The following is a 288,358-nucleotide window of genomic DNA, read 5'->3' on the forward strand; positions in this document are numbered from 1 at the left end:
TTAGTTTTTACATACATACTATAGGGGAAGTATGCTTTTTAAGCAGCTAGATGAGATACTAATACTACCAGCTGTATTTGCCATGGAGTGTATGTGTGTGGGAAACTATGTTCTGTCTGAAATGAAGAGGAACTTTGTATTGTCTTCATTATAGCAAGGGTTCCATTGGCCTCTTCAATCAGCAGGTGCATATTGCTTAACATATGCACACAGGAGATTCACAGTATCACAGAAACACAACAAAAGCCACAAATATCTGCTTTTGTATGAGCCAGCTTGTGGTGATAATCGCACTGCTCTTCTCTGTGTTCACATTTCAATGGCACTCATAGCACTTCTTGTGCCACATGCCAGGGATCTAATCCAGGTTACAGTAACAGGTCAGCAGATATACATGGACACTCAATTTCTTTCAAAGTATTTAACATTTGGGAAGACATACAAAAGATGTGCCCTCTTCCAATTTCACAGTGAAATTTTAAAAAAACAACTAGTTAAAATAAATGCTTCATTTTTTCAATAAAAGTCTGCATAGTCATAAGGTAAAAAGTTTCATTCTCAAATAAGTGACAAAACAGGAGAAGTTTATGTTGATTGTTCATAGGAACAGGGGGATCCAACTATGATCTGTACACAAAAAGGTGCAACTATGCATAGTTATTACTCCATAACCATTTTGAAACTGGAAAAATTAAAATATTCATAAGGCTAAATAGTAAAAAAATATATCAGTGTAATACATTCATTCCTGAGTTTCAAAATAAATAAAATCAAAAACTAAAACTTTAGTTCTTTGCTCTATTATTGACACAATAATGAAAACATAACCCAAAAACAGTCTAACGCTTTGCTCTATTTTGGCTTATGTTTTCATTATTGTGTCAATTCTTTAACAGCATGAAGCCTCATTGTGAAACTAAAAAAAAAAAAAAATTTCCACAGCAAGTAAATGAGCATAGTGCCTCTGTACTGAGAAAAAGGAGGTCTAGCTGGTTAAATGGAAGCACACAAAAGGGGAAATAAAAAAGGCAAGCTAGCTCAGCACAGAACACTGGTGATTATAGAATCACAGAATACCCAGTAATTTTTTAATATACTGTAGTACTGAGAATAATGATAGACCATTGGGGAACAGATTTTGCAAAACCGAGACAGGTGTCAGTCATGGTGCACTGAAAATATTCAACAGACGTGGTGTTACATTCCTTTAACAAAAAGATTTGCATTAAGGTGACCAACAGCACAAACCTATGCATGTGTACTTTGAATTAAGTCCCACTGTGTTCAGTGGGACTTAGTCTGAGGTAAATATGTATAGGAGTGCAGCCTAACTCAATAATTCCAGGAAGTACTGAATTAATTACTAATAAAAGGCACTAACACTTTAAAAGCTGAACAAAAGTCTGTCTGTAAAAAATAGCATCCTTTAATGTGAAGCATAAGCAGGACTCCATAGCCTGGTGGGAGAGCCGTTTTCTCTGTGCGATGACATAGAATTGAAAGAAGTTGCAGATGGAGGAGAAAACCCTATACCTATCAACAAAAAGCAGAAAGTATTATATAGAACAGTAACATTATATAAATACAATAACGTATATAAGTCTACAATATAAAAGAGATTACATGTGGATTTGGTGTACAGCTCTTACTGGGCTTGAGAACTTCTTAAGAGTTCCACCATAGACATGCAGAAAAACAAGCATGATTGCAGTCAGCTATGGAACACCCTACTATATTAAGGTACCTGGAAAAAGCAGGAAATGAAGACTGCAGATAGAATTCTGGCCCAGCACAAATGACAAGCTGGGAGCAGCCACTGCTGATGTAATCTTGGCTGGAGGCGAGGAGCAAAGCCTCAAAGCAGGGGACAGCTCTGCCCATTTCCCATGTGTGAGGCAAGGAAAGAAAATGGTACAAGCCCATCAGCTGATGGCCATGGAGGATGACTTTTTAGGGAATTATTGGGGTGTAGCTTAGCATTGCGCAATGGTGTGTTCTGGCAATCAGAGTGGTCCCCCCATGCCCCAATGAAGATAATCTAAAATTATCCAGTCGGGGGGGATGGGTAGGGGTGGGGTGGGGGGGTGGAGAAACAAACAAATGGGTTTGTTGTGTTCCTCATCCAATTGGCAGAGGGGAGGGGAGGTTTTTGGGCAAGTATTATAAAGTCAATTTCAAAGATTGGGGAGAACCCTGGAAGCCACAACGTCCTTGAACTGCTGCTAGGGGTTGGAATAAATAAACTTGGATTGTCAGGGGATGACTGGAGACCAGGCAAGGCATATGACTGAACTGAAAGTAACATTTAAACCGTTAAACCAAAGAGACTATTCAAAATTTGGATAAGGTCCAAGCTAGAAGGAAATATCCCAGATAACTTACTTTTTAAAATGTAGCCTAAAGACTCTAGATCCTTTTAAATAAAGAGGGAGATAAGGTAACCACAGCTGCTCCAACCTCCCCAGGTCCTTTCATTCCCTCTGCCCCCCTGACACTACAGCAGAGCATAATAAAAACTGAACCTGTGGAGTCTGCAAGGCATGAAGAAAGACAGACAAAAGGGCCAAGGCAAGAGTAGCATTACTACCCCACCTCCCACTTTATCAGTATGCTTTCTCAGTTGCAACCTGGCAACTCTAGCCAGAAGACAAATTTAAATGAATATAGTTTAGAAAAAATACCAGCATTATGAAGTGACGAACAACAGATGGTGGTGGATGATATGGGACTGACACAAGCAGGCCTATGTCTAGTTTGACCCATTAGCTCCACTGAAGTCAAAGGAACCGTAGTTAAATCACAGAGTAGTACATGATGCATTAGAGCCAATATTGCTGAGTTGAAGTATCCTGCTAGGTAGTGCTGTGCTGCTTAGCAAAGCACCCTCTTTAGATCCAGTACTATAAGGTAAACTGAGTTGCTTACTGTTCTGCCTGTGCTGGGGACTTGTCCTTGGAATAAATGCTGGGTGTGTTTTCTGTTCTTTTGGTGAGAAAACAGCATAGTGAACTGAAAGGCATTGAAAAACTAATGTCAGCATTAAAAGCATTAAAAAAAACACAATTAGAAATGATGAAAAAGTGCAGGAGACTTTTATACCACTCAAGTCTCTTACCTATGATCATAACAGCCATCCCTGCCAGCAGTGCAAATAGAGTGAAAAACATAACTTGATAGGAATCAAGGAAGTGTTGGAATAAGCTGGCTCCATCTGTGGAATGATTGAAGAGAAGAGATATTGATACCAGTACCTTCCCAATCAGTGGTGAATGCCACAGGAATCATATCCCCACATTTTGCTGTTTTTGGTTGTGAATGTTTATTTGTGCTATCAACAGAACTAATCACTTGGATGGGTTAGATCAGTGATTTTCAACCTTTTTCATCTCATGGCACACTGACAAGGCCACTAAAATTGTCAAGGCACACCATCAGGTTTTTTACAATTGACAAGGCACACCATGCTGCCAGTGGAGGGCTCACATCCCCATTGGCCCTACTAATAAATGACCTTCCCCTAAATTCCACTGGCACACCTGTGGACCACTTGTGGCACACCAGTGTGCCATGGCATAGTGGTTGAAAATGGCTGGGTTAGATTATGGAAGTCATGTTCAGCAGTGTATTCTGAATGTGCTTATCAGTGATAGCTCAAAAATATATTGAAATGGCAACACAAATTGTTTGCAAAGCCCCCAAACACTAACCAGTCTTGAAAATTCTAAGCCATAAGCCCAAATAAAATATAGCTGTGAAGTACTGTTGATGAAAACTGTAGTGTTTCCTACAGTACCTCTGGTGGGTGAGCAGCCATTTTTTGAGACAAGGCCCAGAACCTACTCTCATGTGTGCACCTAGCATATCCATGCCATGGTGCTGTTATAATTTATCCTTACAAGTATGGGTTGCTTGTATATTTGATGACATTCTGGAGGCTCTCCAACTTTTGGAAGAGCTTCTCATGCAGTGCAGGGGGCTACATGGGGCACATAGATTGACACTGATTCTATGAACTGTCACAAATGGACAGGTTAGAAAAATCATTGTGCAAAGATGTCAGTGGTGTGATACATATTTAAATACTACATGCAGTTTTGCAGATGAAGCTTATCCCAGCCCTAAACATGTCAAAGTCGAGAGAGAGAGACTTACGTCTCACTGACACAGTTCTGTCAGACACATATATCATTGTCACTGGGATAGTGATAGACTGGTCAGTCACTCTGCTTGATATAGTAAGTGTGGTAGATAAAGACCCTTTGCTTGCCAGCCTTGGATCTGATAAACTGACAGTGTAGGTGACATAGCTGGGCAAGCCGTATGATCTTTCCTTCTCGAAGGCCACTATCATAGGTGAGCCAGATTTCACCTGCAAAATAAGAGATACATTTTAAGGAAACAATCTAGTAGTCTCTTTTCTTGAACATACAACTAGAACTTGGCAATTGTCTCATTTTATTTGATCTTTCCAATAAGGGGAACATCTTGTACTGAAATAAGGCAGAACCCATCATTCTTATGGAAAAATTCTGATTGTTTAGGAACCTGCAAGCTCATCCCTTTTGAGTTTTCAGCGCATATCTTTGAATAGGTGATGATAAAGGACAGTTTTGATTGCTGGAGAAAACCAAGGAGTCTTCTTTTTTTTTTTTGTCCATGTCCATTTTGCTTTCACTGATCTCTCCTAAGTGGAACAATATGACCATGTCCACTATTTCTGTACAACTTGTGAAACCAATCTGACTGTGAAAGAGGGAAGCCTACCAAGGGTCTCATTCCTCCTTTGACTTGTTTTTGAGCTGTAGCATCTGCTGTCTGACACCTGATGAGATAACCGAGACAGATCTATATGCTTGTTCCAGTGTAATGACCTACTTTGTCATTCCCACATGTGTGTTTCATTATTATAGTTCTTTTTAACCACTATTTGTTCAAGCTCATTGCCAATAAAAATATACATTCAAAATTGGGATATGCATGTTATCATTGATCGATTCATCAGTTTGTTTCCATTGATTTTCAAGAGAACGATCTTCTCTTCTCTTACTCATACCTATAATTTTACAGCCAATCCATGTGAACTGTCTGGAACTTTCTCCTGTATGCACTTAGGACCAGTCTTCACCTGTTAAGTTATGCCACTGTACAGCTGTTACTGAAGCCTGTACAGCTTCTCTTTAGGCATTTGGTGACAACATGATTGCTGAGCATTCTGCATTCACCTCCATGCAGTCACCATAAGGGCTCTGGGCATTCCCAGTAAAAATTAGGGGACTAAAAATTTTTTAGGACATCTTCCATGTTATTGGGATGTTGGGGGGGGGGATTAAAAACTTATTTCACATGTGACCCGATCCTATCTGAGATTGGGCCTGCGCATGCAGGGGTTACAAAAAATGGCTTCTGGTGGCCATTTGAGTATGCTGCTGCAGTTGGTGGCAGAGGAGGAGGACCACCGCCAGGCTGGCACAGGTAGGTGCAATGGCAGCAGGGTGGGGAGGGGAGGAATGGGGCTGCTCCAGGTGAGGCAAAGAGGGAAGCATCCCAGGGTGTTAATGGCAGCACTCATGTATGCTGATATCATAACCTCATCCTTTTCCTTTACCATCGCAGTTATATGCCTTGGAAGTATGCCTATGAAATAGGCATCGATTCGAGGAGATCCATGGCAGTGATAGAGGCCTTCCACAGGGTGAGTAAACAAAAGCTCACTTATCCCGAGACATTTCTAACTGCCCCCCTCTCGCAGATACAGTGTGCACTCCATTGGCACGGCTGCATGAGCAGGGAGTTTAGGCAGGACTGAGCTTCCCATTTTTCAGTTGTTGAAATGTTGCTGTTGCAAACGGTTAGGTTAGCATGACAAGTTATATACTACATTTTACGCTGGATTTTACCGGTTCCTTCCATTTTGTTTTATTCATTGTAACTTTTAATAATTGTTCTATTTTATTCTGATTTTATTACTTGAAAATTGTTGTTAGTTGCCTTGGTTAATTTTAGGAAGCCAAGATATACATTTTTAAAAGAAAGAAATAACTTCTCAGTCATCTGAGGTACTCTAAGGCAGATATTCTTAACCAGTAAGGGAACAAATGTTCCTCTACCTGGAGGAGGCCTCCGTGACTGCACCCCCACTGCAGGATACAGTGTGCACCCTGTTCTCATGGCTGCATTGGAGCTGGAAAGTTGGATAGGATTGAGCCCACAGCCTCACTGCTATCTAAACTAATGGTACATAGAAATAAAACTGGAACAGTATGATGCTGAACAAATAAAATGCTTCAGAACAATAAGCAGAGACAGGAAACGTACCTCACAAAATAGTGCCCTAATTCCTAATATTTTGGGGGAAAAGATGGGAGTGAGTGAACACATTTTGGGGACCAATGATTTCAGATGAATTGTTCTAGCTAAAAGGCAACCTGTCATAAACACAAGCCCCAAATATGTTGCAAAAGACTATCAACCCAATCCTCTGCTCTCTCCGCCCTCCACCCCAGCCGATGCAGCCACAGCAAAATGGCTCATGCTGCATACTGCTTGGCAGTTCCAGTGGTGGTGAAGGATCAGTACTAGAAAGGATTTCACACAAAAAGTCCTGGCAGGAACCAAGCCCCCAACCCCAATTCTCATCCCAAATAATCCAAACAAATGCAGTCTCACAAACTCAGTATAATATCGGACAGAATAAAATTAATTTAAAAAAATAAAATGCTCTGGCTACAGATAAATCAAATCCCAAACATGCGCTGTGGAAATTAAAATAGGAAACAGAGCTTAAATAGTGATTTTTTTTTTTTGTACAAAGTATAGCTAAAATATGGATGGTAATTTTTTTTGCTAGGTTTAATAATACAATCTCACTATGTGTTTCTTATAATTGCTTGAATTCTATTTCACACCCCTAGGTATATTCACTTAAATTAATTAATTAGTGTTCTAATTTTATTAGCTTGCTAATAAAAACCAATTGAAGGCAAATTTACACTAGGTGGCCTAAAATCACATTCATCCAGTTATATGATATTAAAACAGGAACTCTGCAAAATATATATAGAATTTTGTAGTATGTGCATGAAAGGCTGAATGCATCCCAGTTAATACTTGCTTTGACCTAGACACTCTCATGAATATAATGACTCTCAAAGTGCAGGCAAGTTAAACATTATGTTCAAAAAGTGACACTGTGATTTTAGACTTAAAATTTCTGTTGCCTGAACTTCAACTTGCTCTAATTTTTCATTATTTCAGCTCAAATTTACCATTTGAAAACCTGGACATAGGAAGCTGCTTTAAATTGAGTCAGACATTAGTCCATTGACCTCCATACTGTCTGTTCTGTGTGACTAAGGGTCTCAGGCAGGAGTTTTTTTCCCCATTCATCTGCTATCTGATCCCTTTTTACTGGAGATGCAGGACCTTTAAATAATAATAATAACCTGGGATTTTTTGTACACAAAAAATGTGCTGTATTATGGAAGTATCACTTCTTTGTGAGACTAGTTGCACAGTATCTCTATTTGCTAATAACAGCTCCAAATAAGTATTTATCATAACTCACCTCAAGGTTTTCAAGAATGTCAGTGGTTCCAAAGATTTTCACATCAGAACTTGCGTAATGATTACTTAAAATAATTTCAGTCTGATTAGCATGAAATCCTGGATTAAATGGCACTTCTGCACCGATCTGCTCCACAAAGACATGGCTGCTCTGCAGTGAAGCTGTTACCACAACAGCAGTTTTGCTCAAGCTCAGCTGCTTTAGCTGCCGGTCAGCAAGTCTATGCATTGTGACGGAACAAATATAATGTCCTAAAAAACAAGAACCGTTTGGATGTTAATATTTTATTTTATTTTTGTTTGTTTATGACTGAGGATTCTGCATCTTGATCTTAATGTTTACCCAGAAGCAAGTACTATTAAGGTCAAGGCAGCCTTAGTTTGGAAAGATCACAACCAATACTGCATGCAGAGTTGTCAGATACCATCTGGGATGATGATCTTTGCTTTCAGATTTAAATTGCCTTGAGGGAAGAATTTTGCCAGGTGCAACTTTTTCCAAAATTTGAGAAAGTGTGACATGAGGAAGCTGGCCAGTATCACCACCTACTGTACTGCCTTCATTTAGTACTATTATTCTAGCTAGCCAATCAACATTGAGTTTGTTTGGCTCCATCAAATCTTTATATCTCCATGTTGGTAAACAGTTGGTAAACAAAGTAAACAGCTTTGTGAACTTTTTTGGTGACAAACAGTATATAAATACTCATAGTAATAATATTACTTTACTACTTATATCCCAGACCAGGGGTCTCCAAACTGCGGCCTAGGGGCCAGATGTGGCCCGCGGCCAGCCTCTATCCGGCCCGCGGCCAGCCTCTTATCCTCTGAAAGCCTCTGCCCCACTCAACTGAACACGACCATAACTGTGCTCTGGTTGTGTCTGGAGGGTGGTTCTGAGGTCCAGAGCGGTTGAATGAATGAACCCATTCGGTCATTTATTCACTCATTTAAGTTCCGTCTCTAATTTATTTATTTAAATTTTATGTTTAAATTTTTTTCTGGTCCTCAACACCACACCAGATATTTGATGCGGCCCTCTGGCCAAAAAGTTTGGAGACCCCTGTCCTAAACTATTATTTTCACTCTCTCATCACTTAGTATTATATTAATAGGATAAATCAGCATTTCCCAAACTGTGGATCACAACCTATAAGTGGGGTCACATTCCAATTTTTGGTGAGTTGAGGGCCTGCTGAGGTCAGGAAGCTGCAAGGGAAAATGGCAGATGACCTGGAAGTTGCTTTCAGGTTGCGTATGTGCACTCCCCACATTATTGGCTGCGTCATGGTGTTTTCCCAATGTGTATACCACACTAGTGCATTTTGACACACATGATGAGAAATGAGGCATGATGCAGCCAAAGACACAAGATGCGTGGACACACAACCCAGAGGCGACCTCTGGATCATCCACCATTTTACCTTGCAGCATCCTGGCCTCAGTGGGCCCTGGATCTACTACGGTTGACACAATGGGTCACCAAGATAAGGAGTTTGGGAACCCCTGAGATAAATATATACAGATTGGAGCATGTGCTGAAGAGGAGAGAAATTAGAGAGGGTCTTGGGAGTTTTTAGGTTTCTACTATTTTCCAGTTTCATGTATCTCTAAACCTCCCCCCCAACTCAAATCCAACCATCTCAAAACAAATAAGCATTCAGATGGATCTCAATGGAAAGTTTCTATACAAGTTTATGGGAGGATTTTGAACCTGAGCATAAAATTGAAATATGTTGGGTAGGTATCTTATCTAGATATGGACATAGTATAATTTATAATGCCTTTAATGTAGGCAGAGTGAGAAACAGAGCTACCATAAAGGGAAACGAAGGACAGTTAATAAAATGGACAAATCTCACATTGAAGCTGTCTCCTTACAGCTTTTTCAAACACTGAAACTTGCACTGTCACTGTCTTCTCACCATCTTCATGAAGAGGGTGATTAGAGAAGAGTATCATCAAAATACAAAAACTTACGGTCAACCAGTGCAACTGATTGACAACAGATTCAGATTGAATGTAAAGAAGTTCTATGTCAGAACTTTTATATAAGAGATTTTTGATTTATTCTGTTATGGCCCAATCCTAACTAACAGTACAATCCTATCCAGAATTGGGCTGAACTGTACTGTACTACAGTTACAATGGTACTTCCACTGTTGTAACTGGCTGAAGACTGTGCAGAGTGTTCCATTGGCAGCCTTTATTAGAGTGCTGCCACAACAGGTCGCAGTGTTCCACCTCTGCCGCTGAACCCAACTGCACGCACTGGAGAAGATAAGAAAGTGGTAGGGATGGGGAGGGAGGAATGGGGTTGATCCAGAGGTGATGGAGCGTGCGATATCCTATTTCCTGTTTTGCAAACCTCCCTGCCCATTTTGTCTCCTTGCATTTGTGCCAGCTACAGAGCTGGCACAGGTCTGAGGAGACCTATTGCAGAGCAGGTGGCTTATGGAGGGGCAAGGGGAAATGATTCCCCTTTTGTCTCTAAAGCCACCCAACCCACCCACCCCCTCCACTTATTTCTGGCTTAGCTGTATTGAGGGAGAAGGATAGGATTGAACTCTAAGCCTTACAGAAGCAGAACAGAGGTTCCACTATTGTAAATGGTCAAGGTGGTGTGCACAGTGCAGTGCCTGTGGCAATTTTGCACTGCTGGTGCAAATAGCAGTGATGTCAGTAGCCCACTGCCACAGCCAGCTACACACAGTACTGCATTTACACCAGTGTGGGGAGGAATGTGGAGGGGTGGGGAGGAACAAGGGAATGTCTGGGTAGGGAGGAGGGTAGGAGGCAGAATGGAAGACGGAGGGGGTCAATACTAGTGGCAGTATCCTAGCCCATTCCTTCCCATTCCCTTACTCTCCTTAGACCTATACCAGCAAGATAACTGGCACAGATTCAAGGAAACCCACTGGGGTAGTGAAAATTTGCCTCAAAGTAAAGGAACAAATGTTCCCCTGCGGAAGACGCTTGCTACTGCCCCTGCACCACTGCACTGTATGTTTAATTAGGATTGGGCTGATATTAAAATCTTGTGATGGTATCAAAATTTAAGTGGAGGTGAGGTGTGGTTTGGGAAAACTCCCCTGATTAACACCACCATACAATTTAATCAGTTCATATCACCAACAATTATGAGGCAAGCCTGAAAGTTTTCCAGGTTCAGGTCTGGCTCACAACTGGCTGAGAGTGATCACCTCACCACTGGGCTCCCTTTTCAAAAATGTATTCTTGCAAAAGAGGATGATGACCAGCTTACAATACAGTAGCCAACTATAGCCAAGAGGCAGTGCAATCCTAACTTGCTTCCCCTTACCCAGGGGAGAGCTACTGCAGTCTCAATGGGGCTACTTAGATCTGCGCCACCTGAAGAGGTGGCACAGATCTGAGCAGCTCGGAGTGGGCCTGTGCTGCCCGGGAATGGAGTCAGAATCCAGCATAATTGCTGGGTCCTAGCCCCACCCTCTGATCTGCCCATGGGCTCACCCACCCATTGGCCTGCCACCGCCTGTCCTGGAACACCTCCTCTCCGCCCCCCAGACACCTATGCCAGCCGAGCTCAGCTGGTGTGGACTCACTTCCCTCCACTGCTGCGGTCTCTGGATCGAGCCTCCATGGGCCAGTGCACTTCCATGTGCAGGCGCAGCTGTTTTCTGAGAGGCGCAAATGTGCTTTATGGCACATTTGCAGCCCTCCTGGACTGGTGCAAGGGACTTGTGCTGGCCCAGTGCAATCTTAGGATTGCACTCTGTATTGCACTTTACTGTACAGTACACTGCAATGCAACTGAACTGTACACTACTGTATTGTACAGTAGCAAATTGTTGCCAAACACCATCCCTGACCTAGAGAGGTGATGGAAAACAACATGCTCACCATAATAATGGAGTTCTGAAAGATGTTAAGGAGAGTCCATCATCTTAAGAATGAGGCACTAATAGAGCATCTTGACCTCAAAATGATACCTCTGACTCTGCTGGTTCCTTCTACGTAAGGGTAAAGGAAAGGGGGAGAGGACTGTAGGATCGGCTGCCAGAGAATTCTCTTGGGCTCATATTATGAAACTGAAGAAAATATAAAATCCCTAAAAGCTCCAGAAGACTGATCAAATTCTGAGTTGAAATGAGGGGATAGGATTTTGCCCCTAACTAACTGAAACCCATGCAGAGCCTTTGGGATATTAGTCTAATCTAATGCAATAAATTACCTCAGTTCAAATTATATGTTCTACTCCATGCAAAATATACTAACGTGCACAATATTACATATTTTTATGCAATGCCAGAAACAATACATTTTGCAGAGTAACGAGACAGACTGATTGACCCCTATCCTGAGAAACTTGTAGTCTGAATCTGGCAACAGAGGGAAGGGAAGTCAATGGAAGCCATAGTGAATGTATGTTCAGTTCAGTCTATATGTATTTATGTTTAGTTTTAATAAGAGATGAGAACTATGAAGTTATTTGAAAGTTTTCATTGAAATGGTGGGTTTGAAAAGGGTATATGTAATTAGACCTGCATGTACTGTACTTCATTATAAGTAAATGTTAATTATTATATATGTAAATTATATTGCCTATTTTTACACCTACAAACACTAGGTCCTAGTGACTAGGAACAATATCTTATCAATTGTAGGGAAAACACTGACATTCCTTCATAGTTTAATTCAGGATTTTCTTCCATATGTAACACAACTTCAGCTTATTTGGTTTCTCCATCTTACCTGAAGCCACATCAAACCCAGGTTCAGCAGTAAGAATTTCAGAGACTGGAAAATCAAATACATCATTGCTGAAACGAAGTTGGCAACCAATACCAGACTGAGGTGTCATTTTCTCAATTGCTTCAATCTGGGCAGGTGAACATTCGCCTAAAAAATATTGCATAGAGTTGAAATATAGAAGGCAACAAAAAATCTGTCCCAGAATTAGCTATGCTAAGAAGCTGTGTGTCTCAATGGTATTTTTGTTTAAATGCTTAAAAATGTAACAAGAGCTGTTGATTAGAGCAAAAAGACTTATACAGCTGCCTTTTCTCATGTTGTGATCTTCCTCCTCTCATCAAAGAGGGGCAGGCACGACTAGTAGAACATCAAAGCACTTAACACCAAAAGCTTTACTACAACAATTATTGAAAGTGAATGAGGTATAAATGGTTGTCAGGTGACAGGTCATATTGAGCCACAGGTAATTTCACTTCATTTAAACTTTGGATCAAGGCCTTGTAACCCTGTAAATCTGGCATACTATGGAAGACTCACTAATGTGTTTTCCAGAGGTTGTCAAGAAGATAAATTGTGTCATTTATTACTAGACTGAAATGGAGCATTAGTTTCCCTGGAAATGTATTCAGTACATCAGAAACTGCTGAGTACTATGCACTGCATTGTTAATACACTTACTTATTAATCATTAAAAATGTGTTAAGTGACGCTAAAAACTATTATTCATGGTGTAGAATCTGCCACAAATTGAAACATTCTTGATGATAATTTTAACTTAAGTTCTCAAACAAAACAATCATGAATTAACACATCTTTGAAAAGGATGAAATACTTTGAGTGATGACACGTTCGGCAAACTGTGGGCCAGTTCACACACGCTGCCAAAAAATGCTCTCTGAAGGAGTAGGTAATGTTCCTCACCACTGAGGGTATAAATTGCATCACTGAGGCAACCACATAAGCTGACCCGACCCACACAAGCTGACATGTGTGGTTCTTGTGATCTTCCTCCTGTTATCAGTGAGACAACTCACACAATGTCAAAGGGCCAAACTACATTGATGCTACTTTAGGCAAGTGCCATGCAGGAGCATGCTTCTTTTTAATTTGTTAAATAGCATATGCAGAGACCCCCAATCTGGATTAGGATTGCAGCCAAGGGACTTAGAGCCCAATCCTGTGGTCCGCACCGTGCCTCCGTGGCGCGGACCATGGTTGCAAATGTGCCATAAGGCACGTTTGCGGGGCTTACTGCCGGGCTCCTGCCGGAGCTGGCTCAGTTCCAGCTGGTGCTGAGCGCCCGCATTCCACAGCTCGGCGGTGCCTGTGACTGCCGGGCTGCAGAACAGCAAATGGGGGCAGGGAGGCTGGTATGACGCAGGGAGGGGGCGTGCCGGAGGAGGATCTGCAGAGTTCTGCTCCACAGGATCCTAGGCGCTCATGAAGGCTGCGTGCCTTATACCAGTGCCTTTACTTTAAAAGAGAGTAGCCCTATTGCAGAGCTGCCTCCCTTACCCAGGGAAAGGGGACAATAGTCCCCTACTCCCAAGGTGCCTCCCGTGGTAGCGCGGGAAGCGCTGGATTTGGCGACAGCTTTCACGGTGCCGCCGAGTTGGGGCACCCTGGGCAGCCCAGCATTGGGCTGCCCGTTAGGATTGGGCTGTTAACCCTTTGCCCAACAGCTGTTCCCAATCTGAATCTTGATGTTAATTGGAGCCAAATGCTGGCATCAATGGGAGCTTTCCTTCTTGGTGAAATAACAGTCCTTTGGGTGGGGTAGACCTGGATTGGAGGTGTGCAGAAGCAAAGGGTTAAGTCCTCCTTTGTCTGACATAGTTCCAACCCAGATCCCTCCCTCCAAGTTTTATTTAACTAACAGCCCACTCCTATTGGACTGCCCTGCTGGAGAAAGCCCCCCTGACATAGGTAGGATGGTGGGGAAGACAGGACAGGATGGGGGGCGGCAGGTTGGGGTGGGGGAGATATAGGGGAGAGTGGAATGGGGAGGGGATAGGGTAGACAGATTGGGTTTGGGAAGAGGGTTGGTTTGGTGGCCACTGAATCCTAGCCTCCTTCCTGTGCCCGATCAACCTTAATGGGTCAACGTGGACTTGTGCCAGCAATATCACTGGTGCAAGTCTGTGTTGACCCACCAGGCCAGCAGTGGCTTACCCTGGGGGAAGTTGACAAATGCTGTCTTCCACCAAGGAGGCCTCCTGAGGCCAAAATTCTCCTGCTTGATTCAGTGGGTGCCATGTTGGCACTGCTGCATTGCTGTGTGGGGAGTTAAGTAGGATTGGGCTGAAAGAAAAACAAACATGAAGTTGCATAGTATGTGCTTAGTGTAATTTGGCCCTTATAAATATGATGGGGACCAGGTTCCTCTGCAGCAGAGTGATAGTTCTCACCCAGAAGGCTGTGTAAATCAGGCTATCACCATCCTGATTAATTGATTGACTAATGAAGGCCCCAATTCTATTCCCTACCAGTTTACATGATGCAATGGTGTTGATGGAATGAAAACTGTATCCTATGGTGGTGGGGTGACCAGATGGACCAGGAGAGCTGCCTAACCACCAAGGGGTTCCTTCAGACATACATGAGCTATTTAGCTGGCGTACATCCAAGGACTCTCAAAGGACAAGTTCAGGTTGGTAAAGGGGGATTGGATCTCAGTGTGCGTTGCTGCCACTGGGATTCACCCCTTCCTGCCCCTAACTGCACTCCCACACTACTCAATCTTCCACTAAACCACCCATGACCTGTCCCTGCCATCACCTTACTTGCTCCAGCACAAAAGCAGTGGCAATTATGGTGGCAGATCAGGAGATCCATTGCTGTTAGTACCCAATAGGATTGGGCTGCCCAACTGACAAACTAAAGTTACATCCTGCTTTTCAACAAAATATCCAAAGTGGAAAACATCATTTAATGATTCTGAGTCATTACAGAACAGGCGGAATACAGGCTAGACAAATTGTATAGCACTGGTCTTCCTTTATAAAAAAAGGTGCATTATGCTAAAACCTATTCAGTTTCATCAATGTAGCTAACTGATCAATAACGTACAAAGTATTTCTTCAGAGTACTTCCTGTAAGAAAATAAGCTGTACAAAAGAACTACTCATTATATATCTGGTATAGTACTGACATAGTAATAAATGTTATATATAGAAAGCAGACTGATGATTGTGCAAAGTCTGGGCTAAATGAGCAAAGAAAGAAGATCAATAAGGACAGTGTACCTTTCAAATTTTTGTTCCCATGTCCAATATTAACTATTATTTTTGAAGTTGAGATGTCCTGTAAGCTTGTTTTCATTCCACTGACATGAGTAGTCATAATTATTTGAGGTACATTAATCAACATCTTAAGGGAAAAAGAAGAGATCACAGTGTTACTAGACTGAGGATTGCTAAATAGATGCCAATTCATTCAGAAAGATTTTAGTTGCAATCCTATACATACTTATGCAGATGTTGTCCCACTCAGGTGAGTGAAACTTCCATCCATGCATAGGACTGGTTAAATAGCAATTGCAAGGAGAGTATTTTTCCTTAGACTAAATGAATAATGGCTGTCTTGGAAAATATTTTGCATTTCTCTCAGTTTAGAATGCTGATTAACACAATGGAATGCAAAATTTCAAGTGTTACTTTTGCAATGCCAGTGGGACTACCAATTTTCGATCTTGGAACATTTGGCCACTCATCCCTCTCAATGACATCTCAGAAAATTTTTTGGAAACTACCAGAATTTTCAAAAGAGGTTCATTGCAAGATGTGTGTTTCTGGGGGAAACAGCTGTTTCAAAAACACAAGTTCCTGCTGGATGCAATTTTCTCTGGACTGTGCTACAATCTATAAATTCTAAAGATAAAACACTCCTCCATACAAGAGCAGCTAGTCTTGATTTTTTTTTTTTAAAGTACATTTGTGGAAAAAAGGGCCAAAGGAAGAAAACGTAAAACAAATGCAAGTAAATACAAGTCAAAAATAATAACAAAATAAAACTGAATAAAACAAAATATATTTTTCATTAATAACACTGAACACTAAATAAATTCAATACTCAATAAATTACACTAAATAAATTCAATTGCAGAGTAAAATTGTGATTATAGCTTAATTTTGTCAGCATTTAATTTAAACATGCTGTTTCATCCAGAAGAGAATATTATTTAGCTCAAAGCTATTTAGAATTGGGAAACAATATAGACATGCAAGCAAATGAAGTTTGTCACATGAGATCAAAGAATTAATCTATTGGGGTAATGTGTTTGATTTCAGCATAGATGATAGCTGTAATCCAGAAGGTGAAGTATATCCTGGCATTTTTATGGGTGCTCTCCCTCTCAGCAGCTGCATCCACATTTAAAATGCAGTTGGGTTTTGTATATAAAACCATTATAAAAAAAAGAGAAATGCATCCCTTTAAATAGCCCTTCCCCATTTTTGGAGGAAGGAAGACTATTCAAAGTAGTGTAGGGTATGAGGAGAAAGACCAGCTATATTCACAGCAGCACAGATGAAATGCAGAAGTGCCTTACCTCCTGGTATGTCTTGAGCAGCCCAGGAATCTCATAAAATATTGTAACAGTTCCAGAATTCCTTGCTATTGCTACGCCTGTCTTTGGATCAATCTGAAGAACACTGTTTAAAGAAGAACTCCAGATTCCTGACAAAGCTGTGAAAAAAGACTACTTGTAAACTAACTGCATTATTTGACAACATACTTCATTATGCATTGACCACCTATTGCATACACACAACCAGGAAAACTGAAATCATTATTTTAAATTAGCATTATGAACAGTGTGTGTGCACACATACAATATTGTGAGATGCAAAACTACTCTGCAATATCACTGTTTTGTAAACAGAGGCAGAACTTGTTCAGGAAGGTACAATGAATTCTGAGAAGGATAGGAAGTCCTGCTCATGTCCATTGGCATGCATTTTTAACAACTGCAGCTCCTGCTTTGATGATTATCTGTTGGGAAGAAAACACAGCATCAAAGGAAGTGCTACAGCCTCCAAAAAGCTTCATTTTCTCGATGAGATTTCTGTTTTTTTCTTATACCTTGCACAAAGCTGCAACATTCAGTGCAGTGACAACAGCTACAGTATTTTAACAAAATCCACAACATGGTCAATGCCAGCTGTAAAGCCCTTGCTGTTATTAGGACTGTTAGTCAGGAAGGAGATCTCAGACCAGAGTGTGGTGAAGAACTCCTTCAAGGTAGTTCTGAGACTGGTCCACTCATTACACACTTTGACATGGATACTGCTGATCTAACAGCCCAATCCCAACCAACTTTCCAGTGCTAATGCAACTGCAGTGTAGCCCTGAGATAAGGGAACAAACTTTCCCTTGCCTTAAGGAAGCTTCCGTGACTGCCTCCCCACCACAGAATGCAGTGCTCATCCTGTTGGCATGGCTACACAGGCACTGGAAAGTTGGTTAAGATTGGGCTGTTAGTTCGCACATCAACATGGGCAGGTTTCATGTGAACCTCCTTATGGTCACGGTGCCTTTCTTCAAGCCAGTGCAAACAGCAGAGAAAAAAGGTTTATTCTCAAATATAGAAAAACATCCCAACTGGGTGGTGAGCCACTCCTTGGAGCGTACACACAATGAGCAATTTTGATGAGTTCCACAAAGCAGGTGAATTGTTTGGGCAAGCACGCAGGAAAGGAGAAACACAAGGGCTCAGGTAGTTCAGAGTAAAAGACAGAACTTGTTCTCCCATTATCTGACTTGCGCTACTATCTACCAGGTGCAGGAACACCTGCATACAGTGCCTTTCAGGCCAGCATCTGGGAAGGCCTTACTACTGCCACCAGTATAACAGCTTTAACTAAAGAGTGCAATCCAGCACTAGCCATCACAAAAGTGCCAAAAAGCACGTTTGCAATGACTTGAGCAGCACTGGTCGGGAGGCCTGTGCCAGCCCTCCATTCAGACCCTTGGTCACTGGCAGAGGTAAGTGCAGCACACAGCGGTGCAGGAACTGGGGAGGGGAGGGTGGAATGGAGGCAGTGAGGGGGCATATCTGGGTGGGGTAAGCAGAATGGAAGTGGGACAGGCTCAGTTGCTGGTGGGATCGGTGGAGAAGGCCTCCGCTGGAGGAGGAGGAGCCAACAGTGGATGAACAGACATGTCTCCAGGGGCTCCTGAGAGACAGTCTGTTTCCCCCCCCCCCCAAAAAAAACTGCAGGATCAGGAGAGATAAGATCTTTCCACAGTGCAGGTACCAGAGATTTTGAAAGCCCGACCGGCGGGGGGGGGGGAGTTTTCTTCTCGGAAACCTAATTGTCAGGGACAGTATTGGGGGAGGTGCAGTTTCTGCAATCAAGCTGCTGGCTCCATGTTACGATACCATATGGAAGAAAAAGCATGAAGCGTTAAGTTTAAGTTGGAAATTTAAGATAAGTATGTGTTAATATTGCCCCCCCCCGGCTTTGATTGACTGATTTGGCTAAAAGCCCTGGATACACTGAAGGTATTACTGAGAAACTTTTTAAGGATGTTGAAAGTGCTCTTTATCTTTGTAGTGGAATAAATCGGCTGTGGATTATAATTATGAATATAATTTGGTGTGTGGACTAAAATCCAGAATTATTTGTGGACATAATTTTCATTAGACTTGAAAGAATTTTGTCTTCTTGAGACTGTTTCTTTCGTTTTGTTTTTCTCCATTAATCGCACTATCTGTAAGAAAAATTTGAAGAATGCCTGACTGAAAAAACATGTGATGGAAGTAAGGAGAATAATACGCTGTGGATTAGATAATAATACGCTGTGGATAATCTTGTGGACTAGAGAGAAATTGCAAGATGGAGCCTGTTCCAGATATTTGGACTCAAATGATCCTCAAAAATTTGGAAAAATTGCTCACAATGAGAAGACAGCAGTTGAATTGGTCCTTGCAGATTCAAGTCAGTTTAAAGACTCTCTCTCAACAGATAGATATGGGCAAGGAGCAACTGGAAGATGTGAAAAAAACAGAAGATAAACAGAAGGAGAAAGCGGAAAAGATGATGGTAAGGGATGAAATCATCATCAGAAGAGTGGATACAGAAATTAGAAGAGTGGAAAATTAACAGGATCTAGAGGGGACGCTGATGGAGACTGAAACAGAGAAGATGGACAGAGTAACATGGGTGCACAAAAAACAAAATTTGTTGGAGCAAGAAGAAAACAGATCCCAGTTAATTGGAAGAATGAATATACCTTATACAAGAAAGTGTGGGCTTGCTGGATTCTGTTATGGAGATAAACTATTAAAGATATTACAGGAGAAAAGATGGAAAGAAAAGGAAACCTGAGGGTTAAAGAAAACTGGAGGATTTTATTTAGTTAATAACTGGTTTAAATTTACTTAAAAAATAAATATATATGAAATTGATATATATGAATTAGAAAAAATAGCTGGAAATGTTAGCATGTGGATGAATTGTTTTATAGGTGGTTATTATGTTAAAGAAAAAAATGTAATCAGATTGGAGAATTAGACTGGAGAATGCTAAAGAACATATTATAAGGGATTGTTGGTTTTATTATAATTTGGAAATTAGATTACTCATTAATATCAAATAATAATAATTGAACTAGTTGAGATGATAAAAAGTGAATATTTAGGAAAGATATTATAGGGAATTAGGAAAAATCTATTATATTTGATATAAGAAATATATAAATGAGTAGAAGAGTTAGAAGTAGATGGAAGAATTGTTTTATATGTCATACTTTGGTAATTAGATTATTTTGTTTTAATATTAATGAGTAACTGAAGTAAGTTTATGTTTGATAGAAAGTGAAAATTTAGAAAATATAGTATAGGGCATTAGGGAAAATTTAGTATATATTATATAAATAAATGGATAAACCAATAAGAGGCAGAAGTAGATGAGTAGTAGATTAGGAGATATAGTATGATTAATGACTAATGGTATATGGTATTTAGCATTTTTAGCACTCCTAAATGTATGTTATATGTTTGTATGTCTGTGTGTGTTAATTAAAAATATAAAAAAAGAGAAGGCCTCCACCATATCCTAACCTGTTCCAGGCCTGAAAGCTCTACATGGGGCTCCTCGGACATGCACCAGCAAATTAGCTGGGATAGATCCAAGTAGCCGCATTGAGAACAAATGTTCCCTTACCCCAAGGAAGCCTCCAGCCTGCACCTAACCTGGATAGGTTGCCCCACTGAGAACAAAAGTTCTAGCCTGCTCTTAATCTATGCTGGATATGGCATAGGCCACTTGGCGCCGCTGTGCCAGATTGGGATGCCTCTCTCTCTAACCAGTACATCCAGTATATTGAATTGATTTAATTAAAGACAGAGGAGCTGATTAAATATCTGTTTATCTCATTAATAGGGGCTGACACTGAATAGCAAGCATACATAATGAATACTGTACTTGGCAATTTTGAAGATGTGCTACACATACAACCATACAAAGTTTCCATAGCAGTCTAATGTTGCTAGAGACTAGCTCTCTAACTCTCACTTAATGACAATTATTATTCAGTTATTTCTTACCTTCTTGGTTTACAACTGAGGAAGTTAAGCAGATGACATCACCTATGACAATATCTCTGAGCTCTGGATAGATGGCATGTTGCACAGGAAGGGGCACATAATCTGCAACACTGCTGTGCTCCACATCCCAAACCAAAAGCAGACTTAGCCCTACGTTCATTGTTCGGATTATCAATGTGTTGTTAGAGACTCCTTTCCCAATCTGTATCAGGTCATCTCTATAGAAGAAACAACTAATTAATAAAAGTATGGGGTAGCCAAGGGGATAAAGAAGTTTATTACATCCCTGAATGCCTTAGGTTCCAAGTAGAAAGGCAGCAGGACAAAATACTGACTGAATGACTCACACATGTATAAAACATAATACAGAAAGATGTGTGGTGGAAAGCTCTCCCCTACAGAGGTGCAAAGTGCAGAGATGAAGACCATCAGATATAGATTTGTCGAGACCCCTTTTAGATTCTTTGCTTTGACTAGCTTTCTTGTCACATACTGCTAAGTCTGTTTTAATGTATTTTTAGGTACTGCATTTTGTCTTTTTAACTATTGTAAGCCACTTTGAGAAGTTTTTAACTGAAGGATGAAGTAAAAATATAACAAATTCACACATAAATAAAATATGTCAGCAACACACATATTTAGGATAATCCTTTAGCTTTGATCTATAGTTCTTTATGCAACTGAATTAAATAAATAGCAGCCCAATCCTACCCTTCTCCTACTGAGGAAGCAATGCCAAAAAGGCACTTCTGCATCCTTTGGGAGTTGGGCTGTCCCAGACGTCTCTTCCAGTTAAGGGAACAGATGTTCCTTTACCCAGGGGTAAGTCTCCGCAGTTCAGATGGCTCTACCCAGATCTAAGCCAGCAAAATCACTGGTGCAGGACTGTGTGAACTCCTGCTGTGGGACTGGGTCAGGGAAGGGAGTTAGGATTCAGCAGCTATTGCCAAACCTGCCCCCTTCCCAGACCCAATCTACTTCCATCACCACTCTTGTTGCCTCCCTGCTCTGCCAGCCCTACCCTGCCCTGGTCCTAGCTGCTCCACTGGCCTACCTTCATCAGCAGGCCCATGATGATCTGCTGGCATGAGAGGCCAACTCCAGCCTCTCCATTAGCACTTCTTGCAGCACATGAATTTGCACACTGCCAGACTATTTTATGATGGTGCCTGGTCAGAATAAACTGGTCCATAGGGCCATTTTATATAGACCCTGCTATTGACAATTACCTATTGGTTGCAAAGCCAAGTACTGAATTTTGTGAGTGGAAAGTGTCTCCAGAGTTATCATGGAAGTGAACAGTCAAGGTTAAAGTGATACCCAATGGTAATGCAAACAATGCTTCATTATTTTGTTTGGTGAAAATAGGGTCCATGGAGATTCTCAGGTATGAAACAGGAGCCACCTGTATCAACAGAAAGCAGATTATGAAATTATTTTTCCTTTGCCTGAGACACATATATGAAACAAAAGTAAGTTAATTCATAGGTAAAGTCCTTTAGCATGATATCCTTCCATGTTTTACTTTGATCTTCTGCTGGACCACTGATAAATACATTTTGCATTTTGAATAGTTTCCAAGCATTCCCCCATATCTGTTGGGGTTCAGCTCTGGAACCCCCTGTGGTTAAGTGAAACCACAGATAGGGGTGAATGCCCCCACTGAAAGTTGAGGAGGTGACTGGATGCAACCAGAAGTGGCTTCTGGTCATGTCCTAGAGGTCTTCCGAGGAGGCAGTGAGGCCTGTGGAGTGGGCCATGGGCCCAGCACAGCCTTCAGAGGAGCTGGTGTGTCCCTAATGTGAATAATCGCGGTGCAGTGACCCTGCCCACACAGGCTCCAGTATCCACAGATTTCAGTATCTGTGGGTAGTTCTGGAATGGATCTTCTGAAGATACTGAGGGCCCACTATATGTAGCTGCTAACTATCATTTGAAGGGCTTAAGTTATGTCAGCATGCAAGGTAATTAGCTAACCTGAAACAGGTGAGAGAGAAAACAGCTACATGCCTTATCAACTGTCTATACATAAGTAAAAAATGAACAGGACTGAAAAAACAAATGGTGTTAGAAAGATAGTCCGCCCATTTTAGGTACAATAAAGTAGGGCTGCATTAATTCCTTTCGTAAATAACTTCTACAGAAAACATAGAGGTGTACATCAAAATACCTGTCCCAACCATCCACAATTTGGGATGCACCAAATTGGGGGGGGGGGGGAAGCACACACAAGACACCAATAAGGAGGTTGCCTATATAATTTATTGTCTCAACTGGTACACTTTTGAGAATGGGGTGCAAAATATCAACTAATCATCAATGAATCAAATTATATAATTTTTTGAAATATTTATTCACTAACAAATATTTTTAGTTGTTTGTATTGATTATCTGAACATTAAAAAATGACATAAGCAGAATAACTCTTCTTGGTATATATTCATGTACTTTAAACTAATTTAAATAACTATTGGGAAGCCCTTACAACAGTCTAAAACAGACAAGCTTAATCAACGTAGTATTTTAGAGGAACAACAAAATACAGGTCCAACCTGTACATGGATTTTTTTAATACACAGATTTGACTCAACACGAATGGCCACTGCAAATGAGAAGGAATGTGCTGATCCCTGGAGAAGGGGAAAATGCACCCCTTTAAAATGCTTTTTTTTTTTTTTACTGTTGTAGAGATTTTTATTTCAACATGATGAGAAGAGCCCTTTAAATTAAAGAAAAACAGTCCTTTCCAATAGTACAGGCCAACACACATTTGCTTCCTTAAACATTACACCAATTCCTGGGTATATTTGGGGTGCCGATTCAAAAAAATGGCATCCATTTTGCCCTATCAAGCCTAGTTTTGGAGACACGACATAGCCTCTTTAGTGGCTGCACCATGGCTTCCTCATGAGGAAGTTGCTTGAACCATTCACTAATGAGGCTATACTATATTTCCAAAACTAGATGTGATAGGGCAAAACAGATGCCATTTTTTTAATTGGCACCCCAGATTTATATCAAACCACCATAAAGTTTGGGAAAAACTTTTCTGACCCTCAGTTTTGTAGGCCTGTGTAGTCAGAGCCAGCTGACAATCCATCAATCAATTCTGTCTCCAAGCAACCCCCTCCCTTCCCCCTGAACACAGAAAGAAAGATAAGCCTTTCTAAGTGCCTGGAGAGAGACTGATTGTTGGATTGTCCTCTTAATGACTCTGTCTTAACATCACAAACGACAGTAAGGCTGTTTTTAAATCACCAGAGCAAGGGAACTTTGTTTTATAAATTGATTTGCTATAGTTCCAGATTTTTGCCATCCACCTGAGTTCTGGGAATAATGAGACTCAATAATGAGACTCAATGAGCACGAATAATGAGACTAAGCCTGTAAATTGCATTTCTGAAGCAGCAGAAAGCAACATACCAAATATCATTGTGACATGACAAACAAGAGGAGAGATCAGACTGAGGATGCAATAGAAAAGGAGAAATAGAATTAAGAAAAAGGGAGAATAGCCCTTATGACGAGGCAGACAGCAAAATATTTGTGTTACACGATAACAAACTAAGAGGGGAGAACAACCAAAGATATAAAACACAGAAAAAGAGGTTATAAACTGCAAAAAGTGAAAGGAAACTGCAAATGTCCCCCCTTTAAAAAGTGGGGAGGGGGGGGACTAACCCAATAAGAAAACAGAACTGTGAACTGCTAATATAAAGACGCACAGATACTGGAGGAATATAAAAATTAAATGAAATGAAAAAGAGAGGAGGGGAACGAACTGCAAAAAATGAAAGAAACTGCAATCTCTCCCCCTTCAAGAAAGGGAATGAAGAAAACCATGCCACTTCAACTGGAGATAGCTGGGAATGGTAGCAAAAATGAAGCCTCTGCTGAAACTGTCAAAAATAATGCACTGGCAAACTTCAGACACTGGAAAAGCTGGCTGAAAGCTGCAAGGAAACGCTACGGCACTGGGTTAAAACAGGGTTCTTCCTCTTTAAACAGGCACCAATCAGGTGCAACACCTGGCACCTTGGGCTCAATTCCTGGGCAAAAGAGAAACCAAAGGCAATGCCAGGGCAACATACAGAATATGGGACTGTCCTGGTTTCATCTGGCCACCCTATCAATAAGCCTGTGGTCTTTGCTGCCTGTCCACAACTGCAAAGACAAGTGAGTTGTTAAGCAACTTGGAGACCCCGCCTATTGAGGGTGGGCTTCATTTGGTTCGGTGGGTTGCAAGCTGTACTGGCCTTGTCTATCTGTTTCATGCTTCCATATTTAATTTATTTAGTGCTGACTTGTCCAGTGGCAACCTTGGCTTCTTATGGGATTCTCCTTTCCTTGTTAACAAGGGCAAACCTGATTGACTGATTCAGGTTAACTATCAAAAATGGAGAGGAGAAAAAAAAAATTCTTTGTTTCTGCTTTGAAAAATAAATGAAGGAAAGGATATAAAAGGAAAAAAATCTAGACTTTTCAGATTAAGAAGAGAGTGTGGTCACTCCCCATATTCCCCACTAGTCTACTTGCAACAAGGCTCTTTTCTTTTTCCGTCCTAAGAGGGTCTGACAAAGCTTTTATGTTTTATTGCAAAACGTACATGTCAAGACTCTAAGAGGAATAGATGGATTTGTCCTGAAGCTAGCATATTTAGAGACTAGAAAACAGAGAAAAAATATTGCATACAGCTCTCTTTTCCACTAGTCAATATTACAAGCCCAACTAGTAGTATACATCTCCATTTTACTAGATAGTTAATAAAATGCCCTTTTCAAAAGCATTTTCAAATTTACTTAAATGGAAAACTGAGCAAAACTATAAATAAGATATTGCTGTTTATTTTTATAAACATCAGATTCTGGATCATTTGGGGCAGAGTGGCTTTTCTTAGTTTGCTGGATCTGGCCTGCGGGTCTTACTTTGGAGGCCCAGAGCATCTGTTCTAGGGTTGGGGGGGAGGGGATTTTTATTGGGACCATGATACAAGGGACAGCATTAAATCATCCTCCCTATGTGCCATGGTCCTGATCCGAACAGTCTCCCCACCTCATAGCTGCTATTTAGCTTTAGGGGAAAAAATTTAAAAGAAGCCTGAGGATACATTTAGCATCACGTCTGTCCACTTTGTTATTTCTTTGGGTAAGGCCTAAAACAGAGTGGCTTACTTTTCGTATGGTCTGTGATATGGTCATGTATTTGAGAGTTCATGCATACAAGCGACAATGCAGAATGGAGAGTCAGCATGGCTTCTGTAAGGGTAAGTCTTGCCTCACGAACCTTATAGAACTCTTTGAAAAGGTCAACAGGCATGTGGATGCGGGAGAACCCGTGGACATTATATATCTGGACTTTCAGAAGGCGTTTGACACGGTCCCTCACCAAAGGCTACTGAAAAAACTCCACAGTCAGGGAATTAGAGGACAGGTCCTCTCGTGGATTGAGAACTGGTTGGAGGCCAGGAAGCAGAGAGTGGGTGTCAATGGGCAATTTTCACAATGGAGAGAGGTGAAAAGCGGTGTGCCCCAAGGATCTGTCCTGGGACCGGTGCTTTTCAACCTCTTCATAAATGACCTGGAGACAGGGTTGAGCAGTGAAGTGGCTAAATTTGCAGACGACACCAAACTTTTCCGAGTGGTAAAGACCAGAAGTGATTGTGAGGAGCTCCAGAAGGATCTCTCCAGACTGGCAGAATGGGCAGCAAAATGGCAGATGCGCTTCAATGTCAGTAAGTGTAAAGTCATGCACATTGGGGCAAAAAATCAAAACTTTAGATATAGGCTGATGGGTTCTGAGCTGTCTGTGACAGATCAGGAGAGAGATCTTGGGGTGGTGGTGGACAGGTCGATGAAAGTGTCGACCCAATGTGCGGCGGCAGTGAAGAAGGCCAATTCTATGCTTGGGATCATTAGGAAGGGTATTGAGAACAAAACGGCTAATATTATAATGCCGTTGTACAAATCGATGGTAAGGCCACACCTGGAGTATTGTGTCCAGTTCTGGTCGCCGCATCTCAAAAAAGACATAGTGGAAATGGAAAAGGTGCAAAAGAGAGCGACTAAGCTAATTACGGGGCTGGGGCACCTTCCTTATGAGGAAAGGCTACGGCGTTTGGGCCTCTTCAGCCTAGAAAAGAGACGCTTGAGGGGGGACATGATTGAGACATACAAAATTATGCAGGGGATGGACAGAGTGGATAGGGAGATGCTCTTTACACTCTCACATAATACCAGAACCAGGGGACATCCACTAAAATTGAGTGTTGGGCGGGTTAGGACAGACAAAAGAAAATATTTCTTTACTCAGCGTGTGGTCGGTCTGTGGAACTCCTTGCCACAGGATGTGGTGCTGGCATCTAGCCTAGACGCCTTTAAAAGGGGATTGGACGAGTTTCTGGAGGAAAAATCCATTATGGGGTACAAGCCATGATGTGTATGCGCAACCTCCTGATTTTAGGAATGGGTTAAGTCAGAATGCCAGATGTAGGGGAGGGCACCAGGATGAGGTCTCTTGTTATCTGGTGTGCTCCCTGGGGCATTTGGTGGGCCACTGTGAGATACAGGAAGCTGGACTAGATGGGCCTATGGCCTGATCCAGTGGGGCTGTTCTTATGTTCTTATGTTCTTAATGTTTTAGATCTTTGATAAGGGCAGGAGGTCTGGTCTAGAGGGTTGAGCCTCCATTTGCCTGAAGATAACATCTGAAGGTCGCCAGTTCGAGGCTACCAGCACTGGGCGACCTTGAAGCAGCTGACAAGCTGAGCTGAGTTATTCCATCTGCTCTGAGCGTGGGAGGATGGAGGCCAGAATGTGCGACCAGATCAAAGAAAGAAACATCTGAATGTTGTGGTTTCTTGAAAGACAGAACCTTTCAAATTGTAAAAATCCCTACGGGGATTTAAATTTGCCTGCCTATGTAAACCGCCTTGAATAAAGTCCGAGGAGAAATCCGAGGACCAAGAAAGGCGGTATACAAATACCTGTATTATGTATTATTATTATAAGGATGGCAAATACCTATGCTGCCTCACTAGCTGTGCAAGAGTCAGGGTGTCAGGCAAATGCCTTCTCAAGTCTCTTGTGACAGTTGAGGATAAAATGTGGAGAGGAGAGGTGGGATGTGCTACTATGCAGAGAACACTCTCAGAACACAGTTGCAAGTAAGCAACACGATGCATGTTTGACTCCTAAAGGTGGGACATCTCCCTTACCTGTAGATGGGTGGGGAATGCTCACACTAAAAAGATAAAAACATCTGTGAACCATTGATTTTCTGACAGCTGTGTCCAGTCTCACCTGTTTCTCAAGAACATACATTATTCAAAAACAATGGGAATGCTGACTGGGCTTGTGGAGATAAGAAACAAGACAGCTTTGCAGCTTCACCGTACACATCTCCTGTGTTTAGAACACATTTTAACATTCCCTACACCAGGGGTGTCCAAACATTTTGGCAGGAGGGCCACATCATCTCTCTGACACTGTGTCGGGGGCCGGGGAAAAAATAATTAATTTAAATTTAAAATTTGAATAAATTTACATAAATGAATTTATTAGAAATGGAACTTATATGAATGAATGAAGGCCTTGCAGTTGTTCAAGGCCTATAAAAGGCCTTACACAAAGCAAGGCCAGCCTTTCCTTCGTTGCCACTGCTGCATCACAGACATGAAACAGCAAGTAGTGGAGGGAGCCCTTGTCCCACAGCTCAGGTGAATAGTCGTCCTCATGCTGAGAGCAGTTGCATTGGGCCAGCATGGGCTCCATCAAGTCTCAGGAGGGCCAGAGACTCATTGGAGACTGGACGCTCCCCAAGGGCCTGATTGGGAGCCCCTGAGGGCCAAAAGTGGCCCCCGGGCTGGGGTTTGGGCACCCCTGCCCTACACTAATACCAGGACATCCTCCATTGAATAGTTGCAGCATCTTTTGTATCCTTCCAATGCTGGGCACAAGGTACTCTCACCTTGTCAAGAGCTGTAGTGAGGACTAGGAAGATGCCAGGGTTTGGGGCAAAGCTGATCGGAGCTCCCTAACATTAGCTGGCTGCATAGCCTGCTTCAGATGTTTTGCCTCTTTTTATCTTCTTAAGAAGACAGAGTTCAGAGAGGAAGTGGGAGATATTTCACACCTTTCTTCAAAAGAACATGTACCCTAGTGGACAGACAGAAAAATCACCCTGGACCACTGGTGAATGGGAACAGCTAGATTTAAAAAATAATGCTTAAGCACATTTATTTTGATGGTTAGTATGGTTTTATTTTTCATGTCTATGCCCTGCCCCTTCTACCCATAAAATTATTTGTACGGTTAACAGGAGTTTCAAACACCAATAAGACTCTGCTGGCTTCCAGTGGTGGAATGCACATTCTGCCAGCAGAAGTAACAGGACACAGGTAGAAGTGCCTGGATCCTGGCATGTGTTGTGGGATGATGTTTTGCTCGCTGGTGACACTGGCAAGTGCAACAAGGCCACCGGCGCAGTTGCTGGTGGCAAGGCCTCTGTCCACCAGCACAAGGTGAGTCAGCAGTGGGGATGTGTGGTCAGGGGCATTTCTGGGTGAGAAGGGGTGAGGAACCAGTGGTAGGGAGGGGGTGGATCCAGCAGCAATGGTGCACACTAGATCTTATTCCCTCCTTTTCAAACCTCCCTGCTACTTTCCACTCCTCAGACACATGCCACCAAAAGAGGAGATGTATATCCAAGGAGATACCACTGTATTTTGGTACTTACCTCCTGCAGGCTCTTTAATTGCCCAATAGAATGTAGTATGTGCCTTTTTGGTGTGTGTGCATCAGCAGGGTTTGTTTTTTTTTTTAATAGGATTGGGGCCTTAAATAATGTATGCATCAATATGCTCTTAATTTTTGTCACCAATGTTACCACTGAAATATTTAAATGTTAATGGCCCAAACCTATCCTATACTTTCCAGCACTGATGCAACAGCAATGCAGCCCCAAGGTAAAGGAATAAATGTTCTCTTACCTTGAGGAGGCCTAAGTTGACTACTCCCACCACCACTGGATGCAGTGCAGGTGCCATTGGCATGGCTGCATCAATGTTAAAAAACTGGATAGGATTGGGCTGAAATTTTTGTCACAGAATTAAACCAGTGCTTTGTAGTCCTGTAAACCAAGAATGTATGGCTATTCTGCTCCCTTTATGCTTTCCAAAACTGGTGCCAACTGTCCACTGGAATTATGAGAAATTAATCCTTTTAAATGAGTAAATGCTATTCATCCTGATGAGAAGCTGAAAAATACTACCTTGACAGCAACAATAAGGGTCTGGTTCATTCCAAATGGCTCTTGTGAAATTACTTCTATCGTTGACAGTCCTATCAGGGATCCAGAATTAAGGAGGCCTCTCTCATCAATCTGTACCACGGGAACTCTGCCTTCAACATCTAGTACATGGTAACTTAGAGAAGAAACTCTGTCCCTTGGTAAAAGAAAAAAGGAAAAAACACACAAAAGAAATGTCTAAAAATGCAACCACCACTTACAGCCATCATTCTATATAAACTGCACTGCCAATTGCTGGAGCATTTCTACCCAGCTGCTATGCCCCCAAAAACATTTTTTCAAGAGTTCAGATTTTGATTCAAGCCTCCTTGTAGAAGGTCTTATCTGTGCTTATGCATATATTACAGTCTACTTGCTGTCTTCTGCGCTGCAGTATCATCATTCACTGATGTAAACTTGATTCAGAATACTAATGGACAACAGTACAGGGTGCTGCCTTCATAGCATTTTGCTATAAAGAGTCCTCAGAGCAAGATTAGACTGCCAGGGTCAGTGGTGGTATTAAAGACACAGACAGGGACATGAATAAGCAGATCTCAGCCGCTTCCTGGAAATTGTTTGTACACAAGATTGATTTTCAAAATAATGTCTCTCAGAGGCATTGCTGTATTAATAAAGACACAAAACATAAATAGCAGTAACATAAGCTGCTCATATTCAACAAGCACACTGTGGTACTAGCTTTTTCATTCAGTGTGAAATACTGATTTTTCTTATGAATGTAAGTTAAATAACTACTGGTCAGTATGCATATTCCTTTCTTTAAGGCTGTACAAAGGGTGAAAGGATCAAACTGAACAAAAGAAAAAGCTGAGCTTTTTGCTCAGTATGTGCTGCTCTAGAAAACAGTTCCCTTTCAGTGGAACTGGTTGTCAGTATTGTGCATATACCGAAGAAATGCAGAGCATCAAAATGTTCTTCCCTATCAGTTCAAGCCTGATTTTGTAAAAGCAACAAAGATAAGTCAGTCACAGATGGCACAATCAGGTCATGTTAGAGGATTTGTTGTTCTGTTTATGAACTGAAATTGCAAAGCCCACATACAGAGGCAGCACAAATCTTTGGAGATGATGGGCAGTAGTGCCCCTCAGCACAGAAGGGGCATGTATGCAGCAGCGCAGAAGCACCAGCTTGATTTTCATAGTAACCACTTGGCCAGATGGATTACCTGGAATCATGCCATGATTACCACCTCCCTATTAGACACACACCAAATGGAATCTTTTCTACCGGTGATGTTGCTTGACTTCAGCGGCATCAATTCTGAAGAAGATGTTTTCATCTATTATTTTCTTTATTTCATATACAAGAATTAAAGAAAAGACTAAAGTGGAAACTTTGTCTAGAGGGCACCAGATTGCCACCTCCCAACATGTGATGGTGCCTTTGTTGTTGCTAGTACTAGAGTAAATTTGGCGATATGTTTAGTCTTAAACACTTGCATAGTCTAATTCTGCTGCATCCCTTAGGGCAGTGGTTCTCAAACTGGTGGGTCGCAACCCACCAGCTTGTGAAATGTTTCCCCTGTCCCTTTAAGGGGTGAAGGAAGGGGGAAGCAGTGACGCGATGCCCAGGATTGTGTTGCTAAGGGCGGTGAAAGGGGGGTGCTTTCACTCACAGATGGCCAGCACGAAGTCCAGGAGGTGCAGGAAGCCCCAATGGTTAGAACATTCAAACAGAGTGATCGAAAAGCACTTCCGGTTTCCAGGTGTTGCTTTTCGATCACTCCGTTTGAATGTTCTAAACACTGGGGGGCCCTGCAGAGGGCTGTACAGGGCTCGCAGCTGCTTCTGGACCTCTCGCTGGCCATTTGTGAGTAAAAGCACCGCTCTTTGCTGCCCTTGCCCTTCTCTCAGAAAGACTTACTTAGCGAGTAAATCTCCCTAAAAGTTTGAAAATCACTGCCTTAGGGAATATATACTGTAAATGGTGTAGTCAAAAAATTCCTCTCTGAAATCTTGTTCCACAAAGTACATGTAACTTGAATTCATCCCTACGACTGTATTGCTTGCTAATGATCCAAAGATGACATTTGCTTTTCATTTTGTAGAAGACTTATCAGTTACACCATCCTCAATGCAGTAATTCATTTCCAAAACTCTTTCAGAATTTTGCATTTGAAATAAACAGTCCATAATTGTTTTGATCATTATTTTAGAAGTATTACTATTCATCATGTTCTCAATGCACTAAAAAAATCAAAATGATCTTGTTCAACTTTAACTAGCTAATCCAGCACAGAACAGTGCAAAATATAATGATTTTAGGCTGCAATTCTACACACACTTACCTGAACATAAGTGCCATTGCACTCAATGGAACTTGCTTCTGTTGTTGTTGTTGTTGTTGTTAGTATTATTCATTATTATTATTATTATTAACAGTATTTTAGAAACATGCATAGGATTGTGCTGTAGGTCATGTGTTCAAAGTATGTATTCAGATACATTAATTCATTATTTATTAAATTTTAAAACTAAATGGCTTACAAAACAAATATAGAAGAGAACTTAAAACTAAGAATCTCAAAATAAAATATCCAATTTAGATACACAGTATAAAAAACAGTCATACCAATCAGTAGTTGAAAATACATGTAAGAAAAAATGTCAGCAGAAGGTAGTAAAAATATGTCTCTATGGACCAGGCATTTCATAAGGTGGGGACCATCACATAAAAATCCTGTACTGTGTCCCTTTTGATCTCACATCAGAAAATGGAGGAATACAGACTCAAGGCCCAATCCTATCCATTTTTCAGCGCTGGTGCAATTGTACCAATGGAGTGTGTGCTGCATCCTGTGGTGGAAGGGCAGTCACTGAGGTCTCCTTAAGGTGTGGGAACATGTGTTCCTTGACCTTGGGGCTGTATTGCGGCTGTACTGGTGCTGGAAAGTTGGACAGGATTGAGTCCATAGGTAGCATATATTTTTAGTGATCCTGTCCTTTACCTCTATGACCAGAGGTCTAGCAGCCATGTTTATTGCTGGTGTTGCAGTGGATTAAGAGCCGAATCCTATCTTTTCCCCCGCCATAGCATGCAGTCATGCCAAAATGGGCTGCGTTGCATGCTAAGGTGAGGGAGGCAGATCAGGAGGCTTGGAAGGGAAAGGGGATTCCCCCCCCTTACCTCTCTGTAAACCTCTGCTCTTTAGCAAGTGTGAGTCTGAGAAAAGAAAGGGGTAGTGTTGGCTGCTTCTGAAGGGGGTAGCAACCAGCACAAGTTACCCATGTCAGGTAGCAGCCCACTTGCCTCTAACAGCCTTCCACCCTCCCCACTGACATAGCTGAGTCAGCAGGCCTTCCTTCCAATGTGAGTTCCTGCAACAGTAAAGCCCAAGAGGACTGGGCTGTAAGAGGCTTATGTTAACTTAAAGACTAATAAAGTTGCTGTGTCATAAGCTTTTATGGATTAAAGGATCCTTTATCAAATGCTTCTCAGAAGGTGGGCTCTAGTCCATGAAAGCGTCTGCCACACTACATTTTAATGTGCCAAAAGACACTATTTCTTCCTCTATCATTAATTTTGATTTTGCTATTTGTAACTATTAACAGAAGTACAGACCATTTGGAATAATGTGCTATAAAATTACAATGTGAAAAACATGCCAAAGTCTTACCTGTTTGTCTGAACTTTAAAAAAAGAGTTTGGTGACATTAAAATCTGTTCTGTTTCTATTCCCAGAATAACCAATTTCTCAAACACCTAGAAAATGAAACAAACTCAGCCTATATCATCAAAATTAATACTTGCATATTTCAACAACAAAATAAATTTTATAAACAAAAATAAAAGACGACATTTATTTAAGAAAGAAAAGCCTACCAATCTTCACTATGAAGTTTCAGTTAGAAGGGATATTAAAGAACCAAGGAATTTTCTCAACCTAACATATGCAAGCTTTTCACCATTAGGGGACTGTTTCTTTAAATGCACACAGAACTTTGCAGGAAAAATACATCATAAACAGTGTACTAGGGAAAAAAGAAATCCGCCATAATTGCATGGTAATTCTTCATACTTATCTTCAGCTTACACCCTTAGCAGAGAAAGTTCCCATAGGACTTCCTTCTAAGTGCTTTGGATCACAGGCTAAAGTTGCAATTTTTATTTAGGTATATTGTGAGAAATAGCGTTGATTCAATGAGCACTGATTTAATTAGCTTTTTTTTTTTTTAACCTGTTAGAATAATTTAGGGCAGTATTTCCCATCTTTTGGTCATGGCACAATAGTGCTGAGCCATCAAAAGCTGAATGTTTGACCTACGTATGTTTCAACTTAACATACAGTTCCCTGGAACCTAATCTGTCCTGTAGGGGACTCATGGCCCAATTCTATGAGCCCGCTGCATCACTAACTTGATTCTGATGATGTTTTATAGCCATCACAAAATGCAACTCACCACAGAATGCTGTTTAGCTGCAGGCTCTGCAGAGAATGAGTGGCAGTGGACAAGTATCAGCAGCCTCCACAGGAGCCCTGACACTGGTAAGTTGGCAAAGGGGGTGTGCAGTGGGTGTAGTGGAGTAGGGGACTGGGGCAGGGATGGGGGGGTGTCGAGGGCAGAAAGGGGGTGATTAATGGTGACAGCAGCTCCACTGATATCCTATTCCCCTTTCTGCCCTTGATTCACCTACCCAGGTCCACTCTGACTGGCACCAGCAAAACTGCGGGTGCAGGTCTGAATAGACACCTTATTCCTTTACCTTGGGGAGACCACCATGACTGCCCCTCCTAGAGGATGCGGCAGGCCTTTCAGTGAAACAGCTGTACCAGTGGTGGGAAGGTGGGTAGGATGGAACTGTCAGTGAATTCTAAGGGCCTCCTGATATTTGGAGGGTCTCCTTCCACCTCTTAATGTATATAAGAAAACTGAAAGCTCCAAATAGCAAGCCACTTTACAGCATCAAATCTCAAGCTATGTTCAACTTATTCTTAAGTCAATGTAACTGCTTGCTCAAGGTGAGTACTCGCCATGGTAAAAAGAATATGAAAAGGCGTTTCATGTAGCACCTTGAATAACAATTCATATTGATGATTATATCCATTTTGGGGGGGAAATACTTAAACCTTTGTGCAGTCAGCTATTCTTTCAGTATTCTTTCAAGAATTTAACTTTGGGGGAATTTACGATTCCATTCAACTGCTTTGCAATGCTAAGATCCTGAAACAGAGTATCTGCTGTTTGAGCACTGCCAATATAGAATACTAAATAGCAACGGATGATGTTAGAACTAGGACCGACTTGTGAAGTTTCCAGCTCTATTGCCATTATTCACTGAAAGGAGAGTTCTAACTAAAAACTACCAGCAGAGTGACCCAAAAATGCCATTTCAAAACAGGCTGTTATTAAATATCAGTGGCTTAATGTAATCACCTGTGATTCTAATATTGCATATGATAGCATATATATAAAATCTAAAGGCATCTTGAAACCTCATTAACCCATTGGGCAAATTACAAATTGACATGTTAAAGTACAGAGGACCTTAGGTTGCAAAGCTTAACACACTTGCAACAAAAGAATTCTGACTGAATGTAAATGCTTGTCTGCAATTACTTTTCAGGAAGGCATTATGGTGCTCCAAAAGCAAAATGCAAAGCAGGTTTTTTTTTGGTGACTCTTCATTCCACATATACTTTTGCCTCCTACTGTTTCTATGATGGGCTTCTGGACACCTTGGTTGTCCTAGAGCAGTGTTTCTCAAACTGTGGGTCGGGAACCATTAGGTGGGTTGTGAGCCAATTTCATGTGGGTCCCCATTCATTTTAATATTTTATTTTTAATATATTTTGATGTTACCATGGCAAGTGACTGCATTTGGGGAAATGTTACAAGTCTGCACGTTTAATAGGGTACTATGTATATGCTTTTAACAATGATAGTAAATGAGACTTACTCCAGGGTAAGTGTGGGTAGGATTGCAGCCAGAATTGTTAAAAATTTTCCTGCTTGAAGATGTCACTTCTGTTTACGACATCATTTCTGATGGGTCCTGACAGGTTCTCATTCTAAAAAGTGGATCCTGGTGCTAAAAGTTTTAGAATCACTGTCCTAGTGTCTATTTTGTCCTAAAGTCTATCTGGAAAAGCAAGCAAAACTGCTGGATAGAGGTAAAAGGAAACAGATGTCCAGGACTCCCTGATGCTTCCTCCATAACAAAGAGGTATTCTACATATAGTATGATTCTTTGCAGTTGTCCTTCACCACGCAACTTGCAGATGAGGGTTTGCATTTATATATGTAAGACTGCAATCAAATGACTTCTACTTTGGGGTTTTGCACACATGCATATTAAAGGAACATCAACCTGTACTTCTTTCAAAGCAAATATGCACAACCTTGCAAGTTAAATATGTACTCAAGGAAAGCCCCAAGATATCTGAATACAACACTTTTACAAAATTCATAACTAATGCTGATGTACCTATGTTTGCCTTTATATGGACAGATCCATTGCATCTACACCTTATTGCTTACTTTGATTATAAAATGTATTTGTCTCTGTGAAAACACTATTCCACTGTGATCCTAAGCACACCTCCTTCAAAATAATAGCCAATGAAATTCATGCGAATTGCACTGTAGAAATTCACCTTGGTTGAACTGAGGTGCCAGACTCACTGTTGTTATCTCAACAATAGAGTAGCTCTTGCTAAATGCCAGACTGATATATAACAAAATTACAGAGAGAGTTTCTAACAACCCTGTAAATACAGTATCTGTACACTGGTGCAAACAGGGTCCCAGGTCTTTTAAAATATACATTTTTATTAAAAAATTTTTTATAAATTCAAAATATGAAAATACATTTAGAGTTTAATTATAAGCCATTGAAAGCCCTAACAGAGATCTTTCCATGTCAAAAACATATGACAGCCAGTATATACTGTGTTTTATAAACAATTCTTACAATTATTTTTAAAGCACTTCATGTAACAAATCCCCTAGCAAGTACTTCCTGCTTTACATTTTCTTAGGGATTGTTCTATTCTGATAAAGAAGGGTGGCTACGCCTGAGGATTCTCTTAACTCTCTTCCCTTTCCAAATCATGAATAGCCTGTCACTTTATACATTAGCATTCTCTGCCAAATCCCTCTCCCTTACTGCTCAATAGCTGGAAGAAGTTGTAGTTTCCAATTCTCTCCTATTAGGATGGTGGCTGCAATAAGCATATCACCTAATCACTTATTATTTTTCCCCTCAAGACATAGTACATCTCCAAGTTTTCCCAGTAAGACAACCAAGGATTCCACTGGAAGTCCAACTGCAGTTATTTCTGTTACATATACTTTTAACTGTTTCCAATATTCCCATACTTTGTCACAAAACCAAACATCTCCAAAGTTAAATTAAAAAAGCTCAGATTTATACGTATGATGACAAATTATGTGACCAATGCAACTTTACATTCCTGTGCTTTTGTTAAACTGTGGAATACACACAACCCTCATGACACTGTACTGCTCCAAATACTAAAAACTTGCACAACAGAATGAATGTCCTGCAAGGATTAGCAATATAATACCTGTATTTGGATTTCATCTGATAATTCTTTCGCCATCTGGTAAAATTGTTCAGCTGAAGGATCAAGGGCTTTCACAACAACCTTCAACCCTGTTCTTCCTTTACCTCTGCTATAAACATCCATAGCAAAGTTATACTGGGCAGAAAATTGAAAGGAGGCCTAAAAGAGAAACCATTAGTCTACAAGGAAGGAATTTCACTGAACATCTTTGCTGCTTATAACTAATTCTCAACTCTCTGGCTCTTGATTCTGTTAGCTTGGACAAAAGAATATACTGTCAACTCCGTAAACTCACAGAAATATTACATCCTGCACATTTCCTTGCAAAATCGTGAAACATACAGCACAATCCTACCTAGAACTATGCTGCCCTTTAAAACAGTGGAACATAGTTGCTGTTATAAACGGTCATATGCCTGTGCCTCCAGCAGTGATTTTGGGCCCACTGCTACAACTTGCTATGTCTGGCACAGAATGTAAGCCAGCGGCAAGGGTGGGAAGAATGGGTCAGGAAGAGGAAGAAATGGGGGAGTTTCTAGGTGAGGAGGGGGCAGAAAAGAAAGTAGAATGAGGTGGATCCTGGCAGCAAGCATCAGATCCTAACCCTATTCCCTCTCCTTTATTCTCTTTAGACTTGTACCAGCAAAACAGCTGGCACAGATCTGAGATGACCAACTGGGGCAGTGGAGGCTTGCCAAGGAGTAAGGGCAGGTGTTCCCCGAAGTGTGCATCTTGACACCTTAGAGCAGGGGTGTCCAAAGTTTTTGGCAGGAGGGCCACATCAACTCTCTGACACTGTGTCGGGGGCCGGGGGAAAAAAGAATTTACATTTCAAATTTGAATAAATTTACATAAGTTTACATATATGACTATATTAAAGATGAACTTATATGAATGAATGAAGGTCTTGCAATAGCTCAAGGCCTATAAAAGGCCTTGCACAAAGCAAGGCCAGCCTTTCCTTCACTGCCACTGCTGCATCACACACGTGAAACAGCAAGCAGTGGACGGAACCCTCATCCCACAGCTCACGCGAAAGGTCAAACAGTCACCCTCATGCTGAGAGCCGTTGTGTCGGGCCAGTGCAGGCTCCAACAAATCTCCAGAAGGGCCAGAGGCTCATTGGAGACTGGGGGCTCCCTGAGGGCCGCATTGGGAGTCCTCGAGGGACGCAGGTGGCCCCAGGGCCGGTGTTGGGCACCCCTGCCTTAGGGCACTGCAGCATACTCACAGGGGTGCCATGGGATGCCCCAGGTGGCCCGTCTTACCTATTCCCCCCTGGGTGCCAGCATCTTCGATCTCACAAGATCCAAGATGGTGATACATAAATCTCATAGAATTTTGGTGCTGCCATCTTGGATCTCAGAAAATCTCATGAGATTAGGGTGCCAACATAATGGATCCTGCAAGATTTCATTAGATCCAAGATGGTGCCCAGCTGAGCCAGCAAGAAGAGGTTGTGGGTCATCATGATCCAGGTATGTTTGGAAACCAATGGATAAAAGAATAAAAGTTCTATTATTGTGAGGATGCTTCTGCTCCCCACAGGATATAGTGCATGCTTCATTGGTCTGACTGAATCAGCCGAGGGTGGATTTAGTTGCCACAGGTAATGGCGATACCTGTCGGAAGTCCCTGAGAGCCACCAAAGACTGAATTCCTATGCTCACAGCAGCACTTAAAGACACCTGTCCAAGTCCACAGTATGTATACTGGACCCTTTCTGCCATCACTGCCAATTGAGTCCTTCCTGAAGAGAAAGATCGCATGGGATTTCCCGAACTGTGCTCCACTGGGATACTTCCAGGTAGGAAAACTATAAATCTCATGACACTCCATGATTGTGCTGAAGCACCAAGAACCTTCAGCTTGTATGGCATGGAATATCTCCATTAAAGAGGCATTTGGCAAAGACAGGGCAACAGAGACAATCTTTTTCACAGCCTGCAAAGAGATCTCTAGATACCATCTCTGAAGGAATGAGTGGGTAGGTGACTCCTGCCATAGGATTCCTCTGGAGGGTATCCCTATCTAAATACTGCACAGTGATATAGGGACATGTAGTATGCCTACATGGAAGAGCCTGTCATATAGGAAGCGGAAGATGTACATTAGATCCATTCTTAGACAACAGATGTGGCCACAGGAAGCAGACTACAACAGAATTGGTTATGGCAGTTGTACTTGGTAAGGGATGTTTACAACTCCTAAAGCTAATCTTCTGCCAACAGGAGGGTATGACAATCAAAAGGCTCTGCAATAAAACCTTCAAGGAAGAAGATATGATCAATAAACACAACTGCTTTTGCAGCTTGAAACATAGGCACTTGGATGATTACAGTAGTGGCTATATAGTTAGATAAAAAACAAACTTCACATTGAGGTAAAAACATAGTTGGATGATGGGAAGTGCAATCCTAACTTGCCAGCAGGCCTGCACTGTATCCAGAGCAATTTGAGGCCTACTGTGGCTCAGCCAGGGACAAGTAGAAATTTTTCCCCTTACTCCAGGGAGAGTTGCAGCAGCCACAATAGGTCTACTAGGATCTGTGCCACCTGATAAGGTGGCGCAGATCCGAGAAGAACGGAGCAGCCAGGAGCTACTCTGTGCTGCTCGGGACTGGGGACTAGGATCCAGCATAACTGCTGGGTCCTGGCTCCACCTCCCGCTCCCTGCTTGCCCGCCCTCGGGTTCACCCGCCACCCACCCTCCCCGCCCCAAAAGTCTCCTCCCCACCTCCTCCTTGCCCTTCACCCACCCCCTGTGCTGGCTGAGCTCAGCTGGCATGGACCTACTGTCTCCTGCTGCTGCAGAGGCTGGATTTGGCCTCCACGGGTTGGTGCACCTCTGTGCACCAGCATGGTTTACTTCCCCGGAGGTGCAAACGTGCTTTATAGCACGTTTACAACCCTCCCAGGTCAGCGCAAGGGACTTCTGTGGGCCCAGGGTGCAGTTAGGACTGCACCCTCAGACACTGTCTTAAAATTAAAAAAATAAGCCACAATAAGGAAATTATGAGTTACCTCACTAAATCTTGCCTTGACATCTAGGATATCCCTCTTAGTGACAGACCAATGAAATACTAATCCTGGTACACAATTGCCAAACGAAAAAGGAGTTTGATTACTGGTGATGCCCATCACATACACTGGCATCTGGAAAAAGAGAAAGAAAGAGTTAATTTTTTAAAAAAAATAACAAACATCACAATAAAACCCAGAGCATCTTTTTCAAGTAAACATCATTAGCACAACAGAAGTTAACATATGCCCAGTGAACCACTGTGTGAACTACTCCTGTTGAAAAGCAGCATACAAGCAGTCGTTATCATCATCATCATCAAATTACTATATCAAGAATCCAATTATAGTATACCACCAAGTTTCTATTTTATTTTACCATCCAAACATTCAGTTCAACTAACCTGAGTGCCAGTTTTCATTCGTGTAATGGGTGCATGTATTCTAACAGCCTTAAGATGAATTACCTCAACTTCAACTTTAGCCTAAAAGGAAAGACCCAAATTTCAGTATCAATACAATGCTAAACAAAATGCACATTTTCATTACCTTCTTTATAGGGTTTCTTTTTATTTAAAAAAGAAAAGAAAACTGCAAATCTCCATAGAATGATCTAGGGCACCAGGATACAGGTCTCTTGTTGTCTTGTGTGCTCCCTGGGGATTTGGTGGACCACTGTGAGATACAGGAAGCTGGACTAGATGGGCCTATGGCCTGATCCAGCAGGGTTGTTCTTATGTTCTTATGATCTATATGCAGGTACTTCCTTTAGGCCGAGAGAAGTCACATATTGGCTAAAGACCAACTGGGACCAAATCTGAAGTTCAACTTTAGATGTCTAAAGTATATTCTATTATATTTATAGATATACAGGTCCAACCTTGTTATACACGGATTTGACTCAACACGAATGGCCACTGCAAATGAAAAGGAAAGTGCTGATCCCCGGAGAAGGGGAAAAATGCACCCCTTTAAAATGCTATTCTTACTGTCTTAGAGATTTTTATCTACATGATAAGGAGGGCCCATTAAATTAAAGGAAAACTGTCCTTTACAATAGTCAGAGAGAGGGCAGCCAGCTGACAATCCATCAATCATTCTTTCTCCAAGGGACCCCCTCCCTTCCCCTTGAACACAGAAAGAAAGATAAGCCTTTCTAAGTGCCTGGAGAGAGACTGATTGTTGGATTGTCCTCTTAATGACTCTACACAAAGGACAGTAAGGCTGTTTTTAAATCACCAGAGCAACGGAACTTTGTTTTTTAAATTGATTTGCTATAATTCCAGATTTTTGCCATCCACCTGAGTTCTGGGAATAATGAGACTCAATAATGAGACTAAACCTGTAAATTGCATTTCTGAAGCAGCAGAAAGCAACATACCAAATATCAGTGTGACATGACAAACAAGAGGGGAAATCAGACTGAGGATGCAATAGAAAAGGAGAAATAGAATTAAGAAAAAGGGAGGATAGCCCTTATGACAAAGCAGACAGCAAATTATTAGTATTACAAGACAAACAACCAAGAGGGGAGAACAACCAAACTAAAGACACAAAACACAGAAGAAGAGGTTATAAACTGCAAAAAGTGAAAGAAAACTGCAGATGTCCCCCCTTTAAAGAATGGGAAGGGGGGGACTAACCCAATAAGAAAACAGAACTGGGAACTGCTAATAAAGAGACGCACAGATACTGGAGGAATATAAAAATTATTTTATAATTTGGAGAGAGAGAGAGAGAGAGAGAGAGAGAGAGAGAGAGAGAGAGAGAGACTGATTGTTGGATTGTCCTCTTAATGACTCTGTCTTAACATCACAAAGGACAGCAAGGCTGTTTTTAAATCACCTGAGCAAAGGCACTTTGTTTTTTAAACTGATTTGCTATAGTGCGATTTTTGCCATCCATGTGAATTCTGGGAACAGAACCCACGCGAATAATGAGACTCAACCTGTACCATAAAAAGTAGCGTTCCTTTTTTGCTTAATACAGTAAGTGGTGCTTACACAGAGTTTTAAACAAGATTTTTAAAAAAGATCAAAACTCTAGAACAGGCTCATAAGAGAGGCATATCAAAAAATTACCTGGGATACAACCAAAACTTTGCCGGTCTCTGCATCCACAGCTTGAACCATCCCTGTTACAGTACCATTGCCAATGGAGATGCCTGTTATAAGGCCACTGCTGTTCACAGAAGCAATTCTAGTATCACTGATGGAGAAGATTATGTTGGATTGAGGCTGCGGACCTCCCTCAGAGGTTACCTGTAATTAGGTATTTTAAAGTAATTAAATTTTCTACAACAATCAGTGCCACAACACACATTCTAGTTACCCATCTCCTTAGGGTTTTTCACTCTTTTTGGTTGTTTTTTTGCAAATACCACTTTTCAACTACCATTGCAACCACAGATGGGTGCTGTGCAAGAAGTAGGTGGCTCACCCCAACAGTTGTCCCTGCAGTAAGGAAGAGGCTTCTCTAGTTGCTGCTCCTTTCTTATTTCCTGTTTGCTCTGCACCTTCTTTGCTTCACCCATGCCCCCTTTGAAGGGCAGTCTGCTTCACAGCCACATCACAGCTGGTACATTACCAAGTCATTTTCAGTGCAGTCAGATCAGGGAAAACACTGTCATGTGATCCCCGTGGCAGTAGGACCCAACTACTACCTTTCATACTCTGAAATTCTAGTACCACTGGCTAAATAGTATTAACTTAAAGTTTAAGATGACCAAAGAATAAAATTCAAGTAACAGGTCCCTGTGAGCAACTAGTGCATACCATACCCCCCCAAAGCATCTGCTCATCCATATTCAATTGGTCAGTGTTATACAAAGTGCTTGTTAGCACTTCGTTCTAAAAAGCTTAAAACATGTGGATTACCAAGCATATGCACCTAATCCTTCTGTGTCTTTACTATACACGTACTTACCCTTACTTTTATTTATTCCCATTTTTCATACATCTTAACCTTGAAGATTCAATGAAGCTTACAAAACTGAAAGTTTTACAAAACTGAAAGCTTGGATCCTAGACGATACTATCAAGAGGCTGCTCTCCAATGACTGTAGAGTTCATGGCCATGAGTAGTTTGTGCACAAAACCATTCAGTTGTCCAGAAGTAAGATTACAGGTGTTCTTTTAAATATATAAAAAACATTGCTTAGGCAAGTAGTAGTTCAGCACAATAGTAAAAATAACTCACTTGAATTACTGCACCTATCAACAAGGTGACTTTTCTTGGAATCAGTTTAAAAGGAGGGAAGACCTAGAAATGAAAGGACAAGCCTGATCACAGAATTCAACATCTCAGGGACTGCACATACCTTTTCACCTCAATGCCTGTTTTTGTTCTACTTGTGCAAATTCTCTTTCTTCAGTGTTTTCCTTACATGTATTCTTTCCTTCTGTCCTATCTGCAATATCCACAATGTCTGAACATGCCATTCATACTGCCCTGAATTTCTATATTCTCCATCTTCAGGCACTTGTTTACTCCTTGCAGTCACGCTTCTTTCATCATTTCCTATGCTTAGGGAGATGGTGGTTTGCATCTACTTTTTCTGATGCCCTCCTATTTTCCTTCTTTGAAGTACAATTCTATATGTTCCTCACTTCTTTGTAGTGGAGCTCTGCCTGCCTTCCCTCACTAGTACCATATTCTTAATAACTTTGCAGCTTCAGCAATTTCCATGAAGTTATCTTGGAATCTTCCCTTTCTTTCTGTAACTATTCTTTGTAACATCAATCAGATATTCTGTCTTTCTATTGTCCTTCCCCATTCTTGTTATTTTATCTATCACGCCTTGTCTCATCATTTATTTTTGTGCCTCTGTCTGTCTTTTAAAAAAATTACCCACATCATTGTACAGGGATTCTGTTACCTCTTTGCTATACATCACATTCAGGATGCTATTGCTATGGAACGATTAAGAATACATTTCCTGGTTTCAACAAGCACAGTTACTATGCCTGTACTTTTGCTTAATGAAGTTTGAATTTGGTACATTAAAAAAAAAACCTCTTTTCTGATATTCTAATCTTAGAGAAATTAATTCCTGTATGATACAAACCAGCAGTATCATAACACATAACTGAGAAATGCAATGAAAATGTTTACTTCAATCTGCTGTGGAGCTGACTTGATTCTTTCTCCATCTTTGTCAGTGACCACTGCTGTAAGGCTGGTTTGACCTATGGCCATGCCGTGAACTGAAAAAGCAGCAGTGTATTCATCAGAAGCGTCACTGAGTGGTCTGCAGTATGAAAATACATTAATTAGACCGGATGCTTTATGTACAAAGGAAAAAGTAAGGACTTTCTATAATAGGGGTCTAGTCTTGGATCTTAGCTTTTGCTAATGAGGATGCCCTAAGTAGAATAATATACAACAGACTCAGTTTAAAAGTGAAAAGGCACAGAAAGGGACTGAAACTTAAGAAGATTTTCTCAAGGACAAAGCACTGGTATCACATTATATAACACTGTCAGTCCAACACGCTCAATGGTTGGGTTATAAAACCCAACTATCTACTACCCAACCATGTATCTACTCAGAACAGCAATTGCGCAAAAACCTTTTTTCATCATAAGGTGAAGAGAAACTTTAAAGAGTATGACAATTTCATACTATTTTCAAATATGGCAGGATTATTTTTACTGGATTGCACTGATCCTAATGTCAAGTCCCTTCAGTTATTTCTACTCTTCATTATTTAAATCAGTCAGGACCGAAGCCCTAATTGACCAGTTTTTCCTAGGACTCTAGTAAATCGTTTCACTAATCAAGAGGTTTGCCAAATACAGTCAATTCTTGTTATCTGCTGGGGTTAGGTTCTGGGAAACCCCAGTGGATACTGAATCAAGCGATACTGAATCACTGATCCTATGATATCGATGGAATTGGTGGAGGGGTACCTAACCTGGTAAGGACTACCAGCAGCGGACAGCTTCAGAATGGCACAGGTAGCCTCTGAAGGGAGTAGATAGAATGGCTGCAGATGCTTAAAAATGGCTTTAGGTGCTTCAAAATAGATGCTTAGGTGCTTCAGAATGGCTGCTGTGAATAGATTTGGGATGGCTGCAGAGAGTTTTAGAATGGCCATGGATGCAGCAACTACCTTTAGAATGGCTATCAACGCAGTATATAACGTTAGAATGGCCATGGATAGTTTCAAAATGGTTGCTGTGAATGGCTTCAGGATGGCTGTCGAGAGCTTTAGAAAGGCTGTGGATGTAGCAAATAGCCACAGATAGATCAGAGAACAGACAGATGACTTACAGGGCGCATGCTGGAGGATTTATGGAGACCTGCCGCAGCAGATTACCCTGTGCAGGGGGTGAAACAGGGAGGAGCAGTGCAGGCGGAATGGGGGAGGGTGTGGGTGGGACGGGAGGACATGGAGACAAGGAGGAGGAACATAAGAACAGCCCCACTGGATAGCCCCATAGGCCCATCTAGTCTGGCTTCCTGTATCTCACAGCTGCCCACCAAATGTCCCAGGGAGCACACCAGATAACAAGAGACCTCATCCTGGTGCCCTCCCTTGCATCTGACATAGCCCATTTCTAGAATCAGGAGGTTGCACATACACATCATGGCTTTTAACCCGTAATGGATTTTTCCTCCAGAAACTTATCCAATCCCTTTTTAAAGGCGTCCAGGCCAGTCGCCATCACCACATCCTGTGGCAAGGAGCTCCACAGACCAACCACATGCTGAGTAAAGAAATATTTTCTTTTGTCTGTTCTAACTCTCCCAACATTCAATTTTAGTGGATGTCCCCTGGTTCTGGTATTATGTGAGAGTGTAAAGAGCATCTCTCTATCCACTCTGTCCATCCCCTGCATAATTTTGTATGTCTCAATCATGTCCCCCCTCAGGTGCCTCTTTTCTAGGCTGTAGCCCAGAAGAGGCCCAAACGCCGTAGCCTTTCCTCATAAGGAAGGTGCCCCAGCCCCGTAATCATCTTAGTCACTCTCTTTTGCATCTTTTCCATTTCCATTATGTCGTTTTTGAGATGCGGTGAACAGAACTGGACACAATACTCCAGGTGTGGCCTTACCATCGATTTGTACAACGGCATTATAATATTATAATATGACCACAGAGACAGTGGTCTCCTCACGAGCAGAAGGCAGTGCCGGTGCCATACAGGTGGGAGAGGATGAGATTCCTGTACAGTCTATGGCTGAAGGAGGAAGGGGTTGTGGTAATTTGTGTACAGGCAATTGTACTCATTTTTAAGAAAGCTGTCTGGATTGGGTCAATTTCCACATCAAACAGGCATTAGTTTGTGGAGAATAGTCGCACATTTCTGTCCACTTCCAGACTTGCTCCACCATTTGTGGCACCATCTCAGGAACTCCAGTTGAATCTCCACAATCCTGGCAACGATGAGAAGTCTCGGAAAAGATATCTAAAGGCAGCTCTGGGGCTGGGGCAAGCAAGAGAGGTGGAGGAAAAGGAAGGGTGAAACAACTTCCTGTCCATTGCTGAATTATGAGGCCTCATTGTTGGGCCAGCAGGCTTCAACAAGTTGAGGGATATCCAGCAAAGAGGAGGAAGCATCAGGTGTTGGAGATGCTGATGAGCCCTCACTATCACCCAGCCCCATCGACTTCAAAGTAAGATTCAGGCTCACAAAGTTCATAGAGTGTATGGTGAAGAGGGTCCACAGAACATAACCCTATTTTTCCCATAGGCTCCATGATTCAGTATCTGCTAATTCGGGATCCACTAGGTTTTCCAGGAACCTCACCCTAGTGGATAATGAGAACTGACTGTAGTTAAATAGGATTGGGCTGTGGGTAGGTGACAGACAGCAATACATTTTTTAACTCTAGTGTTATGCTGCCTTTGTTACTAGTGTTTTGGTCATTCATTAATTCTTTATTGTCTTAATGTTTGTCATTGTATGAGATATTGGTTTTAGCTGTTTGCAAGTCACCTTGACTATTTTTAGTGCAAAGGCAGCACATAAGTATATAATTACATTTTACTGAAGGCCATCTTATTTTGGACCTGTAAATTAAAAACCAGGTAGTGACTTTAAATTAAAATCTTTCAAACTTTTCATAATATACTTTCCCTCTTTTGAATGTACACTACTGTAATCTTTCTGTAAATAAATTACAATATTTATTTTGTCTTTTGCCTCTAAAAAAAACAAAGAAAAATAGAACTTACTTCAAAGAAACAATCTGAGATGCTGCCTTTAGGTTTAAGTTCATGAACGGGAAGAACTTCGCCAGAAAGTACTTCTTGGAGGCATCCAGAACTCTGACATAAGCTTTAACTACTTTGCCAATTTCCACCTGCAATGCATTTGTTTAGAAGCATTCACATTTTCTCTAAAAACAAAACTCTCTCTGTATCAACAATTCTGAACTACACCTGTAGTTCTCAAACTATGAATGAGGGGCCAGATTTAGAGTTATGCAAACAATAAAGGAGAATCCACTCTCATTCCTCTTCACAGACATGGCTATCTTATTTGCCCCATAGCAGTTTAATGCCTCTTTTAGTTTAGGCTCAAATCTTAACCAACATTCCATCACTGGCAAAGCTCTGCCAATGGGACGCGTGCTGCATCTTGCAGTTGGGTGGTACTCAAGGAGGCCTCCTCAAAGTAAGGAAATGTTTGTTCCCTTATCTTAGAGGTGTGTTGCCCTTATGTCCTAACCCTTATGGAAAGTGGGTTAGGATTGTACCCTTAGTTACTTTTTTCCCACTCTCATAAAATTATGTGATGTACTAGGTCATCGCTAGAGACTTTAAACAACAAAGCAGTATTTCTTTAGTACTGGAGTTCACAGCCACAATTTGAAGCAGGAATTTAGGGGGAATTTTTAAACTGCTTTCTGTCTTACTAGGCTTATGTGTAACAACAATTTTGGGGAAGAAGTTGACACTTCTTAGAGACTTCCCTACCCTGCACCCTTTCCTTAGCCAAGTTGGTCCAGATTTGAGTCTCAAATATAATATATGCATGTGTGTAGATACAGTCACTTTTGGCCCAATCCTAACAGGGCCTTTCGTTGTTGGAACTCGTGCTCTGGCAGCATAAAGTCCTTTATGGCTGTTGCAAAGTGTGACACGCTATACAGTGTGGCCTGGCATTTGTCATGACGGGTGAGTGGCCAGGTCTGCGTGCCAGCAGTTTGTCCACACTCTCTGGCACCAGTAAGTCAGTTTGGGGGATGGGACTGAAGCAAGGGTTTTGTGGAACAAGCTTGCCTCAGTGGCAGCACCACCACCAATACCCTGTTCACCTTCTGGTGCTGGTAGGTCAGTAAAGGAGTGGGCGTAATGGGGAGGGGGACAGATCAAAGCTGGGAACAGGATGGTATTGGCAGCAGTGCCATTGCTGATAGCTGACATGTGCTTTTCTCTGGTCTCAATTTGTCTTCCTAGGTCCACTTGGATTTGCCACAGCTAAGCAGAGCTCCCCTCACCTCTAGAGTGAGGAGTGTTCCCTGCTATCCACGGTTTCACTTAACCACAGGGGGTTCTGGAATGGAACCCCCATGGATACTGAGGCATGCCTGTATATTGTTTGGATATGTTAATCAGATTAAGTATGCGAGTGTAGAGGGGTACGTATGTTTTTGCTTGCCTGCTTTACTTCTTATCCTTATTTTTATTTGTTGGGTAATCTTTTGTGTATTGCTGAGGTCTTATTTAATAATGAATCAATATTTTTTAAAAAGGATATAAATATAGTAAGTTAGAAATAAATACTAACCTTGTCAACAACCCCAACATATACTTCCTGTATATCAGACACATACACTTCTGTTTTAGCAAGCGTAGTAGATGGCAGGCACAAGTCATGGATCATTACAGACAGTGACCCTGGAAGCAATGGACGTACCTAAATCCCAGAAGAAGAAAAAATAGTGTACAAAAATGATATTCTTAATTTGAATATATTTTATTTAAAACTAAAATTGTTTTTAGAGACATCAACAGATATGACTATTAAAAGACAATTGCAGTAAGATTTAGAAGGGGGATTTTTCTATTACAGGGGAAGTTGTCCCTTCCAACTAAACCTGTAAAATATATTTAAGAAGTCTCATATCATTGAGTCAGTGTAAAAAGCCTGAAGACAGCAGTTGCATTAATGGACCTTAATGCAGCAGGTAGCCTCTGGTCCTGTATTGTCCGCACTGGCATCATTGAGATCATAATAAAACACAAATCATCAAGAGAACAGATTCTCTTATGAAAAGACAGTGCAGACAAAACTTGAGGAAAAATGATGCATCTGTACTGTTGAGTATTTCAGGTTAGAGCATCAAAGTTATTCATCTGTGAAGGCAGGACTACAATTATTTCAATCCGTATGACTCCTGAACAGACAATATCACACTTCAATGAAAAACAATTCAACATTTGAACAAATACCGAACAAATACGTTAACCACAATAATATTTTTGTTATATTTCTGCAAGTTACAATTTTCTGTATTGTCATCATTCCTTTTCCTCTTCCTTGCACTTCCTAGATACTCCACTGATGGGTTGAAGTTTCTTACTTTTGACCCCAAATACCCAAGGTCTAATCTCATAGTGATATGCCACACTGGACATTAGTAATATTTCTCAGAGAAATTGAAAGAAGCAGAGAGCATTGTACATGTGCTTGTCATTGGAATTAAATACTTATGGAAGAACTTAGGCAAAACTATGAACAATTTAGTTACACCAGTAATTTCACTGGAAATTTTAATTCCACCGAAAGTAATTTAAGAATTCCTTCAATCTGCTTATAAATACCACTCTTTAAACGACTTTTTAAAAAATTGTGGTACTTACCACTGCAACACCTTGAGCTTCTTCGTAGGTCACTTTTACTACATTAACGACACTGGTATTAATGTGAAAATATCCAGAACCTTCCTTAATGAATAGTTCAGTCTGTAAAAAAATTTTTAAATTATATGTTAAATAATTTATATTTGCACATATATCACTTTTCTTCCCCTCTCTATTTTTTAAAAAAATGCAAAAGCAGTCCCTTACCTTGATAGCTGGGTGATTATAGATTGTCACTTTTTCAGGAGTCACTTTTACATCTTCCACAAGTATCAGATCAATAGCTGCAGACACAGGCATGAGAGGTTCAAACTGCAAGGAACAAACATTTATAGGAATTATATGGGAATTCACTCTGGTACCCAGCTATTTATATAGATGGTCCATTCGCCTACGGCAGTGGTTCTTACACATTTAGCACTGGGACCCACTTTTTTACAATGAAAATCTGTCAGGACCCACTAGAAGTGATGTCATGACCAGAAGCGACATCATCAAGAAGGAAAATTTTTAACAATCCTAGGCTGCAATCCTACCCACACTTACCCAGGAGTAAGTCTCACTTACTATCATTGTTAAAAGAATAAACATAACAGCTTGTTAAAAGTACAGGTCTGTAACATTTCCCCAAATGCAGTCACATACCTTTGTACCATCAAGTGCAATATATTAAAAATAAAATATTGAAATGAATTGGGAACCACCTGAAATTTGCTCGCTACCCATAGTTTTAGAAACACTGGCCTATGGAATAGGAACTTGTGTGTTTTTTTTTCCAAGATATAAGAACAGTATAAATATTAAAGTAATAGAAGTGTGAATGTTTTGAATTATAGTTTTTCTAGTGAGATAACAAAACCTGACAGGCAGCACAAACGTATCCCTGGTGGAGCTGCCAGGTGCAGTGGCGCAAAAATGGCGACTGCTATATCCTATGGACCTGTGGAGACCAGTGGAGGTCTCCTCAGGGGAAGGGGACATTTTTTTCCTTCCCCCCAGTAAGGGCAAAGGCCCTGAAATGGGGCTTGTCGAGTCTGTGCCAGCTTTTTAGCCAGTAGAGACTGGAGAACCTCCATGCAGGATCCGGCACAGCAGGGCTCCACCGGTTGCACCCCACTTCCAATCACTCCCCCTAGCATGCCCATTACACCCTCTGCCCCACCCCACCTTCCCCAGAATGCCTCCCCCCACCCCAAAAACCCACATCGCCACCTGGTGATGCAACTTACCTTCGGACATTCCCACTGAGGCCCAGCGCTGACTGGCGCTGGTGGTCCCTCCTCCCTGGGTGCTGCAGGTGTGCCTTATGGCACATTTGTGACATAGCTCTTTATAGCTCAGTGACTTTACAATTGGGCCCCTAACCTCCATCCTTCCTTGCTGCCCATTGGTACAAACATTTCCTTGCTACCCATCGGTATCTTCACTCACCATTCCTGAATTTCTTCACAAAACGAGCATGTACACCAAAGTACGTCAAATATGCCCTAGCATAATAAATCTGCTGCAGCCCATGCTGGAACGATGCAACTTTCATCCCATCTGATTGTGTCTTCTACTTGAGTTGTAAAGGAACTGTACCTTTCATTAATTCCTTACATTAATTCTGCATTCATCTTAATTGGACTGCCTATCAGGGATGGAAACTCGAGTCAAGTGACTTGATCCTGAGTTGCAAAAATTAGCATTTTTGCTGACTCAAGTCACCTGTGGCGATGACTCAGGCATTGAATTGAGTCTGAGGCCACTGACTTGGCACTCGGTCCCCACACATGCAGACTCGGGTCTGTCTGTGTCTAGGTGTGCTTGCTTACTTTTTTCATGGTGTGAAAGACTTCATGGAGTCATCATTCAGGCCTGGTAAGCAGCACTGAACTTCTAGCCAGGAGACAGGGAAAGGTTAATGCTTTGCTTTTGCATTGAGCAGAGGGAAGGGTCAGGAACAGGCTCTCTTTTCCTTCAGTGATCATTGGATGAAGGATGGGCAGTCTGATTTTTTTCTTTGGATGAGGTAGGGCAGAAGGAGGAGCCCAAGGGGGTTCTTGCCTTAGAATTGTCTGGAGAAGCGCAGTGAGGGGGAAGAGGTGGTTCGTAGGATCATGCTTTCCAACCACATGGCTGGCTCCTGTGGGTTCTAGTAGCATAGTGAGAGGGGGTACAAAGCACTAAGTTTTGCAGGGGGACTCAGTGCAGCTTGCAAAGCATTACATGTTGCACAGAGCCTCACTGCAGGCGTGCAAGTGGCCCACTACTCTTCAGAGCAGGGGCATGAAGTGCAGGGGCAACAAGTGAGGCAGAGCTGCCCGTTGCTGTCTCTGGAAAAACACCACAGCTGCCCCACCTACTTACATCCAAGGAGGCTCTCTATACATCCTCTCTCTCAGATGTAAGGAGAGCCTCCTTGAGTATAAGCAGGATAGCTGTGGTGTTTTTCCACGGACAATGACCAGGCAGCTCTACCTCCCCTGCACTGCACATCCCTGTTCTGAAGGAGAGGGAGCCGCCTGCAGTGAGGTTCTGTGCAACATGTAGCGCTTTGCAAGCCAAGTGAGGTTCCCTGCAAAATTTAGTGCTTTGCACCCCCCTCTAGCTATGCTACTGGTGGGCTCCACTGTTACTTGGGAGGAGGAAGCCTCATTGAATGACCGACGCAAATGGGACTGCTTCTTAGTAGAGCTATAAAGAATTGGGTAATTCTCGCAGCTGCTGCACTTGACCCCCATGCTTCTACTGTCCCTGATCTCACGCAGTCCCTCCCACCCCCTCCTGCCTTGTTTACAGATGGGATGGGGACATCAGGGGAGTGTTTAAAGAAAACTCTGACATATACACGCATGCTGGCACCAGCTACTTTTTTTCCACAGCTGGGTTTTGAAAGGGAATGACTTGAAACTCGAGTCTTTTTGAGTTGCAAAAACGCCCTGGGCGACTCAGAAAGTTGGCCCATTAGGACTCATTTTCAAGTCGAGTCATGGGGCGGAGACTTGTGGTTCAGCTCAAGTCAAGTCACGCTGGGTTTGCGCATCCCTGCTTCCTACCTCCTTACCTTCCTTTCCATTCTCTAGAAACTTAAGATCATATGCTTTCCAGGTAGGGACCTACATGGGCAGGGTGATAATGTACTCAATTAAAGCAGCATATAAGTTAATGGCACTATTTTTTTTTTTATTGTTCCCTTGGTCAAGAACAAGACCCACAGAGTGTAATCCTGCCAGTAGTTACACATGGGTAAATCTCATTGAATTTCAGTGAGACATATGCTTGAACCCTAATGAGCCGAAGTCATTATGAAGAACTTGTGGGCTCTGTATGAAGGCAGGATCAGTTATCAAGTCAGGTAAATGAATGCAGAAGTCACATTGGGAACGCCTGATTGTGTTTACTGACTAAACAATTAGCACGTTTGGGACAATTAGGTATGCTCAGTAATATACTCATTCTTTTGAATACTCCTGCAGTGGCAGAAATAGTCAATTAAACTTTCTAATTTAATTAACAACAGTATGTGGTAAATCCTTATTTTGGCAAATACAGGATTTCCCCAGTTTTAAAAATGACCACACCAAATGAGTTATAGAAAACCTCATCATCATTCATATAGACTGGCTTCTGTGCAAACCTGTATTCAGAGATTTAGTACCAAAAGGGAGAAAAAATCCAACTTTGTGTGCTAGAAAAATATATTTAAAGAGGGTATGTCTTCTTTGGGGGAAAAAGGCTTGTAAAAGATTTCATTATGGTGAAATCTATCAAACTATACTAAGCAAATGGCAAGAGCAAATACCCCTCATTAAGGAAAAGATGGAAGAAATAAACGCATTACCTGTTTATTCACTTGAGCAGCACTGAGATGAGAATGCAGATACCCAATCGCAGTCACAGATAGAGTCACTGTTCCTGCTTTGTGATGAACTAAAACAGTTTGCAAACCTAAGAAAAAGTGACAGAAAAAATTGGAAAAAGATACGTATTTGATGGTACATCAACATACAGGAACATGGCTTCTTAGGACCAAAATAAATAATCTAACTCTGCCCCACACCCCTCTTTTCCAAAGAAACTCTTCAAAGAGCAATTTTTTACTTGCCACATATAGCAAAAATAGTGACTGCATCCAAACAATATGTAATTTAATAGAATTGTACCATGCATTTTCTTCTGTCCACTTCCATGATCTTTCGGAGATAGCTCCATTGGCAGGTTGGCATCTATGCTGGCTAATGAATATTTTGTGGATTCCCAGATAAAGTTAAGAGAGGTAAAATTATCAAATTTATGCCCCTGTTGGTCATAAACCTCCAAAATCAATTCTGGGTTGCGATAATTAGAGACAGGAACCTAGAATATAAATAACATGGTTTATAAACAGAACACTGGTCCTTAGAAGAATACAGGAGTAAGCCACTTTACGACGGGATACGTTCTCCAATCCCTGTCATTATGCGATTAGGTCATTAAGTGAACATTCAGTCCAATCTGTTACCTTTGTTGTGTAAATAGACACTCCCTGCCAGACACTAGCTGGCTGCACAGGCTACTGGAGATAGATTGCCTCTTATTTGCATTAAGAGCCTCTCTGCTGTGTAAACAGACCCCCTTGCTGCAAGCTTTGGGAGACATGATTGCCTCATTAAGAGCATCTTTATTGTGCTTTGACCACTGTCATATATGCAGTCCACTGTTAAGCAAATGGTTGTTAAGCAGCGCAGGTCTGTATTTATGGGCAATGCCAAAGGCATTATGTTGCAATCCAAAAGTCTTTTCTATTTCTCAACAAAATCTAGTGAATATTTCCCTCAAAAACAGAAAGAAATAGTCACCCAAGTAGGAAACGATGTGGGAATAATCAGCAAAACTGGGTCACATCACATGTCACTATGCTTTAAAACCGTTCGGAACAACGTGGGATGCAGAAAAGCTCGAATGCATTTCATGTTCTTAAATGTCACAGGTGGGTGTTCTGCCAATCAATGCTTACCCCTTGCTTGTTTTGATGAAGTAAAGGACAAGACAGACCTAGCTGAGGATTCGCATATACTGGCGCCAAAGTTAATCGAGAAGGAGTGGCACAGATCAGCTTCACAGAACCAGGTTCAACAGCTGGGAAGGGATTAGTGACTGTGGGCTTGTTGCCAATTGTTAACAAGATTACCTATATAAAAAGGAGAGCAAATAAATAGAAAAGGAATGCTGTGCTTAGTGAAAAAGTGAAAAAACACTTTTTTTCTGCCTAGACCAAACTAGAAGCATCAAGCCAACATGACTGTATGCTCCAGCAATAACCTGCACTGCTGACAAAGATGCATCATTTTGACACTTATTTTCAGAAACAGTTCCAGTTCATTATCAAAACACAAACAGCAAATTGTTCATCATTATTTTGCCCAACTTAACGTGGCAAAACAAAAATTAAGGTTTCAAAATTCTGAAACAGATGGCAGAGTTCTTTTTTTTCCTTCCAAGAAAAAGAGTCAGTAACAGCCTATTCCTAACCAACTTTCCAGTGCAGATGCAGCTAAAATGCAGCCCAGAAGTAAAGAAACTTTTGTTTCCTTGCCATGAGGAGGCCTCTGTGACTGCCCCATCCCACTGCAGGATGCAGCACATACCCTTTAGGCACAGCTGCATCAGTGCTGGAAAGTTAGTTAGGATTGGTCTGTAAGGCAATTACTATAATGTAGGTAGATTCATGGTCGCTTTTAGAGTAATTACTGTAGATACTCGTCTATAGGGCGATAAATTTGTCCCAACCGATAGCTCCTGAATCTACCCTTCGCCTTATCTGTGGGGCCACTCGGGGTCAGGGCTGTTTCAGGCACACTGCGAAGCAGCTGTGGTGCTGCTGGGGAGGGTGACGCGCCACCTGCTCCCCCACCACGCTCAGGGATCCTGACGGAGCTGCTCCACTCGCCTGCTGCTCCCTCCTTCCCGCCTTGAGCGGGGAGCCTGACGGAGCTGCTCCGCTCGCCTGCTTCGCTCCCTCCTCGCCTGCCTCCCTCCTCGTTGCTGCTCCTGGGCATTGCAGTCCTGCCCACTCAGGCTCCCCAGCCTGGTCTCCTCGCCTCTGACTTCCTCCTCCACTCCGTTAGTCTTCGCAAGGACAGGAAAGGGGAGCAGGAGCCTGGATCGCGCCCCATGCGTGCTGTCAGTGGGGCTTACTCCCAGAAGAGTGCGCATAGGATGGCAGCCTTTGAGCCCAAGCCTGTGCATGCCTACTCAGAAGTAAACTCCATTGTCAATGGGGCTTACTCCCAGGAAAAGATTGTAGCTTGAAGATGGGGAAACGGGAGGGCTGCTTCTTCATGCAGTCTACAGCTCTGCATCTGCTTCTTCGGAGCAAGAGGGAGGAGGGGAGCCCCACACACAATCTCCCACTCCTGCACTGCCTGCTTCTCTCTGCCCTTCAGCCCCAGCCCCTCTCTTCCCTCCACCAGCCTTCACTCTAATGCATTGTTTTCTCCTCCTTCTCTTCTCCCTTCCCCACTGTCCCTCTTTCTCTGCCCCCTATTTACAAGCCATGCAATCAGGGAAACTGACCAGGAAACCCCCTGACAGCCTTGATCCTGCTGTAAATCAAGAGGAGGAAACAGCCCTCAGACCAGGCGAGGGTGGGCTTGTTGCAGCTGCAGGATGCACCTCCCCTGAAAGTGGAAACACTCCCATCAAATGTCTCACAAACTACAATTCAGAGCACCATTACTTAGGAATAACACCCAGGGAAAGCAATGGGTCTGCTTCTGAGTAAATAGGGTTTCAGCTATGTGCAGCTGCACTTGGTCGCAGCCATTTGCTGTTGCTTGTCTCTGCTGTGAATTGAACTGCACACTCCCAGTTGTGTTCTAAGTTGGATGTTATATGTAGAGCTTCTGGCTTAAGAGCAGAAGACTCTGCCATTGCACTGTTTTGCATCAGAAGTATCCTGAGAAATTCTGAGTGATAGATCACTTTTTTATGTTTTAATTTTTTTCCTGTGCTGGTCTTCAATCACTGGTTCATACATGAATTGATCACCAAAAATTAGCTATTGGTGGGGCTTTCACAGTCAACTAGCTACCTCCCTTCCTGCCTTGCTGGGCCTGCAAGGCATTCTGGAGCACTGCCATTATTCCATGCTCTTTCAAGTACCCCTAAAGGTCCTGTTGAGTGCCCCTGGGGGTACATGAACCCCAGGTTGGGAACCACTGTTCTATTAGTATGTTGTTTACAGTGCAGTTACTCTTTGATAGTGTTTACAAAAAGATGGTGAAGACCAGAATTTAAAAGTTTATGATTAAAAATGAATTTTATGATCTTTTACTTTATTTTTAATAAGTTAGAGACTGTCAGTTCTTTGGTAATAATTACTGGTAGGTTTTTTTTCAGGATCTGGCCTAGGTTAAAATCAGACAAAACTATAATCAGACACCCCCCCCCCCCCAGGTTTATGACCTGATTCTATGATTCTTGCCTCAAAATTCTATGCCTAAAATTGCCTAAAATTCTATGATTCTTGCCTCAAAACCTTTCCTCAACTTATCTGTGAGATCGACTTATAGGTGAGTATCTACGGTGAATCATTTTTTTATCCTTAAGCCCTTTTGTTTTCTTCCATAACAAGAAAAAAGTGATATTCTTACACAATATCATCTCAATGTACATTGCAAATCACTCATTATATGAACACAATAGCTCTATTCATTTCAACAGGTCTTGCACAGGAGATGTATGCAGAACTCACTGGAATGAGTTTTTAGTGGATACTGATTGAGATCAGATTTAGGCCATCTTCATAAAAAGGTATCTAGTACTGAGTCAGCTCACTGATTCATCAAGTTCAATATTGCCTTCTCTGGCTGGCAGTGGCCCTCTAGAGCAGTGATTTTCAACCTTTTTCATCTCATGGCACACTGACAAAGTACTAAAATTGTCAAGGCACACCATCAGTATTTTGAACACTGACAAGGCACACCATGCTGTTGGTGGGGGGCTCACATCCCCCAATGGCCCTACTAATAAATGACCCTTACCCAAACTCCCACACAGCACACCTGGTGACCATTCACGGCACACCAGTGTGCCACGGTACAGTGGTTGAAAATGGCTGCTCTAGAGTTTTAGACAAGGGTTTTTCTCAACTGACATTACTGTTCCAGGGAGTAGTTCTATGTTAAAGGAGTTCAACCCAAGTATGCAGTCAGAGTTGGTGATATGTTGTTAACAAAGCTTACTTTGTGAAACTCTCTTGTGAAGCAGCATAACCCTAAGATGATCAAAACATGTGCAAGTTCAGTGCTCCCTGAGACTAAGCAACAATCTTGTACTAAGAAAATACACTGAACTGTTAAAGCCTTTAGCACCTTTCATGACATAAGAGTACTGTGAAAATGCACTTATAATGATAGCATAATTTAGGAATGCTTAATTCTAAAGAAGATATAATCGAATTCAGAATGTGTAAAGTGAGGTAACTAATTTAGGTGTTCAAATTTCATATTAGGTTATTACTACATGTTACTTAACCCTTGGAAGTCTTACGGTGCAATCCAATCTTGTGCTGGAACAGGCAGCCCAGGAGGCAAGGGGAAACTCTTCTCCTTACCCCCAGGTAAGCCACCACAGCCCCAATGGGTCTCCTTGGACTCACATCACCTCCAGAGGTGGCATAAGTCTGCGGAGAGTGGAGAGGCTTCCAGCTGCTCTGTGGTGCTCAGGGAATGTCCTCCTGCCCTCCGCTTGCCCTGGGACCACCCTCCCCCCCCACGCCAGAACGCCTCCCTCCCGCCTCCTCCCCAGACTCTTACGTTGGCCCAGGGGTGCCCAAACCCTGGCCTTGGGGCCACTTGCAGCCCTCGAGGCCTCTCAATGCAGCCCTCAGGGAGCCCCCAGTCTCCAATGAGCCTCTGGCCCTTCGGAGATTTGTTGGAGCCCACACTGGCCTGACACAGGTGCTCTCAGTGTGAGAGCGACTGTTTGACCTCTCGCGTGAGCTGTGGGATGAGGGCTTCTTGTTTCACGTCTGTTTCACGTCTGTGATGCAGTAACGGCAGCAAAGGAAAGGCCAGCCTTGCTTTGTGCAAGGCCTTTAATAGGCCTTGAGCTATTGCAAGACCTTCATTCATTCATCTAAGTTCCAGCTCTAGTATATTAATTTATGTAAACTTATGTAAATTTATTCAAATTTAAAATGTAAATTAATTTTTTTTCCCCCGGCCCCCGACACAGTGTCAGAGAGACGATGTGGTCCTCCTGCCAAAAACTTTGGACACCCCTGCATTGGCCGACACAACCCTCCCTGCCCAAGTTGGCATGGAGTCTGCATTCAACCTGCACAGGCTGGTGCGCATCCCTGTGCCAGCACAGCCAACTCTCCAGGAGGCGCAAATGTGCTTTACGGCATGGTTGAGACCCTCCTGGGCTGGCACAAGGCACCTGTGCCGGCCCAAGGTGCAGTCAGGATTGCCCCCCTTATTTCCTTAGTAGCCAACTAAAATTGCCGCTCTGTGGCCCCACAGTTCAATAGCGTGTATTGTATCCATCTCGCTTCACTCACTTGTTCTCCAAGGGCTTTGCATGATGCTCGAACCCAGTGGTGGAAGGGATTCCTGGTTGTAGGTGGCCCCAATAACGATAAACCAAAAATCTCTGGATTGTCAGCACTGATGTTCCTGAAGAACTTAGACGGTTCTTGAACCCATGGTCTGGGTCCTCCTTCAAACAATACATCTTTGGAGGAGCCCAAAGTTACCAAGGCAAAAGAAATAGGATCAACAGCCTAGGAAAAGAAAATATAATACTGATTAAAACACTGGTTGGCAACCTTCAGTCTCGAAAGACTATGGTATAAGCCTATAGCACCCGATATTCCCAGGCGGTCTCCCATCCAAGTACTAACCAGGCCTGACTGTGCTTAGCTTCCAAGATCAGACAAGATCAGGCATGTGCAGGTAAAACACTGTAAACCATAGAAAGTACTAACAACAATTTCATCATAAAATTATATCAAATATATCATTTTAGCCTTTAAATTTAAGCATTGATATATGTATAATCAGTTTAGAATTCTTCAAATTAGGCAGGACATGTCTCTCTCTCTCTCTCTCTCTCTCTCTCTCTCTCTCACACACACACACACACACACACACACCCCATGGCTAAAATTATTGCAATGTAATTAAACAGCAATTCCCAGTTCTGGTATAACTGACCCAACTTACGTATTCAGTAGTCAGAAACAAGCCAAGCCCAGTCATGTTGCCAGTACAAGGATTTCCAGCATTTTAACGCAGAGATCCCCACTGTGGTGCCTATGAAATGTATGCAACTTTGGAGGTCTCTGAAGGCACTCACTTGCCTATCCATCAACTTGCTACTACTGCTTCCACAACTTAGTCTCTGCCCTGCGGACACAGATTAGGTGACAGAGGAAGTACGGAGTTCACTTCCTTCTCCTGTTGTCTACATTTCCTCTTCCACTTCTCCCCTGAAATGATATGTGTGCAAGCCAAGCACAGCATCATGGTCAAGTAAGACAGGTGGGGCAGTGGAAAGACGGTGGCAGTGCTGGTGGACATGGAAGATGACAGGATGGCTGGCTGGTGTGTTTATGTGCCCGGATGCATGGGTGATTGGAAGTTGCATGCATTTGCATATACAATGTCCATTCAGACAGATGACAGCTGGTTCTCTGGAAGCTAGTTTAATTGTGAGTGAAAACCTCTCTCTGCCTCAATATCTTTAAGACGTTTCAACTCAATTCAGCAGTTCTCCTTCATCAGAACTTTACTTAAGAATCCAAATGAGTTTCAGAAAAATCAACTATGAAGGAAAAGTGCAGACTTACATTTAGTGGCAGGTAGGCAGCTATGGTGATACTGGCAGTCAGGTGAATACGTCCATGTGTATAACTAACAACAAGGGCTGTATATCCTTGGGCTTCAGCTTTTACCCTGACACCGCTGCAGTAATCAGGAGTTGCCTTCAGTTTCCCTGCCAAGAAAAGCAAACACGAACAAAACATAAAATGTTCATCTGAATTAAGATTCTAAAGATGCTTTTTAAAAAAAACAAAAAACAGTAATATTGTTGTGTAAGAGTTCTCAAACACTAGTTTCATTCTATAATGAAGTGGGCAAGTCTGGCCACAAACTATCTCTGCAAGGTTTATTGGTTCATTACTTCTAGTTTCATTTTAACAAAAAACCTATCCCCATGGTTGCAGAGATGTAAACATGTGATAACAAAAACGCTATAACTATCAGAAATAACAAAAAAGCCACTGAAATGTGGTCATAAAGCTCAAGCATGAAGAACTAATAATAGCCTTTATAATTAGAAGAGAATACTGAATGAACTACATGCATGAACTAGTGTATTTAGCTTGCCACTTGGATGTTTCCTAGGCCTAATTGATACTCACCCAGGTGAGCACACAGGAGGCCAATTATGAAGCTCATCTGTATATACACAATTTTTTTGTTCCTAATTAGTCATTTGCATAAAACAAAGCTTAACATGTCAGTCAGTTGAAAACATGTTTGTCTCCCCACTTGCCCTAACAACTGAAATGCATGCATAGAATTCATTTTAACTCACCCTGAAATGGACTGAACACACCATGATTTTCAACTTCAACAACTAAATCAAAATGTGAACAGTCACTCAGAGTAACCACCTGACTGGTTTCCACATTCATTAGGCCATTAATCCTCAGAGGTAGCTCCAGTATCTGACCCACACGTGCCTCCACTTGACATGGTGTGAACTCCATGCCACTAGGTTCTGTCACATATACCTAGGAGAAAATAATGAGGTAAGACACTGCATCCAGGACAGAAATAATGATCAAAGATGAACTGGAAAATTAAAAATTCCAAAAGTAAGTTCCCTATCTCTAGCAGATCTTAATTATCCAAAGGTATCACTTTTTACATTCAACTTTTTTTCTTGTGATTTTGAAAATGTGTGACTGAGCACATGCAACTTTGTTACAGTCAAAGGCAATTATGGCACAAATGTTTTGCAATGTGTCTGTTTTGCAACGCATAGCCTCTGTTACAAAGATGAGAATTAGACTATTTTCTGGATACTTGCCTATACACGCAAATAAAACCTAATAAGAAGCTCAAAACTAAATAAGGGTATAACACTCATCAGTATTGTTTGCAGATAACCAAACAAGGAGATTGAGTAGACTATAGAAAACAGTTCCTTGGAAAGGCACATTTTACCTGGCCTTTTCCAGGTAAGGGTTCCAGTTATTTATTTCTTGATTGGGCTGTAGGGAAGAAGACATCGACCTGTCTTTTCACCTCTGTAATAAGTCCATCAGTATAACAGTATACATAAGTCCATCAGTATACAAAATACACTGGGATGATGAAGGTAAAGTCACAGCCTCCCCCCCCCCAACCCAATGGAAATTTCCACTGGAAGGGAGGGCTTTACCCTACCAAAGCCTTTGGGTGAGGTAGGAAGAAACCATTTGCTTTGGGATCTTCTCCCTATCCAAACTTGGATATTTCGGTCAAAGTTCCAACAAATGATCCCAGCTCACAATCTAAGAATCACAGTATTAGTTATCTACTTTAAAGGGAGCACAGCAGAAGTGAAAGAATAAGAGCTCTTGGGCTGGCACCTCCCTTGCGCCATAAGACACTTCTGCGCCACACACACATTGGTGTGCTGGCCTCCACGGTGTTGGCCCAAGGTATGTTTGCGCCAAAGGTGGGTCGCTCGGGTGGGGATCTGGGGAGGACAGGGTGAGGAAGTTTCAGGGGTGTTCCAGGGCAGGGGGAGGGCAGGCCAGTGGGAGGACCAGGCCCAGGAGGAGGGCAGAACCAGGATCTGGCACTTAGGCCAGATCCTAACCCCTCTCCCAAGTGGCCTTACACTGAGCTGTCTGGATCTGCACCGCCAATTTATGTGGTGCAGCTGCCACATGACATGGGGTAAGAGGAATGATTCCCCTTACTTGGAGTTGTGCTGCAACCTGGCCCAGCCCTGCTCTGGATGCAGCTCAGGTGAGCTGGCCTGCCCGCTCCAGGGCATGTTAGGATTGGGCTGCCTAACCCATAAAATTCACTGGGGCTGAGAATACGTACAGGTGCTAAATTCCTGTTGCAATAAACTGAACTAACATATAGAAACGTGGGCATGACCATGGTCAAAGTACACAGTCCTGAGAAACACAAAAGCTCCAATATCTGCATGGTGCTCATTTGCACAAGGTCTTTTTCCAAAGGAGGGGGAAAACTTCATACAAATAAGAGAAATATCCAGGGCTGTTGTCTTCATTTTACTGAACAAAGTAGCCTGCATGCACATCTGTGTGTGCGTGCAACAGCTTGAGACAGATTATGAAGGAGAGTGACACCCTCTAACTAATTTTCTAGAACACAGAACATGTAAAAATGCCATCATAAACATGGAAATAATCAGATGCTTGAATTATATGTTTATATTTTTATTCCCATCACAGATGGATCTCGTAACAACTGCTTGATCATAAGAACAGCCCCACTGGATCAGGCCATAGGCCCATCTAGTCCAGCTTCCTGTATCTCACAGCGGCCCACCAAATGCCCCAGGGAGCACACCAGACAACAAGAGACCTCATCCTGGTGCCCTCCCTTGCATCTGACATAGCCCATTTCTAGAATCAGGAGGTTGCACATACACATCATGGCTTGTAACCCATAATGGATTTTTCCTCCAGAAATTTGTCCCATCCCCTTTTAAGGGCATCCAGGCCAGATGCCATCACCACATCCTGTGGCAAGGAGTTCCACACGCTGAATAAAGAAATAATTTCTTTTGTCTGTCCTAACCCTCCCTACACTCAATTTTAGTGGATGTCCCCTGCTTCTGGTGTTATGTGAGAGTGTAAAGAGCATCTCTATCCACTTTATCCTTCCCATGCATAATTTTGTATGTCTCAATCACGTCCCCCCTCAGGCATCTCTTTTCTAGGCTGAAAAGGCCCAAATGCCTTTCCTCATAAGGAAGGTGCCCCAGCCCAGTAATCATCTTAGTCGCTCTCTTTTGCACCTTTTCATTTGCCGTGTCTAACTTTAAGCCATCTGTCTACTGCTTCAGGTTAAATTGCTGGACCATATGGTGGGGTGTAAAAATTGTAATCCACATGGAACTTATAGACTACTTGCATAACCTGATAAATCAAGGTCAGCAGGCAGATGCTTACTTCAAACACAAAATGAAAAGCTTGAGCAGACTGTCCATATCTTTAAATTGAAGACACTTGTTTCATTTAATACTTGTTTCTGCAATGCTCAAACAGGATGAAGTGCACTCCTATTGCTATGTTCTCTGAATCATGACTCTGAACATGAAGTTTTAGTTAAACACATCATTTCTGAGTCTCCTACAGGCAACTATCATTTACTGAAAATAGACTTCTTTGGGACACAGATACTGCATGGCCCACACACTAGTGAGACCGTAAACTAAACCCCATTTTGTTTTAAAAGTGGTTTAACAAGAGGAGAACATTGCAGATTAATATTTAACAACTATGTTTAATTTCCATTCAAACTACATTTGTGAGGACAGATATACTACTTAAAATAGATTGAGAGCATGCTGTTACAGGCTTCAAAGATATTGCACACGATGAGCAAGACTTGCTTAGAAAGGTATTTCCTGAAACACAGAGTACCTTTATACCAAAAACGGTCGCTTAATGATTGGCTTTTCATGATAGAACAGACATGATAGCCCAGCAAGTACACTCTAGCAAAAGGACTTTTAAAAAAACAATACAGACATTGCAGGATTCTCCTAGGACTTGAACATAATTACAGGCAAAGGCTTTGTAAACACATTATATCACATCAGCTGCTGTATTATTTCAACCATGCATCCTGGAAGGCAGGTATACAGTTGGTCCTTGGTAGGCACAACCTGTTTGAAATAACTAAACAAACATCCCAATCCTATCCTTTCCCCTGCCATAGCATGCAGCTGTGCCAAAACAGGCTGCACTGCATGCTATGGTGGGGAGGGGATTGATCAGGAGGCCTGGGAAATATTTCCCCTAACCCCCCCCCATGTTCCATGATCACCAGTGGGTCTTCTTGATCCTGCACCAGCTCTTCAGCAGGTGAAAGAGCAAGAAGACCAAAGGAGCATGTTGGCTGGCTCCAGGGGGGATAGCATCCGGCATGAGTCACTCCTGTTGGGTGCCAGCACCTCCTGCCTCTGATACACTCTCGGCCCTGTCCCTGATCCCTCCCACTCCCTGTTCTATTCTGCTCACCCAGTCAACTTAACCAATTCAGCAGAGCGCCTGTTCACCACCACGGCATTCAGGGTCTTCCCCACTGTCTGCAGAGGTGGCCCAGAAGCACACGGCGCCTTGTGCTTCTGGAATAGTGTTCACAATTCCATAAAATGCACTCCATTGCTGGAATGTTAGTTCTAGCAGCGTCTGTGACAAATAGAACTGGGCCATAAGTCCACAATCTCTTTCTTTGCCTTTACGTACACAAACATGTTATGGACTTGAAACCGAATCCTGAGCTCATCAGTGCCAGTGATACAAGCATACCGCTGGCACTGGGTAACACAAAAATGCCATAAAGCACACCCATGACACCTACCACTGAGTCAGTGCTGGTGCTGGCCCAGCACCAGTTGTGCTGAGCCCAGTACCAGCTGTATGCTGCCTGGAGCAAGAGAAGAGTTCCAGGCAATGGTAAGATTTATCGGGGTGGGGGGAGGCATTCTGGAAGGATAAGGCACAGGGACGGAGGAGGAACCAGGGTGGGAGAGGGGTGGGATTGGTGGAGCTTGATCCAGAACTGTGTGTTGGGCCTTTCACCCCAAAGTCTCTCAGCTCTGTGCCAGCAAAATAGTAGGCGCAGACTTGAGAAGCCCCATTGTGGGGTCTGGGCTTTTCCCGAGGGGAAAGGGACTTTCGTCCTTCCTCCAAAGAGACCTCCAGCTGTTTCCCGATGCCTGCTGGATACAGCAGTAGCCATTTTGGCACTGCTGCTCCAGCGGGTGCCAGGAAGCAGTGGCAGACCTTGGGGGCAAAAGCCCCAGGCCCCATGCCTTTGGGTTTTGTGGAGACAGCACCACTGCTGCCTGCCACGCCACTACCACTGCTGCCTCTGAATGCCTCACTGCCTTTGCCTATTCTGGGGGCAGGCACAGCCCCACACAGTATCCTGGACCTTTCCAAAAGCCTTCTAAGGCTTTCAACATGGTCTTACAACATGGTCTTAAGCAGTACTTTCAAGAAACTGGGAGTACCTCATTGGAAGCCTCAGAAGGTTTTCAGAATGGTCCCAAGTGCCACGTGGGATTTCATGTGGCTAGGTAAGTATCCCGGGAGAGAGGGGCATGATGTATGGGACAGCATTGAGGACCTGTGTTCTTAGGTGCCACAGGGGCCAGGTCTGTAACTGCCGTGAAATTTAGGATTGGGCTGTAGAGGCTCTAAATCAGTGTTTCTCAAACTGTGGGTCGGGACCCACTAGGTGGGTCATGGGCCAACTTCAGGTGGGTCCCCATTCATTTCAATATTTTATTTTTAATATATTAGATTTGATGCTACCATGTGCCATGGTATGTGACTGCATTTGGGGAAATGTTATAGACCTGTACTTTTAACAAGCAGCTATTTATATTCTTTTAACAATGATAGTAAATGGGACTTACTCCTGGGTAAGCGTGGGTAGGATTGCAGCCTAGGATTGTTAAAAATTCTCCTGCTTGATGATGTCACTTCTGAATTGATAGAACTTCAGTTCTAAAAAGTGGGCCCCAGTGCTAAATGTGTGAGAATCACTGCTCTAAATGATAATGTCAACCACATATACTTACTGTTGCTCCCAACAACTACCTTTGCTTAGGTTATCAGAGACAACTTTCTCCACCTCTTCCAGATTTCTTTGAATGCTTTGAATTTTGTCACAAGACAATTTTATTTTGTTTTAAAGACTTGCAGTTAATCCACATGAAAACATCAGGGACTGAAATTCTTGGGGAATTAATGAGAACTAAATTTGACAATAGAATGCAGAGTAGTTAAACCCCTGCTGTAATCTATCTAGAATCTGCATTACTAAAGGCAACATTTCTCAATAATTTAAATGTGGTGAAAAGCACTACTGTTTTATTACAGAAAGTACCAGTCACTTTGCAGATACATGCTAGATCTGTAGAACTCTGCAAAGAGTTCCACATATTCATTAAAGTTTCTGGGGGGCCCACATGCAGATATATTATCTGCTCAATCCAGTAAGCCACTTCTTAAACCCAAGGGAATGCAAAGAATGAATTCCAATTCATTGCCCAGGGAGTCATGATTAGAAGAAAAATTCTCCTAGACATCCTAGTGTGTGAAACATGTTCCAAAGGGACTCCCAGTTCCCAGTCACTGAAGTTGACAGGAACTACTGGTCTAGTACGCTAGTCCATTTGCTTTCATGAGTGCTTTTATGTGTTCATGATCCCCTCAATGAATTTGATCTCATTCTGCAAAAAGACTCTGGACTGGTTCCAGGGAAGCACAAGGCAAAGTTCCATTTATTCACTGTGGCTTTCCTTCTCCCTAATACACCCTCTTATATCACCTATAAATCCATGCTTGAGAGTTTGGGGGAACATCACGGAATGTGATGTGGTGGGCTGCAGTAGGAGGGGAGATTTGGCAGAAATTGGGGATCCTATTTTTAACAAGTGAAAGTACCTCACACCCTCATGCTAAGCCTCTTTGGATCGAAAACTCTGTGTAAACTACACCTTCTCTCGCCTCCCTACATTTTCAGCACCAGGCTCTATGAACGTGATGATTCTTGCTAAACTGGGCCTGCATATGTCTCAGGCTCTTTGGTGTGGTAAACTCTGACGGTGTCAATCTCCTCTTTAGAAAATTAGGGATGGGACTGAATCCAGGACCACAATAGATTAAACATCCACTTGGCAGGTGAGTGTGCAGAAATCCTCATGCACAGCACCACAGATCAGTCATTATATATAACAGAGGTGGCCAAACTTGCTTAAGAGCCACATATGATAAACTTCAGATGTTTGAAAGATGCAATATTTAAGCAGCATTAAAATTTTAAAACATATTTACACACCACGAAAATTAAATGTACATTTTAATCTAGTGGACTCTCAGTTTATACCCAGTAGATACTTATGGAGACTGAAAATTTGTTATTAATATTAACATATTAATTGTGGTGCAAAAAGGAGCTCAGCCAACATGTTTCCAAGAGCCACACATTATATGTCAAAGAGCTGCTTGTGGCTCCCAAGTTGCAGTTTGGCCACCCCTGATATATAACTATAGCTAAGAATTGAAAAACCTGGTTCCACAGAAGCTTTAAAAATGTACAAATTCAGTACCAAAGGAAATAGAAACCAGATCATTTGGAAGGACTATTGAGAAACCTGCTTCCTCCATGTCTTGCAAGAGAATGTTTCCAATAAGTGGAAATGGATTATGTGAGCCTGCACTTTGCCAATTTGCAAGGAGTATAGAATGTAAATGGAAGTTTCAGTAGCCCTCCTCAAGCTTTCTGTGCCTCTCAGCTTCTAGAAAGGGACAGCTGATATTTAAACAGATACTAACACATCAATCATAATGAAGTATCTGCCCCATGGATGAAACACAACATTGTGTTTTCGAGACCTTTGAGATCTAACTTCAAAATGGAACTTCTCTTATAATTTTGGTGACATCCAGCCTCCTTAAATTCTACTCTGCATCTTCAGGTGTACAGGATTGTATATGCCAACCTGCTTCTGAAATATTGTTAGACCCAAATGTGCTCAGCTCAGGCTGTGCCTGTTTAACCAACATAAATAATTCGTCTAGGAAAGCACTCTCCTGTGAGAGGAGAAATATGTCCAGCATTTCCTGCCTGTTCTGAAGCTCACAAGTAGAAGTCCCCAGGCACAGAAAGGGTCATGACCTCAAAATGCTTCTGCTTCTTGACTGATAGCATAGCATGCCATTTCTACAGCTCCTGATAAAGACTTCTTGAAAGAAGATGCACAGTAAATATTGCTTACCTTCATTTCTCCGTAGTGTAACGGATTCTGAACATCATTGGCACGTATAACACTGACACCGATTTCATTTCCAGTTGTCATTACTCCCTTGACAGTTACTGTAGCGACATTTTGGTTAGAGGAAGACCATGTGAAATTGCCACTACCACCATGAGCCTAGACCATAAACAAAACACAATATTTGATAATACTGAGGTACCTAGGTTATCGTGTAAACTCAATTATTCATTATTCATTACTGAAATTACACAAGCAAATTACATGCAAGCAATATTCTAGCATGGAATTGCTGGGCAAGAAATTCAAAGAAGGAAATACCCTCCTATTACATTGAAAGAAACATAAGGCAATTGATACACCACTGTATTTAATCTTTCCCTTTCCTTACAAATACATGTCTTTTTTGTCCATTGTTTTAATGGCCACAGATAAAAGTCTTTTCCTGTAGTTGTCCCTTTCCTGAAAATTTTTTTGACACTCAGAGATATCTCAGTGATGAATGGCGCTTGTAGTCAGCATGTCATTTCACAAGTCAGCACACAAGAGGCCCAACTTATAGGATTTGTGCATTTTTTAGAACTCAGATTAATCTCCTTTTATTGAAAGCCAGAGATACTCAACAGAATCATTTTAGTCTCAGTGCAGCTAACCTGTGTACTGCTAAAAGCGTTTTCTACCAATGGGAATTGTTGGAAAGTATAAATGGCAAAAGGGGGCAGAGAAAAGGGAGAAAATTGATTTCTTACTGTCATCATGTCTTTATTTTTAGCCTTAAGGGGAGGTTAGCTGCATACACTCGTGGCTTCCAAAATTCATCAGAAGTCTGTGACTGACAACAGTGAAGAGTCCCTGTATTTACTATAAGCCTCACAGGGGTTGGAATGATTGTGCACATTACATCTTTAGTCAGCCTCTCTTAGGACTCAGTATCTATAAAATCTGATTTAGGTTTTTAGGCTTTTTTCAGGCTTTTCCTGAAAAACAAAGCAGTACAGGCTATAGTATGTGTTCTGTTTCCGACAAAAACAAAAACACTTATTTTTGAATGCTTTTTAATACATGCTTAAACATCCAATAAAATAGTGTAACACCCCAGTTTAGAATATGATAAGATGTTACATTTCTGAAGATTTTCTTAAATTTAACCTTTGTGTTTTTTTAAATAGCCTGTGACTGTAAAAATGAATAATGACCAAACACATAAAGCAGCAGGATAACTCTATATGTTATAGATATCAAAGATGTATACCATCTGTTTCAGCTTGATAGTTGCATAAAAATACAGTGGTACAAAATTTCTCCATCATCAAAAGAAGCATATCATTGCCAAACTGATCTATGTAATTATGCTGAAGACAAAAATACTAGCATCACAATCCAGTACAGCAGAACATTCTCTTCTTCCCTTGTACTACTTCTACATCTGGAACTCCATCCTGTTGACCCCCACCATGCGTCTCCATGGAAGCTTCCTTCCTGTGTGCTGCACAAGTAGGACTACTACACACAAAAAGCATGCACTGGACTGTACCATAAGTTTGCAAAAACGTCTCTAATGTATAGGCCTGATCTGACCAAATGATCATATACATATAAAACACAATGATGGCAATCATACTAATATCATACTACATCCGTGAGCAGCTTAAATTATGCATTTTTCAGATTTTGTGACAGCAAGTTTATGTAGCATAATGTTCCTACATTAGCATTATAGCTTCAATAAAAAAAGAGCAAAACAAAACTCAAATACAGTTATCACTGTGTGGGAAGATATAATTGAAGAAGGACTGAAAAGTAGTTTACAGCAACAACAACCAGGCTTTCACAAAGTTAAATAATACAAAAAGCGACTGTTTTGGATCATTACTTAAGTGAAGAACTAGACCCTTTCTGAATTTCTGACATGGATTGAGGACTGAGACAGATTTGGTCACTCTGGTGGAAACCTATACCAGGCACTGGACAGAGGGATGGTGCCTGCTAGTTGTTCTGAAATTCTTACTGTCTAATCCTATAGCCAACTGAGGATGCGATGCTGGGGGGGGGGGGGAAGGGAACTGGACAGTCTCATTAAAGGCATCAACATTATTTTTCTTTTCAATCTTTTAAACTGGTTGGTTTGACCAGATTAAGGGCATTTTATTTGCAGCATGTATGTTTCATGAAGATGCCTCTTTCGAAGGGAAACATTCTACAGATGGAGGCTGACCAAAATATCACACCATTTTGACACACACACACGTTACCTGAAAAAAAAAAATGCTTGCATAATAGCATTTGTTTTTCCCAAACAAGTTCTGTCAAAAGATGACTCTGGTTAACCTCAGTTTTTGGAAGTGACTGAAGTATGAAAAACAGTCATATTTGAAGAGTCTATCTATAAATTAAGCCATGGCCTTTGCCTTCCAATAGCATTACTGCCACAGTGAATGAAACCGAGGAAGTGAAGTATGTCAGTGCCAGAACTTTAGAGAGATGCTTATTCTTCTCCAGATACCCCCTTGGCAGTCAATTCAGCTGTTGATGTATGGAGCCTACTTGCACTAAACCACAAGCATTTTTATTTGTTTTCCTTTTGTCACTTTCTACTACCACAGGTTACATTCTACAATCATATTTCGTTTAAAGGAAGACCACTTAATCATAAGAGCGTGCCATAAAACAAAATGCAGCTTTTAAAATAGCAGGTGCCAATTGCCACAAAATGGTAATGAAATTCTACTTTCGAATAGAAATAGGGTTACAGCCTCAACTGCTGATAAGAAACACTAGAATCACAAAGTAGCTGGTAGCTGAGCTGATTGTTTTCTGCATTTAGATAGCTTTCAACATTTACCTTTATTGTGTACTGATAGGCTCCTGTCTTTGGCTGCCATGGAAACGTCAAAATGCTTGGTGAAAGAGCAATAGGAGGGTAAATGTCTATTTCTTGCTGGTTTAGTATTGGAACAGGTAATGTATGAACACCTCCATCCTATAAAAAAAATAGGATACAAGAAATAATTATTGCACTTATTCAAAAGCAAATTCTGTCCTCATTGGAAAATAAAAATTTCACAAGAAACTTCAGGCTGCTTCGCAAATTATGTTTTCTGACACTTAAATGAATCTCTGTATCCAAAAATACCATGTGTTTTAGGAATTTCTATCTTGACTTCCAGTCATCAAAATGACACTTCCAAATTAGAACTAGTGGGACAGGCATTTGGACTGAGAACTTAACACGTCATGGCCTTCTATCTGTGTCAGAAAACACATTTGTGGCAACATTCATATACACTAGAAAAGTGTTTTCTAATAGAAAAATGCTATTATCAAGATGTAACAGCCCAGTCCTAAGTTGGTCAGCTCACAAGTAAGTCATGCTCAGTAAAAAATCAGTAAGTAAAAAATGCTCAAAGTAGCTCAGACATTCCATAATAGGGCAGGAGCATTTGCTTTCCATATAACAAGATCCAGGGTAGCTCGCCCAGAGGTCCTCTCTGCTGCCAACAGTCTCCTGCCACTACAGCAGCCCCTTATTCCTCAGCAGGTCTTGTGCATGGAAGCCACACACCAAACTCCAGTGTCTCCAGCAGTCTCTGCTCCAGTAGTCTGCTCCAAAGACCATCAGCAGTTCCATAGTTCCAGTTGTCCTCAGAAGTCCATCAGTTTCTCAGTCCTCCAGTCTCCTTCCTAAAGCTTTCCTCCTTCTACTGACCACCCCAAACTCTCCCTTCATCAGGTGCTTTTATGCCTGAAAACCCCATTGCCTTCAAGTGGCTGCAGCTGTGCAGCACACCCTCAACTGAAAGCCCAGGGTGCCCTTACCCTTACCCTTAAAGGGGCCACTGCTGACACCACACCCTACCTCCTTGCCAGATCTTCTGAGATTCTAATACAATGAGTCACCTTTCAGAAAACACCAAATGTGCCCCAGGGCATCATCTCACAGCCATGGTCCCTTAGAATCCCAAAATCTTCAGTAAAAAAACCCTGCTGGATCAGGCCAAAGGGCCATCTTGTCCAGCAATCTATTTCAAACAGTGGTCCACCAGGTGCCTCCAGGAAGATCACAAGCAAGTGAGAAAGGCATACTTGTCTTATACCTTTGCTCCCCTGAAACCAGAATTCAGCAGCATACTGTCACTGAACCTGGAGGTAATAATAATAATAATAATAAATAATAATAATAATAACAGGTATTTATATACCGCCTTTCTTGGTCTTTGTTCAAGACTTTATTCAAGGCAATTTACATAGGCAGGCTTTATTTAAATCCCTTATTAAATAGGGATTTTTACAATTTGAAAGAAGGTTCTTTCTTTCAAGAACCACTACATTCAAGGTGTTTCATTCCGATCTGGCTTCACATTCTGGCCTCCATCCTCCCACGCTCAGAGCAGATGGAATAGCTCGGCTTCAGCTTGTCAGCTGCTTCAAGGTCGCACGGTGCCGGTGGCCTTGAACTGGCGACCTTGTGGATGTTATCTTTAGGCAGATGGAGGCTCTACCCTCTAGACCAGACCTCCTGCCCATAGCCAGCATGACTAGCAGCCACTGATAGACCTGTCCTCTATGAATTGGTCCAAACTCATTTTAAAGTTATCCAAACTAGTGACCATCACTACATCTGGTGGCAACAAATTGCACAGACTGATTATGGGCTGTGTGAAGTACCACTTCCTTTTGTCCATTCTAAATATCCCACCAGTCAGTTTCATTGGATGACCCCTATTTCTAGTATTGTGAGAGAGAAACTCTGTATACACTTTCTCCCCATTGAATATTGTATATTAGATTACAATAAGGTTCAATGATTCAACTTGAAACAAAGGCAAGGGAAATATTTCTCTTTAAGCAGACATACCTGATCTACAATAGATGTTAAAGTTCCAACAATAATGGTTTGCCCCTCCTTTATTGCTTGCACATGATGATATGACCCATTCAGAGAAGACTTCAGAACCTTGAAGTATTCTTTAGGCAAGTACACATCAATTCGGAGATTCTGAAATTTTAAAAATGAATACATTGTTATTATTAACAGTATTTATATACCGCTTTTCAACTGAAAGTTCACAAAGTGGTTTACGAAGTGGCATTACTGAATACATAAGATGATTCTCTGAACAGACAAAATCAGAAGTAACATACAGTATTTCTGATTAAGAGCACAGAAAAAACGGAAGGTGCTGTCCTTTCCACAAAAAACACTACATTTTACAATTGTTTACAAGTAACAATCCTAATTTGGGCACAATCCTACCTGGCACTTGGGCTGATACAAGAACTTTGCGCCGGTCCAGGAGTGTCGCAAAAGTGCCATAAAGCACTTTTGTGCCACTCTAAGGAGACACAGTTCGGCACATGGATGTATGCCAGCCTCCCCATGCTGATGCAGACCCTGGGGAGAAGATGGTTTGTGACAGCTGAGTAAGGGTTTCAGGGCGGGGAGGTGGGCATTCCTAGGGGCGAGCAGGGAATGGGAGGTGGGGTCAGACTCCGGTAGTTTTGTCGGATCCTAGCCCTGTTCCCGGGCGGTGCAGAGCTGCCCCAGGCTGCTCCATTCTGCTCGCATCTGTGCCACCTCATCAGGTGGCACAGATGCAAGTAGAACCATTGGGGCCGCTACAGCATGACATGGGGTAAAGGGAAAGGTTTCCCTTTGCCTCAGGCTGCTCTGCTTTTGGCCCGAAACTTGCCCTGTACGAAGTGCAGGCCCACTAGTATGCCTGTTTCCAGTGCAAGTTAGGACTGCACCCTTTGTCAGTCTCGAGTCACATGTTAATATTCTTGCTGATGTATGTATAAGGCAAGCACAAATATATATCTCGGATTTTAAACAGCCACAACATTGCTGAGAGCATGAACAGTAGCAATTGAGCCAAATAATACCTGGGGAGCCCCTTCCAATGATACTAAGTGGGAGAAATGGCACAGAATTAGCAAAAGAAGTATTCTCCCTCTGCAAGGTATCCATCACCATCATTCCCATGGTGCTAATATGCCCATGATCCCCACAACCTATTCCTTTAGAGGACACAGATGAATGAGAATGAAACGTTTTGGAGCTGCCACCAACCCAGAGTGTCCATTGTCACACTCATGCAGCACAGCCCTTCCCCATTAAAGCTGCCCTGTTCAGATGCTACTATTCTGTATCTGAAAAGAAATTTCCAACCAGTGCTGCTCTCCTGCCTATGTTCAAGTCTTATGCTATACTAGGGGTGTCCAAACTTTTTTGGTAGGAGGGCCACATCATCTCTCTGACATTAAGTTGGGGGCCGGGGAAAAAAAGAATTAATTTACCTTTCAAATTTCAATAAATTTACATAAATGAGTATATTGGAGATGGAACTTATATGAATGAATGAAGGTCTTGTAATAGTTCAAGGCCTATAAAAGGCCTTGCACAAAGCAAGTCGGCCTTTCCTTTGCTGCCACTGCTGTATCACAGATGTGAAACAGCAAGCAGTGGCGGGAGCCCTCATCCCACAGCTCACGTGAGAGGCCAAACTGTTGGCCATCATGCTGAGAGCAGTTGTGTCTGGCCAGCATGGGCTCCAGCAAGTCTCCGGAGGTCCAGAGACTCACTGAAGACTGGGGTCTCCCCGCAGGCCATATTGGGAGTCCTCAAGGGCCACAAGTGGCCCCAGGGCCAGGGGTTTGGGCACCCCTGTGCTATACTGATACTCAGCATATTTTTGGCTAAAACATGAACCACAGAGCTAAACCGATCCAATTTACAAACAATTTTTGACATTTTTATTACACACACACACACACACACACACACACAGACAAACATTTATAAGAAAATATATACCTGTATTTCACTTACATCAGATAAAAACACCTTATTACTTGATTTATCATATACTTCAACAGTAATTTCATAGAGTCTTTCTGTTTCCAAGACCCACCTGTCACCTGGATGAACTGAAAATCCTACAAAGCACAAAAGCAAACTATATAGGCATGCATATTTGATAAAATACTAGTTTTCTATTAAATACCAGTTTTCTTTTTAAAGGCTTCCAATATGACAGCACACTATGAAAATTCAGCAAATTATTAAATTCTGTGACCAATGAAATTATGCAAATCATTGACATTTGATATTTCTAATTAAATGGCTGCAAGAATTTATCTGAGTAGTGAAGTTTTTGGTGAGGCTTTCCTGGAGAAGTGATAAGGGGAGGGCATGTAAATTGAAGGACTGTGAACCCAGGAATGTACAGAAAGGGACATGTAGCTCGCACATATTCAAATACAGTGGTGCCTCGCAAGACAAAATTAATTCGTTCCGCGAGTCGTTTCGTATTGCGAAATTTTCATCTTGCGAAGCACGATTTAAAACAAACCAAAACAAAAAAAATGCAAAAAAGTTCATCTTGCGAATCACCAAAAAAATCACAAAACACTTTCGTCTTGCGAGTTTTTTGTTGCGCGAGGCATTCGTCTTGCGAGGCATCACTGTATATAAAATTCTTTAGATAAGAGGCATTTTAAAGCAGGGTCCCCAACATGGTGCTTGCAGGAACACATATGCCCACGGGAATGGGTAATGGAGCATGCCTGCCCACCTAACTACTGACATCTCTAGTCTTCATTCTGTCTGTTCCATGAACTTGTACTGTGAAACAGGAAGTGTGGAAAGCAGTCTCCCTCTTCTCTCACCCAGACCTCCTCTTCCATTCTTTCCCTTTCAAACCAACTAGAACTTCAAAGAGCAGCACATTGAGGGTGAAAGGTGTTTGTTCGTGTATAGAAGGGTGAAAGATGTGTGCACATTTGTTTGCGGATGGACAAGTGTTTGAAATGTGCAAGAAATATCATTTCATACCTCCCCCTACTCTGTGGCAGCCATCTTGTGTCTGGCTTTACCCAGCTTTTGCTGATGGCCAGTTGGCAGTAGTGCCTGCCATTCCATCTCAGAATATCTGTGGTGTCCGCAGGCTCAACCCAGCCGGGAGTCCTGTTCTAGAGCATGAACTTCAGGAATGTACTTATGTCTATGCAAATTAAGTCACTAATTGACAGTTATAGTATGAATTCTATAATTACAGGCACTATATATACAGGCACCAAGACAGTATCTGGGATCTACATTTGTTTATGGAGCCATTTCATTATTATTTCTAGACATATACACTTATTTTCTTTGGAAAATATTTATTTTCTCCAAGGTAAACAAGAAAAATTGACAGATTCGTACTGAATATCCAATACTTACCCAAGTATCCAGGATCCACAACATAAATGGTACCATTTGGTAACTTGGAAGCACCTTGCATACTAATGCTTGAAAATTAGTCAAGAATAAAAACTTTGATAAAGTTATCACCACAAAAAGTATCATTTTCAAGCTGTTTGTTATTTAATGCCAGCGGCTTTTTAGGTGGTTGAACCTGCATGGGAGCTTTCGGGGAATTAAAAGTGTCAAAAAAATATAGAAATATAAGCAAAAAATTAGTGGAAGAAACAGGGCATTCATCACAATATGTATTTATACAAACAAAATATTACTTGGGAGTAGATAACAATTGATAGTATGATGGTAAGGCAGAAGGGCTCTGTGGGTCAAGGGAAGAGGTTGCAGCTCAATGGTAGACCATGCACTTTGCATACAGAAAGTCGCAGGTTCAAGGTAGAGCAGAGAAAAATTCCTAACTGAAACCTTGAAGTTCAGCCAGTTATTGTTAGCAATGACCGAGCTACGTAGATGGACCAAGTGACTCAGAATAAGGCAATGCCATACATTCTTACCAAATGTCTCATTTTTCTGAAGTCCAGGAAAAATGTTGCTGTGTGGACTCCCTGTGACTACAGCAGCAGCTTTCATGACTGATAGCTTACAGCAGGGTGTGCATCACAGCACTTTAGGGCAATGCTTCCCAAATTCCCACAAGGGAGTTGGGAGCACTGTAAGTTGTTGTGGGGGAGGGGGGAAAGCAACAAAGGGAACCCCAGGATCATGCTGCTGCTGGGGACAGGAGGGGTTTTTTCTACTTGCCTGCTGCCAATGCTGTAGACCTAAGGGTCCGGGAGGGTGCAGGGAGCCTTTCGCAAGGCTCCCTTTACCTGCAAAAGTGTAAAAAAGGTTTTAAAATGAGCACTTCCTGTTTCATTGCAAAGGTCTCCTAGGCCCTAGGATCCAGTCAAAATAAGGAAATGCCACAACCAATAATTTTTCTCTTTGTATGAAGAAACCAGGTGCTAGTAGTCAGTGAGTTAGTGAACATTAGTAATGGATTTAAGAAGGTTGGATAGGACTTTCTGCAAGTGTTCATAGCTATTTGCTTTGGGCAGCTGCTGCTACAGTCACCTAGAAGCTTCTGAATACATGTGAACCAGTTCTTTGTGAACCAGAACATTTTATCCATGTGCTGGATTATACGCGCAAAATCTGTAGACCTGAAAACACCACACACAAAGGATATTTTTGTGGCCAAGTACAACATTTGTCTGTCCCCGCTGCAATGCAGTAACTGTGGATGTTGCCTGATCCAACTTGGCAACTGGCCAAGCTAGATCTCCCTCAGGGCCCAGTGTGTTGTTCTGAAGCTGCAGTTCATACTGATCAGAAGGCATCATTAATTCTGTAAATAAAGCAAAGATGCACAAGAAGCAATAAAAGCAAAAAGGTGTCATTAGTTAGATCCTGTCAACACAAATTATACATTTGTGAGTAGCACACATTTAGTTAATGTTTTTTAACCATTTAATAGAAACATTCATATGTCAAGCTAGAAAATGTTATATTTAAGAAAAAGATTAAACAAGGTAAAAATTAATGAAAAATTCCAACTGTACCTAAAAGACATTGACAGGAGAACAGTTTACAAAACAGTGATAATGGAAATCTGTCACAAGGGTAATCAAAATTTCTACTGCCTAATCTAATTCAAAAGTTTTTAGGAATTGCTAAAACTAAATGGTTTTATGTCAAATTTTGGTTTTTTATTTCTAAGCTTCCAACATTAAGAGGTCTGTGTCCTCCAATTTTGTTTATGGATCTGCTGGAACCAAGTTTTGAAAAATAGGTTACAGCTAATTTAAAATATCAAGTTTTCTTGTATGACTATCTGCCCACTTCATTGAAAGAGGTCGGCCCTCTGTGTCCCTTTTACCAAGGTTTTTTTGGAACACTCACTCATGACTGGGCCTTTTTGGTTGCAGTCCTCAGGTTACAGAATTCCACCCTTCTTAAGGCCCATTTGGCCCCCTCATTGTCAGTTATTTAGTGCCTGGTTAAAATTTTTCTGTTCAGGCAGGCATTTCAGTTAAATTAATGCCTCACTATTGTAATAATAAATAATAATAACAGGTATTTATATACCGCCTTTCTTGGTCTTTATTCGAGACTTTATTCAAGGCGGTTTACATAGGCAGACTTTTTATTTAAATCCCTTATTAAATAGGGATTTTTACAATTTGAAAGAAGGTTCTTTCTTTCAAGAACCACTACATTCAAGGTGTTTCATTCCGATCTGGCTTTACATTCTGGCCTCCATCCTCCCACACTCAGAGCAGATGGAAATAGCCCGATTTCAGCTTGTCAGCTGCTTCAAGGTCGCACGGTGCTGGAGGCCTCGAACTGGCGACCTTGTGGATGTTATCTTCAGGCAGACGGAGGCTCTACCCTCTAGACCAGACCTCCTGCCTGGTCTATATATATATACCTGGTCTAGTATATATATACTGTATATTTGTGGGGCATTGTTTCCTTCTGTGCTCTCACACCTGGGTTGATTTTCTGATTTATTACCGATTTTTAAATATATTATTTTATTGTTTTGTTTATTTTTGATAATAATAAAAATGTTTCAGTATAAGGTAAACCACCATCCAGGTCCCTTCAAAAGCAGGAAGGCAGCATAAACATCTATGGAAAAATAAAAAGTTTTCAGCAGTAGGTACATCTTTACTGTCCATTTAAAAGCAGGCACTGTAGTGGCCAACCAAACATGATTGAGAGAGGGAATTCCATAACTGGAGAGCCACCATAGGTTGGTTCTGCATCCCTACCAACCACATTGCAGTAGATGATGGAATGCGGAGCACAGCCTCCGATGACACGCATGACACCCATGGTGTTTGAGAAGCTCACGTGGGAGATCAATTTTTACAGAATCAATCTATGAAAAATGTTGCTTCCCCAGCATGCTAAATAATATCCTCCTAAATGACCAGCATGCCAGCATGTTAAATGACCTCCTCCTCTGCAATGAGTCTCCTCAGACCTGCGCCAGCTCTGTAGCTGGTAAAAGTTCGAGGACAGAAAGGGGGAGAGGTGACTGTTTATGGAGGGAATAGGATTCGGCACATGCCTTTGCAACCAGATCCACAGCCTCCCTGGCTTCACACTCCTTCCCTCTGCGCAGTTTTGCCCCCTCCCCACCCCACCAGTACCCTAACTGCTCTGGTAGACATGGTGCAGTCCAGTAATGGATGGGGAGCAGTGCCACCTCTTGCGGCAGCACTCCTAAAATGGTTGCCAACCAAGCACTCTGCATGCTGATAGCGGCACTTATAACAGCAGAACTCTGTTTCAGTGTCACAAAGCGCTTTGGTTGGTAGCCCAGTCCTACAGAGGTTTGGGCTGTTAGTAAGATGGTAGCAGCAAAGAGTTCTTCTGCTAAGATGCATCATACTATAGTACACTGGTTCCCAACCTGCAGACAGGGACCACAGGTGGTCTGCAAGACCCTGAGAAGTGGTCCAAGAGGTCTTAGGAAAAATTGCTTTTGATCACTTCCAGCATCTCTCAGAGCTAGTAGATTCCCATGGACCACCAGAAAGAGTGGAGAACAGACTGGCAGCAGCTGGAAGCAAAAGCAGTAAACCACAAATCTCTATAAATAATAAATCTTTTTCTAATTACAGGCAGCCCACTTTCAGTACTTGCGGATTTCCTCATCTGTGGGTCCCCGAAACTGTGGCATGGGCCAAAGTGGAGTGTGCCAAGGTGAGGGGACTCTGCTCCTCTCGCTTCTGGAGGCTCTGCTGAAGCCTGCAGAAACCATGCGCGCACACCTGCGGCCTTTGTGGGCTTCAGAAAAGCCTCCAGATTGACTGGAGCTCGGCTCTGGTCAGGTTTGAGATGTGTGTGTGTGTGTGTGTGTGTGTGTGTGTGTGTGTGTGTGTGAAAACCACAGGTTTCAAATATCTGCCGTTTTCCTTATCTGTTATCTATGGATAACGAGGACTGCCTGCATTACAAATTTAAATGTATTTTTTGTGTGCGGGGGTGGGAGGTTACCCAACAATTCCAATTTTGGCGTCAGTGGTCCGCAGTCACCTAAAGGTTGGGAACCACTGCTATAGTATAACTGGCTTCTGATAGCCATTGTTTCATATAGCAAGACTAGCACTTCCTGTCCAATGTAGTTACACCTATGACAAAAGTAGCATAAACTCCTGTCTTAATACACCATGTCATGCATGCACTCATCAATAAGCTTTCAGCTGCACAGTAAGATTTTTAAGACACAGCACAGGTTAGTAATTTTAAAGTGCTCCTTTTGTATAAACACATCCATACACACCTCGTGTACACCTGTCAAGAGAAGTATTTATAGGTATTTATTCAGGTCAACACAACACCATCCAATTCAAGCATTCCTTCCACTCATGTGAGTTGGTAAAAAATCTTCCAGACTGAAGGACATCTTTAAACTGAGTCTACGTCAGTGTAACAGGTTTGCGAAAACCCATAACAGTCAACTTATTTTCTTCTAAGGTGGTGATGTGTTTAGACTGAAAATAAAATAGCAAAGTTGGAGAAAAGACAAACCTGTAATCTTCCCTTGCCTTATTTTCTGAACCTTATACTGCACAGACATTCCCACCAAGAGGTAGATATCAGAAGCTGGATTCAGAAGAATGTTTTCCAAAATAAACAACCTCACTTCAGCAGCAGGCACATTCTGTTGATTAAAAGCAAAAGGACTTTAATATTAAAGTAACCCTCGCAAAAAAACACATGTATTTAAAATAAATAAAGGTTCATAAACCTTAAGTGATAAATATTTATGTAAAAGAAAAACATCTATAAGAATGTAAAGCAAAAAGCTTTAATGTTGTTTTGGATTAATATCCAGATCTCATAACCCTTTCACCAATGGATACACGTGCATAGCAAATGAGGAAAGTCAAAACTCCACATGGCTTTCTCCTTGCACCAATTGGCCAGTTTTAGTTTCTATAATGGTGAAACAAAAGTTTGCATTTATTAGCATAAGTCTAAACATAGTACTTTCTCTTGAACAAATCTAGGTGCCATCTGCTTGTATTGTTTACAACAGTGTACCATTTTTTTTTTCCTCTGAAACACACCATGTCTGGTCAGAAAAGTATGAGAGAGTCATTACCCTTCCACAGGTAACAAAAAGTGTACAATAATTTAAAGTATGTGTTGAAACTTATTTTTGTTTTCAAAATTTGTAAATATATGGTTTTTGCCAACAGGTACAAACTGTTCCCAGCATACTGTTATCCAGCGCTACGGTTGAAAAATTCCCCTGGCGAAATTTGAGTCTGTGGCTTTTAGAGCAAGTGTACATTATTAAATTCTATGGTTATAATTACATTTTCTTGAAAGCAGGAAGTTCAGTGCTTTGGGGAAAGAAATGGATGTCAGCTTGTCAAAGAAAATTGAAGATGGCAAGTTAACTTAAGCAGTAGCATTCTGTACTGCCATGTGGGTATTCTATGCTGTTATGTGAGTGAATCAAGTATAGTTTTCAATTTTTTTCTGAGCTTGCACTAAGGTTATGAAGAACGTAGTGAAATGGGACTCCTTAAAATCTCCAAAGAAGTTGTTTTTTCCCCCCTCACTAAACCTTTTGGTTGCAGTCAGGAAAAAAACTGATGGAGAGGAATCAGTGAAAGTTCTGAAGGAAAAATAAGAAGAGAAAAATGAAATCATTATGCTTAATCTGAAAATGGTAATGGACCACTTCTGCTACCTTCCTCAATGAAATAAAAATGCAAAATTGCATTACATTCATTCATTGAAATGTATACCAGTTTGCAAGGAAAGCGCCCTACAGGTAGACCACAGCTGCAATACAAGGACATCTGCAAGAGGGATCTGAAGGCCTTAGGGATGGACCTCAACAAGTGGGAAACCCTGGCCTCTGAGCGGCCCGCTTGGAGGCAGGCTGTGCAGCATGGCCTTTCCCAGTTTGAAGAGACACTTGGCCAACAGTCTGAGGCTAAGAGGCAAAGAAGGAAGGCCCATAGCCAGGGAGACAGACCAGGGACAGACTGCACATGCTCCCAGCGTGGAAGGGATTATCACTCCTGGATTGGCCTTTTCAACCACACTAGACGCTGTGCCAGAACCACCTTTCAGAGCGCGATGCCATAGTCTTTCGAGACTGAAGGTTGCCAATATATATACAATATACATACCAGTTTTAAAACTGTCCCTTTCTATAGCTTTGAAGCTGAATTTAAGAAAATGATGGGGTTTCTACATCTTAGATGTGGCTTTGCCCATGGAACATGAGCTAGGAGACAGCAGCAATTCAGTGTTGCAAATGTTACTGCCTACTACCTTCACCTTGGTTACTGCTGGTGTAATGACAAACCAGCACTTGAACTGCATGAAACGGAGCGTGGGAAGGGATGGATAATAAAGTGTCCTGAAAAAATAACCAGCAGACACAGGCACTCATTCTCATGAACACAGAGAGGGGCTGCAGCGTGGGATAACAAATTGTTACTGTCTGCAAGTTCAATATTATAACTTCCCATTTCTCCCTCTTGCATAAAGCTCCTTCCCTTCCACAGACTCCAGTACAAATAAGTTGTGTGGTTGATAAGAGTAGGTAGTACCTGTTGCCACTATTTGCTGTGTTAGCTTTTGTTTCTACAGCTACTGACATAGGGTTGACACTGCTGTGGTTGAGAATAGAATTTTGAACACAGGATATCCATGTTACTCCTGGCCCAGAAGTGGGAAAACTGGAATTATGCTGCCCAGATGCAATCCTATGCACCCTTCTTAGAAATAAGAACTACTGAAAATGGACTTGCTTCTGAATAAGCATGTAAAGGACCAGCCTGTAAAAATATGAATTTACACATACAAAACTGTTTTATCTAAGTGAAAAACTCTTTAAAGGCAAATTAAAATGCTGAAATACTCATTTCTTTACACTGACACCCCCCAAAGAAGCACACAAGACATAGGCTTGGAATGATTTAATTAAAAAACAACAAACATGCAACAGGGAAAAACCTATCTAAAGTCCCCCAGTGTGCTGGCATCCGGCCATTTAACTCATCCTAACAATCAGGTGCCACATCCTGATTCAAGGTTTCACTCAATCAAGGATTGAATAAGCCTATCCTGGCCAACCCTGAGGGGTCAAGGCAGCCGGCCAGCGCAGATTCACACAGGAAAACCTTGTGTGAGTCTTTGCTCGAACCAGCAAGGGGATCACCAGCCAGCCTTATTAACCCAGGCAAGTGCTGTCAGAGTGGTTCTGGCTTATCCCTTGGCCTTGCTAACCTCAGCATGTATGCAGGCCTTGCTCCTGGCTACTCAGCCAGCATGCCACCTGCTAATCCAAACATACTGGCAAAAAACTCCCAGTTCAACCATATCCAAATGCCAGTCTAGGGTAGGTGAAAAAAACTACTAACAAATAGCCAATCAGGTTAGCAGCAAAATATTCCTATGCAACCCCTTAAAAGGTGACCAGCTAATCTCAGACTCAATTCAGGGTGGGTAGGTGGGTGGGCGGGGCTTGCCAGATCAGTGCAGACTGAAGCTGGGCAGCCTGCCGGTCCCAGCAACAGCCGCAACACGCCACTCAGCTCCAAGAGGTAGCCAATTCTTCTTCTTCTTTAGCATTTGTCCCATGTGGTGGTGCAGTCCGCTATTTTGGATTGGAGTTGCCATTTCTCTTGGTTGCAGGCTTGGTCCAGGTGCAGGTGGGCGATTTTCATGTCACCATGCAGCATGTCAAGCCAGTGCTGCTTTGATTGGCCCTTTGGTCATTTGCCACTGACCTCCACTGAGGCTCTCCAACTGGCCCTTCTGCGCCAGTGTATCGCTCTTGGCACACAGAACGTGGCCGTACCACTGAAGCCAGGCTTCTCTCAACTTGTCAGCGACTGGAGCAATGCTGTACCGCTGCTGGATGTTGTCACTGCGGATGTGGTCAAGACGAGTGATACCATGATCCAACGCAGCATCTTTGTCTCCATGACACCGAGGCAATGTTCGGCTTCTCTTGTCGCCAGCCAGCTTTCAGCCTCGCAGGTTGCAACCAGCTGGATGACTGTCTGGTAGATCTTTGACTTGAGACGGTTGTTGATCTTCCTGTCACAAAGGACACCAGTCATTGTGCACCACTTTGTCCAGGCTGCGTTTACTCTCGCAGTGGTCTCGTGACTCAGGCTGCTGTCAGCCGTGATCGTCAAACTGAGGTATCAGAACGTCTCAGCACGTGGCAGGTCGATGCCATTTATGCGGATTGTCCCGAGCTCATTGGGGTCCATCGTCATGTACTCTGTCTTCTTGATGTTGATGCAGTGGCCTAACAATGCAAGACGGTCACGCCAAGCTTGTACTTGCTGCTCAAGGTCCGCCTGGTTGTCGGACGCGAGAAGAACACCATCTGCTTAGAGAAGTGTCCACGGCGCCAGCTTTTGCAGATTGTGGGTGATGACATCCATCACGGTGATAAATAGCAGCAGAGAGTGCCGAGCCTTGGTGGACACCGACAGTAATGCAGAAATCTTTCGTCATTCCAGCAATGGCCTGCACACAACCCTTTGGGTCCTTGTACAAGAGCTTCACCCATCAAACAAGTTCTTCTGGCACTCCTTGGCTTTGTAGCGTGTACCAGATGACATCATACGGCACATGATTGAACGCCGTTTCAAGGTCAAGAAAGGCAGCATGCAGTGGCTTTTGCTTCTCTCAGTGCTTCTCGAGCAGGAGGCGGGCAGCATGCACTGCATCTGTTGTTCCATAGCCACAGACAAAGCCTGTTTGGTTCGTTGTGAGTTGGATGATGTCGCGGATGCGGGATGACAACCCTCTTGAAGATCTTCACTGTGTGAGAGAGGAGGCGTATCGGCTGGGGGTTTGCACAGTCAGCACAGTTGCCTTTCTTCTTCCAGATCAGGACGGTCATACTTTGTTGCCAGTTGGCAGGTATCTTTTGCCCGGCAATGATCTGGTTGAAGAAACTCATGAGCCAATCGATCAGGTTCCAGGAGGGCGATTTCCAGAGCTCAGTGGCAACATCATCAGGACCCATTCCCTTGCCAAGCTTCATTTGTTTCAGTGCCTCTGACTTCTTCAGGCCCGACTGACTGCACGGGTCCATGAGTGGCGGCTGTTTGTGGGATCAGTGGGTGGGGGAATTCTTCTGTGGAGATCTGCTCAAAGTGCATATGCTGGCGTTCAGTTGCCTGCCTCCAATTGCTGATCAGCTGCCCTCTCTCGTTTATGCTGCAGAACTTCTCAATACCCTTGGTTTGGCGATGCCGCAACTTGGTGAACCAGTAGACATTGCACTCACCCTCACATGTGTCAAGCTTCTTGTAGATGTCGCCATAGCGTGTGGCTTTCGTGAAGGCAACGGCTTTCTTTGCTTCCCAACGAGCATCTCAGTACTTCTGCCAGTTGGCAGGCATCTTGTTGTTGAGGAAGACGTGTTAGAGTCACTTTTTGTCTCTTACCTTTGCCTTGACGTCATCGATCCAGAGCCTGATGTCTTGGTCAATTTGGCATCTGCTGGGCTTCCTCACACCAAATGTTGCACGTGCAGCCTCACTAATGGCATGTGTCGCCTTCTGCCACGTTTCTTTAATGGTCGTTATGGTGGGCAGTTGGATGCATGCAACGAGTTCGGTATCTTTCTCTCGCATACACCACCACTTGATGCATGTGATTCCGGTGTGCTGTTCGTGTTGCTGTTTTGACCGCTTGATGCATAGCTTAGCAACAAGCGGGCAATGTTGAGTTGTGACCGTTTCAAAGGGAATTGCTTTGACATTGAGGACCTTCTGCAGGATCGTGCTGACACATGAGGATGAAGTTAATCTGCGATGACATGCCATCACTGTAGCAGGTCACAAGGTGTAAAGGCCTCTTCTGGAACCTGTTGTTGGCGACAACGAGGTTCTGGGCATCAGTGAAGTCGAGCAATTTTTCACCATCGCTGTTATGGATGCCAAATCCGTGGCCGCTGTGGCTACTGTAGCTGTCTGCTGCTTTGCCGACAGGGCCTTTAAGGTTGCCAGCAATGACGGTGTAGTCTGTGGGGTGAGCCTTTTTGACTTTCTTGTCAAGCAGCTGCCAGAAGGCATCCTTGGCACTGTTAGTGCAGCCAGTCTGGGGCGTGTAGGTGGAGAAGTAGTGAACACGCTGCTTTGCCATGACAAGTACGATCTTCATGAGGTGAATGTAAAAGTATCCAACCTCTGTGACTGTGTCACAAAGTCGCCTTGAGGTGCTGCTGCTGACATCATTGCACATCTTTGGGCTGCCATGGTAGCTGACCTTGTAGCCATCGCCGATAGACTGGGACTTCGAGCCACTCCAGCGGGTCTCTTAGAGCACGCAGATGTCAATGTGGTGTTGCTTGGGCGCTCTGGCAAGTTCAGTTGATCGCCCAGTGAGTGAGCCAACATTGAGCGTGGTGTTGCAAATGTTCTTCGTGGCATCATGCTTTTGGTTTTGGACTAGTCTGCTTGCGCCCTTGCGCCGTACTTGCGCCATTAATTCTTGACCATTTTTCGGACAGGTTGGCCCTTGCCTGAACACATAGTTTGTGGAGGACGCCCTAGCTTTTCTTCTAGAGCACATGCTCATCCAATCCGTGTTTGATGTGACATTGGAAAACTGGCTGGTCCGTCGCAGGGGCCTATCACCAGTATTGGTCCATGCTCAGCTTGTCCCGTCGAAGATGGGGAGTTTCCAGTGGCACCACTAGGAGGAGTGGACCATCACCACGTCTAATTTTTCCAAATACAATCCCAATTACAAATTGCCTGCCTGTTTTTCCCACTTCTGCCTCATGTGCAGGAGTGGGGGGTAGTGTAAATGGTGGCAGGGCTGCAAGTGCCCCACCAGAAAAGCAAGATCTTATGTATCACATTGCAATAAAGATCTTTGATCTAATAATGTATGCACAAGATGCTTATTCTTTTTAAAATACTTTACACAGCAACTAAATATAAAAACATAGTGCTCAAGAGAAGTCAGAACACCATTCAAGCAGTATGCCCTTTGTATGAACAGTCACACTATATAGTTGCATGTATTGTCCTATATAAATCTGAATAATTTCCCATTTAATTTTCCAAGTACTGAAAATGTATTTGTGTGCATTCAAGCAACCCGTGGATAAGGTTAATTCAGTGTGAACAAGCAAATAATTCACACTATATTTTTTCTGCCAGAATTCTTATTGCGATTTCAAAACATATCCCCTGGAAAATAAACATGAAGACAAGGCCAACAAAGCATTTGTTTGGACAGTTAAGAAAAACTATCCAGTGAAGTGAAAAGCAAAAGAGGAAAGTGGTTTTTGTTCTATCACCTGAGCACTCCTTTTTCTCTGAAGATTTATGAAGCTAGTATCCTCACAGATCTCAGAATAAAGGTACTTTATAAGATTTCCTCCAGCTTTTATCCATGACACTTTTAAAAATACAACACTCAAACCAGTTTTTGCACCCTGCTGGTTGAAGTGTTTGGCACTTTAGCATTCACATGGGTGCCATAAAATGTGTCAATAAATGAAGAAGAAAAGAAGAGTGGAGGTGGATTGTAACTACTACTGGGGAATGTTCTTGTTCCTTTCTCCCTACAATAGCCAATGTGCCAACACCCAAATTTGGATAATTTCTATGTCATCTTGGAAGGCCCCTGGGCTCCACCCCATCTCAGGAGAGGTTTTTGGGAGGCTGCTCTAAGGGAAGGGAAGTCACCTTTCAGTAGCTTTCTTCATGTGCAGAACTTGAATGAGTAAGCTAGAAAACTTCTGGGGAAAATGGTTTTCCTATTGTGGAGAAGCAGGATTAGCACTTTGAACATTCTTTTTTAGCTCCCTTGCCATTTTTTATATATACACTCTTGTATTACATACTATGCTTGCAAACATACACTGTGTTCAATTATTACTAAATAGTTGATTAATTAGCAATATTAATTAAATATTCTCATACTAAGAAAATGGAGGGGGCACTGGATTATAAGAAGGTACTCAAATAGCTACAGTGCCAGTTTAATAGAGATATGCAAAGCTATTGTTCCATGATATAAAAAACGTCAATAACATTGCAAATAATAAAAACAATATAAACACCACAGCACAGTAGACTTTATGATAAATGACCATATGCAGGTTTTATACTGAAATTATTCTTTTTTTTGTGCAAAGTTTATTTATTTATTACAGATACAGGTAAGGAAAATGGGTTAAACTTAGGGCTGGGACTACATAGGTTACATATGAGGATATTGGCCATAGATTACAACATGTCTTAATCCAAAAAAGAAATCAACAACGACTGAAAAAAAAATCATTAATACAAAAATTATCCTATTTATCATTATACTAATTAATGATTTAACTAAACAATCACTATTGTTTAACTAAAATTATTTATCCAATCATAAAAAGGCTTCAAGTTTTGCACATAAAATATTCTTGCTGCTATACTGATATGTACAATAAAATGTTTCTTATATTGGTCTTCAATTTCTGATATCACATTTAAAAGGAATATTTCCAGTTTGAATGGTACTACACATTTCAATATCTCTTGTAACAATATATATCATTTTCCAATATTTCTTTACTTTCCACATAACCACCACATATAATAAAGAATTCCCTCATTCTCTTTGCATATCTAACAATTATTTGATGATCCGGGGTACATTTTTGCTACTTCCTCTGGCATTAAATATCATCTATAAAACAATTTATATAAATTCTGTTTAGAAGATACCGCTTTAATTATCTTAATACCACTTTAACTATCTTAATATTTGTATTCCAACTTCGTTTTCATTTACATCTACTTGATTTGACATAATTAATGGAATACTCCTCACTTCTGAGGAGAATTCAATCCATTAATATCTACAAAAAAATTCCACTTGTTATTCAGCCATTTTCCCTCCCTGTCTTAGTATTTTCTTTGTTCTCTGTCTTGTTGATATTTTCCTTCTTGCTCCTTTCACTCCTTCTTCTTCCTCTTAACTCCCTTATATTTCTTGATCCCTCTCTTTTCTTCTTCTTTCTCCATTTTATTCTTTTTGAATTTAATCCAAAGATTCTTCTTCTTCTTGAAAGGACACACTCTCTTTCTCTGAGAGTTCCCTCTTTTTTCTTCCTGAAAATTCTAATAATAAATGCTGCTTTTTCCATCTCCTGCCTCATTCTTTAAAATCTCCAATTCTTTAGTTTCATCTGACATTTGGTTCATTCTTTTTTCCATCCCCTCCATACTTTTCTTTGTCTGTTTGTCAGGGAGGAGTTTATTTGCCTCATTTTTTCAGATAGTTTTCCAACCTCTTGCTTCAGTTCATTTCTGAATTCTCGCAACATCTCCATTAATGAGGCCTGGATTTCACTAACATCCTTTAAATTTTTTGATATTCTTAACAGTATCAAATCAAGCCGATTCCCACAGTCATCCAATTCTTATTGTCTTGTATCCCTTCTTGTCAAAGATAGTCTTAAGTTTTTATATCCAAAAGAGGTGGGTCAGTAATCCAATTCAAGTTAATAACACCGTCAAATTAAGTTAGTATACCTTTAATTGTTCAGGCCTGAGGCAAGCCTTTTGCGGCAAAAACGAAAGTGAAAATTGTTCCATACTTTAAAGATTAATTGTTAATTTCTTTTCCATGCATACCATTCCAACAGGGTGATCCTTTATCTCTTTTCTTCCAATCATCCTTGTTACAAATAATAATAAGAAGAAAAACTTCTCCAGCAGGGGCTTTTTAAATCCACATTCGCTCTTTTTCCCCTCTGGGTGGCTGCAAGCCAATGTAAATAATCTTAAAGTTGTCTTTCCCTCCTTCCAACCTCTTGATTGCAATTCTTTTTATAGCCTTTTAAGGAACTGGTTACTCACAGTTAAAGGCTTTGTTCGCTTTCATGTTTTATCTAGGCCGTGGGGGGGGGAGTCCTCAGTTGTCCGAATCGTCTCTGAAGATGGTGTCCGGGATACGATGTGATTCAGCACAGAGCAATCAGGGAAATAGCTCTGAAACCACCATTTCAAGAGACTGCCCCATTCAAGCTCTCAGCCTTCGTTCCTTCTTCTTGGCAATGAAGAGTACCTCATTGTTGAGGTCCTTAGAAAACACATCTATTTAGCAGTTCCCCTCGGAGCCCTCCAAGGTTCCATGCTACTTCACTGAGTGTTAACTCTGCCCCCCCCCTGAAATTATTCTTGCCCATCCACAAAACTCGTGTGCCCCACTACATCTGAAGTACTGTCAGCAAAAACACCTGAGAGGAGTTTCTCTATTGCCAAGCCTAGGCTGGAACTAGGGAGATCCACTCATTTTGACTTTCTGCAACCTTTATATTTCAAGAGGCCTTCGGCCTGACTGATACCCAGTATTTTTTTCCCTCTCACTCTTTGGGACTTGTGACTGATACTTCATTGTATTATATTTTTGAAGCAAGCTGCCTTGTATGTTTCTATTGCAACAGAATGGCAGCATTTTAAAAAATAATCCGACAAGCCTAGGTTATTTCCAAATAGCGGCATGATCACTAACCCCGGAAAACTGTCTGGTGTACCAATAGAGATCAATGGAAAGGAGCCAGGCAACACAAGTTTCCACCTGCCACTTGTTTCCATGACTGCTAAGAAACTAGGAGTATCTAAACTGGTTCTTCTAATTACAGATCACATTGGCCCACTGATGTCTTCTTCTCACACTATTCTTTTGACATATGAGCCCCTGTTCTGTGGCTCTATCCAATACTCCTTGGGTTGCATAAGGAGGCCCTGAGCTGCATTGGAGAAACCAATATTGCTCCTCCCCAAACTAGCTTTGCCTCAGTTTCTCTCCCATGTGGTCAGGAGGTATCAATGCCAGGATCTGAAATGATCGTTTGATCCTCGTTGGTTTTATCTAACTGTGGTTTGATCTAAATCACATTTTCTCAAATTCATACATTATGTAGAACTGAAATTCCATTCAAACTGCAAGTGGTAACTTTAAACTATCTTCCTCTTGAGCATGGAAGAGGAAAAAGGAATGCATACATCTGCAGTTCTCCCAGGGTCATTCGCGTAGTGAGAAACAATCATTTTCCCATTATTATTAAATCTGGCTTCTATGTTTATTTCCTTTCAACCAACTTTCAGCAGAAAAATTCTAATACTTAGCATTTGTATAGCACTTTCTGAATGTTCAAAGTGCTTCACATGTATAATCTTGATGCTGTCCTAACAACCATGTAAGGCAAATAATATTGTCCTCAGTATGCAGCCAAGAAGCTGAGGCTGGGAGAAAATGGTTTGCCTACAGCTACCTAGCATGTTTGTGACAGTTGAGATTCAAATTGAGAAAGTCTCAAATCACAGCTCAATCTGTCAGCCTCTGTGCTGTACCACCAGAAAACTCAGTAAACATCTTTTGTTTAAGAAAACTTACTTTCAAATTAGGATAAGAATAGTCAAGTGTTTTGTTTCTAGAATTCATCCCCCAGTACAAAAATCTGTCAAAGTGATATGTGTTACGGGTTTTCATTAAATTAACTATTTGTTTTCACTTCTTGAAACTTTTCCCCCCTGCTGAAGCCTTAAGATAATTTGCTGCAGATTTCAATCTACAAATACCCCAAACACATACAATTCTGCTGATAACGTTCAACCGGATCAGAATCCTGCTGACTGGCCACAGTAGTGTTGGTGCTGCAAAATTCAGTCTTGTTATGGATACATATTTTTATCTGTCAGGCACTTGAATACCCAGAGGGACTGTAATGTGCTGAAAACAATGCATCATTTTGCAATTTTTAATCCCAGAAAACACAAGCCTGGGAAGTCCCATTATGTACTTGTTTAAAGTTCTACTTATAACACTCTTTACTGGGAAAAATCAATGATGATGCATTGACAACATCTCAAGAAAAGTGTCTGGAGGAAAACAGCTGCAGTAGGCTTGCTGGTGTGTTAATCTCGACTTCTGGAGACTCTAGCAACAGAACACTATAATGAGTATGGGGAAAGTAGTCTCAAAGGTTTATGTGCAAACGTATCTGAAGCATCAAAAAGATGAGTGGTCAAAAACAAAAGGAGGGCAGAGAATGGGAAAGAGGAACAAAGTAACTCAAGGCAACTGAGTTTTTGAATCACAGTTCAAAACTTGGGTGAATGTTGATGCTGACATGAATTCTTATAACCCCTGATGAATTTTGTGAATGCATATATTTTCCTGCTTCCAGAACATATGAAGTGAATGTTGAAAATCACACTCAGTGACTGTCAACATTTAATAGTATATCATCTTTCAATATCGCTTTGTAAAAACAATTTTTTTCATAGTATATGTATATGTATACTATTCTTCATAGTATATATACACTTATATAGCTCACCTTTACAGTCTGTTCTATGCATTTTGCCTCCAAAATGCTCCTGCCATGATTAATTTGTCACCCTTGAAATGCCTACAGGACTCTTGCTGAATTGAACTTGGTGTACAATGCTAAATATGTTCCACACATCAATGTCACTTCACGTCTGTCATTGGGTAATTGTTCCAACAGGGGAAAACAATTATCCTCTTGGGATACTGCAATACAAAATGGACCATATAAAATACAAATGTCATACCTTATAAACAGCTTCTTGTATTCTTGCTTTCAATTTTGAACTCCCTGTTTTCATGCCAGATACCAAAACAATGTCTCCTTGTTTGGCAACTTTTTCCATCTCCAGTATATAGGAAAGTGGTATATAGGCTGATTCCGAGAACTTCAGGAAACTGTAAAAATTGTTGATACTTTAGGTAATAACAAATGTGAATTAAGTTCTAATAAAACAGTAAAAAGTGCAACAGAAGTCTTTGTTTCTTAAACATGTGAAGTGGTCTTGATAATCCTAAACCTAAAGTAACTCCTGATCCCACAAATGCTGGAGAAGTTGTGGGAGGGAAATAATCTAGAAATATAACAAGCTACCTTATACAGAGGGACTATCTAGCCTGGGATCATTGACACTGATGAGCAGCAATCCTAGACCGGAAGTGGAAATTTCTGCTTGCAAAGTACCTATGCATGCAAAGAACCGAAGGGGATATTTGCTCTAAACTGATAGCCCAATCCTATGCTGGGGCAGTGCTAGTGGCCCACGCACTGCCCCAGCAATAGCTGCTGCAAACATGCCCTAACGCATGTTGTGGCTGCCAGGAGGGCAGAGGCACCAGCTGAGAGTCCAGTGCCAGCTGACACTAGGCCTTCATGCTGGCAGGAGGACCTGCTGGAGCACTTAGTGGTAAGTATCCTGCCAAGCGGTGGGAAGATGTATCTGGGTGGGAGCAGGGGGAACACTGGGAGGGGGCAAAAATGGGCAGGGGGAGGTTGGCCGGGGGGGGGGCAGTTCAGGGCTCAGAGCCTGACATGGATCTCTGTAGAACCATTGAGGCTGCCAGGATAAGGCAATCAAAGTCACCTTACCTCGCGGAGACCTTAGGCTGTGTCCCCAGCCCTTCAGGATACAGCGGCAGCTGTTTCAGCACTACTGTACCACAACCAGGGATAGGATTGGACCCTGAGTTGCACTCTTCATTAAGTAGTCTGCAGAAGCTATTGGTCTTGCTTGCGGATGCTAATATGCACCTGTGGTTTTGAGTGTTTTCTATCTCTTTGGCAGCCCTTCCTAGTTAACTATCAAGTTGGTAGTTATCAATGCCTTGCTCCAGGCCAAATTATTGCAATGATTTACTCAAGGGGTTTCCTATGAGTAGGAAACTCATAGTTTGAAAATGTTAACAGTGTAGAAACATGGTGGCCATAACAATAATCAGTACTCACTATGCTGAACAAAGCTTACCAATGTGTTCAGATCTCCACTGGTCACCAGTGGAGCATTTTCAATGCTCAGTTCAAAGTACTGTAGTTTGTTTTTTTTTTAAACTTAATTGGTCCAATACCAAAATTTCTGAAGGACTGCCTTACTCTCATATCAACCTGCCTGTATGACAAAATCTTCAGTAAAGGCCCTGCTCTGAGTATCCCTGCTTTCAAAAATTTAGTACAAGTCTTTAAGGAACAGGTTATTTTCTCTGTTGCCGCCCCAACTACTGAATATTCTCCTCAAGTATAATCTTCTAGGTAACTACTTTACACTATTTTAGGTACCAGCTAATTTTTTTTCCTCCCAAGCCTTTGGTGACATATAATGTGTATGCCCTTGCATTTATTATTGTATATGTTGCTGTTTTACTGAGCTACAGTTGTTTTGATTTATAATTTTTATTAGTAAAAGATTAATTTTATAAACTTGTTTATAAGCTGCTTTAAAGACCAAAGTTAGTTTTAAATAATATGATTTCCTATATTCCTGTGGTTCTCAAACTTCCCGGGACATTTACTCCCGGGGTAAGTCTTTGTGGGGGCAGCGAAGCAAACCAAAGGATCATGCCCCGGAGGGGGAAGGGGGGCTATTTGTAAACTAAACATATGTGATCTCAGGGTCTGGGGAGCCCTGCAGAGCGCTTGCAGGACTCCCCTTTTAAATAGTGAAAGTTGCAGCTTTTAAATAGTGAAAGCTGCAAGTACGACAAAACTGGAAATTCCACTTCCAGTTTAATAGCGCTTGCAACTTTAACTATTTAGCGATCCTGGGGATTGCTTCACTGCTTTCCCTATGCCCCCGCCCCTTAAAGGGAACAGGGCATCATTACACAAGCTGGTAGGTCATGATCCGCCAGTCTGAGTACCACTGCTATATTCTATAAGAATACAAATAGATAAATGATGAAGCTGAGTATATTTCACAAGTGTGCAGCACATGTTCAACCTTCCTACCAAAAGCGATGGAACTTAAAATGTGCTTTACCTCAGTTGTATCTTGTTCATTTTTTAATAAATGGGCACCTGGGAGCAGACTTTATATTTACTGTACCTTTACTCCCTGATTAAGAGCATCAGTTTAATGTTCTGCTTGATTCTAATCTGTGAAAACTGCCTATATGAGGAAAATTTGATTTAGTGTTCTGTGTACTACTTGGATGTGGTCAGAAACAGCAAAATACACTGCAAAAGTATTTAGAGGCTCCATGGAAATTAAGCAAATGGAATGCCTATTGTTTGATTTATGATGATGGATACTAAGCAAACTGGGATACACAAAGAGATTCAGCTTCACTGAAGAACTATTTTCAAAAAGTCAGTATCGATAACAGAGCAACAGCAGGACATGTGGAGCCTGAAATGAAAAATATCCGAAGAGACAGTGCTCCTGGATAGCTTTTAAAGCTGATAGATTTTAACCAAGATGGAAACTGAAACAAAGAAAATCTGCCTGAAAGCAATGAAGTGTGACTCCTGCTAGAGGTGATATAAACACTGAGGCGGGGAACAGAAAATGCAGGTGAGTCATACTTTTGCTTTCCATAGTTCTGCACAGTGGGCAGTCATGGAATTCAGCCATGGTAAAATCTATGAGCTGCAAAGGTCAGCTACATTCCATAGATTTTAACCTAAACAGGTTTTGTAAAAAAAAAAAATAACAACAGTTATTGAGAGTTCTACAGCAGATACAGCCCCATATCCTCCAACAGAATGAGAAGACATTAAGAAGAAGACACTCTATCCCTTCCTTTGACTTTTCAATCAGTTGGTCATCAATATGTGGTGATTTTATAAAAAATAAACTTCTAGGAAAAGGACATCAATTTCCACCAATTGTGAAAAGCAATGTCTAGAAGCAGAGCTCTAAAGGAGCTTGAAAAAATTATATTGTTTGGGCCCTAGATGCCTTAGCAGTTACATCTCTCCTTTGCTACAGTTATGGTCTCAAACATCAATCAAGTACATCCTCTTGGTTATACCATCTTTTGACAAGTTCAAAAACATGGACATTCCTAAAGGTTGCTTTTCACCAGAGGTATTCCCTCCCCATTGATATTTGCCTAAGCAAAAACTGAAAATCTTTGAAACATTCAAAGCTTGATTTTATTTTCATTTTATATGCGGAGTGGCACAAAACTTTTGGGTAAAATATAGTGGTAAAGCCCAATATTAGAACAGAAGGTTTTTGCATGCAAGCTATAAAAAACAGGAAAAAGGATCACTGGTAATATTTATTTTCTGTCTCTCAATGGATATGGCAGCATAAAAGAAGGGGAAGGGAAACAATATCCTGCTCCTTGATATTATTATTATTGTTATTAATAGTATTAAAGCCATGGAACAGTATTAAAGCTCTCTAAAGCCATGGAAGAAAATAATTATCTTTACTACTCTCTGAGATTTACAGCCCGATCCTATCCTTTCCCCCTGCTGGTGCAGTCACACCAAAAATGAGTGCATGGTATCCGGGAGGGGGGGCTGGATTGGGAGTCTTCAGAGGCAAAAGGAGATTTAAAACCCCTTACACCTCCATAAGAACAGATCTGAATAGAGAAAAGAGAAAGGGGTTGGGGAGGCTGCAGAAAAGGGAGCTAGGAATTGGTGCTTGTCATAGCCTCTGAATCTACCCTTCCCGCAGCCTCTCCATTCCCTAGTCCTCCCACTTCCTACCCAATGTGCCTCTTCCCTGCCCCATTCCACCTTAAAAGGCAATAAAAATAGCAACCACAAAGACAATTTGGATTCCCAATGATACTGCTTAACCCATTGCCACCCAGCCCACAGGTGTACACATTTGATCCCTGTTGCATAGATGCAATGTTAGGTAGAAATGGTTTTAACACTAGAAAATAAAAGTGTAATAGTATGCACACCTGAAAGAAGAATATGTCTTACATACATAGAACTTCTAGTCTTGTAGCTATATTGGTCTGCAATTTTCACTGTACTGCAACAGGGCAAAGTCTGTTTACATTCCAGAACTGATTGTTTTCCCTTGAACTATCCAAGTTAGTCCAGTGGATAAGAAGGATAGTAGAATCCTTAGTCTACTGCTGTTTTGTGGATGAAAGCCATGGCCCTTGTATTATTGAACTATTTTAATTATGGTTAATTTTTGATGGCATACAAGTGTGCTAAGTGTACCAAATGGAACACAGAACTACTATAAATCTGTGTTAATTAACTCATATTCAGCACTAGGTAATTTCAATTGTTAACCATAAATCAGCAAGATAAGAGCCTATTTATAGATAAAAGGCTACATATAATCATAATACATGATTAGCAGTCTAATAGCAGAATGCCACCTACTAGTCAAGTACTACAGATCACCAGAGACTTAATTAACCTCCTATTTTTGCTGCTTCCACAGCAAGGGGTGAGAGGAGATGAACCCCTTACAATGACAAAATACATGGCTAGTGAACCACATGTGGCTTGGCCTGCTGTGCTAGTCACGCCTGTGCTAGGCAGCTTGTGAGTTCATGAAAGATGCATGCCACCTGGTTCACTTTGTATGACATCAGAGGCCCTGCTCTGAGTGCCTCCACCAAATGAAGTACATGGCTGTTAGGAGCAGGGCATTTTCAGTAGTGGTGTCAGTTTTGTGGAATAACCTCCCTAGGGAAGCCCATCAGGACCAATCACAATATGCATTCAGTCACTAACATCTGGCTTTCCCATTAGAATGGTTCTTGCTGTTTTATGACTCTGCTTGATAGCTGCTGGTAATGGTGTATTTTTTATGGTATGTTCCTTGAGGCTAAAAACTTGGTTTAGTTGCCGCTAAAGCCTAAATTAACAAACTGCCCCCTCAGATGTCCATTTCCTCTCTAGGCACTGCAGTAGAGAACAAAGCAAGGTGTCAGTGTATTGAGGTCTGAGTACTCTTATGACATCAACAGGTAGACCAATTCCTTCTAGTAAAGTTCTACCTGAGAAACAGATCCTATTTGTTCCATGCTGGTGATTCAAAAGGTTGCCTAGAACTCAATGCACCCTCATTTTACTCAAGTTGCAGCACCATTGGCAAAGGCAAAGATTGCCATGCATAACAGGCTTGATAATGAATAATTAAGAATGTAAACATATACTCGTAATAAGGAATTATCAACACAGCTGCCTGAACATACAAATGCATAATAGCTCAGGATATGCAGAAGTAGGGCACTTTCCACATGGTTTTGGCAAAATGGCAATTACTTTTTAAGGTTTCTGCTTGTTAGACAAACACACTCTCACCTAGACACAGATCACATGACAACCTCAATAAGAACATATACAGAAACATGGTAACACCAATAGGCTAGAGCTGGATGGAACTGGAAGAGCAGCTGGCAGGAGTGTGACAAGGCGGCAGCAAGTGGAGGGAAAGAAAAGGAGCAAATAGGTAGTTAGAAAGTAAGATGGTAGGAACCACAAGAACAGACACTGCAGCAGAACAGCTAGAAAAGAAAGTAAAAACAGGCCCTGTTGGAAAGAACAATCAAGCAAGCAAGCAAACTAGGGGAAGCAGAAACAAGGACAAGTAATGAAAGGGCAGTGTCAAGAGACAGGGCATCCAGAAATTTTATTTGTCCACCCATCCAGGTATTGCCTTTCTTGTATACGCATAACAGCAGATATGCCAAAACAATGAAAGGACTACTAGAATTAACATAAAATGATGCTTACCGCAGTGCATTGTGAGAATCTGAGAATCCATCTGCTTCTGGGTCTTTCATGATCGTCCACTCAAAAGCAAGCCCTGCCAAAGTGCTGAAAGTGTTTCCTTTAAATGATTCAAGAAACTAAGTATCAAAAGTCAGACAGCAATAGATTCTTATTATAGCTAGGAAATTATTCATGCAAACTTGTTAAACGTGCATGAAAATTACAATTTGCAGGGAAAAAGACACTTAATGAAAAGGAGCTGGAAAGATTCATAACCACACATACACACAAGATGGAAAGAACAATACCCATGACAGAATTAAATTCAACAATAAAATTATACATTAAATGTGTCTGGGAAAAGAGTAGTTGGAGTCAGAGCATCACTCACTCATCAAACAGCAAGAGTTTGGTATAAAACGTTCTCTGATGTAACATCAATTAAGATGGGATTACATACAATCTAACCTAGATCCAACTCTTGTGAAGTTAAATATAAATACATTTTTCTTAAAATTAGAAAGAACAGACATGGCAACTGTGGGAAATTCAAAGCCTGATTTCAATTCAAAGGCTAAATCTTCACTAGTGTCATCTGTGCATAATAAAACCTAGGAGATAACATTTAATTATTTAATCTTTCAGAAGCACAATTTCTTTTTATTTTACACCATTTGCCAAAAGTTACAGTTTGACTATAAGACACTCCACAATCTACAGAAGTTTAATGCTCACCATATAGATGACATTTAAAAACCTGATCCTAGTACTGATGTGGGCAGTAAGTCAGTAGGGGCATAATCTTATCCCCTGGCAGCTGCAGCAGAGCAGCTGCACCATAAAGGCAGCTGGTGGTGGCAGATAACCTAAGGGTTTACAGGAGGTAAGTATAAATGTTTTTTATATGTGTCTCCTCAGACATACGCCTCCACATTTGATGGCACAGGACCATGAAGAAGAAAGGAATGGGGGGCACTGGAATGGGAGAGACAGGGTTCACCCCCTCTTGCCTCCTCCCTGCCCCTGGTTCCTCCCCCAACCCACCCATTAGTCTACAAGCTCCTTTTCCCTCCTCAGCTCCTTTCCCTCCATCAGCTTCAGCAGGCATGGTACAGTCTGGTGACGGACCTGTAATTCTGCTGCCTCTTGCAGCACTGCACGCAGAATAGTCATCACCAATGGGTTGCACGTGCAAATGGCAGGTGTTTTTACAACAGCAGAAGTCACTTTTGCTATCTTAACTCACCCTGCCCAGCAGCCCAATGCTGGATAAGATTGGCCTTCAGGTAAATATTTCCTAGCCTATAAATGAAACAAAATTTCATTTGGAAAACTTTGAGTTTTGTGAAACAAAGCTTTTACTTTGCAGTATCTGAACATGCTTTCTCAACGTTAACTGTTCATGCTAGTGAACTATTTGCATAAGCTGTGTATTTCTGCAAAAGGAGCCAATGGATATAACTGGCTCACATACTACTTACTGATCAGATACCTGTGCTGTTAAGCATATGAAATCTCAAGAGCTGCTACTGCATATACATTCATTACAAGTGATTACATCAATTTTCATGAGTTCAGTGAAAAAGGATTTAAAATTATTATTCAAGGCCAGCTCTTCATTCATGAATCGTTCTTCATTGGCACCTGGTGTCAATTCAAAGGCATCATTTTAATAACAAATGGAGTTTGCTTATCTGTAATGAAGTTTTTTTTTTTTAGCTTACTGCGAATTCAACCATGCTACCAGAACCAGGTCAATGCAAAACAATGGAAATGGCCTATAAGACTTAATTAAAATAGCCTGTATTGAGAAAACTTTATGTATACTTTGAGAAAAGTATATATAATATACTGTATAAGTAAACATTCACAAAGCACTTGTAGATAGCCCTTTATATCTCTACATTCTTGGGCTTTAACAATAGTTTCTATGTAACCCTGATACATCACATAACTGTGCTGCTAATCATATGAAATCTCAAGAGCTACTACTTCATATGCATTCATTAAAAGTGATTACACCAATTTTCTTGCTTCCCTTACTTATACAGCTGATTTATAATATACATTCAAAAATGTGATTTTTTTTCTCCCATGATCTGATAAAGCTAAGACTTGACTTATCACTTCTCTGTCTTCTAACTGTGCTTGAGCTTTTCACATTAATCCACTCTGATTAATTAAAAAAATTTTCTTGCTTTTGCATTAGGTCTTAAAGCACAGTAAATACCGCATGACATTTTAATTATGTGAATTTGGCAGTGAAACTGAAACTATTTAAAACACAGACACAATTTAACATCTGATTAGTCCTACTTAAGCACACTCAAACCTTCTCTAATATGGGCACCATAGATTGTGCACATACACCTTTGAATTTTAGGTCACTAGCTGCCCAATACAATCCCCCACAACTTACTAGTGCCTGTGGAGTCTCCTAGAGTTGCACCTCTTGCCATTTGTGGCAGCGGTCTGTTAGTGTGCAACAGTGGCCTGGCTTTCACACCTTCATAAAGACCTTGCGCTGCTGAAACACCAGGCAGCACAAGGCCCTAGCAGAACTGGGGCTTAAAACAGAGAACTCTTTAAGTGCTGTGTGCTGCCCTTTTATTCTAAATTCTATTTTAAAACACAATCTACCACAGAGGTTTTGTGCCAGTAAGTACTGTACACAAGATTTACAATCATAATTGGTTGCTTTCCTAATACATGATTTAACATTCCAAAATTAAGATAAATTCTCCCTCAATACCGTTGAAATGTAATGTAGAAACAATTCAAATAGATTTGTATTGAAGTGCAAGAAATTAAGACAGTGCTGATGCTGCAAGTCTACAGCAGATATTCTGAAGAACTTAAGTTCCTGCTGTGACCCTAGCCACAGTGCCTCCACAGTACTTGTCTTACAAGTCCAATATGTCCAAGAGGAGACAGCTTGACTCGCCTGGAAATCGAAGCAACATTCTCATTTATTTAAACTGATACCTGTATTTGCCCATTAGTTCAACTTATGAGAAGGAATCTCTGCTTTCCAACGTACACAAATATTGATGTTATTGATCAACTGTGGAAATGCTCTAACATTCTTACATCTCCTTTTTCCACCTCTCCTTACGATAGAACTTCTAAACGTAATCCTATCAGGTAATGATCTATTTTTAAATCCTATTCATAAATGTTCAGCTAAGAAAGAAAACTCAGCATGGTCAATTTTTAAATGTAAAAGCTCTGTCACACAAGGAACAATACGTAGCCACATATGTTTGAAATACAGCAAGGTCTACCTACATCACAATAGGACAGGGCTATTAGGACACAGCTTGCAGGCGAGGAAGCCCAGTCACTGCCCACTTAAGGGACAAGACAACATTGACAGTGGTGCCAGCACTCTTGCAATTGTGATGGTGCCACCTCCTTCCCTCCCCCACAAATACAAGGTCCCAAACTCTCCTGGAGAGTTTGGGAGCTTCTGCAATAATATGAGATCCTTGCATGGATAAAAGCATTATGCCCAATCAGTAATAATGCAACAGAAAGACCCTTACCTTCAGAATCTAACGCTTGAATTTTCAGCTGAAGGGGTGAATCCTCTAGATACAGTTCTTTTGTGGTGGACACAATGTGAAGATCATGAATGAGATCAGTGATAGCATCACAACGAAGTACTTGGCCAGTCACTTGATAAGAGACAAAAAATGCCAAGTTATTTCATTTTTCCAGCCCCTAAACCTCAGTACATTTTAGTGAAATATCTCACTACATTTAAGTTGGACTACAAGCTATTTTCTCACAAGTAATGGGGGTGAATGCTTTTGTTAGGCATAGAACAGTTGCAATGGATTGGACAATAGTAAAAATAAGGGCATCAATTGTATTGGCAACCTTCAGTCTCGAAAGACTATGGTATCGCGCTCTGAAAGGTGGTTCTGGCACAGCGTCTAGTGTGGCTGAAAAGGCCAATCCGGGAGTGACAATCCCTTCCACACCGGGAGCAAGTGCAGTCTGTCCCTGGTCTGTCTCCCTGGCTATGGGCCTTCCTTCTTTGCCTCTTAGCCTCAGACTGTTGGCAAAGTGTCTCTTCAAACTGGGAAAGGCCATGCTGCACAGCCTGCCTCCAAGCGGGCCGCTCAGAGGCCACGGTTTCCCACTTGTTGAGGTCCATCCCTAAGGCCTTCAGATCCCTCTTGCAGATGTCCTTGTATCGCAGCTGTGGTCTACCTGTAGGGCGCTTTCCTTGCACGAGTTCTCCATAGAGGAGATCCTTTGGGATCCGGCCATCATCCATTCTCACGACATGACCAAGCCAACGCAGGCGTCTCTGTTTCAGCAGTGAATACATGCTAGGGATTCCAGCACGTTCCAGGACTGTGTTGTTTGGAACTTTGTCCTGCCAGGTGATGCCGAGGATGCGTCGGAGGCAGCGCATGTGGAAAGCGCTCAATTTCCTCTCCTGTTGTGAGCGAAGAGTCCATGACTCGCTGCAGTACAGAAGTGTACTCAGGACGCAAGCTCTGTAGACCTGGATCTTGGTATGTTCCGTCAGCTTCTTGTTGGACCAGACTCTCTTTGTGAGTCTGGAAAGCGTGGTAGCTGCTTTACCGATGCGCTTGTTTAGCTCGGTATCGAGAGAATGAGTGTCGGAGATCGTTGAGCCAAGGTACACAAAGTCATGGACAACCTCCAGTTCATGCTCAGAGATTGTAATGCAGGGAGGTGAGTCCACATCCTGAACCATGACCTGTGTTTTCTTCAGGCTGATTGTCAGTCCAAATTCTTGGCAGGCCTTGCTAAAACGATCCATGAGCTGCTGGAGATCTTTGGCAGAGTGGGTAGTGACAGCTGCATCGTCGGCAAAGAGGAAGTCACGCAGACATTTCAGCTGGACTTTGGATTTTGCTCTCAGTCTGGAGAGGTTGAAGAGCTTTCCGTCTGATCTGGTCCGGAGATAGATGCCTTCTGTTGCAGTTCCAAAGGCCTGCTTCAGCAGGACAGCGAAGAAAATCCCAAACAAGGTTGGTGCAAGAACACAGCCCTGCTTCACTCCGCTTCGGATGTCAAAAGGGTCTGATGTGGAGCCATCGAAGACAACAGTGCCCTTCATGTCCTTGTGGAAAGATCTGATGATGCTGAGGAGCCTGGGTGGACATCCAATCTTGGGGAGAATCTTGAAGAGGCCGTCTCTGCTGACCAGGTCGAAAGCCTTTGTGAGATCTATGAAGGCTATGAAGAGTGGCTGTCGTTGTTCCCTGCATTTCTCCTGCAGTTGTCTAAGGGAGAATACCATATCAGTGGTGGACCTGTTGGCTCGGAATCCACACTGCGATTCTGGATAGACGCTCTCTGCAAGTACCTGGAGCCTCTTTAGTACAACTCGGGCAAACAGCTTTCCTACAACGCTAAGGAGAGAGATGCCGCGGTAGTTGTTGCAGTCACCCCTGTCACCTTTGTTCTTGTACAGCGTGATGATGTTTGCATCCCTCATGTCTTGAGGTACTCCACCTTCTCTCCAGCAGAGACAGAGGATTTCATGCAGCTCAGTGACGATGATCTCTTTGCAGCATTTTAGGACTTCAGCAGGGATGCTGTCTTTTCCAGGTGCCTTGCCAAAGGCAAGGGAGTCCAGGGCCACGTGAAGTTCTTCTAGGGTTGGTTCACTGTCAAGCTCTTCCAGCACAGGCAGGCACTCAATGTTGTTCAGTGCTTCTTCGGTGACTACATTTTCTCTGGAATATAGCTCAGAGCAGTGCTGCACCCAGCGTTCCATCTGCTGCGCCCGATCCATAGTTTTCAACATTTATCTGACAAAAAGGCATCCCTGTTTTTGCCCTTAGTAGCCTATGTACTGCATACTCAGTATACATGTCTTACTTAGCAGTAATTAATATCTAGAAAAGAAGCCGATGGTGCTGGTGTTCCTTCTGCATCTTTTTAGCTTGTGAACCCTTTTGGGACAGGAAACCATTTGGTTATTTGATTTTCTCTGTAAACTGCTTTCTGAACTTTTTTGTTTAAAAGGAGTACGTAAATATTCTTAATAATTCATTGTTTGGAATCAATACTCTGATTTATAAGCCCCCTCCCCCATCACTATTGTGTGTGCGAATCATCTCTATTTCATAATGAGGGAAATGAACTTTGAGCCTTTCACGAATGTTTTTGTTTATTCTTATTTCATATATTCTAGATTTCAGTTTTGACAATGAAAACCAATGCTGGGAAGGACCCTGGAATAAACTGAGGGTCCCATTCTGTTGCCGGGCAGCACCAGTCTCCTGTGCGTTGCCCTGGCAACAGCCATCACAAACATGCCATAAGGCACATCGTGGCACCCGGGAAAGGAAAGGTGCAGCGGGGAGGCCAGCACCAGTTGGCGCTGGGCCTCTGCACCAGTCTGATGACTGCAGGGAGCCATCCGCAGTAAGTTTCCCACTGAGTGATGGGGAGGCATTCTAGAGAGGAGGGAAGGCAGGGAGGCGGTGAAACGGGGCAGGGTGGCCTAGTGGTGGTTCAGGTTCAGAAGGGGGCAGGGATGGCAGCAGAGACTACTGCTGCATCCTATGTCCCCTCCTGGTCCTTGGAGCCCTACATGGGTCTCCTTGGTTCTGCACCAGCTAAATAGCTGGAGCAATCCAAATAGACCCATAGGGACTTACCTCCAACATGAGGTAAGGGAACTGATGTTCTCTTACCTCAAGACCACCAGCTGCCTCCTTGGCCCTATGAGATAAAGCGGTGGCCATTTTGGCACTGCTGTACTACAGGGTGGCAGTCTGCATAGGATTGTGCTGCGAGTCTTTTTTACTTACAAAACATCAGGACATGCTATAAAAAGTTCTGTGTTTCTTATGAATAAGTAAAATACTGGGATGCAGTTACTGCAAAGTTACTAAGAGGGGCCATAGTGCTCATGTGTATGTATTCAGTTCAGGAAAACCCAGGCTGAAGGCCCAATTCTATCCAATTTGCCAGTGCCAGTGCAGCCATGCCAAAGGAGCATGCACTGCATCCTGTGATGAGGCAGAGCCTCCTCAAGGTATGGGAACATTTGTTCCCTTACTTTGGAGCTGCACTGCAGTTGCATCGGTGCTGGAAAGTTGGATAGGACTGGGCCCTCAATCTCCAGATCTTAGACAGAGGCCATAAAAGTTCTCTGCACAAGGTCTTAAACAATTGCTGTAGACAAGACAAGATCTGACTTAGTATGACAACTCCATACTTTTATGCACAAGATACATTCCTATATACATTCCTCAATATGTATTAGCTTGCAAAACCTTATAGTTTTGATAGGTGTGTATGTAGACATATAAGGAAACAATCTCCTACTCTAAACATTTTCATATGTTAGAATTCAATCCTATGCACATTTACCTCAGAGTAAGCACCATTAGGGTGCAATCCTAATCAACTTTCTAGCACCGAGGTAAGGGCAATGCAACTCTGAGGTAAGGGAACAAACATTGCTTTAGCCTGAGAAGGCCTTCATGATTGACCCCCAAATGCAGGATGCAGCACAGGCCCCACTGGCACAGCTATACCAGTACTGGAAAGTTGGTTAGGATTGTGCCCTAAAAGTCACAGTCCAATCTAGTGCAAATTCCTCCATGTCAACACAGCAGCACAAGCGCAGCTCGCACTGCATCATGTAGGGGATTTAGCAGGTTGGAGTTCTCCCTGGGGTAAGTGCCAGTCACTGCTATGGAGCAACATGGACTTGTGTAAGTTCACTCGTTTGTGCAAGTTCGCATTGCCCCATGTTACTGAATCAGGCTTGGGAAGGGGAATAGGATGCAGCGCACCCCCTGGGCCTAATTTGCCTACCCCCACCCCAATCACCACTCTCCTCCTGCCCTTTTCCTCCTCCAAGCACTTAAATCAATCTTCCTCTACCTTTCCATCTTCATAGGATGCCTATGTTTGTAGCCACAAACAATGTCTATCAAATGGTACAAAAGCCTGAGATAGGTTCAGATGACTCTTTTCAAATAATCTCCAAATAAATCAGTCAGTGTTGGTGGTGGCTGCTAGGAAAAGTGATTGGAAAACAGATGAACAAAGTTCAAGTTTCAATTCTAATCAGTAGTTTTAGGACTCTCCCTTTTCCTTGCTTGTTTCAAATCTGACAGGCACAAATAGGAGAGCATACTCTGAGGGAGATATACCCACAAATTCTACAATACTATTGATTACAGTCATAATAAAATGGTCTAGAAATTAAAACACAAATTATTGTACTTACTAACATCTTCAGCCAAAATAATACTTGTAAGACGTGTTGGTTGTGATGACTGTGCCTGAACAACAGCCTTCTGTGAACACTGATCATTGTTGTGCACAATAGCTTCTATACTGGCAACTTCTGGTCTGGTAGAAGACCTATTAAAACAGACAAACCTATTTTAAAATGACTGGGTTCAGCCTTTTTCTTCTCACAGCACACTGACAAGGCACTAAAATTGTCAAGGCACACCATCAGTTTTTTTGACAATTGACAAGGCACACTGCAGTGACTGAAGGGGCTCGCATCCCCCAGTGGTCCTACTAACAAATGATTCTCCCCCAAGCTCACAGCACACCTACAGACCGTTTGTGGCACACCAGTGTGCCATGGCACAGTGGTTGAAAATGGCTGGCCTAGAATGTCACAAATGTGCTGTAAAGCATGTTGTGACACATGGCAAATAAGCAGTGCTGACAGGAAGGGGGTGTAATGGGGTGTGGAATGGCGGAGAGGGCAGACTGGCAGTGCTGCACATGCTGAATCCTATTCCCACTTCCTGGCCTGAAAGTCCAACACAGGACTCTTGGACTTGCGCCAGTGCAGATTCAAGTAGCCCCATTGAGCTGGCTGGGCTTTATGTCCCAAATGCCCCCTTACCCCAAGAGACCTCCCGTCTGCACTGTCCCAATACTGGACACAGGTGGGTCGAATGGCCCCACTGTACCAATGCTGGTTAGGATTGGGCTGCCTGACTCACCTGGAAGGTGTTTTTAAAACACAGTACTCAGTTTACTCTTTTTCAGTCCACTTAAAATTCTGACCTACACATCACTTTATTTTTTATTTGCAGAATGTATAGGTTCTAAAACATATCCCCCAACTGGATGCAAATACACACTTTTCCCTCCGTGTCATCATTTTAGCACTTAAATAACTCCATGTGGTCTTGTAAGCTAGGAATTTGAAGCTGACACAGATAATTCATATAATCCTGTATATACCCACATATTTAGATATATGCCCAAAGTTTCTGAGAAAGTAATTGTGTCATTCTCTGCAGTTATTACAAATATTTATGGAACTTAAGCACTGAGAAACCATCTTCTCCGGGTCTGAGAAAAATCCTTTGTTTAATATTCAGTACTTTACATATTATTCATATCAGCTAATTGTCTACCATAGATATGGAAAATATTTTAAATGAACTGAACACCTGTGGGGACATATTTATTCTCTTGCATATTTAATATAACGTAAAAGGCATTCTTTTTAGTAAAAACAGTTTCAAATAAAAAATTAACCTTGACATTTTTCAGATCCATTTTTTTTAAGCTAATACAGATGCATCCTGTATTCACTGGGGCTATGTTCCTGCTGCTACTGTGGATACCCGAAACCATGGATGGCAGTGAACCGTACTAAAATTCCTCCCTGTTACAATCATGACTCAACTCTGTTCCCTTGCAAATGCTTTTTTCTACCTTTCACTTTGGAACAGGAAGCAGAGGGCGAGAATCTAGGCTCATGGCTGTGAGAGGAATGTTAACAGGAAGTCCTTTGCTGTCCACTTCCTGTTTGCGGTCATGCAATCACCTTCTGTTGCATTCTTCTAGCACAGGGGTGCCCAAATCCTGGCTCTGGGGCCACTTGCGGCCCTTGAGAACTCCCAATCTGGCCCTCAGGGAGACCTCAGTCTCCAATGAGCCTCTGGAGACTTGCTGGAGCCTGCGCTGGCCTGATGCAACTGCTCTCAGTGTGACGGCCAACTGTTCGACCTTTTGTGCAAGCTGTGAGACAAGGGTTCCCTCCTCTGCTTGCTGTTTCACGTCTGTGAAGTAGCAGCGGCAGCAAAGGAAAGGCTGGCCTTGCTTTGTGCAAGGCCTTTTATAGGCCTTTTATAGGCCTATTCATTCATTCATTCATATAAGTTCCACCTCTAATATATTCATTTATGTAAATTTATTCAAATTTGAAATGTAAATTAATTCTTTTTTCCCCCCAGCCCTCGACACAGTGTCAGTGAGATGATGTGGCCCACCTGCCAAAAAGTTTGGACACCCCTGCTCTGGCAGCTATACATCTAGGTTCTTGCTGTTGCTTCCTGTTCCAAAAGGACAGAAAAATCCTCTTTTTGCAAATGAAGAGAAGTGAGCCGTGAGAGTGAGAGGGAATTTGAGAACTGCAGATAAGTGAAATTGTGGATATGGGACCTGTAGATATTGAGGTCACCTGTACATCTACTACTTAGGACAAATACTGTGATATCATGTTGAATATTGTAATACTTCAATTAGCTAAAATGACAAGTAAAAAATAGATCTATGTGGTTGTTTTTTTTAACTACAGCAAATAATTCTCTGACCCACTAAAGCATTCCATTGCACAAAATCAGTCTTAGTACAGAAACAATTCATTAAAGATGTTTAGCGATGGTAGTATTCGTATGTAAAGTAAATGAGGGTTCAAGACATGTCAAAAATCTTACAACTTGTCCCTGGTCTAAATGACAGTACTTACAATTTGGGACTTTAAGATTTAATTAATAGAAAAATAATCAATTAAAACTTTAATCAAAGAATAAAATGTTTATATCAATTAATTACTGGTTTGTGTTGTTTTTAAGCAGAGACACTTGATTCCTAAGGATTCTCTGACCTGACACATATGCACCCACTTCCCTCTTATACATCCCACCACCAGGGGAGGTTTGACTGCTGATGATGTAGGAGAGGTCCTTCTCTGTGGTGGCACTCCATGTGTGGAATTTCCTACCTTTAGAGATCAGGGTGCCTGTGCCAGCATTCAAGCAACACCTAAAAGCCTACTTGTTCTCTCAAATGGAGTTTACTTTTATTCTGTTCTCTTGTGGCTGCTTTTCTGTCCCTCTTGATGGCTTTATGTTTTTTTTGCAATGTGATATGGTTAAATTGATTGTTGTTTTACATGTTATTTTGTAGCAAGCTATATTAGGTGCCTCTGCTTGGATGAGAAAAGCTGGGACAAAGATAATTTTAACAGTTTACCTTTACATCCAAATAAACTGCAATTTGCACTTGATGCCCAAACTAGAAGTAGAAACCATGCTCAAATTGTTGCTATCAATTTGGAGGACAAGGGTAAATCATAGTGTGTGGATTGGGATGCAATAACAAACTATGGTTAGATAGCACCCAGGAGGAGCAAGCCAGAAGGTTGTACAGGCATCTAAACCATAGTTTGGCTGTGTTATGTGAAATGACACATAGTGAAAAAGGATATTGCTTTCCAAATATTATTTCATCCACATTCCTCCATCTTTTTCACTGTGCAATCTTGTCTCTTGTATAACTGAAGGCATATTGTTTTTACTGTTTATTATTTTGACAGTGTTTTATGATGTTAGCTGCTTTGGGACCCCCGTTTTACACAGAAAAAGAAAAGTAGAAATGTCCATATAACTAAAATAAATATACATTACAGATTTAAACTCGGTAGTGATGATGCCATCTCTTTAGATAACTGCAGAAACTATCATTCTGTGAGAAAAAGGAGCTAGAGATTTCTAGTGAAGAATTCTCCACACTTCACAGTTTTCATGGGCATCTTTGTGAGAAGCCAAGTCTGTTTAACTGAAATAAAATACAGTAGACAATCTGTGGTGTAGATATGGTCAGAGTTTTTGTGCAGGCCTTTAACAGGTGCTTCGCTCATGTGCCAGCTTAATTTGTATAACCACCATAACCAGCTTGATTTTATCTATGTTTTGTCCAAATTCCAAGACAGAAAATGTAGACTGGCAAATTGACTAATCACAGAGTGCACCACTTCCTCCACCTATTCTCATTTTTAAAAAAAATGCAGAACATCAGTCACACATCCTGCCTTCAGAGGGCAAACTTAATGCAGAAAGAAAATATGCTTCTGATCTGTTCCTCTGATGTGGGGAACCATCCAAATGGTTCAAATCGCATCTTTTTTTTATTCTTGTGGCCAGAGGACTTTGCCAGGTTGCAAAAATATCACATTTTATTCATTGCAATGCACAAGCAAGCAAAAAGTATTAATTGGGTGTTCAATCTAATTTAAAGTTAAATCTCCACAAATAAGATGCCAACTTTTGGAGCTAAACTGATTGTAAGAGTTGCAGGGAGCAACAGTGGCAACAAATTATTCAAGTCACAGGCTCAAAGTTGTGTTGTTGATTGGTTCAGTCAAATTAATGCTCTTTTTCTAGTGAATGACCAACAATACAATGCACAATTTTGTTCAAGTGACTGATATAGATCTCAAAATACTGCCTTCCAATCCTTAAACCAAGATGGTGTGCACAGTGAGGAAGTTGGATCACCCATTCCCCTGTTATCTCAGCCTTAGTTCCATCCTGCCTAACTATCTCTGGGTCTATGTGAGTCCAATATGTGTAGGCTCAATTTGGCTACAACACTTACTCCTCCAATGGAGGAACAAAAGATCATATGGTAAGTTCAGTGTAGGATGTACATCTCGAGAGTTGAGCAAGCAGATGTAATTCTCTTATCCCAATGTGCACACCCTCTATAGCAGTAATTCCTGAACTGTGGGTCAAGACGCCAGGATGCAGGTTGTGTCTTGTTGTCTTGTATGCTCCCTGAAGCACTTGGTGGGCCACTGTGAGATACAGGAAGCTGGATTGGATGTACCTTTGACCTGATCCAAGGAGGCTCTTCTTATGTATTTGTGGGTCATGACCTAATTTTTGATGGATCCACAAAGGGTGATGGAAAGATCAGATAACTAATTACCTCAAGCCCTAAAGCTATTCAAAAATCAGATACTGTAGCTGCTAATTACCCTGCAAAGAGCTCAGTTCCTGCAGTTTGCAAGACTGCTTCTAATTGCCCTGCAAGGAGCTGAATTCCTGCAGTTTGCAAGCATTTGTACATGTAGGGAGATAAATGTTCAAGGATCTTTTATTACAAATAAATATTTTTTTTCTAGATAGCTTTTTAAAGTTTGGTAAACCTAGGTGAGTCCCAATAGAGCATTGTTTTAAGAAGTGGGTCCTGGTAGTAAAAAGTTTGATAATCACTGCTCTACATGGCTGAGTCTGTTGCAAGACTCCAGGCAGCATGGAAATTCCTGAAGTATATTTTCACTGTCTTAAAAGCACCAGATGAAATGGTGAACTAACGTACATAGATGTTTTAATTTAAAAAAGGCACATTCAAAATCACACTTCTGTTTTTTTTCCCTACACAGAGAATATAAGATTAAACACACTTTTGATGCAACACTACTTCCTGTTTTTTTCTGTGCAGCAAGAACACATACCACCCACCCCCTTTTAAGCAAATTCTTACAAGCAAAATACCAAACTAAAAACAATGAACATTAAGACAAAATGAGTGTACAGAGATTCAACTAGCAACTGTATACATTTACAAAAAACATTAACAAAAAACTAGACACAAATGTAAACTTGTATACTGAATGTCTGTCAAGTACTGTACATAGTTACACACCCAAGGGGCCTAATCTACTGTACACAGACAGGATTCAAAATGCAGAACCTTTACAGAGCTGGATTTTTTAGGCAGAATTTGAATTTCTCATCCATGACTATACCAAATGAGAAAGATTTCGATACCAAATGAGAAAGATTCTCAAAGGTACTTTGAGAATATTTATAACAGGTTTGAATGAATAGTAACATTTGTTCACATTTCCGCAGTCTGAACTAAGGCTGCAAACCACTGCATAGTTACTTGGGAGTAAACTCCATTGCACTTCTCTGCAGACACTCATAGGATAGTTGTAACAATGATTTCTGTATTCATCAAAGCATGATTCACCATATAAAGTTGAAGGTGAAATACAGTCCGTGCTTTAACTCTGTTAACCATTGAAATGAATGGGACTCACAATGGACAGAATCAGCTCTTGTGTCTATATTTAAATGCAGTCATGGTGCCTCACAAGATTTGATATTTAGCATCAATCTCACATAATCAAAATTATATAAATATTCTAGACTTGAAAAAATAAATAATTTCACCAATTTACATAGGTTTCTTTAAATGATAACTTAAAGCAAGTGCTATTGTGTGGTCTTTCCTTGAGAAATGGTCCTATCACAGAATTGTGCAGATTTTGTGAAGTCTATGTAATCAGAAAGAACAGCACAAAGCCAGCAGCCACCGATCTGCACATAGTACAGAGACACCAGAAACAGGAGGTACATTTGCTCTCGAACACATGTCAAAAGCTGATTGTCCAGCAGCGTCAACAGGGAAGCTCTGAACACAGGGATAATTGTTAACATCTCATGAGCATTACTGCTGTGGGTAAATCTAATTATGTTAGTCAGTCATGGTTAATTAAAAGTTTAAACATGCAGGTGGTATTAGATTAGCCCCACACCTGTTCAGGCAGTAAATTTATTTATTTGGATATTTTCCTCCATCTGATCTTGTGTATCAGTAACTGCTTTAATTTTGTTTAATATTTGTATTAACTATTTTGATGTAAGCTACCCTGCAAGTTCGGTTGGTGGGACAGAAATGCAATAAGTAAATTTAGAAACCAAAATAATAAAATAAACTCTAATCATTGTATCCAAAATTGTCCTCCTGCTCATGTATCAGGACACATGAAGGTAATAGTATAAGGTGTACGGTCCTCATGTGCAGAAATCCAAATGAAATCTTGATTTGGTTTTCTGCTTATGAAACATGCTATGCAGGATGTCACACATAAAATTTTAGTACCTCACTGCTGTGCAATTTCTTCCAGTTCAGAACAATGCAAAATGCCACAACATTTCTACAAGTGCTTCTCTGGCTACAACCCTCTGATATTAATATACAGGTGCAGCCTATTTATCCACAGATTTTTTTATCTGAGGATTTGTCTCAATGCGAATGGGGTGGGGAACCGAAAATCACACACACCTTTGCCTCCTTTGCCCTGCACTAGTGTCTTGCTCCATTTCCAGGCAGCCCAAAACACTCCAAAAGGGCTCTGCCTTGCCCTGGCAGGGAAATAGCCCTGGAAAAGGTTCCCCTTGCAAAAGAACAGTAACACTCCTGGAGCCCCTGAGCCAGCAAAGAGGCCGAAGAGGGGAAGGGGCCCCAAAAATCTTTGTAGCCAGAACACGTGCAGCAAGGAGGAGCTCACTCTCACTCTCTCACACAGGGGCAGGTGTGGTAGCAACAGAGGGGATTGCTTTAAAAAACCCAGGGAGTGTTTGCCAAATCCCTCCCCATTGAGATGGTGCAGGCAATCACCAACACAAGCAACCCTCCCCCCATGGTGCAGGCTATCACCGACACAAGCAAGCCTTCCCACCAAGCAAAGCATGAGATATAGCCTACTATCCTTTCCACACTTTCCTGGGAGTAAGCCCCATTGACTGGAATGGGGCTTACTTCTGAGTAGAAGTGCATAGGGCTGGACTGTTAAAAAATCAGCATCCCATGTGAAAGAAGCCGGGCAGCTGGCAACAGGGAAGGCTGAGGAGGGGATTGATAACAGCTGCCTTAGTTTCCTTCTAGCTAGAAGCGTCAGGCTGCAGTGTATTAGCGTAACTCTAGGGAATTTAGCACAACACATTTTTTGTTAATCGTGCCGGGTCACAGAGCGGAACTAACGTGGATAAATAGGCTCCACCTGCAATTGCTTTAAAAAATAAAATTGAAATCCCAGTTAAATATACTGCATCATACCAGTTTCATCATTCATAAAGAACAGTGGATTTAATGCTTTGTGGATTGACTAAATTTGAGCAGGCACTAATTTTTTTTTTGTAGGGCAAAAGTATGCATTTGCCAGTCACATCGTGCTGGTTTAAGGGTGTAATCCTAACCAACTTTCCAGCACTGGCATAGCTGTGCCAATGGGGCATGTGCTGCATCCTGCAGTTGGGGGGGGGGCAGTCACAGAGACCTCCTCAAAGTAAGGGAATGTTTGTTCCCTTACCTCAGAGCTGCATTGCCCTTAAGTCAGTGCTGGAAATTTGGTTAGGATTGCAACCTAAGGTACATAATCAGTCCAATCAGATCAGCTTTGCAAGACTGCCCACAAAAGTTAACAGCCCACAAGTATTTTTAGTAACTTGTTCATTCACACATATGTAAATCAAAAATATGAGCAGCCTGAAAGAAAGAAAGAAAGAAAGAAAGAAAGAAAGAAAGAAAGAAAGAAAGAAAGACCAGTTCCTTTCCAGTTTACAGAAACTTATCAGTAAGTTCAAAAGAGACAATTCTTACTTGCTACATGTAACTAGATAGGTGGCTAACAAGCTTGTTGTTACACTATGGGCGCAATCCTATCCAGCACTTATGCCAGCATAGGAGCCTCCGTGGGAGGAAACTGCATTGGCGCATCTAGATGCACCGATGCACAGAAGCTGGCAGACGCCTCCATGGCGGCTTCCTCCCTGCTGCTTGTGCCAGCGCACCTACTGCGACACAAGCAGCAAAGGTAGGCATGGGGGGGCGAGGAGGAGGCAGGAGGGGGGCATTTCTGGGCGGGGGGAGGGCAGGTGATGGGCGGCCCCAGGGGCAGGTGTGCGGGGAGCCAGGGGTGGGACTGGGACCCGGCGGTTATGCCGGATCCCAACCCGTCCCCAGGGAGAATGGAGCGCCTTCAGCTGCTCCGCTTTACTTGGATTTGCGCCACCTCCAGAGGTTGCGGAGGTCTGAGGCGACCCATTGGGGCCAGCAGCCCTTACCCAGGGGTAAGGGGAAGAGCTTCCCCTTGCCTCTGGCTGAGCTGCTGCTGGCCAGAAACCCTCCTGGCTCGTCTGCTCCAGTGCGGGTTTGGACTGTACCCTATGCCTCTTAATTGATAGCTTTTATTCATAGTGCATGCAGCAGACCACATGTACAGAGTGCTGTATTGATGTCAGGAGAGCAGCACCCACACCAGTAATGTGGTTCCAGGACTGACAGAAAGAGAATTCAGATCCACAGATCACATAACACCAGAACCACAGGACATCCACTAAAATTGAGTGTTGGGAGGGTTAGGACAGACAAAAGAAAATATTTCTTTACTCAGTGTGTGGTCAGTCTGTGGAACTCCTTGCTGCAGGATGTGGTTACGGCATCTGGCCTGGATGCCTTTAAAAGGGGATTGGACAAGTTTCTGGAGGAAAAATCCATTATGGGTTACAAGCCATGATGTCTATGTGCAAGTTCCTGATTTTAGAAATGGGCTATGTCAGAATGCCAGATGCAAGGGAGGGAACCAGGATGCAGGTCTCTTGTTATCTGGTGTGCTCCCTGGGGCATTTGGTGGGCCACTGTGAGATACAGGAAGTTGGACTAGATGGGCCTATGGCCTGATCCAGTGGGGTTGCTCTTATGTTCTTATGTTCACAGACCAAGAAGGCCACATTTCTGATTCATCAGAACAATCACCCAATCTTCTCCCTATTAAAGACAGTTCTACCTGCTCCAAAATTCTAACAAACCAATGGCATATTGCTGATTTACAAGTTTGCAAAAATCCATCTCTTAGGAGCTTCCTGATCCTGGAAAATAATCTGTTTGCAAAGCTAAACAAGGATCTCTAACGTCTGTTGTCCTAAGTACAGTGTGAACAAATATTCTTTTTCTAGGGCATATCCTCTTTTTTGCCTCATCCTCTGCATATGAACTTAAATGTCCTGCTTTTCTCTGTGAGCCCTCTTCCCCTGCTTCTCACCCTCAAGTGAATACAGACTACAGTACAGGTGTACATTCTCCCACCCCATTGTTATGTGATTAGGTCATTAAATGAACATTCAGCCCAATCTAGTGCCTTTGTTGTGTAAACAGACACTCCCTGCCAGATACTAGCTGGCTGCACAGGCTACTGGAGATAGATTGCCTCTTCTTTGCATTAAGAGCCTCTTTGTTGTGTAAACAGACACACTGCTGCAGGGTATGGGAGACACAATTGCCTCATTAAGAGCATCTTTATTGTGCTTTGACCATCATCATATATGCATCTGTCTTTAAGAGGCCTATACTGCCTAATCCACAAGATTAGCTTTGAAGCTACCTTCTGCTTTTATACCCCACTTTGATTGAGGGTCTTGGGGCCCAACCCTATTGGCCAGAGCACCAACAGTATGCACAGTACGTATTTTTCATCATCTCCATCTCATGTGCAGTCAAACTGACAACATGCTTTGAACCTTCTAAGTATATACTGGTGCCTGAACATACATAAACATTTTCATTTGTTTGTCTATAATTACAATTTCTGAAGATTTCACAACCAACAGGTGCATGTCAGCTATGACATTTTAAAGAAAGTTTTGTATTTCCTAGTAGAAATCAATTGGGCAAGTGGAATTTCATGTATATTTACTGTGAACTCAGTTCCACAGGTAAACACACACACTCCTACACACACTTACTTGAGAATAAGTTCCACTGCACACAGTGGAACCTACTTCTGAGTAAACACATACAAGACTGCACTGGAAGTTACCCTATACCATTGATCTATCTACAGCAGTGTTTCTCAAACTGTGGGTCATGAGCCAATTTCAGGTAGGACTCCATTCATTTCAATATTTTATTTTTAATATATTAGACTTGATGCTACCATGGTATATGACTAACATTTCCCCAAATAAACAGACCTGTACTTTTAACAAGCTATTATGTATATTCTTTTAACAATGATAGTAAATGGGACTTACTCCTGGGTAAGTGTGGGTAGGATTGCAGCCTAGGATTGTTAAAAATTTTCCTGATGATGTCACTTCCGGTCATGACATCACTTCTGGTGGGTCCTGACAGATTCTCATTCTAAAAAGTGGGTCCCCAGTGCTAAATGTGTGACAACCACTGATCTACAGTATAGACGCTCTATATACAAAACATGAGATCAACCACTGATCAATAACCACTTCCTGGGTTCAACAGAACCAGCCTGGCCCATCTGTATAGCCAACTGAAGTAGACTGCAGTAGAGGCAGATTGCGAGGGGTCCATGGGGAGGGTGTCTTTCATCCAAAGCCTGCCATTTCCTCCCTAAAACCTACTGTCAATGTCCTCAAAGTTCTGATTCCCATGCATTTGAGCAACAGGTAGATAATTCCCCTCTGCTGTGCTCCTTGGGTGCTATCATCATCCCCAAAGTGCGGAACTTCCAGTTTTATTTGCTGGGACAGCATACACATTCATGCACTTCCTGGTTTGATGACAGAACTTTTCCAGAAGTCCTGCACTTCCAGGTTTGATGACATCACTCAAGGAGCATGGTAAAGGGTTGGATTTTTTTATTTGGTAGCGAAAAGACAGTGGATCCACAACAGTATCAGCCAGCTTTCTGGGTCAGCTTTCTGAGTTCCCTTGAACGGAACTCAAATCAAACATTGTTTCTCCTAATCTTTAAATCTGGTTGATTAGTGAATTAACACTGCATGGATGATTTGCATAGTCCTGTAATTCAACCTTTTTTCAACAACTGCTTATTTCTTCTTACCCATTGACAAATTGAATAAGAAATACTGAGAAAAGCTGTGTAAGGTGGGATCAACCATTTTGGAGTTTCAGTTATACCACAGTTCGCTTGAAAGGCCTCTCACCATCACCTTCTCTCATGCCTATACATGAGCACATGTACTGTCGCTGCCACTTTCCCTGTCATTGCACTGCCATGCTGGGCAAAACATTTTATATCCATCCAAACAGGCAGAAGAGGAAAAGGTGGCAGAAGAAAATGCAGAGATAGTCATAAAATGAAGCTTTCCCTATCTCCCTGCTTCGGCACAGAAGGCCTACCAGAAAGAAAGGTGACAACTCTACCAAGTCAGCAACAATCATGTTCCTTTTGTTCACAGACTCTCATTTCTGCTGATACTTGAAAGAAATAAAACACACACTACTTGCTTCCTGTTGCACTGCACTCCAAGGACTGTGGGGATGGGTCAACAATTCTTTGTAAATTGTAAAAAAACTTTTACATTTGTGCTGTTGGGCTTTTGTTTCTTGTTCAATGTACACACACCACACAAAGTTTCTATTGCCATTCTGGAGCTGGCTGGGTTTTTGTCACTATTGCCATCTGGGTCTGGTGCAATTAATGCCTGTAGCTGGTGATGGGAAGGTCAGTGGAAAACTTAACTCCAAGAATTCTTGGGTGGAGCAGGGACATGCAGTGGGTGGGGAGGCAGGTGAGGCAGAGCCTCCGCACTGGAGTCCTTCAGAAAATGCCACCGCCATGTGCAGCACCCAAGCACTCACAACCCACATGCTCTGTGCTCTTCATGCTCTCCACACTGTGCATGGTTGTGAGTGCTTGCGTGCCTCACATGACGGTGGCGCTTCTTGAAGGACTCCGTTGGGGAGGCCCTGCCTCCCCACCCACTGCGTGTCCCTGTGACCACCTGGGTTTGGTGCAATGAAAGCCTGTGGTGGGAAGGTCAGCAGAAACCAGAATTCTTGGGTGGAGATGGAGTTTCGACTCTGTGCAGTCAGTCAGAGGCCCTTCACTCTGCACAGCACAGAGGGGGATGATGACTTGCACGTTTCCTGCGGGCTTGGTGAATGGGAGTACTGGTAGGGCCTGCAACAAGGGTGGAGCAAGCGCACTGGGGGAGCAAAGGTCCCAATGCTCGACCCTCAGCCCCCCTGCTGGAGGCTTGTTCAGTTCCAGCGCCCTCTCTCTGTGCCACGTGCTGCTGCTGCTGCTGCAACCACCGCACCTGTGCCCGGACCCCCGCGCGCTGCAGCCGCCTCGCCTGCCCTCTGCCTGTCACTCACCAGCGGTAGCAGCCCTCGCTCGCTTCCAGGGTGAAGTTGATCCTGGTGCTCCGCGCGAAGGGCAGCAGCACTTTGGGGATGTTCAGCCGGGAAGGCGCCACGGCACAGGGCAGGAGAAGGAGCCACAGCAACAGCGCCCCAGGCGCAGGGGCTGCTGCTGCTGGCGCCATGCTGCCTGGGGGGCGGCTTCAGGTCCGACTGCAGCCCGATGCCAAGAAGCGCGTGCCCCGCCGCTGACCCTGCAGCAGCGCCGGCCCGCAGGAATCGCCCGCCTCGAGCTGCTATTCGAGGGACGTCACAGCGCGGGCTACCCAAGGCGGCGAGGGCTGGGCTGGGCTGGGCTGGGCTGCAGGCGAGGGGAAGGAGCTTCGCCTCGGGTGACGGAAGTCAGGCCCCTAGCCGCAGGCGTGGAGAGGAGCAGCAGCAGTGCCAGGCTGATGTCACATGGTAGCCTCCGGGGACTCTGCAGGTTCCTGGCCAGCCCACTGGGGAGGCAACACTTTGCACACACTGCTGCTGGAGGCCCCTCCAGGGGGGCTTCAGGATCAACACTGCCCCGGGCTTTGCTTTGGCTCCTTCCACTTTATTGTGGGGGAGCTCATATTGTGGGGTTGCACTTGGTAGGGGATGCTGAAGAGCCACCACAGATCACTTCATTAATAGCCCGATCCTCTCCACGCTTTCCTGGGAGCCAGCCCCACCCACTCTAATGAGACTTACTTCCGAGTAGACGCGCATAGGCTGGGGCTAGAAGCCGTTTCTGCCCAACGTTGCATATACGCAACAGGGTCCAAATGTGCACAGCTGTGGGCCGAGCAAGAAGGATCAACAAAAAAAGACGTTTGAACCATTTACTTGATTGTTGCAACAATGGCAACATTTTGCCAGGAGCAATTTGCCAGTAATAACTTTAAAAGCATAACAGTTTTCTCTTTTTTTGCCAGGTTTCATGCAGTCACCTGATCAAAAAACTACACTGCTTCCCCCTCCACTTTGGGTCTACATCCCAGAAGACTTAATTGCAATGCGTATTATTAATCTTCAGACATAACAGCTCTGAAGTGGTGTCAAGAAAACTGCAAAACCAATATTAAAACCTGAAATTATCTACTACATCTAGAACATGGCATATGTGTGTTTTTATATGCATTTTTTAATTTTTACATGTAATCTATAAGGAAAGCCCACCCACTAGAGGCAGCTATTGAATGGGATTGAAAATGCTGAATGGAACCTGATGCTGACTGAATAATATTATCGCCAACTTCCTTTTCTTCTGCAAGTGACCCAGACCAGTAGATGCTATCAGCTATTATACTCTAATACTGTACAAAAACATGCCCTACTCTGCCATTCATATAAGCAAGGAAGAAAAATACTGGGAATTATTTCCAAGGCATTTAATTTAGCCAGCAAAGCTTAGGGTCCTATCCTACCCAACTTTCTGGCACTGATGCAGCTGTGACAATGGGGCATGGGCTGCATCCTACAGAGGGGGCGGACTTCAGTCTCAGAGACCTCCTCATGTAAGGAAACATTCCCTGACTTCCGGGCTGCATTGCTGCTGCATCAGTACTGGAAAGCCTTACTTCTTACTAGGAGTAAGGCTGCAATCCTATACACACTTTCCTTGGATTAGGCCCCATGGAACACTGTAGGACTTACTTCTGAGTAGACATGCCTAGAATTGTGTTGTGAGTGCCCAATCCTGAGCTCTTCACGCAGGTATTGCAGAAGTGCCATAAAGCACGCCCACAACACTCAGCACCAGTCTGTGCTGAGCCCAGCGTTAGCTGCAGACCAGCTACACTACCCAGAGCAAAGGACAAGCTCTGGGCAGTGGAGAGGTATGTCAGGGCAGGGGAGAGGTGTGGCGGGGAGGAGGCAGAGCGAGAGGGGGGCAGGAGTGGTGGTGGGCCTTTGCTGGCACAGACTTGAGAAGCCCCATTGCAGGCCTTGGGCTTTTCCCCAGGGAAAGGGGATGAAAGTCCCCTTCTCCCAGGAGACTTCTGGCTGCCTCAACAGTTCTACCGGATGCAGCAGTTGCCACTGTGGTGCTACTGCACCAGGCAATGCCACTGCCTTTAGGAGTGGGCTGTTAGTTCCCTGAACACAATGGGATCCTGACAAAGCATGTGTTGGATTGCACTATTAGTCTGGTGCTGTCACCACAATTCTGAATCAGAGAAGTAAGCCTTGCTGTTTTCATTGATGTTTACAGGTAAATATGCATAGGGCTTAGCATGTGTCATATGCTGCAGTGTTTTTTAGATGATAGAAAACAACGCTCATACGTTGAGTGGGAAAGGACCAATTTAGACATTAGTCATAAACACTTGTATTAAACCCTGATCTCTGCTTGCGGCAAAGAGGAGTTTTTGTGTGGAAACTTACGTCAGCATATGCACTTGACGTGAATGAACCCCAGAGGCTTTCTTGAAGCCTGAGCATTTCCTAGCCTAACTAGTACCCTCTCTTCCATCCCACACTTTTGCTTTGTGTGTTTCTCAGGGAGGAGGAGGTCTGGCAGAGAGGATCCTTTCCAGGCTGAGACAGGGGTATGCTTCGGTATGGCATCAGATAGTCCTCTATAAAATTCCTATAGATCCCTGAAGCCTGTACCCTTCTTGGTCAGTGGAAGAAAGCTTAGAAGTCTTGCTGGCACATAACTTAGAGCACAATCCTTACCATCTTTCCAGCTCCCAGGTAAGGGCAATGCAGCTCCAAGGTAAGGGAACAAACATTCTCTTAACTTGAGGAGGCCTCTGTGACTGCTACCCAACTGTAGGATGCAGCACATGCCCCATTGGACAGCTGTATCTGTGGGAAAAGTGGTTAGGATTTGGGCCTTATTCATTTTTTTAAAAGGCTACTTTGGAGTGTTCAAGATGAAAAATCAGGCACTAATATACAGTATTAGGAATTCTACATGGAGGGATCTTCTCCATCAAGCTGTTTCATTCCAAGATAAGGGACAAAGATGGACAAAGATAATACCTGTTAAAAGAGTGATGCAATGTTAGCTATTCATTGTCAGATGAGTTTCAGGGGATGGTTTTGCCTACACAGCAGTGAACCTAGTGCTGGGTAAATACCCCAGGCACTGAGGCTGTGCGACTCTAGCACCACGCAGGATGCCTTACTGAGGCTCCTGACAGGGTAGGAAACTGTACTTCCAGTTTTCCAAAAGTACAGTTTAAGATTGCAGGGAAGCCTCAGAACACTACCCCAGTCAGTCTTAAAGTTGCACAAGTCTCCATCACGCTTTGAAGGTGGGGGACAGTATAACGCACAGGGGGTGGCATTGTGGACCTTTTCCCCAGGAGCAGTGAGGGGTAGGTCCACCACTGAGGGGTAGGTCCACCACTACAATGCTGAACATGCACACTGATCCTATGCTTATTTACTTGGACATAAGCGCCACTGGAAATTGCTCCCAAATATGTGTACATAGGATTACTGCCATAGAATTGATTCACACAATGGGAACTGCAATGGGCTGAGTGAAGGAGGTTATTTTTTCCTTATTACTACAGGTTGAGCCTATTCATCCGCTGATTTTCTGTTCATGGATCTGACTCAACAAAGTTCTCCCAGACCTGCGTTGAACTGGACTTGGCCCAACATGAACCCTCCGAAGGTGACCAGAGTGGGTTGCCTCCATAGGATTTTCTGAAGCCCGCAAAGGATGCGTGTCCACCCATGGCCACTGCAGAGTTTAGGATGACCCCAGAGGGCCAAAAAAAGGGCTTCCATTTTCTCATAGGAAACCAGGATTTGTGCTTTTTCCTCTCGGGCTTTTCTGAAGCCTACAGAGGCCATGCACATCTGCTAATAGCCTCTGAGGGCTTCAGAAAATCTCCCAAAGGTGACTGGGCCTTCAGAGGGTTTAAAGGTATCAAAACTGCAAATTTCATTATCTGTGGTTTTCAGTATCCACCAGGGGTCCAAGAATAGATTCCTTGCAGATATCAAGGCATCACATGTAATTGCTATTCAAGCCGGCCCTGGTTAAGACCAGTTCCAACAGAAAGTATTCCACTGAGAGCTTTAGTGTCAAAACAATCATGCTAATTAAATAGGCATAGAATCAGGTTTTGCCTTTTCCATTTTCTTTTTTATATACAGGGCCGCCCTCATTATCCATGGAGGTTCTGTTCCAGGATCCACCACAGATAAGGAAACCTGTGGATAATGAATTATGTGGGGTTCGGGGCTCTGTCAGGGGAGACAGGTGGGTCCAATCTGCACACACTGGAATCCATGGGTTTATGAATAACGCAGGCCCACCTGTACTCCTAAAATTAATCTAAAGATTTAAGTATCCGCATAATATAATTGATTATGATAGAGACTAGCATTACATGACTGGTGTACTGCAAGTTAGTGAAGACTTTCAAGGATTCTAAGGGCCTAATCCTATCCAACTTTCCAGGGCTGATGCAGGCCTCCTCAAGGTAAACATTTGTTCCCTTACCTCAGGGCTACAAGGAAGCTGCCTCAGTGCAGAATTATTGGATAGGATTGGGCCCCTAAATCTTTAAAAATATTCCCAGGAAACAAATATTGAAAAGGCAATTAAGTAACCAAATATGATCAGGAGAGTGGAAAACAAATCATGGGGGGCAGCGATGTCATCACTCCAACAATGGTACTGTATTACTTTTTCTAGGGATGAAAGTGCAAAAGATAATATTGGAAAATAATCTTAATGTTTGTAGGAGTTGTACATTTATTTAAGAGTACTTAGGAGACAACCAAAACACTTTACCCTTTTCTTTCATGGTCACACATTGAGGTGCCCCCGTTCATGAACAAGCTTTTCTTGAAAGCATCAGGCGCTATTTGAGGGCCCAGTCCTGAACAGTGTGTGCCGGCTTACCACTGGCACGCACTGTAACAAAAGTGCCATTAAGCATATTTGTGGGCCTTACCACTAGATGAGCACAGTGGTAGCCTGGTGCTGGGCTACCGTTAGGTGGCCACTGGAGCTCTGCTGCTCAGTTGTCACATGGACCACTGTGCTGTGGAGAGGCAAGCAGGGGTGTGGGGGGAGGTGTTCCAGAGAAGGGGGCGGAGGGCAGGGATAGGGTGAGGAGGAGGCATTCCAGGGGGCAGGGGTGAGGAGGAGGCTTGTTGGGTGGAGGGAGTGGGGAGGTTGGGAGGTAGGACCAGTGGAGCAAAGCTCCACCAGATCCAGAACCTCCATGTTGGGCTTACTACCCTACACAGAGGCTCTTGATTCACTGCCGACCTTTTGGTAGGCAGTGAATCAAGTAGCCCCTTTGCAGGGCTACTTTCTTTACCCCAGGGGAAGGGGACAAAAGTCTCCAAAGGCCTATCTGGTTCAGCTTCCTGTATATCACAGTGGCTGACCAGATACTTCTAGGATTACACAAAGATACCTGTATCCTGTCACTTCCTTGCATCTGGCAATCAGATATATCCTACCTCTGAAATCTGGATGTTGCATATATTATTATTTGTAACCTGTGTGGACTTTTCCTCCATAAATCTGTCCATTCTCGTATTGTGTAGCATACGTGGCATTTTATCCAGGGCTGGCCCACCCATGAGAGCCTGAAATGGCAGCCTCAGGCAGCAGATTGGTGGGGGGCACCCAACTCTGCCAATTTGCCTTCATGGCTTCTTCTCGTCTTTCCACTCCTTGGACTGTAAAAGGAAGAGGTGCACAGAAAGGAAGAGAAAATATGAACGGGAGGAGATTGCTGAGCTAAAACATTGGTGAGTGGGAAGAGCAGAGGCTGGCACATCATCAGGCAAGGGGAGGAAAGCTGCCTCAGGAATCAGGATTCTTGGGCTGGCTCTAATTTTATCTTCACAACTGTGAGATAGGTTAGGTTGAGAGATGAGAACCATCCCAGTTTCATGGCTGGGTGAGGATTTGGATACAAGTCTCCCCTGATCTAGTCTTACATTATAACCATTATGCTGTCCTTTCTCCACAGGGGACTCCTCACATTCCTAGGAACCTTCTTCATGTGACTCTATCCAGGGCATTACAGTGAGGTATCAGAGTTAACAGGAGAGATTGCAACACCTGCCAATTGCACTGCATGAAGTAGATGAAGCAAAGACATAGCATGGTCAAGGTGAACTGCCTACATGCAATCCTAAGAAAGCTTTGACTGTCCTGAGACCATCTATATCAGCACATTTACATTCTCAACTATAAGCCAGGAAATGCTTTAAGTGCATATGGAGTGGGAACATGTACAATTGGCAAAGAGTGTTACAGAAGAATGGAACAAGTTGTATGCATGAAAAGCTTCTTGGATACTATAGTACCCTTCCATTAACCTCTAAAACTATTAATGTTGATAATGCTTTATTTGGAGTACTATCTGAAAATTATTAAGGGCATGGAATAGGTCCTTCTTGATGGGGGCCCCTCACTTTTGGAATTCACTTTCTACAGAAGAATGCCATAATATTAGACTCTGGGGTGCCCCACTGAAAGTCCTATTCCATTATTTCATAATTCAAATTAAAACCTGTCTATTTAAGCAGGAAACTTATTTCCTTTGATATAATATTGATAGATGATACAGTATTGCTTGTCCTGGTCTTGGTTTTATTGTAATTTTGTTCTGGTGTTCTGATGCTGAGTTTCCCTTGGGAAAGAAAATCAACTGAAAATGAAAGAAATGTATATGTAGGGCACAATCATATTGTTATCATTGACATAAAGCCCGGAGTGATATGCAATGCAGATCATGGACATTACGAATACTAGCACACACCAAACTGAACAGTGACAGTGCTATGTATATCTACAGCATCAGGTGCCAGACTTTGCTAAATCTACAATGACATTAATATGTTGTAGTCTTCTTTCTTAGAGGTACATCAAGCATACTATTTTTTCAGTCACCACTTTATCCTTTTTACAATTGATATAACTATCATTTTCTGCCCATAATATTAAGCTTTATCACCATAATTTGGCTGCTGAATAGCTTATATATACAATATCTCTGGTTAACATGTAATTCTCAGCAGTGCAGAATTCAGAGATTGATGGCAGCAATAAAAATGAACTCCACAAATTCTACCTTGTGCTTTTGTTATACGTATTTTAACATTAGTGACAGAGTAACGTTTAAAGCAGTAATCTTCAGGCCATCAAATCCAATGCAGAAGAGACCCACTGACTGAATCTACTGAAGAGGAAAAAGAACAGAAACCCCCCATGAATTTTATCATGAATAAAATTTAAATTTTTTCTCTTAAATACGTACTTGTTACATAAATATCAAAGCAAAGCACAGTACAAGGGTACTTGTATTTGTGTTCAGATTTGTCATACATAGGTCAATTATTTGATCAGACCGCAATGTGGCTCTGCTTGTTTCATAGGATTGTGCACAGAATTAGAAGGACTGTGAGTCACTAGTTTTAAAAGACTCACAGCCCAATCCTGAGTTGCCTGGGGTGCAGGGCTGCAGTGGAGCCATAAATGTCTGCTGCCGCATCCTGTGTGTGACAAAAAATGGAAATCAAGGACCAGGTAACATCTGAATAAAGAAAGATCTGCTTGTAGCCATGCTGGTAGGCCCCATTGTCAGACCCCAGCTGTATCCAACTTTAATTAGTGCATACCAAGCCTGGGAGAACTGTGGAGGAGGTAGCTTCACAGGGCCCTCTGATATCATACCAAGCTACCAAGTGGGCTTCAAGGCCAGCTTGATTTACAACAGGTTCAGCTGTGAGTGTCTCAGGATGGGAGGGGGGATTCCACCATGAGTAAGGAGGCTTGTGGCACATTCACCCCTAGAATGTTCGGCTGGCACAGAGTTCTGATTGGTGGATGGTTCAGGAGACCTATAAAGGTGAGGGAGGGAAGCTTATGCTGGGCTGACTTTGTCTCTGGCTGAGGGGGCCTGAGATCCTTGACCATCTAGGCAGGAGTGACCCCAACTTGACTGCAGCAAGATGGACTAGATCGGATTTTGGAATACTAAGACTTTGGTGAGTGATAGTTAGAGTTAGGAGTTAGATGTTATTGTTTTATTAGACTGAGTGTTGTATTGTATTTCTGTACTCTTTGCCTAAATTTCTAAATTTTAGACGTATGCAGTGCTGTCTGTATAATCCTTCTTAAAACATTTATTCAATAAATGCTACTTATCACAACTGACTGGATTATTGGGATTGGAAGAAAGCACAGGGACTGGTTGTGGGAGGCAATCCAGTGTGACCGGGGTGGACCCTAGAGACCCTGTACAGGAGCCTACTCCTTTTGTCAAGCTGAGCCCAAGGGGGTGTAAGCTGGAGTACGACTCAAGGGGAGGGTTCCCCAAATTTATCCTGGCTATCAGGAGTGGAAGCTCTGCAGTTTATTTGGCAATCGGTCTTGGAGAGATCTGCAGGTACTCAGTGACCATAAGGGTTTATGGCCACTTGATCACCCTGAGGGCAATAAAAAGATTACCCGGCAATAAAGCTGATTTCTTTCACACTGTGTGCTCCGGGAAGCTGCTGGTTCTTCTTATGTCCTTACACTAAGCTACTTGGAGAAAGGATAGGATAATATGCAATAAAATAAAATTTTGGGACACTTGAGATGAATCAAGTGGAGATGCTCTGGGTATTTTAGTTTCTGGGTAGCAGAGAAGTCATTCTGATTGAAAGTTAAAGATCTAGAAACAAGCCTGAGTTGGGATGATTCAACCTTAGCTAAGTTTGCCTTGGGCATTAGTTTTGAGATGTGTTTGTACTGGTATTTTGCATGTGCAAGCTGAAACCAAGGGACCCTGTGGGAACAAGCATTTGAGTACTAGGTGAGTTACTGCTAACTCCAGATTGAGAGCATGGCACAGAGTGCCACTGATTCTGTTATCACTGATAGCAAGGGACTAGGGCAGCTTAAAGGCTGGCCCTGAGTGCTTAGGTAAGCACTCATATTCTTTGATGTTTTCAACTCTTACCTATTTTTGGTTATATTCCATGGATCTCAGAGCTAGTATGGGGGACTGAAAAGAGAGCCAAGGGGATGGTTGATGATAAATTCTGCAGTTGTAAGGGGATTTTAGTTGGATTTTGGAAAAGTCAGAAAATGTTTACTGCTGATGTTTATTAAAAACGGCTTTATTATATCAGCATTGAAAGCATCAGCAGAATGAAGAACAAGCTATTGACATTTAGAGAATTTGATAATTGCAGGCAAGGGACTCTGAGTGCTTCACTGAAAAACATAAAGCAAACAATACAAATAAAACTTTTGTTATATAAGGTGGAAACTAAACAGAAATAGATATTATTCACCTTTGGTTGGCAACCTTCAGTCTTGCAAGACTATGGTATAAGCCTACAGCACCCAGTATTCCCAGGCGGTCTCCCATCCAAGTACTAACCAGGCCTGACCCTGCGTAGCTTCCAAGATCAGATGAGATCAGGCATGTGCAGGGTAACAGTTGCTTCTTTTTAAACAGAACAGTGACAAACAGGAGTGCCAGCCTCAAATGGGCAGGAGGATCAAATGTCTTACCAGGCACAACCCTTTTATATTGAAAAATATTAATTTAAAACTTGGACTTCTCGTCACTTAACTGCAGCCAATGCATTTGGTTGGCACTCTGCAAATCAGGCTGCTGGATTAGACAGATCTTTAGCCTCATGTTAATGTTTCTTATGTTGCAGGTCAGAGGTACTGCCTGATGCTCTCCCCTGTTAGTATCTTTGATGTTGGGGTGTGCAATAGAAACCAATAAATCAACACTTTGGCTTTGTTAAGAGCCCTTGCTTCCTAGCCCTGATAATGATTAAGAACATAAGAAGAGGCCTGTTGGATTAGGCCCAGGGCCTAGCCCAGCTTCCTGTCTCTCACAGCGGCCCACCAGATGCTTCAGGAAGCACACAAGATGTCTTTTTTTTCAACACCAGGATGGGATCCCATTTGAAGTAACAATTCCCAGGCTACAATTCAATGCAGCATTACTTAAGAATAACACCCATTGAAAGCACTGGGTCTACTTCTGAATAAAAAGGATTGCAAATAGATGCAGCTGCATCTCTCTGCTGTGAATTGAATTGCACACTCTCAGTTATGTGTTATGGGTTGCATGTTGTATGTAGAGCTTCTGGCTTAACACACCAGACACCTTAAAGGTGGATTTGATTCATGGTTCTCCTGCAGTGGTTGCCAACCTTTTTCATTTGCATATCCCTTGGCAATAATAAATTGTACCCTTCGTATTTGTGTCAGGGGTCTAGCCCTTGTCCAACCCCTGCTTTACCTGGCTGCAGGCCAGGGGCAGAACTGCCTGGCCATAGAGCCACCACCACCTCTCCAGCTGACCAGGTAAGACGTAGGGCAGCTGGGTAGGAGAGACCATCCCCCCAGGGCTCACCTGACCTGAGCAGTGAGCAGGGCCTAGTCACCATTAACCACCAAAGAGGAGGGGAACAAGCCAGGGTCAGGACCCCTTTAAGCCTAGAGAGGGAGGAAGGGGAGGAGCCAAGGGTGTGGCTGGGGAGGATAAAAGCAGGGAGGCCTGTGATGACAGGCAGTGCTGGAGAGGGAAGGTAGGATGCTGGAGCTGGAGCCCCTGCCTGAAGACCAAGGGCCTCAGGTCCTGCCTCCAGGGAGGAAGAAAGGGTGTCGTGAACCCCCTCCCCCTGGCTTGGTCTGAGGCTTCCCCTGCAAGGAACCCCAGGGAGGTGGACACCCCACCCAGGGGTCCCATGAGACCATCCAGCCGACCCTCGGCACCCTGCCAGAGGACGCCCTGAGACCCCCCCTTTTCGGGGCACCCCTCACAATTAGCAAAATGTTTGTAATAATGCAAGCCCTCATCTCCTCTCTATGAAAACCCAGACTTCATGTATTCATCACACTGTTTTCTCTTTTTATCTGTTTGAGGAACAGAAGACTCTGCCTTTGCACTGTTTTGCACCAGAAGTGTGCTGAGAAATTCTGGGTGATTGATCACTTTCCATATTATGTTTCAGCTTTTTTACTGTGCTGGTTTTCAATCACTGGTTCATACATGAATTGATGACCAAAAACTAGCTGTAGGTGGGGCTTTCAAAGCCAACTAGCTACCTCCCTTCCTGATCCTTGCAAGGCATTCTGGAGCATGACCTGCCTTTTTCTACCATTATTCCATTCTTTTTCAAGTACCCCTAAAGGTCCTGTTGAGTGTCCCTGGGAGTACAGGAATACCAAGTTGGGAACCACTGATTTACTGGTATGTTGTTTACAGTGCACTTACTCTGGTAGTGTTTACAAAAAGGTGGTGAAGACCAGAATTTAAAAAGAATAAAAATGTATCTTATGCTCTTTTACTATGTTTTTAATAAATTAGAGACTACAGTTCTTAGGTAACAATTAGTGGTAGGTTATTTTTCAGAATCTGGCCTGGGGTAAAAATCAGACAAAACTATAGTCAGACACCCCCTAAGTTTAACCTCCAACTTACCCGAGGGTCATAGAAAATTCCATGATTGTTGACTCAAAACCTGCCCTCGACTTATCTGTAGGGTCGACTTATGCGCGAGTGCCATCTTGCTGCCATCTCCCTGCATCCTAACATTCTATTTATGCTCATACACCCCTAGCAAAGACACCAGATTGCAATTAGGTTTAATTTGTGCTATTTTATTAAACACAGTTACCTATTTTTAATGCATGAAACCTACTGAATATACCTTCTCTCTCTCGCCATTCTGGGGTAGGCAAAAAAACTGCCATCCAAGGCCAGTTTGGATTAAAAAAAAAAATTCCTACCCATTCAAATTCCATGTTTCTGTCTTGGCATTATGACCTCTTCGGCACCATTTCATGCACTGGTAAAAAAAGAAGGGAGTATCCTATGCTGGCTAAGCTCAATAGCATACTTACAATGTTACAAAGGTAACTATTGTGCCTGGCTATGGTGGTAACTATGGCCGGTCATGAAGCAGCATTCTGACTGCACAGCTAGTATTTAATCAGTGTCTTATTTCTCCCCCCCCCCATCAGCAGTTATCTGACATGTTTGTGCAGCTGTGTACATGGTGCTAGATGCATGCCAGGCAAGCATGACTTAGGCCAGCCTCCTGTTGTTCTGCTTTGGTTGTTGCACTGGTGTCGCTAGGGGGTGCTGGCTGCACCAGGTGACGCACCAGGGGGGTGATGCCCTGGGGAGGACACGCTAACATCACAGGGTTAGGAGCTACTGCATCATGCCATACACTGTTGGATGCAGAATGGCCAGTGGTGTGCAGTGCAAAAAAACAGAATTGAAATCGCTCCTTTCATTCAAAAGTTATGGCCAAAAAACCAGAAAGGAAAAAATGGATGGAGCCTTATGGATAGCGAGCCCTATTGCATGTTTACTCATGAGTAGGCATACTTGCCATAGTCCATGAGAAAGGGTAGGCTGAGTAGAATCCAACGACACCAGAATGGTCCCAATCCAATGAATGCAGCCCCCCAAAAACACCCAAGAAGCTACCTCCCTCCCAGCTGCGAGTCTGAGCCCAAAACAAAGTCACATGTACTCATGAGTAGGCAGACTTGCCTTAGTTGAGGCAGGTTGAGAGGCTCCAAGGATGTCAGAATGGTCCTCATTCACTGAGTGCAGCCCCCAAAAACACCAGAGAAGGAGGTTCCTCCCTCCCAGCTGCCTCCCTCCCAGTCTATGGAGCCCTATGGAAAGGGAAGCAGCCTCACAGTTGTGTTTACTCATGAGTAGGCAGAGATGCCTTGGCTAGTGGTCAGGCCAGGCAAAGGGGAATGTGAGGACACCAGAAGGGTCCTGATCCAATGGAGCTGCTTCAGAAGGCAGCCTCCTCCCCCTAAAAAGAACAAAAAAAGAGGCTTGAATGGTGTCCCCTCCAAATATTCCAACTCCCTTTGCCTATTTTTTGGCTAATCAACACCCTCCTTTTCCAAGAACAGCTACGGTGTGCAAAGCAAACCAACAGAACTCCTTATCAATTTGTGCAATTAACAAAATTTATTGCTACAAACACATATACTCCCTGCAAGTCCTCTTGTCTAGAGGTTTTCCCTACCAAAACTCCACTTAACTTAGTGGGTAGAGGTCTGAAGCCTCCAGTCCAAGTCCAATCCAGTCTCCAAAGCACAGTCCAGTCTCCTGCAGCAGAGTCCCACCTCTCCAGCAGAGTGTCTCCTCCAGCAGGGTCCTGGAAATCCTCTCTTCTGTGTCATATAGCAGAGTCCTGGCAGTCCTCTTCTCCCATAGGTCTGCATCAGGTAGCCCTCTTAGTCTGGTTCCCTCTGGATCAGGTAGCACCTCCCTCTGGGGCAGGGTAATTCTTGGTCAGGTAGCCTTGCTCCTTCTGAAGCTGCCTTTTATCCTTGCATAATCCAAAATGCAGCTCACCTGTGAGCTACCTTGTTAGCTCACCTGAGCCTAATTTGGACTTAACAAGGGGCTATCTCTTCAGTCCATCTCCATTCAAAGTCCCATCAAGGTCAAATGAAACTCAGGTGTCCAACCAGGTCTCCATTGGCCTTGATTGATTACAGCTATGGAGCCAGCCCTGCCCTTCCCAGAGCTGTCAAACAGCTGTCAAAACATGGAATCTATGACTGGACACACCATACTTGGTCCTCTAAACACTGCTGCAAGCCACAGCACCAGTATCTGCTAAGTCACCTCCCAAGAAGCCATCCCCTGATAAAGCAACTGCACAATCCTATCCTGTGCAGGAACAGGCAAGCCAAGAGGCTTGTGCTGTATCCAGCGCAGAATAGGGGCCAGAATTGACTCAGCCAAAGCAAGCAGAAAATCTTCCCCTTACCCCTGGGTAAGGCGCCCTGGACCCTATGGGTCTCCTCGGACCTGTGCCACTTCCGGAAGTGGCATAAGTCTGAGGAGAGCGGAGAGGCTTCAAGCCACTCCAACCTCCACAGGAACAGGGGTTGGAATCCGTGCGGATCCCAACTCTGCCTCCTGCTTCCCACCCGCTCAACCCAGGGCTGCCCACTGCCCACCCTCCTTTGCCCCGGAATGCCAACCTCCTGCCTCCTCCCCACCGACCCCAGAGTCTTGCATTGGCTGAGCTCAGCCAATGCAAGACTCACTCTATCAGTGCAGAGGCTTGTTCCAGCCTCTGTGGTCTGGTGTGTCTGTGGGCGCCAGCCTTGCCGACTCCTGTGGAGGCACAAACGTGCCTTATGGCATGTTTGCGACCCTCCTGGGCTAGCGCAAGGGACTTGCACCGGCCCATGTGCAGCTCAGGATTGCGCTGTCAGTTTCATTGCCTTGCTTCCCTCCCTGCAGCTAGCTAAGGCTACTACCTAACTCTCCTGGGTTTGCCTACTAAACCCAGTTTGCCTTTTTCCTCATCTTTGAACCAGGAGACCTATGTCTTGGCAAACTAGCCCCGTGATCCCTGCAATAACACACTCCTCATTTGAGCTGATATAGAGATGTAACCTTAACCTTAGGAACATTGTGCTCCAAACTCCATTATCTTTGACTTATGTGCAGCCCAAATTGACATACTTCATGTTTCTAGCACTTCCTCCTTTTGTTTGGTATGAGTTTTAGATTTCAGGACTTTTTGGACTATCTTTTACCATTTAAGGGGAAGACCTAGAAATTAGCCCTACACCTCCAATGCAGAGTTCCCCTTAACTCCAAGAACCCCAAGAACAAAAAGAATCTCTTCCCTGGTCTTTCAGGTTTCCTCCCCCCCCTTGCTACATCTTAATATATTTGCATTTATATTTATTGATAGCAAGTTGACTTATTTTTGTGTAGTTCTACAATATGTACTTACATTAATTGGCCATTACATAAGTGGGAGTTTGCGTGAAGTTAAACATTTGAACAGCCTTGGTGAACTGAGAATACATAACTGACCCAGCCAGGTATTTCAACAACTGCAGATGAAACCCACTCAAGCATATTTTCAAGCATCAGCAAATGTGATTACCTTTGTATTTGTAGTTTCTTTGCGCAGAGCATAATTTCATAACTTTGTTCATTGCCAGGATATTTGTACAGCTGCTGCTGAAACAACTTATTAGATATCTTCAGCCAGATATCATGCCTGCCTTTCAGTCTAGGCTGAAATGGTAGCTTCATTTCCACACACATTACAGGCACACATTTTATTTCAAACCTACCATATTATTTTATTCTACTCCATCACTAAAAGAGAGCAATTCATGATGAGATCAGTGTCTGAAATGTTGTATTAACTACTTGAACTTTCATGACCAGGAACTTTTATTGCTTCCAACGCTTTACTTATACCATTTCTCTTCTGTTGGATTGCTTCAGTTTGTTGTAATCTGTTGTAATGTCACTTCAGGGGGAATCTGTCCTCCTGGTCTGCAACCTTCATATCTTGCCTCTGTGCTTTTGGTTTAAACTAAGGCTTATAGCTTGTCTTTTATTATTTATACATGATTCCATTTATTGATATGCTCCCAGATGCATTTCTGCTGAGTTATCAGTACAGTGTTCAGCTCTCTGCATGATAACATCACTCCATAAATATTCTTTTATTTCTGCAACCAAGGGACCATCTCTATGGATCTAATTTTATTTTCATCCCTGTCTTTTGTAACTAGCTGGGTTCTTAATAACACTATTTTTTATATTCCATTTAAAGACCTTAATGGGTTTTGTTTATAGGAATATTTGTTGAACTGAAACTGTCTAAAGTTTCTCATATATATTGTCTCCAAGCTTTTTTTTTTTTTTAAAAAAGCAATGGAAGTTAGTGAATCATTTTTAAAGATGCTTGTTATAGGCTGAGTCACTTATCTAATTCCTCAGACAGTCTTCAGACTGAAGGAGAGGTATTTCGAACGCAGCTTCTTTCTATGAGGTTGACAAAATTCTTACAGGGAGGTGCTAATGATGTTATTGTAGGTCTTTACAGAAAAATCACAGGCAAACTTATTTTCTTCTGATCATCATTTTAATCATTCTGATATTGAACTTGGGTAGATTGGTAAACATCTGTTTAGTAACAGAATCCTCCCCTTAAGGGAGTAGTTTTTGGATATTCAAAGGAATCTCAGCTATGTACAAGTAGAGAGAGATTCATCTGTAAAAGAAAAGAAAATGTGTTTAAGAACCCCAAATAACCCAAACAAGAACTTATCCTCAATGTCTAATGAAATATTGAGGGTTTCAGCTGGAGGGTTTCAACTGGAAGAAACAAAAAGGGAGAGAAAATTACAGCCCAGTTCTGAGCTTCCCAGGGTGAGGGCTCTAGCAGCACTGAAAATGGCCGCCACTGCATCCTGCACACTCGGGCAGCCATCGGCGGCTCCTCAGGAGAAGGGGCCACTGTTCAGGATTGGGCAGTTAGTCTGCTCATTGTAGTATCTTGGAGGGAGGCTGTACAGGAATTTATATCATGAGTTTAAGAAGCTCCCTTGTATGAAGTATAGGAGGAGATTTAATTAAGGAAGAAAAGGGAATGGGACCTTTTCTCCTTTCTATAAACCAGGGGTGTCAAATTCGTTTCATACCAAGGGCTGAATGGCATTCATGATGCCTGCTGAGGGCCAGAAGTGATGTCATTAAACAACTCATAACCAAAAATTAGTACTTTTTCTCACTTAGGAATTCATTAACTTCAAATGACAGAAGAGGAAATGTGCAAATCTCTATCATATTTCAAGATATGGGAGAGCCCAATTTTCATGGGGGCTGCCCTTTTAGCAGTAACACCTCAGCACTGCTCAGCAGCTGAGAGCCTGAGGGCTGAACAAAAAGCTTCCGTGGGCTGCATCCGGCCCCCAGGCCTTATGTTTGACACCCCTGCTATAAACATTCCCTTTGCTATATTGCAGAAGTGCTCAGGTCCAGGATGAGTAGCAGCCCTATATTCTGAGCCCTTTATGACTATCATTCTAACAGAGAGGTTCTCAAACGTTTAGCACCGGTATCCACTTTTCGGAGTGAGCATCTGGCGGGACACACCAGAAGTGATGACTGACATCAAACAAGAAAATTTTTAACAATCCTAGGCGGCAATCCTACCTACACTTACCCAGGAGTCTCAAGTACTATCATTGTTAAAACCATGTACATAGTAGCCTGTTAAAAGTACAGATGTGTAACATTTCCCAAAATGCAGTCACATACCATAGTAGCATCGAGTTTAATAAATTAAAAATAAAATATTGAAATGAATGGGGACCCACCTGAAATTGGCTTGCGACCCACCTAGACCCACCTTTAAGAAACACTGTTCTAACATGTTGAGGGAATGTCCCAGGAAGGGAGGGAAAACACCCATAGTGTTAATTCATTTCATCTCTTCTGAAAAATTCTCCCCACTCTTGAACCCAAAATGGTAACATGAGGCTGCTGCTCTAGGATAGTTAGAGCCCTGAACAGAAGAATCCTTTTAGATACATTGAAGCACTTTGTTGCAGGTTCCCACTTGTATAATATCAATCTAGAAGTAAATCTCATTCTCTTTATTCAGTTTATCACAACAATTTTAATCACATGCTAAATGAGCAATATAATTTATTTTAAATTATTCTGATTAAAAGATAATTGCAGAGTTGCTCTATATAAATGGATATCTAAAATGCTAATTCATGGAGAGCGGGAATAAGGTTTCAAAGTTACTTGGCAGCATGCAGTTTTGCTTTGTTATTTTTTTTCCTTCATGTCTTTTATGCATTAAATTCATAAAATTAATTACAAGATGCTAGTTTTAGCTCTGCATTTGTAAAGTGAAATATGGATATACTTCCAGTGAATAATTTGTTCAATGTAGGTCTGTTTTTTAAGGTTATGAAAAAATTCAATTACTTTTCATTGACAAACATAGTGCAGTGAATTATGAACAAAGTGTCTCTCATGCTCTTTGATTATTTAAGTTTGAAAAAAATGTGATATTTGAATATTGCTGCCTCTATCTTAAACCAATTAACAGGAAAACATTAACAGCAACATTTAGGAAGGAATCATTAAACTACATTTGGTTTAAGTGCATTCAAGTAATACTTTTAATTCCATAGCTTTTTAAATTTAAAATGGAAGACAAATTATATTTTTCTTTTAAAATATTTTCTGTATGTGAACCTGTCAACTGTAAACAAAGATTAAATAGCCATAGTTTAGTTATCATTGATAGATGATATCATCTCTATCGTCATATTAAAGTCACAAACCTAACCAACTTTCCAGCACTGAGGTAAGGGCAATGCAGTTATAAGGTTATAAGAACAAACATTGCTTTACCTTGAGGAAGCCTCCATGACTGTCCCCCAACTACAGGATGCAGCACATGCCCCATTGGCACAGCTATATCAGTGCAGGAAAGTTAGTTAAGATTGCGCCCTAAGAAAATCTTTTAGGGCACAATCCTATCTTGCACTGGAACAGGTAGGCCAGGAGGCTTGCTGTGTATCCAGAGTGAGATAGGGCTACAAAGTGGCTCAGCCGAAGGTAAGGGGAAACAGTTATTTGATCTTTCTCTGAAAACCGCTTTGTGAACTTTTAGCTGAAAAGCGGTATATAAATACTGTTAATGATTAATAATAATAAACCACTGCAGCCCCTATGGATCTCCTCAGACTTACGCCACCTCATGAGGTGATGCAAGTCCGAGGAGAGTGGAACGGCTTGGAGGCGTGCCACGCTGCTCGAGAATGGGGTTTGGGATCCTGCATAATAGCCGGATCCCAGTCCTGCCTCCCTCTCCCCACCCGCCCCTGAAGCCACCCTCCCCTCACCCCAGAACATCTCCCTCCCACCTCCTCCCTACCCACCCCAGAGCCTTGCTTTAGCCGACACAAGACTCGCCCAGCAAGCTGCCATGGAGTCTGGATTCAGCCTCCATGTACCAGCACACCTCTCCAAGCACTGGCATGGCTTGCTTCCATGGAGGTGCAAATGTGCTTTACAGCACATTTGTGACCCTCCTAGGCTGGCGCAAGGGACTTGTGCCAGTCTAACTCATTGTTAGGATTGTGCTGCACTTCAGTTATTTGTTATTTAACCAATTTATATTGTTATTTAGATCTTCAAGGCTGTATGTGCACATTTGGATAAATTATAGCCCAATCCTAAAAAAAGGTCCATGCTACAATCCAGTGGGACTGGTGCAGGACTAGAGGCTGCTGGAGGTCTACTCAGGGTAAAGGGAAATTTGTTCCTTTGCCCCAGGGAAAGCCCCAACAGCTGCTATGGAGCTAATCAATATTGCTGGTGCAAATACAAGCCACTCTGTATTGGGAGTAAAGGCTCAGGAGGAGTGGGATAAGATCCAGCAGGAGCCTCTGCCACCCTCCCCCGCTGTCCTCCCCATAATGCCTCCCCTGCCACCATACTGCTCTCCCCTCCCCCCACCGGTCACTGGAGCTCCTACCTGCTTTGGCAGGCATTGGCCACTGACTGCATCCAGCACCGTGTTCTGCTGGCGCCAGTGTCCACTGTACTACTGTAACATGCCTTACAGTACATTTGTGACAGTGCAAAAGATTTTGTTTCACAAATAGTGCATGGGGGAGGAGACTTAACACATAAAGCTAATTGAAGATTTTTCCCAGTAAAAGCAACACATGAGGGTGGGCTGTGGAGGTGGGGGAGAAATTATGGGGATCAGAATCTTGGTGGGGCATGGCACTAAGGAATTTACTCCCCGTTTTGCTTCACCACATTCTATGTCCCTCTCCCACTGCATACTATTTATAGAAATTAAAAAATACACCAAGCCATGTATGCATATAGTTTAACACATCATTTCATTCTTAGCTTGCTTTCTAAGGAAGTAAACAGAATCTTATTATTTAGTTACTTAAGTCAGTAGACAGCTTTATTTTAAAACTTTAAAATTATCATTGTCATGTAAGCCAAGGCTAAAAGGTATAATCCAGTTTTCTGACTGAATGTCTTATTTTCAATTCTCCACTGTCAAGGAAATTGCGGAAAGAACTTATATTTTTTAAAATGGCAATTTCAATTACATGAATTGCAAAAAGGGAAGTGAACCTGAACTACATGTGGTAAAAATGAGACTGTGAGAGAAGAGTGCTATGATGCCTTTCAGATGCATCTAAGCCTTGCATTCCCAGCAGCTGGGAGCAACACTAAGATATGAAGGTAAAGTAGCTTCCATACTATAAAAAGAACAGCTCTTTTTCTGTATAGCTGGATTATAGAAATCAATAGTTGTACATTTTCTCCACACTGTGGAAATAGGTTTCTGATCTCAATCATGCCACCTTGTAAGAGATAATTCTCTTTTATCCCAAAGGCCTTTAAGCAGAACAGGTTTTCAAAATGTTTTCTGCTAAAAGCACTAATTAAAGATTCCTCAGAGATTCATGTAATGAAGCTCCATGGGGCAGCTAAAAGCAAAAGGAGAAATTACTTTGTATATCACAAGACATTCCCTTTTCGTGTTTATGTAAATGCTGTGCTATTCCCTCTGTTATCTAGAATGTTAACTTGCATTACTACAGAAACTTGTTTAGAAAACCCATAAATTGATAACACAATGCAGAGTTGCTTTGAATTTCTAGTTCACAGCATAATCCTAACTTGCGCTGGTCTGCCCCATATCCAGTGTCAGTCTGGGGCTGAAAGCAGGTCAGCCAGGGGCAAGGGAAACTACTTTCCCTTACCCTGGGAAGAGCTGCTGCAGCCCCAGTGGGGCTAATCAGATTTGTGCCACCTAAAGAGATGGCGTAGATCTGAGCACCCTGGAACTGCCCCAGGTTGCCTGGGAATGGGGTCAGGATCTGGCACAAGTACCAAGTACCTACCCTGCACTCTCCCACCGCCTGTCCAAAGGCCCGCCCACCACCCTCCCTCCGCCCCAGAAGACCTCCCTCCTGCTCTCCCCACTCCCCAGACCCTGCACTGGCCGATCTCGGCTGGCCAGACCTACCTTCCTTGGTCAGCACAGAGGCTGGATGCAGCTTCCATGGGCTGGCGCATGTCCTCTTGCCAGCCTGGTCAACACTTGAGGAGGCACAAACGTGCTTTAGGTACATTTGCCACCCTCTTGGAGGCTTGCCCCAGCCCAGCGCAATCTTAGGATTGCGCTCTCAGTGACACAGGACTCAGTATCCCACAGCTCATGAATCTACAAGAGTAGAATCTGGTTCCTATGTAAAAAAAGTTGACTGTATTTGTCCTCATCCCACTCAACAGGGAGCAGATACCATCCCACCTGTAGTAATTTTGCTTTCCAGAAATTGAACTGGTTCACTATACTTAAGCTATAGTTTATACATGCATCAAAGACTCTGAAATGATTGCAGTTCTCTTACTGCACTGAGATAACATTCAGTGAAGGAGAGAGAAAAACTTGTTATTGCAAGGATATTGCTACATGTCCTTGAAAAGCATCCATTAACGTCCATTGTCTCAGTTTTGAATGTAGACACATGGGGTAGCATCCCGACTAGTGTTTCCACCATCAGGAGCTATTAGGAACTTCTTCCATGAACAGAGGGATAATTCCATTAGCAGAAGGGCTTCTTGCACAAATGAAAGGTTTCTTTGCACAAACAGAATGCTCCTCCCGTTCACAAAGGAAACTTCCATTTGCGGAGGGAGCTCCTGATGGTATAAGCACTAGTTGGGTTGCCATCCTCTGTATTTAGATGCATTAAGGCTGGACAAACCGTGTGAAGTCCTCAGCCACCTATTCTTTCTTGCTTTGGTGTATTTCCAGTTTTTATTATTCAGAGACAAATCTGAATACATAATAAGAGGTTCTGAGGTAGTGTTGATTGGGCTGCAACCTCTGCTTTAACAGTTGCACAAGAGAAAGAAATTCAAAAGATGATGCCTTTTCCTGAAATGCAATGACAGAAAACCTCATCGAATGAATTGCTGCCTGTTCCACTGGAATTCTATCAGGGAGTAAAGTGACAACCCACACACCCGTGTCATACACTAGTAATGCTGAGAATCCCACAGGGCACCAAATAAACTCAAAAGGGATTTGCTTAATAGTTAACAAGCTTCAGGAAGAAATTGAGCTCTACAGAACCTAGGAGAGCTCCCAACCAAGTTGAATTTTGCCTCCATAGGAATTATCACCTTAACAGCAAAGTAGGCCTGCAGAATGCCCAAGTTCCACTCTTACAACACAATCTTATGTACATTTTCCCAGAAGTCAGTCCCACTCTCTTCAGCTGAGCTTACTCCCAGCTAAGTGTGCAAAGTAGGTTCCCAAACTGTGAGTTGTGGCTCCCTGTGGAGCCATGGAATTCAGCCAGGGGAGCCACAGAATTCCAGGGTGGGTGGCAGGTGGTCCTGGGGGCAGGTGGGCGGAAGTTGGAGCTGAGACCCATCGGATATGCTGAATCCTAGCCCCCATTCCTGAGCAGTGTGGCTGCAAGCCGCTCTCCTTGGACTTATACCACCTTCAGAGGTGGCGCAAGTCTGAGGAGACCCATAGGGGCTTCAATGGCTCACCCAGGGGCAAGGCGAAGAGTTTCCCCTTACCTCCGGCTGAGCCACTTTAGGTTCTATCTTGTGTTGGATACTCTTGGCCTGCTTGTTCCAGCACAAGATAGTATTGTGCTACACAAAAATATGCATATTTACGAGAGAAAATACCATTAAGTTCGGTTGGGCTTACTGGTACGTGTGCATGGGACCATAGCTTTAGGCTGTTACACTGATCATTTTGGAGTAATCATGCTTTTGGCATACTGAGTTGAAATCCTGTAGAACAGCAGTTTTCAAAGTCCTACTCAGATGTTGGGACCACTGTAAGTAGTTGTGGGGGCAGCGTAGGAGTAGGGGAGTTGCTCCAACAGCACCACAGCTATCACAGCACTGCAGGGACCCATGTATCTGGATGTGCCCTGCAGCCTCTCAAGGGGTCTTGGAGGCTTGCAGCTGCCTGCAAGCAAGCTGCTGCGTGGCAGCAATGAACTCCGATCTGGTATCAGAGCTCACTTCTGGTTTGCACAAAGTGAGCTCCAATAGCAGATTGGAGTTCATTGCAGCCATGAGGAGGGTCATGAAGGCAGCTGCAAACCTCCAGGACCCCCTGAGAGTCTGCAGGATGTCTTCAGGTACATGGGGATGTCACCAGGTCCCCACAGCACCAAGATCACTATGGCGCTGTCAGGGACCCATACCTGGGCCACTCCACTTAAGAGGGAATGGCCCAGGTTTGGCTTCCAATAGTGGGTCATGTCCCACAACTTTGGGAACAACTGCTCTAGAAGCTATTTATAGTAACTATAAATTGCAACATGAGGAACTACAGAAATGGATCCCAGAAGTGGAAACTTCACAGCCTGTTCTGATGTTGTTGCTGTGCTTTACCTTAAAGCAAATTAGGTGGCCCTAGAACAGTCAGCCACCACTTCTCATGCTAGAGTACCACACTAAGTTGTTGTGAAGATTGAAAAAAATAAAGGATTATATAAACTATCCTGAGCATCTTGAAAGCTAAGAAGGTTTTTTAAAAATGCCCACAGTAACAATTTGTTACCTTTTACTGCTGAGTTATTCAGGTACAATACCACATATACTGAAAGAAAAATCTATATTAATAAACTAACCATTGTAAAAGTTACATTACATTTTGTTATAGATACGATCTGTTTCTAAAAAACAAATGCAACTAGTTCTATGTGACAAAAGTATTTGATTAAGGACACAATCTAGACCCTTGCACCAGCCCAGGAAGGTCGCAAATGTGCCCTAAGACACGTCTGCGCCTCCTCAGGAGGAAGCCAGGCTGGAGCTCAAAGAAACACCGGCCTGCAGAGACTGACACAAGCCCCTGTGCCAGTGGCGTCACTAGGATTCATGTCACCCGGTGTGGGAGGCCTACGCGTCACCCCATGCAGTGGGCGGGGCAACCCACTGGTTTTTTGGCTGTACCTTTTGTTAGAACACAGATATTTCAATGTGTTCTGTTTCATTGCATTCTGCATGAAATTACACATTGATTGACATAACATGATATAACATTGATATGACATGATGGTATTATTCCTCCAAACTCTGATTTTAGTGATTTTGAAAACATGTAGAGTCTCACACACACCCCATGTCAACTTACTAACACCTTATTGCAGCAGTTCTCAAATTTTTAGCACTGGGACCCACTTTTTAGAATAACAATCTGTCCAGGATCCATTGGAAGTGATGTCATGGCCAGAAGTGACATCATCAAGCAAATTAAAATAAATAATTATAAACAATTAAATTAAAATAAAAGAAATAATAAAATAAGGGGGAGCCAGTCGTGTTCCACCAAGTGAATCTATTCTGAAGTAAGTCCTATTGTGGTCAATGGAGCTTACTCTCAGGAAAGTGCGGGTAGGATTGCAGCCTGTGAGCTCAATCCATGCATGACCCATGCATAGCCCATTCAGGGTAGCTCCTGAATCTGCTATTTTAGCTTGTCACCCTCCCAGGGTGTGTCACCCCCCCCAGCACATCACCCAGTGCAGCCCGCACCTCCATAGCAATGCCGCTGCTCTGAGCCAGCTTCCTCCTTGCTTGTTGTGTCAGGCCAGCTGACAATGAAGAAAGTTAGACAGGGAAGTGGGGAAAAGGCAGGCGTTCCTGGGTGGGGGGAGGGCAGGTGGTGGGCAGCCATGGGGGAAGGAAGTGGGAGGTGGGGCTGGGATCCGGCAGTTATGCTGCATCCCACCTCTCCTTCCTGGGGAGTTCAGAGAGGCTTCAAGCCACTCCTCTCTCCTTGGACTTGTGAACCTCAAGAAGTGGCACAAGTCTGAGGAGACCCATTGGGGCCAGCAGCCTTTACCAGAAGGTAAGGGGAAATGTATGTCTGGCTGAGCTGCTTATGGCCACTATCCTGTGCTGGATACAGCACAAGCTTCCTGGCTTGCTGGTTCCAGCGCATGATAGGATTGTGCCCTAACAATTATATAAATGGTAAAAATTCTTAATTTGATCCATGTACACAATTGTTGGATTGTAATGTAAATTTTGTTGAAACTGAAATCCTATGCACAGCTTTCTGTGAGTAAGCTCCACTGAGAATGGAGCGATATACTTCTGAGGTGACATGCATAAGATTGAACTTTGAGTTTCCAAAGAGGTAATAACTATTATGAACAAGATTAGTGATAAGGGGATGAACCAAAGCTACAAAAGTACAGCAACTCCTATACTGTTGTTTCAATGGATTGTTAAGCAACACATTTAAGTGCAAATGTTCCTCAATGGAACATGCACTTGCAAAAATGCCTGCTTACATTGGACCATAATGATTTGAATTAATTTTGGTTGTATGCTGTATTATAGTTCTTTATGACTTAGTTGACTTTTTGAGACAGAACCTGTAATCATTAAGGCCTAAACCTCAAGAAATGGAACTCTTGGGAGGACTGTGCAACAAATCCCAGTTTTTGTAACTAAGGGTACAATCCTAATCAGGTCTATTCAGAAGCAAGTCCTATTTTGTTCAATGGGGCTTACTCTCAGGAAAGTGTGGTTAGGATTGCAGCCTATGTTCTATACCTGGGGTGTCCAAACTTTTTGGCTGGAGGGCCACATCATCTCTCTGACACTGTGTCAGGAGCCGGGGGGGGGGGGAAGAATTTACATTTCAAATTTGAATAAATGTACATAAATGAATATATTAGAGATGAAACTTATATGAATGAATGAAGGTCTTGCAATAGCTCAAGACCTACAAAAGGCCTTGCACAAAGCAAGGTCAGCCTTTCCTTTCCTGCTGCTGCTGCATCACAGATGTGAAACAGCAAGCAGTGGAGGGAGCCCTCAGCTCCCTGGGAGGGAGACCCACAGCTCAGGGGAGATGTTGAACAGTTGCCCTCAACGCTGAGAGCAGTTGCGTGAGAGAGAACACTGAGAGGCCAGCACGGGCTCTAGCAAGTCTCCGGAGGGCGTGAGGTTCATTGGAGACGGGGGCGGGGGCTCTCTGAAAGCTGGATTGGGAGTCCTCAAGGGTTGCAAGTGGCCCCAGGGCCAGGGTTTGGGCACCCCTGTTCTATACAGTAGTTGTATCACACAAATGTACAGATGCGTGTGGTACAAGCATAAATATGCAGATGCTTGTGTAATAATGGTTTTCAGTCTGAGGATGCTCTTTAAAAACCTTTAATCCTGTTACCTTGTAAATCAAGGTATTTGTTGCTTCTATGTCTTTTGACAAGCAGAAATTTTCCAAGTAAAGTTTTTCTACTGCTTTATGTCAGGAAGAGTCATCCTCTTAACTTCTGCATCTTTTTTTTTTGCTCTGAAAGGCACATGAGCAGGGCCAACAAATTACTTCAGTAGTAATTATTAAATTCAGGAGGAAGAAAAAGTACTTTAGAGTCCAACAAATGAGTTCAGAAACAAATCATGTGGGTAATTTTTAAAAAATACAAACCTGAACACACTTGCAGTTACATATTAATTGCATTACAGTAAAATAAATAACATTTAACCCTAATTAGTAAACAGGATTAAGCAATAGGCAATAAAAAGAAAATTGCTATAAATGAACAACTACTCTGAAGCCAGGCATAAAAGGCCACTATAAAAAGAAATGTTAATTAAAAGATAATGTCAAAGAATCAGAATATATTCAAGAGATAATTGTTCTCTATTGCTAAATAAATGTCAAGGTGAAATCCGGGCATCCATCAAAACCAAACATTAACACAAAAGGAAGAGGTTTTAAATTGAAAACCATTTATCTGGGTCTGTCATGAGTGGGCACTGTTTCTTCTAGCCAAAGAAAATGATAAAGCTTTCCAATCACTGGCTTGATGGATACTGTCACTGACTGTTGTTTATGGTATACTTCTTGTCTGGCACATGTGTGACAGGGCTAACAAATACATTTAAAGTCACAGTGCCAACACAAATTTAATTCTATTGTATCCAGAAATTAGGAATAACCTAATAGCATAAAAAAATCCCAGTATCTGACATGTTACTCAATCCTACTTGTAAAATTGTTCCAATATGCAGAACTGGTTACTTTGTCTCAACACTCCAGTTTTGTGCCCTTCTCTTGAATGTTTTTCAAGGAGAATCTACTCCACATGCTGCTTAGCTCATAAGAGTCTATGAGACCATTAGTTGGGGAAAGTGTTGTAAAAACTGGACAATTTTGTTCCATATGCCAACATTTTTTATGGTTTGAAGCATTTGTAAATATCTTAATATTACACTCATATGAAAGCAACTACTTTTATACTTTGCACAATCATCTCTGCAGAGTACTGTTTTGCCAGATTCCAAGGCCTGGAGAATTATGCCCACTTTAAGCAAATTAGCTCCCTTTCTTTCCCCCAACAAATGACCCTGGTTCTGCCCTGCAGTCCTGCTAGACCCCACCTCCAGGGTAGCTCACCTGTTCAACCTGCAAAGATCCTCTCTCCTACCAGCAGCCTCCCACCACTACAGCAGACCCTTGGTCCTCAGCAGGTCTTGGGCACAGCAGCCACACACCAAACTCTCCCTTCAGCAGGTGCTTTTATGCCTGAGAGCCTTGTTGCCTTCAGTGGCTGCAGCTGTCTGACCCTTTGCTGAAAGCCCAGGCCTTAATTCTTAAAGGGGCCACTGCAGACACCACATTCTACCTCCTTGCCAGATCTTCCACTATTCCACTACAAGTACTTCCCATTTAATTTATTGTACAGTGTGGCCACAAAGTCCCCGTGCTTGGGACTGTGTCTTCTGCTAATTATTTCTTTTTAAAAATTTTCTAGGCAGTGCTTCAGAATGATGTTCACCAGTGAGTGTACAATAGAAGTACACTGATTACTTGTGTTTGGGCAGACTTAACAACATGTGACCATTTGCTCTGGGGCATTGTGAAAGAGAATTTCTCAACTCTGCCTAACAGTTGAAGACTTACAAACAGCTATCTTGAACTGTTTTAATAATCTCTAACCATCAGTGTGGAAGATGTCCAGAAAAACATTTGTGAAAATTAACAGTTGTAAAGAAAATGGAGGGGAGCATACAGAGCCAGCATGTGGAGAGACTTTGTGCTCATTCTGTATATAGTACTTTAGGAGCCATATGGTGTGCAGGAACTGTATAGAATGAAGGTCAAGACTCCCAGGACTCATGCAAGGAAATACTGACTATAGCACCAGGAACTGCCATGAAAAAGTTGCATATAGCCCAATACTATCTGAGCCTTGTACTGACGGAACCCATGTTCAGTCAATGCAAGGCCTGAGCTGCTATCGTGGCAGTTCCTGTGATGGCACATGGGCTGGGGCCATCTGTGCAATTGGCTACTGGTTGCAGGTGTACACCAATAATTTCCAGAGGTATTGCTGGAGCTGGTAGGTTGATAGATGGGGCATTCCAGGAGAGGATCGGGATGGGGATCAGGACTGGATAGGAACATGTTGAAGATGGGCTAGAGGTGGATAGTGGTAGCAGTGTTGGCACTGATATCCTATACCCCTGGCCTGGGATCGACACACCTACCTGGACCCACTCAGATTTATGCCAGCAAAGAGCTTTGCAGATCTAAGTACGCCAACTGGGGACAAGGCAGTGGCAGAGTTACCTCTCTGTCATTGCATGGTCCCAACCAGCCCATAGCATGCAGTGGAGGCCATGCCACTGCTGATGGATGCTCTGGGCTAGCCAAGGATATGATTGGCCTGATAGACATGCAGTGCTAGAGGCCTTTGGAAAAGAAGGAGAAAGGCAACATTGGCATTGCCATCTTAAAAAACAAAAACAAATATTGTTCCTGGTCCTTTATCAATCTCTTTATATGCTGAAATTTAGCAGTTGAATCCTCTCTTATCACTTTATCTCCATGCTATTAAAAGCATCATCAGATAATTTCTACATATCTGGCTGCTCTTTTGTTAATGACCCAGAAGCAAGGTAAGTCATTCTGAAAGGTGGCAATCCTAGGCAGTCCTGCTGCCAAGGGAAATGCACCGCCAAGGAAAATATTGGGATGTTTGGGAATAATTTTGTCAGCGATAACATGGAGTAAAGAGCACTGGAGACATTTAGACCTCAATCTTACTTGTTTTGTAGAGGATTCTACTGTTGTCTCATTCAAATATTTACATGTTTGTGGCACATTAACTACTTCTGGCAATATGATCAGATTGCCCACCATAAACAAACTACGAGAGAGAGAGAGAGAGAGAGAGAGAGAGAGAGAGAGAGTCACACTGTAATGTCATATGCATTGATTCTCTGTTCATGATAGCCTTCTCCTCATTGCACACATTATCTAGTGTGGATATGTGTCACTGCCCTCTGCTGTTCATAAATTGGCAATATTTTTACCATTTCATGACTAACTCAAAAGAAGATGAAAAGTTTCCAATGAGTCAGTAGTTTTATTTTAACTTTAATTATAAATATGCTAAAGTGCAGAACATCTTCATATTGCATCTGCATGAAATGTTAAAGTTGATTAGGGCAGAAAAGTAGTCACTCAAAAGTAAGCTTTACTAAAGTCAATGGAATATACTTCCACATATGTGAGTTAAGGCTGGAGAAATAAGAAAGCATAATTGCTTATGAAATTTGGCCCCACATTTTACAGATGCTAAATTTATTTAAATATAATTATAAAAGTTGGTATAGATCACTTCTTATGCTTGTTGAGCCTCTTATTCTTCTCCCCAGAAGCAGCCTGTACTGTCACATGAAAATCCCCTTTTTCCTTAGTTGTGATTTTATATCTGGTTATGTTACTAAAACCTCATGCAGGCCAAACTTTTCACACAGGCCAAACTTCCAAAACTCTGGTCAAGCCACAAGCTCATGGATTACACAACCTCCACTTCCCTGTGGTCACTGTATTCATTGTATTGTTTTAAGAACTATATGCAAAAGTGTCTCCTAATCCAATTACTGTTTATGTAAACACATTATAGGAAGAAGTCTGGCATAGTAAATCATTGTTTGAGTGTCTCCTATTCATTGTATTGTTTTAACTCAATCACTGTTTAAGTACTCTATGCAAATTTGAACTGCCTTCCTGGGTTACTGTATTGACTGTATTGTGTAAGTTTCCCCAGCTAGGAAGACAGTCATTTGACCCTATTGAATTTTGCTGATAATCCTTTCAATGTTTTACATATTCCAAGTACCCCACTGTGTGGATGATGCAAGCTACCATCCAGCTCAGACAGTCAGAAAAACCCTTTTTAAGAGAGGGCTGCCACATGCTCACTCTCTCTGCCCCCCCCCGTCCAAGGACACAACACATCTGTGTTGTGTCAGAGGGTCCTTCACAGGACTCTCCCCCCCCCCATCCAACTGCTCTACAAGACAGGTAACTATCTTGTGTCTGGAACTCTTTCCCTTCTTCCCCCCTTTTTTTCTCCCCTTCTCTCCCCATCTTTAGTCAGCAACTGGGTTTGGCAGACCAGGGACCCCTAAAATCCTTCCCTGCAACCTTTCCCTTTTTCTAATTTCCTCGGATGCACCAAATACTTTTTACATGCAACCACCATGAAAGCTAGGTACACTAGATTCAAGTACTAGGACCAAGGAACATATATTTATCATTTTTCCATGTGCATTATGTTTACCTTTGTGCTTTTGTAATAAAGCTATAATCTTTTATTAAAAGTTATCTTTCTCCCAGTCTCCTCTTTAAGCTAAAGGGAATTTCTCTGCATTACGCCGTCTTGTTATCCAGCCTGCGATCCTGAGGTTCCAGTAAGGGTAGTGTACTAATTCCCCTAAACAAAGCAGCCCTTTTGGTAACAGTACTACTGCTTGCTTTAGAAGTACGTGAATGATGCCAGTAAATTGCTAGGTAACTGCAACATTAGCTCTCGCCGCTGCATGAAGATATGGAACATCTATCATCCTGAAGTACTTCATAACCTATCTATCTTGTACAGAAAAATGTAACCTTTTAGCAAAATGAGATTCAGTAGCCATTTAAACATTTCAACAGCATGCTACAGCATTTTTAGTTTAAATGAGAAGATTGTATTGCAGTTTGGGTAGAAAACAATCTGATGCATTAGAAATTTGGCTGGGGCCTTTTAATATTGCACAGTTAGGACCTCTGTTTAATGAACTAAAAGGCAACATTTGTTTTTGTGGCTCATAACTTCAATAAATTAAGAGAAAAACAAAAACACAACATGGACACCAACAAGTTTTTCCTTAGTACTTACTATTATCTCTCATTAAAACAGCTTTACTGCACAATAGTATTCATGTTTTACTTAGAAGTAAGTCCTACTTAAGTTCCCAAGTAACAGCCAATCCTGAGCTTCCCGGGTCTTGGAGGAATAGTGGTGTCAAAACGGCAACCACAATTTTCTGCAGGTGCCAGGAAGTCTCTGGAGGTCTCCTTGGGGGAAAGGACTTTTGTCCCCTTCCCCCATGAAAGTCCCAGGTCCTGCAATTGTGCTTCTTATGCCTGCGCCAGCTATTTTGCTGGTGCAGATGAGAGAACCTCTGTGTCGGTCTTTGCAGCCCAACACAGAGGATAGGATTCGGTGGAGGAGGCCTCCACCAGACCGCCCTGGCACCTCCCCTACCACCCTGGCACCTCTCCTACCACCCTGGCACCTCCCCCTGTTCCCCATCCCCCTAATGCCTCCCCCTAGAACATCTCAAATGACCACACTGCTGCCCGGAGCTCTACCTTGCTCTGGGTGGCACCTGTCTGGTGCTGGGTCCAGTGCCGACTGATGCTGGCCTGGCACCAGTGTTCTCTCCTCCCATGGTGCTATAAATGTGCCTTACAGCATGTTTATAACACCTAGCACCGGTGCTAAAGCCCATTAAGCCCTAAGTGTGCATAAGATCTTAAGCTAGACAAATAGTTTTTGTTCCATTTTTTGGAGGGTGGGGAAGTGATTGAACCTAACAAATTTTATAAATAAATCATAGTAAAGGATTGTACATAATTGCTTTCTTAACTGTAACATAGGATATGGTTTTTATCTTTTAGCAGAAACTAAAAAAAAAAGTATACTTCTCAAAACCAGCACATCATGTAAAAAAAAAAAAATCAGTACCATGTTCCTATAAGAAAGATCAGACAAGGAGTAAAAGTAAGCCAGGAAAACCATATTTTGGAAAAACTTTGTTCTGTTGATAAAAAACTTTTCTGTTGATAAGTAGTCATACACTCATCTGGTGTGCAAATTTTCCTTTTGGATGATTTTCTGAATACTGATAGCCACTGATTCTTTGCTGGAGGGGTTGTCCCCATTTCCAGTGGTGGGCTATAGTAATTCTTGTAGTAACTATCATGTATGTAAATAAATGTTAGTGATGGTAGAGATTTCCTTCTGTATTGAAAAGACCAGAAGGGTGGTCAGGTCCGAATAAAACCTGGTAACACTGCTTATTGCTGCCCAGAACTTCCAATCCTAAAATCCTTATTATTATTGTTGGCAACCTTCAGTCTCGAAAGACTATGGTATCGCACTCTGAAAGGTGGTTCTGGAACAGCGTCTAGTGTGGCTGAAAAGGCAAATTCGGGAGTGACAATCCCTTCCACACTGGGAGCAGGTGCAGTCTGTCCCTGGTCTGTCTCCCTGGCTATGGGCCTTCCTTCTTTGCCTCTTTGCCTCAGACTGTTGGCCAAGTGTCTCTTCAAACTGGGAAAGGCCATGCTGTACAGCCTGCCTCCAAGCGGGCCGCTCAGAGGCCAGGGTTTCCCACTTGTTGAGGTCCACTCCTAAGGCCTTCAGATCCCTCTTGCAGATGTCCTTGTATCGCAGCTGTGGTCTACCTGTAGGGCGCTTTCCTTGCACGAGTTCTCCATAGAGGAGATCCTTTGGGATCCGGCCATCATCCATTCTCATGACATGACCAAGCCAACGCAGGCGTCTCTGTTTCAGCAGTGCATACATGCTAGGGATTCCAGCATGTTCCAGGACTGTGTTGTTTGGAACTTTGTCCTGCCAGGTGATGCCGAGAATGCGTTGGAGGCAGCGCATGTGAAAAGCGTTCAGTTTCCTCTCCTGTTGTGAACAAAGAGTCCATGACTTGCTGCAGTACAGAAGTGTACTCAGGACGCAAGCTCTGTAGACCTGGATCTTGGTATGTTCCGTCAGCTTCTTGTTGGACCAGACTCTCTTTGTGAGTCTGGAAAACGTGGTAGCTGCTTTACCGATTATTACTGACCATTCAAACCATATAATTTCCATTCTGCATTCATTCATGCCACCAACTGTCCAGACCTATTTAGATAAATATACGTATGCCTAAGGTAGTTATACAACAAGACTTTAAATACATATTCCATAAGATACGGACAGGAACACCTTGACAGATTACTTCTAAACTTCTGAACATTCCTCTTCTGTCAGAGGTGAGCCTGTTGCCCAGCATGTCATGCAGCATGTCTTGATTGCAGTAGAATAGGGGTCGGGAACCTTCTTCTGCATAGGGGCCAGATACCGGTTCCATCAATAATAATAACACGTGTGTTTGATATGCATGTGAAAATCTTCCAATTAGGCAACTGGGCTAAGAAAAAAAGAAATGGGCATGGTGTGGAGTGACACATGCCCAGAGAATGATGTTCAAAGGAAGCTTCTGCCCTTGATCTGCTTACACTGTAAACCTTACAGGGATAGAATTACAAATTTGAACTCTTTTTTAGGACCACTGTGGGCCATGTGAATATATGTTTTTGGGACTATGGGCCAGATGATTTTGAATGGTGCGCCAGATCTGGCCTATGGTTCATAGGTTGCCTAATCCTTCAATATAATATGATATATGACTTTCAAGCCTCTTGTTATCAGCTTGAATGGCTTGGACTAAATCCCGAAAATGAGTCCACTGCGCTTTCATAACACCAGCGCGAATAACTCAGCCTATTTGTTATGGAAACTATTGATTTGGACATACTGAAAAACTGTAAGCTTCTTCTAGAGAACTCATATGCTTTACTTACACGCAATGCATTCACCCTAAGGCCCTTTTCCCACTTGTTACCTCCAGCCCTAATGATGATTATGCGAAAGTGCATCTCCTTAATTTTAGTAGTTGACTTCTAGGCCACTTTGTTTAGGACTGCAGTTTAAACTCTTTTTAGACTTTTTGTGTATTGAGAGAAAGAACAGCCATTTTTTAAATTAGCATACGCACATAAGTTTTAAATTTGCATTGGAGATGTGGGAAAAACAAAAAGTGCTTTTGGGTATCCTATGTTGGAATTGCTTATTATTTCTCATTTTTCCCCTCTGTGAAAACACCTTTCCCCACATGCTTAAATTTTGCCACAGGCATCAGTGTTGCTTGAGGCAAAGGCCATCATTACTTGAGAATGGCATGAGAATTGCTGTTGTGTGGCTGTTTCCTACTTTGTTCCAGTAACATTTGAAGGAAAGTGATAATGTGAGTAAGCCAACTGAAGCATTTAATTTCTATTATTGCATTGCATTTCTATTATTGCATCATCACAATACTGGCATGGGAACTAACTATGTCAGATGGCTGGCCCATGTGATTGCTTCCCCTCAACTGTTATTAAAATGGTGTGGGGAAAAAACATGTTGTACAGCCTTTTATAACAGGATCAGACCAGAGTTGTGAGAGCTGCCCTTAAAGGTATGTTCCAACAAAGAACAGCAGGGGGTTCTGTGAGCAGAACTTCGGGGGGGGGCACCTATTAGATGAAAATCTTGAGCATCTATTATAAAATCATGTGGATTTTGCATTTCAGGTGGAAATGCCTGCATATTGACTGACAGATCAGTTCTGAACATGTTGAAAGAAAGTTGGGAGGAGTACTGTCTAAAGGAAAAAAAAACTTCCTTTCTGGAAGTGGGGCAGTGCTTCTCCCAACTTCCTTTTATTGGTCTGCTTTGCTACTTAATTTGAGAACCGTGGCAGCACACAAAAGAAGAATGGGAAAGGTAAGAAGCGATAGTGGGTAGGCAGGTGAACTGGGAGGGGTGCTTCCTCCAGCACCACTTCCAAAGATTGTGGCAATATTGTTGGAGGAAGTGATGGGAGGTCACTGCTGCAATGGGGGTTCCCACCGCATCCTATCACTGTCTCTTCTCCTGCCTCTCCCTGACCATCGCTTCTTGTCTGGTCCAGAAGTAGTAAAAGCTCACAGGGAAGAGTTTTATCAATCAATCAATCAATCAATCAATCAATCAATCAATCAATCAATCAATCAATTTATATCCCACCTTTCTTTCAAGGTGGCTAGCAAACCATCATAAAACAGTAAGCAATAAAACAAGATAAACCATATACCCAAACCAAAATAGCACAGCAGTAATAAACATAGCTGATATTAAATTATGCATAGATGACCTAATTAGAGTCCATCTAAACAATGTTTGTTTAGCTGAGACCTAAAGACATGAAGAGAAGGAAACATCAGAATCTTCCATGGCAAGGAGTTCCACAATTTGGATGCCACCAACAAGCAGTGGTCCATGTGCCATCACAGCCTAGTTTTAACTTTTCAGATGTATTTATGTGTATATAATTACTTTATAGTTATATAAACAACTGCTGTATTGCTTATTATTCCCTCAAGAGATCAGCTGTTTTATCCATTATTGCATTATTGTTGTCTTATACAATTACATCTCGTATTATTGCTTTATTTAAACACTGGCTATTTTAGATTTAGGTATGAATGTAGAATGAGTGAAAGCCTTTAAAAGGGGATTGGACAAGATTCTGGAGGAAAAATCCATTATGGGTTACAAGCCATGATGTGTATGTGCAACCTCCTGATTTTAGAAATGGGTTATGTCAGAATGCCAGATGCAAGGGAGGGCACCAGGATGAGGTCTCTTGTTATCTGGTGTGCTCCCTGGGGCATTTGGTGGGCCGCTGTGAGATACAGGAAGCTGGACTAGATGGGCCTATGGCCTGATCCAGTGGGGCTGTTCTTATGAAAATTGCTTACATTGGATTTGCTTCCAGAAGGCTGAACTGAGGAAAGGGCACAGAGAGCTGTGCATCCTTGGAGGGAGGATAATGGAACAAAACAACATGAAGAAACTCAAAGGAGTTGGGTAAGGAGATGAGCATGAGGACAGTCAGAGAAGTTTCTTCCCAAAACTCAAAAAAAAATCCTATTCCAGACGGACTGTAGAAACAGCAGGCAAGATCCGAGCACAAAGAAAGTGAGAGAGGGAGGGAGAGAAGCCTAACATCAGTGACAAAGAGAAAGGTCGCAATGTCCTGCCAGCTTCTCCAACCTTCCATTGTACCTGCTTCAGATTGAGAAAGATAATTTTTAATAAAGATTATAGTTTTATTACAAAAGCACAAAGGTAAACATAATGCACATGGAAAAATGAGTAAGTATATGTTTCTTGGTCCTAGTACTTGAATCCAGTGTACCTAGCTTTCATGGTGGTTGCATGTAAAAAGTATTTGGTGCATCTGAGGAAATTAGAAAAAGGAAAGTTTGTAGGGAAGGAGAGTACTGTACATGCTGATCCAGTGAAGGGAAAGTGTTTGCTCCCTGCGCAAGGGTGCGGGAGCTCTGCGCAAGCATCTGCAAGGCTCCCCAGCCTTCTAAAAGTGAAAGCGGAGTGATTGCATACCACTTCCAGTTTTGCGGAAGTGGAGTGTGACTGCTCCACCTTCACTTTTGGAATGTCAGGGATCGCTCCATGTCGGGGAGCCCTGCATGCGCAGGGCTCCCCGCACCCCGGGAAGGATGCTGCAGGGACTGGTGAGTACATCCCAGTCCTGGAGCCCCCCTTAGCGATGGGATCCTGGAGATCGTGTTGCTGCCTTCCCCCTGCTCCTACCCCTTAAGGGGGCAGAGGCCAGGGCTGTCAGGCTGGGGTGTCACAATGCCCCAGTTTGAATAGCTGCGGTATAAATGTTTTAAATAAATAAAAACGTTCTCTGCTTAGCCTTACCAGTTTATTAAGTGAACACTGCTGACAAATAAGAAGAAACACAACTGCTTTGATTTCTGTACAAGAGGGCTTGTCTTTTTCCACCACCATGACTATTTTCTCAGAATATCTAACATACTTTTTGCTGCTTTCATTGTCCCAAGATTCAGGCTGCAATCCTACCCACACTAACCTGGGAGTAAACACCATTGACTATAATGAGAGTTACTTCTGAGTAGATGTGCATAAGATTGGGCTCTCAGGGTCCAATCCCATCTGACTTTCTAGCACCTATACAGCTGCAACGAAGACCTGAGGCAAGGGAACAAATGTTCCCTTACCTTGTGGAGGCCTTCATCACCACCTCCCACCATAGGATGCAGCACACATACCCCATTGGCACAGCTACACCAGGGCTGGAAATTTGGATAGGATTTGGTCCTCAGTCTGTCATTGAAGACCACACCAGCTCTTGCAATACCCTTTTCTGTTGCAGTTTTCCTAGCTCTTCTACCATCCTTCCTCCTTTTCTGAATCCACAATTGTTATTTTTCCACAATAATAGTGAATAATCTAGACATCATCCTTGTTCTCATTCCTATTTCCTTGCTATCATAACTTCAGAGCCAGGGCCTAAGAGAGGGGGGTAAAGGGGATATTTTGTACCCTGGCCCAGGGACATAAAGGGAAACTAGGAGCAAAAGGAGGGGCCTAGAAATTTCCTGGGATCTCACATTTCCTTACCTATGTTGTTAAGGACTTGTTGCCCACACGGGACACTGAGAACACTACCATGAGCATGTAGCTGCAGCTGCTGCAGCTACTGACAAGCCATATATGCTGGGCCAAGGAATGCATCCATGACCCTCCTTAACACAGTGTCAAATCTGGGAGGAAGCTGGACTGCTACAGTAGCTCTTTGGCTTGTGGATCTGCTTGTCATGAAGGAGTGTATAGGAACTCAGGGACACAGCTGCGGGGTACAGCTGCTACAGAAGCAAGTTTTGGTACACACAGCACACTTTCCATTCTAGTGTGAGTCTGAATACAATGATACAAATTTTCTGCATAATTTTCTATATTTAAATTTTTTTAGAGAGATCTAGGAGTGTGTTTGGTTTCCTGTATTATGGAAGTGTGTTTGGTTTTCTGTTTCTAGCTGCCAATGTCACATGGGTGGATAGACCTGGACTCCAAAGGCCTTTCCAGCTGTCTTCCCCCTCCCCTGTTTTGCCCCTCCCTCCCCCCATTCTGCTTGTCCATCACACCCTCTCCTCTGCAAAGGGGCCCAAAAGAATGGCTGGCTATTATTAGTCTGTGGAACTCCTTGCTACAGGATGTGGTGATGATGGCCCCTGAAGACCTAGATGCCTTTTAAAGGGGGGATTGACAGAAAGGGGCACTGGACAAGAATGGCTGGACACAGGGGCTGGCTGGTGGATGCTCTCTTTCTCTCTCTCCCCCTTCTCCCTTGGGGCTCAAGGTCTGGGCGGGGGGGGGGGGGGCTTTTCCATGGTGTTGCACAGGTTCTGTGGACAGAGGGGCCTTCTTGTGTGTTGAGTTGGGCTGCAGTACTTCTGGGAATAGGCCCCATTAAACAGCTGTGAAGCACCCCTTCGGCTCTCCCTAGGTGTCTGCAGCTTAGCCTAAGTGCCATTGTTTTGGGGACTGCAAACTTGAGGACTGCCCCACAGACTGCGAAGGAGCAAAGAGTGCAGAGCCCCGCGTGCCCCTGCTGGATGCCTCCTTGGGGGCTGCTGCCCACTGGCACCAGCAGGCACGGGTGGGACCCGTCCTACTTGGAGGATGGGGGGGGGGGAGAGACAGGCTCCTCTCCCAGCAGGAGGGGAGTCACCCAGCCAGAGGGTGTCAGGAAGGGGAAGGGTCTAGATGGGGACGCTGCAGCAGTACCCTGGAGGTGGGGGGGACAAGGGAGCATCTCCCCCTCCCCTGTCTGCCTGTGAGGAGGGGCTGCACAGGGATAGGAGGGGTAGGTGACATCACAGGCCAGGCACAGCCCACCTGAAGGGGTGCTCAGCCCAGGTGGCTGCGCCTGGTGGAGGGTGGCGGCAGTGACATCAGAGAACCCTGTATTGCACAGCCTGGGGCTCCTCAAGGGGTGGCTCCAGGGGACAAACCAGCCAGTTGCTGAATTGATCCCCACACTCTCTTGCTGCTTTGCCTCGCCCACTCTTTACTACTTAGGTGGGAATTGCTACTTCTGTTCGCTTCCAGAACAGGGACAGTGAAAGCCTACTGTGCAAAAGTGTGACGTCAGTACCTGTCATTGCACAAGAAGAAGGGGACCATTCTTGTCACAGCTCAGCCTTTTTGAGATGGGAATCGGCCACAACAAATGCTGGGTTGCCCATTTCGAGGCAAGGCAAATGGCCCTCCATTAAAGATGACAAGTTTTTGAGGTGCTTGACTTCTTCCAAAAACAAACACCACTTCTGGCAAAAATCTTAGTATTTTTGTATAATACCATCATGTTGTATATTATTTGATGTATAATTTAATTTAGAAAGGAATGAAACAAACTGTGTTGAAATATCTGTATTCTAACAAATGTTATACCCCAAAAACCAGAAAAGGAAATCACAGCTGCCTTATGTAACAAAAAGTGGATTTTCTTAACTCAAGACTGACCAATGTGACTGATTATTCCAAGAGCCAATGAGGTGTTATCATTACACAGCAGGGATCCAGTCAGGTGTTAGTATGAGTCCGTTTTCATTTCCATATGCCAGAACTAATACTCACACAACTGAAGAAGAGTTCTAGTATCATCAAGTTGGCCTCTGGATTTTTTTGGTTGGTTACTGATTTGCTGGGTAACCTGTGCTGTTATATATTTAAATAAATGAAGTCAATGGGGGTGATAACAACCGTAGTGCCACTGCATTTAGGCTGTACGTGTGATATTGTCATTTATTCTGGATGGTTGGTATGGGAGGAGGTCCACAATGAGGGTGACACAATGAGTTCTTGCACCGGGTGACACAAACTCTAATGCTGCCACTGGTTGGTTTATTTGATTAATCCCTAGACAGATTGCAACAGCACAGGGAGCAGACTATGGCCAGCCTTCTATAATTTTAAATCATGTTTATATTGTGATGCAAAAAAAACAAGTATCTTAGCAGTCACAGCATTAAGACATCCACAGTTAAATTGTAAATAACAACTGATCAATAACAACCACTGCAGCAAAATCAATGCTAGACATAATCATTTCCCTCTTCTGGATGTTTGTTTCAGACAGGGCCTTCTCTGTGTTGGCATCCAACAGGGATGGCACCAGGTCACCTTGGTCACCTAGTGGTGCCATCTTTATGGGGCCTAGTGGGCATACATGCACAAAATGCTCTCTTGTGCATGCAAATGCGTCCCTGTGTACCCATATATGACGCCTGTGGGATCAACTGAATTGAAGGCTGTTTGTAAAACAACCAGTTTTTATACTTGTGTCACAAGGCATATTGGAAACTTTCACTTCAGTTTTCCGGGCTGGATTTAGTTCTTTAAAACTGAGCAGGCTAGAGATGTAGCAAGCCCAAGTCCTCCCTGACTTCAGTTTTCTGCAGCACTCTGGTGTCCTGCTGGAGACCTCTCTTCATGTTCCTGATTGTTTTCTGTTTATCAACACCTTGCCCCAAGGTGCTCATTAACTGGCAGTGTTAAATATCCCGAACCATGTGTGTATGGAAAAATACACCTGCCACTGTGGTCAAAGTGAGTGAATCTATTTAGGCTGTTAGCACCTCAGATTTCAAAACAGACCCCAGCGATTTCCTGGGCTTTTACATTTTCAATCTCACCTGGACTTGCTGCCCACGTGGGATAATGGTGACACTGCAGTGGGTATGGTAGGGGCTGCTGCCACAAGCCATATGCACTGGGCGGAGGATTTCATATATGACACTCCTTAACACAGTGTCAAATCTGGGAGGAAACTGGCCTGCTACAGTAGCTCTTTGTTTGTGGATCTGCTTAACATGGAAGGCATGTTTAAGAGCTCAGGGACACAGCTGCAGAAGCCACTTTTGATGCACAAAGGACACTTTCCATTCTAGTGTGAGCCTAAATACAATGATGCTAATTTTTTGCAGTGATTTTTTATATTTAAAAGCTTTTGAAGCCTTAGGAGTGTGTTCGGTTTTCTGTATTACTGTGTCAAGCTGCTGATGCCATGTGGGCAGGTAGACCTGGGCTCTGCATTGGGAAGTCCAGTAGATCTGAACTCCAAAGACTATTCCAGCTGTTCCTTTGGGAAGGGGCTCAAAAGAAACTTTGTAGCCCCTGATAAAATTTCTCTCAGAGGCCCTGTCCAGAGCCTTGTCAAGAAAACTTTGGTGTACCAAAGGAAGTGCCAGGGATGTGGGGTGGGTGGGGAGGCAGGTGAGGCAGTGCCTCCCCACTGGAGTCCTTTGAAAAGCAGCGCCGCTGCACATGGGTTGTGAGTGCTTAGGTGCCTCCCACAGCAGCGGAGCTGCTTTTCAAAGGACTCCAGTGGGGAGGCACTGCCTCACCTGCCTCCCCACCCACCCCACATCCCAAGGGAAGGCAGAAGCAGTGCTTTCAGAGGCAAGCTCCTCCCCCACCCTCTCTGCCCAGCCCTCAGGTGCACACGTGTGACCTCTGTTGCGTACACGCAACGCTGGGCAGAGAGGACTGCGGCCTCCTCCTCCGCACCGGACCTCAGCCCAGCCAGCAGGAGAAGCAGGGAAGGGCAGGTGGCTTCGTCCGAGGCGCCTGCGCCTGCGCAGAAGCGCCAGGCGTGCTCAGTGACATCAAGCGAGGGTGTTCTGACCTGCGGCGAGGTTCAGCCTGCACGCCGTGAGGGGCACCATGTGAGTAGCGAGCGCTGAGGCCGGGTCAGCCAGGCAGGGCTCGCGCGGGTGGAGAGGAGGAGGGAGCAGAGCTGCTGCAGCCAGTGCGGGCGGGCGCGGAAGGTCGCGCGCTGTCGCTAAGGGCGACGTTGGAGCCTTTCCCTCCTCCAGAGGCTGGACAGCCCCAGCACGCGCCGCCGCCATTTCGCGAGCCCGGCGCTGGGCCGCGTCTCGCCCTGGAGCTGCTCCGCAGCGGCCCTGTCGCTCGTCCACCCCACAGAGGCAGCGAGCGCCGCCCGTGCTGCGCCTTGAGTGCTGGCGCCTCCTCCGCCTCCGCCCTTCAGTGGCTCCCCGCGCAGAAGCCGCGGTGGGGCCTGGGAGTGGCGGTTGCGTTGACAGCGGGGCTCTCGGGAGGGGGCAGCCCTTGCCTGGTAGCTGTCAGGCGTCCGCCTCGTTTCTGGGCCTCTGGGCTCTGAGAGCCCCATCCTAGGCATGTCTGCTCAGAAGTAAGTCCCATTAGAGTCAATGGGGCTTACTCCCAGGAAAGTGTAGATAGGATTGCTGCCTCAGCCCCATCCTAGGCATGTCTACTCAGAAGTAAGTCCCATTAGAGTCAGTGGGGCTTACTCTCAGGAAAGCGTGGATAGGATTGCTGCCTCAGCGCCATCCTAGGCATGTCTACTCAGAAGTAAGTCCCATTAGAGTCAGTGGGGCTTACTCCCAGGAAAGTGTGGATAGGATTGCTGCCTCAGCCCCATCCTAGGCATGTCTACTCAGAAGTAAGTCCCATTAGAGTCAATGGGGCTTACTCTCAGGAAAGCGTGGGTAGGATTGCTGCCTCAGCGCCATCCTAGGCATGTCTACTCAGAAGTAAGTCCCATTAGAGTCAATGGGGCTTACTCCCACTTGTGTGGATAGGATTGTACCCTGTAACTGCAGTCCTATCCATACTTCTTTTCTGGGAGCAAGTCCTATTGAACACAATGGGACCTACTTCTGAGTAGACCTGTTTAGGATTGGGCTGTAAGTCACCTTTTCCCTCCTCACCTGGTACTTTCTCCATTCCCCCCCCCCCATCACAGTTGCCTGCCCTTTAGGGCACACTCCTGGCTTCCCTTTATTCTTTTTCAGATATTTATACCTTTTGCCTTTGTATCTCAAAAGTATGTATTACTGTTCACTAATCCAGTAATGTAATTCAATTTGCCAACTCTGCCTGAAGCTGTTTCTTGAAACCCACTCCCCCCCCCCCACACACACATATCAAAATGCCATTAAGGCAGCAGTCCTTCACAGGTGGATTACCCCTTTTCTGGACATCTGAAATGCAGAATATTCTGAAATCCAGACATTTTTGTCCAAGATTTATTTTCTGTAATCTGAACACTAGAAAGTCTTTTGTTAATTCCCATGTACAGTGAGCGTAGGGGCACACTGTAAGTTTGTTCACAACGTGGTTTACAGAGGGAAAACAAATTATTATTTATTTTAATAGCAATATTTATATACCGATTGTCAACAAAAGTTTACAAAGCAGTTTACAGAAAAAACCAGCAGACAGCCTCTAAAAAAGACACTATTAGGTTGAGGAGGGCCAGTTACTCCCTCCCAAATGGCTCCCAAAAGTTAATATCTAGCAAATCAGTTAATATCTAGCAAATTCATTTATGTTTTTCCCCGCGTTGAATGGTCCCGGATGTTTTTGGGTGCTTATTTCTGTGCAAGCAAGTCAATGCTTTCAGAACTTATTTGGATCGGTTGCCCCCACGGTGCCTTGTTTTCTGATGTTGCATTGGTTTACCAAGACTGTGACTCTTCTTTTTTTTTCTTTTTCCCAAAAACAAATATATAAAAACAAAGCACAACAAACAAAACATAACACAATAAATGGACATTACAAACATACAGATACATTTGGAGGTGCAGGATATCGTATGTCACTTAAACTGATAAATCATTACATATCTCATAATCATTACATATCATTACATGATTTAACTGATAAATCATTACATATTTTACAAGTGCTGCTGCCTAGGGAGGTACGTGGGGCGCTGGTAAGAAATAGGGCCTTCTCAGTAGTGGCACCAACGCTATGGAATTCCCTTCCCCTTGACTTAAGAACTGCTCCTTCTCTTGTAACTTTCCAGCGAGGCCTGAAGACCCTTCTGTTTAGACAAGCCTTCTGAGTTCCTGGCCTTTTTAACATCTGTTCACAGGCCTGATCCTTTTCTAATTTGCTGCCCTATGCACTTATCTGACTAGTTTTTATCTGACTACTGTTTTTATGACATGTTATGTTTTTATCTGCTTTTAAATTATGTTTTTAACTGTTTTAACCTTGTTTTGTAAGCCGTCCCTTCTGGGAGAAAGGTGGGATAAAAATAATAATAAAAAATAATCTCCTAATCCAATTTCTCTTCTACTTCTTCTACTTAACCTCTTAATATTCATTTATCATTCATATAATATCACATGATATATACTATATCATATATATAATGCATTCATCTAAATGGCCATCTATTCTACTTTCTACAAATTCATTTTCAACCAAGCATAAGATGTATTCCATTGCTCAATCTGTGTCGGTTTTTGATCCAAGATCTCTGAACATCTGTCCATTTCCGCAACATTCATTTTGCAGTTGATCCAAGATCTCTGAAAGTCTGTCCATTTCCGTTTCTCTATTTTTTCATCTTTTGTTGGGATTTTAAGGTCTTTCCAGTATCTAGCAAACAAAGTCCTAGCAGCAGTTAATATCATACTAAGTACACATCATTTTCTTTATGCTATCCAAAGTAATATTGAGCAAAAATAATTCTGGTTTCAACAGTATAATAAATCCAACAATCTCTTGTATGACAGCCCAATCCTATGCATGTCTACTCAAAAGTAAGTCTCATTAAAGTCAATGGGGCTTACTCCCAGAAAAGTGTGGAAAGGATTGGACTGCTAAACTCCTTGCCATTCTCCAATATGATTGCATTTTTTTACATGGCCACCACATATGGTAAAATGTTCCTTCCTCACATTTACACTTCCAACAATTTTTTGATACAGTCTGTTTCATTTTTACCAATTTTTAGGTGTCATGTACCATCTATAAAACATTTTATACATTTTCTTTAAAATTTGTTGCTCAAGTAAGTTTTGCATTGTATTTCCAAATCTGCTCCCATTGTTCTATTGTGATACTATGGCCTGTATTTTGCGCCCATTTTATCATGCATTTTCATTGTTTCTTCTTGCATCTCATAATTAGTAAAAACATATACATTCTTTTAATATATTTTTCTTTTGTTTCTAAAAATATTCTGTCAAATGGCATCTGTTCCATATAAAATCCTTCTCATTTATCTTTCCCATATCTTGAATCTAATTGTAGACAAGTCCACCAGTCCATCTCAACACCTTGCCTTAACAATTCTTCCTTTGTCTTTAATTTTCCATCTTTTGCCAATAAATTTTCATATCTAAGCATTTTTGTTGTCTCTAATTAGCTGAGTCGGGTACATGCTTCTAATGGCACCACCCATTGGGGAATGTTATTATACATCTGTCTCTGCATTTTGGCCCATATCCATTGTAAAGATTTTCTTAGTATGTGGTTGTTAAATCGCTTATATTTGTTCGCTTTTCCATACCACACAAGTGCATGCCATCCCCATTCAAGGTCATGGCCCTCCAATTTGAGTATTCTTTGATCCTCTATGTAATCCGCTCTTTGATCCATAGCAGTGCCGCCACTTTATAATATAAATACCATTCAGGAAGCCCCATACTCCTCTTAATTTCACATCTTGCAAGGCCTTCATTTTGATTTTTTGCTTCTTTCCCTGCCATATAAATTGTGATATAATTTGACTAATTTCTTTAAATATATCATGTTTCAAAATTACAGGGTTTGAAAAAGAAAAATTATTTTAGGCAAAACATTCATTTTCACTGCAGCAACCCTTCCCAGCAACAAAAGTTGTAGTTCTTTCCATTTTGTCAATTCTTTTTTATTTCTTCAATTAATTTCAAATAATTATCTTTCACTAATGTGCTTGTTTTCTTCGTTAATTGAATCTCTAAATATTTTTTCTTCTTCTTGAAAGCTTGTTAATTCCTCCAATTCCTATATTTTCTTTTTTTGCATATTGTTTGTTAACAGTTTTGTTTTCTAGACATTTATTTTCAGTCCCGTCACTTCAATATACTCTCTCATCACATCCAAAAAGTTAATGGCAGATTCTAATGGTTCTTCTATAATCACCATAAGATCATCCGCAAATGCCTGAATTTTAAATTTTTCACCTCTTATTTTTAACCCTTTAATCTCCTCTGTCTTTCTCACTTGATTAAAAAATTTTTCCATCACCACTATAAACAGTAGTGACAAAAGTGGACATCCCTGTCTCGTTCCTTTTTCAATTTTTATCTCCTCTGAAAGTTCTCCGTTTATTTTAATTCTAGCAGTGTGATTCTTAGTATATAGCTTTAATCATATCAATTGAGTTCCTATTTCCATCATTTCAAGTTGTAAAAACATAAAGTTCCAATTCGCATTATCAAATGCTTTTTGAAAGTCTATACATTGCCATTTGTTTATCAGGGTGTGCTTTGTAATATTCTAGGAAGTTTAATATCTTCCTCATATTATTTCTAATTTGTCTTCTTAGTAAAAAAAAACCCTGCTTGATCTTGATGGGTTATATTTATCAAAACTTTTTTAAATCTTGAAGCTAATATCGTTACAAAAATTTTATAATCCACATTAAGTAATGAAATTGGTCTATAATTTTGAATCTCTTCTTGATCAAGTCCTTCTTTATGTATAACTGTAATGATTGCTTCATTCCAAGATTCAGAAATTTTATTCTTTTGTTGTATTTCTTCTATCACTTTTTTAAATGGTAAAGTCAACTCTTCTTCAAAACGTTTATGAAATTCAGCTGGTAATTCATCACTTCCTGGTGATTTCCAATTTTTTTGTTTAGCAATTGCTTCTGAAATCTCACTAACAGATATAGATTGATTTAAAATTTCTTGTTGTTGCTGTGATATTTTTAATGTTTAGCAATTGCTTCTGAAATCTCACTAACAGATATAGATTGATTTAAAATTTCTTGTTGTTGCTGTGATAATTTTAATTTTTTTTGGTAAATAATTCCTTTGAATACTTGAAATCCCTTTTCCATATATAATTTTTCATAAAATCTTTTTACAGTATTACTCATGTCTTTTACATTCTTAGTTTTTTCTCCATCTTCATTCTTTAATGCACGTATATAAGATTTCATTCTCTCTCTTTAATTTATATGCCAACCACTTTCCAGTTTTGTTAGCATTTTCAAAAAAAATTTGTCTAGCATAGATAAGTTTCTTCGCTAATTCTTCTCTCAGCAAAATATTCAATTTATGTTGCGTTTCTCTCATTCTCCGTTTTATCTCTATTGCTGTAGGATTTTGCTTTCCTAGTAATTCTTGTCGTTTCAATTCTTTCTCCAACTCTACATATTTTTTCTCCCTTTCTTTTATTTTTCTTGCACCTTCTCTTATCGCCAATCCCCTAAAAACAGCTTTACTGACATCCCAGACTGTTGCCATTGGAATATCAGGTGTGATGTTATCTCTAAAATAATATTCTATTTCTTCTTTCAAGCTCTTTTTAAAGTTTTCATTTTTTAGACAGTTAATATTCAATCTCCATTGAGATGGGTTTTGAAGAGTTTCTCATTTACTCATTACCGGACTATGGTTGTTGCAAGGTCGAGAGCAAAGTTCAAAAGCAAACTCAGTAGGCAAGAGTGGTGATCGTCTGCAAGCTTTATTCGTTGCCAGCAACAGGCTTCTCAGGGACTCCTGTCCAAAAGGAGAGAGCAATGGGAGCTATGTGGGAACTCTCAGAGAAAAAGCAATGTTCCAGTGTGTGTGTCTGTTTAAATAGCATTTTGGTTTCTTTGTGTGAAAATCTCACACTGTCATTGGCTGGGGTTATGACATCAGAGATAGATCACTTTACAAACACCTGATTGGCTAGTTTCAAATTACAAACTAAAAACATACATTTCAGTAACCACTAGGTGGCATTCTTTACTCATTTATTCTTTGTCTATCTCTGGCTATTCCTTACTGGCCTGACCTTGATATGTTTTAAACACCCATCTGCTTTATCTATTCAGCATTCTTTCTGTCTGGTCATTCATCACTGTAGGCTTTCTGCTAACCTTTGTTTGAACTAGCCTCTTGGTTTTTAATTCTCTATTCCATGTGTGATTCCCTATATGTGTACTGTTACCTTTGGGTGATGTATAGTGGTGTAAAATTATACAAAACAAACTAACTTCTTATTTGTAAATAAAGGATTCTCTTTTAGAACTCTTTTCTTATTCATTTTAACTAAATTCAGCTCTTTCTGTTAACTTAGAGGCTCTAATGATGTTTTCCCGATCAGGGGACCCTCTCAGGAATGTTCTTTGCTTATCTGTTCCTGTGTGGCTAGTTTCTGCTGATGTCTGTATTTGTCAAACTCCATTTTAATTAGCAACAGATTTACTGTCTTAGCCAAGGTCCTGTTCCTCATTAAAATCTTAGTGCTATCTCTATAACCTGTGTATAAACTCTTAGTTATCTGCTATAACTTTTCCTAATTTACGGTGCAGGCATCCTGCTTCCTGCCTCCCTAGTTCTCTGTATCTGTTTCTGAGTTGTAAATCTGTCACTTTGAGTCTACAGAATTGGAATGTTTTTGCTTAGCTCAAGTTCTAGTGTTCTAGTGTCTAGAGTTCTAGTGTCTCGTTAATTAACTTCTGCCAAGTTTGCATCTTGAATTACATCTGAGACTTAAGTCTCTTTCAATTTAATGATTTCCACTTATTCTGTATATTTCTATACTATTATTAACAGTTAAACTCTTTACTATGCCTTTATACATATAATTTGATTATAATTCTAAGCAATAACTATTAAGCATTAAAATATTTGGCTTGCATGCTGACTGTGTGATCCTTTGACACTTCCATGATGCTGTGGTGTGTTGCCTTTGTGTAATTAGCCTTAAACAGCTCTCCCAGTGCATATTTTGGAAAGCCTGTTGAGTTTTATTTTAAAATCCAGTATGTTCCCTATTCAGAAGCCTGAATGCTTCAAAATACAAAAATCTTCTTCTTTTAATGTGCTTCCTCTGTTCAGAAGCAGGCATTCAAGGTTGGGAGTGTAAATGGAACTACAGCTTAGCCTCATCCATCATTTTACCAATTAAACTTGGCAGCTGGAATTTCCAGCTTCTTTAGTGCTTTGAAGCTCAAAATCTTATCTCCTTGCAGCTTGCTAAGAAACACTGATTTACAACCTGCTTGAAGCAGACCTCTTCAGACTGAGAGACAGCAAAATGAATCCTTGCAAATTTGTTTGTGATATGTGCTAAGCACATATAGGCTTTTGGACATTTGAACATAACATTTTCCTTATTTCTTAAACTTAACTAATTCACCCATAACATTGCATTAACATTATTAACATAAGTAAACATAAATGATTAGTTTCAGCTTACTGGCTACATACATTCATAGCATGGCATAACATTTGCTTCATTAAACATTTGGTCTGTTAGCATAAGTAAACATTTGTTTGTGTTTGGCTTATGGCTTTCTTTAGCCTGCATCATGGTCTGATAATATCTTTGGTAATATTTCCACTTCTACTAAATTCTTAGTCCAAGCTCTTAGTATCCAAAGAGCATCAATTCTTGACCATGTTTGATGTCTATTGGAGTAAAAGGTATCTTCGGTTTCTGGATATCTTGTTCTCCATTCATCTATCAAATACATCTGTTCCGCCAATTGTAAAAATGCTTTAGGAATTTGCGTTCTCCTTTCCCCCCTCTCTTTTACTTGTGACAATGTTGAGTCCATTTCTCAATCAAATACTGAGTTAAAGTCTCCTAATATACAACTTATTCTCTAATTCTTTTATCTTTAGATAACTTTACAAAAAATTATTTCTGCTTTCACAATTAAAACTCTTGCATTTTCTTTTTGTACTTCAACCATCAATATTCTTCCATCTTGTGATACATATATTAGCCGCCCTGGGTTCCTTTAGGGAGAAGGGTGGGATATAAATAAAGTTTATTATTATTATTAGTTAGTTAGTTAGTTAGTTAGTTAGTTGGCAACCTTCAGTCTCGAAAGACTATGGTATCGCGCTCTGAAAGGTGGTTCTGGAACAGCGTCTAGTGTGGCTGAAAAGGCCGATTCGGGAGTGACAATCCCTTCCACACTGGGAGCAAGTGCAGTCTGTCCCTGGCCTGTCTCCCTGGCTATGGGCCTTCCTTCTTTGCCTCTTAGCCTCAGACTGTTGGCCAAGTGTCTCTTCAAACTGGGAAAGGCCATGTTGCACAGCCTGCCTCCAAGCGGGCCGCTCAGAGGCCAGGGTTTCCCACCTGTTGAGGTCCACTCCTAAGGCCTTCAGATCCCTCTTGCAGATGTCCTTGTATCGCAGCTGTGGTCTACCCGTAGGGCGCTTTCCTTGCACGGGTTCTCCATAGAGGAGATCCTTTGGGATCCGGCCATCATCCATTCTCACGACATGACCGAGCCAACGCAGGCGTCTCTGTTTCAGTAGTGCATACATGCTAGGGATTCCAGCATGTTCCAGGACTGTGTTGTTTGGAACTTTGTCCTGCCAGGTGATACCGAGAATACGTCGGAGGCAGCACATGTGGAAAGCATTCAGTTTCCTCTCCTGTTGTGAGTGAAGAGTCCATGACTCGCTGCAGTACAGAAGTGTACTCAGGACGCAAGCTCTGTAGACCTGAATCTTGGTATGTTCCGTCAGCTTCTTGTTGGACCAGACTCTCTTTGTGAGTCTGGAAAACGTGGTAGCTGCTTTACCGATGCTTGTTTAGCTCGGTATCGAGAGAAAGAGTGTCGGAGATCGTTGAGCCAAGGTACACAAAGTCATGGACAACCTCCAGTTCATGCGCAGAGATTGTAATGCAGGGAGGTGAGTCCACATCCTGAACCATGACCTGTGTTTTCTTCAGGCTGATTGTCAGTCCAAAATCTTGGCAGGCCTTGCTAAAACGATCCATGAGCTGCTGGAGATCTTTGGCAGAGTGGGTAGTGATAGCTGCATCGTCGGCAAAGAGGAAGTCACGCAGACATTTCAGCTGGACTTTGGACTTTGCTCTCAGTCTGGAGAGGTTGAAGAGCTTTCCATCTGATCTGGTCCGGAGATAGATGCCTTCTGTTGTAGTTCCAAAGGCCTGCTTCAGCAGGACAGCGAAGAAGATCCCAAACAAGGTTGGTGCAAGAACACAGCCCTGCTTCACGCCGCTTCGGATGTCAAAGGGGTCTGATGTGGAGCCATCAAAGACAACAGTGCCCTTCATGTCCTTGTGGAAGGATCTGATGATGCTGAGGAGCCTGGGTGGACATCCGATCTTTGGGAGAATCTTGAAGAGGCTGTCCCTGCTGACCAGGTCGAAAGCCTTCGTGAAATCTATGAAGGCTATAAAGAGTGGCTGTCGTCGTTCCCTGCATTTCTCCTGCAGTTGTCTAAGGGAGAATACCATATCAGTAGTGGACCTGTTGGCTTGGAATCCACACTGTGATTCTGGATAAACGCTCTCTGCAAGTACCTGGAGCCTCTTTAGTGTAACTCGGGCAAACAACTTTCCTACAATGCTAAGGAGAGAGATGCCACGGTAGTTGTTGCAGTCACCCCTGTCGCCTTTGTTCTTGTACAGCGTGATGATGTTTGCATCCCTCATGTCTTGAGGTACTCCACCTTCTCTCCAGCAGAGACAAAGGATTTCATGCAGCTCAGTGATGATGATCTCTTTGCAGCACTTTAGGACTTCAACAGGGATGCTGTCTTTTCCAGGTGCCTTGCCAAAGGCAAGGGAGTCCAGGGCCACGTGAAGTTCTTCTAGGGTTGGTTCACTGTCAAGCCCCTCCAGCACAGGCAGGCACTCAATGTTGTTCAGCGCTTCTTCGGTGACTACATTTTCTCTGGAATATAGCTCAGAGTAGTGCTGCACCCAGCGTTCCATCTGCTGCGCCCGATCCTGGATGACCTCGCCTGTTGCAGACTTCAGAGGGGCAATTTTCTTCTGTGTTGGACCTAGGGCCTGCTTGATACCATCATACATCCCCTTGATGTTGCCTGTGTCAGCTGCTATCTGTATCTCGGAACAGAGCTGGAGCCAGTAGTCGTTAGCACATCTCCTGGCAGTCTGTTGGACTTTGCTGCGAGCAGGTCGGAGGACCTGCAGGTTGCGCTCACTGGGACAGGCCTTGTATGCTGCTTGAGCTCTCCTCTTTTCCTCAATGACTGGTGTCAACTCCTCAGAGTGGGCTTCAAACCAGTCTGCCGCCTTGTTGGTCTTTTTGCCAAATATGGACAAGGCGGTGTTGTAATGCATTCTTGAAATGTTCCCATCTGTTGGATGCGTTTGCATCGACCGGGCCTGGAAGAGATTCCTCAAGCGCTCGTGCAAATTCCTCCACTTTTCTCTGATCCCGGGTCTTGCTGGTATCAATGCGAGGTCTTCCTTCCCTTTTCGTGTGATACAGTCGCTTTGTTTGCAGTTTCACTCTGCTGCACACCAGCAAGTGGTCGGTGTCACAGGCAGCACCCTGATAGCTGCGTGTGATCTTGATGCTGGGAAGGCTGGAGCGTCTGGTGAGAATCAGGTCGAGCTGGTGCCAGTGCTTTGATCTTGGGTGTCTCCAAGAGACTCTATGTTGGGGCTTTGTGTTGAAGAACGTGTTGCTGACACAGAGACCGTGATGACAGCAAAACTCTAGCAGGCGTTGGCCATTTTCGTTCATCTTCCCAGTGCCGAACTGACCTAAGCAAGTGGGCCACGAACTGTTATCAGCACCAACTCTAGCATTGAAGTCACCGAGGATGAACAATGGCTCTTTTACGGGGATCTTCTTGATAGTGGTGGCCAGGTCATCATAAAATTTGTCTTTGGCTTCTGCTGGAGATGACAGAGTCTGCACTGATGAGAGTGACAGGTCCTGCTGATGACTGGAGCTGCAGGGACAAAATTCTTTCACTTCCCACAGTAGGTGGGATGATGGATTTCAGCAGGGTATTTCTGACCGCAAAGCCAACGCCATGTTCCCTGGTTTCGTTTGGTGGTTTTCCCTGCCAGAAAAATGAGAAATTTCTCTCCTTGACAGATCCGGAATCTGGCAGCTTTGTCTCTTGAAGGGCGACGATGTCCATCTGCAGTCTGCTCAGCTCCATGTCGATGACAGCTGTTTTGCGTGCATAATCTATTGCTTGCAGGTCATCAGAGAAGCCAGGTGTCATTGTCCTTACGTTCCAGGTGCCCAGCTTTAGGGCAGGAGTTTTCTGTTTTCTATTGCATGGTGCAGAGTTGTCGATCCGCTTGTCGGTTTTCACCCTAAACCCCACGCACCCCGTGAGGTTAACGGACCGTGGCGAGGCAACACCTTACTGGCTGGGGACTGCCCAGCTTAAGGCAGGCGGTAGCTGCCCAATGAGATGCAATGATCTCTCCCACCGTCAGAAGCAGCCCCTGGCGTCATGCCCTACGCCAATCGAGCAAAGACTTATAACCGGTAACTGCTGCTTCCCGTGTTGTGCCGACGCTGTATGGCGAAGTTGGAGTGTCCTCTCCAGTGCGCGAAGCCTGGGTAAAGAAGGTATGGAGGATAGGCTGTTACCCATGCAGCAAATCCCCCTCTCCACGTCGCTGGAATGATCCAATGGAAAGGCAGAAACCAATACGGTTGGTTCCAGCGGCGTCGCAGGAGTTGCCAGAACGTGACTGTGTGTAGCCACGAACTGCCTGAGGGACTCCGGCTCCTGATTTTGCCTCGAGGTTGACTCCTGAAGCCTTTTCCACAACTGGATGTAGCCACAAGGCAGTGGAGGTTTGGAATCAGAGTTTTCCTTCTTTTAGATGTCTCCCTATTCAACTTCCTGATAGCCACAAACCCCTCTCGTGCCCCTCCCCCTGCATCCCGTCTGCCTCACCACTGCTCCCTATTCAACTTCCTGATACACACAGACCCCTCTCCTGCCCCTCCCCCTGCATCCCGTTTGCCTCACCACTGCTCCCTGTTCAACTTCCTGATACACACAAACCCCTCTCCTGCCCCTCCCCCTGCATCCCGTTTACCTCACCACTGCTCCCTGTTCAACTTCCTGATACACACAAACCCCTCTCCTGCCCCTCCCCATGCATCCCGTTTGCCTCACCACTGCTCCCTGTTCAACTTCCTGATACACACAAACCCCTCTCCTGCCCCTCTCCCTGCATCCCGTTTGCCTCACCACTGCTCCCTGTTCAACTTCCTGATACGCACAAACCCCTCTCCTGCCCTCCCCCTGCATCCCGTCTGCCTCACCTCTGCTCCCTATTCAACTTCCTGATACACACTTCCTGATACACAACTTCCTGATATTATTTATATTAATTTTGGTCTCAACCTTTCTTTAACATAGAGCCCAATCCTGTGCTCGGCGGCATGGCTTTGCGAGGCTCACTGCTAGGCTCCTGCCCGTGCTAGCCCAGCGCCGGCTGGTGTTGGGCTAGCACGGGGCGGTCGCCCAGCTTCTGCGGCTCGGTGGTCTCCTGGACTGCTGAGCTGCAGCACGGAAAGTGGGGGCGGGGATGGCTGTGGGGAGGAGGTGTTATGAGGAGTAGGAAGGCTGGCGGGGGCAGAGAGAGGGCGACTGGAGGTGTGCCAGGGGGAGGGAGGGAGGCAGGCGGGTCTGAGGAGCTCCACTCTGCAGGATCCAAGGCGCTTGTGTAGGGCTCCACGCCCTACACGAGTGCCTTTACAAGGTCGGCGGTAAAGTGAGTAGCCCCACTGCGGGGCTGCTTACCTTACTTGGGGTAAGGGTACGAAAGTCCCTTTCTTCCAAGGCACCTCCCGTGGTAGCCTGGGAGGCGCAGGATCTGACGACAGCCCTTCCCGGTGCCACCGAGCCTGGGCGCCCCAGGCAGCTCAGGATTGGGCTGCCCGATGGCTACTCCCTTTTTTTTCCTTCTTGGGTCTGAGGCTACAAATACTTCTAATTTTTTATTCACAAGTAATGCTTTGTTCATCATTTTAATATCAAAGACTTTGGGCCCAATCCTATTCAATTTTCCAGCACTAGTGTAGCCGCAGTGCCACCCCACGGTAAGGGAACAAATGTTCCCATACCTTAAGGAGGCCTCTGTGACTGCCTCCCCACCACAGAATGCAGTGAACACCCCCTTGGCACAGCTGCACCGGCACTAGAAAATTCAATAGGATTGGGCTCTGTGACTCTTCTGTTGCCCTCTCACGATCTCCCTGTTTTGTGTTGAGCGGTGAATCTGGATGCACTCTCTACTCTTGTTCGTTTTCTTGTGAACTTGAGGACGCCGTCTGGGGCTAACAGATTGTTTTGTTTTTCTTGTCTTGACTTTTACAATAATAATAATAATAATAATAATAATAATAATAATAATAATACTGGTAATTATATACTGCCTTTCTGGTCAACAGATTACTCCTCTGACTTTATTCAGGGTGGTTCACATAGGCAGGCTATCTCTAAACCCCTGAAGGGATTTTTACAATAACAGAAAGGTTCTATCTTTCAAGAACAGGACAACATTTCAGATGGATCTTTCACTATCTGGTATCACTTCTGGCCCCCAGTTGCCTCCCATGCTGGCTGACAAGCAGCTCCTTCATCTCTCACTTGAAGGGCAGCTAAGATGCTTCGCTCACACCAAATAGCAGGTGGAATAACTCAGCTCAGCTTGTCAGCTGTGCTTCAAGGTCTCGCCAGCCATTCATGGAGCTGCCGGTGGCCTCGAACTGGCAACCTTCAGATGTTATCTTCGGGCTAACGAAGGCTCTACCCTCTAGACCAGACCCCCTGCCTCCATTATCAGACCTCCATTATCAAATGGATCGCTGATGTTCAAATGTTCCATGAGATGTTCTGGATCGTCATAACTGTTGTGACTCTGAGGTGTGCTATTCACCCTTTCTGAGATAGTATTGCTGACTTTCAGCCCTGAGATCTGCTTTTATAAGCCAGGAGTGATGATTAAACAGAGACATTATGACATCATCAGGTGTGGTAAATTGCAGTAAATTACAAGTAATTATTTTGCCCTTATAAGGCTCTATAAGTGCTGGGTACAGTATATACCCAGTACTTATAGAGCCTTATATATAGTATATATACAATATATACTGGGAAAGAATGTAACAATGCAATTTGAGTCAAAACTGGTATTCCTTGAGCCTGGGGCTACAGTCCTATCCATATCTATTTTCACTCCACTGACATGGAGTCTTGATTCACTGCCAACCTTTTGGTTGGTGGTAAATCGAGTAGCCCCATTGCGAGGCTACTGTCTTTACCAGAGGGAAGGGGACGAAAGTCTCCTTCTTCTGAGGCAGTGGTTAAACTTTTCTGGCCAAGTGGTTAAACCTTGTGGCCATTGGCCATAGCTCCCCATTACAACACATCACCTCAGTTACCCCCAAAATGGGCATGAAGATGTTATAATTATACACTAGAAACAAAAAAGCAGGAGAAGTCAAATCTTCAGCAGAGCTGCCAGCACTCTGATGCTGCAATCCTAACCACACTTACCTGAGAGTAAGCCCCATTGAACAAAGTAGGATTTACTTCTGAGTAGACCTGGTTAGGATTGTGCCCTGAGTTTGTTAGCAGCACACCTGGAGGGTTTTGGAAAGGGATGTTTTTTTTTCTTGTAAGGGGGGGAGAAGTGATGAAATTTGCTGGTGAAGGGGATGACTTTGTTTTGTGTGTATCTGCTAATTGCAAACTGATGTGAAACTGAGACCCAGAGTCTGTTTGGCTGCGATCCTAACCTCACTTTCCTGGGAGTAAGTCCCATTGAACACAATAGGACTTACATCTGAGTAGACCTAGCTAGGATTGTGCCTTTTGTCTTATAATAGCAGCCAACTTGGGAAGTAACCCCCCTCCCCAAAGGAAGCAGGAGGAAAAAGGGGGGTGGCTGAAAAGGAATGGGTATTTTTATTTTTTTAATCAACTTTTGGAGACAAAGCTTGATTGATCAGGAACTGCTTTTTTTTCTTTTTTGAAGGGGGAGGAAAAAGAAAGGTGAAGATCCTTGGTTAAGCTGACACAGACCCCCAAGCCTATGTAGGTATACTCAGAAGTAAGTCTCATTTGAGTCAATGGGTCTTACTCCCAGGAAAGTGCGGATAGGATTGCAGCCACACAGAGCAAGATTACAACTCGCCCCCAAAGTAGATGGGGGCATGCTCAAACACATACACCCCAATGTGCAGATGCCACACCTATTTCCCGCAGGCAAGACGGAGCAATGCAGTCTGTGGCATTTGGTACCCCCCCCCCAGAGCAGGCTGGGCTCCCTCCTTCCCAAGCAGAAGAAAGCGCTGTGCTGCTTATACTTGCTGGTGGAGCTCTTTCTAGGTTAGGCTTCCCTCCCAGTTTGAAGCCTGCTAGGAGTTCGACCTGTGCTGATGAGCTGCAGCACCTCCGCCTCTGCCTAGCCAACCTTCTCTAGTTTGGCAGGGAGGCTCCACCACCTTCCTCCACCATGTTTCACATGCCCTCCCCACCCTGTCCCACCCACCTTCTTCACAGCCTTAGAAAAGCAGCAAGTAGGGAGGCAGCACATGCAGCTGAGCTGAACTAAGCTGAGCAGCTATGGCCACCTCTCTCCCCAAAATGCCTCAGGATGCCCCTGGGAGCTAGCCACGCCTCCCTAGGGAGCCCTGAGGAGCCTGAGAAGAAGTTGCAGTGGCAGCCATTTTTGGCGCTGCCACAGCCCTGTGCTCTGGGCAGCTCAGGTTTGGGCTGCCTGTCTACAAATAAACATTAACTAAATTTATAAGCAATTTATGTTATTTGTTTTTCTGTACCAGTATTTTGAAAATGTAACGCTACTGTTCTTTTTTTCTGAAAGGCCTCACGAGACAGAACTATATGATGATATCCCACCATCATGCTGGCCTATTGTGTATTCTCCAGATTACAACATTACATTTTTGGGATTGGAGAAACTACATCCATTTGATTCTGGAAAATGGGGAAAAATAATACGTTTCTTGAAAGGTAAAATAAGAACAAATCTGATGGTTTTACATTTTTTGAAAATGGTGCTATGTTGCTGTACTATAAGAGTGTACAGAATCTGTGGATGATAGGATTTTTGTTAATCAGGACATATAGATAGTAGTTATGATTATTTTCTTGATCTGTTTCCCTTACACCCACTAATAAACACATGACAGTGCAATTGTCAGCTGCCCAGGGCGACCAGCCTCGGCGGCATCGAGAAGGGCTGCTGACAGATCCTGCAGCTCCCAAGCTACCGCGGGAGGTGCATCGGGAGAAGGGAACTTTCGTCCACTTCCTCTGAGTAAGGTAAGCAGCCCTGCAGTGGGGCTACTCACTTTACCGCCGACCAAAAGGTCGGCAGTTAGGTAAAGGCACTTGTGTAGGGTGCGCAGCCTTACATGACTGCCCTGGATCCTGTGGAGCGGAGCTCCACGGATGCACCTCCCATGCCTCCCCCAGGCACGCCTCCAGCCTGCCCCCTCCACGCATCACACCTCCCGTCACGCCTCCTCCCCACCCTCTCTCTGCCCCCCGCCGGCTTCCCCCCTCCCCGAAACGCCCAGTCCCCGCCCCCACCTACCATTCTGCAGCTCGGCGGTCTGGGCCACGGAAGCTGGGTGATCACCCCGCACTAGCCCAGCACAGGCCGGCGCTGGGCTAGCACCAGCTGGAACCCGGCAGTGAGGCTGGCAAACATGTCGTATGGCACGTTTGCAACAGTGCTCAGCGGCATGGAGCCATGCCGCTGAGCTCAGAATTGGGCCCTGAGATAGGTCATCTTTGGCAAACAATAGAATATTTAAAGCCAGTCATTAATAAGGATAACAGTTCAGTAGCAGATTCTGCCTGAAAACAGTATCCGTGTCCTTCAGCTTGGGCATCTAACCTAGAGGAGACAGCAAACAGCTTTTCTTCTCTAACAGGCATTCTCATTCTAACTCAGAACTGTGGGCCATCAACTGATGGTTCACACTTGTCAATACCAACGCCATGGGAGTTGAGAAAGCTGAACTGCGCCTTCTTCCTCAAGCCAGAAAGCATTTGAGGTTGATTTTATAATCCAAATCCAAGGGATTATCAGCCAAGCTCTCTGAGCCAGGCAACATCTAGGGGACTGACTAGTGGGGACTAATCCACTGCTTACCTCAGTGTGCACACTGAAATCCCTACTCCAACACCATGACCTCTCACCATATCTACCACATGGGGCTAGCCTGGAGGTTTACATCTCCCATTCTAAAAGGTTGTAAAAGGCCTCACAGGCCTCACTGCAGGTCTTTCAGAGAGATGTTTGCATCAGTCACAGACAAATGTGTTTCATCACACAGAAGAGAGTGGGCTGCAAATGAACTCAGATGGGTGGACAGTAATTTTACCACCCACCTCAGATGCCACCTTTCCCAAGTATTTATTAATTTTGCCATACACCTTATCTACACTATCATAATTAACCAACCCAAGTCACATTTTAGGCTCTAAAGTATCTGACTGGCATATATAATTCCAGAAATCCTCTCAAGAACAAACTTGTCTTCTAGAACAGGTATTCTCTCTCAATTAAATATCTAAAAACCCTGGGGCAAGTGTTCTTGTTGAGTAAACTTTCAGGATCAGCCCATCTTTGCTTCACGGGGCAGGACAAGAATGCCCTCACATCCAAATGGGTAATGGATGGTTGGCAACCTTCAGTCTCGAAAGACTGTGGTATAAGCCTACAGCACTTGGTATTCCCAGGAGGTCTCCCATCCAAGTACTAACCCGGCCTGACCCTGCTTAGCTTCCGAGATCAGATGAGATCGGGCATGTGCAAGGTAACAGTTGCTGTTACACCATGGATAATGGTGGGTAGCACGATATGTGATATGAATAAATTGTATGCATTCCTACTTTGTGTATTAGAGTTTCAATTATGCTAGAATTTTAAATCAAAATTTAGCACGTAAAAATAAAACTATTAATGTAGATATGCTTTGTCATGTCAGGTACAACTTTGCCTGGACAGATACTCTCAGTGCGCCACGGGCCATGGTTTTGAGACAGCTGCTTTAGATATACAGTTGCAATATCCAGTATCTCTGGGATTCATGAGTTGCTAGATACATAGTTTTTGAGATATGAGAACATTTCCATTGCTATAGTTGTCAGTTTATCTGGGAACACTGTGTTTGCTGCCAGTTTCACTTGAGACCCTGCCAGTGCTGTCAGTTTCACTCAGAATGCTGTCAGTTTCACTGTGGAGCTCTTGTAAATGCTCCTGAGCAACTTCCATAGTCATTAGCATGCTGCAAACTGCTAGGTTGCAGGTAAGAAGTTGGGGCTGGTGAACTTGCTGAGCCAGTTAATAGAGCTTTCTGGATCATCAGGTGTTGGATATCATAACTTTTGCTATATGTAAAAAAATGTTTAGGATTTGTTATGTCTTTTTAAAAAACAAAATGCAGCCCTGTTAGTCCCAGTCTGAGTCAGGACTTGAATGTGTGAAAAAGGGAATTTTAATCCTTTGAACTGGTTTTTGGGCAGCATATTACACTCTCAGCTGCTCTTTGCTCCACAAAACTGCAAATTTACAGCAAATAGCAACTTAGGAAGGCAATTTATAGAAAGAAAATGTGACAAAAGGAAAGGACTAAGGGCCCAATCCTAAAATTCCTCAGCGCCAGTGCTGAATTTTGCAAACATGCTGTAAGGCATGTCTCTGGCACCTGGAGAGGAGGGGCCCATTGGTGCTGGGCCAGCGCCAGTTGGCACTGAGCCTCAGCGCCGCATGGAGGGCTAGCTAGTGCTCCAGCAGTGCTGGCCAGCAGTGAGTATTTTCAGGGTGGAGGTAGGTGGGGCTGGAGAGAAACTGGGGTGGGAGGGGAGTGGTACTGGTGGAGCTGTGATCTGCCGGATCCTGTGCTCTGCTTTGGGCTGAAAAGCCCAACATGGAGCTCTTCCAGTCTGTGCTGGCAAAATAGCTGGAGGAGACCCATTGCGGACCCTGTGGAAGGGGTACTCAGGGGAAGGGGGCAAACAAGACCTCTGGCAGTCCCAGCAGGGCCGCTGGATACATTTTGGCCGCTGCCATTAGGATTGGACTGTAAGTTGCTCTCCTCAGGCTCCTAAATTTCAGGTATCTGTTGATCAAAAAAGGGAATGAAAGTTATATTTGTTTTCAGATTTTGCTAATTGAATATCAATCAGGAGTTGCCAATGTTCTATTTATCCCTAAATGTAAACTTCTGTAAGTTCTTTGAATGTTTGTATTTCTACTCTAATAATTTGGTGAATTAAATACAAGTATCTGCTTATGGATTTTGTAGTGAATCACAATAAAGAACTGAAGAAAAACTTAATGGTGTGAGGGTAGAATCTTCTAAGTATGTTAGTTTTTAACATCATATGTAGGTCCTATTCTTTAATTATTCCTAAGGATATTTTCAGTATTGACCATGGTGTTATGCATCTGCCTTGCTTAGAGAGATTCATATAGTTTCCATGCTTGCAGCTTTTAGGAAGCAGCTAAAGCCATTTTTATTTTACAAAGTCTTTCTGACAGTTGCTATTTTTATTATATTAGTTAATTTTTAATATTGTTCCTTGCATTTAGTGCTGTGGTGTTGCTTATATTCTTATGTGTTGTATGACTCACATATTAATTGATTTCATGGTCCACTGATTTTTTTATGAAAGTGGTTTATAAATTTAGGTAAAAATACATTTCAATTGCATAGATAAGAAACATTCGTAATGCATTTTAATGTTTACTAGTGTTTGTGTGTCATGTACTATATTTTTGGTACACTACCACCATTTGCTGGTACATACAATAATCCAGTATTATTGTGCTGGATCCAGGGAACTGTGAGAAGATGAACACCCATGCAGGAGTACTTGACTGTTCCCCTTCTCCATTGCAGCCTCCTGCATGCTTGAAAAGTCAGTAAGAGTTTGTAGACTATTCTGAGTTGTATGGGATGTAGTCTCAGGGGCTTTAGGGGGAGGGGGGAATTAACTGAAATTTCACAAACACTTTGCATGGGTGGAAGTTCCTAATGCCTTCACCCAGTTTCACCACTCTTTCCCTCTTTAGCCTTCCCTGTGCCATATTCCACATTGTTCCAAATGATCTCTTGAGCTTCCGGAGTGGTTTTTCAGGATGTATAGAAAGTTGCAGTAGGAAGGCAAGGCTGGGAAAATTCCCTTGTGCTGCACTTAATCTAATCCAACGATTTTCAACCCTTTTCATCTCATAGCGCACTGAGTGCCCAATCCTATCCAACTTTCCAGTGCCAGTGCAGCTGCAGTGCAGCTCTGAAGCAAGGGAACAGATGTTCCCTTACCTTGTGGAGGCCTCCATAACTACCTTTCCACCACAGGATGCAGCACACACCCTGTTGGCATGGCTACACCAGGGCTGGAAAATTGGATAGGATTTGACCCTTACAGGGCACTAAAATTATTAAGGTGCACCATCAGTATTTTGACAGTTGACAAGGCACAACGCACGGCTGGTGAGGGGGGCTCAGATATCCCAATGGCCCAACTAATAAATTACCCTCCCCTAAACTCCATGACACACCTGTGGACCATTCACAGCACACCAATGAGCCATGGCTCAGTGGTTGAAAATCACTTATCTACCCATCATAATTAGCTGTTTTATGTGCAATTGTGTTTAAAGCAAAATATATGCCCAGTATGCTAGTTTTTGTAATATTACAAAATACATTTTATTTGCATGTTCGTGATTCTCCTTTGTTTTCTGATTCAGAAGAAAAATTAATTGCAGATGACGTGATTGTACGAGCTCGAGAAGCAAGTGAAGAAGACCTGTTAGTTGTCCATACAAAAAGCTACCTGGATCGATTAAAGGTATTGTATCTTGCATTTGAAACATATGTTTTCATTTTTTAAATCTTACTTCATACATTACTCCCCCCCCCCATGCATACAGAACCTTTCCTTCCCTTCTTGCCCAATTTACCTTAACTGAGTATAAGGAAAACAGCAACGTGTAGCACAGAAATAGTTTCTTTACTTGCTCTAGGCCTCTGGTATCCTTGAGCGTAATATTTAAAGTCTTAGGTTAGAGACACATTTCTATGGTTGGGGTGAGTGGAGACCTACTGAATAGAATATTAAAAATAGAGTCATGCAATGCAAGATGTTCTCCTATAAATACATTTGGGAGAAAAAAAACAAAAACAAACCTGAAACCACTAAGTATTGTTACGTAATTTTGATAGGGACATTTGTATAGGGATTACTTTGTTCCAGTCTGTTGGAAAGAGAGACTTTATACTTCAAGAGACTCAAGTAGGAATAGAATACAAAACAACAAGAAGATGACAGTGGGTGCCCAAGGGTGAGACTGGTTTTAATTACAATCTTTCATGCAGTCTGTATTTGAAAGCTTGAAAAACCAGCTGATAAACCTCTTCTTATTAAAGCTGCTATTAAAGCTGTTAACTGACTACTTTTAATCGGAAAAACTTATTTCTGATACAATGTTAGAACTATATGGGCAAATTAAATCAGTGGATGCAATTGAAGTTTAATGCAGAAGATACTTTCCTTGAATTTGGATTATCTCCAGCTATATTTGTAAGGGTATGTTAGAAAACCATACTGGTCTTGTAGTCTGTAATTTAAAAAGATGCTATTCTAAATATTCTGTCTCTGCTTTTTGTGCGTCATATCAGTATTGTACCATTTTCCTTAAATGCTTTCTTAAGCATCCTAACCAGTCCTGACCAGTTTTCCTAACCAGTTTTCCAGCACTGGCATAGCTGTGCCAGTGGGGCATGTTCTGCATCCTGCAGTTGGGAAGCAGTCATGGAGGCTTCCTCAAGGTAAGACAGTGTTTGTTCCCTTAACTTGGAGTTGCATTGCCCTTACCTTGTTGCTGGAAAGTTGGTTAGGATTGCGCCCATCCCTGTCCTTCATTTTAACACTTTTGGTGCCATTAGAGAGAAGCATCCAAGGTAATGACTGTTGCTTTCACAGTATTGTATTGGCAACCTTCAGTCTCGAAAGACTATGGTATCGCGCTCTGAAAGGTGGTTCTGGCACAGCGTCTAGTGTGGCTGAAAAGGCCAATCCGGGAGTGACAATCCCTTCCACACCGGGAGCAAGTGCAGTCTGTCCCTGGTCTGTCTCCCTGGCTATGGGCCTTCCTTCTTTGCCTCTTAGCCTCAGACTGTTGGCCAAGTGTCTCTTCAAACTGGGAAAGGCCATGCTGCACAGCCTGCCTCCAAGCGGGCCGCTCAGAGGCCAGGGTTTCCCACTTGTTGAGGTCCATCCCTAAGGCCTTCAGATCCCTCTTGCAGATGTCCTTGTATCGCAGCTGTGGTCTACCTGTAGGGCGCTTTCCTTGCACGAGTTCTCCATAGGGGAGATCCTTTGGGATCCGGCCATCATCCATTCTCACGACATGACCAAGCCAACGCAGGCGTCTCTGTTTCAGCAGTGAATACATGCTAGGGATTCCAGCATGTTCCAGGACTGTGTTGTTTGGAACTTTGTCCTGCCAGGTGATGCCGAGGATGCGTCGGAGGCAGCGCATGTGGAAAGCGCTCAGTTTCCTCTCCTGTTGTGAGCGAAGAGTCCATGACTCGCTGCAGTACAGAAGTGTACTCAGGACGCAAGCTCTGTAGACCTGGATCTTGGTATGTTCTGTCAGCTTCTTGTTGGACCAGACTCTCTTTGTGAGTCTGGAAAACGTGGTAGCTGCTTTACCGATGCGCTTGTTTAGCTCGGTATTGAGAGAAAGAGTGTTGGAGATCGTTGAGCCAAGGTACACAAAGTCATGGACAACCTCCAGTTCATGCTCAGAGATTGTAATGCAGGGAGGTGAGTCCACATCCTGAACCATGACCTGTGTTTTCTTCAGGCTGATTGTCAGTCCAAAATCTTGGCAGGCCTTGCTAAAACGATCCATGAGCTGCTGGAGATCTTTGGCAGAGTGGGTAGTGACAGCTGCATCGTCGGCAAAGAGGAAGTCACGAAGACATTTCAGCTGGACTTTGGATTTTGCTCTCAGTCTGGAGAGGTTGAAGAGCTTTCCGTCTGATCTGGTCCGGAGATAGATGCCTTCTGTTGTAGTTCCAAAGGCCTGCTTCAGCAGGACAGCGAAGAAAATCCCAAACAAGGTTGGTGCAAGAACACAGCCCTGCTTCACTCCGCTTCGGATGTCAAAGGGGTCTGATGTGGAGCCATCGAAGACAACAGTGCCCTTCATGTCCTTGTGGAAAGATCTGATGATGCTGAGGAGCCTGGGTGGATATCCAATCTTGGGGAGAATCTTGAAGAGGCCGTCTCTGCTGACCAGGTCGAAAGCCTTTGTGAGATCTATGAAGGCTATAAAGAGTGGCTGTCGTTGTTCCCTGCATTTCTCCTGCAGTTGTCTAAGGGAGAATACCATATCAGTGGTGGACCTGTTGGCTTGGAATCCACACTGCGATTCTGGATAGACGCTCTCTGCAAGTACCTGGAGCCTCTTTAGTACAACTCGGGCAAACAGCTTTCCTACAACGCTAAGGAGAGAGATGCCGCGGTAGTTGTTGCAGTCACCCCTGTCACCTTTGTTCTTGTACAGCGTGATGATGTTTGCATCCCTCATGTCTTGAGGTACTCCACCTTCTCTCCAGCAGAGACAGAGGATTTCATGCAGCTCAGTGACGATGATCTCTTTGCAGCATTTTAGGACTTCAGCAGGGATGCTGTCTTTTCCAGGTGCCTTGCCAAAGGCAAGGGAGTCCAGGGCCACGTGAAGTTCTTCTAGGGTTGGTTCACTGTCAAGCTCTTCCAGCACAGGCAGGCACTCAATGTTGTTCAGTGCTTCTTCGGTGACTACATTTTCTCTGGAATATAGCTCAGAGTAGTGCTGCACCCAGCGTTCCATCTGCTGCGCCCGATCCTGGATGACCTCGCCTGTGGCAGACTTCAGAGGGGCAATTTTCCTCTGTGTTGGACCTAGGGCCTGCTTGATACCATCATACATCCCCTTGATGTTGCCCGTGTCAGCTGCTATCTGTATCTCGGAACAGAGCTGGAGCCAGTAGTCGTTAGCACATCTCCTGGCAGTCTGTTGGACTTTGCTGCGAGCAGGTCGGAGGACCTGCAGGTTGCGCTCACTGGGACAGGCCTTGTATGCTGCTTGAGCTCTCCTCTTTTCCTCAATGACTGGTGTCAACTCCTCAGAGTGGGCTTCAAACCAGTCTGCCGCCTTGTTGGTCTTCTTGCCGAATATGGACAAGGCGGTGTTGTAAACGGTATTCTTGAAATGTTCCCATCTGTTGGATGCGTTTGCGTCGGCCGGGCCTGGAAGAGATTCCTCAAGCGCTTGTGCAAATTCCTCCACTTTTCTCTGATCCCGGGTCTTGCTGGTATCAATGCGAGGTCTTCCTTCCTTTTTCTTGTGATACAGTCTCTTTGTTTGCAGTTTCACTCTGCTGCACACCAGGGAGTGGTCAGTGTTGCAGGCAGCACCATGATAACTGCGTGTGATCTTGATGCTGGGAAGGCTGGAGCGTCTGGTGAGGATCAGGTCGAGCTGGTGCCAGTGCTTTGATCTTGGATGTCTCCAAGAGACTCTATGTTGGGGCTTTGTGTTGAAGAACGTGTTGCTGACACAGAGACCGTGATGACAGCAAAACTCTAGCAGGCGTTGGCCATTTTCGTTCATCCTCCCAGTGCCAAACTGACCTAAGCAACTGTTATCAGCACCAACTCTAGCATTGAAATCGCCGAGGATGAACAATGGCTCTTTTACAGGGATTTTCTTGACAGTGGTGGCCAGGTCATCATAGAATTTGTCTTTGGCTTCTGCTGGAGACGACAGAGTCGGTGCATAAGCACTGATGAGAGTGACAGGTCCTGCTGATGACTGGAGCTGCAGGGACAAAATTCTTTCACTTCCCACAGTAGGTGGGATGATGGATTTCAGCAGGGTATTTCTGACCGCAAAGCCAACGCCATGTTCCCTGGTTTCGTTTGGTGGTTTTCCCTGCCAGAAAAATGAGAAATTTCTCTCCTTGACAGATCCGGAATCTGGCAGCCTAGTCTCTTGAAGGGCGACGATGTCCATCTGCAGTCTGCTCAGCTCCATGTCGATGACAGCTGTTTTGCGTGCGTCGTCTATTTCTTGCAGGTCATCAGAGAAGCCAGGTGTCATTGTCCTAACGTTCCAGGTGCCCAGCTTTAGGGCAGTAGTTTTCTTTCTTAGTAGTTAGCTTTCACAGTATCACAAAGGAAATGGGCAAAGAGTTAATGAACAGGAGGGAGCAATAGGTTCAGTTTGCAAGACACTGGGGAACCAAGGTTAGTTAGTGTTTGCTGCAGGTAAGCAGAAATGAAACTTGCACTTATGTACGCATGGTCAAATATAGATAAATTTATCATGTGTAACAGTATGCACCCTATTTCTTCTGTGAAGAGATATTAATGTACAAATGTCACCATATAAAAAGTGGTGCCAATGGGCAGCCCAGTCCTGAGCTTTTCACCCCCTTCTCCCGGGTAAGGTAAGCAACCCTGCAATAGGGCTACTCACTTTACCACCGACCTAAAGGTCGGTGGTAGAATAAAGGCAATCGTGTAGGGCACTGAGCCCCACAGGAATGCCTTGGATCTGGTGGAATGGAGCTCCACAGAACCACCTCCCTCCCTCCCCCCACATGCCTCCCGCCTGCCCCTTCCCCGCCCCCACCTCCCTGTCACGCCCCCCGCCCTCTCTCTGCCCCCCGCTGGCCTCCCTCCTCCCTGGAATGCCCCCTCCCCACCCCGCTTACCATGCCGCGTCTCGGTGGTCTGTGAGACTGCTGAGCCACGGAGCCTGGGCACCTGCCCCGCACTAACCTGGCGCTAGCCCAGCACTGGCCGGTACTGGGCTAGCATAGGCGGTAGCCCGGCGGTGAGGCTCACAAATGAGGCACGACAGCACCAAGCCGCGGCACCGAGCCCAGGATTGGGCTCTCAGACATGTATGGAGAGAGCTTAATGTTTCATCACTTAGTTGTATTTTACTCAAATATCCTTTAGCTGATCATATGAACTGGCTGAAAAAAATATTCTGTTTGTTGTGATGTCAGCAAGTATGAAAACAATGCCTGTGGCCTGTTCATATATGCAAGATTTGAACTTCCTAAAATTTAAAAGAGATTTGAGTTGTGTGTGTGTTTTAGCGTTACAAATCTGAGGAGCAATATGTTTAATGTAAGGTTACAGTTATCAAGTGATGAATGTGAATGTGTGAGCTTACTTGGAGTCGTACATTTCCATTTGGAGGTAATCTTTTTCTTTTAATGTGAGTGACTGAATTCTGACAGTCATCCAGTCAGAATGACTGAATGATATTCAGATAAATATCCAGATAGTTATCATCCGATGGAGATTTTTGCCCGTGTTGGTAGTGTTTAATGACAGCAGAACTAAATACCATCTTTTATTTAAGAAACAGTCAAGTTCATGAACTTTCAGAAATCTCCAAGAAATTCCAAGTAGAAAAGCTCAGAACGGATGTTGAGGAGATAGGCTTCACATTGTGTGAAATACTTAATATGACATCCACATATCCTAATCAGCAACACTAATTGCTGCAAAAAACTCCTACTAGTACGAGACCATGATTTTAGTACTCGTTCTCTCATTCTCTCTATATCTGTACACATGGGAAACCGCAACTAGGAACATTGGCTTTACAAAAGAATATGAAATTAAAACACTTTCTTCTCATAGTTTCCTATCAGCGCATTTTTTGTCCTCTATCACTTCAGATTTTTTACAGGCTTAGGTTGAAACTAGATGTGACATATATGCTTTCAATGGGAAATGCTTTTTTGCTTGTTTTCTTTAGGGCCAGGATGCACAAAGAAGTTGCTGTTTCTGCTGCTATCTGTGGAGCCCATATAATTTCCTAAATATGGTTAGAGGAGGTCAAGCAATGTTACATCTGTGCTGGGTCTGCATGTAGATTATACTAATTTATGAGAATGCCTCAGTTTTACTGGGCTTTTTTCCCAAGAGAAAATGCAGAATCTGTATGCCTTGGATGTAGCCTTAGGCCAGTGGCCTCCAGATTGTGGCCCACCACATAAGGAAAAAGCCGTCTGGGTGCAGTGCTTTCCATTCCGTCCCACCGCCTCCTATCTTTCCAGCCGATCTTCTCAGATACTTGCACCAAGCAGCTGCTTCTGCTGCCCGTTTCCCCAGCAGGCTCTACACCCTGATTTCCAGGCAGATGTGGCTGCCCTGCATGAGTTTCTGAGAAGACTGGCTGGAAAGAAAAGAGACTGTGGCGCAGAATGGAAAATGCTGCACCATGCTCAGATGGCTTTTTCTTTATGCCAGATCCAGCCTATGGGCTGCGGTTTGGAGGCTACTGGCTAAGGTCTACTAGTATTCCTCATGTTACATGGTGTGAGGGGAGGTTGGCTGTTGGCTTATCCTTTATTGAGGGCTGTCTCCTTTAGGGTGTGGATTTGATTTGTTAGTTTCAGAACAATAGCAACAGATAGTTTTATCCTAACAATTGTGATTACCATGGAGTTTGAAGTGAGATTTATGTCATGCCATTTCAACCTCTGATCCCTCATGCTACTGGAAACAGTTGCAAACCAGGTTGTTTTTTTATTTCTGTTGGTAGCTGGGAGAGAAATGAGAGAGGATCTGCATTACCCTGCTGCCTAGCGTCCCTGGCTTTTCAGCATGTACATTCTTCTCACCGCATAAGAGAAGAAACTATTTGTAAGCCTAATTAGGGTGGTGTGATTTATCTTAGAGCCCAATCCTAAGGGCTCTAGTGCTTGTACTGCCAGTGCTGGGGGCCACAAACATGCTGTAAAGTACATTTACGGTACCCAGAGAGGAGGGAGCGTTGGCACTGGAGGACAAGCCACCTGTAGTAAGTAGCACCACTGGGTGGCAGATAGGTTTTTCGGGCAGGGAGAGGCTGGGATGGGAGAGGGCTGGCCCAGGAGAGGGGTAGGACTAGCGGAGGCCCCCTCTGCTGGATCATATTCCACACATTCGGTTGCAAAGCCTGACATAGGGCTTTTCTTGACTGTGCTGGCAAAATAGCTGGCATAGATTAGAGTAGCCCCATTGTGGGGCTGGGGTTCTCCTCAGTAGAAGGGAATGAATGTCCCCTTCCCTAGGAAGATCTCTGGCGGCCTCTGCTGGATGCAACAGTAGCCATTTTGCCACCATTAGTGGTGTAGGCAGTGCTTTTTTTTGTAAAAAAAAAAAAAAAGTGCAGGAACTCACAACTTGTTAATCTTTTATTTATTTATTTATTTTTAAACCATTTTTTATTGGAGAAATAAAATATTTTTTATGTGCTTCCCCCCTAAAGATGAACTTACTTCTGAGTAGACATGCATAGGATTGGGCTGTCAATCTCCACATCCCCTTCCCCCTAGCTACTTTTTCTACACATGGGGAAAAATACTGTACAGGTGCACTTGTAGCGTGTAGTATGTAGTGTGGCACTACTTTGAGGAGAGGAAGCAGTGAATGAATTCCAAAAAATGGCTTACATGAGTTCCATGTAGTAAAATTACTCTAAGCAACTGTGGGAGTAAGAACAAAAAAGGAATTCTTACATGAGAGGGGTCCTTAGGTGCACATAGAAACAGCTACGTTTGCAAACAAGCAATTAAATATGGTTTAATTCAGGTATCAGAATACTCTGTGTCTTTGGGAAGGCGCTTGGCATGCAATTGTATGTTCTCTGCTGCCCTGAGCAGCTGCTGTGCATTGCTGGAGAGGAGCTGCAAACACTGGCTGGCAGAGGGCATGCTTGTGGGGGAAGGATGAGGAGGATCTCTGGCAAGGCTGGACAGCACGTTGTACACACGTAGAATCCCTTTTTACCCGCCCTTAGCATGTGAAAACGGGTGCAGATATATATCTCTGCCAGGATTAAGAGCCCAATCCTAGGTATGTCTACTCTGAAGTCTCGTTCTAGTCAATGGAGCTTACTCCCAGGAAAGTGCCTAGGATTGCAGCCTAAGAGCCCAATCCTATGCATGTCTACTCAGAAGTCCACTTTAGTGAATGGGGCTTACTGTGGATAGGATGGCAGCTTTAGAGTCCAATCCTGTGCCTGTCTACTCAGAAGTCAGTCCCATTAGAGGCAGTGGGGCTTCCTCCCAGGAAAGTGTGGAGAGAACTGCAGCCTCAGAGCCCCTCCTCTGCCTATGTCCTCAGAAGTCAGTCCCAGTCGAGGCAGTGGGGCTTCCTCCCAGGAAAGTATGGAAAGGACTGCAGCCTCAGAGCCCTTCCTCTGCCTGTCTACTAAGGCTGCAAGGCTATGACACTTTCCCAGGAGTAAGCCCCATTGAACAGTAAGCCCCGTTCTCCTCCGGAGGGCTTTTTGAATCCCACAGAGGCAGCATGTGTCTGCTTGCTACTTCTGGTTTCCTGAGGGAAAAATGCTACTTCTGGTTTCCTGAGAGAAACCGGAAGTGACGGTTTTCCCCATATTAGGCATTCTGAGACCTGGGGAAACCCTCCTGGCACTTCCCTAGGCCTCAGAATGCCTTATACGGTGAAAAATGTCACTTTCGGTTACCTTCGGGAACCTGGGAATGGTGTTTTTCGCCCCTCTGGGCCATTCTGAAGCCTGCAGAAGTAGTGGGTGGATGTGCGCTGCCTCTGCGGGTTTCAGAAAGCCGCCTGGAGCACAGCTCTGGTCCCCTTCAGAGGGAGAAAGGGGCAGAAAATTGCGGATTTTATTATCCACGGTTTTCAGTATCAGCAAGGTGTCCGAGAACATATGCCTCGTGGGTACCAAGGCCCCACCTCTACTTACAATGCAAAATAGTAAAGTGGACCGTATCACAACAGATTATTTGCCATAGAGATACATTTTTACCATTAAGAATCTTGGTAATCTTTAGTTTACTAGGTTCAAAATGTTTCTGTAGACCAACATTTACATGTCTGGCAGGAAACCTGTACTTCAGTTTGCATTGCAAGCAACATAGAATGTGGAGGTTAGCTAGTGTTACAAGTTATTCAGAATGTTTGAATATATTCTCTTCAACTTTTTTTGTACCACTTACAGAAGCATATACTAGAAAGCTTTGAAGAGGTATTCTAGACATCATTTTGTGCTGTTGCTATACAATTGAAAGTGCTATGAATATAAAATACAGCTTAGCTATTCATTTTGTTGTCATTTTAATTGTGCAGTTTTGCTGGTAACCAATGATATAGCATCCTGCATTAGCTGTACACTGCACTGAGATCATTGTCATTATTCATCATTGCTCTGTATTTGTCTTTCTAGTTAACTGTTCCTCCTCTGTTCTTTGATGTTTTCCTAAATTTTCTTTTTAAATTAAAATCTATGCGGAAAAATACCGTGCTTCAAAGTAAGGCGCCAAAAAGGTCAATTTGCTGGCATTAAAATTTTTCTATGTTGAGCCCAATTTTTTCTACCCTTGCATATATTCCAATAAAAAACCTTACACATGGTACCTTCAAAGCAAGGTCTTAGAATATGCAAAATTTGAGGTGAGCATTGATTTCAAAGTTACTTATTTTGTTTTTTCCTCCCTGTTGAGAAGCTGTTTAGTGACAGGTAAAGTATTGTTGAGCAAATGCTGTGTACCATGCTTTTATTTAGAACCAGGGCAAAAGTTTATTTGTTGCACCTTTTCCCCCTTGTCTCCCACTTGGTTCTCCACCACACAGTTGAGCTGGAGCAATGGCCATTACACAGCATCCCAGCACAGGAGGTAGTTTTCCCCTGTGCGCACATGTGGAGGTGTGTTTTAAAGTATACCTGGTAATGCATAGCACATATACAGATGCAACAGCTCCTCTTTCTCATCTGCTGAACATGCTACTGTAGCGTTTGCACTCTATCATAAGCTGTTTTTGTTTGGGGTACTTTATTCCACAAGTTGGCAGGCCTTGGAGGGGAGTTAGGACATGGCGGAGGCCTCCTCCACCAGTCCTGTCAGGTTTGATCTGCCCCATTCCATCTTCCCCCACCCAGTAATGCCTCCTCTCCACCTCTGTTCCACCCTCCCTCCATCACCTGATCCATTCCTTATCTCTACTAACCTGCCTTACCATCCAGTTTCCTGGATGCAATTTTGGTGAGGCAACACAGGCCTCCCCACTGTCGCTGTTTACTCTCTGGGTGTGTAAATGTGCTTTATGGCACTTTTGCTACACCGTCTGCTGGCACGAGGATCTCTGTGCCATGGATGCGCAGACTTGACTTGAGCTTTTGAGTGATTTAAAATAGAAAGCTTAAAACCTCATAAGTAAAAAATGCACCATGGATTTTCTTGAACCCAATGGAAGATTCCTTGCATTTTTTACATCTGCTAAAATTTTAAAATAAATTTAATATATAGTCAGGGGCAAAAAAATTTTTTTCAAACAGTTTAAAAGGCATGTGGTTCAGAGCAAAATTTTAAAGCTGGTATAACTCAGCCATTCATCTGTATTTTCTAGTCATAGTATAATCCCTTCCTAGGTAGATTCTTTATGCCAGATGTCCTGTAGGACAAATTGTTGTGATTTTGAGGGCTTAAAATGACAGCTAAAAAAATTACTCAGAATAAACTGACTGGCACTCTAGTACTTGTACAATAAATGAATTGCAAATAAAGCAATATTAAAGGGCACAGCTATTGACCTGGATGCCGTTAAATGCCACTCTGTGTTAATGAAACTGCAAAATATGACAGAAGAGCAAATATAGTGAAGCTTAGAACAGCAAGACATGGTTGTCATTTTATTGCTCTTCATAAAAGCTGAACAAAAGGAACTAGTAAAGATGTACTTTGGTTGCAGTTGATGTAAGTGTAGTCTCATAAATGCTGCTTTTGTTGTTGTTGTTTTGCATATGGGCAAAGTAGCAACACCAGATTATTAATATTTACAATCAAATCCACTAGGGTTGCAGCGCTGGTCTCTGGCACACTGCCCTGGCAACAACTATTGCAAAAGTGCTGGAAAGCACTTCACGCAGCCAGACAGAGGCAGGCACCTATGCAGACGCCGGTGCAAGGGGGGAGGTGCTGGGCTCCGGGAACTGGCGGCAGCAGCTTAATCGCTGAGTGGCATAGAGGAATTCTAGTATGGGAAGGGGTGAAATGGTGTGGGGAAGGGTGGTGACTTTAGGCGGGGGTGAGCAGACCAGGCTGGGAGAGGGTGAGCACAGCAGAAGAGGCTGTTGCCAGATCCTATCCCCCCTCCCGAAACTGAGCTGCTGACATGGGGCTGCAGGTGCCTGCACCAGTGATTTTGCTGGTGTGGGACCAAGTAGCCCATCCTTGCCCCGGGGCAAGGATACAAAAGTTTCCTTATCTCAGGGAGACCTCCAGAAAAGTAGCATGTGTCTTAGGCCTTATCAGCCTTGCTTTGTGTTTAGAAAATGTTTAAATGCATTGTGTTTGCTTTGTGTTTAGAAAATGTTTAAATGCTTAAAATTGGCAGATGAGTAAAAGGCAGAAGAATTTTTTTTCTTAACATAGAAATAAACATTTTGACCTTTCAAATAGTTTTTTACTATTCCTAGTCATAAATACTTGCCTGACAGGTTTCTTCAGGATTGTTTAATTAAACAATCAGATCTGAACCTGCAAAGCTTTTCTGTTTAAAATAATACTGTATTCAATAAATACTTAAATACATTAGTGACATATTCTTCAGGCTAGATTAACATGAAATATTTCAGTAGTAAGCACAATAAAATAGTTAATGCTATCAACATCTTTTTTACAGCCACTTCCTGCCTGTTTGAAGATAGTAGCATCCTTATACTCAGTATTATCTGGTGGCACCTGGGCATAAGAATCCAAAAAGCAATACTGTATTAAGAACAGCAGAAAATGGGTTTCCTTCCTAGAGCTGTGATCTAAGGATTGTATATGTAGTCATTTTAATCTGCTCTTCCCATTTGCTCACCAGCATTTTCCCAGGGCTTCATTTGGTACATATTGTAATACTTTTGCTTTGAATATTGTTGCAGTATGAATAATTTAATAAAGAATAAGTAACTTGGTAAGTAATCTTTAATCTTTTTTCTCTCTAGTGGTCATTTGCTGTGGCTTCAATTACAGAAATCCCACCTATTATCTTTCTGCCCAATTTCCTTGTTCAGAGAAAGGTACTAAGGCCCCTGAGAACACAAACTGGTGGAACAATAATGGTAAGGAAAGTAAATTCATTATTTTGCTTTCCCCTCATGGAATTGTCTTAAACATGTTTTTTTAAAGCAATATAATCTTACCCCATTGCTTGATTTACAATTTCCATTTGGCATGTGTATTAAGAAAAGCAAATCAACTCTCAGTCGTGGTAGGAATGAATCAACTTTTTATCTGTTGTACAGGAAAAGATAAATAGGCTATCAGTTAATATCCATATTTGTAATATGGATCCTTCAAATGATACATTATTACAGAGTGTTATTATTAAGAATACTTATATACCACTTTTCAACAAGAGTCATTTACAAAACGGGTTACATATTGTACTAAAATAAATCAGTAAATGTGTCCCTGTCCCCAAAGGGCTCACAATCTTTAAAAGCCACTGGGAGAGACATAGAATTTGGAACTCAAAGTTGTCACAATAAATTTCATGCTGGGCAAGAAGTAAAACTTTGTATGGTCTCATTTATTATGCTGTTTTTTTTTACAAACTAGGATGTATAAACTCATACTTTACCTTGATCTTTCAGCTTGACATTAGACTGATAATTATGCTTACTTGTAAGAAAGTCTCACTAATTTCAATGGACCTGTTTTCTAGTATTTGGTTAGGACAACAGAAGTTTGCATAGGTAATCATAGGATAGGTCAACATTTTGAATTGGCTGTTTGAAACTTACTCAAATGTAGCCTATACTTTTGAAGATACATAGTAATATTGTAGTACTTTGAATCTGAACAGCTACTTTTTGCCATGCTCAGTGGGATGTGTCTTTAAAATTTCATTTTTAGACTCACCCCTTTGGGAAGAGGGGTATGTTATTCTACTTCTTGGTATTTCCTATCCCAACTATTGTAGTCTTCCTTTCTTAGTTTCTCTTATAAAAGGAATAATAAAATGTTCAGTATTTATACTGAAGGAAACAATTTAATTCCCAAGGTCAAATTATGTTTTAGGGAGAATGTCAATTAGAAATTGTTCATTTCTCCTGTTTTATGAATTGAAATGTTTTTAGGTTACATACTAGCTATTTGTAGATCTTGTAAAAGCAAAGAGGATTGTTAAGAAACTTGTAATAGCTGATTAATCTTTTTTTCTATGAACAATGAATTCAAAAATTTTATTACTTGATGCATGATCAATTTCAACCATTCTTTCATGCACAAAGATTATGCAATTTGCAGTTTCGCTACTAGGGGTCAGTGTTCAACTTTTCATAGAATATGTATACTAATTATGAAATTATGGTTGAAATACATAAAATATCTTGGTTAAAGTGAAGATGACGTACATTTTTTGGAAGAGTGTTCCAGCATCATGTACTTTGGTAAAATATTCAGTGGGTCCATTTAACAAACTTTTGGATAAAGAGTAGGGTTGTTAGAAATGCTTAGATTAAGATGCACAGTGAATATCTGTGTTACTAAAAACAATGTTTTTAATAGTCATGCAGATACATTCTTTTTTTTTCCCCCCCGAAGGCAGGAAAACTTGCTATTGAGAGGGGATGGGCAATTAATATTGGTAAGAAACAATTTGTTTACATCCTGTTGATCACATTTTTTTCTAAGTTCTACTTGTCTTTTTATTATACATAGATAGGAATAGATAACGGCTTCTCAAAAGTAATAATAGAGTTTTAATTGTTTCCTAAGGCGGAGGTGTCACTAGGGTTTGCATCACCCCCATGATGGACCTCCTCCCTTACTAGACCATACAGAATAAATTACAATATCATACATACAGCCTAAATGCAGTGGCATCACTACAGTTAGTGTCACCAGCAGAGGCTCACTGCTGATGTCCCAGAAGACAGTGGTCTCCTTGTCAGTAGTGGCAGGCAGTAGACCAGTCACCAGGGCTGGTAAGGTGGCAGTGGGAGTGGATCAGGGTGAGAATTGGGCCAGGCCAGAGTCATATCTTGGTGGCAGCAGCATCTGTAAGATCTAGAGCCATTGTCCCAGAATTGACGTGCCCTCTTAGACCTAACAGATTTACATTGGCAAATAGCTGGTGTAGATCTGAGTAGGCTTGCTGGGGACCAGGGATCAGTGGCAGAGGTAAGTAAAAAATTTCTTTACTTGCCTCTCCCAGGTTACCTAGTCCCCAGATGATCCATAGCATTCAGTGCACGCATGTGGCTTGGGCCAGCCCTGGATAGGATTAGGCTGTTAGAAACTGACTTTCAGTTTTCAGGAGGAGGTGACAATGGTGATGTACCATGTAGCAAAAATACATGTCACCATGTACATGTATATCTCACCATGTACATGGTGACAACCATGTAGCAAAAATATTTTTAAGTTTGCTGAAGATGAGTGAGAGATCAAGATGATGCTCTGAGCAAGAGTGAATGACTGTGGTTAACAGGATCATCAAATATTGAGCAGGAGGGAACAGTAGGACTGAGAATGGTTGGTAAGTGGGAAGAAAAACAAAATGAGTAAGTAGGCCCAAGGTTATATGTCTGAAAGACCGTGACAGAGAGCTTAGGGGAAGAGGAAAATATTGGTATAAGAATTAGATGTTCCCTCTTCATAATGTTCTCTGAGATTTCAGCAGAGTATCTATAAAAAGATAGCGAAAACAAGATATTGGACTGGATGAAAGTGAAAGTTAGTGTTGTAGACAACCCTGAACTAGTATATTGATGCCCATTTAATGGCATTTAATGTGTGGCTACCACATGAGGGCTACTGTGGTGAAAATGTGAAAAAAAACACAGTTCTTGCTTTTTAATAAATTTTTATATCCCACCATTCACTAAAATAGACCCCAAATACTTTAAAAATGAGGCAGAAACCATTGAGTAATGAAAATGTAAGTAGAAAATTCAGGCATTCTCGTTCATATTTTCCCTCTGTGCTGCCTTTTTTAAACCATTCTTCTTTTACAGATAAGTAGCATAAGGCTTCAGGGAAATTGCTTTCATTTTGATACACAGATTACAGCGACTATTCCAACCTATAAATTATTGATATTTAATAGTCACATAAAGGGTGCTTTTATCATTTTTATTATAATCTGTGTAGAATGATCACATAATTTTGAGAAGCCTAAAAGGAAAATGTACTACATTTCATCTTGCTTCTAGACTAGTGCTTTTGGAGCCATTTTTAAAATATCTGTACATAAATGTAATATTGAATAACCTTGAAGGCTTACCACAGAGATGACCCATGCTTATTAGAAGCAAGAAGCTGTGTTAATGGGTTTCTTTGGGCCTGGCCACCCAAGCCAGACTGTTGTATCTGTCTTTGAGAAAATAAATCCCCTTACCAAATTTCTATTGTTGTGCAGGTCATTTATAGTTTTGTGACTTCTATTCTTATGTCTAAGTTGTGTTCCATTGGCTCAGGAAGTTTTGCAGTGTTCTCATCATGGACTTCATCATGCTTTTTGTCATTGTTCTGACTGCTCAGGGATAACTTTTAAAACTGATGAGGCTAGCCAGTCAGTTTTTAACTTTGGAATCCAGCTCTATGAGGGGAGGCCAAAAAGTTCTTATCCTAACCATGATCCGGATGTGCTAGGGATCTAAAGTTTTACACAGTTGTAGTTGGGGACCTTCATAATATGCATAGAAGTTTTTGGCATCATAGATCTTGTTAAACTGGATTTAGAACTACGAGAGTAGGAGAAGGTATCATGCTGGACAAAACTGAGTGTCGAGCCATGATATGGTTCCTCCATCCTAAAGGGAAATCTGCACAGCAATCCATGAAGATATATCAGCTGTTTATGGTGAGGAATGTCCATCATATGAGACTGTCAGATGATAGAAATGGGAATTCAAATGTGGTTACATCAAGTCTACAGGGTGACCCAAGCGAAGGCCGTCCGTCAACAGCCACTGAAGCAAGTGCGATGGCAAAGGTTGAGCAGCTAGTGCTTGAAGACAGATGTATGACTGTTAATTTCTTAGTTAGGGAGGTGAACATTAGTAGGGGGTTAGTCTATGACAGAAGTGTCCATAGTTTTTGGCAGGAGGGCCGCATGTTCTCTCTGACACTGTGTCGGGGGCTGGGGAAAAAAAGAACTAATTTACATTTAAAATTTCAATAAATTTACATAAGTTTACGTAAATGAATATATTACAGATGGAACTTATATGAATGAATGAAGGTCTTGCAATAGCTCAAGGCCTATAGAAGGCCTTGCACAAAGCAAGGCTGGCCTTTCCTTTGCTGCTGCTACTGCGTCACAGATATGAAACAAAAAACAGTGGAGGGAACCCTCATCCACAGCTCACGTGAGATGTCAAACAGTTGCCCTCATGCTGAGAACAGTTGTGTCAGGCCAGTGTGGGCTCCAACAAAACTCCAGAGGGCCAGAGGCTCATTGGAGACTGGGGGCTCCCTGAGGGCCACATTGAGAGGCCTTGAGGGCCGCAAGTGGCCCCAGGGCTGGGGTTTGGGCACCCCTGGTCTATGATATTACATGACATCTTACATATGAGCAAGTTGGCTGCATGGTGGGTTCCCAGGTTGCTGATGCCTGTCCAGAAACAGCAACACTTGGAATGTGCACAAAGCATTTTGGACCTGTACCACAAGAATGATGAAGACTTTTTAAAACTGATTAATGACTATGGATGAATGCTGGATAAACCTATGTGAACCTGAAACCAAAGAAGTGAGCAAAACTTGGAAACATGCCTCATCACCCATCCCCAAAAAGGCTAAGGTGCAACGGTCAACCAGAAAGGTCGTGTTGTTTGTGTTTTGGAACAACAAAAGGTGTAGTATTGACAGATTACTTGCAAAAAGGGTCAACGATAACAGGGGAGTACTATAGAAACTTGCTACAAAAGTTACAGGTTGTTATCAAGGAAAAGAGACATGGTTTGCTGTCAAAAGGTGTGTTGCTGCTAGCTGACAATGCACTTGCACACCAAGCTGCAGAAACAGTCACTTTTGGGTGCAAATGTGGCTATGAACCCCTGTCCCATCCCACATATTCTCCCGACCTAGCACCTTTAGACTTCCTTCTGTTTCAAATATGAAGAAACATTTACGGGGAAGAAATGTCCACAATGATGAAGAGGTCATTACTGCTGTGGAGAGCTGGTTTGCCTCAAAATGGCCCTGGGAGTTGGCAACCTTCAGTCTCGAAAGACTATGGTATCGCGCTCTGAAAGGTGGTTCTGGAACAGCGTCTAGTGTGGCTGAAAAGGCCGATTAGGGAGTGACAATCCCTTCCACACTGGGAGCAAGTGCAGTCTGTCCCTGGTCTGTCTCCCTGGCTATGGGCCTTCCTTCTTTGCCTCTTAGCCTCAGACTGTTGGCCAAGTGTCTCTTCAAACTGGGAAAGGCCATGTTGCACAGCCTGCCTTCAAGCGGGCCGCTCAGAGGCCAGGGTTTCCCACTTGTTGAGGTCCACTCCTAAGGCCTTCAGATCCCTCTTGCAGATGTCCTTGTATCGCAGCTGTGGTCTACCTGTAGGGCGCTTTCCTTGCACGAGTTCTCCATAGAGGAGATCCTTTGGGATCCAGCCATCATCCATTCTCACGACATGACCGAGCCAACGCAGGCGCCTCTGTTTCAGCAGTGCATACATGCTAGGGATTCCAGCACGTTCCAGGACTGTGGAACTTTGTCCTGCCAGGTGATGCCGAGAATGCGTCGGAGGCAGCGCATGTGGAAAGCGTTCAGTTTCCTCTCCTGTTGTGAGCAAAGATTCCACGACTCGCTGCAGTACAGAAGTGTACTCAGGACGCAAGCTCTGTAGACCTGGATCTTGGTATGTTCCGTCAGCTTCTTGTTGGACCAGACTCTCTTTGTGAGTCTGGAAAACGTGGTAGCTGCTTTACCGATGCGCTTGTTTAGCTCGGTATCGAGAGAAAGGGTATCGAGAGAAAGAGAAAAAGAGAAATGGCCATAGGAGGTGGCCCTAGGAGGAAGAGTATCGAGAGAAAGAGAAATGGCCCTAGGAGGTGGATATGTAGAGAAGGAAGAGTCAGTGGACCATATTTTAGATCCATAGAACATCTGGATCATGCTGAGGGCAAGAACTTTTTGGCCTCCCCTTGTAGTAGATGCCAACCTTCACACACCTTTCTTTATACACGTGTGGACAGTGTTACTTTGATTTAGACATGCCATATATTCTAAGCTTGTGCCATATTTTCTTGGTAAAAGGCAAAGATTAACCATAGTGACACATGACATCTGTTTACATTAGGTTTGATCAGTAATGCATTGAAATGCTCAGAATCAACATTGACTGCAGTCAAGTACAAGAAAAACAATGTAGAAATTTTAGAAAGTTTATTCATTAACATTTTTATGGTCCTGGCTAATGGAGCCTAACGAATGAAGCAGTCTGTTCCGTAGCCTCATATTTATAGTGACAGTAATGATTTTCATAACATCTGGGTTTTTGGTTAAGTATTTTCTTCAAATTTAACTATTTTATTTTAGGTGGTGGCTTTCATCACTGTTCAAGTGACAGAGGTGGAGGATTTTGTGCATATGCTGATATCACATTGACTATAAAGGTAAGGAAAGTTATTTTTAGAAAATATTAAATATTGATTCGTTGTACAAATAACACACATACTCATCATATAGCTGGGAAATAAATTGTTAAATTTCTTCATAGATCAAAAACATGAAAACAAAGGGTATCAAATCTAATCATGATAAGTACTGTATATACTAACTAGAGGATCAATGAAGGAAGATGAGCTTTGTCTTATCTGCTGTTGATTTCAGTAAGACTGATGACTTCATTGATAAATTGTCCCAAAAAGTCTGGAGACAGTAGTATAAACATGCCTTTTGTATCTCAGACCCACATGTGGAGCTCCACAAAACAATAAACTGTAAAATCCAATGACAAAGGGTTAACAGCACAATTCTACGTTTGTCTTTTCAGAATGTGTTCATTGGGGCTTACTCTCAGGAAAATGTGCTTAGAATTGCAGCTTTACACCAAAATGCCAAATTGTAAAGGTTGAACAGTGATATTCCTGGGAGTCTCCTATGTAGGCAGTGTCAAACTCACTTAAAACTGCATAATCCTTCATTATAAAAATATGGAATCTGAAGAAAGCTTGGAGATGAATCTTATGTCTGTGAAACATATTGACTGGGTATTTGGTTGTTTGCTTTGTTACCCTTGTTTTAATAATCTACAGTTTAGATAACATAGGGTGAAATCCTAACTTGCAGTTAGGTGGCCCAAGTCCCTTGGGCCAGCCTAGGAGGGTCACAAATGTGCCGTAAAGCACATTTGTGCCTCCTCAAGGGGAAGCCAGGCTGGCACTCCGAGAAGCGCTGGCCTGTGGAGGCTGACATAAGCCTCCATGCCAGCTTCCTCTCAGCCGCTTGTGTTGGCCGCCTGCCCTGACACAAGCAGAAAAGATAGGTGTGGGGGAGGCGGGGAGGAGGAGGGAGGGAGGTGTTCCTGGGTGAGGAGAGGGTGGGCGATGGGCGGCTCTGGGGATGGGTGGGCGGGGAGCGGGAGGCAGGGCTAGAATCTGGCAGTTATGCTGGATCCCAACCCCCATTCCCAGGGAGAACAGAGAGGCTTCAAGCTGCTTCACTTTCCTCAGACTTGTGCCACCTCCAGAGGTGGCGCATGTCCGAGGAGACCCATTGTGACCTTACCCAGGAATAAGGGGAAACGTTTCCCCTTACGTCTGGCTGAGCCGCTTCTGGCCACAATCCTGCGCTGGATACAGCACAAGCCTCCTGGCTTGCCTTTTCCAGCGCAGGTTAGGATTGTGCCCATAGTTATTTAGACCAGGGGTGCTCAATAGGTGAATCGCGATCTACCAGTAGATCGCGAGGCAAAATGAGTAGATCGCGAAGTGCTGACCCCCCCTTCAGGTGCCTCTGGGAGGAAACGCCGGGAGTAAGGCCCATTGTACTCAATGGGGCTTACTCCCAGGTAAGTGTGGCTAGGATTGCAGCCTCACAGCCTAATCCTAGGCATGTCTACTCAGGAGTAAGTCCTGTTATACTCAGTGGGCTCAAGGTACACCAAAATACATTGTACACATAAATGTTATATGTTATGATGGCGCGAACATTGTAAAAAAAACTCTGGTAGATCTCCGGGTCTTGCTGGGTTTCAAAGTAGCTCTCGAGCCAAAAAAGTGTGAGCACCCCTGATTTAGACAAATGCTCATAGTTATTGGACAAATGCTCAGTTCAGCCTAAAAAAGCCTTTAGTTAAGTAACATGTTTCTAAACTCGTGGGCTTATTTGATACTAAGGGTGCAATCCTATCCTGTGCTGGAACAGGCAAGCCAAGAGGCTTGCGCTGTATCTAGCACAGGATAGGGGCCCAAGGTGACTCAGACAGAGGCAAGGGAAAAACTTTCCCCTTACCTCCGGGTGAGGCGCCCTTGCCCCTATGGGTCTCCTCAAATTTGGGCCACCTCCTGAAGTGGTACAAGTTCGAGGAGAGCGGAGCAGCTTGAAGCCGCTCCAAACTCCCCAGAAACAAGGAGTTCCCCTTGGGCCGCCAACCACCTGCCCTCCCACCACCTCCTCCCCGCCTACCCCAGAGGCTTGCGTCAGCCCAGCCAGTGGAAAGAAGACCAAGGAAGCTGGTGTGGAGGCTTGTGTCAACCTCCTCAGGCCGGTGCACCTATGTGCGCCGGCCTGGCTTCCTCCCAGTATGTTTGCGACCCTCCTGGGCTGGTGCAAGGGACTTGCCTCTGGATTTCGCTCTAAAGTAGATATCAAGCTGTATGTACTGTAATTTATTGGCATATTTCATGGATTTAGGAAAAAAAGATGTCTCTCCTACTCTTCTAACTCTTATGATTCTGTCTGTTGCAGTTTTTATTTGAAAGAATGGAAGGAGTTGCTAAGGCAACTATTATAGATCTGGATGCACATCAGGTGAGTAATTGTATTAAGAAAGATTAATTTAAACTATGAGTCCTGAGTCATGTCAATGAAGCAACTGTGCTGTTTATGAAGAAAGCTAATTTGTGCTGAAATAAGCTTCCTGTGGAGAGGTAAGACAAAACACCTACCCACAGGAAATTTCACTCATGATTAGCATTTTGGGGAAACTTGTACAGATGTAAAAGAAAGCTGGTATATTTTTATTATAGATGTGTCTGAGAATGTGGACAGTATTCTTTATAGTTTGGGGCTGTCTGTGTTCCCCCTGGAGCCTTGCTCATTTTGACTGGTAATTTTTGCCCAGGTAGGACTGGATGAGTGAGTAGGGAGGATTATTAGCACCTCTTTGGGAAAGGGCATGATGCCTTAAAATGGTTTTGGTCCATCTGCTCCTCTTTTGATCCCCCCATAATGGAGAATGACCAGTCACAGTCTGGTCCTGTTTTTGGGCAAGGTCATGGTCCAACTCTGGGGGAAATTCTAGAAAGTGGGGCTGGGAGTCTTTTAAACTACCCTTGGTCATAAACTTTTGGAGTTCCCGTTTCATTCAGTCCTCTGTGCTTTTTAACAGCTAAATGAAATTGCTGATGCATGAAGGACTTGTCCATCTATGAGACTGATTGCATCACCTCAGGTGGCAGATTGGCAGGAGACCCTCAGCACTGTCTGCCTGCATTGCTGTCTCTGCCACCCTCTGGATTTGAAAAGGAAGTAGAGAACGTGCTCTAGCCTACAACTTTTCATTCCTCCACACTTCCTTTACACTTCCTTTTCACTTCCTCCACATTTCATTCCCCTCTTCCTTTGCAGTGGAAAGTGGGAGGAGGAGTAGCTATGATAGCTGAAAGATGTTAGGTAAGGTGGGGCAGCATTGAGCACATTCCCTTGGACACCAGGTGATCTTGGACCAGATGTAGATATGTTCAGAAGGCAATGCCTTTTTTAAGCCAGTGCTTGCCATCTAGTTTTTATAAATACTTGTTTAAAAAAAAATAAAAATAAACACCTGCTTCTTGATTATTGTGAATATTTTTTTTAATTTATCAAAATGTTTTTTACAGTCCAATCCTGTTGGGCTAGTTATGACCACGAAACACAGTACAGTTGTCATAACATGCCATATGGCAATGTGCAGAGCACACTGCCAGTAGCCATTTTGGAGTTGCCGCCATAAAGGTGGTAGAGGTCTACACATGCCTGATCTTACCCTTTTTTCAAAAATCTCTTATCCCTTTTCCTTTCACAAACGTATGCCACCAAAATAGGTGGCAAATATCCAAGGTCCAGGTATTTGGGTGAAGGTAAGTAAAAAATAATTTTGCTTGCCTCCCACTTGTCTTTGGGTTGCCCCCTCCCATAGAATGCAGTGCATGCCTTTTTGGCACTACTGCATAGTGCTGGTGTTGGGAAATGGAACTGGGAATGGGCAGCCCAATCCAGAGCTGCCTGCAGCGCCCAGGCTCGGCGGCTCCAAGGAGGGCTCCTGTCGAATCCTGCGCCTCAGGAGAAGGGGATGTTCATCCCCTTTCCCCGAGTAAGGGAAGCAGCCCTGCAATGGGGCTACTCTCTTTAGCACCAACCAAAAGGTTGGCGCTAAAGTAAAGGAACTCGTGAAGGGTGCACAGCCCTGCACAAGCGTCCTGGATCCTGCGGAGCACAGCTCCGCAGATCCGCCTCTCTCCCTCCCCCCACCACGCCTCCCGCCTGCCCCCACCGGCCTCCCCCCTCCCTAGAACGCCTCATCCATGCCCCCGTCCACGCCCCCGTCTCCCATTCTGCAGCTCGGTGGTCCAGGAGACCGCCAAGCTGTTCAACCTGGGCTACCACCTGGCGCTAGCCCAGCACTGGCTGGCTTATGGCACGTTTGTGACTGTGGTCTGCGGCACGGAGCCATGCTGTGAACCACAGGATTGGGCTGTTAGCTGATTAAACATTCCAGTCCACAAATATTTCCTTTTTGATTTGGATGTTTCTTTAAAGTGCAAAGCAATGGCCTGCGTACACATTTTTAGAGCAAAGTCATAATATTTGCATAATTTCCAGTTTGTAATTGACTAGAGTAACTTATGAATTTGGCATAGTGCAGAAAATACCTTAGTGCAGAAAAATTGGTGTAGGAGTTTATTGGTCCTCCTTCAATTATCTACCATAAGAGAATGATTTGAAGCAGTGCTTTTAAACCAGTGGTGCTAGTACTACTAATGGTATTTTGCAGCATGGCAGGTAATACCTGTCCATACTGCCATAGTGTCATGTGGCAGTGTCCCACCTGGCCCAACTCTGCTGGAGTGGAGCTGACTGAGGGAATGGTGCTCCAGTTGGGAAGGTGTGGTTGTACATCTTCTTGGTCCTTCAAAATCGACTTGGTTCGGGCAACTGGGGAACAGTGATGCTCCAGTTGTGGGGCAGACCCATCTGCTTCTTTGCATACCTTCTGTCTCTGATGGCAGTGGTGTTACATGCAAAAACAAAATGTTGAAAAGCTCTCATTTGAAAGTATTTGTTGGAATTTGGTCTCTGAGAGCAGAACTGGGCCTAGCTAAAACTCATAGAAATAGCTAATAGGAGGCTGCCTAGTTAACTGAGGCCCAAATCTTAACCCACTTTTGAACTCTGGCATAGCTGTGCCAGTAGGGCGTGTGCTGCATCCTGCAGCTGGGTGACAGTCGCGGAGGCCTCCTCAAAGTAAGGGAATGTTTGTTTCCTTACCTAGGAGCTGCATTGCCCTTATGTCAGTGCTGGAAAGTGGGTTAGGATTGCGCCCTTAGTTCTACACTCTGAGATCCTTGGGTAGAGGAAACAAATTCCAATCAAATAAGCAACCATAGTGTTTTTTAACTCTGTTTTTGTGCGACAAAAATTTAAGACAGCTATGATATGATTAATTGATCATAGAAAATAATTGGATAGTTACTGGGTTTGATTGTTAATAATAATAATAATAATAATAATAAAACTTTATTTTTATCCCGCCCTTCTCCCTAACGGGACCCAGGGCGGCTAACAACATATTAAAAAACAATAGAATTTTAAAAACATTAATACAAACAGATAAAAACATTTAAAAACACACTACAGGGCCATAAAAACAGTAGTCAGATTAAAAGAGTAAAAGAGCAGATCACCGAGGAATCAAGCCTGTAAAACTAAAAGATGTATAAAAAAGTTAAGAAGGCCAGAAATCAGAAGGCTTGTTTAAACAAAAGTGTTTTCAGGCCTCGCCGAAAGCTCTCAAGAGAGGGAGCCATTCTCAAGTCAAGGGGAAGGGAGTTCCATAATGTTGGTGCCACTACCGAGAAGGCCCTATTTCTTGCAGCCACCCCCCGGACCTCCTTGGGTGGCGGCACTTGCAAAAAGGCCTTCTCTGATGACCTGAGATGGCGAGCCGGATTGTACGGGAGTAGGTGGTCTCTAAGATATCCTGGCCCAGAGCAGTATAGGGCTTTAAAGGTCAAAACCAGCACCTTGAATTGGGCCCGGAAACGAATGGGCAGCCAATGCAGTCCCCGGAGAAGTGGGCTGACAGAGTCAAACTGCCTGGCTCCGGTGACCACACGGGCCGCCGCATTCTGTACTAATTGTAGTTTCCGAACCGTCTTCAGGGGCAGCCCCACATAGAGCGCCTTACAGTAATCTAACCTCGATGTCACCGTGGCATGGATCACCGTGGCCAGGTCTGCACGATCCAAGTACGGTCGCAGCTGGCGCACCAGCCGAAGCTGAGCAAAGGCCCCCCTAGCCACAGCCGCCACCTGGGAATCCAGGAGCAGCTGCGAATCCAGGAGGACCCCCAAGCTGCGAACCTGCTCCTTCAGAGGGAGTGCAACCCCATTCAGAGCAAGTCGATAATCCAGCACCTGCATCGAGGATTTCCGAACCAGGAGAGCCTCTGTCTTATCCGGATTTAATTTCAACTTGTTAGCCCCCATCCAGATCCTCACTGCTTCCAGACAGCGCTCCAGGCCCTCAACCGCCACCTTGGAGTCTGGAGGAAAGGAGAGATAGAGCTGGGTGTCATCAGCATATTGATGACACCTCACTCCAAACCCCCGGATGACCTCTCCCAGCGGTTTCATGTAGATATTAAATAGCATGGGGGACAGAATTGAACCCTGCGGCACCCCGCACCTCAAGGGCCAGGGTGTCGAACAGGCATCCCCCAGCACCACCATCTGGGACCGACCCTCCAAGTAGGAGCGGAACCACCGCAAAACAGTGCCTCCAACTCCCAACTCAGCCAATCGGCCCAGAAGGATACCATGGTCGATGGTATCGAAAGCCGCCGAGAGGTCCAGCAGGACCAACAGGGACGCACTCCCCCTGTCCAGTCCCCGGCGTAGGTCATCCACCAAGGCGACCAAGGCAGTTTCCGTCCCAAAGCCCGGTCTGAAACCAGATTGAAAAGGATCCAGATAATCCGCTTCATCCAAGACCCTCTGGAGTTGGGCCGCCACCACCCGCTCAATTACCTTGCCCAGAAACGGGATGTTGGAGACTGGCCGATAGTTATTCAACACAGTGGAATCCAGGGAGGGCTTCTTCAGGAGGGGGCGAACCACCACCCGCTTCAAGGCGAGCGGCAATGTCCCCTCCATCAAAGAAGAGTTGACCACCCTCCCCGTCCACTCAGCCAGTCCCCCCCGGGCCGCTCTAATCAGCCAAGCTGGGCAAGGGTCAAACAGGCAGGCAGACGGCCTCACACTCCAAAGGAGTCTGTCCACATCCTCAGGCTGCACAAGCTGAAAAGAATCCCACAATACTGGACAAGCAGTTGTTAATTACTCCTCCTCACCTTGCTGTATCCCTTTGTGATCTTTGACTGAAGGAATATAGCTAATTAAACAAATACTGTAGGTTATAAATGTAGTCTGAGCTTTAGCTCCATCATGTGGTTGGAATGTAAAAAATAAGTTCTTGTTTACTAACACAACTGTGATATAGCAATCCTTTCAGACTTGCTTGGAAGTCCTTAAACAGAAATGAGTAGCTTAGGAGGTATATCATTACATCATTTTTTACAACAGTTTGACCTTAAGTACTAGAATTAGGGAGGAGCCTATAGGCTAGAGTGAATAATAAGCTCATATTTTTGTAAAGTACTATTGGGAAGATCACATTTAATGTTTGTAATTTAATGTTTTAAGAATTAAGAGATCATGTAAACGTTCTGTACAACTCTGAATTAGCTACAGTGGTGTTGCTAGGGAGGTGTGGGGGATGCGGACCCCAACAGGTGATGCACACGGGGGGGGGGGGTTTGGTGGTGACATACAGTAGTGACCTAAATTGCTAAAATAACAATTTTTAGGAATTATACCATCATGTAATATACCATATGATGCAGCAGTTACAGCAGAATGCAATAAACCGGAGTAAAAGATCTTAGAAAACAAAAATGCAACTGTCTTATGTAACAAAAAAAGTACATTTCCTTATTTCAAAACGGATCAATAGGACTGATTGTTTGAAGAGCCAATGAGATGTTATTATGACACAGCATGGAACCAATAAGGTGTTAGTAAGGTGACACCCTCCAGGGGGGTGACACCACTAGTGACCAAAATCAGGGTTTGTAGGAATAATACCATCATGTTATATACCATTTGATGTGTAATTTACAGCAGAATGCAATGAAAAAAACCCACATTGGAATATCTGTGTTCTATCAAAACGTATAACCAAAAAACCAGCAGGGCAATGGTTCATCACCATGTCTACCACCCGGGTCATTGCCCCACACATTGCATGGGAGGAGGTCCATCATGTGGGTTACACACTGGCCTCCTGCACTGGGTGACACAACCGTAGTGATGCCGCTGATTATCTTTATTAATAGATAATTGCAGTCCTTGCTATTCAGTTTTCAAAAGAAACATACTTAAACTGGTAAAGCAACCAATACTTAAAATTGATGAGCAGTGCAATCCTAACTTGCACTGGAATGGGGAGGCTGGCTGGCTTGCCCATATCCAGCGTGAGTTTGGGGCTGAAAGTGGCTCAGCCCAGGGCAAGGGGAATAACTTCCCTTTACCTTGGGGATAGCCGCAGCAGCCCCAGTGGGGCCACTTGGATCTGCACCACCTAAAGAGGTGGTGCAGATCCGAGCAGCCCGGAGCTGCGCCAGGCTGCCCAGGAACGGTGTCAGGATCTGGCACAAGTGCATCCATCCCCCGCTCTCCCACCCCCACTTGCCTGCTGCCCACCCATGGGCCTGTCTTCCATTTGCCCTCCCCCATCCTCCACCCGCCCTGAAATGCCTCCCTTCCACCCTCCACCTGTCCCTCCCTAGACCCCTGCACTGGGCAAGCTCTGCTGGCTTGAACTCAGCCTGTTGTGTCACAGCGGAGACTGAATGCAACCTCTGCAGGCCAGCGCACATCCTTTTGCAGTCCTGGCTGACTCAGGAGTAGGCGCACATGTACTTTACAGCATGTTTGCAAAGCTCCCAGGTCTGTGCAATGGACTTGCGCTGTCCCAGCGCAATCTTAGGCTTGCACTCTTAATTAGTCATTTGAGAATTTATATTTGATTCAACTACTTTGAAGCATTTTTATTTCTAAAATAAAACAAATTGGGGGAAAAGTTATCCATTGCATATTACTTGTTCTTTTGTTTGCCAATGAAAGAATTTCAGGTGTAAACCAATTACAAATCAAAATATCTAACTTTTGAGATTGTAAATCTTCAGTGCTGATTCTCAGGCACAGAAGTTTCATTTATAAGATTACTGGACATCTGCAGCTAAAATACTTCCAAAATAGTTTGTGATCTAGTAGGTGTGTAGCAACCAATGGTATCTTTGCTACTCATCCAAATGAGAACTACTAAAATAGTAATTGTAAAGAACTGAAATGCAAAATGATATTACGGTAGTATACTGTATACAGTACTACAAATGGAATAGAAAATAAATAGAAAAATTAGTTTTGTCATTCTTCTGGAAATGTAAACTCTCAAAATTTCTGTGACTGTAGTAAAGCTCCAATCATGCTTTAAGTATTTATTATTTAAGAAATCCTGTGTGGCACAAAGGTAAGGCTTGGTAGAGATTTTAGGATATATCACTTTGGCTGTAGACTCAAAATGCTGTTTTATTTTGTAACATTGAGAACCAGATTCTTGTGTTTTCTCTGAACACAAGACAAGGGACTACAATCTGTATTTCTAAAGTTTTATTTTGATTCAGATTTTATTGGCATATCCTTAGAAGTGCAAATAACTGTAGTTGAAGAAACTCCAAAAATATACATCAGATATCTATAAGGATAAACATATGTATAAATATATTCACATTGTAATAAACTACCCTGCAGGCTCTTTTGAGTCATACAGGCAGGATGAAAATGCAAATAATTCATTACTTTTGTTGGTCATTAATATGGCTTTGTTTGTATTAATTATATGTAATTATTGAATAGGGGAATGGCCATGAAAGAGACTTTATGGACGATAGAAGAGTGTACATTATGGATGTTTACAACAGGTTTATTTATCCAGGAGATGGATATGCTAAACGTAAGTAGACTATGGCTGCAATCCTAACCACAGTTTCCTGAGAGTAAGACCCATTGAACAAAATAGGACTTACTTCTGAGTAGGCCTGGTTAGGATTGTGCCCTATATCTTTTAAACTGATATTTAAAGCAATTGTCTCAGTTATCACATGCTCTCTGAAAAATGAAATGCAATCCTAGTTTTTCTGTTGCACTGTTCTGATGTTTGTAATCTTTCAGTGTGGAGCACTGCTCATGATGGAAGTTGTAAGGTGCTTTAGGAGCAGGGCATAGATGACTTATAGCCCAATCCTAGGCATGTCTGCTCAGAAGTAAGTCCCATTGGAGTCAATGGGGTTTACTCCCAGGAAAGTGTGGATAGGATTGGGCTGTTACACATTGCTCCAACAGGATAGTTTGTTGTAAGAGGAAATTCCCAGATACATATCTGCTGTTCTGTAATGCTGCCCTGCAAGTGGAGGGTAGGTGTACTACAGCTTTCAGCCTTCTTATCTGAGAAGATAAGATTCCATTAGCCCTGTATTACTGGCTCTGGCCTGGATCCTCAATCCGAGCAAGTCATCATTTCATATAGGTTCAGCTGCTACAGACTGCCCTTAAGCTTTGTCAGCCAACTGATCCACCAGCCTACCTCCCAGTCACTATTGCTGACAGAACTACCATCTGACCTGGAAATTCTGTCACTTCTCAGTGACTTGTCTTTTTGCCATGGCTGATGCATGTGCTCTGCTTTGGTAGAATTTCAAGTGTTGAAAGTGCTCCCAGTGACAGATGAAAATACTGAAGGTCACAATATACCATGTTAGAGATTCAAACAGGCTGTAACTTTATTTGTAGAAACGTTCCAAGCTTAACAGGTAAAAAGCCCAGTAGTGTAAATCAGATATTCTACATCCTGTCATAACTTTCAGGGGAACTAGCATCTATGACCTGCTGCACTGTTCTCATGGTACCTTAATATGCCCAACTTGAATGCCTGTTTCTCCTTAAGGGGCAGCCTGGAGGCAAGGAGGAGGCAGCAGTGCGATCCCTGGGATTGCGCCGCTCTGAGGGGGGGGCTGCAGGGGTTTGGGTACACTTACCAGATCGCTCCACTTTCACTTTTGAAGCATCAGGGAGCCCTGTGGACAGACGTGCAGGGTTCCCCACACCCCCAGGAGGCTACAGGAGGCTCTGGTAAGTTTACCCAAGCCCCTGCAGCCCCCCTGGATGGTGCGATCCTGGGGATCATGCCACTGCCTCCCCCGCCCCCACAAGAACTTACTGCAGCTTTCAAACCCCCTGGGATTTTGAAAAGCACAGCTGTAAAGGAAGAACATTTTTGCTCAGTTAAGCCTTTAAATAATGTTCATGAGTGGGGGGGGGGGGGCTGTTTGGACAAGTTTCTGGAGGAAAAATCCATTATGGGTTACAAGCCATGATGTGTATGTGCAAACTCCTGATTTTAGAAATGGGCTATGTCAGAATGCCAGATGCAAGGGAGGGCACCAGGATGCAGGTCTCTTGTTATCTGGTGTGCTCCGTGGGGCATTTGGTGGGCCCCTGTGAGATACAGGAAGCTGGACTAGATGGGCCTATGGCCTGGTGCAGTGGGGCTGTTCTTATGTTTCTTATGAGTTATTGCCACTTGAATTAGAGAGATAGATGTGATGCAGGATTTCAATACAGAACTGTTCTTTTGTGGTAAGTCAGTGCTTGGGGTGGATGGAATGAGGTGGGGAGGGAGGAGGAATGAAGCAGAGACTTGTGTGGTAAAGGAGGTGTGTCAAGCAGGGCCTAAGAGAGGGGGTTAAAGGGGGTAATTTATACCTGGGTCCAGGGACAAAAAGGGGGCCCAGGAGCCAAAGGAGGGGCCCAGGAATTTCCTGGGATATTACATTTCGCTGTCTACTCAGATTTGTTGCCTGCAGAGGATGCTGGGAACACTACCACAGAGTGCGGCTGCAGCTACTGGCAAGCCATATATGCTGGGTTGATTAATGCATACATGGCACTTTTTAACACTGTCAAATCTGGGAGGAAACTGGCCAGCTGCAGTAGCTCTTTGGCTTGTGGATCTGTTTACTATGAAAGAGTATATAGGAGCTCAGTGACACAGCTGCAAGAGTACAGCTGATGCAGAAGCAAGTTTTGGTACACACAGGACACTTTCCATTCTAGTGTGAGCCTAAATATGATGATACTAATTTTCTGCACAATTTTCTATATTTGAAAGATTTTAGAGAGACTTAGGAGTATGTTTGGTTTTTCATATTACTGTATCTAGCTGCTGATACCACATGGGTGGGTAGACCTGGGCTCCAAAGACTTTTCCAGCAGTCTCTACCCTCTGGCCCCCACCCTGATTCACCTCTCCCTGCCCCCATTCTGCTTGCCTGCCACCACCCTCCCTCACGTTATGTTTGCAGCATTCTGTTTGCTGACATAATGTTTTTGTATTTGCTTAGGGTAGGAGTATATGGTATGGGCAGCCCAATTCAGAGCTGCCTGGCGCACGGGGCTGCAGAGGTGCTGAAAATGGCTGCTGCCAGGGAGCCACCACTGCCCGGGAGAAGGGGACTTTCATCTCCTTTCCCCAGGTAAGGCGTGTGGGGACCCAAGGGTCAGCGTAGAATAGAGAGCCTCTGTGTCAGGCGGGTGGCCCAACACAGAAGCTCAGGATCCAGTGGAGCAAAGCTCCACCAGTTCTACCTCCCTCCTGTTCCCTCCCCCCCCCCGGCATGCCTCCTCCCTGCCCTCTGCCCCCTCCCTCTGCCTCTTCCTGCTCCACCTCCTCTCCATCTCTCCCCACGCCCCCACCTACTTCTCTGCTGCCTGGTGGTCTGCACAGCTCTGGTACTCCACCAGTGCTGTGGGCCGTAAATGTGCCTTACAGTACATTTGCGACAATGCGCGTTGCTAGTGAGCTGGTGTGCACTGCATAGGATTGGGCCCTTAGGCTGTTATCCTAAACACAACTGGGAGTAAGCACCTTTGAATAGAGTACTTACTTCTGAGTAAACATGCTTAGAATTACCCTGTGATGTAATTATAAGCAAGGGTTATAATATTTTTTTCAAGGATTAAAAGGGGCTTTGAACCCAGGTAATCTTCTGTGCAGTGTTAGACTGGGGGGAGGATGGGGGGTGAGATTGGAGCACCAGATATTTGGAAAAAAAAAGATACCACCTGCCTAAAAATTCAATGATATTTGAGGTTATTGTTTAAAGGAAGGGATTGACTGTACTAGAATGCACAATGAATGGTTACTTAATAGAGATTAGAAGTGTTTCTGCCCTTGAAATGTGGCGAGTGGACAATGGAAGTGAATTCAAGGACAGATGTACAAAGGATAGTGATTAAAGAGAAAATAGGTGGTTTTAGCATCTAGGGAATGAAAGGGCCTAACGTACATTTTTAGCCTGCCTGAATTGTCACTTTGACTAAACTTACACTTTTTTTCTTTTCTTTTTTTTAAATTTAGTCTGAACTGAGATCTAAACCTATAATTTTAGCTAACTGCACATATCTGAAGTCTAACCTGAGCTTGAATTGAGTGCTAAAATCTACATTTTAGTTAATAACCTGACTTTTCTAAACCCAATCTTCTCCTCCTCCCCCGCCAATGCAGCTACGCTGAAACATCTTGAGCTGCATCCTGCTGTTGGGGCTAGGATTCACATAAGATAAATCTCCATGCCATAGAGGGGTCTACTCAGACCTGGCCTAGCGAAATCGCTGGCACAGGTCAGTGTGAATCCAGGCCACAGGATTGGATCCGGGAAGGGGGTTTGTGTTTGGCAGCCTTTGCAGCTGCTGAACATACTCTTTCTTGGTCTTGATCCAATACTGTCGCTGTACTCGTTGCCTTCCTGTTCCACCCACTTCCTGTCCCCAATCCACCCTCTTCGTGCCCCATCATGCCTGTTCCTACATCCTATCTGGATCTGCAGGTCTGTGATGAACCCAAACCCCATCTGTGCCAAGCAGACTACCAGGATTCTATGTTGGTGGTGTCAAACATCACTGAAAGTTCCAGCAGAACCAACAGAATACACTCCCTCTTTCTAGTTCTTAATGTAGATCATCAATGAGCCTCTGGCCCTCCGGAGACTTGCTGGAGCCCATGCTGGCCCGACACAACTGCTCTCAGTGTGAGGGTGATTGTTAGACCTCCTGCAGGAGCTGCGGGTCGAGGGCTCCCTCTGCTGCTTGTTATTTCAAGTGTGTGAAAAAATAATTATTAAAATTTTTTGTTTAAATTTAAGATGTAAATATGACTGTCTTTTGCCTACATTTTCAGCCTTTCCTCCCCTGGATTTCTCATTATGTATCATTTTCATGATACCTTATAGGAGCCATAATGAGAAAAGTTGAATTGGACTGGGGCACGGCAGACAGAGAATATCTACACAAAGTCAGAACACATGTGGAAGGTGCACTGAGCGAAGTGAAATCGGACATACTTATTTACAATGCTGGAACTGATATTTTGGATGGTGACCCCTTGGGAGGCTTGGCTATTTCATCTCAGGTTTGTATAACATTATGCTTTCTTATAAATGGCAATACAGAAACCTGCACTAATGACTAACAAATGTGAATAGGCTATCCCTGATATAATTTGATCAGGGGAAGAGGGGGCATAGTTAAGTGACTGAACTATGCTACTGAACTGCATGTAGAAGGTTCTGCTTCACTCTCTTGACACCTCCAGGTGAGGCAGATAACAGTTCTTATAAGAAGACCTAGAGCAGGAGTGTCAAGACCCAGGGACCGGGTGTGGCCTGCAGAAGCTTTTTATCTGGTCCTCAGCTGCTGAGCTGTGCTGAGGTATTGCTGATGAAAGGGCAGCCCGCATGATAATTGGGCGATCCCATATCTTGAATTTTCTCATATCATATATTATCCTGTATCATATATTTTCTCTTCAGTCATTTGCAGCTAATAAGTTCCCTAAGTGAGAAAAAAGTGCTTATTTCTGGTTAGGACCTGTTTAATGACATCACTTCCTACCTAATGACATCCAACCCTCAGCAGGCATCATAAATGCTGTTAGGTCCACTATTTGAAATGAGTTTGACACCCCTGACCTAGAGAGTCTCTGCTAGTCAGTATCAACAACTCTGCTTTGGATGAATTCTAACTAAGCATAAGGCAGCTTTGTATGTCCACTTTCACAATCTCATTTATTTCCTGAGCTAGACCTTCTCTGTTTACACACTTTTTCTTGTTTTCAATCCCAAGAACTCTATGCTTTTGGTTTTCCTGAACCAAATATGACTTAAGTCTCCTTAATTCTAGACCCTTTTCAGAAACTGTTATGCGCTTTTTTTGCAACCTGGGAAACAATGAGAGCAAGGAAGTAATTACATGATTCTTTTGTTGTCTAACAATTTTATAGATACAATTTAATATTTATTTTTCCTACTACTTAGTAGGGCTCAATTGGCAAGAACTTCCTCAGTTCAAGAAACCAAGTGTGGAACAACATTACCAATACACTTAGAGCCCAGTCTTATCCCCCCCCCCCCACTGATGCAGCCATGCCAAAAATAAGCATGCTGTATCTAGTGGGATGGCAGATTGGCAGACTCTGGAGGTGAAAGGGGAAGCCAGGTCTGTTCTTTCCAAACCAAGCCCCATTTGCGCACCAACTCAAGCTGGGCAAAAGCACTCCTGACCTCGACCACCACCACCACCACCACCACCACCACCATTATATCCAGAGTAATCCTAGCACTTCAGCAGTCTGATCTATTTAGAACTGGTCTGTTATCATCTACCGATTCAGTTGTACTACTGGCCAACAAGATAGGATTAGGCTTGTTTCTTTATCTTCATTTGAAACTGCCTGCTAGGGGTCAGACATAGCAATTGTGACATAGAGCTGGATGTTATCACATACTATTGACACTTCAGCTCAAGTATCTCGACCTCTCCTAGAGGTTTCATGTAGACAGTGATGGTACAGAATATGAAATCCCAACAACCAGAGACAATTCTGTCCCCTTACCCCAAGTAAAGTCCCAGCCTTCGTAGTGGGGCTTTTTGAGACAACACCAGCCACGTTGCTGGCACAGTCTTGAGAAACCCTGTATCTGGCTTCTGAGCCTGACACAGGGCATAGGATCTGGCAGAGGATGCCTCTGCTGTTCCACTCTTCTCGCCGGCCGTCCCCTCCTCCCATTCCACCCTCTCCCTGCCCCAGAATGCCTCCCCCACCCACCCACCACACTTCCTACACCTCTGCACTGCCTGGTGCCCACCTTTTTACCACCAGTGCCCAGGGCTGCTTCAGCATGCTGACAGGGTGGTTCAGGCCTCCATATTGGCACTACTTACTCCGAGGATGCTACAATTCTGCTTAACGGCAATTTTGCGACACCCACTAGGCTTACAGGATCAGGTCCCCAGTCTTATATTGCCCAAAGTGCAATCTATTTGACTGTAATGATTCTCCTGCAGAGTGCATAATTGTCAGTTGCACATAGGTACCCAATCCTCCTGCCCCATTCCCTTCCCCGCCACACCTCCCTCCCACCCTCCCCCCACCTTCCCTCGCCCCGAAATGCCTCCTCTGCCCCCCCTCGCACTGAACTAGCTCTAGCCCTGCGCCCATGGTAAGGGCTCACAAACGTACCTGTTCAGGATCGGGCCCTTAATCAGTACTATAGTATGTAAATCCTGAAAAGCTAATGCATAATATTCAGACACTAATGCCTGTTTGGATTTCCATTAACAAACTAGATGTAATTTTACAGAATTATGAAACCATAGGCTGTAGACTACAGGTTTATAAACTGCAATGAAATCCAGCATCTTCATTATTTTCTTTGTTGTTCTCAATATGCAGGGAATTATTGAAAGAGATGAAATTGTATTCAGAGCTGCAAGAAAGCATGGAATTCCTATCCTAATGGTGACATCTGGAGGCTATCAGAAAAGAACGGCACAGATAATTGCAGCTTCTCTTCTCAATTTGCACAGCCAAGGGCTTATTGACCACAAACTTGAACAGTGAAAACTTGACCCCCAAGGTAGAAATTATGATTACAGAACATAAGGTAAATCAGCTAATGCTAGTAAAATAAGATAATATGCAATTGCTGTACATTGATGGGGAAACTTTCTAATTGTTTAATATTTAAACCAAGAGTCAGAACATTTCTCCAGTTCTCATAGAATTAATTTACTTCAGTATGGAAATATTTTTAATTTGCCTATTAACACTAAGTTACCATTCGGTCCCACAAGGAATGTGAAGAATCCACCATTTAAGGTTACAGTTATTTCTGCAGGTGAGCAGAGGAACATCTTGACACCTAGAACAAATTATTATTGTTAGAACGTGCAGCATGCTGTAAATATCAGAAAAAGAAGTAATATGTGTACAACATACATTGTAGGATACTGTGTTTATTGCCACCATGTAGATTTCTGGCAAGAAAGTAGCAAATCTTAAAGAGCAATATAACCAGTTATTGATAAGGGAAAATTTGTTAGAAATTTTTAGGTAAATCAAATCCTCACAGTGAAAGAGGATTTGATTTATCTAAAAATGTCTAACAAATTTTTGTTTATCAATTGGTTATCCTGCTCTTTAAGATTTCTCATACAGATAGTAATGCTTTGGGCATCACAAGGTAATAATACCTGTTCTTTAGTTTTAACACTACTCGTTTGTCTAATATCATAGTATAGTTCACAATTATGTGGAAGAATTTTTCAGATAATCAGTAAGTTTAGCTAAGTTTAGCTAATTGCAGAAAGAGATGCAAGAGGTCTTGTGCTGTCAGTCCTAGCTGCCAATTGTATGTTGAAGGATATGTATACTGATCCTGTATAATATAGATCACCATACATGCAGTCTTGGCTGCTGTTGTTTACTGCACTTTTAAGTGTTGTGCCTGAGAGAGCAATTTACTATGCTGGATGAAGATATTTGGTAGTGAGTAGAAGAGCACATAGACAGATCTGTATGTATGTTACTGTCCAGAAGAAAATGGGGGATGAAATGGTCTGGCCTCCTCACACTGTGTTGCATGGCCACACAATAGTTTCAAAGAGGTCTTAAAATGTGAAAAGTGAAGGGGACTGCTTTTTAAACGAAAAGAGAAGAGATGAACTCCAGCGCCCTTGCAAGTCCTTGTACACACGGGTGTGTGTGTATATATGTAATATTGACCAATGTTGATGAGTTGATTTTTCACTGTCGTGTTATATTTTTTTAAATTGTCATTATTTTATGTGAAATACTGCCAAACTTTCTTCCCCTAATGTGACAAAATGTTATTTTCTACTGATTATTTTTTTTCCTTGTTTGCATTTGAGTATGTAGGATGATATTAAAGATTTCTGATCGACTTCATAAAGATATGATGGGCATAGTAGGGTGAAAGTTAGAATTGATGGGACTACATGACTTGCAACCCAATCCTATGCATATCTACTCTGCAGTAAATCCCATTGAGTGGAATGGGACCTACTCCCATGTACGCATGTATAGCAGTGGTTCTCAAACTGGGGCGTCGCAACACCCCAGCCTGAGGGCTCTGGCCTCTGCCCCCTTTAGGGGGCGGGGGGAAGGCAGCAACACCCAGGATTGCGTCACTAAGGGTAGTGCAGGGGCTAGCATGCACTTACCAGTCCCTGCAGCAGACTCCCGGGGATGTGGGGAGCCCTGCGTGTCCCTCCACAGAGCTCCCTGAGCTTTAGAAACAAAAGCAGAGCGATTGTGCCTTGCCTCTGCTTTATGATCACTAATAAATGCAAACTAGCCCCTGTACCCCCCCCCTTAGTGGATTAGTAATCCCCCCTCCTGGGGATTGTGTCACTGCCATCCCTCTGCCCCTGCTGCTGCCCCTGCTCCTCTGCAAGGACTTACAGTGGTTCTCAAGCTCCCTGGGACTTTGAGAACTGCTGATGTATAGGTTTGCTGTTTAATGCACCTTTGTTCCCATGGAGTCAATAGGAAATGCTCATGTAGTACCATTGGTTTAATTGAGACTTAGTGGAAAATTTTGCTTCATTGTACATCAGGACTAGATTATCCAGACACTACTTTCAAAAATAAGGATCAAAGAGGAAATGTCTGTAATATATTTTGATTATAGGTCTCTTATTCATGATAATATATAATACTATGTGATACTACTGTACAGTACTATATATAGTGGTCTGGAAATGTATAAATTTATAAGATTAAAATTAAGATGATATAAATATAACTTTATATTTTCTAGTTTTTAGTTTTATTTTTAGAAAAATGTAAAATATTTTTTCTTGTAGTGTCTTAGGATATGCAAGGAAACTTTTTGTCTGTCAAATGGTAGCGATTGTCTTTATGAGTGAAGGTTTAAAAGCGAATGTTAATTACTCAGGTTGTTTTTATTTTAGAACTTTTAAATGAATTAAAGCTTGTTATAAGAAAAGTGATGTAATTTTGAACTTTGAATTAATTTAGGAATAACTTCAGACTTGTTAATAAGGTGAAATGTGCCTCTTATCTCACCAGCTTTTGTTTTATGTGGTAGCAACAACTAAAATAAAATATATGCCATCACGGTTGCTACACCAAAATCACACACTAATACTATGAGGAATATCAAAAGAATAGGACTGTATTTCTGAAATAAGCTTTGGAAAATCCCCAAAAGATTCCTAAGGGACGGTAAATATTGTGAACATACAATAGATATAGCTCTGCTTGCACAAAATGGTCATACTGGAAAAGACAACTAATATTTAACTTCTAGAATAGTTTATTACAGTGCTAGTTTATGACATATTTCAGTCAGCAGTTTCTGCCATGTGCATTTATAGGATGTCAGCATATCTCACTGACAGAAAATGCTTGTCATGGTACTTGCATAATGTTATATTGTAACAGCAATATTTATGATACATTTGGTTAATACTAGTTCTCAAACCGAACCAGATAGAGAAAAATCCCCAACTTGCTATGAATGTTTTTCTTGTACGTGAATCTGACATTAATATTGAATGATAACACTCTCTTCAAAAAGTACTTTCCTCTAAGGAGAATGTTTAAAACACTATTAAAATATTGAGATTTATCTTTTCTATATTATCTAATGTGTTATCTAGAATTTATAGTTTGGAATAATTTTATAATATGTTTACATTTGTACTGCATATAAACTCTGTAATGGTGCCATGTAGCATACTAAAAATATCTGATAATGTTCAATGCTCTTATTTATTGATAAAATTAAAGCAATGTTAATTTTTAATACTGTATTTTACTTCTTACTCAACCTTTCATATTTATAACTAAAATCTCTTAGAATAACCACTTTGGTCACTAGGGTGTCACCCCCCCTCCCCCCAGGATATCTCATTGGCCTGCTTTGAGTTAAGGCAGTGATTCTCAAATTTTTAACGCTGGGACCCACTTTTTAGAATGACAATCTGTTCAGGACCCACTGGATGTGATGTCATAGCTGGAAGTGACATTATCAAGCAAAATAAAATAAATAATTATAAATAATTAAATTAAATTAAAACAGATAATTAAATAAGGGGAAGCCAGCCCTGTTTCACCAAGTGAATTTTCTCTGTAGCCTGCCTACAAGAACACACCACCCCCCACACACACAAATATCAATGAGATTTTCAGCCCTCCCCAGTGCCCAGTTCAGTGTAAATTCTTATATTTCAGGCATAGCACTATCAGGACTCACCTGGCTTTGCAAGTCTAAAAACAAATAAAAATTGACCTTACCAGCTGAAGCTTCTGTTTTATTCTTTGGGGGGTGCTGCCTTCTGGAGCATTTGTTGAGCAACACACTTTCATCAGATTGGGACCATGCAAGCTAGTCTTCCATTCCCCTTTGCCTGACTTGACCAGCAAGCAGCCAAGGCACGTTGCTCACGAGTAAACATGACCGTGTAGCTTACTTTCGCTTTTTGTAGGGCTCAATACATTGGTCTGCTTGGAGGGAGGAACTTCATTCTTGGGTGTTTTGGGGGCTGCTTTAATTGGATAGGAACCATTCTGGTGTCATTGGATTCTTCGTGTACCTTGGCTCAACGATCTCCGACACTCATTCTCTCGATACCGAGCTAAACAAGCGCATCGGTAAAGCAGCTACCACGTTTTCCAGACTCACAAAGAGAGTCTGGTCCAACAAGAAGCTGACGGAACATACCAAGATCCAGGTCTACAGAGCTTGCGTCCTGAGTACACTTCTGTACTGCAGCGAGTCATGGACTCTTCGCTCACAACAGGAGAGGAAACTGAGCGCTTTCCACATGCGCTGCCTCCGATGCATCCTTGGCATCACCTGGCAGGACAAAGTTCCAAACAACACAGTCCTGGAACGTGCTGGAATCCCTAGCATGTATTCACTGCTGAAACAGAGACGCCTGCGTTGGCTTGGTCATGTCGTGAGAATGGATGATGGCCGGATCCTAAAGGATCTCCTCTATGGAGAACTCGTGCAAGGAAAGCGCCCTACAGGCAGACCACAGCTGCGATACAAGGACATCTGCAAGAGGGATCTGAAGGCCTTAGGGATGGACCTCAACAAGTGGGAAACCCTGGCCTCTGAGCGGCCCGCTTGGAGGCAGGCTGTGCAGCATGGCCTTTCCCAGTTTGAAGAGACACTTTGCCAACAGTCTGAGGCTAAGAGGCAAAGAAGGAAGGCCCATAGCCAGGGAGACAGACCAGGGACAGACTGCACTTGCTCCCGGTGTGGAAGGGATTGTCACTCCCGGATTGGCCTTTTCAGCCACACTAGACGCTGTGCCAGAACCACCTTTCAGAGCGCGATACCATAGTCTTTCGAGACTGAAGGTTGCCAATACATGATATACCCTTTCTGATGGACTAAGGCAAGTTTGCCTACTCGTGAGTAAATGTGCCATATGGCTTGGTTTCACTTTCCATAGGGCTCCATGCATTTTTTGGTTTCTGGTTTTTGATGGAAAGGAGATATTTTACTCCAGTTTTTTACATTACATTCAGCTGGAAATTCCACATCCAATGGTATATAGTATGATGGGTTATTTGTAACCTCACGATGTTAGCGATGTTGGGTCATTTGTGGTGTGCCCCCCGGCTGGTACCTGGGGCAAACCACCCCCCCACTAGCTACGCCACTGCTGCACACACTATGAGCTGGTCCAGGATAGCATTGGGCTGTTTCATGGATCCAAACTAGCAGTTTAGACAAAACAGGTAATATGGCTACCACCATTTTTTTTTCTTCTGGCCTACATTTTAGCACCAAACCACATATTACAATAAATGCATGTCTGATAACGGGCAAATAGGTGCCATGGGGGAGTAATCCAGATTGAGGCCACGGTGGAAAGGAGAGAGTATTTAACCTTTTCTCTTTGCACTGTGGTTCTGATGACAATTGACCCTAAATAGCTGCTATTTGCCTTGGGTGGGAGGATGCCACTGGCACTTATGGGGGCATCCCCCTGAGATGAAAATGGGGGATTTTTATTAGGACCATGTCATGAGAGGAAGGGGATAGATATCCCCTTTCTGTGTGGCATGGTCTATATATCCTATATCTTAATATTCTATCACTACCGCCATTGCAGGTACTATTTAATTTCACACATGCACACAAACAGGGCTAAACTACTTGTTTTAACTTGTTTAAGTGTAGTTTGACTCCTAGGTTATGATGTGGTGAGTGGACTGCACGAATCTCCTCTCATCTAATAGCCTAGCATGGAAATGGGATGGTTTCAAAACCTTCATCCCATTATTTCATTTCCCAATAAATTGATGCAGTGAAGGTTAAGAAATCGCTCTCCTGCGTACATCCCAAGCTGTCAGTTGGAAATGGTGTTATGCTAGTACTCGTATAACTGTCAGTTTGAGATGCAGGTAGGTGCGAGTATATTCACTTCATCAGATTGCAGCGGCAGAGAAGTGATCTGATGGGGGAAGGTGAAAAAGAAGGACCTGTATCTGTACCAGACTGCAGTATGTGGTGGATGGGTTCTGACAGTCCCCCACCCCTTCTACCAGTTTCAGAAGCAGTCAGAAGAATAATTTGTTTTTAATTTTCTCATTGAATCATGTTTTCATTTCTGCAAAAGTGACCATGTGGATAAAATTAAAAGGAAACTGCACATTTTCCAAATGAGGAACATCTAGGGAGAAAAAACATAACTTGGAAACTGCAGGATAGTAGGAACCCTGGAATTTTTCTAGTTATGTTTCTGTTCCTACTGAAGTTATAATTCTGTATGGGTTATATTGCCAGAAAGGCAAAGTTCTTTTCGGATACAAAGAGTAGACCAGTGGGAGACAGACAGAAGCTGCGATTTATTGCCTTGCACAGGCAAACAATTTATCTTCAAACAGATTTTAAAAAATGCTGCATTCTTATGTTCCTCCACATTGAATTGGCACCTCCTTCTGCTGGACATATCCCTCTCATGAGCAAGTTTTCATGTGGCCTATCTACAGCTGACCACACACAGCACCTGATGCACCTTAAATCATCCTTTACATTGTTAGCAAAAAAACCTTCTTACTCCATACTCCTGAATACTCCTGTAGCTGAATATATGAAGTAGCTACAATATGCTCTCCAGATTTTAATAACTCTTAAAAAACATACAGAAGGTTAGTTAACATGGAATATTTTCTCTTTATTACATGTTAATATGCCTTCCATGTTCAGTCAGAATGTTAGTATATTTTTCTCCATACTTTTGATGCATACTTACAACCAGAATTAGAAGCAGGAAACACTCTCTTTTAAGATCAGTCTTCATACCTGCTCCAAGCTGATTGGGAATTTGATCCATATGGTTAACATGAGAATATGTATGGACTTTTAAATTAACTTTTAAAAAATTATTGTGATTGCTCACAGCACAAATTATACTTGATTTTAATGGCATTTGCCACAGTTAACCAGGTCAATAAGTGACATAGCACAATCCTAAGGTGCCTGTGTGCCAGTGGAGCACATGCTCCACCGGCATATGCTGTTGCAAAAGCGGCATCAAATGTAGGAGTTTGTGACACTGGTGGGAAGACCTGCACATGGAAGGAACACTGCATGCCAGAGCAGCAAAGGGGTGGGGGTGGCAGGAAGAGGAGTAATCAGGTGAGGGAGTGTGGCAATGGGGTGAATGGGGCCCAGGAGGAGGCAGGGTCAGCGATGCCGGCTGCACACCATATCCTGTGCCTCTTCCTTGTCAAGATGTGCTGACATGGATCCACTCAGACTTGTACCAATGATTTAGCAGGTGCAGGTCTGAGTAGATCCATTGCACAGGCTGGGGCTTTCCCTGGGGCAAGGGCACAAATGTCTCCTTACCTTGAGGAGACCTTCAGAGTGCAGTTTTCCCCCGCAGGATGCATTGCAAGCCACACTGGCACCACTGGATCGGCGCAGGGGGATTTCATTCGGATTGGGCTGTTAGAGTGTTAAAATTAGTATAAAGTGCCAAAATGATTGCTCTATTTAGACCAGTGTCCCAAGATCAGAGTTGGGAAACAACTGTTTCTTGTCTTGTCAAGTCTATCATCAGGAAATTGTTTACCAATTTAATTTTTCACTGGCAAAATTCTTTTTTGGATGTTATATTCATGGTATCATATACAATCAAGTTCCTGCAATGAGAAAATAACTTTCACAATCCTAGCTGGGGCTTGGTATGGGCTGAACACAGTCAAAATAATTGAGTTCGGAAGGTAGAACTTGCTAGGTAGATGTGTAAGAGAATGGATATTGTTGCTTCTTTTTTTCTGTTCTTGCATGGGTTCAGTACTTTCATGGCAATGCCATAGCAACTGTGAGATTTGGCCCTTACAGTGCATTTTAATTCTACATGAAAGGTAATAAATGGAATTGATTAATGTAACTTTATGCTAGGTGAGAGTAGAGGAATATTCCACTGTAGCCTGAATCCTGATACATTTTTGTCATTTGTGTTTTGCTTTGTTTTTGTATCACTTGTGTGACAGTTGTGATAATGTATTATTATTACTGGAATTAACTTGTGCAGTTTCATAATTCTATGAACTTAATTAGTGCATATATGAACTCATTATTTCTTCTCAAACCGGAAGGAAAATCCTGAAAAAATATTTGCCAGTCTAAGAACATAAGACCCTGCTAGTTCAGAACAATACTCTGTCTAGCTAGTATCCTATTTCTCACAGCCAGATGACCAGCCAGACCTCTTGGGAAAGTCCATAATCAGGACTTGAATGCAGTACCCCTCTCCGGCTGTAAGGGTAAGTCTTGCCTCACGAATCTTTTAGAATTCTTTGAAAAGGTCAACAGGCATGTGGATGCAGGAGAACCTGTTTATATTATATATCTGGACTTTCAGAAGGCATTTGATACCATCCCTCACCAAAGGCTGCTGAAGAAACTCCGCAGTCAGGGAATTAGAGGGAAGATCCTCTCATGGATTAGGAACTGGTTGAAGACCAGGAAGCAGAGAGTGAATGTCAATGGGCAATTTTCACAGTGGAGAGAGGTGAAAAGTGCTGTGCACCAAGGATCTGTCCTGGAACCGCTGCTTTTCAACCTGTTCATAAATGACCTGGAGACAAGTAGCAAGGTGGCCAAGTTTGTGGTCGACACCAAATTTTTCCAAGTGGTGAAGACCAGAAGCTATTGTGAGGAGCTCTGGAAGGATCTCTCCAAACTGTGAGAATGGGCAGCAAAATGGCAGATGCATTTCAATGTATGTAAATGTAAAGTCATGCACATTGTGGCAAAAAATCAACACATATAGGCTAATGGGTTCTGAGCTGTCTGTGCCAGATCAGGAGAGAAATCTTGGGGTACTGGTGGACAGCTTGATGAAAGTATCGACCCAATGTACTGCGGTTGTGAAGAAGACTAATTTCATGCTGGGGATCATTAGAAAAGGTATTGAGAATATGAGGTCTAATGCCATTATACAAATGGTAAGGTCACACCTGGAGTACTGCATCCAGTTCTGGTTGCCGCATCTCAAAAAGGTCATAGTGGAAATGGAAAAGGTGCAAAAGAGAATGACTTAGATGATTACTGGGCTGGGGCACCTTCCTTATGAGGAATACAAATACACTGTGCTACCCATCAGGCACAAAGGAGAGTACCTGAGCTGTAGTCCGTCCTCCAAGGGTCTTGAATATTGCCTCTCTGAAAGGGGAAGGGGGGTACTTCTGGACCTCTGACCTACTAGGGGAGAGATCCAAAATTCAGAACTCCTTCCTGAGGAAAGGCTACAGTGCTGGGGCCACTTCAGCCTAGGAAAGAGGTGCCTGAGGGGGGACATGATTGAGACACACAAAATTAGGCACGGAAAGGATAGATTGCATAGAGCAGTGGTTGTCAAACTTTTAGCACCAGGACCCACTTTTTAGAATGAGAATCTGACAGAACCCACCGGAAGTGATGTCATAACTGGAAGTGACATCATCAAGCAGGAAAATTTTTAACAATCCTAGGCTGCAATCCTATCCACACTTACCCAGGAATAAGTCCCATTTACTATCATTGTTAAAAACATATACGTAATAGCCTGTTAAAAGTACAGATGTGAAACATTTCCCCAAATGCAGTCACATATCATGACAGCATCAAGTTTAATATATTAAAAATAAAATATTAAAATGAATGGGGACCCACCTGAAAATGGCTTACGACCCACCTGTGGGCCCCAACCCACAGTTTGAGAAACACTGGGATAGAGATATGCTCTTTTCTCTCTCACACTACACCAGAATCAGGAGACATCCACTAAAATTGAGTGTTGAGAGAGTTAGGACAGACAGAAGAAAATATTTCTTTATTCAGTGTGTAGTTAATATGTGGAACTCCTTGCCACAGGATGTGATGATGGCATTTGGCCTAGATGCCTTGAAAAGGGGATTGGACAAATTTCTGGAGGATAAGTCCATCACGGGTTACAAGTCATTATACGTATGTGCAAGCTCCTGATTTTAGAAGTAGGCTTCCTCAGAATGCCAGATGCAGGGGAGGGCACCAGGACACAGGTTGTATCTTGTTGTCTTGTGTGCTCCCTGAAGCACTTGGTGGGCCACTGTGAGATACAGGAAGCAGGACTAGATGGGTCCTTGGCCTGATTAAGCGGGGCTCTTCTTATGTTCTTATGGCTATTGTGTTCTAGCAACTGATATACTTCTGAATATGGAGGTTTCTAATTGAAGGATGCAGCGTATGCCCCATTGACACAGCTGTGTCAGTGCTGGAAAGTTGGTTAGGATTTGGGCCTAAACCTAGTAGCCACCAGCATATCATAGCAGCAAATGCCATAAAATAATTATGTGTTTATGAAAACGTCTTCTGGCCATCCTGACCTATTGCCAGTCAACTCCACAGATGACTTCAGGTTCTATCTAGTATTATGAGTGAGCAAAATTCTCCATATCCATTTTATTTTACTGTGATAAATGCTGTTAAATTAAAACAATTATTTCATAAACCTTCATTGTGTTTCTCCTAGTATTTTTTTCTCTAAACTATAAAGCCACCCCAATCTTCCTTCACTCCCCCTTCACTCTCTGCTACATTTTTTCCAGTTCTTTCTGATAACCTTTTTGACATGAGATGAGAGGAGGTGACTCAAATTTAACACTTTCCAGTGTACTATAGATTTGTATAAGGACATTACAATACTGTTTTATTTTCAATCCCTTTCTGAATTACTCCTTTTTCACAACCCCCTCATACTGAGCTGATGTTTTTGTTGCAGTATTGATCATGACACTAAAATCTGCTTCTTCATTTGGCATTGTTTGTGGCTAGGATTTTCCCCCCTCCAATATGTGTACTTACTGACATTTAGGGCGCAATCCATAGGAGGGTTGCAAATGAGCCGTAAAGCATGTTTGCGCCTCCATGGCTGGGAGCTGCATCGGCGCATTTAGATGCGCCGACGTGTGGAGGCAGGCAGAAACCTCCCCGGTGGCTCCCATGTTGCTTCTTGTGTCTGCACTCTTGCGCTGATGCAAGCAGCAAAGGTGGGCATGGGGGCGGCAGGGAACATTTCTGGGCGGGGGGAGGGTAGGTGATGGGCGGCTCCGAGGCGGGCGCGTGGGGAGCCGGAGGCAGGGCTGGGACCCCCATCCCCCGAGAGAATGGGGCGGTTTCCAGCCACTCCGCTGTTCTCGGACTTGCACCACCTCCAAAGGTGGCGAAGGTCCGAGGAGACCCATAAGGGTGCACAGCCCTTACCCAGGGGTAAGGGGAAGAGCTTCCCCTTGCCCGTGGTTAAACCGCTGCACCCAACGAACCTGCGCTGGCTACAGTGCAAGCCTCCTGGCTTGCCTGCTCCAGCGCAGGTTTGGATTGCGCCCTTAATCTTATTTGTCTTTTTTTGCTCAGTTTGGAGAAATCTTTTTTGGAGTTTGAGTTTTCATCATCCTGAATAAAACCTGATGTCGTCTGAGAATTTGAACAATTCAGTGCTCACGCCTAACTCCAGATCATTTATAAACAAGTTAATTTATTAGTCTCAAAACATATAATTGGTGAACTCCCATTTCTTATTTGTTCAAATGTGAGCTCGTATACTTCTCTCTAGTTTTTTTTTCTCTCTCTTTAACCAGTAAACAATCCAGAGCAGCAATTCTGCCACGTATATGGAGAGTTTGGTAGTGAAAGCAGTCAAAGTGAAACTTCAGGAGAGTTTGGTAGTGAATGCAGTCAAAGAGCTGGCTTAGCTGTAATGCTAGTTCATGGTTTAGCACCATGTGAATGAGTCTAAGGAAGTATCAGACTCTCCTTCCCCTCTGTTCTTTTGGCTTTCACTTCAAAACAGACCTCAGTACTACATGAGCTCAGGGCTCCTCATTTTGTTAACTAACTGCAGTTAGAACAAACCAAGATGTCACATCATGGTTTGATTCTGGTTTTATATCCAGGTTTGATCTAATTCTACTTACAGCGCAATCCAAGCTGTGCTGTGCTGCAAGCCTGTGCAGCCGTCCCTTCGCCAGCTCGGAGTATTGCAAACATGACATAAGGCATGTTTGCACCTACTCAGCTGGCCCAGCATGGAAGACCATGCTGGATCAGACTCCTGTGCTGGCCAGCACATGTAAGTGTGCACTGGGTAGCATGCAGGCTGGAAGATGGTGTTGGGAGGATGAAATGGGGCAAGCAGGGGGCACTTTTGGGCAAGATGGGCAAAACAGGAGGCAGATTGGAGTGGGAGGGGAGGGGATTGGAGGCATAACACACTACATCCACACCCTTGGCCTGGGCAGTCCTACATGGACTACCCAGATTTGCACCAGCTATATAAAGTAGCTGGTGCAGATCCAAGAAACCCCAGATGGATTGCTGGGGTAAAGCCCAAAATGGGAAAAATGTTCCCAGCACAGCTTAGGGTTGGGCTGTTAGTAAACAAACCTTCATTCTGCAAGTTCTTACGTAACTCAAATCTGTGAAAGTGGACGTTGTAATTCTCCTTTTTCAGAATAGAAATAACTGCATGCTGGACAGATTTGCTGTCACCAAACATTCTTCAGTGGTATAGAAGACTTTGGGCGCAATCCTGAACCAGGCTTGGGCTGGCGCAAGTCCCTTGTGCCAGCCCAGGAGGGTCACAAACATGCCATAGGCAGGGAGGAGGAGGGAGGGAGGCGTTCCTGGGCAGGGAGAGGGCGGGCAGTGGGCAGGCAGTGGGTGGCCCCAGGGGTGGGTGAGCTGGCGGGGAGTGGGAGGCATGGCTGGGATCCGGCAGTTATGCCAGATCCAACCTCTGTTCCTGGACAGATCAGAGTGGCTTGAAGGCGCTCCGCTCTCCTTGGACTTACAAGTTTGAGGAGACTCATAGGAGCAAGGGCACTTTGCCCAGAGGTAAGGGGAAAAGTTTCCTCTTGCCTCTGGTTGAGCCGCTTTTGGCCCCTATCCTGCACTGGATACAGTGCAAGCCTCCTGGCTTGCCTATTCGAGCACAGGATAGGACTGCGCCCTTTGAAAACTGACTTTAACAAACAGACTTATGCAGCAAATCCATGTTTCAAAGGACACAGTAGACTGATAATTCTATAAAATCCTGGATTTCTTTTATTTCCCATGATAATGTACTGTACATTGTAACTGTTAGACACTTGCTCAAATGTGTCTATTTTTCTGGTCTAATGTGCTGACATTCCAACCTTCATACAGGAGCTTAACCTGACATTGAGCTTTATATGCCTCCTTTCCATGACCTGATGATTTCTTTGTGTCCTAGTGCTGTTTTGACTTCTTGTTCTGTCTTTACTAACTGCTGTAAAACAAAATAGAAAGAACACTTCAACAGAGAAGTGGAGAGTGCACAAACTTGTGGTGGCCTAGGTTCGTTTTTGTAGTGCAAAGCTGTGATTTAGCATTACATCTGAGTTGAGCTATAGGGTTTTTTGAAGTACAAGGGCTTCCTTTTTCTTTTTCTTTTTAAACCTCAAGGATAATGTGCAGAAGGAAAACCTGCACCCTTTGTGTTTTACTCTTTTTCTGTCCCTTCTTGCTGACCTGTGATAATTAAGGGCGCAATCCTTACCCTTATGTCAGTACGTTCCAGCACTGGCACAGCGGAGCCAATGGGGCGTGTGTTTCATCCTGCAGTTGGGTGTCATTCAGGGAGGCCTCCTCAAAGAAGGGAATGTTTGTTCCCTTACCTCGGAGCTGCATTTCCCTTATGTCAGTGCTGGAAAGCACTGAATAAGGGGTTAGGATTGCATCCTAAGAGGAAAAAGGAGAAATAATGGGTTGAAATAACAAGCTTTGGGACCCTACAGCAAGGGATGTGACTGTCTCTGAACTGGGGGAAGGGAAGTAGATGCCACACTTCTTGTGTAACAGCTGGTTTTGCTTCTAGCATTGTCTTCAAATACCTTGAAATTATCCAGCTACTATGGTGAGAGGAACTGGGCTTCATTTTCAGCAAAGTTGGGAGATTGTCCAGAGCAGACCCCATGAAGTGTGCAGTTCAGAAGGATCTCTTTGTATTCATGGAAGCACTTCCTCTTGTACATATGTGCACACACACACACACACACACACACAAACACACATTCGTTGACGTATCTGTTTTCCCACAACTATATTTGACACACATATGACGCAATCCTAACCAACTTTCCAGCATTGGCATAGCTGTGCCAATGTGGCATGTGCTGCATCCTGCAGTTGGGGGGCAGTCACGGAGGCCTACTCAAGGTAAGGCAATGTTTGTTTCTTTACCTTGGAGTTGCATTGCCCTTATGTCAGTGCTGGAAAGTGGGTTAGGATTGCGGCCATAGTTGGGCATCCAGTTGGGTCTGTTTGTGTGCTCTTAAATATGATGCACTTTGCTTTCACAGAGCTAATACAACAACTCTTCATAGGAGCACAAGGACCTGGTGCTTTTAAGTGTGTAACAATGCATTTTTGCCTAGTTTTTACATTGGTATGGGAAAGGGGAAAACACTATTTCAATAAATCACTTTTAGTAGACAGTAACTGTTTTTGCAGATGTCTTAGAAATTAATGCACTTGGCAGTACTTGTCCAAAAAATACTGTGATTCTCTAAGATGGATTCCAGAGCTTATCCCTATCATTTTACAAGATGTTTAGCTGATCATTCAGACTGCTGTAAATGTGAAAGGACAGACAAATAAAAAGTAGACAGAGCTATTTCTGTCACTGACACGAATGTTCTAGGAACCAAATATTAAAAGGAGACAGTAAAGTAAAAGCACACAATTAGAACACAATATTCAGGGGGGAAAATTCCCAAACAAACCATCTGAGCAGTACAGGATTATTTATTCCTTGGTCCAATTGTGGGATGAGTCTGAATAGGATGCATTTCACTGTGCTATTGATAATAAATCTTCTTAGAATTCAATTAATTGTTCACACTAAACAATGAGATTCTGAGTCAGTGCTCTCAAGACACAGAACTACATTTCTTTACTTACTCTGAGAAGTTCAGCAAATATCTTCAGTTGAACGCCTAGTTCTCACATATGTGGAAAACATGTATCTGGGCTGTGCCATCTCAGAGCCCAATCCTGAACTCGGCATGCTGGCTTCCTGCCAGCGCACACTGTTGCAAACGTGCCGTAAGGCACATTTGCAAGACTTACGGCCGGGCCTGCAGCCGTGCCACCCCAGCGCTGGCAGGTGCTGGGCTGGCGCCAGACAGGCACCCTTCCTCTGCCGCTCGGCGGTCGCACAGACTGCTGATCCTCAGCACAAGAAGCGGGGGCGGGGAGGAGGCATTCTGGGGAGAGGGGAAGCAGGTGGAGGGTGGAGAGAGGGCAGGGAGGAGGCGTGATGTGGAGGCAAGAGGTGGGGAGAGGGGGTATGGAAGGCGTGCCAGGGGAGGGAGGGAGGTGGGATTGGTGGAGCTCTGCTCCACCGGATTCTGCGCATTCGTGTGGGGCTTGGTGCCCCACACAAACACCTTTATCCTATTGCCTACCTTTTGGTTGGCAGTAACTTGAATAGCCCCATTGCGGGGCTACGTTCCTTACCCAGCGGAAGGGGACGAAAGTTCCCTTCGCCCGAGGTGCCGCCTGCGGTAGCCCAAGGTGCGCAGGATCTGGCGGCAGCTATTTTTGGTGCCGCCAAAGCTGCGTGCCCCGGGCAGCTCAGGATTGGGCTGTCAGGTGGCAGGTGCAGCCTCACATAATGAAATGGACCTCTATACAAAAACAATTGTTGTTACACAGAAAATGAGATACCTTGTTTTCTCCCTGATGTCTAGCTTTCTATTTGTAGGGTTTTGTTTTTGTTTTTTCCTGCATGGATGAATCCCACAATGAGTACAGTCCAGACACAGATTTACCACCTCAGGGAGAACTAGGCTGTATGCTGAAATCTACAAGAGGCTGTCATTTTGATCCTATTGGTGTATATGGAAAAACATTGCACTTAAATTGATGGAATTAAATAATGAATTGGTAGAAGATACATGAAAATGATCTCTGATGCACCAATTTTTGTATATGGTGTTAGTCCTTGAAGTCATTTTATCACCTATTTGACAGTAATTCAATTGTTAGAAGATATACCATTAGGCTTATGAAAATGTATGTTGCCAGCCCAAGCCCATGTGGCACTTAAAGTGGTGTGTCTCCATGCTGCCCCATGACTTGTTTGCAGTCTGATAGAGACTGAGAATAAAATTGGGCCAAGGAAGTCTGTGGAGGATAGAGTGTGGATGCTCTATATGCTCCCACTTTAGCCTCCATAAATTTCTTCAGAGCAAGAACAGCCTCTCAGCCAAGCCAGCTCTGCACGTTTCCTTGGATAACAGATGTAGCTACAACAGGCACTTTCTAGACCATTGATTTTCACCAATTTCTTCTCATGGCACACTGACTTCCATGCTCCTCTTATGGTATCGGTTCCAGCATCTGGGAGACTTCTTGGAGCCGGCAGAGATTATATCTGCATAACTACAGAGAGTTGCCCTAGAAACAACCACAGAACCCAGAAGAGATTTTCAGCAATTTCAACCACTGTTGGAAGAAATTAATACATTAATTTGCCAAAAGAACATGCTTTCAATAAGTGTTGGATAGATGGGACTAATTGGCCATCAGTCTGATCAGGAATTCCTTCTCTCAGGTTTTCAAAAAGGGTGTATTATAAGGTACACAGCCATCTGGGGTGATCTTCAGGGAAACCTTTTCAGTGAAAGCATCTTTCCAAGCAAGGCTCTAAGTACCTGGCCTGTCAGCAGGTCCAGAACACCCAAGCTTCCCCACAACATGCTGCAGGCTGGATCAAATCATCTGGAGGGCCACACGTGGCCTCCAGGCCAGGGTTTGGAGACTTCTGCTTACTAGGCAATAAATAATCTGACTTCTGTTACTTTGGCACATTATTTATGTGCCTTCCTCTACCCATGTACAAAGGAGTAGGCTCCATACAGTTTAATAGGAATTCTGATTAGATATGCCTAGGATTGGGTTGTTTGACCCTAAAATAGCAAATGTGTATAAACATAATATCATTCAACATGTTAGTAGCCATAAATTGAACCTCAAATGTCAAAAATTCAAATGCTTTTTAAAAAAATGAATAAAAAGTTCTGATAGCCACAAAAACCTATCAAATATTTTATGCACTAAATATGCAGGAGGAGACTGAAAAGTGTTTTGTATGTATGCATTTCACCTGGTGTTTCCAATACAGGTAAAGAAAGTCAGAATGAATATTCACTTCATTAGATTCTGTATTCATCTGTACACCAATATACTGTACAATTATCTTATGTCCTTTTTGTTGTTTTTAGATGTAAACATTGTGTTGGACTGAATGTTGCAGTTTTCCCATTGAGAAGCCATAAAATGAGAGTGTGGTTTTGACCATTGCAGAAGCCGCTGAAACCTCCGTATACCCATAGTTTACTGTCTTATATGATCCTTTCATACATTGCCTTTCTTATTGATCTGCATATGATTTGGGACTGTCATTAGCTAGCAAAGAGCACTGTTGTGCAGATAAACATATACAAACAAAGAAATAAACCAACACTTGTCTTGCAGGCATCCATTCTTACGAGTCATTTTTCATTTTTACCTGGTGTAACTGAGTTAAAAAACAAAACACGATTCAGTAATGTAACAAGAGCACTTGGGAAATGGTTAGCTATTCGAATATATCTGAGGAAGCTGTATGGAAAAAATAGATAATTAGAGGTGAGATGGCTTTCATTCTTTTAATCATGATTTCTTAACAATGATGTGGAACCAGGTGTTATGTGATAGGATACATAATAAAAAATGTTTAAAATGTTCAGTGTGCATTATAGTTTATTTCATATGCTGTACAGTAGGTTTTCTTACTTGACAGTTAATGTTTCATTAGTCTCTTGAGGTGGTGCAAGTCCAAGGAGAGTGGAGTGGCTTGGAGCCGCTCCGTTCTCCCCGGGAATGGAGCTTGGGATCCAGTATAACTACTGGATCCCTGTCCCGCCTCCTGCTCCCCACCCACCCGCCCGCCCGCCCCCAGGGCTGCCCACCACCTGTCCTCCCCCCGCCCAAGAAAGCCTCCCCCCTGCCTACCCCCTGCCTACCTTTTGTCCTTGTGTCGGCCCAGCCAGGCCAATGCAAGAGTCGAAGAGGAAGCCAGCGTGGAGGCTTGTGTGAGCCTCCGCAGGCCAGTGCTTCTTGGAGCGCTGGCCTGGCTTCTTCTCAAGGAGGCGCAAATGTGCCTTATGGCATGCTTGTGACCCTCCTGGGCCAGCGCAAGGGAGACTGCGGTTTGCGTCCTCAGTCTCATCTTTCCCAACTATTAATTTAAAAACATCATCAGTGTTGTATGCAGTATTCTTTTTGGGGAAAATACTGAGAGTACTGTGCAGGAATTCTTTAAAAAAAAACACAATGGAATGAACACAAATGATTATTTAACAAATTGTACCTTTCAGCACTGTGATGAAACAGTTGTGTTTGCTGTGGAGGATTTTCTGAGAGACTTCAGGCTCAAAGGGGGGTGCCAGCCATTGGAGGGCTGGGGAGGTGGAGAGGATAATCTCCAGGCCTGAGAGAGAGGATACTTGAGACTGGGCAGGATGCAGAGAGTAAGCAGAGTGAATGCTGCTGGGGAGAGTCCCATGGAAGTAGAGAAGGGAACAAAAAGAAGCTAGACACATTAGGTTTTGTTTATGTTTGTTTGTCCTTCCCATCCAGAGGTCGGCTTATGCTATTATCCTGAAAAACTCAAATATAAACTTAAAAATTTGAAAAAAATAAAGAATGGTATAGATCTTGAAAGCAGTTTGATTCATTTGCAGCTCGAATGTACCTTATGTTACTTATCAGAACGAGATTTTCAGCTGTAACCATGTGGAAGTTTATCCTTTCTGCCCCCAAGGAGAATTTAATGGGCAACCTCCAGATAAGAAATATATGTGTGTTTTAAGATGATCTGGATGGTAGTGTCAGCCAGGTTAGATATACCATGACTTGTCTTGGAAGGATGGTGTAGGTTCATCGTGATATGTCCTCATTGCTCATTCATTGCCATTTTATTACAAATGTGCACTGTTTGGAGGCTGATACTGGTGTAATATGTCTGATTACCCATTTAAGAGCCCAATCTTTCACTTGCCACCTGATGGCGGCAAGGGTCCTGCAACTGTGCTGACTGCCATAAAGCAGTCAGCACCTGCCGTAAAAGGCACACTGACAGCATGTAAGTTGTTGCTAGTTTGTGCACCTCCCCACCATCCCACTCACTGGAGCAGGTAAGACAACGGGAGAGACAGGAGGGGTGAAACTGATCAGAGAGAGGGGCGTAACTCAGGAAGATAAGGATCTGTCAAGAAAGGCCCACACCAGAACTTATCCCCAATAGCAGCAGGCTCCCACCCCTTTGGACATGCGCTGACAAACTTTGTGGAGCAGATCCAAGGAGACCCACTGTGGGATGGGAGGCTTATGCAAGGAAAAGGATTTAAATCCCCCTTTCCTGCTGAAGCTTCCTGACTCACCCACCCCCACAACATGGAATGCAGCATATGCCAGTTTGGCGTCATTGCAATGGTGATGGTGGTAGGGAGAAGTAAGATTGGGCTTGTCGTAAACAAAGGCGGGGGGGTTTGGGTGCTTAGGGTTCTTGGTTTTTGAACCCTAAAACCCTCAAGGCCCCTTGCCCAGAATACTGCCACCACTCTGTACTTGCCAGTGCCTCAGTCCAGGGACACTGAGACCCTCTAGGCTTAATACTATCCTTTGCAGGCACTGAGCTCTTTTTAATTAAAGCCTCAGTCCTCAAGTTACTAGACCTCAACGAGCACTTGGTAGCTTGCTGAACGGCTAGGCAGGATTCTGAAACTCTGTCCCCAACAGACAGTGAAACAACTTAGTAAAAGATATTTTAGTTTATTAAGTACATAAGGTTACACGCTCTACAATAAGGCAGCAAATGCTAGAGGCATAAACATCTAGGAAACATATCAGCAATAAAATAATAAAGCTAGCTGGCTATCTCTGTTAATCCCTATCTCTCACCTGGGTCAGTCACTCTTGTAGATCTCTTAGCTCCAGGGCTACTTATGGGGCCAGGTGCCCATGACGGACAATGGAGCTCACACGCGTGCAGGATGTTGCACCCAAAACTCTGTTCAAGAAGGAACCCTCACACCCCCTGGGCACTCATTATTATACTTCTTATGCTAATAGTACGGAGGTGACTTCATACTTATTAGACTGTCCAATCAGAACCCTTGAGGAACAGAACCTTCTCTAAGTTGGCCTGGTTGCTAACCCCTCACAGTTCTTACTCCTCCCAACTGAAGATCCACAGCTGCACTCAATCACCCTTGATAAGGCGCCTCTCTGTCTGCTAGGGTGTTAAACATTCCAATTGGTTGTAATTCTTGTTATCTGTCCTTCCTGGCCAGCAAAGGAGAGACAACAAATCATTTTGTTTATTTACTCACATTCCTGCAGCTGGGAACTGCTAGCAACTTCTCAGTTACACTGTCTTAGTTTGGTTCAGGCTTCTCCCGCCAACCTAGGCCTAAAATGTACTTATTCATGACAGTGCTGTGAATGCAATTCTTCCAAAAATTCAAATAATCAAAGTATGTTGCAATCAGAGTGCAGAGACCAGGATATCTGGCTCATGCAAACTTTTTTGTTTTGAAACTACTCCCTGCCAACACTAAAATTTGAAATGGCACCCTGGCAATCTGCACCTCCTGCTGTGTTTGGCTCCTCAAAACCCTTTGGGATGTTGTGGTCTCTCCTTGCAATAACTGCATTAGTCACATCTGATGAATTACAGTAACCAAAACACAACACATCCTCTGTACTTTGAGATCTCTTCCCAAATAGTATTTTATGCTCTTCTATGCAGCAGAAATAGCTAATGCTCTTCACCTGCGCATGAACTGGGTATACTAAGATGTATTGCCAAAGACAACCCTATAAGCAACATGTTATTTACTGCAAATTCTTCAGCAAGAATAGTGTTCACAAATATGGATATGATTTACCTTCCTAGAAACCAGAGGTATTGGCATTGCTAGGAAGAAAAACATTGATTTCTACCATAAACCATTCTGAATTTGTGATAAGCCCAAAATATTTAGACCAACTGATGTGCATGTCTTTTGTTTGTTTGTTTGTTTGTTTAGCAGGAAATATGCCAAGATGATGTTTTATTTGTTATGTGCTATGCAGTGAGGTGGGAATTTGTTTAGAAGTTTTATTGCAGAGTGAAGGAATTGCACTCCTTCTAAACTGAAGGGCTCACAATGAATCTGCCCTGTGGCATTGCCATGCCTAAAATATCTCTCATGCATATTTCTGATCTGGAAAGAAAACAGTCAGAAACACCTTGTGGACAGAAACAGATGACATTGTAAGATCTTTTCTACATAGGTTATAGGTGATAAGGAACACAAAATACATTTGAGTGGCGACTCAAACTATGCTTTTAAAATTTAAGTCTTGCTTTACTTTGTTTACCTTCCGGTGAGGCCTGAAGACTTTTTTTATTTCAGAAAGCCTTTGATACCTGATGGAGGGCGTGATGGCTGCTTTTAACAATTGTTTTATACTGTTGGTTTTATTGCTGCTGGCTGTTTTATTATCTATTTTATTGTTGTTGTATTTTCTAATTTTATGCATTTTATGACTTTTAAATATTGTTAGCTGCCTTGGGTGCCCTTATGGAAGAAAGGTGGATTACAAATCCAATAAAATAATAATAATAATAATAATAATAATAATAATAATAATAATAATAATAATAATAATAATAATAATAATAATAATAATAATAATAGTATTCTGCCAAAAGCTTCAAGGTGGCTTTCAATAAGAACTTCCAAAAACAGAAAAGCAGAAAAAGCAGCAGATAATGACAGTAATACTAAAAAAGACCAAGGGAGCAGCAAGCAAGAGGAAAAACACAAGGAAAAATAATAGAAGGCAAAAAGACAACAAATGCAGTTATATTTTTTGTATTTGACTACTTTGTATTTGTATTTGACTACCCCGGCTAACTGAGTAAGAGGCACTTTTTCAAGTGGGTGCTCCTTTTTTTTAGCAGGGGGAGAGTAACTGGCCCACCTCACCCCAGCACTGTCTGTTCTAGTGGCTGTCTGCTGGTATTCATTTTGCATCTTTTTAGATTGTGAGCCCTTTTGGGACAGGGAGCCATTTAGTTATTTGATTTTTCTCTGTAAACCGCTTTGTGAACTTTTAGTTGAAAAGCGGTATATAAATACTGTTAATAATAATAATACTTTAAGAATCAGCAGTCCACTTTAAATAATTTAGCTATATCTCTTAACTTGTTCATACAACATAGGCTCTCGTAGTAGTTATCAAGATAGTACACTTCAAATGGGAGTTATTAAATTTAATATGGTGGGAGAAATGAGATGCACATTCAGACCAGAAAGGTGTTTAGATGGATTTCAAAGAGAGGTGAATGCTTTATTACTCTAGCCAGGGGTGTCCAAACTTTTTGGCGGGAGGGCCACATCACATTTTATCTTTTCAGCTAATGACTTTCTATGTGAGAACACATTCCTGGCCATCATCTGCTTAATGACATCACTTTCTGCTTATTGATATCACTTCAGACCTTCAGCAGGCTCCATGTATGCTATTTCGCTCACTATATGAAACAAGTTTGACGCCCCTGGTGCAGCTTTTAATGCTTTAGGACAGGGATGTCCAAACGTTTTGGCAGGAGGGCCACATCAACTCTCTGACACTGTGACACTGACACACTTCTCTGACATGGGAAACAAAAGAATTAATTTACATTTAAAATTTGAATAAATTTACATAAATGAATATATTAGAGATGGAACATATGAATGAATGAAGGTCTTGCAATAGCTCAAGGCCTATAAGAGGCCTTGCACAAAGCAAGACTGGCCTTTCCATCGCTGCTGCTGCTGCTGCATCACAGACGTGAAACTGCAAGCAGTGGAGGGAGTCCTCATCCCACAGCTCACACGAGAGGTTGAACAGTTGCCCTCATGCTAAGAGCAGTTGCATTGGGCCACTGCAAGCTCCAGCAAGTCTCTGGAGGTCCAGAGGCTCATTGGAGACTGGGGGCTTCCCACAGGTCAGATTGGGAGTCCCCAAGGGCCACAAGTGGTACCCTGGCCGGGGTTTGGGCACCCCTGCTCTAGATGAACTTCTCTTTCTATTGCAATTAAAAAACCATGGGTTGTTCTTAGTTATGAGTAAGGCATTTATTTATTACTAACTACCCTAGTCATGATTAACTTGCAGCACAATTCTATACATCTTTACATGGGAGTAAGTCCCACTGTGTTCAATAGGGCTTACTCTCAGGTAAATGTGTATAGGATTGTAGCCTTAGGATGTAACCCTATGAAGTCCTTAGAGCAGGGCTTCCAAACTGCGGTGTCGCGACGCCCCAGCCTGTGAGCCCTGGCCTCTGCCCCCTTAAGGGGCGGGGGCAGCCTGGAGGCAGGGAGGAGGCAGCGGTCCGTTCCTGAGGATCGTGCCGCCCAGGGGGGCTGCAGGGGCTTGGGTGCATTTACCCAAGCCTCCTGCAGCCTCCCCAGGCTGTGGGGAACCCGGCGCGGCGTGAAAGTAAATGCAGAGCGATTGCGCTCCACTTCCAAAGTGGAGGTAGCCTCACAGTAAGAAAATGTAAATCATATTGAAAGCAAGCTAAAAAAGATAGGCTACTTCTAAAACCCAAAGGTTAGATAAAGTCAGTTCATCATTGTAACCAGTGATGGACTTTTGCTCCATAAATCTATCCAATTCGCTTTTAAAGACGTCTAGGCCATATGCTATCACAGCATCCTGTGGCAATGAGTTTCATTGACCACTTATGCGCTGTGTAAAGAAATATTTCTTTTTCTCCATTCTAACTCTCCTGCCAGTCAATTTTAGTAGATGTTCCCTGGTTCTGGTGTTGTGCGAGAGGAAAAAAAACTTCCCTTTATCAACTCTATCCCATGCATAATTTCATGTGTATAATTTCTATCAATCCCATGTATAATCATTCCCCCCCTCAGGTGCCTTTTTTCTATACTGAAGAGCCCCAAGGATAGTAGCCTTTCCTCATATGGGAGGTGCCCAGCCCACTAATCATTTCGGTCACTTTCTTCTGCACCTTTTCCATTCGTTCCTCTTTGAGATATGGTGACCAGGACGGGATACATTACTCCAGACTGTACAGCACTTCTTATCAATGACTTGTTCAGTGGCCTAATACTATTGGCAGTTTTATTCTCAATCTGTTTTTTATTGATCACTGAGCAAGGAATTGGCTTTCTTCACAGCAGCTATGCACTGGGTTGACCACTGTCCACCACCATTCCAAGATCTGTCTCCTGATCTGTCACGGACAGCACAGAATGCTTCAGCATATATGTGAAACTACAATATCTTGCTACAATATGCCTCAGTTTACACTTACAATAAAGCCCACCTGCCATCTTGCCGCCCATTCCCCCAGTTTGGAAAGATTCTTCTGGAGCTCTTCACAATCCATTCTAGATTTCACCACCTAGAAAAGTTCTGTATCATTCACAAATTTTGCCACCTTGCTGCCCGTTTTTCACCCCTCTGTGAAGCCTTTCAGTAGCTGTGTGGTGGTGGAGGCCCTGCTGCCAATGATGTAATCACCAGTTACTTCTGATTTGAGAGGCCAGATGCAACACAACTAATACGAATTAGAGGCTCAGGCTGGACTAGATGGTTTCTGAAGTGCACAAATAGTTCACGCTGGAGCTCTGTCCATCAGTCCAAGCCTCCTATTGCTGCTTGTTGTGTTGCATTGCTGGCCTCTGGTCTGGGGATTCTGTGAGCGCCCCCAGACACCTACTTCAAGTACCTCCAGTGGTACTAGTACTGCTGGTTGAGAAACACTGCTAGATTTCATTTGGCTGGCTTACTGAGAATGGTTCCTAGAGTGAGGTTTTCAATTTTAATTCAGTTCCAGTTAGCCTGGGAAAGGCCCCTGTCTGTAACCCTAGAGACTTCTTGAAGTCATTGTTGCCAGTAGTGACCCCGAAGGACCACGGACTTGTACCAGCAAAATAGTCAGTGCAGGTTCAAGGAGACCCAGTGGAGCAATGGATGCTTTGCTCGGGGTAAAGGAATGACAGTTCCTTTACCTCAGAGAGACCTCTGTGACTGTCTCCCTGCTGCAGGACACAGCACATGCTCCTTTGATGTGGCTGCATCGGGGGATTTAGTTAGGATTGGGTCCAAATCCAATTGAATACAGTGGGATGTACTTCAGAGTAGACATGCATAAGATCACACTGTTGGGAGAATAATTGCAGTGTGGAAAAAGATAAAAAAAAACTTTGGATTTCCAGAAGTTTCATTTGATCTTAATTTAATTCACCCTTCTCAGGTTAGTTCATAAGAACTAAGGTTAACTGCTAATAATAACATTGAAAATAAGAAAAGATGTATGTACAATCTCATCTAACAAACATAATGTGAAGAGGATACCTAATTAGTAGTATGAGGGTTGAGTTGTGGGCTAATTATCTTTTCCATCTGCCTCCTAATAGAATTTTTGCAACTCTAGGGGTTGAGGGATTTTCTCTTCTTTTCTGCACTTTTTTCAACCTGGACCCACAGTGTAGCCAAGTGCATTATGATAATAAATCTCTAGTGAGAAGAGACATTTATTTTGGATAAGCACGTTATTACCAAGTTTGCATGTTAAATAGCATCGTGTTTTGGGTTAAATGGCTGACTGAAGTGGAAATGTCTTACAAACTGGAATTGCTTTGGTATTGGTTTTAGCTGTGGGAAGACTTGAGGTTGAAATGCGAAAGAATGTGGACCTTTCAAGCTATTGGATGTGGGGGAAAAAGATGTGATGTGCAGTGCAATCCTGAGACTTAGCAAGGCCGGTGTGCAGAGACATGCTGGCCTGTGGAGGCTGGCAGAAGCCTCCATGCCTACGGAGGGAGACAGTGTTGTGACGGCCCAGCTGGGTCGATGCAAGACTCTGGGGTAAGCAGGGAGGAGGTGGGGAGGAGGCGGGAGGGAGACATTCCTGGGCAGGGGGAGAGAGGGGCAGTGGGTAGCCGCAGGGGCAAGTGGGCGGGGAGTAGGAGGGGAGGCTGGGATCCCGCAGTTATACCTGATCCCAACCCCTATTCCAGGGAGTTTGGAGCAGCTTGAAGCCACTCTGCCCTCCTCAGACTTGTGCCACCTCAGGAAGTGGCGTAAGTCCAAGGAGACCCATTGGGGCCAGGGCGCCTTATCCAGGGGTAAGGGGAAAAGTTTCCCCTTGCCTCTGGCTGAGCCGATCAGCGCAGGATAGGATTGCGCCCTTAGTGTTTCCATTTTCTAGGAGAAAATAGCAATATATTGTGTGACCCAAGTGATGCATTAATTTTATGATTTACACCTCCAGGGGAATAAGAAATGAATAAGGATTACATCGATTAAAATAACCCCTGAATAGAAACAAAATTATATCAGAATGAATTCCATGATTTGATTCTGTTTCAGAGTATGGTTAGAATCTTAAATGCTTATGGCTGAAAAGTCATGGACAAACATAAGCTGTTCCCTCACAGTGATCTTACATGAAATTATATCTATGTAGTTAGAGGAAGTAGTTGGATGTACAGGTTGAGCCTACTTATCTGTGGATTTTCCATCCATGGATCTGGTTCAATGTGGGTCCCCTGGACATGTGTTGAGCCAAACTTGGCTCAGCCTGAACCCCTTGAAGGTGACCAAAATTCTGCTCCAGTCACTTCTGGAGGGCTTTCTGAAGTCTGTAGAGGCCACATGCATCTACCAAATATGAGGCAAAAAAAAAAAAAAAGGCCTTCTGGTTTTCAGACAAAAACAGGAAGTGATGTTTATATGACTAGGCATTCTGAAGACTGGGGAAGCACTGGAAGGGCTTTTTTGTTGCTTTTTTTTTGCCCCTAGGAGGCATTCTGAAGCCTGCAGAGGCCCCAGGTGGATGTGCACAGCCTCTGCAGGCTTCAGAAAGCCCTCCAGAAGTGACTGGAGCAGAGCATTGGTAGCCTTTGGAGGATTTAAAGGGGCCAAAACAGATTTCATTATCTGCGGTTTTTGGTATTTGCAGAGGGTCTGAGAACGGATCCTTGGCAGATACTGAGGCCCCACCTGTACATTAGTTGTATACACCTATATAGTTAGAAGAAGACCTAGCATTGCTTAGTATGGGTGCAGCATAGTTGGTGATTGTTTTACATCCCTTCCTTCTTTGCTCGTTATTCAGGAGCTAAGTCCTGAAAATGTAGTTATACTTCTGTATATTCTGGCAGGGTTTAAGATCTTTTTACAACCGTGGTAATGAACAAAATGACATTGTTTATGTAAGTACAGCACACTGGAAAGGCAAGTGGAGTACAATACTCATCTGTAAGTCTGTTAAACAAACTGGCTGCAGGGTTGTCCCTGGAGTCTGTAATGTAGATTCAGCTGTGCATGTGCCACACAATGGAAGAAAGATGTAGAATATTACATCCCAACTTTAAAATGATCTCAAGAGTCACAGGCTTATGAAATTTGTTTCCTTTCCACAGCCAATAGCAGTGTTGTTATATGCAGTCAGTGGCTGTGCTGGATTATTAGAGATAAAGACAGTTTGTTATTACTCAGTCTTAAGGCCTTCTGCGGATGGAACACACATTCCATCCACAGAATGCCTGAGCTGCTATTGCGGCAGCTACATGCAGAATTAGTTGCTGGTGCTAATGGCTGGCAACCTCACACACCCCATAAACATGCCATGAGAGTTCCCAGCCATTGCCATTGCCAGTAAATTGGCAGGGGCTGGGGGTAAGCAGTGGGCAGAGAGGGGGAGGATTGGGGCATGGCAGGGGAGGAGCAGGGGGCATTTTTTGGGGGGGAGGGGATTACTTATTATCAGTTAATTTAGTTACTAGTTAATTGCATTTAAAAGCTGGCAAATGTCACAAAATGTCTTTGTGTCTTCTGGAGTGGCTTTGCTAGGAAATGAATCACTGTGTTATTTCAAAAATTGCCTGCGTAAATTAGACTTCTGGTATTAATTTTCAAATTGTGCCATCTGATAAACATACAAAGACTGCATACGTCAAGAGGTGCCTGTATATATACATGTTTTGAAGTGATGATCAAATCAAATTCATCACAAAAAGGGCTGTAGATTGGGAAAATAGTGGAATTTCATTCATTTATAGCTAAGCATAGGTATAAAACCTCTGTTGGTTGCAATCATTTCTTACGTGGTCCAATTTGAAAGCATGGTGGACCAAAACTAGACAAAATTAAGCATTTTAAGACTGAATAATTTCAGCTAATCAGTGGGACTTTCTTAAATGTACTTTGCAGTACCCTCTGAGATGTTTGTTGTCACACAAAGATATTTCTAAATGATATTTTGTTATACTGAATGAATTAGGGGTAAATTTGACGATAGTGGGTTAACTTAGGGAGTGCATGACTTCAGAAAGGAACTTTTATTTTGGATTGCCATGTATCCCCTATGTTAATATTTGTGTGTGTGTGTTTGTTCAATGGGGCTTACTCTTAGGTAAGTGTGTATAGGATTGCAGCCTGAATTTACAGCTCATGCTATGAGCCACCATGCCACCATAATATTCCAGCTGTCCTTTGTTCCAGAGCATCACTATATGTCCCTAGAACATAATAAATGCTGGTTATTTCAGTTGCCACTGCTCCAAGCTGTCCCTGATGTCTGAAACATTTGCTCTGGCAGCCCATAATCCTAGAATTCTTTCCCATGAGACCATTCTTAGATGGTGTGTTTTGGTCCTGGCATCCTTCCATACTCAGATGTGTCCTTTTTACAGAACTTTGTGAATTTTTATTTTTACTGGAGGAATCTAGGTGGAATTTGGAAGGTTGATTTGGCTCAAATGAAAAGAGATTAGAAGTCCCGTCTCCACTGCAAATGCCCAGGAGAGCCATTTAGCAATGAGTGAAGCCTGCTGATTTTGGCTGAAGTCGAGATATGGAAATATGTGCCATGGTCTGAAAAATTCCAGGACTCCCACTGTGTCTGGAAGAAAAAAAATCTGGACTATTGCCTTTCATCAAATTCCACAGTAATATGTTTCCAGTGCAGCAAACTGATTAAAATTTGGAAAACCACCAATTTTACAATGAGTTGGAATATTAATTACAACTATATATGCTAAATGGGACAATAGTGAACGAAGCCTAGTTTCACCTTCTCCAGTTTCAGGCTGTGAGCTTCCTGCAGTATTATGTTAAAACTGACATTAAACATGTGGGGACTGACTCTGCACTTATTTAAAGGGATTCGGTTCTCCTCCATTAACTATACGGAAGAAGGAACTGCATAACTCAGAAACTGCGGGTTTTTAAACCTATTCTGAGCAATATATCTGGCACAATTCAAAAGGAATATTTATAGGAGAGTACTGAAAAACCCTTGAGTTTATCAGCCAATAATAATGGGAACAACATTGGGTTCCCTTCTGATTTATTGTCACTTGGGTGTATTTGACCTTAGTTTATGGAAACTCTTATTTCCTGGTCTTTAAAAAAAAAAATCAAAAGAAAATAGATGGTTGTGCCTATAGATGGACGTATTTAAAAAGTGATATTTCATTTCAGGCTCAAGGACTACAGTGCATCTGGGTGAGGAGAAGCTCTTTGATTTAAAACTGGACAGGTGGGATCCTCTTAAAAAGAAATACAGTACACATGGAAGATGATTTAGTAACCTCGTGACTGGATCTCTCAATTTTTGCAGCATCTCTGGGCAGAGGTGTTGAGAGGGTGTTACTAGTATATCTTGATATTAATAAATTAAAAATGCACCTCCTGTGCTAAAATAGAATGGGACTTAGGAAAATCATGTAATTTTCCCTGGTTGTTCCACTGAACTATCTGATTAATTGGTCATAAATTGTGCTGACAATGGAACCTGGTGTTCCATGGCAATTCATGAGATATGCACAAGCAGCATATAGAAGTACAAGCCTCTTATTTGCCTCCATTAGCCTGAGTGTGCCTACTGCTGACTTCTTAGACTACTTTGGTGTTTCATATGAGGCCCATAATTAATAGGTTTTCAATTTGTACATGAAAATGAACCTTGACTTGTTTAAATGGTCACTGACTTTGTCCTTCAAGCACTGGTATAGCTGGGGGGGCACTACCTTTTGCAGGGAGACTCTCGCCAGCATACAAGCAGCCCCTCCCCTTGGGAGTCATTTACATCTGTTAAGCTTCACCGCAGTGTGCAAGTGGCTCCTTCCCCTCCCTTTGGAGCCATTTGGGCGGGGGGGGGGGAATGGAGGCAAATGGCTCCCAAGGAGAGGGGGAGGCACCGCTTGCATGCTGCGGGGAGGCTCCCTGCAAAACTTAGTGCCCTGCCCCACCTCTAGCTATGCCAGTGTCTTCAAGGAACAGTTTGAAATAAGAATAATTTGCATCTGTGCTGTGTATAAAACATGTGTGGACTACAGTAGCTTCATGAGTCTAATGGAATGTCTCTTTCCCCCCCCCCCAAAGAGCAGACCTTAAACAGTCGAAACAGACGTGCATTAAATCTGCGTTTGCTTCCCTATCTTAGTTTCTTTCTTTTATTTTTATTTTATTTAACTCTGCAAGCCTTTTCTTTTTCTTTCATCAAACATGAAATGTTTCTGCCTCATGTTGACTCCCTGTAGGCTTTTCAATTACAAACCAACTATCTGCTATCAGTTAAATTTGCATGTAACCACAGAAATGATTGGTTGATGAGATGACCACATATAAAAGTGGTCACGAATGCACTGACCTTGATAGAGGAAAAGCAGTGCATGCATGATTGTTCAGTCAAATGGGAGGGTACAGAGAAAGAAACAGATCATGCATTAGAATGCAGAAAATTATAGGACTCCACTGTCAGTAGAGACAAAATTAACATCACATCTGTTTTGATTCTAAAACTGCATTTGGGAACCAGGAGAGAGGGAGGCAGACCAATTTCAGAAGCTTCTTGTGATGTGCGTGTGAGGAACTGCTGTAAAAACAAGAGTCAAACTACAACTGAGTGTATGTAAATCATTGACAGCACTTGAAGGAACAAGCTATGCCCTAGATTGTATGTCCATTATTCCCATTGAGGTTGAGCACCGCAGAATTGAGTTGTGGGACTGCTTCCCTTACCCCAAGGAGCCACCAGTGGAACCCCTAGTCCTATTTCCCCAAGGAGCTGCCGGTGGCTGCCCAGCAGTCTTGGGATCCCGTGGTAGCCATTTTGGCGCTGTCAGGCATTTGGCACCATTTTGGCTCACTGGGCAGCTCAGGATTGGGCTGCTTGACTATTTACCTAATAGTATTCCATACAAGGACTGGAGCTTCACTGTGTGCATGGCAGAGTATGCCAGTGCAGCAGCCATGTATCCCTGGTTTGACAAGGCTACACACACAGTGGCTGAGGACCCCATTTAAGTGTGAAGCCAGCATTTGAAATGATGCCTGATGCATTTAAATTGGGTATTACTTTAGAAACATGAGGGAAATGGAAAGCTAACAGGCTGAAGAACTTTGATTGTGGTTGTACAGTTGCCAATTTGCCAGGGCTAAATTGGGGCTATTTAGAAATGGTGGTTGCAACCTAAAATACTAAGTGCCTATTTGTGGATGCCGCAAACATTACACTGCTGCTTTCCAGAAGCTGTTTTACACTCCATACTTCAGGCAGCATGGAAATCAGAGTTTGTTTCTCTGTCTTCAATCTCTGGAGCTTCAAATCACAAAGGAAACTCTTAAGATTGACCAGGAGTCCCTTGAAGACTCCTGCATAGAAGTGAACAGAAAATTCTGGTCACAAGCTTGGCACAATTACGCATGCACAAATTCACAAAAATCAGTGTAACTGCAAGACTGCTGATCCAGGAAGCAATTACGATTGATATTAGCTAGCTTGTAATGATTTGTAGTGATTCCATTATTCTACACACACACACACACACACACACACACACACACACACACACACACACACAAATGGTCGGAGGTACTGGGCATGCTAATAAAACCATTTACTTCTATCACCCAAATTATTTATCTGGAAATACACAACTTCAAGATATTTGGATTTTTTTTATTGAATCAAACAAATGATTTCCTTCATAATTCATGGCTACCTGTACTGAACACTGTAGGACCTGAAGAGGCCATTCTCTGGTCTGAATTACAGAGCTGGCTTTGTTCAGTTTCTGAAAGTTACTGAGAAGGTCTCTAAGTTTGAAGTTAACTCTGATAAGCAGTGATATGATCGTGAGGAAACATGATACCTCAAAGGGTTTCAGCAGCCCATTCTGATGCAGTACTGTCTTAGCTCTGGAGCAGCCATGTGTATTGCATCAAGTGTACTTTTATATTTTTCTATAACATCCTTTGCTGTTGATATGCAGCAGCTTCCCCTTGGAATTACTTTAATAATCAGAATACCCTTGGCACACCATAAAATATACAGTCTTGGAGTAGTATTTTTTTTTTTTTTAAGAAAAAGTTTAACATGAAAAATCTACAATGGCTGTGCTAGCAACCCAGAGCCAAACAATCTCTGAAATTTTAACAGAGAAGGAAAAAAAGGAACCAACGTCCTCTTGAGACAGAAGAATTGATGTAATTCAGAAAGTATGGTCTCTGTGGAAAACAGCCAAGAGGAACAGTGCCTTGAAGGTAAATTGGCCCAAATGATAATGTATTGTAAGAATTATCTGTAGATTTATATCTAAAATCTCTGCTTTTACAAAGAAGTATACTAGACATGTAATATGTGTGAATGCCAGCTATTTTCTTTTGTATGCATTAACAGTGAAATCTTTTCTTACCCCAGTTGGAAGAAAGAAATGCTGTCAAATGAGACTCATTTAGTACAGAGGTCTCCTGGGCTTTGTTCTTGACTGAAAGGCATCCAGATGGGAACCATATTTTTGACAGACAGATGCGTGAGTTTTGCAGCTCTAAAGCATCAAAGGTCAAAACAATGGAAGAGAAACTCAATGTTGTTTTAAAAACAAAACAAAACTTGAATATATAAACCTGGGGTGGTGGTACTGGAAACCACCAAGGTCCTGCCAAAGGACATGATCAAAATGTTTCATAACATTCTTACTTAGTGGACTGGCTGATTAATCAAAGCTCTACTCTCAGGGGGAACAGAAAGAAGTTCTCTCCATGTGTTGTTAAGGTATTTTTATAATGTTAGCTGTTAGTTGAAAAACCCTACAGACCAAGTCATTTTTACCATTCTTCCACTTTGAATAATAACAAGTTTGAAACAAAAACATGGTAATAATACCATAAGTTCTATTTACCCAAAATATTTCCTCAAATATCAGACCTACATTCCTCTGTATTTCACTACAGTCTAATATGAATTACATTCAGTGGCGTCAGACCACACTGAGTGACAGCATCAGGGGGGCGAGGTGACTCTAAAGAGACTTGGGTCTTATCACACCCTAGGTCCTGCACGGCTCATTGTGGATAAATGGCCCTTCCTCATTGTCAAAGTAAGGATCAAGCCCACACCCCAGGCACCCAGCTCCTACCCTGCTTCTACAGCCCCTGGCCATGCAGTCCCAACTTCCAGCAACCCAGGGATCACTTTGCCCAGGTTCTTAGGTAAACCAAGGGGTCTGAATCTCAAGTGTCAAGCCTACAGTTCTTAGTTGCAGTTCTTCCATTCCTTGAGATCTCAAGGAAACACATTGTACCTTAAAACAGCAAGGCACAGTTCTTAGTCAATTAAGGCAGGAGGTCTGGTCTAGAGGGTAGAGCCTCCGTCTGCCTGAAGATAACATCCACAAGGTCGCCAGTTCGAGGCCACCGGCACCGTGCGACCTTGGAGCAGCTGACAAGCTGAAGCCGAGCAATTCCATCTGCTCTGAGCGTGGGAGGATGGAGGCCAGAATGTGAAGCCAGATCGGAATGAAACACCTTGAATGTAGTCGTTCTTGAAAGAAAGAACCTTCTTTGAAATTGTAAAAATCCCTATTTAAATAGGGATTTAGATAAAGCCTGCCTATGTAAACCGCCTTGAATAAAGTCTTGAATAAAGACCAAGAAAGGCGGTATATAAATACCTGTTGTTGTTGTTGTTGTTATTATTATTATTATTTGTAGGACTGCCACCACCCTAAATATGCCATTGCCTTAGCTCAGGGACTCTGAGGCCCTACAGGCTTACACCAGCCCTTGCAGGCGGTGGGGTCCCTCCCACTCAGGGACCCAGGCCTCAAGGCTCTGGACTTAACTCCTTGACTTTTCCTGATAGCTCAACTAAGCAGTGAGATTGGACAGCTGACTCACATTCCCAGTATTTAAGACCAAACTCAGGCCTGTAAATCTATTTTGTTTTAGTAAAGATTCTGAAGTTAAGGTTACATAAACATTTCAAGGCAGCAATTGTAAGAGTTGCAGACTTCCAGAAACACATCAGTTCAAAAATTACAAAGCTAGCTGTCTGACTACACTTGGCTACACTTCTACCTGGGTCCTCTGATCACTGGGGAACAAGCAGCTTCCAGGTTACCTGTCTGGCCAGGCACCCATGATGGAAAGCAGCGCCAAAGAGATGAGCTGCAGTAAAGGAAACACCCAAGACTCACTGCTCAAGGGAAGCACAACACACCCTCTGAAACAACAATTTACAATCTTTTTCAGTTTACAGCACACTGACAAGGCACTAAAATTGTCAAGGCACTAAAACTGTCAAACCTGATGGTTTTTGACAGTTGAGAAGGCACACCATGCTACTAGCGGGGGGCTCACTTCCCCTATTGGCCCTGCTGATAAATGACCTTCCCCCAAATTCCTGTGGCACACCTGTGGACCACTCACGGCATACCAATGTGCCATGGCACAGTGGTTGAAAATGGCTGCTCTGAGGGTCCCTTTTATCCCCTTATGGTAATTACACCTGTAGCAGCCAACCAAGATGCAGAATGGTCCGAAACTTCTAGAAGGGCTGGCTAACAGGCTACTATGTGCCCCAACCAGAAACTGCACAGCTGTAGGGAATCTTCCTTGATGAGTGCATCCTTGAGTCCGCAAGAAGCACTCCTTGCTGTGATTGGCTACCTGCTCCTCCTGGCCACTGAGAAGCAGATAACGCATACCTCACTGGCATGGCTGCACCGGCACTGAAAAGTTGGATAGGATTAGGCCCTTGGCCTCTTCCTATACCCCACTCCTGGGTTTTTTTTCATAACGCCTTACAATGAACAAGTGGGAAATGTGTATATGTATTTACACAAGTATTTTTGCTGCACTAAAAATTCAGTGTTACTTTATCTATTTAGGTCTATTTCAAAGCTCAGTTCAAGATGCTGGTCACTATCTTTAACATTCAAAAAGCTTAGCACCAATGTACCAATTGGTACCAATGTATCAAGCCTGCCTTTTCCCATATCAAGGGAAGGAGTTGAAGCATGTCCATAGCCATTCTTTACTAGGTGATGGCTTAGTGGTTTGGGGGGGGGGGGGAGTCAGATCATACACTGAGCAAAGTTCCATGTCTATCAGAGGGCCAACCTGGCTCATGGCACAGGGGCAGCTGTCATCATCCAAAGTGTTCAGTGATGATGCAATCATTCCTAAGCTCCTGAGCACCAAGAGGGAACGTGCAGCCACGGAGTTGCGGACAGTGTGTGGCAACCTTGTTCAGCTGCTCAGGGTTTGATTGCAGCTGTGCTGCCAGGCAGCTTACAGGGAAGGCTGCTTAGGAGCATTCATGCACATTTGGAGGTAGTACCAGCTGCTATATTTCTATTTAAACTACAGTTGTTCTTAAAACAAGTCATCGTTCTTTCAACAGAGATGATCATGCCAGTTTTCTCCCCCAAATTCTAGCTGGGGTGGCTACTCTAGGTGAGGCAGTGCATCCACTGGTTTGCGTTTGATGCCATAGCTCCAGATTTCTCTGCTTGAAATACTGCTGTGACCATTCAGTTTATTATGAAATGTCTTAAGGAAGTACAAGAGTTTAAACAACAGTGATGCAAACAGTACTTGTATGAAGAGGAATGAGGACTCATTCACACAACCAGTTAAGTTCATACCGGTTATGCTTCGTAGCCTGCCCCATGCTGTCTTTCATTTTCACTGCCATGAGCTGAGTCAGTCATGTCAAAGCCAACTGGTGCCACCCACCTGGTGCAGCCTTCAGCCCACCCAGATCAGTGCTATGTGCACTATCACAAACACACAAAAAACTGTGGTTACAGTGGCATCCAGATGCCACGGGACTGCCCCAGTGTATTATGACAGCTCAACTAAACATTGGCCTAGGAATGTGGATTCCACAGGCTCAAATCACAATACAAATATATGTGATGATTCTGATGATCAAGCATGCTGGAAGACCATAAATGGAAATGCTGTATGCAAAAGTCAGAGCCATTCTGAAGGCAGGTAAATTATTTCCGAATATAAACTTGGGCAGATCAAATGTGAGATGGCAAGCAAGTTATTTATCCCCTTTACAGTTTCATAGGCTTGTCTGCTTAGAAGTAAATGGATGGAAATTACTCCCAGGTAAGTGTGTATAGGATTGCAGCCCTTCTCTTCGCTCCAAAATTGCATTTATTATCCAGTAATTCCACGACATGCATGATTGCTTGGACAGAGGAGTCTATTACCCACGTACTTAGTTAAAAAAAAGCAGCTGTTGAAAGTCAGCAAGACTATTCCAGAACAAGTGGTTTGAGAATGGTAGCCAAAGCATTACAGTGAAGTTCCACAGCATATAGGTGGCACGTTTTCTAAAGCTGATCTTTTCCATTATAGCTTTCTGCTTTCATTGCCAACATGCTGTTTGTTTGCAGTCATGTATTTTCTGTGTAATCTGCTTTCCTATAATCATGTTTCCACAACTGAATCTCTGGCATCTTCAGATGTGTGAATAAGTGCTATATCCATAATTCGTTATGACTGCATAGGGAATTTGCCTGTACTTTTCCAAGGCATGTTTCCAAGGTATGTCCATTGCAGGGAGATTTATTGTGTTTCGCCTGCCTGGAGTAGACACAAAGTAATAAATTATCAATTATTTTGCTACTTCAATAGCTTTCCTTTGTTCAGAATTGCCTGCAGGTGGATAATATTAATTAATTAATTCCCTATTCAAATTTAACAAGATTGCCCAGATATGGATTGCTTATGCCTTTTCCATTGTGACTCTTTGGAATGTCAGTTTTGATGATTTGCCACATAATTTTGCTGTCTGTAGATATTGCTAACCCAGAACTCACCAATACGTGCTTCCACTTTGTACTAATTCTGTGTTATACCTCTGCTACTGACAGTCTTGTTAAAAATATCTAGGCAGGAGGCAAAACCTAAAGATTTTTAAGGGCAGGGGAAAAGAGCCCATCACTTTGATGTTTGCAAGATGTGAAAAACTTACATGCTTATTTAACTTGTGATTTGTCTCTGATTCTCAGTGAAATTTTTGTTTGGATATGTATTACAGTCTCTATAACTAAAGGATCTACTATATAAAGTCTAGACTTCGGTGTTGGCACTGCTATAATACAAACATGTCTAAGTGGATGCAGGTCTTGAAATGGAACCCTCTGACTCTGCAACAACTTTTCAGCTTGCTAAGGGTTCCTCTGCAATGTCAATAGCTGCTATTCTTCATAAGGTATAGTTTCTGCCAAGACTCATCACTGTTTGTTTATCTATCACATTTTTATATCAGTTTTCCTCCAAGGAGCTCAGGGTGGTGTACACAGTTACCTCCTCCTGTTGTCCTCACAACAACCCTGCGAGGTAGGTGAGACTGAGAGATAGTGACTGGCCCAAGGTCACTCAGGAAGTTTCATGGCTGAGCGAGGATTTGAATTTGGATCTTCCAGGTCTAACTCCAATTCCCCAAACCCTTCACCATCTTGGCTCTTAGGCACTTCCAGGTTTAAGCCTGGAAGCTGTTTTCAAACCCATTGCTACATCCTGGAATATGTACAAAATACTAAAGAAGGAAGTGCTCCAAGCATGTGCAGAGTTCTTTCCCCCATATTACACCATAAATTGGATCTAAAGAACTACATGACTAGTTCTGCATGCCCAAAGGAGATTTGAACACCAGCTCCGTATGATAAGTTTCTTTTGAAACTGAGGAACGTTTGCAGAGCAGTTTGTCATATGGGCATGTGCCACTCAAAAGCCAGAAGTTAAGATTAGTGTGCCTAAGTAGCTCTAGCCCCCTAAGGATGTTAGCCCACGCCCCTTCACAATTGGGATCAGGAAGCATAGCGTAGCGTAGCGCAGCTATGGGGCACACTAAGTTTTGCATAGTGCCCTCCCCCTTGCCATCAGAGCCATTCCAGGTGGTGAGAGCAGGACAGAGGTGTCTCTCTGCTTTGCTGTCACCATCAGGAATGGCACTGATGGGAAGGGGGAGGGGCTGCTTGCATGGCACATTGAGGTGCCGTGCAAAACTTAGTGCTGTGTCCCCCCTGTAGCTAACTGTGCCTGTTTCCTGATCTCCTGGTTGGTTGGTCCTGCCACTTCTCTACTTAGAACTGCTGTGTGGCTATTTTCATCACATTTCATACTGTGCATAAAGGAATGTGTCTGACATGCGCTGTCACAGTGTCACATTTTGCCTAACATGCAAAAAAAAAGGGGGGGGGGTTCCCCCTGCAATAGAGATGGGCAGCTCAGGATGATCCAGTGGCAGGGTGGGCCCAGCCAAGAAAGAGGGCAAGGTGAGTGCCAAGCCTGGAGGCATCTGCTGCTAGGCCATTTGCAGGGAAGGAGGCAGGAGCAATCGTGTTTCAGATATGCCCTTCGAAGGAGAATGATCAGAAGAGCCAGCCCTTGCTTTTTCCTCCTTTACCTTGACACTGAAAGAAGAGATGATGATGATGATGATGATGATGATTAATATTAATATTAATATTATTATTATTAACAGTATTTATATACCGCTTTTCAACTAAAAGTTCACAAAGCGGTTTACAGGGAAAAATCAAATAACTAAATGGCTCCCTGTCCCAAGGGCTCACAATCTAAAAAAATGCAAATGAATACCAGCAGACAGCCACTAGAACAGACAGTGCTGGGTTGAGGTGGGCCAGTTACTCTCCCCCTGCTAAAAAGAGGAGCACCCACTTGAAAAAGTGCCTCTTACCCAATTAGCAGGGGTAATGCAAGAGATGCATCACCTCAGCAAGAAAGAAGAGGATTGGGGTGCAGGGTGAATCGATTGGGTGGGCGGGCGGCCAACTGGGGGAAGCGACAAACAGCCAGGGAGTGTGAGGTACTCCTGCCAATTCACTGCCTTTCTGCCAGCTCCTTGCAGCAAGTGCTTCAGCCAGCCTTAAGGCTGGGCCGCCTTTTCACATGTTCAAAAACTGTATATAAAGATTTCATGGAGGGAGACTGGAACTGTACCCACTGTGACTGCTCCTAGTCTCCACGTGTCCAAAATTTCTGTGTGCACAGAACTTAGGTAAGTAAAAGTTGTACCTGATCAGAGACCTCCATTTTTCAGGGTGCAGGTCACACATAAAAAATGAATGTGGGTACGATTTGTGCACATACAGCACTGGCACTGTGCACATGGAGCCAATAAGTGTATGGAGGTCAGGAATGGGGATAGCAAATACAGCAACAAACTCTCTTTCATGTACACACTTTTAGAACAGATGAAACCAATTTACAGTTACACGGAGTAACATGCTTAAAATACACACTTTTCTGCATAGTTCAGAGCTATGAGACCAAAATATTGACTATAACATGATGAAAGTGAACATGATGCAAAACTATCTTGCCAAATATCTCTAAATAGTCAGAAACAGCCCTGCTCAAATATGATAACAGCAGAATAGTGCAGCCAATGATCCCTGCTAGAACTGGCTTCATGGATAAATATGATCACCCAACAGAAAAGTTCCCTTTCCTACTTTCTTGTGACATGACCTCTCCTGCCTCCTCATGGCCAGCTCACAAATTTTGTAGTGAAATGCCACAGCCACTTGCATTAATAATACCTGTTTGCAAATGTCTGTTGCCTATGTGTGCATGTAAAGTGATTTATTTGTATATAAGAAGACCAAATTATGGTGAGCACTCCTGAATTCCTGATCCAAAGTGCCCCCTTATCTACTGCTAATTTCTGCAAAAATTAAAAGGGATGAAAAATCCACTCCTGTCTTTCCCTCATCTCATCTTGCAGATTTGAAACCCACAGATTTGACCTGCACTGGAGGCCCTCACTTGACCTTCCAGACATGACCAGAAGTGCCCTCAAGTTGTGTCTAGGAAGCGTTTTGAGGCCCAGGGAGGTCTCCAGTCCTCAGAAAGCCCCTCAGAGTTGTTGGAAAGGCACTTTCCAGGCATCAGAAAGCCCCCAGGCAACTGGAAGTGCTTTTTCAACATCGGGACTTATCCCCACATCCTCTGATGGTCCCACCAGTGGATTCCATCATCTGCGGGTTTTGGTATCCATGGGGGGAGGGTTCCAGGAATGAATCCTCTGTGGATACTGATATCCAACTATAGTAAAATAATGAGTATTAATTGGTATTTTTAGCATTGTGAACAAATATTACATGAAGTTATCTAACTTGTCAGATAAGCATATATCAGATCCTGAAGCAAAGCAGTCTTGCGTGTTTCAGTTTGAACCTGCTCTTGAATATACAAATATCTGAGTGATGAATCCCTATGTTCATAACTTCAGTATATGAAAGCTGAAGGATGATAATCATTTCGTGTCTTTAAGAAACAATATATGCTCCTGAATGTTAGATGTTAGGATGGAATTGTTAAATTTTGTACTAAAGCTAGCAAGGATATGCTTAGGAAACTTTGGATCCTGTTAAAAAGACAAATTTCTTTTACTGATATTTGATTCACATTTCTCCCCTAGCAAGCATTAACTTTAATGGATTTCAGAAATTGGAACATTATTACCTTACTGGGGTCTAAATGAATCAAGAGTCATTGAACAAAGCAAGGCATTTTGATTTCTTTCCTAGTTTTCCCCCTACAAAGTACATGAAATGAGAACCAAATGGTTATACATACACACGCACATACATCAGATTTTTAACCATGCACAGGATTATATTTCCTTGTGTTCTTCATGTTGGGATATTCACATTACTCTCAGATGTCAGTGCCCAGAAGGTGCCAAATGCAATTTCAGACATTAGGCATCACAGAAACATAAATTAGCTAGAGAAAGCTTCACATTTTTTTTCCTCGTAGGTTAATAATTCCACATGTGTATATACATTTGTCACAACACTTGGCAGGTTTTCTTTGTTAGCATCCATGGCTTCAGTCTAGATGTTCTCTCAGATGAGCTTGACTTTATGAACTGCAGACTGTCCATGAGTTCCATCAGGCCTACTTGCAGTGAGTATAATACTTGGCAGATTCACCATTTATTTGATTAATAATCCATCATAATACTAAAGAAGCATAGGAAAGTGCCTTCAAGTAAGTCCATCTAGCTCAGTACTGTCTATACTGACTGGCAGTGGCTCTCCAAGGTTTCAAACAGGAATTTTTCTCTGCCCTACCTGGATATAAGCATGAGTTCTACCATTGAATTACAAGCCTTTCTCCAAGATTGTAGGTTCATGTCCAGTAACAAGCTTTTAAAAACATAACAGTATACTGTATATTATAAAATATCACTGGACAATGCACAATTTGCCTCTGAAATGAAAATACAGGTGGGGCCTTGGTATCTTCCATTCTGGAACACCCCCTCCCCATGGATACAAAATCTGCAGATACTGAGGTCCGAGTTTAAATGTCCTTTTAAATATTTAAAAAACACACAAAAATAGGGTTTTCTACCTTTGTGCAGCAAAACCACCCCATTTCCAAATCTCTCAGACTAAGAATAGCTCTAAAGACCTTCTCCTGGGTCTCCCAACATTGCTCCAGAATACATTGGTATAGAGCTATACTGCATTCAGCTACGAGATTGGACTGAATGGAATGGAATTAGTCCGTCAGGCAATGGAGGACAAAAGAAAGGAAAAGGTGAAAGGAGGAGGTGCCCTTTCCTTCTTTGACAGCAGCATTGGAAGTGGAACAGGTAAGTTCTGTCCTTCCTCTGGCTTGCTTTCCAAGGTGGGGGAAGAGAAGAGGATGGGGCAGTGGCCAGGTGGAGGGGCTGGGCAGGTGAGGCACTGAGAGATGCAGTGGGCAGGTGCAGTGGGCCAGGCACCTCCTGCAGGTCACTGCTTAACCTGACCTCATGGTTGGGCCACTCTGGCATCAGTATGTCCAGCTTTATTTCCCCATCACTTCAAATCAATCTCAAGCTATTTCAGTACCTTACCAGTGCTTTAGTGAGTGTGGTTGGATGCGGGAGTCTAGCTGAATAAAGCTGAATCTAGCTAAGAGGTAAATGATGATGGTTGGAAATCCCTGCTCTCCTGATGTGAATTGCCATCTGATTATTGATGTCATTTGCCATTTGTGGATTAATAAAATCCACTTCTGAGACCACAATGGTGGTGTGGTGATCAGAGGAAAATTCCATCAGCCTCATTTTATTTGTTGGCTGCAACTTTATCTAGAAAGAAAGGTTTGGAAACCACTGTCCATGGTTTTAAACCCTCCAGGATTGACAAATGTTGTGCACTTTGTTTGGGGTTTCACTTGATGAAGAGCTTTTGGAAATTTCAGGTAGGAAAGTGGATAGAGAGATGCTCTTTACACTCTCACATAGCACCAGAATCAGGGGGCATCCACTAAAATTGAGTGTTGGGAGGATCAGGACAGACAAAAGAAAATATTTCTTTACTCAGCGTGTGGTCGGTCTGTGGAACTCCTTGCTGCAGGATGCGGTGATGGCATCTGGCCTAGATGCCTTTAAAAGGGGATTGGACAAGTTTCTGGAGGAAAAATCCATTACGGGTTACAAGCCATGATGTACATGTGCAACCTCCTGATTTTAGAAATGGGCTATGTCAGAATGCCAGATGCAAGGGAGGGCACCAGGATGAGGTCTCTTGTTATCTGGTGTGCTCCCTGGGGCATTTGGTGGGCCGCTGTGAGATACAGGAAGCTGGACTAGATGGGCCTATGGCCTGATCTAGTGGGGCTGTTCTTATGTTCTTATGAAACTGACAGAACTGAATCTGATTGGTCATGCGGCATCATCCTCTGGTTAACTTGTGTGCCTGATTGAGAAAGAAATAGGATTCAAGGCCCTGGAGTAACAGCAGAGTGAGGAAGCCATGACATCAAATATGATTAAATGAAGATTATAGGATTAAATAAACATGCTGATGATCAGAGGGTATATGGGAGGGAGGGGAATGTTTCTACCCTTTTAGAAGAAGAATTAAGAGGACGGCACTTCCTCATATTAAACTTCCCAGCCCTGGATATCAACTGAGGGGACCTTCTTGTTTCACCACTGACAGAGGGGTATTTGGCATAGGGTTGCCAAACCTCCTAGACTTGCTTACAGTTTCCAGGAACTGGCATCAATCCCCAGGTAACTGCTGAAAGCAATCCTGGAGATTTTAAACATGCCCCTAAGAATGTCCAGAGAAATTCTTAGAGAGAGGGCAAAAGTGGGTAAGTACAGATTTTCATAGGTATTGCTGAAAAATTGTCAGGAGAGGTGTGGTGTATTTTGACAAGATCTTCAAAAGAATGAATAGTTTTAGCTCTGGCCTTCTGTTTCTTATCCTGGAGTAATTCTTCCATGTCACATTATGTAAAATATGGTACTGGTCTGTAAGAAGCATATGTTTCCCTTCATGGAAGTTTCTATTCTGATTTAGAATAGAACTAGAATTGTACAACTATTCTAATTTAAATTGAAGAATGGTCGTTATTCTGGTAGGCTTTTAAAAATTATCCTAATGAAGAAAGGACTCACATCACAACAGATTTGTTATTTCTTGTGCTGGAAGACTGCTTATTTATCTGGCTATTTGCACTGACAGGAATTTCCTGGTCCTAGGAAGAGCTTAACTGGTACTGACATGTGTGTGTTATGGACAAGGCATATTTATGCCTGTATTATGCATGCATCAACTCCTTGGGACCTTAAGCTCCAATTAAGCAAAAGTACCAACACATGTAAAATTAAATGTTTGTAATGGATACTTTGGCAGCTCAGACAGAGTTATGTAGCGTGGTATTTAAGTCATTTCACTAATATTTTTCAGTCTCTTGAAATTCATTATACCATCTGCTTTTCATTAGACAACAATAGAGCCATCCTTTAAGAAGCATTCTTCAGTCTACCTTTCAAAGTTAATCTATTCATTTTCAAACGCCACACTACGTGCAATGGATTAATTTTCAGATTTTGGTCATACACAGATAGCAACGTCTTTAAAATGGCATTAAGCATTCCATTCATTTTCTTTTGGCTGCTGTAAAAATGGGCTGACAGACTGGATATGAAAAAGAAACAGCTTCTTTTTTTATACTGAACAGAATAAAGCTGTATAAGGCCAATATCAGAGCCAAATATTACAAAACTCATGGATTATGGTCCTGAATTTCATTTTACAGGAACAGCTAACTTTTAAAAAGAAAGGGCAGTGGTGACAATCTTGATTCTATTGACGTCAGTGGTAAAACTCACACCATGTTCAGCTCTGAAGTATTTTAAGTCCACTCTATGAGGAGAGACTGCACCACTGGTTCAGAAGCCATCAGGTCCCTTTAGGAATATGGTTACCTAATCAGAACCAGAAAATATAGAGCTGTCTGGAAGAGAACTTTAAACCTTTCTAGTTTTAACAAATGCCCTGCATTCTGAGAGTCTGTTCCCAAAGCCCCCATGACAGAAGCCTCTCCAGACTTTCAGAAAAGGCTGTTGATGAAATTGCCTTACATGTCGGTGCTTGCAAAGTAAGGCAATGTGGAAAAGAGGAAAAACAGCAGTGATGCTTCAGTGCTCAACTCCCACATGAAACAGAGCTGGTACTATGGCCTTGGGGGAAAGTGGCTATGAGTGCAGAGGTGAAGTTACTTTCTGCCTTCATGTCTGCTTGAATGATCACAGCTCTTTTGCCCTTATCCATCTAACAAGATGGGGGAGAAGCCATTTGCAAGAGCTTGGTGAGTTCCTTTCTAGTCTACCCTGTGTTTCATGTTGCACCTATCATGAAGGCATCTTTCTCAGTCAACCCTAATGCTGAAACAGGAACTGGCAAAATGCATGAACCTGGTGAGGATGATCTCAAGGAACTGGTTCAGTGGATCCGTGGTTCTCAAACTGTGGGCCTGAGACCCAACAGTGGGACGTGACCCAAGTTTTGGTGGTTAATGAAACTGACAGGGCAGATTACGCTATGTGCATTAAGGGTTAAACAAGTTGCTACTTGAGGGGAAGCACTGCTGACCAATCACCATTGCAGCCACACCCTTTGGCATTTATACATCAGGCAGCAGCTTCTAGGGCCTCTAAAAAATTTGAGAACCACTGTCCTAGGTGCTTATATCCTGTTAATGTACATTTTCTGTGCTTGATGCACCACTGAAATTCTAAACCTTGACATGCAATTTTCATGTGCTATGGTACGTACTATTGCTTATTTGGGTTTCATTTCTGATTGCATTTCTCTTGTCCACTGCATAGTTGCTACCTCCTGAACAATCCAGGATTCCCTTGTAAATAGCATTACAGAGCGGTTGTCACCACAATTTTACTCATCCTAGTTTGTCCTGACATTTATATATGTCAGAACAGATTGCAACCCTGCTGTGTTTTAAATGGAAATAAAATATTCCACCCCAATGCTATTTGCTCCTTGTTAATGGTACTTGGCAACGGAGGCACATGAAGGCATAAAGCCCTCCTTTCCTCCCTGCTAGCAGATGGCTTCTCTGGCTTTGCTTTCCAATCTTTGTCCCTCTGCATGCTCATGAGTGCCGCCTGAGAATGAGCTTTTCCCTCCCTTTGGTAGAAGGAGAGAAAATATACTGAACCTTGTTACGGTTGCTCTGTCTGCCTTGTACATTTTTTCGTTCCCCTCCAATAAAGATGTTGGGAAAGCAATTTTTCATTGCTTTCCTCCTTATAGATCTCTCTCATGAGACAGGAAGAGAACATTTTGGAAATGTCAAGGCTACTTGTATGCCATGGGTTCAGAGGTTTATAGTGGAACTGAGCAAAGACCATCAATCCTGGGCAAAAAAAACCCAGCAGCAGCCAGTGTGACACTGTGTTGTGAAGAACAATGCATAAATGCAAATAATTTAACATCTTTAAGAGACTCTTCCGCATGCTAGTGGTACATGGTGAATTTGTAAATATGAATGAAATACCTGCAGAACTTTTATTCAGAGAAAGACCATATTCTTGCAGTACAGCAATTCAATGATCTTTAATACAAATGAGAAGTGCAGCCCCGTTGAAATCCATCAATGAAATGGTCACTGAAGCACATCCCTAAAGATGGCATGCGCATAATCAACAGATTATGTCAATCTGTGTGGTATTGCTTGCATTTCCAGTTTAAATGTACCAAATGGTGCCACTAACATAAGAACATAAGAACATAAGAACAGCCCCACTGGATCAGGCCATAGGCCCATCTAGTCCAGCTTCCTGTATCTCACAGCGGCCCACCAAATGCCCCAGGGAGCACACCAGATAACAAGAGACCTCATCCTGGTGCCCTCCCCTACATCTGGCATTCTGACTTAACCCACTAGCTATCAATGGACAGAATAAATGAGTGAAATTGGGGGAGGGGGGTCAACCAAAAGGCTCTGAAAAAAATACTGCAGTCCCCTTCCATCTGGAGGTTATTTATGAAGGGAGTCCACCTGGGAGACCCAGATTGTGGTAAGAGCTTTTCTAGATGCTGGAGAACAGCCCTGAATAATAAAACATTCAAACAGAGAAGTAGTCTGGGACTTCATCCTTCATTCAAATCCCAAGTTGGTGATTGCAGGTTTCCTGATTTCTAGCAGTTGAGAACAAAGTGTTGTTTAGTTTTCAGCTGTGGTATGTTTGGGATTTTTTTTTTTTTAAACAGATCAGAAACTGCTTGGGAGGATTAGGAGGGTTCTTCTTTATTTTAATTTTTTTTTAAATTTATACTTATTGTAAACTTTTAATTTACTTAAATTGATTTGATCTTGTTGTATGGGGGTTTAAAAATTTTCCAGCTTGAGGATGTCACTTCTGGCCACGACATCACTTCCCAGTTAATGACATCCCTTCTGGTGGGTCCTGACTTGTCATTCTAAAAAGTGGGTCTTGCTGCTAAAAAGTTTGAGAACCACTGATCTAGCTCATCTGTTGTTTTTGAGCTGCTTTACTACAGCTGCCTTGAGTGTATAAATTCTATAAATAAATAAATAAATACTACATATGCAGCCCCCCCCCCCATAACTTTGGGGCAGCATGAAGGGAAATAAACCACAGTGGTCAAATTTAGACCCTTAAAACTGTAACCTCTTCTACAGGGCCAGTGGTGTAGGCAGGCATTGTTGGGCAGCTGGCAAGGGCCTAGGACCCTTCCAAAAGCCCACTGCTAAATCCCCAAGGTACTTCTGTACCCATATTCTTAATGTGGTTGTGCTGAAGTTACCTTCTCCCGGGTAGAGTCCTCCTGGGTAGCTGGGGGCCCATGAATGGCAGTTTGCTGAGGGCTGCTTGAAACCTAGAACCAATCCTACTCACATGATGCATGTGGTTAGTGACTCCAAATGGAATGCATGTTCTCATCTGCATAAACAGATGCATACCCCCCAGTCTAGTACAGCCTGAGGCAAGGCTGGCATACAGGATTCATATCAGCTGCCTCAAAGATTGCCCTTGCTGAACACTGTACGAAAAAGTGTATAAATCAATTCGGAAATACTGTCCATCCCCAAGCTGGTTGAAAGGGGGTGTCTTTGCCCAATTTCCTTGTATGAGGTGAGGAAACAGACGGCACCAGCAGATTGGTGGCATGGCAGTAGGGTGGTGCATGGCTGGCCTTGAAAGCGGCCCCCTCCCACTGATGTTTCAGTTTTCTGGTGAAGCAGCCCTGCCCATTCACTTAGGAGAAAAGTCTGGGTCTAGCTCAGGGGTGCCCAAACCCTGGCCCTGGGGCCACTTGCGGCCCTCAAGGTCTCTCAATGCGGTCCTCAGGGAGCCCCCAGTCTCCAATGAGCCTCTGGCCCTCTGGAGATTTGCTGGGGCCCACACTGGCTCAGCGCAACTGCTCTCAGCGTGAGGGTGACTTTTGACCTCTCACATGAGCTGTGGGATGAGGGCTCCCTCCACTGCTTGCTGTTTCATGACTGTGATGCAGTAGTGGCAGCAAAGGAAAGGCCAGCCTTGCTCTCCTCCTGATTGACCGTGGCGGAGCATTTTTCCCTTGCTCCAGACATTTTGAAGGATGAGTTGCCTTAACCAGTTTGGTCATAATGATGCCCAATTCCAGTCCTCCCCCTCCTCCCAGCTGATGTAGCTGCACCAAAAAGGCATGCTCTGTATCCAGCAGGGGAGATGGAGCAGGAGACTTTGCAGGACAAAGGGGATGAACCTGCCACCCTGCAATGGGTCTCCTCCTCAGATCTGAACCAGCAATTTCACTGGTGCAAATCTGAGGAAAGAAAGGGGTCAGGGAGACTGTGCACAGAGGGGATAGGATCTGGTGTGTACCATTGCTGTTCCCCCACAGCCTCCCTGCCCCCATTCCTTCCTTCCCACCCTGTTGCACCTTCCCTCACCCCCTCCCACATCCCATGCTGGCTTACCTATTCTACCATTGCCAGAGTGCACTTTACAGCTGGTTTACAGCACCGTTCCAACAATGGGGCAACCCAATAGGACTGGGCTGTAAGAATAGGAATCAGTGCACACCTGGAGAATTGGCTAAATGTGTCCCAGACAAATCCCAGAAGTTTTGTGGCTCAAATGCTGGCTAGGGCTCCTTTGAACAATAATTGCAAAACCAAACCCCAAAGGCATGTTACCCTGCACATGCCTGATCTCATCTGATCTTGGAAGCTAAGCAGAGTCAGGCCTGGTTAGTACTTGGATGGGAGACCGCTTGGGAATACCGGGTGCTGTAGGCTTATACCATAGTCTTTCGAGACTGAAGGTTGCCAACCAAAAAAAACCCCCAAAGGTTGGTGTTGAACAGTGCACCTCAGCACATACCTTGTTTGGAGGGGTAGATGTGGGGAAATGTGCTTGCCAAGAGGTTCTCTGAACTAGAAGCACACACTGAAAGGGGGTGGAATCTTCAGTCAACTACTGCTGGAGAGATTCCATACTCACATAAACCTGGCCCATTAGAACTCATATGGGCTATAGCACCTTATCTTGTAGTTTCCTGTGGTATGCAGGCAATGAGCCCATTGTAGAAATAATGTGTTATGATGTAACTGATGCTCGAATCTCATATCTTCAAGCTGTTAGTCTGATTAATCCCTAGAGTCTTGAAGCAGAGTCTTACATCCTTTTGACCTTGAAATTAGTATTAATAGAATATGGAACTCTGAGGCTAAAAAAAAATTCTATAAAAATAGATGCATAATGTGCTAAAGCTGAGATTATATACGATGCATTATTCATTGGCAGTAACTCTCATAAAGTTTTATGAAAATAATGTGTTGTCTCATCTGCACAGAATGTGTATAAAAGAGTATTCTTTAGGTGCAGAGCATTTGGCTACATATTTTTTTCTGCTCTTCACGATCAATTCAGTGCGACCCCCCCACCCACCCATGACGTTGCTCAAGGTTTTGCTGATATTCTCATGCTGTCTTTCATCAATAGAGATGGACTCATGCCTTGGCTGCTCGCATGTGATCCTTGTTTGCAAACAGAAGGAGGAATGACAGGCACACTGTGAAAGTTTGGTTCACGCAGGTTTGTGTATTGTTTCAGCTGGGCAGAGTAGCAATCTGAGTTCAGGACGGCTTGTCCACATGGCAGCACGAACCACAAGCACATCACTTATTTCTTCAGCCAATAGTCATTTCAGTGCAGTGTGTTAGAGAGAGAGAGAGAGAGAGAGAGAGAGAGAGAGAGAGAGGCCATCAGTAATATGTACAGTATTTGTGTTGCTCTTTTGCAAAGTGCAGAAAAAAGGAACTGCAAACAAACAATGTGTTGTAGATTTTAACAATCAATTTTTTTTCCAAGCGCTGCCTAAATAAAATGAACATAACATTTTTTAATCTCCTCAGACTTGGTAAATCACTCTTGCATTCAGTATGACATATTAACTCAGGAGTGAAGCTCACTGAGTTCAATGGAACCGACCCAGGCAAGGGTACTCATTGCTTCATGAAGGCTGATACAATGTTGGCTTTTAATACTAGCTGGAAAATGACATTAATGAGCCACCACTTTTGTGTTCTTCCAGTTCAGAAATAAGCATCTCAACGAGACAGGCTTTTCTTAATTTCAGCAGTAGAAGAGCAAGGGTGTGTCTTCTTTAAGGAATCATATCCCTAAAGTACTTGAAAGCTGGCTTGTTTTAATCATAGCAGATGTGTGATTGCCATCTCATGTTACAGACATGAGTTCCATTTACATAATCATGCATAGTTCAGGAATATGTCTTTGAAATGTGTATTGGGTGCAGACCTGGGGCAAGATGTACATGTTGGCAGACCTGTTAAATGACATCATTAAACATGCTAAGGCTTTCATGGCTGGAATCCATATTGAACTATAAACAGCTTTTGGGGCTAGGTGCTGTGGTCTAGCACAGCACCTAACCCAAAAAACTGTTTATGGTTCAATATGACATCATTAATTTCTATGATTCTAATACAATTCTGTGCCATTAAAGAAGATAATAGTGACTCATTGCTGCACTAAAATTATGCTTTTAGCAGAGATTCCTTAAATTTCCACCAGCAATTAATATTTAAATCAGGAATGACACTGCCATATGAGACTGAATAAAAGCATTAAACTTCCACTATGCTGCATTTTTCAATTACCAGACAGTGTGATTAAAGTTGCTTATAGGAATCTTTTTCACTAAGTGCAACTGAAAGTTGGGAGGGTTGCAGCTGCAGCCGCATGGAAGCAAACAGGGAAATGACTCACCTCCCATGGGCTGCAGTTGGATTTTCGACCTGCAGGAAGAACGACATTAGATTTACTGCAAAGTAAAATGTGAGGGATGCTCAGTGCAAACACAACTTTTTTATGTGACTGCTGTAAGTTTGGGCATATTTGGTAATTATTTTGCAGGCTTAGTAAGCCTGACATTAATAAGGAGTCGTCCATTATAAAAGGTCAAATGTATAAAGCCAATTAGTCCCTTTGGGTAGCATTTGTTCATGATGTATTGCAACTAAAAATTTAAGTTTATATGTACAGGTAAGTGTATGTGTGTGCACGTATATGCATACATATATAAGGAGGAAAGGAACAAGAGAGAGAGAGAGAGAGAGAGAGAGAGAGAGAGAGAGAGAGAGCGCACTCCATTAAGGAATGAAATGAAGAATGGGCTGAGACTCAGACCAGTTTGGTCACAATAATTTCCATTGTACTTACTGGACACTCCCAGACCCTGGCCTGGGTACATTGAGAGTCTTGCTTTGTTAACGAGTGAAATAAAACCAGAAATTGCTCCAATGGTTCAAATAATTTATGGCTCATATAATTAAGCTTTGAAATATTTAAAATTCTGGATTAAGCCTGTAATCAGATGCATGCTTACATGGGCAACTCAGGGTGCAATCCTAGCCTGTGCAGGAACAGGTAGTGGCCCAGCTTAGAGTAAGGGGAATCATTTTCTCTTATCCTGAGCAACTCCCCAGGCAGCCTTATGGGACAACTTGGATATGCTTCACCTAAATTGGTGGCACAGATTTGAGCAGCCTGTGTAACATAGGGCTGCTTGGGAGTGGGGTTAGAATCCAGCCCAAGTGCTGGTCCCATGCCCTACCCAGGCCTGGTTCGCTCACGACCCGCCTTCCCTCCCCATCCTGGAACACCCACCCCAAATCCCTGTGCCACTGGCACAAACTTACCCCATTCCAGAGTGGCTTCAGCACAAGTTGGCACAAATGTACTTTATGGTATGTTTGTGATGGCCGGAGCCAGCACAAAGGACTTGTGCCAACTCCAGAGGAATGTTAGGATTGAGCTGCCTGTGGGAATTTAAGCTGAACTCTGTGGCCCTTACTTCTGATTACAGAACTGAGCTGTAAGGTTGCTTTGTGGGAATGAATTATCATTGGCCTGCACTTCGTTATAGTTTTCAAATAGTGTTTTTCAAGAGTTTGTTTTTTTTAAACCAGGTATTTATTTTTGGAAGAATTTCATAACAGGCTGCCCGATGCATATATTGATAATAATGGAGAGGATATAAATCAGTGACAGAACACATGCATTGCTTTTGGAAGGCCCTAAGATTGGTCCCTGGTATCCCCAGTTAAGAAGCTATCAGGTATTGGAAAAGAGCCGTACCAGAGATCTTGTACAGGGTAACCCCCAAAAAACAGAACCCATAAAAATTTTATTAAATCCTACAAAGGTCCAGTAAATTTCAAAATGTCTTTTCCTTGGTTGACCAAGACATATTGGGGAAGATTATTGTTCCAATATTTCATGCACAAAGTCAACTTGTATACCCTGAAAGAAAAAAGAAGAAAAATTAAAATTAACAGTTTTATTCAAAGATTTGTGGGTTCTGTTTTTTTTGGGTCACCCTGTACCAGAGACCCACCACAAATCAGATTATGATACTGGCCTTAATGGATTAGTGGTCAGATCTGCTATAAGGCCACTTCTTATGTTCATAATAATTCAGTCCCCCTTGATGTAATCGTATTTGGTCTTTCTAATTCTGGTCTATCATACATTTCCAGTTACTTCTTGCTTTCAGGCTGGTAGAATATCAGCAAAAGTTTTAACAGCAATGTTATTGTTTTCCTAAGTGCTACAAAAGGAGGTACAGAAACAGACAGATCTGAGATCAGAACCTTTCACTTCACACTTAGATGTGTGGCTGCTGTTATCAATGCTCTAGCAACATTCAGATAGAAAGAATGTAACATTCTCTATGTGAGAAAAAGTTTGAAAAGTTTTTAGAAGAACTATTTGCTTAACTGATGGGGTGGGGTGTACAGAGCACATTACTTCAGTATTGTTCCATCTTTTTTGATTGCTGATTTGTTTCCAGGCCCCATTTCAAAATGCTGGATTATACCTTGAAGGCCCTAAGATGGTCTGTGACTGGGTTTATCTCAAGGTCTGTCTCCACCCATACCTACCTGAATGTTTAACTTTGCATTGGAAGTCCTTCTCAGCTGCCATCTGAGGTTTAGTAGGTGGGCATACAGTGTAAGGTTTTCTGGGTTGCGTCGGTGCTCTTGCAGAATGCTCTCCTGAGGGAGACCCACTTAAATTCATTGTTATTGGTCTTCTGAAGAGGAGTCAAAATATGGCTTGTTTGTACATCATTTGGAGGGGCACCACTCATCCTAACTGTACGATGACGATGAAGTAGGCTGGTGTGACTCATTGTGCTGATTACTGTATTCCGTTTAACATTTTTGCAAAATGCGTTGCAATGTTTTCAGGTTGATTTTTAAGACTGTGAGCTATGCCAGGGACACATTTCAAGACAAAAATGAAGAGCTATAAATGGTTTACTAAGATATAAATGGTTATTATAGAAAGCTTTTCTGATCCTACAACTTTGCAAAAAGCTTTGCCCTGGGTTAGCTCTATTAAATAATGGGGTGTACAAAAACACACAAACCCAAAGACTCCCCCCCCCATCTTTCCACATAATTCATAGAATAATTTGAAATTTCTATTGCTCTTTCTTCTTGAAATCATTGTATGTACCAAGTTTTAGCCTGATGATAATCGGTACACCTGAGTTACAATCTACCAAACGGATTCTTTTCAAGGAAAGAGGTGACATAGCTTTATGGCAGAGGAAATGCATCCCTTCAGCACAATGGCTTTCTCGACTTTTGTGAGTTGTACATATACGCATATTTGACATCCAGCAGAGTCTGGAGTAAATCAGAGAAGGGTTTCTCACTAGGTCGCTGCAAGCTGTGCATTAATGAAAGAAATATGTGGAGTGGATGCTTAAATGAAAAGCTATCTGATCTGCTGTGACTAAAGATGAGTGGATGAAGCCAAATGAGCATGAGATGGAATGTTTTCATAGGTATTGACTGGTAAAGAGAGTGAGGATACAATCCTATCCACATTTACCTGGGAGTAAGCCCCATTGACTATAATAAGACTTACATCTGAGTAGACATGCATAAGATTGGGCTCTCATTGAATCAATTTGTCTGTACTTTGCCCATGTAACGTTTCTCTTTCTCACAAGGAAGTATAAAACAATTAAATTCATTCAGTGGAATGCCCACATTAGCCAGAGAGCAGTCCTTGTGTAGAAATCTGAACAACCGGATAGGAAAATTTTTTTAACAGAATAAGGAAACCAGAGCACATGACATGTGCACTTCATTTATCATGAAGCTCCTTTTTGTCAGCTGAATGAATATATATATATATCTGGTATCTGAACTTTAATTTAATCACACTTTTCATTCAACTGACAAAACAGAGCGTCATGATAAATCCAAGCAACTTTCTGCATTTGTAGGCCTAGGCTTACATACATTTTAATGACCTGCTTCCTTCTGAAGCTGGAAGAAGAATCTGATTTGAATCTTCTTGGAATTGACTATAAACTGTTTGCCATCGAGTGACTGTAGGATGTCTGTTATTTGACATTCTTCAGTTTTTCTGACATGCCCTCTTCATGATGGGAAAGGGGAAGGGTTGGTATTTAGGAGCTGCACCAGCTACTTCCCTGAACCACCTCATCCTTTTCCTGGCAGTGAGAAAACAAATGGCATGGGTCAGACAGGCCTTTTGAGGGAAACATGGTAAGGCATTCGTAAAGTGGAGAGCACTTTGTCAGGGTCCCTGCCCTCAGCCAGTCCATTTGCCACCCTGAACTGCAGCTCTGCTGACTCACTATTCCTCCAAGAAACAAAGAAGGGTTGCTTCAGTGCTCTGCTGCTGTCTCCTGGGATTCCTTCTCTTCATGGCATGAATCAGCACCAGATGCTGACACAGGCAGTAACTCTAGTATGTGCTGAAGAATGATAAAGTTGGGGAGAAAACCAAGGGAAAGTCTTTTACCTACATGGTGCCACCAAGAAAAGGGTTGCCAGGGCATTTCTAGGAGGCCAGCAGCCATTACAGCTGTTGACCTGGACAATTAACATTTCAGCCCAGGCCCCACCTTTTAGCCATTGTGAGCAGAAATTGACTTAACAGGAAATGGAAAGGACAGGGTGTGTCAGAAATGTGTTAGATCAGGGATGAGTCTGCAGTTTAAACATACATCAGCAGCCATAAACTGATGCTGGAAGAAAAATGAAAGGATGGGTTATAAATGTCAATCTGCAAGTCGCAAATATAAGAATGGAATGGAATTGATAGCATCAAACAGTCCAGCAAGAGGGGTGGACACTTCCTTTCAAACTGTTCTTGGATCCCAAGTTTCTCGACTTGGCTCATTTTCCCCATATACAGTACTGTGTTTTTCTTAATGAACTGGCACCAACTCTTTCATCTTTTTAGTGTGCTTTTGGTGTCTTGCCCATTCATTATTCTTTCATTCTAATAGAGGGATGAGTGGACAAAAACAGCTGGTGCTGCTTAGCTATATGGTATCACATATTGCTGAAATTCATTTCATTCAGGTTACAGCTGTTTTGGGATCCAATTGTGGCTGATGGTGTCTTGCAATTCCTTCCTTCTTACTTGCTTTATGCTCAGTTTCTATTCAGTATACTCCAATCCACAAAGTCACGAATGCAGTTGAAAGTGGAGGTGCCAGTGCTGCCTTATGCTGTGGACACTTGTGCCTTCCCTTGTTTACGGCTAACTTTTGGCTGATTGGGCCAACTAGGCCCTGTGTCTAAAGGGGCCACAAACAGGCAGATCATGGCACAAGAACCTGGCTTGCTTGGCTAAGGAACAGTATGTTTGCTGCAAGTTACTGTTTCACTTTCTAGCAGGCTGCAAGAGGCTAGCTAATTATAGATGGTGCGCGTGAGGAAGTCAACAACACGGAAGATCTGCCCTGCAGTCTGAAGGTGTTTGCTTCATACTTAAAAAGGGCACTGGGGAGCTGCAGGTGTGCACTGAAGACTGGTCACAATGCTGAGCAGCCCTGACGCTAGAGAAAGGAGAATGAAAACATATTTTATAGCCTAAACATATATGTACAGAGAATCCTGATGCTGCAGTTTTAAATTGTTTTGAAGTGTGTTTCTAATAGCTGTAAAGAAAAGCAATGAGAGAGTCATGCAGGTGGCTTTCAATTGGCCGTAACACATGAGAATGGTGACTGCCAATTTTTAATAACAGCATTGCATACAGGCAAGTTTCATAATTTCATGTGTTCTATAGCTAAATGTCATCCAACATTCAGTGATATGAATTTTGCAAACTTAAATTTGTATCCTAGAACATTATAAACTAGGGATACTTTTCATATTAAATATGCTTCATTTTAGATTCATGTTATACAGATCACAGGCCTTTTCCCCACAAGTTCATTTAACTAGATAACTATGCAAACAATTGCAGTGTATTTTAGCAGCTCCAAATAATGAATTCTCTTGTGTTCCAAAACACGGCCCTGCTTTGCTTAATAGTATTTTATTCAGTTGCTAACCCTAGAGAGAGATAAAAATGTTTAACCAAATTATGAATGGTAACACAAAATAAACATTCGACAAAATAAAAGGAGAGTCCTGGTAATTCTATGTTTCCGTTTTAAACAAAAAATATCCAAACCAAAGTGAAAACCTTGACAAAACACCTGCCCCAAAATTAAGATGCTCTTTGAAAATTTAGTGGAAGGTGAGCTGGACCCTGGGAAAGTGGTGTTTGTACTGGGAAGGGTCAAAGTTTAAGGCTGCAATTGTAGATGTTCTTATTAATCAGCACGGTTCTTTGAATACTGTGTTATTGCATAGTGATAGACACAGTCAGTCCCCTCTCCTTTTAGCAACAAGTAATCATGACTTTAGCATTCACACCACGTGCACAGGTCCATTTAAGTATGTATTAATATAATCATCAATGTATAGAAGAAATGAGTTGATCACAAGTATAGATGGTCCAAAGAAATGATCAAATGTGGCCTGAAACGTGGAGAGGACCAGCCCATCCATGAGGCCAAATGAAGTGGTCACCTCAAGCAATGGATTGATGGGGGGGGGCAACCACCTCCACCACCCACTTGTTTTATTCTATAGTGAAAGGAAAAAAGAAAAATAAACAAGATTTCTTATTGGAACATTTTTTTTAAAAGCATGGAATTGTTGGCCCTTTGATGGTGAAATACATCAGCTGTGAGAATGCTGAGACTCATAAAAGCCTGGAACACAACAACGATAATCGTTTTTTGTTTCTTAGTTTAATTCCTCAATCCTATCCCCTACCACTTGCACCAATGCAGCTGTGCCATGGAGGTGCAAGCAACCTCCTATGGTTGGGGGACGGGACTTTTGTTTCCTTACCGTTTTTACTGCCTATTGCTGCCAATAACTGTCCCTTGCCTGCCCTTGACATACAGGACAGCCCTCAGTATCTCTGAGGGTTCCATTCTGAGAACCTCTGCAGATACTGAAATCCACAGATAATTGAATGAGAGGATTTCAGGGCCCAAAGCTGTGCTCCAGTTGGGTCTGGAGGGCCAAAAAGCATGACGTCTAGCCTTTGACTTCTAGACTTTTGAAAACAGGAAGTCATACTTTTTGGCCCATAGAAGGCCCTTTGAACCTGACTGTAGAGCAACACCAGTTGCGTTTGGAGAACCTGAAAGTTCATAATCTATGGATATTCAAATCTGTTATCAAACCCGTGAATGCCAAGGGCCGCCTGTATTTCCCAAAGGCCCCAATCTCTGTCCCAATCCTCCCCTCACTCAGTTACTTCCCCTCCTTGTCCACCCCCACTCCATGCCTCCTTAAAGTCGCTGACACCACTTGCAACTTGCAGCAGTGGGCTGGTAGTGTGTGACAAGGAGTTGGGTTTTGTGATGCTGCAAACCAATTTGTGCTGCTGGAATACTAGTTCCAGCTAGTATTCTAGCTGGATGGGGGACAGGATTAGGCAGTAAATGTATCACAGCCACTAGCTAATGCATAACTAAGGGCCAAATCCTATCCAATTTTCTAGCACTGGTTGCGTCTGCAATGCAGCCCCAAGGTAAAGGAACTAATGCTCCCTTATATTGAGGAGTAAGGGATGACTGGCCCACTACTTCCATGACTGCCCCACCACCACAGGATGCAGTGTACACCCCGTTGGCATGACTGCATTGGCACTGAAAAGTTGGATAGGATTGCACCCTAAGGTTGTACTCTTAACCTTTCTTGGCAGTAAATTCCAGTGGAACATACTTTCTGTTAGGAACAGGCTGTGGTTGTCTTTCTGATAAGAAGCCTGATAAGTATATTACCCTGTAACACACTGAATATAAATGTATAAACAGGGCAAGGTACTCAAAAGCCTTTGCCTTCTTTGATTATTTTTGCAGGTGTAGAGATACAATGGTGAGTAATGAATTATTTTTATGGGTATGCCAGCTGTTGATATGTCAGCATTTCTATGAGAAAAAACCCCTAACAACCCCAGAGGACTGTTGTAGTAAGAATGAGTCCCAGAAAAGGAATTCATTGCCCTGCTAGCCACAGCATTTCTTTAACTGGTGACAAATTCATTAGTGCTTTAATTGTATTGTCTGAGGACCAAGCTAGACAGGATACAAGATCCCTGCTCACTGTGCTAAACGCCTTTCAAAGTGGCAGTTCTCTTATATTTAGCAGGGGGGCACTTTTTCATTTATCTCACTGTGCAAACTTTTGTGATGACTTTTGTTGAAAAGAAGTATATACATATTTCCTACAGTAGTTAACATAATAATGAATAGCAATGACAAAGTCATCATTTGCCTGTCTGCTCTAGTCGTAAATAAAAATGGTGTATTCAATGGTTCAATAGCCATTCAGCATGTGCTCCTTACTGTGGAAGTCACGGTACATCCTTCTTTTTTGTGAATGGGATGGGTATGTGAAAAGGTTGTGTCTGCCAGCATCACACCAAATCTGTGCCTACCTAGCTTTAAGGTCCTGTTGGCATACCAGGTGAATTTTCAGATAGGCCTTCTTGCTCAAATAGATTTTAATAATTGCCATAAATATGCCATTACTCAATATAAAGCAGAAAGAAACCCAATTACTGAAATAGGTTGCTGTGACATGAATATATCGTTAACATATTAAAGCTACTGAATCATGTTTAATAATGGAATTGGCCTGCAGGCAATTTTACAAAGAAAAATGATCATTAAAGTGATCGTTACTTTAAAAAAAAAACACTCCTAGAACAATATCTTTCATGGTGTATTAATTAATCACTACAAACATATTACTGTATCTTATATACAGAAATCTCTCTGGATTTCTCTCCTGAGCCCCTGTTTTGCCTTTGTTTATGGAATGAAGGTCAAATTTTTTTATGCAAATGGACAACTGGCAGTTCCAAGATTTTGCCTTGCTAGCAGAGAGAGAAAGCAAACGTGTACTATGGAGCTATGAAACCATAGACATTGGTTGTGGTGACAATTTGGCAATTTCCTGAAACTATTAACTGTTAACTGGAAATAGCTCGGATGATTCTACTGCTTTAAAGAGTGCATGTCAAAATAGTTAAAATCTCTGTATTCTGTTTTACAGATGATTTTGCCAACCAGTTATACAGGTGAAGATATATTGAAAAGAAATGTTTTGTTTTTTACTTTAAGAACCTTAATTACCTTTTTACATAAGGACCTTAATTACAATGAAAGCAGAAAGCTGCCTTCTATTGTGTCAGTCCATTTGGACTATCTACTACTGTCAAAATTGACTGACTGGGATCTCCTGGTTTTTAGATGGGGTTCTTCCCCAGTCCTACCTGGAAATACCAAGGACTGAACTGGGGACCAGCAACATATAAAGCCTGTGCTCTGTGACTGAGCTACTGCTTTATCCCTAAACCTCAGGCCCCTTTGAAGCATCTGTCAACCTTTTCACTGGCATTTCTCCTCCATGGTATTTGGTATGTAGCCAAGTTTAGCAGCAGTGACCCAGGTTTGTCTTTACCTTTACTTTTTAATTGCCAAATGTGATATTGGAGTGTAATAGCACTTGGGCTTATGTGATCAGAAAGGTGGTAGTCCTGCTGAAATATCAAAACAACTGGCAGCTCAACTCTTGACTTTACTCAGAAGTAATTCCTATGGAGGACAATGGAACTTACTCCCAAGTACGGTAAGTGTTTAGAGAATTATCTTACATTATTTTAGCAGTGTCCATGTGCTGGCACATTTCTTCCCTATTCAAGACATAGAATCAAAACACTAAACCTGTTTTAATTAAAACTTGACATTTTAGCAATGAAATCTTGGCACCAATCTTCCTTTTCAGATTCAGCAGATTTTTTTTGGTGCGATTTGATATTATTTGCAGGAGTATCTGCTTTGTTAATGATAAAAGTTGAAGTTGAAGTTTGCAGTACTGATAAAGTTATAAATAGATGTGGGGTTTTTTTTAGCAATAACAAAATAAAAACATATAACACCATGTTCTGCACTTCTAATTTTTGCAAAAACAAAAAAAATCTGTGAAAAAAATAAAACAATTCTCTGGCACCCCTACATATTCTCTAACACCTCTACATGCATGTGGCTGCATATGCTGACATCATACCACCTATATTACTACCTAGTACACTTTAAAAGTGATTATAATTTATAATTTATAAAAATGCACCCCTGGAACAGAAACACATAACGCCACTTTCTGCACTTCTAACTTTGAAAAACATCAAAATCTGTGAAAAAATAAAACCATTTTCACCCATCCCTAGTTATAATCCTTGCTTATAATCAACCTTAGTGCAGCCCTACTTCACCACTACTTTGTTCATTGATTCCCAGATGAAATTGTGTTTGTGCCCACAGTGGCTAGCTATGTAGAAAGCAACTTATGTAATTAGAAGTTGTCTATACAAAGAACACTTGGAAATGATCATTTTGCCAACTCTGGTCACATATTGGTTCATACACCTTAACTACAGTCACCTAGATGTCTGTAAGGCCAACATTTTTTAAAGCTATTTCTTTCCCTATCCAGGTTGCATTATGTAATGCTGAGGGACAGCTCATTTCAGAAGATCATGGGAAGCATGTTATAGGTCATCTGTTAAAAATGTTTGTGCCATCTACAGAGCCAAAATGTGCAAGAATAAAGTGCATGTTAATTTATGATGGATAATCCAGCAGAGGAGGCGGGTGGAGTGGGGGGAGGACATAAGGGGTGGGGAGGCTGCAAGAGGAGTGGATCAAATGATGATGATGATGATGGCATGGGCTGGATCCTATTCCCGCCTCACTATCCCCTTTCTCTCATCAGACTTTTGCTGGCACAGAGGAGAGGAGACCTATTGTGGTGCAGGAGGCTTATGGAGGTGTAAAGGATTTTAAATCCTCTTTCCTTTTTGAAGCCTCTCAATCCACCACCACCTCTGTTGGATAGCGTGCCCGTTTTTGACACAGCTGCTCCAGTGGGGGGACGATAGGATTGGGCTGTAAAACAACTTGAAACAAATGTGAGGAACTTTGCACTTTGCACTTTGGTTTTCTGGAGAATTTAAATATTGCACCTGCCAAGTTTTAGCCTTCTGAAGGCCTTTGGGTTTGTGTGTGTGTGTGTGTGTGTGTGTGTGTGTGTGTGTGTATTTAGTTTCCAGATGGGAATCATTCTCTGGCATTAGGTTGCCAGCCAGGTGACTCATTAAGTCTTGATCAGGTCTTTGAAACCCAGCATCTCTAACAGGAGGCTGACATTCAGTTGACAGTCCTGCTAGCATTATTCATTATTAATGATACAAAATAGTAATTTTCAAGAAAGAGATGCTTCAGTGAGCTGCAGTAAGACGTCCCACTTGCAAAGACAAGAGGAAAAACCATTTCAGGCAGCCTCAGAAAACAATTCAGCAAACCTTACTTCTCCACCCAATACACCGATGGCTCTCAAACTTTTAAGCACGACACCCACTTTTTAGAATGACAATTTGTCTAGGACCCACTGGAAGTTATGTCATAGCTGAAAGTGACATCATCGAGCAAATTAAAATAAATAATTATAAATAAATTAAAGTAAAACAAATAATTAAATAAGAGGAGATGAGATGGGAAAGCCAGCCTTGTTCCACCAAGTGCATTCTCTGTATAGCCGGCCTGCAATAACCTCAAACCCCCCCCCCCCAAATCAGTAAGATTTCCAGCCCTACCCAGTCCCCAGTTCAATTTAAGTTCTTATATTTAAACGAGTTCAGTGTGATTTGGGATGAAATCAGTTTTAAACTTTGATCTGGAAGATCTAGGTTAAAATCTTTGCTCAGCCATGAAGTTTCCTGAGTGACTTTGCACCAGTCATTATATCTCAGCCTAATCTTTCTCACAGGGTTGTTGTGAGAACACAAGGAGGGAAGGAACCATGTAGACCACCCTGAGCTCCTTAGAGGAAGGGTAGTATAAACGTGTGAAACATACAAAAGCAAGGCTCACAAATACCAAGCCAATTCTGAATCTATCTGAGGGACAGGAGAGTTTTCCCATTATTAATTCCTGTGCACCAATTAAGCCCTCTTAAGGCCCAATCCTAAACATTGCGCACTGACTTACCGTGCTGTATAGCATGTTTGTGAGCCCTTGGCATCCGCAGAGCGCCAGTGGTATATTGACAGTCCACTGCCCCGTGGTCACCCGAAATGCAGGACAGTGGAGAAGTAGGTGGGGGCGTGGGGGGAGGCAGGGAGGAGGTATTCTAGGGTGGAGCAGTGGGGGAGGGTGGGAGGGAGGAGTGCCCGGGGGAGGGAGCGGGACAGGAAGGAGGTGGGACTGGTGGAGCTCAGCTCCACTGGATCCTGAGCTCTGTGTCAGTCTGTGCAGCCCAACACGGAGGCTCTTGATTCACAGAATTGAATAGCCCCATTGTGGGGCTACTTCCCTTCTCCCGAGGAACTGGTGGCAACAGCCCTGTTGGGCACAGGATGCTGTGGCAGCTGTTTTGGTGCCACGACAGTCCCGGCAGAACGGGCAGCTCAGGATTGGGCTGTTATTCCACAATATACTGAAAATATTGTATATCTCTCTTTTCAGATCCCACACAGCTCCCGCCCCAGCATAAATTTTCCCCTAAATTTGTTCTCCCTATAAATCCTCCAAACTCATTTCCTTCCCAGACACCCCCATTCCTACTTTCCTCACTATCCTCAGTTGTGCCAATTTTCGCTTTCAAGCTCTGAATTGTGAATTTGTTTTTCAGGTAGGAGGAAGGGGATTCATGCCCTGGCAATTCCCAGACAGTGCCACAGATGTTGGACAAGGTACCCGTTCTGCCAACCTCTTTATCACAACTGCTATTTATCCACCAAAGAAGGGGGCTCAGACCATTAAGGCATGCAGTTGAACCTTATTAATGGTTAGCTGATGTCCAGTCAGCAGCCAGCCATGGTGATCCTCTACCTTTTCCCTTTCTCCACAACATATGGTTCTGGGGCCTGTGCAGCACTGTGGCATCATCTGTGAGGCAAGCATGGAAAAACAGTGCAGCCCCCATCTGTGCATCTGCACCAGTGGGTTGGTGTTGACCAGAACCCCCAGCTTCTTAATTAGGTCCCAGCTGCTATCCTGTGGAGAAAAATAGCTAACCTCAAGATGCATTTATCTGCATTAAGTTTTTGCCATTGAGATGGCCATTTGGCACACAGTACACACTGAATAAAGAGTTGCCACTACACTTAGTGGTTTGCTATGTTCTTTCATACCAAATTATGGATTAAAATGTTTCTCAATTAGGTATGCTTGAATACTAATGACAAATAATGGCGCCGATAAATATTTCCTCCATGTAATTGAACAAATGTCTCAATTATTAAATCAGCTTCTAGATTGCATATAAATGATTCACTAATTCTTCATTTGTCATTGAACAATATGTCAGTGCATAACTTATTTTACTTGAGCTCATTATGAATGATTCTAAAAAAGAAACAAGATGTGCAGCAGGGAAGAAGAATCTGATCAAAGGGTGACCTTCTTTCATTTTCAGTCCTTTTCCAAGAGACACTTTGCCAACAGACAGAGGCAAGGAGGCAAAGAAGGAAGGCCCACAGCCAGGGAGACACACCAGGGACAGACTGCACTTGCTCCCAGTGTGGAAGGGATTGTCACTCCCGAATCGGCCTTTTCAACCACACTAGACGCTGTGCCAGAACCACCATTCAGAGCGTGATACCAGAGTCTTCTGAGACTGAAGGTTGCCAACAACATAGAGGCAGTAATCCTCTACAGTCAGAAGTCAGTCTAATTTAATGTCATGGGACTTACTTCTGAGTAGATATACATTGGACTGTAAGATAGGTTGTGATGAATGTCTTGTCAGTCTGCCCCATTTTTCAGTATTTTTGGACAGTATAAATTCCCCAGAAGTTCCCATGCAAGTTCAGCAGATAATTTATGAACAAACTAAAAAGCCTGCATCCCAAGGTAGATCCTTGGGGGACCCTCATCTCATGTTCTTCTGCTGTGAAAATTGCCATTTATTTATACTCTCCATTTCTTGTTCTTTAACCAGATACCTATCAATGAAGAGACCTATCCTCTTATTCCATGACTGCTAAGTTTACTCAAGAGCTTTTGGTGAGGATGTGGCCAAAAATCTATTGAAAGTTTAAGCATTCACTGTCAGGAGGATCACCTGTGACCATATGCCTGTTGACAATAAAACTGAGGTGACATAACTGGGGCATTAAGTCACCCAGCCTGAGGAGCTCTGTCTTCACCCCTTTAAGAGCTGGAGAGGGGGGAATGCAGTGACGCAGCCCCCAGCAGTGGCATAGCTAAGGGGGTGCAGGGGGTAGCAGTTGCTTTAGGGGGTATCAAGCTTTAGGTATCAAGCTTTAGGGGGGGGCAACAAGCTGAGCTTGACACTAGTGACCAAAATTGTGAAAATCTTGGTATGTATGAATAATACCATCATGTTATATAACACTGGAAAGGTAATTTAATGCAGAATTCAATGAAACAAACTGCACAGGAATATCTGTATTCTATCAAAAGTTATGGCCAATTAACCAGAAAATGAAAACACAACTGCCTTGTGGAACAAAAAGTGGAATTGCTTAACTTGAGTTTTGACCCGTGAGACTGATTGTTCTGAGTGCCAATGAGATGTTGTTATGATACAGCATGGAACCAATAACTTTATTTTTATTGACTTAATTAAATTTGATGTTGTCATGCGGGGGGGGGGGGGCTGCAAAATCTTCTTTGACCCCAGGTAGCAGGTAGATGCCTTAGCTATGCCACTGACTGGGGGGAGGCAACAGAGCAAGTGGGTAGTGAGCTGATGGGGAGAGGAGGTAGGATCCTCCCAATTTTCACTTTTTAGAAAGCCCGGGCGTGATGCCATGTCTGGTTGTGACATCACTTCTGGGGCAACATTTTGAGCTTGGCACCAGGCTACACAATCATTAGCTATGCCACTGGTCCCCAGAATTGCGCTGCTGCCAGGGGCGACAGGGGCTTTTTTTTTTTTACTCACTAGCAGCAGCAGTAACAACCTCCTAGGGGTGAGAGGGGCCCCACAGAAGCCTCTGCAGGGCTTTCTAAGCCTTTGACAATGTAAAAATAAAGCCTGCGACCCACTTCCAGTTTGCGGTCACGAAATTGGAAGTGGGTCGCTATCTTTATTTTTATCTTTTCTGAGGCCTGGAGACAACTGTGGAGGTTTCTGTGGGCTCCCCGCACTCCTGGGAGACTGCTGCTGCTGGTGAATAAAACAAATCCCATGTTGCCCCTAGACTCCATGTCACCTCTAACCCTCCCTCGGAATGGCTTACTGTGGCTCCCAAACTCCCAGAGAGTTTGGGAACCATTGTCATAAAAACATGACAATGGTTTTAATGACAAAAAAGTCCCACTGGATCAAGCCAAGGGCCCATCTAGCACAGCTTCCTGTATTTCACAGTGTGGTCCACCAGATGCTCCAGGGAGCACACAAGACAACAAGATACCTGCATCCTGTTGCCACTCTGTTGCACCAGGCATTCTGAGGTAGCCTACTTCTAAAAGTCATCAAAGAACTCTAGAAGGTGAGACAGGACTTATCTTTGCAGAATCCATGCTGATTGCCCTTCAGCAATCAGCAGTGTTTTTTTCCGCACACTGAATAATATTATCTTTAAAAATGTTATATATAATGATGCTTTCCACAGTTTTATCCTGTATTATATTTTCCTTGGTTGGGTGTCAGTCATTGGACCTGTGCCCATATGGACCCACAGGGGACACTAGCTTTGTTGTATGGGATGGCCTCTGCATAGCTGCCAAGAGATGGGCTGCCACTTTCCTGACCACCTGGTGCTTCTGGACCATTTCAAGGGCAGCCCCCTGTGCAGCATACATTCCATTTCAGGGGAGGTATGTTATTAATGTTGTGATGTGCAGATAGCTATTTCTCTCCACTGATATTCCTTGTCTCATACTGTGGAAGAGACACAATTTATTGAAGTTCCCACAATCACTCAGCTCTAAATGAGGCAGCTGGTGAGTAGTTCTTGAAGTGTTGATAGCTACATTTCTCCATAAACTAAAGAGCTGTGACTTGAATGAATATTTTATTCTGCTGTGTCTTTGCATGTACGATAACACAGAGTTGAAGGATACTGAACCTAATAGCTATCTAATTCTTAAATGCCATTTAATCCACTTTGGGCCCTTAAACCACCATTTGAACATACTAATGAGATTCTATTTGTTATCATCTTAATAGGTTAGGCTGGGTAATTTGTTTTGCTCTTTCTGACATTTCATTAGATATAGAAGAAATTAATCCAATCATTACATGGCAGTTTTTGCTCAGCGGGATTATAAGGGGGAAAAGGCATTATTTTGAACCTCCTAAGTGTCCCAGGAATATCAAATAGCAGTTATTTAATGGAAGGCAAACACAATGGCTTGCTTATCAGTGGTCACTTCTGTTGGCTTTATCTAATGTCAACAATGAAGAGGAAAGACCATGCACTTACTCAGCAACAGGTGAGCTTTATCTCCCTTGCAGCTCCCAGAATCTTCTACAGAGCAAATATCTTAATAAGTGATTTCACAGAGCCAGTCTATTCAATTGCCAGTTCATGCAAGCTTTTCTTATAATTAGAGATGTTTGTTTTTGTTGAATGCTATAGGATTACAGCCCAAGCCTTACTGAACACAATGGGCTTACTTCTGAGTAAAATGAATATCACCATTTTCAACATCTCCACTGACAATGCAATCCCAGCAAGTCTACTCTGAAGTAAAATCCAGTGAGTTTAATGGGACATACACTTAAGTAAGTGTGTATAGCAGTGCTTCCCAAATTCCTACAAGGGATTTGGGAGCACTGTAAATGTGTGTGGGGGAAGGGGAAGGCAGCAATGTGACCCCCAGAATCGCAATGCTGCCAGGAGTGGGGGAAAGGGGTTTTTTTCCAGCTTATCAGATGGACTGCCAGCCTCCAGGAGGTGTGGGGGAGAACCGGAAGTGGTTTTCAATCTTTTTTTTTTTTACTATTACAGAGGCCTGGGGAACCCTGCAGAGGTGTCTGCAGGGCTCCACTCACCCCTGGAGGCTGGCACTCCATCTGGCAAGTTGGAAAAAAAAAACCCTCCCTCCCCCCAGGTGATTTTTCCCCCCATAACAGATTTCAAGTTCTGCACTGTCATTGGGTTTCATTTCCTGACAACAGCTATGGTGATAGCTACTGCACACCTCTTACTGTCTGTCCACATTTTTGACCTTTTGCTTCCATGCTTGTTAAGCATGGCTGTTGTTCACTGTTGCAGGTAGGTCAGAGATAAGGGTTGGGATTGGGGGAAGGGCTACTGCTGTCATAAGAGAACTGGTTGGTTGGTTGGTTGGTTGTCAACCTTCAGTCTGGAAAGACTATGGTATAAGCCTACAGCACCCTGTATTCCCAGGCGGTCTCCCATCCAAGTACTAACTGGGCCTGACCCTGCTTAGCTTCCAAGATCAGACAAGATCAGGTATCTGCAGGGTAATATTTCTCTAAGTAGCAGAAAGTCTTTTTCGTCTGTGCATTTCCTAGGCAGGAAGAATAATTTGTGGGACTCTCCCTGACATGAAAGGGTGCAAGTTACCTAAACACAAACTATCCCTTTCCATCATCTTTCAACTTCCATAACATTTTCACCCACCCATGTCAGCAAAAAGTTTCAGGAGGGGAGGTGGGTGAAGAAACATGCATGTGAGATAGAAATAAAATGAATGAATGTACTGATGAGGCTTGTTTTACTTTAAATTTAAATTTATCATGCTCATTCATAATTGAAAAAGGACATCTTTCCAGGTAAAAGTTCATAGTCAGCATCCTCTCTCTGTCCTATCAGCTGACAACTGGAAAGTCCCCTGCACTTTCATATTCAAAAATGCCATGGTTTTATTTTCAGGAAATGACTGGCTTTCTTGATCCACCTGTGCCAGCACATTCACAGAAACCACTAAATGTTTTCCCAGAAGGATTAACTTCTTCTTGCAGGGTAAGAGATTTCAGACACTTATGATTGCCTTCCTTTAATCTTCAACAGTCTCAGGTAACTTCCAAGACCGAGTTATGTTAACATGCCTATTGGGTGTTTTCCTCGAGATGAGTTTTCCAGACTTGATGTTCTGAACACATACCCAGTAAAAAAGATGAGACATGAATGAGAGGAGGGCACAAAATATTTAGTCTCCCATCTCCCTCTACTCATTCCTGTATGTTAAGCAATCTTACCTTGTAAGATTGTAATATGTAATATGAGACCTTAAGGGAAATGCTGCAGATTAATATCCAATGGAAGAAAGAGCAACAAAATATGTCTTCAGCTCAAGTCTTATC

General features: G+C 43.0%; 2 protein-coding genes and 3 pseudogenes across 2 annotated transcripts; 2 read left to right on the forward strand and 3 right to left on the reverse strand.

The window, feature by feature from the left end:
* Positions 1-847: 847 nt before the first annotated feature.
* On the reverse strand, positions 848-121,395 carry NUP210 (nucleoporin 210). Its single transcript, XM_066613804.1, has 40 exons — positions 121,226-121,395; positions 108,522-108,658; positions 103,828-103,959; positions 100,304-100,400; positions 94,389-94,539; positions 82,333-82,465; positions 78,964-79,135; positions 77,770-77,837; positions 76,375-76,481; positions 74,401-74,541; positions 72,388-72,525; positions 69,549-69,704; positions 62,094-62,292; positions 61,342-61,487; positions 60,052-60,273; positions 55,501-55,674; positions 54,668-54,860; positions 54,346-54,452; positions 50,730-50,834; positions 50,523-50,624; positions 49,447-49,575; positions 47,889-48,016; positions 44,820-44,955; positions 43,905-43,967; positions 42,788-42,967; positions 41,111-41,191; positions 40,710-40,841; positions 37,686-37,844; positions 33,774-33,859; positions 30,116-30,290; positions 22,078-22,253; positions 20,849-21,066; positions 16,847-16,983; positions 15,543-15,666; positions 12,298-12,444; positions 7,565-7,815; positions 4,153-4,369; positions 3,116-3,211; positions 2,926-3,009; positions 848-1,533 (listed from the first exon to the last, which is right to left on the reverse strand). The coding sequence occupies exons 1-40, from the start codon at positions 121,393-121,395 to the stop codon at positions 1,427-1,429; spliced, it is 5,676 nt and encodes a 1,891-aa protein (XP_066469901.1). The 3' UTR covers positions 848-1,426.
* Positions 121,396-163,219: 41,824 nt separating this feature from the next.
* Positions 163,220-219,914, forward strand: HDAC11 (histone deacetylase 11). The gene is given in 11 exon segments (XM_066616695.1): positions 163,220-163,302; positions 178,749-178,897; positions 183,657-183,757; positions 195,945-196,061; positions 197,548-197,590; positions 202,489-202,565; positions 204,862-204,924; positions 212,352-212,448; positions 216,782-216,960; positions 219,283-219,440; positions 219,442-219,914. Coding segments are annotated over 11 exon segments (1,077 nt in total). The 5' UTR covers positions 163,220-163,288; the 3' UTR covers positions 219,521-219,914.
* LOC136643182 (5S ribosomal RNA) lies at positions 180,613-180,732 on the reverse strand (annotated as a pseudogene).
* Positions 219,915-268,295: 48,381 nt separating the features above from the next.
* On the forward strand, positions 268,296-268,414 carry LOC136642353 (5S ribosomal RNA; annotated as a pseudogene).
* Positions 268,415-287,413: 18,999 nt separating this feature from the next.
* Positions 287,414-287,532, reverse strand: LOC136642570 (5S ribosomal RNA; annotated as a pseudogene).
* Between the last annotated feature and the right edge of the window lie 826 nt (positions 287,533-288,358).

Source organism: Tiliqua scincoides, chromosome 2 (assembly GCF_035046505.1).
Source record: "Tiliqua scincoides isolate rTilSci1 chromosome 2, rTilSci1.hap2, whole genome shotgun sequence".
In the NCBI taxonomy this organism is placed as follows: Eukaryota; Metazoa; Chordata; class Lepidosauria; order Squamata; family Scincidae; genus Tiliqua; species Tiliqua scincoides.

What these genes read in the sequence shown, in the direction of transcription:
- NUP210 (XM_066613804.1), bottom strand. Translation starts at nt 121,395, where the DNA reads ATGGCGCCAGCAGCAGCAGCCCCTGCGCCTGGGGCGCTGTTGCTGTGG. An exon ending in CCCTTATTGTTGCTGTCAAG is followed by an intron (nt 22,254 to 30,115) that starts GTAGTATTTTTC and finishes CTGTTGATACAG; the next exon opens with GTGGCTCCTGTTTCATACCT. An exon ending in TGCTCAAGACATACCAGGAG is followed by an intron (nt 15,667 to 16,846) that starts GTAAGGCACTTC and finishes TTTTCCCTTAAG; the next exon opens with ATGTTGATTAATGTACCTCA.